The following is a 288,358-nucleotide window of genomic DNA, read 5'->3' as shown; positions in this document are numbered from 1 at the left end:
TGAATCCTTTTTGTACATGTCATATAGATTAAGCATAGGTCCCACTCAAAGTTAAACTGTTTTGTTCTCATAGAATTTCCTAGTCAAAAGCTCAGGTGTCCCTAAAGTGTATGTCTAGCTAGTGCTGGTCCCAAAGACAGGTTTGCAGCAGTCAGCTGATTATCTTGTATGTCTGACACATCACAAATCTCCTAGGGATTCCTACATGGTTCACTTTCTTTCTTTTTTTTTTTTTTTTTTTTTTTTTTGACTATAGCTGTTCTTGGCCAGGGTTGGAGTGCAATGGGATGATCTCAGCTTACTGCAACCTCCACCTACTGGGTTCCAGAGATTCTCCTGCCTCAGCATCCTCAGTAGCTTAGATTATAGGGGCCCGCCAGCATGCCTGCCTAATTTTTGTACTTTCAGTAGAGACAAAAATTAGTAGAGGCTGGTCTTGAACACCTGATCTCAGGTAACCCACCGGCCTCGGCCCCCCAAAGTGCTGGGATTACAGGCGTGAGCCACTGCGCCCAGCTGTGGTTCACCTTCAGCAACTAGGGAGCTGAGATTTCCATTCCTGGCCACAGTTTTCATGTGTTTTCAGTAAGAAAAACCAGATGCAGGTACAGTTGTCTTTTACAGTCCATAAAATTTCATAAAGAATATATTCTATTTTTCGACCGGGCACGGTGGCTCAAGCCTGTAATCCCAGCACTTTGGGAGGCCGAGACGGGCAGATCACAAGGTCAGGAGATCGAGACCATCCTGGCTAACCCGGTGAAACCCCGTCTCTACTAAAAAATACAAAAAACTAGCCGGGTGAGGTGGCGGGCGCCTGTAGTCCCAGCTACTGGGTAGGCTGAGGCAGGAGAATGGCGTAAACCCGGGAGGCGGAGCTTGCAGTGAGCTGAGATCCGGCCACTGCACTCCAGCCTGGGTGACAGAGCGAGACTCCGTCTCAAAAAAAAAAAAAAAAAAAAAGAATATATTCTATTTTTCTCTTCCCTACAAAGCTCTTCCAAGGTTTACCAGTCATCCATGACCTTGCTATTGAAGCATAACCTCTGACATTTGTGCAACCCAAAGCAAGATAACCAAAACCCACCCCACAAACAGTGCATCTGTTTAAACCATCTGCAGAGCCCTGATTGAATAAATTTCCCTTGTCTTCATCTATACTAAGAGTTCTCATGGCTGAAGCTGAATTCAGCAATGAAGCTATCTATGGAAATATTTCTGGTCTCACCCCTATTATGAAGGTAGTGCTAATGAACATTTTTACATTTCATTGAAATGCCTTAGAAATCTGTTGATTAGCTCATTTCAGAGGTGAGGAAACCTAAACATCTGATTGGATAAATGACCTGTCTCTTATAAGATTGCTGAAGTACAGCTGGGTGCAGCGGCTGACGCCTATAATCCAAGCACTTTGGGACGCCAAGGCAGGTGGATCATGAGGTCAGGAGTTCAAGATCATCCTGGCCAAGATGGTGAAACCCCATCCTTACTAAAAAAACAAAAAAAAATTAGCCAGACATGTTGTTGAGCACCTATAATCCCAGCTACTCAGGAGGCTGAGGCACAGAATTGCTGGAACCTGGGAGGTGAAGCTTGCAGTAAGACAAGGTCATGACACTACAGTCCAGCCTGGGTAACAGAGCAAAATTTCATAAAATAAAATAAAATAAAAATAGGATCACTGAAATACTGGCAGGCACAATCTAAAACAAAGTTTTGTTTCTTTCACTCCAAGGTCCCTTGTAAAACTCATTCAGAACACTCAAGTTTGATTCTGTTCAATACAGTTTTTGCTTATCATACATGTTCATATGGAGAAGGAATATTAGATATTGCTTGAGAAGATACACAGTTTGTTTTTTAAGGATCTTTTTCAATATAAAAAAAAATGAAACTACCCGTGGTTCAAAACACTATGATGATGGTGTGCTATTGTGTAACTGTTGTTAAAATATCAGCCAAGGGGCGTACCCAAATTGGTGGAATAGGAAGAGCTCCAGGCTCCAGCTCCCAGTGTGAGTGACACAGAAGATGAGTGATTTCTGCATTTTGAACTGAGGTGCAGACTGACACTTCATACCTCATACGGTGGGGTACACCCCTGAGACAAAACTTTCAGAGCAAGAATCAGACAGCAACACTCGCTGCTCAGCAATATTCTATCACCTGCAGCCTCCACTGCTGATACCCACACAAACAGGGTCTAGAGTGAACCTCAAGAAAACTCCAACAGACCTACAGCTGAGGGTTCTGAATGTTAGAAGGAAAACTAACAAACAGAAAGAACACCCAAACCAAAACCCCATCCGTACATCACCATTGTCAAAGACCAAAGGCAGATAAAATCACAAAGATGGGGAAAAAGCAGTGCAGAAAAGCTGGAAATTCAAAAAATCAGAGTGCATCTCCCCCTCCAAAGGAATGCAGCTCATCGCCAGCAATGGAAAAAAAGCTGGATGGAGAATGACTTTGACAAGTCAAGAGAAGAAGGCTTCAGTTGATCAAACTTCTCAGAGTTAAAGGAACTATGTAACCAGCTCAGAGAAACTAAAAGCCTTGACAAAAGATTTGACAGATGGCTACCTAGAATAACCAATGTAGAGAAGTCCTTAAAAGAACTGATAGAGATGAAAACCATAACATGAGAACTACATGACAAATGCACAAGCTTCAGTAACCAACTCAATCATCTGGAAGAAAGCGTATCAGCAATTGAAGATCAAATGAATGAAATGAAGTGAGAAGAGAAGTGTAGAGAAAAAAAGAGTAAAAAGAAATGAACAAAGCCTCCGAGGACTATGGGATTATGTGGAAAGAACAAACCTATCTCTGATTGGTGTGCCTGAAAGTGATGGGGAAAATGGAACCAAGTTGGAAAACACTCTGCAGGATAACATCCAGGAGAACTTCCTCAACCTAGTAAGGCAGGCCAACATTCAAATTCAGGAAATACAGAGAATGCCACAAAGTTCCTCAAGAAGAGCAACTCCAAGACATATAATTGTCAGATTCACCAAAGTTGAAATGAAGCAAAGAATGTTAAGGGCATCCAGAGAGAAAAGTCGGGTTACACACAAAAGGAAGCCCCTCAGACTAACAGCAGATCTCTCAGAAGAAACTCTCCAAGCCAGAAGAGAGTGGGGGCCGATATTCAACATTCTTAAAGAAAAGAATTTTAAACCCAGAATTTCATATCCAGCCAAACTAAGTTTCATAAGCCATGGAGAAATAAAATCCTTTATAGACAAGCAAATGTTTAGAGATTTTGACACCACCAGGCCTGCCCTACAAGAAATCCTGAAGGAAGTACTAAACATGGAAAGGAACAACAGGTATCAGCCATTGCAAAAACATGTCAAAATGTAAATTCCATCGATTCTAGGAAGAAACTCCATCAACTAGTGAGGAAAATAACCAGCTAATATCATAATGACAGGATCAAGTTCACACATAACAATATTAACCTTAAATGTAAGTGGACTAAATGATCCAATTAAAAGACACAGAATGGCAAATTGGATAAAGAGTCAAGACCCATCAGTTTGCTGCATTCAGGAGACCCATCTCACATGCAGAGACATACATAGGCTCAAAATAAAGGCATGGAGGAAGATCTACCAATGACCCTGAACTCATTACTTTGACACTGATTTCTAAAACATAGAAGATGTCTATTGCCTGCTACAGTTTTGAAAATAATGATATTAGCACTCGTGGCTTATTTATTGATAGGGTAGTCCTCTTCAGGTAATTTCTGACCCAGGTCATACCAGCCCACTGAAGTCAATGGGACAATAAGGTCAAGCCCTGCTTTAATTAACCTGAAATCATTTGAGCGTCATTTCTAATTTACAGTAATTGCTGTCTCCCAAAATTGACTCACGGGCTCTATTGTTTCTTTCAAAGGTTTAACAGGATAATGTGATTGTTATGTCTCAACTGTATTTCAAAATGCAAATTTTTCCATCTTAAATTCCTTTTGGACCTGCAGGTTTGCATGTATGCATGCACATGCACATACACACACATTAATCTGGAAAACGTAATATGTCCTATTGGACGAGAAATAAAGCCCTATACCACAACAACACATGTCATCATGACGGTTAAAAAAAGACCATTTCAGTGGAAATACCTTATAGACACAAAGCTCTGTAAGTATGTGTGCTTAAAATAGAGCCTTGAATTTTGAAGGGATATGTTTTCAAATTTTTGCAAATTTCCAAATTAATTGAATCCAGCAGAGTGTATGCTCCAATCGATAAAAATGGTGAAGATGGCCATGAGTACTTTTTGTTGGTACCCAGACAGCAAAGATAAAGTGAGGATGCCCCATAGGAAAAACTGCCTTTGCTGTGATGAGTAGAGAACAATTAAAAACCTGTAGACTTCCAAACCATTAAGATCCAGAGGTACTGCTTACAACACCATGAAACTTTGGAATGTGTTTCTGCAGACCACACCCGCCCACAATTTGAATCAATGCCTTGGCAAAATTCATACTCATTCCTGGCTGTGGAATTTAAAGGTCACTCATGAGTAGTCCAAAAGGAGGACTCAAGTCTGGGAATGTCATGAGCCCAGTGCATTGTTTGTACAATCTAGAAGGGAGGTCATCCTCCCCAGACATGGCACAGTACCAATTACACACACCTTTCCTGAGTCCAATATAAGAACTGTAAACTTAAAGAATTCATAAGGAGCAGAATTCATGGATGCAGCAAGTCTCTAGGGAATCAAATTATATCAAGTTAATATTTTTGACATGGAAGACATATTTCCCTGTCTTGAACATGGCTCTATTTTGCATTTCCCAATATGAGAGAGAGAGTGTCTTCTGTGTCAAATATAATAAGTGTTTTACTACCAATCGATATTCTTTTGATGTGGCAGAGAAATGGTGCTACTAAAAAAATTCCAACAACATATCAAATATGGAAATATCAACTGGTCAGTGTCATGATATCCCTTTAGCTTTAAAATCATTTGATTTTGACACAGATAATGAAACCATTCAGTCATTTCTCAAATAGACACAAGTTAGGGAGGTTAATTGTATTATTTTAAAACATGTAATAACCACCACCATGCAAGCAATCCCTCAACGAATGTTTTGTCCACCTCAATTCTTTATTGGAAATACACGAAACAAGTATCCTAAAGTGCAGTGAAAATCTTTTCTGACCACTAAAGGAAAAAGTCACTCCTTTCCTGATGTATTTGACTATATGTATTTTTCAAATATTACCTTCTACTCAATTTAAATATGCGACATCACTTGAAAGATCATTTGTCAGTTGTTTAGAGAATTAGGAATGTACTTAAATTAATAAAATATGTAATGTTCCTGAAAGAAATTCATTTCTGAAAATTCAGCACTCGGTTTTGATCCTTTAATTTTCCTCAATAATTTTTTGTGCATGTGAATTTTATTTACACAATAAATTGCTGCCTTCTGGTGTATATATATGATATATATAACCTGCTATATATCAGAGGGCACCAATTTATACACTGACATATTTATATATGTGTGTGTGTATGTGTAAAACATACCTTATATATATAAAACCTGATATGTTATATATAACCTGACATGTTACATATATATAACCTGATATGTTGCATATATATAAACTGATATATCATATATATAACCTAATGTGTTACATATATAGCCTGTTGTTATATACATAACCTGATATATACAATATTTTTGCTATCTCTATATGTCTTCATTTTCTTGTATTTATAATATCAAAATGTAATATTAACATCTGCAATCTATGGAAATTAACTGTATTCTAATAGTCTAAGTTACCCCTTATCTCTGCCTATTTGAAAGACTTAAATCTCTTTTTACTATAAGACCTTCACTTTAAGGACTAAAAATATCATGATGAAATTAACTGGATATTTGTCTCAACTCTCCACTTCATTGTTTATAGACAGCCAAATGTGAGCAATGCACAGGTTTCAACAATTAAAACCAGAGCCTTCTGCTGTAAGATGTCTCTTGTGATGGATGCATTTAAATAAGACATTCACACATGGGACATCACGTTGGCTCAGTTCAGAACCAAAAAACAGTTAAATCGCAGGATATGTCCATCTGACAGGAAGCTGTGTGATGGCTCATAATGGCAGGCATCATTTTGTCTTCTAAGTGATAGAATTATTCTCCCAAAGCAAACAATATGAATTTAGCTGTTATCTTGTTTTAGACTTATCTGTATGATACAAAATGGCACATATGGATTGAGGGGTTATAGGAGATGAAGTCAGTAAAAGCATTGGGGAAAAAATGGAAGAATCCCTCAAAATAGAGTCAACATTTAACATGTGTAGTCATTTAAATAATGAAATTAGTTATTTAATCATTAAACATGAATGATCACATTTTAAATAAACATGATCACGACTTCTACTTCCAGAGAGCCCAATGTCTAAATCAGTCGTGAAGAAAAAAGTTGAAAAATGCTCAAAATGTTGACAAATGATCAAAATGTTTCATTATCAGAAAAAAAATTGGAAATGTCTCTGATAATTTTAATAGTTAATGGAGTTATTACAACAAATGCACCAATGGAGAGATGAGGGAGAGAAGGTTTCCCAGGATGCAGATTTCTAATAAACCTTGCAATTTTTCTTGAAAACTCACAATGCAGCAAAAGAACATTAAACAACAAATTGGTATTTTCCCTGGGGTACCACTGTAAGTGCAAAGAGCATGGAGAAATTGACTAGTCAGACAACAAATATGTACTGAGAGACAGACTTTGAGTTAAGACTGTATCCTAAATTTATTTTATAAAAGTTGTGTTTCATAGTCAGGATAACATGTATTAGGAGAAGAACATTTTATAATAAGGAATTTGTGTGGGTTTCATTTTGAAAAAGTAACTTACTGTGCATTAAGCAAAAGGCCAATGTGTGTTTTTCAGGTCTCTTTTCCTAAATTAGGAGTAGCTGTTGGTATTTCTATGTAAAAACTCAAGATTTGCATCTTGTGCTGTAAGCGAAGTGAAGATATTTGGCTGTAAGAACTCATGAAATATACTGATATAGAGTCATTGCCTGTTTTTGTCATTCATACCCAGAGACAGGAACACTGTGATTTACATGAGGCGTGTCTTTTATTGGTGACAAGCAAAATTAGTCACCTTGCAGGTGTGCAATACTAAATAGCAGTAGTCAATGAAGCAGCAGTCAAAGGGGCAATAGAGGGACAGATTCTGTGAGATTTCTATAGAAGAAGAGATTGATTTCCAACTGGAATAGTAAGGAAAGCCTTTCTGGAAGATCCCAGGTTATTCCTGGCTCTACAGATGCATTGCTGAGTTTCTGCCATGCCACTTTCAGTGTTTGCTAATTCCTGTCTGTATATATAAACTGCTCTTCACTACTCTCCTAACACAGTCATTCATATTCTTGGCATGAATTTCTCAAAAAAGGAACACACACCTATATATCGGGCATCTGCCATGCATTCAGAACTGTGCTGCATTTGGGAGTCCTTGTATGCATTCAGCTTTGCAACCAGAAGTATTTCACATTATCTTAATGAAGCCCACATTTGTCTTGCTTTGGTGCAAGAAATATCATATTATGTGTAAGGATATAAACAACAGCTGTCAATGAATGACTCATTCATTCTCTTGGCAAGCAACATTTGAGTGTGTTTTGACAGTTTTGGACTAGCCAGAACTAATGCAGCAAGCAATCCAGGAGCGAAGAAGGAATGATCAGAGTAACACAAAACACTGATGTGAAATGTAAGGCAAAATAAATAAATAAATTAGAGATGTGGTCTGAGATGGAGGAAGCACATATCCCTAAAATATTCTGGGTACATGTAAAATTTAATTTCTGAGTGCTTGATAAATAATAAGAGAATTCCATTGAAGAGAAATCAAAGAGTGCCCTAGGACAAAGTCACTTTTGAGCCCCTCAGGTATAATTTGAATTAAAGAAAGCATAAATGTGCTCTGGGTAGAACTTAAAGAATTGAAGCATTTCAAAATTGCAGATGGCAAAAAATGGTCAGTATTTTAGGTGATGAATATGTGAATTAGCTCAGCTTAATTATTCCACCTTGTATTCATAAGTCATAACATCACTTGGTATGACATAAACACATACAACTATAATTTATTAATTTGTGATTGAAAAAAAAAACCAAGTAGAAGCAAACTTACTTAAGTATAAGGAATATCTCCCTTCTCTCACCTTTGAATGTGGGCTGGACATCATAACTGGCTTCCAAATATTAGCATATGGAAAGGGAGAGACGGAAGTTTCAAGGTGGAGAAACCAGGCAAACATTACTTTAGCCAGTGACTTTTTGTTGATAGTATGCACTTGTGATTAAATATCAGGAAAAGGATGCCTCACCTCCAAAGTCTCCTTCTCCAAAAGAGTGGAAACACTGCAGTCTCATCAGCACAGTCACCCCAAACTAATCATGAGAAAAGCATTAGATAAATTGAAACTCAGGGCATTCTGCAAAATGCCTGAGCAGGGCTCTCAAATCCATCAGTCATCAAAAAAAAAAAAAAAAAAAAAAAATGACAGTCTGAGAAATTTTCTCAGCCAATCTTGACTAGGGAGAAATGACTACATGCAATGATGAATCGTGGCTTGAGTCCTAGAAGAGAACATGGACTTTGAAAGGAAAACTAGCAAAACCCAAGTAAAACCTTGTGTTTAGTTAAGATTAATGTACCAACATTGATTCCTTAGTTGTGACAAAGGTACTATAGTGATAGAAAACTTAGTAGTAGCTGACTGAGCAGTAGATGGAGCTCTCTGGGCTATCTTCGCATCTTTTTTGTAAACCTGAAGCTGTTCTAAATATATATATATTTAAAACAGAAGGAATCATTGGCAGGGCAGGAGTCAGTGAAATCAGGAATAAAAGTTGGCGATTAGGGTTTGTTCTGTCACAGCAGGAAGATGACTCACTGTTAAGGATGATCTGATCAAGGATAAAAGGGTAGTTAGGAGGTTTATGAACCAAAGACTAAGAGATTATGAAGGAGAACCCTGTGCAAAACTGAAGAGGGAGGAAAGAAATAACTACAGAGGGAGTTTGGTAGAAAGACCTGATAAATTTTGTACTGGGGAATAGAAGACTAATTTGATAGCTAATCACTGAAAGATAAAGGTTTGAACCTAACTGCCTGGGGAAATTGCACTGTCTTTTGCAGAAATGAAATCATGCCAGGGCAAAATGGATGCAAGAGGAGGAAGGATTCAGTTTGGGACATACTGACTTAGGAAAGGAGAGGACATCCAAATGCAGGAAGATGTAATGACCTGGTAAGTACTTTTAAAGGGATATCAGATGCGATAAAGCAAAACAATGTAACCTAAGAATAACGTGGAAAGAGTTACACATTGGAAATCTGAACTGGAGTCACAGGCTTGGGAGAAGAAATTAGCTGAACTCCAGCAAGAACACAAAGGGTGGTTACGAGGAAAGAGTTGAGGGCAGTCCTGGGGAGGCAAAGAATGGAGTCCAAAGGGGATCACAGGTCAGGCACAGTGGCTCATGCCTGTAATCCCAGCACTTTGGGAGGCCAAAGTAGGCAGATTAACTAAGGTCAGGAGTTCAAGACCAGCCTTGCCAATATGGCAAAATCCTGTCCCTACCAAAAATCCAAAAATTAGCCAGACATGCTGGTGAGTACCTTTAATCCCAGCTACTCTGAGAGACTGAGGTGGAGGAATCACTTGAACCCAAGAGGCAGAGGTTGCACTGAAGTGGGATCATGCCACTGCACTCCAGCCTGGACAACAGAGTGAGAGTAAATCTTAAAAAAAAAAAAAAAATGAAATTGCAGAAGCTCTCCAGAGTCACAGGCTCCAGTAGCAGCAGAGAGGTGAAGGAGTGCACGGAGAAGGTTGCTCAGCTTTGACACTGTTGACATTTTGGGCTGGATGATTCTTTGTGGTGGGACACATTTTGTATGTGTAAGATGCTTATTTAGCAGCATCCGTGTCCTCTGCCCACAAGATGCCAATCTAGCCTCTCCTCTAATATGGACAATGAAAAATTTGTCCAGACACTGCCAAGTGTCTGCTTGGGGATACAGTCAACTTAATCGAGAACTACTGATTTTGTGTTAAACTTCAGTTTGTGAGGGACAAAAGAGGAGAGTGAAATAAAAAAAAAGACAAGGAAGAAGAAGAGATCGTTACATCTATTTCTGCTTTGTAAAAAATGTCAAAATCTAGCCACCAGGATGGGTACATTTGCAAATGTCACCTCATAGTATCTGTGGGATGAATTCTGTAGATAGGAAATCTGTGCATTGTGCATGTACTTTCAATGAAGCTACGGTTTCACAAGAACTAATTCCCTCTCCGAGTGGAAAGAATGATTCTATTTTTACAGGCCAAAATCCCAGGCTGGGCTGCCTCCCAGATCACATACATAGCCACAAATGCCCAGTAAAATTTATTCTTTCTGTGCATGAGGTGGCACTGCTTGCAGAAGAATACAGCTGCTTATAACATATGTTAGAAAAACAGGTTCACAATGGCAGCCAACAGAGCAAGGCAGCAGTTTCAAAGTGTCCATTACCCACCTGACTCTGTGTGTGTGTGTGTGTGTGTGTGTGTGTGTGTGTGTGTGTGTGTGTGTGTGTGTGTGTGTGTGTTTCATGTTTGCCTAATTGCTCAATTCTTATGAGTTCCTTCTCTGCTCAAGCATCTCGTTGGGAGTGTATTACATTCCATGAACCCAATGCAGAAAAGAATGTTATGTGTGATAAGACATGGGAACCAAGGTGTTCCAAAAAAGAGGTAGCTATTTCTAGAAACCTTACTGACCGTTTCCAAACAAGTCACTCACTATTAGCAAATTATTGCTTCAAATCTCCTAAAACGGGCACCCTTATCCTGTACCCCTGGAACGATGTGAGGAGAAGAGCTCTTCACCTCTATTATATTCTTCTCTGTAACATGGAACCAAAGTTTAGTGCTCACAAAACCATCTGATAAACCCAGTGCAATTAAGGGACACTCTACAAAATATCTGAATACTCCTCTTCAAAATTGTCAAGGTCATGAAGACAAGCAAAGACTAATTAGTTGCCAAACAGGGCAGGAGGCCGGTGAACCATCATGACAGGATCCCAACATAGGATCCTGCGTAGAATCTTGGAACAGAGAAAGGCTGTCCATGGAAACACAGAGGAAATCCCAGCAAAGTCTGGAGTTTAGATCATGGCAACTTACCAATCTTAATGTCTTCATTTTGACAGATGTTCTGTTGTTTGATAAGATATTAACATTAGGAGAATATGGATCAGAATTTTGTGGGATCTCTCTACACTGTCTTTCCATCTCTCTACACTGTCTTTTGAGATGGAGTCTCACTCTGTTGCCCATGCTGGAATGCAGTGGAGTGCAGTGGTGCAATCTCAGTTCATGCAACCTCCACCTCCTCGATTTAAGCAATTCTCCTGCCTCAGCCTCCCATGTAACTGAGATTACAGGTGTACATCACCACACTTGGGTAACTTTTTGTATTTTTAGTAGAGACAGGGTCTCACTATGTTGGCCAGCCTGGTCTCAAACTCCTGACCTCAGGTGATCCACCAGCCTCAGACTCCCAAAATGCTGGGATTACAGGCATGTGCCACTGTGCCCAGACCCAACTTTTCTTTGTATCTAAAATTATTCCAAAATTAAAAGTTGATGCAAAGGAAACAGAATCCCTAAAAAAAAGATTGGAAATGCAAACATTTTATATTCAAAATGTATTAACTAAGAAACTGTGACAGATGCAGTTCTGAATCTTATTAGCAAGTTTAAAGCAAGGCCAAGAAGATGCAAACCCCACTGAAAACCTTATGATACACTTAGAAGGTAAGGGGAGCAAATGTCCACCAGGTGAGCACTGGAATGCAGCCACTGTACAAATGCGACCCTGTTCTATTCACACAGCAGTCTTCCATGAGAAGTATTTATTATTATATATGAAGAGACTCAAGCTCTCCATCATTAAGTCACTTGTGCAATATCACACAGCTGCATATAATGGGCTTGAATTCAATTTCCTCTGTGTCCAGTTGAAAATCCCACAATTTCCACTCATGACAACTTCCCACCCAATGCAGGTTTCATACAAAAATGTAAGACTGAGAAAACCTCTGATGAGTTTTCAAAGTAAGAGAGGCAAGAAATGAAGAGGAGAAGGAGCAGCTGGGAGCATGGAGAAGCATAAACTCTGAAATAAGTGGCTAAGGAAAATGGAGATGCACAGACTGTGGCATAGAATCACTGAAGAGGAGAGGCATGGATTGGAATGATACAAGCTGTGTCAATATAGGGTCCGTCACAAACATGCTATGTAAATGTGAGAAAATTAACCACTCTAACTTCACATTCCCTCTATGGGAAAAAAAAAAGGCAAGGGAGTAAGGAAGTCTATTTCAAACCATGTGGCAATTAAATAAAACAATCTATGTAACTCTAGTAGTCTCATCGTTTTTTACATAACATGCATTTCAATGCACATTTCTCTCCCTTTCATGGAATCCCCTGATGCATTCCTGAACCTTTCTTGGTAGGAATTGAAAGTGCATGCACAGAATGTGGATAGATAGACTGCCACCCCCATCACTGCAGAAGGAAACTGGTGAGTTATGCCCAGTGCAATTCATTCCAACTCTGATTCCACTGTGGTTACTGTTGATGGACTCTAGGTGGCCACAGATTATACGAACATGTTTCCATGGAACCTCATGTCATGTTATTCCAGTCTAAGAAAACTGCTATTCTTCAGTTTTGAAAAGGAGCAATTGTTTTGGATACATTTTCAGTGCCAGAACTCTTTCTCCACTGCCTTAGATTTCTCAGTGGTGAAGTGAGAAGGAGTTTTGTCAGCTACAGAGCAACACTTCCAATAGCGAAAGAAAACAAGGCAAACTTTTTGCAAATTGTTCAAATAGTGTATTAAATTCAAGGAAAATAAAAATTTCCATTTTATAGTGAAGACTGATACTTCCTAAGTCTATCAGTAAGCTGAGAAACTGCTCTGTGAGCTCTTTCATTGAAAATATTGAATGACCATGGCTGTTAAATCTTGCTAAATGTATCCTTAGTTCACACCACAACATGCTCGGGTGTAGGGTCTGGAAGCAATGACAAATCAATGAGACTCCAATGCTGAACTGAAAGGTTCTGTTTGTTCAGTGAAGTCAGATCTTATTATATATATGTTTCTCTAAATGTAAATAAATCATATTGAAAACATCATATAGTAAAATATGTGTGTGCCTTTTTTCTCCTTTGTTTTACTAAGCTTATTGTATTAACAACAAATAAGAAAAACTGAAAAAGAAAGGATTTGTAGAAAGGAACAAAAGAAAAAAGACATTCTTGAAAAACATTATAGTCAGTATATAATAGCATACCCATAGAAAGAACAAAAATCTTTAAAAATAATAATGATAAGTTTTTATTGTTAGACTTGGGTGTATATCTTAGCTCTACCACTCTCTTGTTGGTTAGATTTGTATTAGTTGTTGATTATAAATGCTTTCCAAAAATAAAATATTCATAAAACACATTAAAAAATACAAAGAATGTTGTATATGTTGCACTTGGTTAGAGTCTTGCCAAGTGCTTTAGACATGAGTATGTTTACTGCAGTGCTATTCACAATAGCAAAGACACGGGATCAATTTGGATCAATCCAAATCCCACCAATGATAGACTGAGTAATAGAACGAGAAATACCATTTAATCCAGCAATCTCATTATCAGGTATATACCAAAAGGAATATAAATCATTCTACTAAAAAGACACATGCACATGTATGTTTATTACAGCATTATTTACAATAGCAAAGACATGGAACCAAGCAAAATACCCATCTATGATAGACTAGATAAAGAAAATGTGGTATATATACACCATGCAAAAATACTATGCAGTCATAAAAAGGAATGAGATCATGTTTTTTACAGGAATACGGATAAAGCTGGAAGACATAATCCTCAGCGAACTAACACAGGAACAGAAAGCCAAACACAAGTTCTCACTCATAAGTGGGAGTTGAACAATTAGAGCATGTAAATACAGACAGGGGAGCAGCACACACTAAGGCCTGTTGGGAAGTAGGAAGTAAGACGAGGGAACTTAGAGGACGGGTCAGTGGATGCAGCAAACCACTATGGCACAGGTATAGTTGTGTAACATATCTGTATGTTCTACACATGTATCCTGTTTGTTCATTTGTTTTTAGAAGGAATTTTGAAAAATTAAAAAAGAAGTTGTTGTACAGAGACATCATGGAATAGTATGCAGTGATACAATGGAATGAGATCACATCCTTTGCAGGGACATCAATGGATTTGGAAGCTTTACACAGATTATTTAAAATTACAGACAAAAGCATTGGCCATAAACATTGCCCTGTCTTCCTTCTGTTCTCTCCAGATGTAACTACTAACCCTTACTTGCTTTACATTACCTCTATAAGAACTTTTATTCTTTTACTTCACAAATGCATCTGTAAACAATAAGATGTTCAATGTGCTTATGTTATTTAGAAATTCCTACACTGTAAAGAATATATAGACAGAAATTATTTATTTTATATACTCTGTTCTATATATTTATGTCTTGTAGACCATGTTTTATAAATATGTATTCTATATATTTATGTCTATATATTCTATAAAGAATTGACTTGCCTTTTTTTGAAAAAATGATGTGTTCAAATCTCACTCACATTGCTAAATGAGGGCATAATTTCTTTAATTTTAAGAGCAGGCTAGATTTTATTATGAGTATGCACTATAATGTATTTATGCATTCTCCTCTCAGTGAACATCAAAGTGGCTTCCAGATTTTTGCTATTACAGTCAATTCTGTAATTTGTTTACACAAAGTTTGGGGTTCAAATCCGGAGATGGGATTGCAACATGGGTGTCAAGATTTTCACTAGTTCCCTGGAAGAACTTATTGGGTATCCAGGATTCCTATTTCAGACTCTGCCCAGACAAATTTAATCAGATTTGGAGGGTAATGTTCAGGTACTGCTTTTGTGGAAGGTACTGCTTTTGCAGAATCTCTGAAGAGATTCTGTCAGTAGCCTAGGATTGAGATAAACCCATCTAGAGAAACTCCTCCATTTCATGCACAAGGAATAATGCACATGAATGTGTATTACACTATATTCTAGGGCAGTGAATTATAATGTACAATCATGGCAGAGAACTTATATTCTAGAATACAAGCCAGATGATGGCACTTCCAGGTGGTTCAAGTGGTAGAGATACATGTATCTTTAACTTTGCTCAATATTGCCAGTTGCCCACCAAATAAATTACCAATTATATATGTTTCCATCAACACATAGCATTACCACTGTTTGCAAATGGAAATGCATTCGTTTGTGATATTTTGTAATTCCTTGACTCTCAGTGACACCAAACAATTTGTGACCACTACCCATTTGGGTTTTGTCATCAATAAATTGTATGCCATATAATTTGCCCTTCTTTAAAGGTCTTGAGAATTTTTTAAATTACTAATTTGTTGTGTATAAATATGTGCATATATATGTGTATATTATCCACAACATACCCAACTCACAGTAAATTGAAGTTACATGTATTCTCTTCTATTCTGTGTCTTAATTTTTAACCTCACTTATGATGTCTTTCATTGTGCAATGGAAATATTGTCCCATTTTAAATGTTTCTATTTTTTTTAATTTATAATGTCTACCATTTGGGAAATTCTGTCAAATACATACATCTGTGCTAAACACAATAGTGTCAAAACACAGAACACTCCATCACCTCAGAGGTTCCTTTTTACACCTGTCTAATTGTTTTCTGCTCACTGCTTTCCCCATAGAGAACCTATATTGACTCTTTCATCATAAGTTAATTTTGCCTGTTCTTGAATATCCAGTAAATATAATCTCACAGTATGTTCTCTTTTGTGCTTGCGTTATTTTCCTCAAACACAGTGTTCTTGAAACTCACTCATGCCATGGTATGTTTCCACAGTTCATTGCTTTCTACTGCTGAGAAGCAGGTAGTGCACAAATGTACCTCCATTAGCTTATCCATTTATCTTGCAGACAGACTTTAGGTTGTATACAGTATGTGACTGTTATGAAAAAGACCTGCAATAACAAGACTTTGTGTGGACATATATTTCCCCTTCTCTTAGGTCTCTATTTAGGAATGGAATTGCTGGATTGCAGTGTGTGTACAAGTTTAACTTTATAGAAATATTTTGGAAAGCATGGACCTCATGTATGAACACTGCCCATAACATGGAAGAGTTGTAAATGTTCCACAACTTTGCCAGAATTTGATCACTTCAGTTTCTTTCATTTTTATCATTGTGATGAGTGCTGACTGGCATCTCTCCGGGATTTAAATTTGCACTTCTTTAATAAATAACAATGGTGAGTACTTTATGTTGGCCATTGCAATATCTTTTCTGTGAGGTATCTGAATAAGCCCTTCTCTCATTATTTTTTATTAAGTTATAGAAATTCTTTATGTATAACTAAAAGCAAGACCTGGGTCAGTTGTACGTAGTTGGTTATTTCCTTTGCCTCTTAATATTTACTAATTGTTATTTTTTTTGAGACGGAGTCTGGCTCTGTTGCCCAGGCTGGAGTGCGGTGGTGCAATCTGGGCTCACTGCAGCTCCGCCTCCCAGATTCAAGTCATTCTCTTGCCTCAGCCTCCTGAGTAGTTGGGACTACAGGCACCTGCCTCTTAATATTTAAATGCAAAATTTGGAATGAAAAGAATGCTTTCTCAAACACTAATTTCTTATTTTTTAGAAAAGCTTTGCTTACAAGATCAATATTTTTGCTATGAGCTGAAAGAGAAGTCCTACTTTGCTACTCAAAGCCACAGATTTGACAGTGATCTTGCTAGGTTCTGTTGAGCCTCTCCTTTCCTGGAAATGCTCTTCCACCCAAATGCTGATTTTAATGGTGAGGATTTGCAGAAAATAAAGGAGAAAAAAATGAATCAGATATTATTTCAACAAATAGTATTGTTTGTTGAATATTAACAGGGCACATTCACAGGATTATGTATGAGTGCAAATCTGGGCTGGTCGCAGTGGCTCAAGCCTGTAATCCCAGCACTTTGGGAGACACAATCAAGGCTCACTGCATTCATGACCTCCCGGTCTCAAATGATCCTCCCACCTCAGTCCCCTGAGTAGTTGGAGTTATAGGTATGCATCTTCAGACCTGGCTTGTTTTTGTACTTTTAGTAGAGACGAGGTTTCACCATGTTGCCTGGGCTGGTCTTGAGATCCTGAACTCAGGCAATCCACCTGCCCCAGACTTCCAAAGTGCTGAGATTATAGGGTGAGCCACCGCACCTGGCCAGAATCCAACTTTGTAGAAATTTTTCTTTTTCTTTTTTTTTAGGCTTCCATAACTTTATTTGAGGTTACAAGGGAAGAGATTTATTTGAGGTAAAATACCACCAAGGTTTTGTAGAAGTCATGAATGAGACTCTTGAAGCAATTTGGAAGTGTCAATATAATAAATCAAAATTTGTTTTTCTTTTGTTTTGTTTTTGTTTACTATTCTCTTTTACGAAGAAGCATTTATTATCTAGATATTGCCTCAAGTCTAGAATGAATCTTTTTTTCTTGTCATTTTGAATGCTGCTGAAGGAAAATTTCCATTTTAAAAAACCTAAAGCATTTTTGAGATATTCTTATAATTTCAAGCCAGGAAAACGGATATAATTTATATTAATAGCATAAACATTGGCAACCATAATGTATTTTTTCCACAAGAGCATATGGTTTGGTTTTGTTTTTCACCAAAGTTCTGAGTGATTGAAAACAGATATTTTGCTAAAATGGATAAGTCAATCACACACATGCTTGGATTCACACTGAAGTGTTTGCAGAGTGTTTAACATGAAGCTGGGGACAGGAGCCTGCTGGGGCTGTGCTGAGCTATCATGGTAGGAAAATGGTATCATGTGACTCGTGGCACTCCTGGAATACCTCTGTGAGCTATTGCATATGCACGCCTGATGGAGAAAGCTGACCAGGAGGACACTGCCTCTCATGAATTCCCTGCACTAGCAGTTTTAACATGCTCAAGATTTATGGCTCATGAATCCAGAAACAGAAATACAAATCTTATGACTCTAGTTACTTATGTAAGACAATACCAAGTAATCCATCTCTGCAGTGTATACAGGCACTGAAGGGTACTGGGTCTTGAATTTTAAAGTGCTCACCCTTGCATTTGAGGAAGTATGGAAAATTGCTTAGCAATCTCCATTCTCCACTGTTTCCTATGGATGCTTCTAACTAATGCATGCAAGGAAAGAGGGACAACAACTCATAAACCTACAAAAACAGTAATTCCATTTGAAATGTTTTAATTTGGTCCTTTCTATGTCAGGAAAGGTATACTGCTCATCTTATGGAAACACACTGTGGTGTTATTCAATAATGCATGTCTCTTCATCTCCTCTAGAATTTGTGTCTGAAGAATAAGACATTCTCAGCTCTTCTATGTTGCCAAAATATATACAATTACAGGATGACTTAAATCTGCATAACTCCATTCTCCATCTTAGCATTATTTGTATTTAGGAGAAAAAAATTCATAGTGATTTGGAAATAGGCAAGATGCAAATAAATTCATGGACAGTATCTGAGGTTTTCAGTGAATATTATACAAAGTAGGCTATCTGTATCACCAATTGATCTTATGGAAATATAAACAGTGGCAAATCAAGATCAAGTGGGAATGTATCATTTATGTTTAAGATACTTTTCATGTTCATTTTAAATGGCTTAAAATGTAGGGTATAATGAATTCAATTGGAGAGTGGACAGCATACATCACAAAAGGCCTTCATGGGAAATTAAGGTTTATAACTTAAAACTTATTCTATGATGTATTACTTTTATTTCATTATTATAATTATTATTATCATTATTTGAGATAGAGTTTCACTCTGTTGCCCAGGATGGAGTAGAGTAGCACAAGCTCATCTCGCTGCAACCTGCACCTCCTGGGTTCAAACAATTCTCCTGCCTTAGCCTCCCAAGCAGCTGGGATAACAGGTATGTGCCATCACACCCAGCTAAATTTTTTGTATTTTGTGGATATGGGGTTTCATCATGTTGATCAAGCTGGTCTTGAACTCCTGACCTCAAATAATCTACCTGCCTTGGCCTCCCAAATTGCTGTGATTACAGCCATGAGCCATTATGCCCATCCCGATGTATTACTTTTAAACTTTGACCTTCATTCACATAAAGGAGCAGGAGTGTGGGACAGTGACCTGAGATCAGGTGCCACATGAAAAGCAGATTTGTGTTGAGGCTGACTTCCACTGTACTTGACGTAAGAGTGACATATGGGCAGCTGTCAGTCACAAATAATGGATGGAGCAGAGGATGATGGCAATCAGCTTCCCACTGGAGCAGCCGTTTGTGTAATCTCTGTGAGGACCATACGCTGTACTGAATGCATTTTCTAGGAACAAGGTTTTCATTCTAACGTTATTATCATTTGGGTTAAAGAGGCCATCAAATATTTCTCATTTGGTTATCTGTGAGGAAGGGCTTCTATAATTCTATTTACTCTCAGTATGAATTCCTGGATATCACAAGTGCACTTTTCTGAAGTTAGCCCTTTCAAGATGGCATCTGTGTAATTTTGACACTTTCCAAGCATTTATTCAGCACTTTCTGACATAACATTACCATAATTCCTTAGAGGTCAAAAATGAAATAAAAATAAATCTAGAATTATTATCTCCATATACTAAATTATTAAGAGAACATATGTGATGATAAATACTTTTAACTCTAATAATGCTTCTAATTGTTTGTGACATTCAAAATTAATGCAGATAACATTACAGAGCGTGTTGAGTCTAAGGCCACTTTTGTTTTTGCCCAAAGAGCTTTCAATAAGAGACATTTCCACAGCCTTCTTTGAATACACAAGTCATGTCTGCAAATCAAACTCAGTAATTATGTTGGGCCAAAATATTTGAATTTAATCAGACATAATCAGGTATAAATGGTGGTGGTAAAATAATTATTTTTATGAAAATCCAAAGGTGTTTTAATGTCTTAATTTAGCCTTTGAGTACTAATTTATTGATCACCTATTTCACTGTTGCCAAAGTCTTCTCAAAGATTGATACTTCAGTCACTTTTGAATAGTTCTAGGGGTTGAGATTAACTATTGCATTTTAAGAGCACTTATTTCACTTAGTGACATTTTCTAGCATAAGCAGAGATCCAGGAGTTCTCTGCCTTCTTCCTTGTTTTGATTTCAAGAGCTAAAACAAATAGGGAGTGTACTTCCTTTTCCATCCACTACCACTTTAAATTTTTGAAGAGAGCTCCCATGTTCTGTTGGATCCTGTTATTCTTTGCTATATATTACCAGTTCCCAGTTTCATTTTTCAAAAATGCTTTCAATGATGATTTTCACTACTCTGGACACTGTTGAGTCTGTCACAAATGGTACCAATGCTGATTAATTAGCATATCAATCTGCACTACCATGCTAGGGAAGAAAACAAGAGGTAACATTCAGGCTTGATCAGGAGTGCAGTTATTGATTACTGATATATGTCAAGATATTGTAGGAGGTGGGGCACAGTGACTTGTGCCCTTAATCCTAGCATTTTAGGAGGCCAAGGTAGAAGGATCCCTTGAGACTAAAAGATCAAAGCCTGGGCAACATAATGGGACCCCTTTCTACCAAAAAAAAAAAAAATACAAAAATTAAACAGAGGTGTTGATGCATGCCTGGAGTCCCAGATACTCAGAAGGCTAAAGCAGAAGGATCTCTTGCATCCATGAAGTTGAGGCTTCAATGAGCCATGATTGTGTCCCTGCATTCCATCCTGGATGACAGAGCAAGACCCTATCTCAAAACAAACAAACAAAAAACTTATTGTAGTAGAGAGTAGTGTTTATTTGATACCCTGTATTGTAAATTAAGATAATGGCTTAGATAAAATAGATGTGGTCTAGCCTGGGTCCACATATGTGACACTTTATAAGAAATTGTTCTAATACACTGATTTCTAAAATCAGTTAGGATTTATAATATTATTAGCTTAGAACAAATTTGTAGTCAACTAAAATGTGAAGATTTTTGTATTTCTTGTAACACGCCTTTGGGATCATGGTTTAGTATGTAATCTTACTATTGCCAGAAGGCTTGAAAATTCTCCTGGTTGGACAAATTAAGAAAAAAAATAGTGAGATGACACTACGTACATAAATAAATGTCATCTTGCCATTTACCTTTAGGAAAATTATCATATATAACTGCAAAATTTGTGAGAACTTACTTCACTTTTTTTATATAAAGATTCTTTTGAGATCGAGACCATCCTGGACAACATGGTGAAACTGGGTCTCTACTAAAAATACAAAAATTCACTGGGCATGGTGGTGTGCATCTGTAGTCTCAGCTAGTTGGAGGCTGAAACAGGATAATCACTTGAACCTCAGAGGTAGAAGTTGCAGTGACCTGAGATCGCGCCACTGCACTCCAGCCTGGGCGAGAGAGTGAGACACCATCGCAAAAAAAACCACAAAAATTACTTTGAATTTTTCTTTTTTTAATTATACTTTTTTAGGGTACATGTGCACAATGTGCTGGTTTGTTACATATGTATACATGTGCCATGTTGCTGTACTGCACCCATTAACTCGTCATTTACGAGTTAAGTATATCTTAAGTATATCTCCTAATACAATCCCTCCTCCATCCCCCAACTCCACGACAGGCCCCTGTGTGGTGTTCCCCACCTTGTGTCCAAGTGTTCTCATGGTGCAATTCCCACCTATGAGTGAGAACATTCGGTGTTTAGTTTTCTGTCCTTGTGATAGTTTGCTCAGAATGATGGTTTCCAGCTGCATCCACGTCCCTACAAAGGACATGAACTCATCCTTTATTACAGCTGCATAGTATTCCATGGTGTATATGTGCCACATTTTCTTAATCTAGTCTATCATTGATGGACATTTGGGTTGATTCCAAGTCTTTGCTATTGTGAATAGTGCCAAAATAAACATACATGTGAATGTATCTTTATAGCAGCATGATTTACAATCCTTTGGGTATATACCTAGTAATGGGATGGCTGGCTCAAATGGTATTTCTAGTTCTAGCTTCCTGAGAAATCACCACACTGTCTTCCACAATGGTTGAACTAGTTTACAGTCCCACCAACAGTGTAAAAGTGATCCTGTTTCTCCACATCCTCTCCAGCACCTGTTGTTTCCTGACTTTTTAATGATTGCCATTCTAACTGGTGTGAGATGCTATCTCATTGTGGTTTTGATTTCCATTTCTCTGATGACCAGTGATGATGAGAATTTTTTCATGTGTCTCTTGGCTGCATAAATGTCTTCTTTTGAGAAGTGTTTGTTCATATCCTTTGTCCACTTTTTGATGGGTTTTTTTTTTTTTTTTTCTCGTAAATGTGTTTCTTTGTAGATTCTGGATGTTAGCCCTTTGTCAGATGAGTAGATTGCAAAAATTTTCTCACGTTCTGTAAGTTGCCTGTTCACTCTGACAGTAGTTTCTGTTGCTGTGTAGAAGCTCTTTAGTTTAATTAGATTCCATTTCTCAACTTTGGCTTTCGTTGCCATTGCTTTTGGTGTTTCAGACATGAAGTCCTTGACCATGCCTATGTCCTGAATGGCATTGCCTAGGTTTTCTTCTAGGGTTTTTATGGTTTGAGGTCTGGCATTTAAGTCTCTAATGCATCTTGAATTAATTTTTGTATAAAATGTAAACAAGGCAACCATTTTCAACTTTCTACATATGGCTAGCCAGTTTTCCCAGCATCATTTATTAAATAGTGAACCTTTCCCTATTTCTTGTTTTTGTCAGGTTTGTCAAAGATTAGATCATTGTAGAGGTGTGGTATTATTTCTGAGGGCTCTGTTCTATTCCATTTGTCTATATCTCTGTTTCGGTACCAGTACCATGCTGTTTTGGTTACTGTAGACTTGCAGTATAGTTTAAAGTCAGGCAGCATGATGCCTCCACCTTTGTTATTTTGGCTTAGGATTGTCTTGGCAATGCAGGCTGTTTTTTGGTTCCATAGGAACTTTAAAGTAGTTTTTTCCAATTATGTAAAGAAAGTCATTGGTAGCTTAATGGGGATGTCATTGAATCTATAAATTACCTTGGGCAGTATGGCCATTTTCATGATATTGATTCTTCCTAACCATGAACATGGAATGTTCTGTCATTTGTTTGTGTCCTCTTTTATTTTGTTGAGCAGTGGTTTGTAGTTCTCTTTGAGGAGGTCATTCACAACCCTTGTAAGTTGTATTCCCAGGTATTTTATTCTCTTTGAAGCAATTGGGAATGGGAGTTCACTCTTGATTTTGCACATTGATTTTGTATCCTGATACTTTGCTGAAGTTGCTTATCAGCTTAAGGTGATTTGGGACTGAGATGGTCGGGTTTTCCAAATATACAGTCATGTCATCTGCAAACAGGGACAATTTGACTTCCCCTTTTCCTAATTGAATACACTTTATTTCTTTCTCCTGCCTGATTGCCCTGGCCAGAACTTCCAACATTATGTTGAATAGGAGTGGTGAGAGATGGGATCCCTGTCTTGTGCCAGTTTTCAAAGGGAATGCTTCCAGTTTTTGCCCATTCAGTATGGTATTTGCTGTGGGTTTGTAATAAACAGCTCTTATTATTTTGAGATAATTTATTGAGAGTTTTTAGGATGAAGCACTGTTGAATTTTGTCAAAGACCTTTTATGCATCTATTGAGATAATCATTTGGCTTTTTTTCTTTTGGTTCTGTTTATATGATGGATTACATTTATTGATTTGTGTATGTTGAACCAACCTTGCATCTCAGGGATGAAGCCCACTTGATCATAGTGGATACATTTTTTGATGTGCTGTTGAATTTGTTTCCAGTATTTTATTGAGGATTTTTGCATCGATGTTCATCAGGGATATGGGTCTAAAATTATCTTTTTTTGTTGTGTCTCTGCCAGGCTTTGGTATCAGGATGATGCTGGCCTCATGAAATGAGTTAGGGAGGATTCCCTCTTTTTCTATTGATTGGAATAGTTTCAGAAGGAATGGTACCTCCTCTCATACCTCTGGTAGAACTCAGCTGTGAATCCGTCTGGTCCTGGACTATTTTTGATTGGTAGGGTATTAATTATTGCCTCAATTTCAAAGCCTGTTATTGGTCTATTCAGGGTTTCAATTTCTTCCTGGTTTAGTCTTGGGAGGGTGTATGTGTCCAGGAATTTATCCATTTCTTCTGCTTTCTAGTTTATTTGCATAGAGGTGTTTATACTATTCTCTGATGGTAGTTTGTATCTCTGTGGGGTCAGTGGTGATATCCTCTTTATCTTTTTTTATTGCATCTATTTGATTCTTCTCTCTTTTTCCTTTATTAGTCTTGTTAGCAGACTATCAAGTTTGTTAATCTTTTCAGACAACGAGCTTATGGATTTGTTGATTTTTTGAAGGTTTTTTTGTGTCTCTAATGCCTCCCAGTTCTCCTGTGATACTAGTTATTCCTTGCCTTTGGCTATCTTTTGAATGTGTTTGGTCTTGCTTCTCTAGTTTTCATTGTGATGTTAGGGTGTCAATTTTAGGTATTTCCTGCTTTCCCTTGAGGGCATTTAGTGCTATAAATTTCCCTCTACACACTGATTTAAGTGTGTCCCAGAGATTCTGTTATATTGTGTCTTTGTTCTCATTGATATCAAAGAACATCTTTATTTCTGCCTTTGTTTTGTTATGTACCCAGTAGTCATGCAGGAGCAGGTTGTTCAGTTTCCATGTAGTTCAGCGGTTTTGAGTGAGTTTCTTAATCCTGAGTTCTAGTTTGATCGCACTGTGGTCTGAGAGAGAGTTTTTTTATAATTTCTATTCTTTCACATTTGCTGAGCAGTGCTTTACTTCCAATTATGTGGTCAATTTTAGAATAAGTGCAGTGTGGTGCTGGGAAGAATGTATATTCTGTTGATTTGGGGTGGAGAGTTCTGTAGATGTCTATTATGCCCACTTGGTGCAGAGCTGAGTTCAATTCCTGGATATACTTGTTAACTTTCTGCCTCATGAATCTGTCTAATGTTGACAGTGGGGTGTTAAAGTCTCCCATTATTATTGTGTAGGAGTCTAAGTCTCTCTGTAGGACTTTCTTTATGAATCTGGGTGCTCCTTGCATATATATTTAGGATACTTAGCTCTTCTTGTTGAATTGATCCCTTTACCACTATGTAATGGTCTTGTCTCTTCTTATCTCTGTTGGTTTAAAGTCTGTTTTATTAGAGACTAGGATTGCAACTCTTTTTTTTTTTTTTTTTTTTTTTTTTTGTTTTCCATTTGCTTGGTAGATGATATTCCTCCATCCCTTTATTTTGAGATTATGTGTGTCTCTGCACGTGAAGTGAGTCTCCTGAATACAGCACACTGATGGGTCTTGACTCTTTATTCAATTCGCCAGTCTGTGTCTTTTAATTGAAGCCTTTAGATAATTTACATTTAAGGTTAATATTTTTATGTGTGAATTTGATCCTGTCGTTATGATGTTAGCTGGTTATTTTGCTCATTAGTTGATGCAGTTTCTTCCTAGCATCAATTGTCTTTACAATTTGGCATGTTTTTGCAGTGGCTGGTACCATGGTGGTAATAAAATCTCTCAGCATTTGCTTGTCTGTAAAGGATTTTATTTATCTTTCACTTATGAAACTTTGTTTGGCTGGATATGAAATTCTGGGTTGAAAATTCTTTCTTTTAAGAATGTTGAATATTGGTACCCACTGTCTTCTGACTTGCAGAGTTACTGCTGAGAGATCCACTGTTAGTCTGATGGGCTTCCCTTTATGGGTAACCCAACCTTTCTCTCTGGCTTCCATTAACATTTTTTCCTCATTTCAACTTTGGTGAATTTGACAAATATGAGTCTTGGAGTTGCTCTTCTCGAGGAGTATCTTTGTGGCATTCGCTGTGTTTCCTGAATTTGAATGTTGGCCTGCCTTGCTAGGTTGGGGAAGTTCTCCTGGATTACATCCTGAAGAGTGTTTTCCAACTTGGTTCCATTCTCCTCATCATTTTCAGGTACACCAATCAGACCTAGATTTGGTCTTTTCACATAGTCCCACATTTCTTGGAGATTTTGTTCACTTCTTTTCACTCTTTTTTCTCTAAACTTCTCTTCTCGCTTCATTTCATTCATTTGATCTTCAATCACTGATACCTTTCTTCCAGCTGATCAAATCAGGTACTGAAGCTTGTGCAGACATCATGTAGTTCTCGTGCCATGGTTTTCAGATTCATCAGGTTATTTAAGGTCTTATCTGTGCTGTTTATTCTAGTTAGTCATTTGTCGAATCTTTTTTCAAAGTTTTTAGCTTCTCTGTGATTGGTTCAAGCATCCTACTTTAGCTCAGAGAAGTTTGTTATTACCTATCTTCTGAAGCCCTCTTCTATCAGCTCATCAAAGTCATTCTTCATCCAGCTTTGTTCCATCGCTGTCGAGCAGCTGCATTCCTTTGGAGGAAAAGAGGTGCTGTGATTTTTAGAATTTTCAGTTTTTCTGCTTTGGTTTCTCCCCATCTTTTTGGTTTTTATCTACCTTTGGTCTTTGATATTGGCAATATACAGAGGAGGTTTTGGTGTGGATGTCCTTTCTGTTTATTAGTTTTCCTTCTAACAGTCAGAACCCTCAGTTGCAGGTCTGTTGGAGTTTGCTTGAGGTCCACTCCAGACCCTGTTTGCCTGGGTATCACCAGCAGAGGCTGCAGAGTCACAAATACTGTAGAACAGCAAATGTTGCTGCCGGATTGTTCCTCTGGAAGCTTCCTCTCAGAGGGACACCCAGCCATATTAGGTGTCAGTCAGTCCCTAGTGAGAGGTGCCTCCCAGTTAGGCTACCTGGGAGTCAGGGACCCACTTGAGGAGTCAGTCTGTCCATTCTCAGATCTCAAATTCCATGCTGGGAGAACCACTACTCTCTTCAAAGTTGTCAGACAGGGACATTTAAGTCTGCAGAAGCGTCTTCTGCCTTTTGTTTAATTGTGCCCTGCCCCCAGAGGTGAAGTCTACAGAGGCAGGCAGGCCTCCCTTAGCTACAGTGGGCTCCACCCAGTTCGAGCTTCCCAACTGCTTTGTTTACCTACTCAAGCCTCAGCAATGGTTGGACCCCTCCCCCAGCCTTGTTCCCGCCTTGCAGTTGGATCTCAGACTACTGTGATAGCAGTGAGCAATGGTCCGTGGGTGTGGGATCCTCTAAGTCAGGCACAGGATATAATCTCCTGGTGTGCCCTTTGCTAAAACCATTGGAAAAGTACAGTATTGAGGGGGAGTGACCCGATTTTCCAGGTGCCATCTGTCAAAGCTTCCCTTGGCTAGGAAAGGGAATTCCCCAACCCCTTGTGATTCCTAGGTGAGGTGATGACTCACCCTGCTTCAGTTGGTGGTCCCCAACCCCTTGTGATTCCTAGGTGAGGTGATGACTCACCCTGCTTCAGTTGGTGGTCCATGAGCTGCACCCACTGTCCTGCCCCCACCATCTGACAAGCCCCAGTGAGATCAACACAGGACCGCAGTTGGAAATGCAGAAATCACCCGTCTTCTGTGTTGCTCATGCTGGAGCTGTATACTGGAGCTGTTCCTATTCAGCCATCTTGGAACCTCCCTCTGATCTTTTTCTGAATTTTTTAAAACATAAAAAAGCTGCATCAAGGTTTTTAAAGGAAAAGCTGTATATCCATATTTAATCATCACCTATGTTCGCCTAGCTAAAAACATAAAACAGTTATAGTATACTAACATTTTTTCACAATGTTTTACTATTCTAAATTGTGTTTATATTTACTGTTCATTTACTATATGCTTGTCCATCCTACTGTGTGAATAAAAGCAATTTTTAAGAAGGAAATAGTATACCATAAGACTATACAAAACATAATGGAATAGATCTTTCTATTTATTTTGATTAAAGATTTTGATTAAAGACAGGTGTTACAGATGTTATGAAGGGGTTTATTTTGATTAAAGACAGGTGTTACAGATGTTATGAAGGCTTCTAAAATTATTCAGACAGTGCAATGAGTGATATCCATAGCTGTTCTGTGACCTGAAATGATAACTTTTGAAAAGAGAAACGTTTTGGTAAACTGTAAAATAGACATAGGCCTTGCTGAAGGGAAAAAAATTTTCTTTGGTTTCCACATATCAAAACACAGTATTTCAACGTATCAGGTCAAAGGCATAACAAAACATGCCTAAGTTTCCAGAAGGTCTTATAATGCTGCTTTACACCAAGGAGGTGATTGCTACAGCCATTCTTCTTTTCAAAAACTCAGAAAGAATGTGAGGCCCAGCTATTCTCTTGCAAAAAAAGCTACTGGCTATAAATGAGTGATTTGGAAGCTGCATTTGATTCTACTCTATGCACTGATGTAGCTCAACATTTATTTAAAATTGCGGTATAGTAGTAGAGAAAAAAGAAAACAAAGAACACTAAACTAAATGTTTCCACCGTATATAAACAAGGAATTTGGCTGGAATGTACATGTTTGTATATGTATAGTGCATATGTATAGTGTATGTGTGTATACGTTTGTGTCTGAGTGTGTGTGTGTGTAGAGAGGGAGAGAACACCAGAAGATGAGAAACTCAACTATTCAGTGTCATTGTAGAGATGCAGCCCCCCCAAAAAAAACAATGGTAACTGAACATTAAAACAAAGCTGTTTGCAATAAGACATTGTCATGAGCTGTTTATGCCTTATCTAAATTCTCATTTCTTGAAAGTAAGACCAAATAAGTATTTAATGAATGTTTCTGTATTATGCAGACCTGGCATTTAATATCAGAGACTATGCACTGTACAATGAAGTAAAGCCAGCCATTCATTGGTAATGTGTGTGTATATACACACATGTTTTTTTAATAAATTATTTCCATTGCATGTAGTTGTATTACAGATCAAGTCTGCACATTCTATTCCTTCCAATGTGACTTGAGAAGTCCTGTAAGTAATTGATAAGACTGGCCTATGCTTTCAAAACCAGCTAATGAAGACTTGCTAGGGGTAAAAATCACTATCGTCCTGTTCATTTTTATTTTCCTCTGTTGAGAGGCAACCAACTGAAAATGTTAACATTTAGAGATACAAGTGATACCCTTTAATGTGCCTCCGTACTGCACACTGGATCCACCCCTGTTTCCACATGCAACACATTTGCCACAATCATGTCTGTCTTCCTTCTTAAATTAAGAGCTCCTTGGTGACCAGTGACACAAAAATAATATTTCTGGTTGATTAAGATCCCTCTAAATGTCAGCTCCTCTATAGACATTATTTTATTATCACTAAAGTGCTGCACGATAGCTTTTATTATTTTCCATTTAGTTAATCAGACAGTAAGCCCAAAGAGCCCAATTCACCCCGTCAAGATCACAAAACAAATCAATTTGTTGGTCAAATTAGTCAAAAGGTTAATTTTGGACTTTAAACCAATTCTGCCAAAAATTACTATCAGAGACATTTCAGTCACCGTAGACCATGTGTACTAATTGTCTCGACGGGGATGGCTAGGGGAGAGAGAACAAAGACGACTAAGATGGCGCATTTCCAGGTTCTTCATCATCAACTTAGGGGCGCGGGGGAAAAGGCAACCCGTGCCAGGGAAAAATACAGACCAACTGCGCAGGCGCAACCTGGCCTAAGCCGAAACTTACCTGGCCGCACCTATGGAACCCGCGGGACAGGCCTGTGTCCCGCCTATTGCCCTCCCGCTCCCAAGCCTTAGCCAGAAAAGCAGCTCCCGGCAGGCGCGCCCCGCGAACTTCCTGGGCCCCTGGTCATGTGCGGACCTAGGAACCTCCCCCGAGAACGCCAGAGCGACTTTCTCGGCTTCCACCGCCGGAGACCAGTGAACTTCGCCCTTTCTTCCTTCGCATTGGCTAGCTAATAAAGTTTCCTTGTTACCTCGCCTACTTGCCTTTTCTCTGGCGCCTATTCTGGTGGTCGAATAAAACAAATCATTAATCTTAGGATTCTCAGGAACTGACCTGTGCGTAATCTATAATTAATGTAATTGCAGCCAATATTTACTAAATACCTAGTTAGCTATTTCTACCTAAAGGTAGAACACAGTACTTCCTATTTACTGAGAAATTACCTGGCCCAGTAGTTTTCTGGAGTTGCTCACCTTCAGAGATGACGTATAGTGAATGCAGTACAGTGGTCCACTTATCCACAGTGGGGCTGCCTGTGGTTTCAGTTACCTGCAGTCAATGGCAGTTGGAAAATATTGCATGGAAAGTTCCAAAAATAAACTATTTGTAAGTTTTAAATTGTGTGTCATTCTGCATGGCTTGATAAAATCTTACTGTCCTGTTCTGGCCTGTCTGGGAGGTAAATCATCCCTTTGTTGAGCATCTCCACACCAGGCACCTAACTCACTACACAACTAAGGGTTAGAAATATCATCTAGTATGCGTCAAAATTTCCTCATATTTTCTTCGAATAGGATAAATTTTAATATTAGATTACATCTTTTATTCATAATAGCAGTCCAAACTACAGAATCACTAAAAAATTAATTTTAATACACATAGATTGTACACACACCTATACATACTTTTATTTTCTTAGTCAAGTGTGTGTGTGTGCATGTATGTGTGTGTAAATATATATTTCCAGGAACTTTGTGCTCATTGTGAAGGATAAAGCTATTTTGATGAATGAAGAAATATTAAAAAAAAAAATCCTTCTTGGGAGGATAAAAAAGAGTGGTGCTATATATTAATTTAATACAATTCCAACAAGCATCCTTTTTTAAAAAAAAGAGAAAGAAAGAATGTAATGAAACAGAGCAACATGAATCCTCTCTCCCACTTCCCAGGTAAATGTTAACATAGCTAGAAAATGAAAAGTGCTTGGCATGCTCATATTCAGTAAGTAAAATTTAACCATCTCATTTCTCTTGCTCCCACACATACAGGACCAGAGGGATATGACAGAGAAACAAGAGAGTGAATTTTTTTTAAGTTACTAGTTTTTCATAGCCACACAATAATTCCTTCTTCCTGAAATATTATCTAGACATGATGTAACCCTAGGAAACCCAGTTGCCCTTTGTATGGCCGTGGAGAACTTTTCAACTTGATTGTATCACATAAGGAAGATTAGATTTGTAATAAAAAGATCACAATTATCTATGCCAGACATTTAAATACCTGTATGAGGTACTCACTGAATATACATATTTTTAAATACAATATTTAAATACACTGCACTTTGGGAGGTTGAGGCAGGAGGATCACAAAGTCAGGAGATCAAGACCATCCTGACCAACATGGTGAAACCCTATGTCTACTAAAATACAAAAAAAAAAGAGAAATTAGCTGGACGTGACAGCGTGTGTCTGTAGTCCCAGCTGTTCCAGAGGCTGAGGCAAGGGAATTGCTTGAATCCCGGAGGCGTAGCTTATAGTCAGCCAAGATTGTGCCACCGCACTCCAGCCTGGTGACAGAGAAAGACTCCGTCTCAAAAAAAAAAAAAAAAAAGTATACACATGAAGCCAAAAAGACTGCAATAAACAAAGTAAATTCCAGTTCTCTGTCAGATATGAGGTGTTGTCTACTGAAATGCAAATGGAAGTTTTATTAATGTTCAACTGTATTATGTAAAACAGAAATGGCTGGTTAGCAAAAGGAAAGGAAGATTCTAACTTCACTCTTCCCCATCATTGTTTCTCTTGCTGCAAATGAAAATGTCTCAGAAATTTTAGACATCTTTTTATAATTCATTATAATGTTTGTTCTCTCTGAAATCAACTCCATACAAGTTCCATATGCCTTTTCTTTTTGCATTCTGTTTTGACATAAATAATTAGCACAATTTAAGATGAAAAAAAGTAAGCGTAAATAAAAGCTCCCTAGTACTGTGAAATTCTATGTTATTTCCTTATTTTATTTTATTTTATTTTATTTTACTTTATTTTATTTTATTTTATTTTATTTTATTTTATTTTATTTTATTTTATTTTTGAGATACCATTTTACTCTAGTGTCCACGCTGTAGTGCAGTAACACAATCCAGGCTCACTGCAACCTCAACCTCACAGGCTCAAGCAATTCTTATGCCTCAGCCTCCGAAGTAGCTGGGACTACAGGTGTGTGACAAGATGCCTGGCTAAATTTTGTATTATTTGTAGAGAAGGGGTTTTGCAATATCAGCCAGGCTTGTCTCAAACTCCTGACCTAAAATGATCTTCCCACCTCTACCTGGGATTAGAGTTGTGAAGCACCATGCTGGGCCATAATGCAAAATTTTAAAATGTCTTTGTTTTGTATAAAAACCTAGGTGTCCAAATGATTTCAAATAAAACTACATATTTGTGCAAAGGATCACATTTATAATTTGATTTCTTAAAAAAAAAGGAAAACTAACTGTACTTAGAAAATACATCTATACTTTTCACACAGCAGATGTACTAAAAGATCTTCATTTGATTAAATATTTTTTCACATTTGGGTGAAAACTACAAGATCTGCATAACAGACATGTTCTTAGAGTCTAAGAATGCTTCCTTGATACCAGCCAGTTTCAACAAACATCCAGCAATTCTAGTATTCACGTCAACTTCCTAAACAACATCAGGATAGTTCATAAAGCAATTGTTGACATTAAAAAAAGGTTAAACCCTATAAAATATTTGAAGAGATTTATTCTGAGCCAAATATGAGTGATCAATGGCCCTCAGGAGTTACCAAGAACATGTGCCCCAAGGTAGTCAGGTGACAATTTGGTTTTACACATTTTAGAGAGACATAAGACATTAATCAATACATGTAACATGTACATTGATACATCAGTTTAGTCTGGAAAGGCAAGACAGCCAGAAGGTTGGAGGCTCCCAGAATATAGGCAAATTTTAAAATGTACTGATTAGCAATTGGTTGAAAGTGTTTTTAACTGAAAACCTGGAATCAATAGAAAGCAATGACTGGGTTAAGATAAGGGACTACAGAGATCAAGGTTTTTTCATGCAGATGAAGCCTCCAAGTATCAGGATTCAGAGAAAATAGATTGTAAATGTTTTGTAACAGACTTAAAGAGTCTGTTCTACCAGCCTTAAGGTCAGCTGTGTCTGCATTGTAGAAGGAAAAAGGGAATCATGATGCATGTCTAACTCCCCCTCCCTATCATTGCCTCTGCTCATTTTCCAGGTAAACTTTGGAATGCCCTGGGCCTTGAACTGGGGTCCATTCAGGTGGTTGATATTGTATCCATGTATGGTGACCATTCATATAATCCCAGCACTTTGATTGGCTGAGGGAGGAGGATCACTTGGGGCCAGGAGTTCAAGACTAGTCTGGGGAATATGGTGAGACCCCTGTTTCTACAAAAATATTTAAGAATTAGCCAGACCAAGGTGGGAAGCTAGGGTGGGAATATTGCTTGAGCCCAGAGGTTTGAGGCTGCAGTGATCTGTGATTATACCACTTCACTACAGACAGGGCAACAAAGCAAGACCCTGTGTCAAAAAAGAAAGAAAAAAAGAGAGGAAAGAGGAGAAGGAGAAGAAAGAAGCAGAGGGAGAGGGAGAGGGAGGAGTAAAGGAAGGGGTGGAGGGAAGGAGGAGGAGGGGGAGGGAAAGGGGGAGGGGAACAAAAGAGAAAGAACTGTATTGCCTCTGAGTTTACATGTTAGTAAGTTTTATGTTCTGAAAATGAAAAAAAATAAATTGTACTAAAAGTTATGACTGCCAAAATTTGGATTAAAAAGATCCTGAAGGAAACCACCTCACTTTGCTAAAATGTGCAGAATTTGCCTTTTATTAGTTCTATTTCATTCATTTACTTGATTGTTCAGTGATTATGGCTGGTAAAGGATTTCAAGATTAGATGAAATTTCTCAAAGTCATTAAAAAGCAAGTCATCAAACTTCAAGGGACTTCCATCCACATAGCACCCAGACACTGTCTTGATATTCTGGTGTTGCATCTGCCCCCTTTGGTGGAGCTTAAATAGAATCAGATAGACTGAGAAACATTGCTTGATATAGAACCATTGAAATAAGCTGAGTGTCTTCCAAGGCAGAATGTCCAATCCATCTCAGATTATAACCCTTGCAAGGCAAGATGTCCAATCCATCTCAGATGATAATTCTTCAGGGATGCTTGCTGATGGACATTGTTTACCCTTCACCTGTAATCACAGTGCTAGCTAATGTTGCTAGCTGCAAAGCTCCATCAAGGTTGTTGTAATGCAAGAATTGAGGGGTGAGATGAAAGTGGGTTCTGTACAATGGCCCAGGCAGTAATGCTGTGGTGAGAAACTCCACTATGCTAATGTTCAGTGACCTCAGTCTATGAAAGCAAGTGAAGAGTTGTTTTTTTGTTTTGTTTGTTCATTTTCTTTTTTGTGTTACAAGTTTACTTCGCACACAATTTCAATCTCTGTTTTATTAGATATCACTTGTCTACATCTATGGTTGTTTCAAAAATTAAAAATAACATGTTTAAACACTAAGGCCCTTTAAGAGAAAAACTATGATTTATTTCTACTAAATAAAAATCACTTACAGTAACAACCATTTTTTAAGAAGTTATAAATCTGTCTTTAATTTTACAATGATAAATGAAAAATGTTTTAGTTGTGTTAAGCAATGAATGCAAAAAATTACTTGCTGTAATATTCAAATAACACTTAAATAAATGTGCCACTAATAGAGAAAGGGTGTATTTTTGTGTTTTTCTCAGAACCAAAGTTTTGCCGCTTAATTTCCATCTGATAGTGTTTAAAACAGCCTGCTGGAAAATTTAGTTGTTTTTGTCGATGGTGGTTGTTTATAAAGACTGTCTGTGCATAGATATCTGTTGCTATATGAACAGTTAAAAAAATGGGAAGAGATAAATTCAATGCTTTGTCATTAAAAATAAGCACTCATTATTTTTCCCGTGTATCTCTTGTTCTTTCACTGCATGTAATAAATCTTCCTCTGACCATCTTCATATTGGCACTATTCTTGCTCTCTGTCTCTCCTCCTCCTTTGGCTTTCCTGGGCCAAAGTAAGAATCAACACCTTCAGTGCTGCTTAATGCATGTGGGCCTGATTCCACTCAGGAATGATAATAAGAACCACAGATGAAGAGGTCAGTGGTCTCTCTCATTCTTTAATTCTTTTGGTCCCCTGCAATCATCATTAAGAAATAAATCTGTTTAGCATGCACTTCATAATAGTGCCAAATAGAGAGTTGTGTGTTTTTTTGTTTTGTTTTGTTTTGTTTTTTTGAAAAAACAAAAAACGAAGAAAAGATAAGGACTCAAAGCTTTCTAAACAGGACATTAGTTTTTGCTCCAATGCAGTGTGTTTGAGTATCAGGCCCAGGAGACAGCTAAAGGTATATCAGGAACAACCTCAGTCCAAACCAGGTTCCATTACCTAGGATAGATGTGGTGCCTGCCATCTTGAGAGCTGAAATCCCCCATCTGGAGTACATAAGATTTGGGCAAAATTCTTTCATCTCCTTATGAAACATTGAGTCATTAAACATTTATTTATTAGTTCATGAAGCCGACATTTCTGAAGTACTTTTGCCCTTGGAGAAAAGGCAGGAGGATTGCATAACAAGCATATAGAGTGCCCCAGATAATTTTCATGTCCATACACTAGAGCTTGGATACTCTGTAGAAATGGAAAAGCTACTGAGAAATATTTCCCTTCTTTGTACCTCCACAAGTATCTCCTGTTGCAGGAAGTCAGGGACCCCAAACGGAGGTAGAAACGTAGAAATGGAAAAGCTACAAGAAATATTGCCCTTCCTTGAATCTCAACAAGTATCTCCTGTTGCAGGAAGTCAGGGAGCAGCTGGAGCTGCAGCAGAGAAACATAAATTGTGAAGATTTCATGGACATTTATCAGTTCCCATATAATACTTTTATAATTTCTTACGCCTGTCTTTACTTTAATCTCTCAATCCTCTTATCTTCATACGTCACCTCAGGACCACTGTGATAATTGTGTTAACTGTATAAATTTATTGTAAAACATGTGTGTTTGAACAATATGAAATCACTGCACCTTGAAAAAGAACGGAATAACAGCAATTTTTAGGGAACAAGTGAAAACAACCATAAGATCTGACTGCCTGTGGGTTGGTAAAAAAGCCATATTTTTCTTCTTGCAGAAAGCCTATAAATGGATGTGCACATAGGGAAGACACCACTAAATTCTTTTCCTAGCAAGGAATATTAATATTAATACCCTGGGGAAGGAATGCATTCCTCAGGGGAGATCTATAAAAAGCTGCTCTGGGAATGTCTGTCTTGTGCAGTTGAGATAAGGACTGAGATGCTCCCTGGTCTCCTGCAGTACCCTCAGGTTTACTAGGGTTGGGAAACCTCTGGCCTGGTAAATTTGTGGTCAGATCAGTCCTCTGCTCTCAAATCCTTTTTCTGTTGTTTAAGATGTTTATCAAGACAATATGTGCATCGCTGAACATAGACTCTTATCAGTGGTTCTGCTTTTTCCTTTTCTTTTGTTCCCTCGGAAGCATGGTGATCTTTGTTAGACCCTTATTAGTAGTTCTGCTTTTTGCCCTTTGAAGAATGTGATCTTTGTACCTACTCCCTGTTCTTACACTCCCTCTCCTTTTGAAACCCTTAATAAAAACTTGCTCATCTGAAACTCATGCAGGCATCATGGTCCTACTGATATGTGATGTCACCCCCAGTAACCCAGCTATAAAATTCTCTTTGTACTGTCTCTCTTTATTTCTCAGCCAGCCGACACTTAGGGAAAGCAGAAAAAAACATACATTGAAATATTAGGGGTGGGTTCCCCCAATATCTGGAGTGCCAATGTAGTTTTCTTTTCCCTAAGTGCATGTGGGAACCCAGTTCCCTTTGCTAAGTGCATAGAAACATTCATCAGTCCCATTCACAGAAAACCTTGTTCGGCTCCCTGATAATTAGTGAGTTGTCTGTGTATTGTCCGGGGTAACACTGGGTCCTGCAGAGTCTAAACATTATGCTTATCTCTGCTATATTAAACTCCTGTTAAAACAGGGGGGATTTTAGGTACCCATGGAAAACGGTCACCCTATTCAGGGTGTTGGAAGAACACTGTCCTTGGTTTCCTGAAAAGAGAACTTTAGACATGGAACTATGGGATTATATTTGTGCAAAGGGCCAGGAACTGGTCCTGACAGGAAATTATGTTCCTGTCACTGTTTGGGGTGATTGGGCTTTGGTACGTCCCATCCTAATGACGTACCAATCCCAAGACCACCTGCAGTTACCACAGTTTTCTGAATCTGGTGACCCTCTACCTCTTCCTCAGGTTTCCTCTCCCATTCAGCCTTCATTATCTGTTCAGCCTCTCCCTTTGCCTACTCCTCCCCAGCCTAAGGATATTAAGGATTCAATATCTAACTCCAGTGACTTTGGCTTAACATGACTCCCTGTTGGTCTTATTTCTTTTTTTTTTTTCCTTTTTTTTTTTTTTTTAATACTTTAAGTTCTAGGGTACATGTACACAACATGCAGGTTTGTTACATATGTATACATGTGCCATGTTGGTGTGCTGCACCCATTAACTTGTCATTTACATTAGGTATATCTCCTAATGCTATCCCTTCTCCCCTCCCCCACAATAGGACCCACTGTATGATTATCCCCTTCCTGTGTCCAAGTGATCTCATTGTTCAATTCCCACCTATGAGTGAGAACATACGGTATTTGGTTTTCTGTTCTTGTGATAGTTTGCTGAGAATGATGGTTTCCAGCTGCATCTCTGTCCCTACAAATTGCGAGAACTCATCCTTTTTTATGGCTGCATAGTATTCCATTGTGATCTTATTGCTTTTAACAAGGAGCTGGTACTTGTAGCTCCTGCAGCCCCAGCTCAGACAGCCTCAGACCTATCTATGCTAACTCTTCCCTCTTCAAACCTTCACAGCCTTTTCCTCCAGAGCCATCTAATGGCTCCGGGACCAAACTACAATTTACCTGTAATTCTGCAGGCCCTCCCTCATCCACTGCAGCCCCTCACCCTTCTGTTATTTCAGTCCCTCAGCTGGTCACTTTGCCATCTGCTCAACCTGCTTCTCTGTACCCTTCTTCACACATGGACGTCCCTGCCACTCTTGTTGCTCTGGTTGCACAGGATTGGACCTATAATCCCCAGTATGCTTCCACCTCTTCAGTTCCCCCAATGCCCCTTTCTCATGCTCTCATAGCGGTCCGACCTTCTCAACCTCAGTTTCCCTTATTTACAAATACTTTTCCTGTCACTTCTATACCGAATCTGTCTTTTGTGCCTGTTCTTGAAACTTCCATGCAATGCTTCTTACTCCAGAACAAAGAAACAAGTGGATTAGAGGCATGGGCTTATCCAGTCACACTGGAACTTCCCAGTGCTCATGGGGTACAAGTTCATCGATTTGCACCACTCAATATCACCTTTTTAAAAGAATTCAAGGGTGCTTGTACTCAGTATGGTCCTACTTCTCCATATGTTAAAATGGTTTTACAGACTCTTTGTGCTGAGGTCATTTTGCTTCCTTTAGACTGGGATCCTTTGGCAAAAGCTATTTAACGCCATCTCAGCATTCCGTACCTGGTGGTCAGAGGAGGACCATCTGTAGGCTCAGCTAAATCGGGCTGATGGCATTTCAATTACTCAGGCTTGGCTCACAGAACCTAATAATTACTCTGACACTATAACCCAATTAGGCTTTGATGCTCTCATCACAGAACAAGTAACAGAGGTGTATATGAGAGCTTGGGATAAATTACACACCCTGGGCCAAGCTCATGTTTATTTTACTACTGTTAAATAGGGTCACAGTGAATTATATCCTGATTTTTTGTCTAAATTACAAGATGCTCTTGAAAAATCTGTCTCCGATGAGCACGCACAACGTATTCTCCTTCTTAAGTTAGCTTTTGAGAATGTGAACAATCAGTGTAAAATGGCCATGCATTCCATCTAATGACAAAATTTACCTGATCACAAGGCTTTGCCTGCATATATTAAAATTTGTGAAGGCATTGGATCGGAGACCCACAAAGCTATTCTGTGGGCACAGGCTGTAGTAAAAGATAAATTTGCTCTCAACTGGAAGGAGGCTAAGCTTATTGTCCACTGCTGCCCTCAGTGCCAAGTTTCTGTACTTCCAATTCAGAAACCTGGCATTAATCCCAGAGGCCTAACTCCTAATGATTTATGGCAAATGGATGTGACTCATGTTAGCTCCTTTAGCAGACTTTCATATGAACATGTTTCTGTAGACACCTTTTCAGGTTTTATTTGGACTACTTGCCCAACAGGGGAAGGCATGGCCCATGTTAAAAGACATCTGTATTCCTGCTTTGCAGTTAAGGGGCTTCCATATCAGATAAAGACAGACCACGTGCTAGATATGTTAGTAAGGCTTTTGATTTATTTATGCAATAATGGGGAATTTCCCATATTACCCTTAGAATCCTCAGGGACAGCGTGTGGTAGGGTGGGCCAATCGCACCTTAAAAACTCAATTGTCCAAACAGTCTGAGCAACAAAACCATAATTTAACCACTCCCCACTCCCAATTACATTTAGCATTGTTTACTTTAAACTTTCTAAATGTTCCTAAAGACAATGCTCTGACTGCAGCTGAATGTCATTACACAGGCAAAATTTCTTCCCAAATGAAGGCAAGCCAGTGTTATGGAAAAACTCCCAAGCCGATACCTGGGAACCTGGAACAGTTATAACATGGAGAGGAGGGTATGCTTGTGTTTCACCAGGAGATCATAAATCCCCTGTCTGGGTGCCCACTAGAAGACTTAAACTTTTTGTGAATACTGACAATGAAAACCACAGGGAATAGACATCCACATCAGAGACCACCCTCATACCTGGTGAGATCTGTGCCAACTCCTCAGAAACTGGCATGCCAAATTGATATGGGTCTGGTTCAATCCTCCCTAATGGCAATGGAGATCCCTCTAACCAATCCCACTTCTCCTAATTCCCTTTCTTTTTCTCCTTACAAATCTAAACACCTCAGCATTTCTATTAGCCTGAAAATAACATCCCTCTGTTCTTCTCTTTCTCCTTCAGCACTGTATCTTGTTGGTTTTATTTGATAATTCTTCTCCTTATACTTTCTGTCTCACCAGTTTCACCTCAAACTGATTTATCTACTACACAAAATTATTCTTATTGGGCTTATGTGCCTTTTCCTCCACTAATTCAACCTCTCACCTGGATGGATGCCCCTGAGGAAATCTATACTAATGATAGTGTGTGGATGCGTGGAGCTACAGATGACCATTGCTCTGCTCAACCAGGAGAAGAAGGCACTGCATTTAATGTTACTATGGGTTATAAATACCCTCCTCTGTGCCTTGGACATGCACCTGGTTGTATCCATGTAGAAACTCAAATCTGTGCTGCTTACCTTCCAGAGAGATCAGCCACAGGGGAGTGGGGACATTTGCTCTCTAGCCTCTCCCTTTCTCCTTTAAGATAAATGGAAGGGGGATTAATAGGAGATACCCAGTACTTTCAATATAAACCTGTAGGAAAACCATGTCCATAAAATTTTGAGGACCCATCTAAAACTTTAATTTGGGAAGATTTTGTTAACTCACATGCAGCAGTATTAAAAAATTACTCATATGGTTTAGTAATAGACTGGGCACCAAAAGGCTATTTAAAACAACAGCTGCTCCTCTGGCAGAATGGAATGCCTGGAGGCTGTTTCATTTTTTTCTTGGGAGGACAAGGATCATCACCCTACTTTGCAAACGGGGTTCAGCTCATTCTTTCACTTAAAATGGGAAGATAAGGGCATTGCCTCCCCACTCCAAGACCTCGTATTGTATTCCCCATTCTGAGCCCAGAACACCCAGAACTTTGGAAATTGGCTATTGCCATGTCCAGACTGTGAGTATGGGAAGGGAAAACTTTTCTGTCTGTTGTCCCCACTACCACTCTTTAAATCCGTGATTCTGAACCCCATGATAAATCCCCTTTGAAAACTGTTCCTCTTTTTGATTTTGATTCTCCTTTATGGGAGTCCAATTGGCATTATGATAATTCTTGTTGACCCAGGCATGCCCCTGTAACTCTTAGGCATTCCTGGGCACCTTGGATTGCTTCTTCACAGCGGAGAACATCGGGCATTGCCACCGCGGCTCCTCTCCCTCAGTATCAATGTGGATTCCTATATAGAGTTTTGTTAAGCCTCCTTATGTGCTGTTAGTGGGAAATATCAAAATTTTGATGAACACTGAAACTGTCCAATGCATTCATTTTTATTTATATGCTTGTGTTAACTCCTGTTTTGACTTCAGGAAAAGTGTAATGTTGGTTCAACCTTGAGAAGGAAACTGGATACTGGTAACTTTACCCAGATATTAGGAATATTCCCCCTCAATACATGTAATTAATGAAGTGTAACAATGAATTCTCAACAGATCTAAGAGATTTGTTTTTGCTTTAATGGCTATGATCATGGGCCTAATTACAGTCACTGCACTGGCCACCACTGGTGGAGTGGCATTACACTAATGTATTCAAACAGCTCATTCTGTTAATGATTGGCAAGCCAATTCCACCCAAATGTGGAATTCTCAACGAGGCATTGATGAAAAATTGGCTAATCAAATTAATGATTTAAGACAGTCTGTTATTTGGCTTGGAGATCGGGTAGTGAGTCTCCAACATTGCACGCAAATGCAGTGTGATTGGAACACTTCTGATTTCTGTATCACATCATATTCCTACAAGACTGATCATTCATGGAAAATGGTCAAAGGACACCTGCTGGGTAGGGAAAGTAATTTATCCTTGGACATAACTAAATTGAAGAAACAAATTTTTGAAGCCTGTCAAGCTCATTTATCCATTGTGTCTAGAGCTGAGGCATTAGATCAGATGGCAGAAAGTCTGGACTAAACACCACGACTTGGATTAAGTCTACTGGGGGCTCCACTGTAGTAAATTTTGGAATCATGTTTCTCTGTTTAATCAACTTGTTTTTAGTGTGCTGGACCAGTTAAAGAATCTTGCATCAAAACTCAGAGAATGAAAAAAAAAAAAAAAAAAAAAAAAAAAAAAAAAAAAAAACTCAGAGAATGAACAAGCCTTCGTCGTCATGGCACATTTATATAAAAAGAAGGGGGAGATGTTGCGGGAAGTCACGGACCCCGAATGGTGGGACCAACTGGAGTTATGACAAAGGAACATAAATTGTGAACTATTGTGCTAACTACTTGCAGCAAAATTGTTGAGAACATTAATTCTTAAGAAAATTAATAGGGAGTTCAGATTATAAATGGAACGGTAGACTAGACATGAATGGTGACAAATGGACTTTGACTTCCTCAAAAATGTCACTTGGAGAATTACTATAGAATTAGATGCCAAGGTTTATTTCCAGATTTACCCCCAGGACTTCAAGACAAATACACATCAGTCATTCAACCTACAAATCTCCACCAATCAACCATTCATCAAGAAGCGTAGTAGTGAGGAGTGAACTCTGACAGTTTTTCTTCTCTTGCCCACATTACTATCTAAAGGGCCTGGAGAGTCTGCCCTACAAACCACAGTGTCTCATCACAGAGGCTTTGTTTAACCCTATATAATGTGGCCTGCTTTCCAACCTGACTCTGGCATAGCATCACATGACAGATGAGAAAGGAAAACAAAATATTTTAACCCCAAATATGTTTATTTGCCATACCTTGAAACAGCCCTGACCTCATGATCCACATGCCTCGGCCACCCAAAGTACTGGGATTACAGGTGTGAGTCACTGCCAACATAGTGAAACCCTGAATCTACTAAAAATACAAAATTAGCTGACCATGGTGGTGTGCACCTGTAGTCCCAGCTACTCAAGAGGCTGAGGCAGGAGAATTGCTTGAATCCTGGAGGCAGAGATTGTGGCGAGCCAAGATTACGCAACTGCACTGCTACCTGGGTAAAAGAGTGAGACTCCATCAAAAAAAAAGAAGAAAAGAAAGAAAGAAAAGAAGAAAGAAAAGAAAGAAAGAAAGAAAGAAAGAAAGAAAGAAAGAAAGAAAGAAAGAAAGAAAGAAAGAAAGAAAGAAAGAAAGAAAGAAAGAAAGAAAGGAAGGAAGAAAGGAAGAAAGAAAGAAAGGAAGAAAGAAAGAAAGGAAGAAAGAAAGAAAGAAGGAAGAAAGAAAGGAAGAAAGGAAGGAAGAAAGGAAGGAAGGAAGGAAGGAAGGAAGGAAGGAAGGAAGGAAGGAAGGAAGGAAGGAAGGAAGAAAAAGAAAGAAAAAAAGAAAGGAAGGAAGGAAGGAAGGAAGGAAGGAAGGAAGGAAGGAAGGAAGGAAGGAAGGAAGGGAAGGAAGGAAGGGAGGGAGGGAGGGAGGGAGGGAGGGAGGGAGGGAGGGAGGGAGGGAGGGAAAAAGAAAGGAAGGAAAGAGAAAGAAAGAGAGAAAGAAAGAAAGAAAGAAAGAAAGAAAGAAAGAAAGAAAGAAAGAAAGAAAGAAAGAAAGAAAGAAAGAAAGAAAGAAAGAAAGAGAAAGAAGAAAGAAAGAAAGAAGAAACGAAAAGAAAAGAAAAAAAAAGGAATAGTCCTGCAAAGTTGACTCCTGGGGAAAATCTAAATTCTACAGGAAATCCTGTTCCCTTTTCCAGGTCTTTTTCCTGATCCAGGGGAGAATCAACTCAGAATCTAAGTCTGGTAAGAAACATTTACATTTACAATCTACTGTCTCTGGTGCCTGCTACCTGGAGACTTCATCTGCATAATAGGAACCTTGGTCTCCACAACCCGTTCACCCCTTCTCAATCTTTTCATTTGTTTGTTTTTCTTTTTTGACACAGGGTATCACTCTGTTGCCCACACTGTAGTACAGTGGTACAATCATAGCTCACTGAAGCCTCTTATCAACCCAGATGTTTCTTTTGTATTGAATCCAGGTCTTTAGACAATCTCTGTAAACAAATTGCCAGTCAGAAAATCTTTCTATCTGCCTACATCACGGACCTGCCCTCAGTCCTCCACTTCCAGTGGTACCCACCTTTCTAGACGGAACCAATAAACATCTTACATGGATTGACTTAGGTCTTATGTCTCCTTAAAATGTATAAAACTTAGTTTTATAAGTGTTTTCTGACCACCTTGGGCACATATTCCCAGGGTCTCCTGAAGGCTATGTCACAGACCTTGGTCACTCGTATTTGGCTCAGATTAAACTGCTTCAAGTATTTTACCAGAGCTAGATTATTTTTGACAGTGGCCAGTGCTAAGTGCCTCCATAGGTTGGCCAAGCTTTGCTTATAGACTCAGATAAGTCTCCTCCCTTATGCGAGAAATGAGTGGAAGGCCCCGTGCCAATCCCAAAGCTCAGCCTTTGTTTCCTACAGGACTAAAGCCTCCCAGCCTAAGGATCCTGGACACACAAAAAGAAAATTGCCTGGAGCCAAGTCTTAAATGTGTTGTGCGGGGCAGGGTGAAAAGACAATAACCCTAAAACAAAAAGCATGCCTAGCAAATGATTTCTTAAGCCAGTAAAAAATTCATGCAAAAGACTCCCTATAGACTTGACAGAGACTTCCAAGATACGTCATCCATCTCCCTAAAGTATGCATTTCAAGTTCACCATTGTGTTTTTGATAGCATAAAATGTATGTTGATTTAAGCTGTTTTTGTGATACACAGTGGAGTGGCTTTTGGCCTCTCTAAGATACCAAACTCCTTGGCAGGACTCAGAATCCACTCCCTGTAGGACTCCTCAGCGTCTTCTTCACTTCATATAAGTGCTAGAATAGTCAGCAACTAAGTGAAGCTGATGTTTTGGGTTTGGGCCTTGCTAGAGGAAGCTGACGTTTGTCCAAATGACAATACAGCACCTGTAAGAGAACAGAAATAAAGGTACAAGACACCACTGTCTGTACAGTGGTGGATCACCCACACCAGCACTTTGGAGACAGCTGTAGGGTTGGGATTTGCAAATCCTGGCATGTGTACAGAAGTGGGCTTTGGCTTGGGTTTGGTAACACTTCTGTTAGAACTCTAGGGGAAGGTCTCTTTGATAATGCAAGGCATGACAACTCATTGGCATCTTCTCTCAAGCTTGGAACCAGAGTCACAAACCGAGATGTTTTGGTTGAAGGAAGTGTGGTAAGTAGATTTGATAATAAGGAAGGCATTGAAATGCTTTTCATGGCTTCTATGGGAATACTTGTGTACCCTTTATTAACTATTACCTCTAATCCTACTACCTTTGGGAACACTTTAGTAGTAAATACTGTAAATGTTGTCTTAATCCATGGCATGCAATTAATTTGGGGAAACATAAAATTATCTTCATGTGGAAAAATAATCATACTGTATCTTCAAATACTTCCCAGTCAATAAACCTTTCTTATGTTGAAAGTAACTATATACATAAAGTTCACATTTGAGATAGTTCACCTTTCAGGTAGTTCATTCAATAATCATTTATTTCTCTACAAAATGTGGTAAGAATGTTGGAAAATATTTGCCCATGAAAAATATCCACAACATGCATCGTCAATTTATAGCCTAATTTGACTTGGCAGATATTTTGCACTGTGTGCAAATAAGGGTGGAATTGAGCCAAATCTAATCTCACCACTTTTACTTTATCAAAACCTGGAATATTTCGTCATAGCAAACTTGCAAAAAGCATTCTTTTTAATTATCTTTTTAAAACCTCTAGCACTACAAATTCATCATTTGATTGTCTATTTCCCTGAAAGTTATTGTAAGTGGGAAAAATGCCAATATTTGCAAACCACAGAATGAATCACTACAAACAAAACTGATGACTATATAAATATAGTAATTGTCAAGTCTTTGACTAAGTCCTTAAAAGTGTGTCTCCTCATGTTTTCAAAGTTTACACAGAAATTAAAAGTAGGGATAATGTTCTTTGTAAAATAAAAATGATTATGAATTGTCTCATGCTACCTGGATGAGGAAGAGAAAAAAGAAAAAGAAATTGCTTTTGCAAAAGAACTTAAGGGTTACCCATATTCACTAGTATACATGCCAGTGGTAAAACCCAGGGAGTCTTGCAAGAAAGTTAGGTCTGGTCAAATTGTAAGTCTTCATTTCTGCATGGAGAGTTTGGACAACTACATATGGCTGTGGTTGTCTCTCCAGCTGCATATTAGAATCAATTCAGAAGTAAGTAAAATGTAGTAATAAGTAAAATGTAGCTCAGAATAAAACAGAACAAAAAACTCCTCCAGCATATCAAGTCACATCACCATTTAACTTGCTCTCCACATCTACACAGACAATATTTAGTATCATATGCATCTTATACATATATATCAAATTTCATACTTATATGAATAGTATTCCATACATATATAGACATAGTATTTATACTCACATACAAAATATTTAATTATACATATCCTATATGTATATCCTATATATACATATCCTATATATATATCCTACAGTATAAATAATATAGACAGGAGGCAGGAAAATACTGGGTAGAAGAGGGTGATCCTCCAGCAAAGGCCCCACTCGCAAGCCTGGAAACCTGTGGCCCTAAACAGGAACACGCATTCCTGTTTTGGGGCCCAAATGTTGCCTTTTGGCCCACCAAATCCCTCTATCCTCTACCCATATAAACTCCAAACCCCATGTTTCACAAGCAGAAGAGCAAAGGAGTGGAAGAGTGATGTGGCAGAGAAGGAGACAAGAGAAGGATGATTTGAATGTTGAGAGGACTTTGACTGGGGATGGTTAGAGAGGAGACGAGCCATGGGATGGTCAAATTCCAGGGGAAGATCATCTTCTAACACCATCCCCTTTCCTGCTTCCCATCCATCCCACAACAGCCGCCTCCATCTGGCAATATAATCCCCCACATTTGCCATCCTTAAATTTGTTTGTGTGACTTGATTCTTCCTGAATGCCAAACAAGGGCCTGTGTATCAAGAGGGCACTGAACTAGTTAACACTTATGGTATCTGTGGATAGTGAAGCTAAAAGCACTGTAACATGCCCCCTGGGGCTCTGGGAATTGCAGGTTCCCACCCCTAGACACTACTGTGGGGCTGGAGCCCAAAAGCACTTGCCCAGATTCTGCATGTGTCCATCTGCATGGTCCCCCTCCCATAAGGGGTTTGAGAGCACAATGGCAGAACAGACAAGCCACACCCTTGTCGCATGTTCTATTCAGGGGGTCAGGGAACTCTTCCGTATCATTAATATATACATAGTATCTAAAGCATATCTATATTATTTTATGCAGAAATACAGAGTATTTTACACATGTATACAAAGTATTCTATGCATACATACAGAGCACTTTATACAGATATACATATTTACCCATATATTTATATACACATATATAAAACCATGTGCTTACTTGCTATAATCCATGTAATAACTTTTGCAACTTGCTCTTATGGGAGGACCGTCTTGGAGGCAGAAAAGATTAATTGTTAACTACAAGGACACTGGAATATAAACCCATGGCCTAGGTTTATATTAAGGCTCTGCCGATCAGTAGCTATGTGACTTTGAGCTATTGACTTAAATGATCTTTGCTTCACTGTCTTCACCTTTAAAATACGGCCAGCCATAGGGTGGCTGTAGAAATGAATAGAGGAATACTAGTAATACACTTAGTGTTATTTACAATTAGTGAGTCCTCAGTAAATATTAGCTGTGGAAGTTAATCCTATTAGTGGTCTCTCAAGTAAACTACAACAAGCTACAGGCAGGGCCTTTTAATCCATTCTGTGTCATACTGAGGTGGACCACTCTACAAAGGAGTGCAAGATGCTTCCCCATGCACATAATGAAGCCAAGTGAATTCGACTGGATGCTGTTTGATGGTGAAGGAGATATTGGGGATGAAAAAGTCAAGTTAGCATCAGTTTTGGATTGCATGATAGTCCTAGTGCTGTACGTATAATGACTGATCCATGCTAATTGGCTGTCTGTGTGACTGCCCTTAAATCACTAACGGCTACCCCTTAAAAGCTATTTCACAAAACTCAGAAAAGAGAAATTGTTTCTACCAATAATACTCTACAGCATCCCAAATTACATTTGACTAGTCCTATATTTTATCAACATTTCTGAAGATAAATTCCCAATTATACTTAAAAGAAGATAGAGGCCAGGTGCAGTGGCTTGCACCTATAATCCCAGCACTTTGGGAGGCCGAGGTGGATGAATCACTTGAGGTCAGGAGTTCGAGATCAGCCTAGCTAACATGGTGAAAACCCATCTCTACTAAAAATATGAAAATTAGCTGGGCATGGTGTCTTGCACCTATAATCCCAGCTACTTGGGAGGCTGAGGCAGGAGAATCACTTGAACCTGGGCGGCGGAGGTTGCCGTGAGCCAAGATTGTGCCATTGCACTACAGCCTGGGCAACAAAAGTGAAAAAACTCCTTCTCTAAAAAAAAAGTTTAAAAAAAAAAAAAGGCTTAAAGGAAAATGCCTGTGATATCTATACCTGTATTTATCTACATGTGTATGTATTAGCATGTATTCTCATATCTGCATTTACATCTTTTTATATAACTTCATCCAGGGAATTTGGGGAGAAAAACAGTGTTCTCTTGTGATGCTTCAATATGAATTTTTCCTTCTTCAGCTCTGCAAGAAGGAATGTTTCTAGTGTTTATCATTCAGTAGCCTCTCATGACCTGGAAGAGCAGTTTGCGGCACTGGGCACATATTAGAATCACCTGGAGACCCTTTAAAATAGTACTAATGTCCACTCTTCCCTCCTGATCTTTAGGTGTCAGTGGACATTGGACTTCTTAAAAGTTCCTCTGGGAGTTCTAATAGGCAAGCTAGTTTTGAAAGCCTCTGTCCCAGGGTTAGAGTTGTGCTAATCATCAGAGTCAGTTATGCAAAACTCAGTCTTTAAGTATTAACTTAATCTGAAACTCAATTCTTCTTTCTGCTTTGGGCCATTTTTCATTTTGTAACCAATAAAGAATTACACTATTCTGTTTATTTTCTTAAATCAACATCTAGCCTGTAAATGTGCACCAAAATTTCTCAGTGAAATGGTTTTTCAATTCTATACTCATACTCAATACATTTAATTTCCTTGGACAAGACTTCCAAGTCTTCCTTCTAGACAGACTTATTAGCTGCTCAGCCACTTTGTGAAAACAATTAATCAACAGAAATTGAAGCTGGCACTACATGAATATTGAGTTGATCATTCCTAAAGTGTTAAAATTAAAGGCAGCACAATGTTAAATGTACCTAGACCTATGGAAATGTGCAAAAATATGCGATTTCCTCATTAAAACTAATTTATTTAAGTCATTGTGTGTCCCTTAAATGTTCATTTGCTTAAAACACAATGACTTATTTGTATAAACTAATTACAAACAATTTATGTATAAAATTGCATAGAACAAAATACACACAAACACTCACACATGCACATAACTGTGTGCATGTAAAATCTATGAGATCTGAATAAAGGAAATGGTTTGTATCAATGTAAATTTCCTGGTGGTGATACTGTACTTCCCTGTTTTGAAGATGTCACCATTGAAGGGTGATTCAGGACAATTAATAATCTCTGTTATTTTTCTATAATTGCATGTTAATCTATAATTTTCTCAAAATACAAAGTAAAAAAGAGAGAAAGAGGGAGAGAGACTCCTTTAAAAAAAATTGGCAGCCAGGCACAGTGGCTCATGCCTGTAATTGCAGCACTTTGGGAAGCTGAGGTGAGTGGATTGCTTGAGGTCCGGAGTTCAAGACCAGACTGACAAACATGGTCAAACCTTGTCTCTACTAAAAATACAAAAATTAGGCAGGTATGGTGATGGGCGTCTGTAGTCCCAACTACTCCAGGGGCTAAGTTCTCATTCTCATTCTGTCACCCAGACTGGAACTCAGATGTGATCATAGCTCACTGCAACCCTGACCTCCTGGGCTCAAGCAGTTGTCCTGCCTCAACCATGCAAGTAGTTGGTACTATGAATTTTTTTTTTTGCAGACACAGGGTATCTCTGTTGCCCAGGCCCACAGTGTTCCACCATCTCTGGTGTAGGGGTTCCCTAGCCTCATTGGAATCCTGAGTGTTCCCTTGTGTTACCCAGGAACTTCCTTCTGTCCTGGGTAACACAATGATGTGCCTTCATTCCTCCATAGCCACTGTACTCTCTGGCCTTTTACATATATTACCATTACTTATTTGTGGTCTGTGGTCTGTCCTTTTCTTTCTTTCTCTTTCTTCTTCTTTTTTTTTTTTTTTTTTTTTTTTTTTTTTGTATTTTTAATACAGACAGGGTTTCACTATGTTGTCCAGGCTGGTCTCAAACTCCTGCCCTCAGGTGATCTACCTGCTTCAACCTCCCAAACTTCTGCAATTACAGGCATGAGCTACTGCACCCAGCTTGTCCTTTTCTGTTAGAATGAAGAATCCATGAAAACGGGAGTTTGTCTTTTTTAAACAATGTCCCACCTCTTGAACCAGACTGGGTACACAGGAGAGAACAAGAAAATCTTTGCTGAATAGGCGAATAAATACATAAATCACTGATTTTATAGAAAAAATAAAGATCCACGTTCCCCAGGATAACATCACTTTATTTATTATCCTTTTTTTTCCTTACGCATTTTGTTTCAATTCATCAGCAGTTATGAGTCAAATGCATTTCAAAGTGGGGATGTAGAAGCCTCTGAAAACTCTTCTTTAAGAATTAAAGGCTTTCAAGATGGTATGTAGTACATATGTAGTACAAAAACAGACATATGAGTAAAAAAAAAAAAAAAAAAAACAATAACAACAAAAAAAACCAACTTAAAATTGTAGTTCCTTGATTTAAAATGCCAGTAAAACCATCAGGAGTTACAACTTTTAACATGATAGAAATCTGAAAGGTTGATTGTCAAACTCCAAGATACTTTCATTAGGATGAAGTGCTGTCTTGTTAACATTTACCAGACCTCAAATTCCATTCACACTGCTGTGCAAAGAGCCTTTTTGAGTCTCCTTGGCAGCAGAAACTGTCCATTTTTCTCCTAAATCCAAGAAACTTCCTTGCTTTCTTTTTTTATTTGGAGACAGGGCCTTGCCATGTTGCCCAGGCTGGCCTCAAATATTCAGGAATCAAGTGATCCTTCAAAATCAGCCTCCTGAGTAGCTGAGACTACAGGTGCATGCCACTGTGCCCAGCAAAAATGTTTCTTTAAAAAAAAATGGATACATTGCAAGAATTTTCCCCAATATGTACCATTTAACCCGCTATCCCATTACTCGGTATATACCCAAAGGACTATAAATCATTCTACTATAAAGACACATACACACATATGTTTGTTGCAGCACTCTTTACAATAGCAAAGACGTGGAACCAACCCAAATGCCCATCAGTGATAGACTGGATTAAGAAAATGTGGCACATCCATATACACCATGGAATACTATGCAGTCATAAAAAAGGATGTTTGTGTTCTTTGTAGGGACATGGATGCAGCTGGAAACCATCATTCTTAGCAAACTATCACAAGAACAGAAAACCAAACACCGCATGTTCTCACTCATAGGTGGGAACTGAACAATGAGATCACTTGGACTCGAGAAGGGGAACATCACACACTGGGGCCTATCACGGGGAGGGGAGGGGGGAGGAATTGCATTGGGAGTTACACCTGATGTAAATGACGAGTGGATGGGTGCTGACAAGTTGATGGGTGCAGCACAGCAACATGGCACAAGTATACATATGTAACAAACCTGCACGTTATGCACATGTACCCTAGAACTTAAAGTATAATAATAATAATAAAAAGAAAATGTGGCACATATACACCATGAAATACTATGTAGCCATATAAAAAGAATGAATTCATGTCTTTTGTAGGGACATGGATGAAGTTGGAAACCATCATTCTCAGCAAACTAACACAAGAACAGAAAACCGAACACCGTATGTTCTCACTCACAAATGGCAGTTGAAGAATGAGAACACATGGACACAGGGAGGGGAATATCACACACTGAGGCCTATCAGGGGGTGGTATATATCCTGTTAGGACATATACCTAATGCTTGCAGGGCTTAAAACCTAGATGACAGGTTGATGGGTGGGGGAAACCACCATAGTATATGTATTCCTATGTAACAAACCCACTTGTTCTGCATGTGTATCCCAGAACTTAAAGTGTAACAATAATTAAAAAAGAGATCAGGCACAGTGGCTCATGCCTATAATCCCCAGTGCTTTGGGAGGCTAAGGAGGTGGATCACTATGTCAGCAGTTTGAGACCAGCCAGATCAACATAGTGAAACCCTATCTCTCTTAAAACTACAAAAATTAGCCTGGTGTGGTGGCACACACCTGTAGTTACAGCTACTTGGGAGGCTGAGGTGGGAGAATCATTTGAACCCAGGAGGTGGAGGTTGCAGTGAGCTGAGACCAAGACATTGCTCTTCAGCCTGGGAGACAGAGTGAGATTCCGTCTCAAAAAAAAGAAAGAAGGAAAGAAATGAGTTGGTCTGGTTTAAAGATGCTTTTATTACTGAACCGTATGTACAAATTCTAACATGAAAATAATGAGTCACAGATTATCAACACTATTTACAATACTTTTTTTTGTTTTTTACAAAACATTTTTTACAAAATCACTTCTCTCTAAATAATATGACAGATATACACAAAAATCAAACTTTTTTATTGCACACATAAATAAATATTGACTTTAAATGACTAAGGGACATGAATTCTACAGACCATTTAGATGAGAAGGTAGAAATTTTATTATCTGCACATTACAATATAATTAAGTAAAGGGGTAAAATAATTTCATATAGACCTCTGTTAATCACTGTGTAAATCATATAACTCACTAAAATATTCAATAGAGGTAAGATAGTCTTGAGAATCCTCTCCATACCTGACACTGAGTCTGACCATGCAAAACCATAGAAAAGAGTCAACATCTTTACAGATCTGTTTATATCTTATAAACTTTGAAGTACATGCAGCAGATATATAGCCTTTGTGTTCTGCTTATAATGTGAAAGCTTATAAGTTTTAAGAGTGATTTGCAACAAAAAAAATGAGTAAACTTGAAAACTCACAACATAAGCAAGAGCATTATATAAATAAGTCAATATCACAAATGACATTTACGGATACATAGAGCAAAATTAGTATTTGAATTTATATGATATGGACACAAGTCAAAATTCTGTCTTTTAATCAGGTTGTTTGGTGGACATAAAATACACAGTTTAGGCCTTTGAAGTCAAGCATAATAACTTCTTAGCTGTCTCTTAGTTTTCAGTGACTTGCCCTAGTAATTTACTGGGTTTCTTGCAAAGGGCAAATTCTTATCTATTCAGTAAAGATCATTCTCTAGCAATGGTTTTCTATCAGGGTCACCATCCCATCAGGAGGCAGTTGACAATATCTGGAGACATTTTGGTTGTCTCTACCCTGGGGAGGGTGCAACTGGCATCCGGTGAGGAGAAACTGCGGATGCTACTAAAATCCTACAATGCACTGGACAACTCTTCACAACACAGAACTATCCAGCCCCAAAAGTCAATAGTCTGGAGTTGTGATGAAACTCTGTATAGAGTCTAAGGTTTTCAGGAGATAGATGTATTTTTAATCTTTGAACTTCATTTAATAAACATTATAAAAAATTACCTGCCACAAACTTTATCTTTTCTACCATATCATGTTAAAAGAGTGAAAGGCTGAAAAGAGTACATGTTTGTTTACAAACATCACTCTATGGAGTTTCATGTAGAAAAACAGGGTAACACAGATAAATTCATCCAAAGGAGCAAAGGTTGTAAATAAAAATAATGTATGTAACTGCAGTGTATATCAAGTTACCTGTATTTGATGACAACATTTTTGATGAGCTCAATTTTTTTAGTAGTCAATACAATTAAAGGATGTATTTTTCTCACATTACAGAAATGTATCTAATTTCAATAATACATATTACAGAACTAGGCCTCAAAATTATGTTTGTCAAAAAACAGATTTTTATCCTTTATTAGAGCAATCACATTTTTCAAATTCAAAAAAGATAACTATATTTTTGATCATTTGAATAATAATGGAGCTTATTAAAATTCATAAGAGAAACATTTTGATTACCCATTAATAGCATTTTTCTTCCAAAAACACCAATAAAATTTAAATTATTAAATACTATATTGAAATTAGAAGCCCAAAAGAGCTGTTTTAGAATTTTTTAAGGGAGACCTAAGTTTCATAATTACCATCCTAACTAGAAATACCTGTCTAATGTCTATTATCCAGACAGAAGAAACATAATTAAATTTTATAAAGTTAAATTTATGCAATAATTATTTAAATTAGCTGGTATGTTTTAAATTACACATTTTCAGTTACCCTGGATAAAAGGGTTAAACTTATTAACCCACGATAAAAATGATCTTATGAAAAATTCAAATAAACAATGCTATATAATCTTAGTTGATTTTTCATATCAAATCAATAATTTAGTCAAAAATATATTTTATTGATTAGATTTATGCTTCATTAGTGTTATGTGTGAATTGTGTATTTGTTACTCTACTGTTTGCAAGGAAGTTTGGTGCTAGAAATTCAGGTAAAACTGAATTATGCTGTAATTCAACAGAAATGAGTGACACTATACAAGAAAACAAGATTTAGTGTTAAACAGGCCTATTCTTCATTTTCTCCAAGCTTGTAAGGAATTGGTGTCTGTCTTCACCAATCTACTGTTTCACTTTTGTCTCCAGATGCATCCGTGATTGACAGAAGTTCTTCCTGCACTAAAGTCACATAGGAGAGTACGAACCTCTGAGCAGTTCCCACTGCCTCTGGAAGTGTGCATGTCTCATGGCCGAAGTTCAATAAGCTTACACATCCATGTAATTTCAAAAAATCTTTTTGAACAGTTTAGTATCTTTCTGGAGACGGCTTGTAATGATGAGGATGATGATGCTTAAGATGGGATCCTAAGAAGTGACAAAATATTTCAGTCACATCCCTTTAAACATATCAGATAAATGACAGAATTACCTTTCTTTGTTGGAAAACATAAGACCCAGGCAGATGTTCCTTCCTATGATCATGTCTTTCCTATTCTGAATCTGAATGTACAAACACTCTCTCCTTTTCCTGTTTTACTCTTCCTCCTTGATGCTTTCCCCTAACCATAAAACAATAACAAAAAAAGACAAACTTCTTTTTTTAAGCTCACCATTATTTAATCAAACCATAATCCTTTTGTATTTGCTCAAAGAGTCTTAAAAATTACCAAAAACTTTTGTTAAATGGAATTTCCATGAAGGAATATAAGAAAAGCATTTATCCAACAAAAATTTTAGAAGTTATCAAACTCTCCCATTGTGATAGCTTTTGTTTTCTTCAAATTATAAGCATAAATTATAAGCTCCAGTGTTTGGAACGTCTTGATGGTGGCCAGCCCCTCCCCTCCTGGGGTCAGCACTTGCACTTCCAGTCAGTAAAGAGTAGACAGTCCCAGATTGGGCACTGTTAGGACATAGTGATCCTAAGGGGACAACATAAAAGAGGATGCTCACTGACAACCTTTCAGAGACAACATGCAACGCAAAGAAAGCCTAGAACAGTTTTTCCCCCTTTGGAGAATATCATACACAGCCAAGTTTGGTTGCTTTGTAAAGGCACAGTTTAATTTATAGACTATTTCTCATTTGTGGGGGTTCTCTGCCATACGGTTTCTTAGCACCTCACTCAATTCTTGGCAGCCTAAGACACTTGGCAGAGTTAAAATATGCTGAGGTGCCAGTTCTCAGGGCTCACCCCTGGGATTTTATTTATTTATTTTTTAATTTCTTAATATAAGACTTTCCCATGGTTTAAAGTCTTCAGTTGCACATCTTCTGATATGAATTCTTGATAATCCAAATTTCAGTGAATGAGCCAACTGTTTTTCTTAAAACACAGTATCTGTCAATACCCATAACTGAAAATGTTTATTTTTATGCCAACAAATTCTTCTCAAAACTCAATAAAACCTAGCACATTTATAGAATAACTACTCCCTAATTCCGTGGAATTTTCCTTCTGATATTTAAGTTGTGTTTTCTTTCTCCCATTTTGGATTTTGTAGTGGCATTTGGCTATTCTAAGGTCGTTTTCAGAAAGGGTAAAATCCCACACATGATTTTTTTTTTTTCTTTTAAGTCAAGGAACTAAGTGACCAGGAAGACAGGCCAACTCATTACAGGCTGAAGCCAAATTGAAAGGTGGGAGGAAGAAAGAAAAACAACAAGCTTCTTTTGGCCATTTCCCCCCAATTCAACACTTCAAACAGGGCATGTCCACTTGGACCAGAGACATGAGGTTAACAAAGATAGAAGAAAATGGCTCAATCACTTGCATACAAGATAAGATAAGGTCTTCTCATGAGTTGACTCTAGCCATCAAACTTTATCTAGATGGCAACTTATGCTACTTCTTAGCTATGCAGTCACATTTGTGATGTGTTAATGCTTGCAAAAGATACACTCAGAAGATGAGAATGCAGAAATAAGACTCAACAGTACACACACAGAATGACAGAGGTTGCTATCTCTGAAAGTCATTAAAAAGGAGCAGTAGATCCCAATGACATGGACATAGTACAAGAGGTAGGATACAGAAAGCAGGATCTGGGACTGTGAAATAATGCTGTTGGGTAGACTGTTCTGTCTGCTTTCGGTAGTGACCTCAGACCAAGTCACTTGAAACCCAGTCATGGACGGGTAGAGATTGGCCTTGGCCATCTTCCAAGAAAAGTGGCTGGTGATGTTCACATCCTGGACAATAAATGATGCAAAAAGTTCTCAGACTTTGCTAGTGCCTTAGAAAGAACACGGCATGCAGCAAAGCAAGAAGGAAAATGAGGGTTAGGTGACTGGAGAAAGTGGGCACAAGAGATCAACTATATATTCATTGCAGGAATGAAAACTGAGACTTAAGTGATTCACTTGAGTGAGGAGTGGAAGTGGCTACAGGTTACACAGCATTGAATGTTCACAGGAGACAGAGAGTGGCCTCCAGAGCACTGGCGCTTCATCCAGATGCTGACAGGAGATGGGGTGGACCCAGCTCTGCAGCCAGTTGGCAAAAACAGTGAACAGGAGACAAGCAATCAGGACAACGCAAGCCCAGCGCAAACCCAAACCAAGGCAGTCATGTCTCTTTGGAAGTCTGAATTACTTTACTTTAGAATAAATATGCACTTTATGTGGGACTATACTGGAATCCAAGGTTAGCTATTAAGGATTCTGTTTCACAGATACTTCAAGATTGCTTTCATGTTGCAGACATCAGCACAGTAGGTGAATTAGCAGATGCTCCATTATAGCATAAAAAATTATAATAATTGGATCTAAAGTTTTAAAAATAAATACAAACAAGTTCTAAGCCCCTAAAAGGATAATTTTTCAGGATTTGGATTTCTACCAGGAATATTACATCTGCTCAGCAAATAGTTCTTTTCAGCCCCACAGGTGACCTTTGAGGAAGGTGGGCTTCAGCAAGCAACTCCAGCAGCCTCAGTGAGCCTCATTCCTTTTATCTGAAAATAAGGATACTAATTCAACCAATGCAATAGGTTTGGTGTAAGTTAAATCAGTTCATGTACTGGTTTTCTACAGCTGCTGTGACAAATTACCATGAGTGTAGTTGCTTAAAACAATACGTCTTAGCCCCTGACTCCTTACCATTTAACCTCTTTCTTTTATTTATATTTATATTTTATTATAACATTATGGCAGAAAACAGTAACACCACTCCAAAAAGGGAAAAACTACCTTGCTAAAAATATTTTTTAACAGAAAAACTTACATATAAACTAATTCTATGTCTATAGAGCTAAGAATATAACTTTACAATATAGGCTATAGGCTAAGAATATAACTTTACGATAATGTCAAAAGATGACATATCCTGTGATAAGAGGTGTGTAGCTCTGTTTCTTCTATATTTGTTTTATATTTATATTTCTTTTATATTTGACTAAGTTACACTTATCCATTTCTGTTTTGTATTTATCAATTCTTGATGTATACGTATAAAATGTGTAGATGGATTACTGGGCACAGTGACTCATGCCAGAACCTAGCTACTCAAGAAACTGAGGTTGTAGGATTGCTTAAACTCAGCAGTTTATGACCAGCCTGGACAACATAGTATGACCTTGCATTTTTGTGTGTGTTTTTAAAAATTTATTTTAAGAGAGGAAAAAAAGGTACAGATGGAATCTCTCTGTCTGGTATTCATTGGATGACAGGTAGGGTGTCTTGCTAGAAAGCAGCAGGGCTGATGGGAAAAACATGAGAAAAGAATTGAAATCAATGTCTAAGCTAATTCTCTATGTTAAAAAAAAAAAAGGAAAAGAAAGTCAGAAAGCCTAAAACAATTGTTTATCCTATTATTACACAGTAAAAATGAACTAATATCAATGAAGTAATACAATTACTAACAAAATTAGCTAAGTGAAATTTTTAAAAATAATGTGTATTCTAAATAATGCAATGTTGAAAATATTTATTTTCTCCCAGAACATTCACTATTATAACCCAGCTACTATAGTATTAAGTAGAGAAAGGTAATATTTGATGTTTACTTCATTTATCTATGAAACTACATGCTACATCCTAATAACTGAACTGTCTCTGGGAAATTTTGAGGAAAATAAAAGATTTTTGCTTTTAGGTTCCTGACTCTAAGTCCAAAAACAATATTTTGCACAGCATCACTTTTAGAAAATGTGACATAAGAACCCATTTCTGTTTATAATTGAGTTTTGATTAATGAACAAGATTCTTTTTTTCTTTTTTTCTTTCTGAGATGGAGTCTTACTGTGTTGCCCAGACTGCAGAGAAGTGGTACAGTCTTGGCTCACTGAAACCTCTGTTCCCCGGGTTTAAGCAATTCTCCTGCCTCCACCTCCTGAGTAAGTGGGATTACACGTGCTCACCTCCACACTCGGCTAATTTTTGTATTTTTAGTAGATTTGGGGTTTCATCATGTTGACCAGATTGGTCTCGAACTCCTGACCTCGTGATCCACCCACCTCGGTCTCCCAAAGTGCAGGGATTACAAGCGTAAGCCACTGCACATGACCCTGAACAAGATTTTTTTTCTTTCCTTATTTGCTAAAAACATTCAATCCTTTTAGGTTTTGAACTCAGTGTGTCCACAATTAGACATAAATTATAATTCAAAACTATTCAGCTACTTGAGTCAAGTAGACTTTAGATGGGTCCACTGAGTCGCATAGAGAGCAGAAAATTTCTCATTTTACAAAGTAAAGGAGTCCAGAAAATCCAGCCAACATCTCCTTTCCCATGACAGAAACTGTGCTGATATTCACATTACATACAGCACTCCGAAGCTAGTAATACTGTGAGTCCAATTCAAAGGTCTCCTTTCCTACATGTGTGATAATTACGAATAAGAACATGTTTTATGAATGTCTGGGGAAACTTTGGTTTGGGATTCTGTAGATCATGTGGTGAGTACATAGACGATTTCTGGAAGGAAGAAAAATGTGGAATAAGTTTGAAACATACTTTCCTCTTCATTGTTCTTTGGACTTCCCAAAGCTTTCTGCCACCTCCTTCTATCATGTGTTCAACATCATGAGCCCTGCTACAATTTATATGTTCATCTGGCTTTCAAATTTAAAATAGCAAGGGAAATTGGAATAGATAAAATTTAAGAAAAAGGACTTTTTGGAAAAATACGAAACTCTACTTAGAGCATGAGCTGTTCTCAGCTCCTAATAGTAAGTGGGTGTGTGATCCAATGGAAATCAACTAACATTTGCAGATCCCCTTACAGTATAGTCAGTGGATTGACCATAGCTCCAGTCAAATCCACAATACTATCACACAGCTACCTCCTGAGCTACAAAGTATGTATTTCTGACTGCTTATAACATTTTCTGGCTATCATGCAGTTATCTCAAATTCAACACACCAAAACTAAATTCTCCATAGCATGGAGACATATCCCAGGAAACATATCATAATTCTACTGCTCACAGTCTTTGTTAATTGAAGTACTGTTAGTCATTCAAGCTAGAAGGTAAACACTCCATTTAGATCCATTTCTCTTTTTCCCTTCAGCCAGATCTTAATATCAAAGTGGCCATACATCCTGGCTTTCCTGGGAGAGTTACAGTCTGTTGGTGGGGAATAATATTTACAAAGTCCTCCTTTTATTCTCAAATAAATCCCAGTTCAGACAATAATTTATGTGGCCACTTATGTAATACTCTTACATAACTCAACAACATTCCTCCTACTACTGCTGTCTTTAATTCAGGATCTGATTATTTCTTGTCTTGGCTACTGAAATCAACCGACATGCTCTCTCTGAACTTTTCCAGTCCATATTCCTTGCACACCTGCTTTTGCTAACATCTCCAAGTCTTACTCAGAACTTCCCCTGCTATTCACATCCCTCTCCTACATGAGAACAAATCCAAGCTTCCTGGCATAACATACAAGCTTCTCCATCACTCGACATTGATCTGTCTCTCCAGCCTCACACAGTCACTTTCTCAGCCTCACCAATACTTGACATTCCTGATCTTTCTCCCAGTTGCACCTCTTCATTTACTGGGTCACAAGTGTTCATCTTCCCTTGCCAAAAAAAGTAATACAGCCTTTAAAATGTCCCTTAAACTTTACCTCCTCTGTGAAAATTCCTCTGCACACAACATCAAAATCTCTCTGCTCTCAACTACTTCAGCTGTTTATCCAGACTGTTGTGAAGAATAACATCTTATTATGTGGCAACTGCCTATCTGCCTAAGCCTCAGAACTGCAGGTGCCTTAAAGGTAGGAAATATCCCTTATCCATTATTGTATTCCCATCACATGGCACAGAGCCTGGCATAAAATAGATAATTTGTGTCCACTTACAAAAAAATTAAAAAAGCCAAAAAGTAAATGGAAATGCATTCATTGATACCTCAGTTAATTCAAAGTTTTAAAACTTTCCATTTTCAAAAGACAGTTGGACATACAATTTTTGGATTTATTAAAATACTCATGTAAAGACTCTTATTACTGTTTGCAGGCTTATTATATATCCTAAGGATTAACTTAAAAGAACAACCAGACCTTTCTTCTCTTTCTTTTTTTCTAACTTTCTTTTGCCACTTCAATTGATAATGAAAAGTTTATGCCACGAGCTGTCAGACACAAGGTTTTTGTAGTAAAATTAAACTTCATTTGTTTTTATACCCTATTATTTTGGTAAACGGTTTAGTGTACTCAGTAGAGTCATAAGTATTTCGTCTAGATTGTTTTACACAATGTTCCTTTTAGATTCCAAACTCTTTGGGAGGATCTTCCTAAACTAAGTAAAAGCAAAATGCCCAATTCCATATGTTTGCCATCCTTTTGAAGGAAATCCATACCAAATGCCTTCAAGAACTTCCTGTCACTTCAAAGAAATTTTTAGTGTGACTACATAGAGAGGGCATTAATTGAAATAACAAGGAGCAGATGCAGGTTCTACAAAATGATCCACAGAACAAATCCTGACATGTCACTAAAGATGTAGAATGAATCTCTGCCTCTTGAGTAGGCAGTAACACTGTAACCAAAATAGTTTTGACTGGAGTCTACAGTGTCAACTGTTGACGGCCACTGCACAGAACATTCTCTTTTAGAAATATATTTGACATCAGTTGTATCTTTGGAATCAAGGTTTTGGCCAGCCACAAAGAATGTTCTCTGGCCAGCATGGATGTGTGCTTATTAGATGATGGCTTCACATTGGTCTGCAGTAGGAAGCATTCCTGGAGGTTGACAGAGCTCAGGGGCTGGAAATGGGTATGAAGAAAACAGTTTGAACACTAACTGACTGCAAGGCATTTCGATTCGTGAAACAAGTCATTACTGACAAATAGAGGCTAGTGTATCTCCGTCACAGGAGCTCCTCACTCCCAGCTTCTCCTTTGTGGCCCAGGGTCCAAGTCACTAAACATCGACCAAGTCAGCATCACTTTTGGAACCCAAATCAAGGTCACTCCTTGCCTTTGGATCTTGTCTCTTTATCATCAAGTCCACAATTTCATGCATCATAAATTGGATAACACTATGGACTCTAATATTGATTAATAAATATTGATATAATTCTCTGCTTATGGTTTCTTTAAAGATTTCAGTATTTGAGAAAACCACTGATATTCTTCACATTTATTTCTAACTTTGAGTTATTTAAAGTAATGCATGTATATATATGCATATATGTGTGTATATGTGTACATATCTATGCCAACAACCATATCTCCTATTTGTCATGCACTGAAATCATTATTGTATGGGAATATTAGTCATACTACTGCTTGCTGATACAATGCAGTGAAGGTGAATCTCTTTTCTTCTGCCAAATTTAAAAAGATGCTTAAGTTTTATAGCACTTGTATTGCAAACTGGACAACTAAATCATGTTTTAAAGCACTGCTCTTTGTTGTTCACAAAGGAGAAAACATTGAGAGTCAGTCCTAAAGCAACACCAAGCCTTACAAGGCTGGGCTCAGAGGCTCTTTACCTCTGTTCTGACATCCTGTCTTCTCTCTGCACTACAAGCAGTGCCGTAAGAATCCTCACATTGAAACACCTAAGGTGTCTCCTTTGTATCAGACACCGGTCCAACCAATCTGGATGTGTAATCTCATTTATTCCTCACAACAGACCTAGGAGGTGATCTATAATGCTTCCTCTAGTTCATCATGTTAATAGAATAAAGCAGAAAAATATAGGATCATGTCACTAGATGAAGCAAGAATAGCTGATAAAAATCAGTATTCATTAACAACAAAAAATTTGCAAGTAAGAAGATTAGGGGATTGTATTAATCTGACCAGGGATGTGTTCAAAAACCTTACACTCAAACATCATGCCTAATATCATCACTTTTAGTCACCATTGTACTGAAAGTCTTAGCCAGTGTTAAGGCAAGGGAAAACTTAGGATGTCAAAGACCTGGAAATGAAAATATAAAATTCTCATTATTCACAGACTAGATGATGGTTTTTGTAGAAAAATGCAAACAAAACATCAGAGTAAATATTGTAATTAACAAGGTATTAAAACAGTATTGCTGGATTCACAGTCAATATATGAATATAAGATATATTTACAATATACCAACAACAAAAATCAGAAAGTAAAATTGAGGAAAAGTATGTCACGTACAATAGGATAAAAATAAACACAAATAACTTGGAATAATTGTATTAGAAAGTGTCATACTCTCTATCCAATATATTATATGACACTGTTGAGAGAAAAATTTTTAAAGTAACATACTACGTTTGTAGATTGGAAGACAATATTTTTAATATCCAAATTCTGCATGAATGAATTGAAATCTCAATAAACACCTCAGGAGACTTTTGTGAAAATTGAAAAACCAATTCAAACATGTATGTAAAAATGCAAAGCGGCAAGAACAGTTGAGACAATTTCAAAAAGAAGTAAAAACTAGAGGACTGTCATTAGAAATATTTATAAATCTACGGTAGTTAAGATAGCATTGTCACAAAACTGTAAAAATATTCCAAATGACTCTATAGAAAGTCCAAAAATTAATTTGCACATATATGTATTAGTTAGGGCAAATGACAATTAGTAGAGCTTTGGGGAAAATAACCATTTAAAAAATATACAATGACAGAGAAGATAAGAAGAAAAAAACAGAACATTGACCCTCTACAACAAAAACCAATTCTGAATAAAAGATTCTAAGAATAAAATGTATCATAAAAAATATGATTTGACTGTGTCTGCACCCAAATCTTATCTTGAATTGTAGTTCCCATAATCCCCATGTATCATGGGAGCGACCTGGTGGGAGGTAATTGAATCATGGGGACAAGGTTTTCCCTGTTGTTCTGGTGATAGTGAGTAAGTCTCACGAGATCTGATGGTTTTATAAAGTGCAGTTCTCCTGCACATGCTCTTTTGCCTACCACCGTGTAAAGTGTGCCTTTGCTCCTCCTTTGCTTTCTGCCATGATTGTAAGGTCTCCCAGTCATATGGAACTATCAGTCCATTAAACCTCTTCTTCTGTATAAATTACCCAGTCTCAGGTATTTCTTAATAGCAGTATGAAAATGGACTGATACAAAAGGTGAAACAGTAGACAAGAAGAGGAGAAAGGAGAATATCTTTGTGACCTTCGTATGAAACAGAATTTCCTAACGAGGACACAGAGAACACTAAACCTAAAGGAAACAAAATGACGAATTGCTCATCTCTAAAATTAAGAACCACTAAGAAAGTTTTAAAAATGCAAGAGAGGATCAGAGTGGAAGAAAATATTTATGAAACCAACAAATGATTCATATATACAATATAAAAATCACTCTTGCAGGACAGGGTAGCTAAATAGTTGAAAGAGTCCTTCAAAAAAGAGAAATCCAATTGCTGGTAAACTTACAAAAAGTGGCTCAGCTCCTAGGAGATCAGAAAAATGTGGATTCAAATAACAATGAGGTGTCACTATACACCCAGAATGGGTAAACTGAGACAAAGATGGAAAATGCCACATGGCAGAGAGGATGTGTAGCACCTGGAACAATCATACCCTACTGATGAGAATGTAAACTGGTACAACCATCTTGGAAAATTATTAATGTTTTCTAAAGTTTGTCACACCCCACAATCTAAGAATCCCACCTCTATTGAAGAATATGCATCAAACATGTGGTCATAGGGCATTCACAGTAGTACTATTCTTTTTTAAATTTTATTTATTTATTTATTTTGAGACTGAGTCTTGCTCTGTCACCCAGTCTGGAGTGTAGTGGCATCATCTTGACTCATTGCAAGCTCTGCCTCCCGGGTTCACGCCATTCTCCTGCCTCAGCCTCCCGAGTAGTTGGGACTACAGGTGCCTGCCACCACGCCTGGCTAATTTTTTGTATTTTTAGTAGAGACGGGGTTTCGCTGTGTAAGCCAGGATGGTCTCGATATCCTGACCTCGTGATCCACGTGCCTCAGCCTTACTGGGATTACTGGCATGAGCCACCTCGCCTGGCCAGCAGTACTATTCTTAATAGCTCCACCTGGGAACAAGTAAAACCACAGCTGTAAAAATACATAGATTGAGGTATATTAGGGACATCCACTGCAGCACTCTAAAATAATGAATCATTGCTTCATGCAAGAATGCACTAATTTCTTATAAAATTCTCATGGCAAGAAGTCAAATACAAGTACAAATTGTGTGATTGCATTGTGATAAAGTTTAAATATAGGCAAAATAAATCTTGACTTTTAAAAGTCACAATGGTAATGGTTACTGTTGTATGTTTGAAATGTTTACTTTTTCAATGACACACTTTTTACATTTTCATTACATTAGATGGTTAAAATTTTAATATTACTAATAAAACATATTATATTTTGTTAGTATGAATATATTGATACATAATTTTAATCAATCAATACAACTTATCAAATAATTTTCTTATTTAATATTGATTATAAAATTATTAATTATATCATGGACATATAATATTAACATAATAATGCAATAAATATTGAATAAACTAATTTTAATTGACATAGGAATAAAATATGTTAATATTAGTAATAATATTATTTTATTTGCAGAATGGATTTTAATAGCTTGAAAGAGAATTCTGGAATAGGAACCACTCCACCACTAATACCACTTATGGCACATGGCCATCAATAACTTGAGTAAAGCAAATTTCAGAACAAGGAGAATTAGAAACTAACTCTTAAAACAATCTATTCTGCTTATGTTTTTAAAAGGCATGAGTGAAAAAGATAAAAAATGTATGTACAATAAATTCTAAAAGCACTAACTCAATAATAGAAAAATAAATATTCTAAGACTAAAAGAAACAAACAAAAGGAATTCATGCTAAAGATAAATGTTCAAACAAAATCTATCCTAAGGATGAATGTATTCAAACTTTAATTAGAAAATAGAAGGTCTACAGGAACCAAAATGTTTTATTGTACTAGAATAATGACATGTTATGATATTAAGATAAACCCATACAAAGTAGCATTTATAAAATGTTATGAAAAATGCATGAGAATAGCAGTTCAGATAATATTACATAGGAATATGTGTGTATGATTTACACACACACACACACTCACACAGTGAAAGACAGATGCCCAGAAAATTTCGGAAACCTACCACAATGCTGCTTCAGGAAATGACATTTAGCTAATAGGCGAGTTTCCTCTCCTATTTTCTAAATTATTTGTATTATGAATCTGTTATAAAAATAAGAAATAATTTATAAGCAACTCAAAATAATGCAAAAATAATTTTGCAACTCAAAATAATGAAGATTTTCAGTGTTTTGGATATAAAATTTTCAGTGTTTTGGATATAAAATCAGTCAGTCGCCCTCTGGGAAAAGAAATGAAGACAGGCTAACCTGAAATGAAAACATTTAAGTAACTGACTTGTGGATTTCCAAATATGAGAATTGTCGTCAGACTTAGACAGACTTAGACAGATCATGATGTTTAAGAAATAGTGTTTCAGTGTTTTGTTCAATGGTTGTTTGCCTTAGTATCAGTACTGTGGCTTGATATTTACTTCTTCAAAGTCTCTACATTACTGTGCTGTTAAAGCAAGTAAGAAATAAGTAAACAATGTTTATGGATCTTCTGTCTTCTTCTATTAGACTTTAACTTGCATTTGGCCATCCTAATAGAAGGGAGCTCTGATTTCCAGAAGGCAAGTGGGTCGTTGTTTTTGAAAAGGGGGCTGTTTGAATTTCACCTTTTCTAGTTTTTGCAAGTTGTTTTTCTACAACCAAGTACAACATTCTAAGTTACTTGTTAGAAAATAATTATATAACCTGCTATTAGTCCCAGTGTACTACATTTTGTCTTGTTATTTATTCATATTCAGGATCTGGTATTTTTTTCAGTAAAATATAATGTAACTGCTTATTCTTTCATGTTCAAGTTAATGAACCTCAGCTTCGAAATCCAAGGAATACTGAAAGTATATTACATGTAATCCCCAGAATTTAAATTACTAAGTAATATGTACACCAGGCTTGAAAGATGCTCCAACGTAAATCACAAGTATAAATAGTATTTCTCATTATAGATTTTTTATAGTTATGAGGAAAATAAAATAATATTACAATACCATTTCTTGAAAACTATAGATAGGTTTTCAAGGAAAACCTATATGTAATATGGAAGTATGAGCACTATACATCAACATTTGGTACAGGGCTCTAAACAGAAATATGATTCAATTTTGTCAAATAGTAAAGAGCAAATTGCATCTGCTTAGTTGACAATGCCCACTTCAGATTCAGCACTCAGCAACCAATCTGTGTGCTGTTCAGATTAGTGACAGACATCCAAATTCTGACAGATATTAAAGTGAAACTTTAAAATATCCAGCAAATGAAATGAAATGCAATGGCAACAGTATATCAAGTTGAGCAATGGAGTGTAAGAATCCTTTCTTTCATTCACTATATCATTCTGTCAACAATTCTGAGCACTTCCTAAGAGCGAGGCATTGAGCTAGGAGTTGCAGATATAAAGATTTTGTACCTTAGATGCTCTTGAAATACCACCAGACAAATCTGCTCTAATGATGGTGTGCCGACAGTGAGCTTGACCAAAGGCACCTACCCAGTGGAAGAGCATCAGTCTGATCAATCAGTTTCTGTTCTTAGAAAAAGTGTCCATAGGTTTTTCTGAAGATTCAAGTCATGGCAATATAACTGTTGCCATATGACATGGTGTTTTGTGAAGACACCAGGAAGGATGAGGTGAGGAATGTTCACATGTTCATTATTAGTTGCTTTTTAAAAGCATAAACTTGTTTTTCCCTATTGTCTGTTTAAAAATGAGGCCAAGGCGGGCGGATCACGAGGTCAGGAGATCGAGACCATCCTGGCTAACACGGTGAAACCCCGTCTCTACTAAAAAAAATACAAAAAACTAGCCGGGCGAGGTGGCGGGCGCCTGTAGTCCCAGCTACTCGGGAGGCTGAGGCAGGAGAATGGCCTAAATCTGGGAGGCGGAGCTTGCAGTGAGGCGAGATCCGGCCACTGCACTCCAGCCCGGGCGACAGAGGGGGACTCCGTCTCAAAAAAAAAAAAAAAAAAAAAATGTATTCAACACATTTGCTGCAATGCTAGGACAACATAAAATTGAGCAGGAAGGATTCCAAGCCCTGTGTATCTCATATCCAGTGGGAGAAAGAGACATGCTACTACAAATCAAAGTATCATTAAATATGTCTTTGAATCAGATATTTCAATTCAAGCTTCCATTCTAACTCTAGGACATTTCTTACAGCATTGTTGTGTAGGGTTGTTATCTGACTCTAGTTTTAGTTTGCTTTTTATTATTCTGTTTTAATTTAGCTGTATCTTTCTCCTTAGTGCCATTCCTAATACCCCAAATCTGCTGGTTTTCTTTGTATCTATACTTCCCAGTGCTTTAGCTCAGAATGCACCAGCACTGTTTGTTTCTTTCAACCTAATTTGCCCTTGCAAACTTCTCAGAAGCTCTGCCTGATGAATATTTTCCAAAGTAAATCAAAACATACCACTATTTTGTGCTCCTGTATTTTTTCAGTTTTAACTATTCTTTTTTTCCTTAATTTGTTCCTCAAACTCAACCCAGAAGTCCTCTTACCCTTCCTTGGATGGCCACTGCCTAGCTCAGAAACACACACATGGTAGTTGTCTAATATGTATTGGATGAAATGAAATGAATAAATCTATGAATTGATGGCTCTTTATACCAAATATGTTGCCAAATACTCATTTATCTGGGATTATTTGGGTGTTTTATTTATGTTGATAGAGTAATCCTTTGACATGAGCTTCAAGCATGTTGCAGGAAAGGCAATAAACCTAACTTTTTTTTTTTTTTTTTGAGACGGAGTCACGCTCTGTCCCTCGGCTGGAGTGCAGTGGCCGGATCTCGCCTCACTGCAAGCTCCGCCTCCCAGGTTTAGGCCATTCTCCTGCCTCAGCCTCCCGAGTAGCTGGGACTACAGGCGCCCGCCACCTCGCCCGGCTAGTTTTTTGCATTTTTTAGTAGAGACGGGGTTTCACCTTGTTAGCCAGTTTTGTTTTGTTTTGTTTTGTTTTGTTTTGTTTTGTTTTAACAGAGTCTCACACTCCTAGCTCCAGTGATCCTCCTGCCTGAATCCTCTAAGTTGTTAGGAGTATAGGCACATGCCACTACACCTGACTTGTGACTCCAGGTGTGTTCCTGAGGGGCTTGGTTGGGGTGGTGAATTGTGACACTAATTTATATTCATAGAGCCATCCTATAAAATTAAGCAGGGGTCAGTAAACTTTCCCTAAATGGCCAGATAGTAAATATTTTGGTTGTGTGTATCATACACTACATGTTTTCGGTTTTGCAGAGGCATCTCTCTCCCAACTACTCCATTACTGTTCTGCTGCCAAAACAGCCAGAGATTATATGTAAACAACATGTAAACAAAGTGACCCTGTGCCAATAAAATGTCACAGATTATTAAAATCTTATTTTCAAAACTAGGCAGGGCCTGCATTTGGCTGAGGGCCATACTTTGCAGACCCCTGAGAAAGAGGAATTAGCATACACTAAAGATGAAAAAATCAGCACTCAAAAATACTAAGAATTGTGTCCAGTTTCACATAATTAAAAGAGTGAAGGTTAGATTTAATCCCAGGGCCATCCAATGCCAACATCCAATGCTGTTTCCATCACCGTGTACTGAGTCTTACAGATTACCCATTTATATGGTTTAATAATTAGAATATGAAAAAATTCCCTAGGCCCAAATCTCCCCCACACCCACTCCCTGAATTTAGAGGTTGCATACGTAGAAATTCTGTCATTTGATGGAAGGCTTCTCTGCTTTCTGAATTCCAAATAATTCTTTAAGACATAATAGGGTTGTATGCTGTATTGGTTATATGCCTATAAACAACGTGTTACTGATACTCTTCTAAGCATTGAGATTCGCATTCTTGGACAGGCGAGAGGAAGACAGAAAGATGAGATGGGGAGAACACGTCCAACCTGGTGTAAGACAAGATCAGTCAAGGAAAGCTGTAGACCCCAGAAAATAATCTACATGAACTCAATTGTTCCTGACACTGGCATGCCCAATGAATTATCTATCCAACGGATCAAATGAAAGGAAAATGAAAAAGCACATTTGTTAGAGTTGCTTTTAGGCTATTTTAGCTTAAAGAGTTCAATTCAATGTGTGGATAAGTGAGAATCATTTACTAGTTTGCTACTTTTTGAGAGCCAGTATAACTAATAACATAGGAAGCTAAGAACCCAGAAAAAGAGATAGGAACTTAGCCATAGAAAACTCATGGTTATCGTAGCCAAAGTCCACCACTTTCTTGACACCACCATGGAGTTAAGGAATTCTCTTAGTTAGTCTTCATGATATAATTAAGAATCTAAGTCTTCATGATATAATTAAGAATCTAAGTTTTCTTTTTCTTTTCTTTTAAGGGATAGGATCTCTCTCTGTCTCCCAGGCTGGGTGCAATGGCACCATCATGGCTCATTGCAGCCTTGAACTCCTGGGCTCAAATTACTCTCCTGCCTCAGCCTTCCAAGTAGCTGGGTTTACAGGCATGTACCACCAAGCCCAGCTAATTTTTTTTCCTAGAGACAGGGTCTCACTATGTTGCCCAGGCTGGCCTCCAACTCCTGGCCTCAAGCAATCCTCCCATCTTTGCCTCCCAAATTGCTGGGATTACAGGCATGAGCCACTGTGCCCATCCAGGATCAGCATTTATATTCCTAATGATCTGTGATATTGAGAACTCGCCAGCAGATAACTAAGATAGATATTAAATTTAGATGGATACTAAAATTACATACTATGTTTAACTTCACTGTATATCTTGTCTTCCTACTTGCCTTATATCCTAGGCAAACTTTAATCTTTAATTATAGATGTAAAAACATATTTCTATATATCTCAAGATTGAACCATTGTTACTAAAATGATTCAAGAGGAGAAATCCACCAACAATTAGTGTTGCTGACACATGCAAGGGGAAAAAACAGAAAAGGTACATACTACAATGTAAGAAATATGACCCTGACTTTATAAGAATGTCTCCTCTGCTTTCAGTAATAGGCAAAAATGGAATAACATCATATCTACCATATTCTGAAAAAGTTATGACATCTGACTTATACTCTTTGATAGTTATAGATATTAAGAAATCAAATGTGCATATTACTTTTCAAACATCCAAATTTTGATTAATTTTATAGATCATCGAGAGATTCAGAGTATTTTCTCTCCCATCCATTCTTGCTTTTGAGAGCCAGAAAAAGAATTCCAGTACCATAAGGCAACTATAGGACACTTGGAACCTGTCAAACTTGAAAGTATTCCTCCTGCCTCCAGAAAAACAAGCTACCTTTCCATTAAAGATAGTGTTATATCATACTTCCTTAAGGGACTCTCATAAAACTGCATGAATATTCAGCCTTTTCTTGCATAATAATGTTTATCAGTAAAACACCTAGTAACCTGCAGACCTGGAAAAATGTAAGTCAGAAAGCAATTTATATACTGACATTTACTACTTTTATTCCTATAAAATGTACTTCTCTTGCTTACACTATGATGTTGTAATTATTCTTTACTTCTAGTTGCTTCATGATGAAATATATAATGTTCTTATAAAAGTCATAGACTAGTGTTTATGAGATTATGTATCAATATTGGGATATAAAATCCTGACAAAAATTGAACTGTATCCTACATAATCTGTTGTAAAGTCAGTCTCTGACTGAAATCACCTGAGACCCAAACAATATGTGTTACTATAGGTACTTTGCACTACAGCTTCTTTTTAAAAAAACTTTTATTGCTTTTTTGAATCTATGTAAAAGGAATCAGTCCTTAAAATGAAGTGGTCCTTGATAGGTTAGCTATCATACCTCTTAATTGGTCAGGTAAGGTATTACCTATTTTTAAAAGATAATTAGCAAAGGACTGTAGCACAGAGAATCAGCCAGTCAAATAGATTTCTTTTCATTTAACTGCCTGTTTCATTCATTTAACTGCCATAATTCTAGTGTCTCCTCACCTGGCTAAAAACTGCCACTGGCAAAAAGAATTCCTCTGGAATAGTCAACCAAGTGAAAGCACAAACTCTTGGAGGACAAAGTTAAAATATGCAAATGGCTTATAAACGATGTCCAATCTTGGTTGTTGCAAGATGAGAAAAAAATCCATTTCTTTCTCTCTTCCCCTTTAGTATTTATGACCTTAGCAGATGAAATCTTAAGAAAGCTGTAGTGTCAGAGTGTGGCATAGAGCAGGTTGAATGGAAAGACAGTTGCATTCAGCTGAGTTACAATCAACTTACTGAGCTCTTACTATGTTCCTGGAAGATTCAAGAAACCTGTGGGTCTTGAAAAAAGTTGCAGGACCTAGAGACAAATTGAAGTGAATAGGAAATAGTAAAAGGAAGTCTCCCCAGTTTCTGGTCAGTAGCAACCTCAATGGATACAAGAGATCCATGGGAACAATGGATGTATGTCGAGGCTGAGATGCCTGTGACATTCAGGTACAATGACAGGCTACAGATATCTTGTATTAGTGGAGAAATCAAGTCTGGAGCTGAGTCATTGGGAAGGGATGAGGAGTAGGTAGTAATTAAATTGTCAGAGCAAAGTAGAATCCCGGAGCACTCCAACATCCAGAGCTGGATTGAGGCAGGAGATCCTACAAGGAAACTGAGAAGAGGTACAAGAAAAATCAAAACATCTGGGAGTCAAATATACAAAGGTCAGGATGTAACAATGGGGAAAGCATAATTAAACAAAGACAAACTAAACAGGAAGGGTCAATACAATTAGAATGGAAAAAATCCACCAGACTTAGAAATTAGTAGGGGCAGATTTGGTGGAAAGCGACATTGAGAAACAGATTGCAGAAACTTGAGAAAAAAATATGGGAAGGGGAAAGGTAAGATAGTAGCTAGAATGAAACCAGCATCAAGAAAAGGTTGTTTTAGAACCGTAAACTGAGCAGATCAAGCCAGTGGAGAGGAATAGGCTGAAGTTGTAGGCAAATGAGGGAATAACTAATTAACTTGATTTCGAAAATATTTTTGTTAACGTGTTTATATGCCAGGAATTATGATGGATACTGTGATCACATATATAGACAATCCATGGTCTCTGACGGAGGTGAGATTTGACTTAAGTGGATGCAGGTATCTCAGTTGGGAAGGAATGGGTCTAGAAACTATATGGTGAAGTCCACCATATACAGAAGGAAGGATGCCTCCACCTTAGACTACAGAAGACAGAAGATAAACATGGATATGCGAATAAATATATTTATATTTATGGGGAACTGCATGGCTTACTGAGAGGAAGGGATATAGACTAGCCTGTGCACTCTATGTGCAATGTGGCTTAAAGGAGAGAGAAAAAGGTTCATAATCATACTTGAGAGGGTAGAAGAAGGAGCTAATTAAAGAAGATCTCCCCAAGTTTACAGGGTTGTGTGGGGATGCCCCAGGTGAAAAAACTATGAATATGCTACTGAGATCCAGAGTTCCATAAAAGTTTTGTCTGTGGGCTGAACTATGACCAGGTTCTAGATAATGTAACCTCAACAAGGACAAGTTGAGGTTGGACTTCTTTTCTCCTTGTTCTTGGTTCTGGGGATAAGCAGATGCGAAGTTATGGGAATTTGCAATCCCCTACCAGTTTCTAATGAGGAAAGAATGTTGTTTATTGGAAGAACCAGGAGGCTAAAAAGCATACTTATACAATAGTTGAAATCCCCACCACCAGTGGAAAAAGACAGTGCTTGCACGAAGCTGGAATTTACAGAATTTTGGCTAAGAAGGGGATTGAGAAGGAATATGGAAGAATGTAGCGAAGGATCAAGTTTTGGGGAAAGTGAGAAGTGAAGATAACTAGGTAACTGTCTTGAAAATAGCACTCTAAAAAGAGAGAGATTTATTATCTCTCTTAAAAGTTACTTTGCTCTCTAAAGAATGGATATTTAAGAAAGAACAGAAACAGAAATACTAATTAGGAGACTATTTTAATTTACAGGAAAGAGAGGACAATAGACTGAACAAGGGAAATAATTAGACAGTTCTTGCACAGAATTTAAAATTAGAGAAAAGAGGACTTCCTGAAGAATTGGATTTCTGGAAAGAAACAACTGAGAGAATAATGAAGAATGACTTCTGAATGTTTGGCTTGAGCAAAAGGGTGAATGTTGGTGCCATTTATTGATATAGGAGAGCCCAGCAGAGGAACAGGTATGGGTGAAAATCCAGAGCTCATGCATGAACATTTTATTTGAAATATGCGCCATCAAAGTGGAGATGTTGAGTGGGTTCCTGAAGGCAGGTCTCTGGAGTTCAAAGAGTGGTCAGGGTGAGAGGGCAGAGTCATCAGATAGTGGCGAAGTCTCTGCAATTCAGAGATGAATGACAGCTGAAGAGGACAGATCAGCCACCTATCCACCTTCATTCTTCCCTTGTGCTGAGTTCTCTGCCCATACAATGTGCTTCTCTAACTCTCTACACTCATCCATGCTGCTGCATTGTGTGGAACGATGTCCATTCCTTGTGAGCCCACAGGTTGCTCACTCTTCAGGACTTCATGGAGGATGACGTCACTCTCTTTCTCCACCACCATGTTGGTCATTTCTGCTTCCACTGTTTCCTGTAGTTCTGTCTGTATGCAACACACAGATCTTTGTTATTATTTTACATGTTTATCTCTCAAATTCAAAATCAGGCACTTTTAAGGTGGGGCCAAAACATGTCACAGTGCTGGGAATAGTGTATATGTTTCTATATGTGTGTGTGTGTGTACATTTGGATAGGTATTTGAGTGTTCAGGTGTATTTGTAGACAGATGTATATGTATGCATATGTGTACATATATAATACACCTATGTACACACTATATAGAAAATTATGGAACATATATACTATACAGTATATATAAAGTCTATATACTGTATTAGAGCATATAGTGTGTACATATATATAATATAGTATAGTATTCCTAGTATTAGACACACTGATGTCATAATTCATATGTACACAATTTCAGTGTGATGAGCAGATGGATGACTGGATTAAAAATGAATAACGTTACTAAACACACAAATATTTCCATGATAACTTCTAGGTGAAAGCTACATTGTACCAAGACTCACATAAAAATTGACCATATCAAATGCATTTCATCTCCAGAGACCATTTCTCAAACAGATAGAAATCTCGGGTTCTGGACCATTTTTGGATGCAGTATTTCAAATAAACCTGCCTGTTTGGATACTACATTTTCCCAGGAGTGGAAGGTCATTATAAGTAAACCCTGTGCCTCTCTCTGCAGGTCCATCACTGCCTTTCCTAAATTCAGACAAATGTTTAACACATTCTCTTCCCCTTCTGAATGAGGCCTACTGCCTTGATCAAAGGCAGCTACAATGACAGGGTCCTGCTAGCCTAAAAATAATAAACATCAAAGGAGCCAGTGAGACAAATGGTTCCTCCCTCTTACTCTCATTTAATTTGTCCCGGTTCCCCAAAACCTTGCCAGGAGTCTCTACATGACAGTTCTAACCAGTATCCACATTAAGCCAAAAACATCAAGTAACTTATTCTCTGACTCACATATGAGTGTCATATAAGACTCTTCTCTTGTTTTGCTTAGTTCCCGGCAAACATACTAACATACTAGGTATGAAAAAAAGAAACAGGGAAAAGCAATATGGGAATTATTTGGTAACTTCACTCAATGGAACATTAGATAACATTTCAAGCAGTAATTTGACCAGTGTAGTATTAAGAAACACAGGCATGCCACATGTTTTGTGGCCCCCTCTCCACACCTATATATGTACACACACTATTCCCAGTACTATGATGTATTTTAGTCTCTGGCTTTAAAGTACCCAATTTTGATTTGGGAAGTAAATATGTAAAATAATTGCACAAATATGTGTGTGTTGTATACATAACTACACAAACAGTGGAAGCAGAAATAACATCAATTTATAACAGTTTAACTGACACATTCTCCTTAAAAACAAGTATATATATGTGCAAGTCATGTAAACATAAAAATAGTCAATCTGTTAGAATGAGACATAGTAAATTTTCTTAAATTTCCATCACAACAGCAAAACTGCACCTACAATAGAAAAAAACCTTAAAAACTAATTCAAAAGTCAAACTGTTTTGTACGTCGTAGTTTAAACACTATAGTCACATGCATGTGGGTAAGAAGATTTGCCATGTAATTATCCCAAATCAAAAACTCACTCTCCCTCCATAGTGTCTTGACATAATATTGTGCCTATTAGGTCATGATCAGCTCGGAAAACATGACACAGTCACTTAACTATTGTTGGCTGCATGTGTGGATGTGAAGTGAGGAGACATCTTTGCACTCTTCAGCCATGTCTGTCCCCAGGACATTATGGCCTGCAGTTCCACAACATAGTCACAGTTTGGCTGGAGTTTCTCCAGGATCACAGAATTTTGAAACTAGAAATTAAGAGAATATATCCAAACCGTAATACAAACCTTCCACACCTCTTATCTTCATTGCAAAATCTCATGTGTCATTATGAAGCATACCAAGTTCTGATTTATCTTTTGCCAATTTTTCTTTAAGTTTGTAATGTGAAAATCCAATTTTACTGCTGATCAAAATAACCTCAGGTCAGGTGTGGTGGCTCATCACTGCAATCCCAGCATTTTGGGAGGCCATGGCAGGAGGATCACTTGAGCCAAAGATTTTGAGAACAGCCTGAGCAACATAGCAAGACAACGTTTCTACAAAAAAAAAAAAAAAAAAAAAAAGCTAGCTGGGCATGGTGGTGTGCATCTGTAGTTTCAGCTACTTAGGAGGTTGAGGCAAGAAGAATGTTTAAGCTCAAGGAGGTTGAGGCTTCATTGAGCTATGACTACACTACTGTACTCCACCCTAGACAATAGAGTGAGACCCTTTCTCAAAAAATAGAATAAAATAAAAAATAAAAATAAACTTCATATGGCCAAATGTATTTTGAAAATAATGTTTTGAAACCAATTATTCCATCCTCTGAGATAGTATGGAAATGAATCATTTTGAGCCTTCTCCTCTCTGAAACACCACTTCTGGGAGAAAAGAGAGCTGTTTGTAATAAAGTAACAGAGGTTTATGTTGCCACATATCTGGGAAAATTATGAATTGGAATTAATTATAATTCTTTGATATCTGTTTTGAATTTACTAAGAGCAAATTTCCACCAAAAGCTATAACAAAAAAAAAATCAACCTGATAAAATCCTTCAAGATTTTCTTTCATAATGTATTGGGCAGGGGACTGGCGAGTGGGACCTATCAGCATTTCATCATGTCACTTTTTGTTCTAGATTCCTAAGTGATCCCCCAATTTCAGCTCTTTCAGCTCATAAGATCAGTGTGCATTACCATTGTTACTTGCAGCAAAATCCTTCAATATGAAAGATTGAACTGTCAAAAAATTTTGTAAAAATAAAGTGAAGGCCGGGCGCGGTGGCTCAAGCCTGTAATCCCAGCACTTTGGGAGGCCGAGACGGGCGGATCACGAGTTCAGGAGATCGAGACCATCCTGGCTAACACGGTGAAACCCCGTCTCTACTAAAATACAAAAAAAAATTAGCCGGGCGAGGTGGCAGGCTCCTGTACTCCCAGCTACTCGGGAGGCTGAGGCAGGAGAATGGCGTGAACCCGGGAGGCGGGGCTTGCAGTGAGCTGAGATCCGGCCATTGCACTCCAGCCTGGGCAATAGAGCTAGACTCCGTCTCAAAAAAAAATAAAATAAAATAAAAAATAAAGTGAAAATAGTATAATAACTAAATATCAATAATATGGACTTTTTGAGACATGTTTTATAGTTCTATAGTTCTTGAAATCTTTCGTGCAAGAAATACTCTTGCTTTCTTTTCATTTCTAAACATTTGTTTATCTATGGAATTCAACTTTACATGTGATGGGAAAAGGTGTTTATGTAAATTTTATAACAACAACATAAAGAAATGTATAATAAAAGGAATCCCAATAACTATTTTTATGCAGTAAGCATTCCAAATGATACAAGATGTTTGCTATCATGAGTCTCATTGAATAAAATGGTTCAATAAAGATTTTATTTCTTGGCATCTGGTGAATAAACCATTCCAGATCCCTTTAATCAATAAGAACACATTGTGAGGCATACCCTTCCTACACTGTTTACTGCCCAGTGATTAGATTACAGACGGAAACACCTTGCAACAGAAAAGCCTGAACATTTGCTCTTCCATTTATTAGGATCTCTCCCTCAAAAACAAAAGGAAAGAAAGAAAACCTAAAAGTAAAAAACTGAAGCACATTTTGCATTATATCATTTCTATGACCAGACAGATAAGATGGGGACTATTTAAATTGTTTCTTTGATTTCTGGAGTTGTGACTGCCATTTAGATAGGGGTAGGTCAATGGTCTAAATGCAGTTGTAGCGCCTAAAATAAAACAGGTGAAACAGCTGGCATGCCCCTGCATTTTGTGAACTTCCTCAGCAGAGAAATGAATGGGAGGGAAGCTTTCCTGCATCCATGGCATCTCTCAGTTTAGCAGAGGTTTCTTTTTAGGCCAGTTGCCTTGGTGGAAATATCTTTTGTGAGAGCAGTCCTTCCTCCAGTTCCCACTCACCCCACCTGTAGTCCTTCTCCACTTCTTCTTTGTTGGGATAAGAGACTTACTGCTGACTGTCCAGCTCCAAAAGACCTTGTAGTGATGCACAGGGATGTCCAGCTCCTCGGGAAGATCCCAAACTATAGTGACAGTCACACTCCCATCACTGTTGACGGTGGAGTTGGTCAGCCGGAGGTTAGCAGGTGCTGGTGGGCCAGATGGATCTGAAATCCCAGAACAAAGACACATCATATGACTTCAAAAACTAACATCTTTGGACATGTAATAAGTACATAGTCAACATGTGAAGCATTGTTTTTTATAAGTAGAAAACCTGAAAACAGAGGGGGGCATGAGGGCTCATGTCTATAATCCTAGCACTTTGCAAGGCAGAAATGGGCACATCTTTTGAGCCTAGGAGTTTGAGACCAGCCTGGGCAACAGAGTGAAACCCTGTCTCCACAAAATATAAAAAATTAGCTGGGCAGAGTGCATGCCTGTGGTCCCAGTTACTCAGGAAGCAGAGGCAGGAGGATTACTTGATCTGAAAAGGTGGAGGCAGAAGTGAACTGTGATTAGCACCACTGCATGCCAGTGTGGGCAAGAGATTGAGACACTGTCTCCAAAAATGTAGAAGAAAAGTGAAGCTGAAAATAAGTTATCAAGTAAGATCTCCTTGTTCAGCCTCAAAATAAAAATCTAAAAAATGGTAAGATAAATTTGTTTGCCCCAAATTTGTAATCCAGAAGGATCATTTTAGGTATTTCCATACCAAGGCAACCCAGCCAAATTTTTAACGTGCTGAAATTGATACCTTTTTGTAAAATACAATAAAATTCAATGTGTGTGAATTGACATTAAATAGGTAAGCAACAGAGAATACCTTTGAATACTCTAAAAAGGAAAAGAAATTCAGCTCACACAAATAATTGTTTTCACCTTAGTGGCCCTGTAGCTAGTGAGTTTTGCATCAGCTAAGAGTAATAAAGATCAGAAAAAAAAAAACTGCACCATTTTTTATCCACACTGTACACTGGATGACTTACCAGTAGCATTCATTTTTGTGACTGTACCATTTCTGGTTTGTCTCATAAATGAAAACATTTTCAGATGTCAAGAGAAAGGTCAGGTGCTAGAATTACCAACTCACAAATCTCCACTGAAAATACATATTGGAATAAGACTAAATATAGCAAAACTGGAGGGTCTTTTTTTCATTTTCTGTTAAAAATTGAGCAAGTGGAGATGCTGCCCACCACCAGTGATTTACAGAGGGTTTCATTTCAAGACGCTGTCACAGGAAGATGCTGTCAATAATTCTAACACCATCTGTGTTGGCGGCTCCAAAAAGTCATATCTAACTTGATACGAATGAAGAAGGCTGGAGAAAAAATATCCCATGTTTTTAGTCTCAGTTGTTTGTGGTTTTGAAATGATGGAAACATAAGTTATTTTTTGGAAGTTCTTGCTTTCCTCTATGATATATAATGTCTGGACATTTAGTTAGGTTCTTTTGTTTTCTACAAAAGAAAGCTTCATTGTATTTTTTAGGTAAGAGGCTAATTGAAAGCATATTATGTGATACTGTTAAGTCAAGTCATTCTCTCTCTCTCTCTTTTTAATCAACTTTTAAGTTCCAGGGTATACGTGCAGTCTACGCATGTTTTTTATGGAGGTAAATGTATGTCATGTTGGTATACTGAACAGATCAACCTATGACCTAGATATTAAGCCCAGCACCCATTAGCTGTTCTTCCTGATGCTCTTCTTCTCCCACCCCCATCCCCAGCAGCCCTAGTATGTGTTTCTCCCCTCCATGTGTCCCTGTGTTATCATTGTTCAGCGGTTCAGTTCCTATATACAAGTGAGAACATGCAGTGTTTTGTTTTCTTTCCTGCATTAATTTGCTGAGGATAATGGATTCCAGCTCCATCCATGTCCCTGCAAAGGACATGATCTCATTCCTTTTTATGGCTGCATAGTATTCCATGTGTCTATGTCCCACATTTTTTTTTTTTTTATCCAGTCTACTGTTGATGGACATTTGGGTTGATTCCACATCTTTGCTATTATGAATAGTGCTGCAATGAACACACGTGTGCATGCATGTTTATAATAGAAGGATTTATATTCCTTTAGGTATATACCCATTAATGGGATTGCTGGATCAAATGGTATTTCTGAATCAACCCATTCTTATTCAATATCAGGAATCTCTGGAATGTCCAACACTTATACTGGAATATGCTGATTTCCTGAGTGCAGGTGGGACCCAGGAATATTTTATATGAAACACACAGGTAATACTGTGATAGATGACCTAACAAAAGTCATCTAGTAGGGTCAAAAGTAGACAAGTACTACATCAGGTGGCTATAAACCATGAGGTCTGAACATCACAATATGTAAGGAGGAAATATTTGCTCATGTTGTTATTAGGATGGGAAGCACCCCAACCTGGAGGTTTGGCAGGGCCATCTGAGGACTCCCTCAGTCATAAATATTGACAACACTGATCACTTTCTTCTCTTAAAAATGCAGGCTTCACTTGCTTTTCAGGACACTAATAGATTTTCATTCAGTTTCAATGGAAGCTACTTCTCAGCCCCATGCTTCGTGATCCTTAACATCCCATCATCTCTAGACAGGAGAGTGTTCTACATCTGAATTCAGGGGTCTCTCTCTTCTCATCTACACTCGTTCTCTAGGGATCTCATTGGGTGTCACACTTTTAAAAACATCTTTGTGCTGATGACTTTCAAACTGATATTTTCACTGTAGACCATGCCCCTGTAGGCAGATCCACTCATTCAAATATCAAAACTCAAAAAATATCTTCCAGCAGCTCTACTTGGAGGTCTCAGAGTCATCACAAAACTAATGTGTCCCAAAGCAAAACCATGATCCTTGCACACAGCCCACCACCCATACATACCCCACCACACAGAACCCACCACCACCACCATCTCAGTACATGGAATTGCTCTTTCCAGTTGCTCTGGCCCCAACCCTCGAAGTCGTACATTTATTTTTCAGTCACATCCCTTGAACAAACTGTGTTAGCACTACCTTTAAAGTGTAACAGGAATTTAACTGCCTTTCACCACTTCCAATGTCCTGGGCCAAGTCACCAATCACCTCTCCCTGACTACTGCCAAAAGCTCCCCACTGCCTCCCTAGAGGTCTTTCTGAATACAATGGTCTAATGATTCTATACTGCACATACCATCTCACTCCTGTGCGCAGAAGCCCCTTACTTGGAGTAAAACCACTAGGAGTCTCCTGAATGGCCTACAACCTGTGCCTCAGTCACCTCCCAGAGCACCTTTCCTTTGATCACCTCTGCGCCTCAGCCCAGCCACACTGGTTCCCATGCTATTTCTTGGAGAGGAAAACTGGGATACTACTGAAGTTTTTCCTCTCCATTTGCCTAAACACTTTCCCTGATGCCTCCATGGCTGGCTCCTTTTCCTGCTGCAGGTCTACTAAATGTGATCCTATTTACAATAGTTACATATGCTCCATTTCCAAAAAAAAAAAAAGTCACCATCATTATGCCTTGCTTCATTATTCTCCAAGCCCTTATTACTAACTGTTATGGTAAATACTGAGTGTCAACTTGATTGGACTGAAGGATGCAAAGTGTTGCTCCTGGGTATGTCTGTGAGGGTGCTGCCATAGAGATTAACATTTGAGTCATTGGACTGGAAAAGGCAGACCCTCCCTCAATCTGGGTGGGCACCATTCTAATCAGCTGCCAGTGCAGTCAGAATAAAAGCTGGGAAAAGAATGCGGAAAATTTAGACTAGCTTAGTCTGTCAGCCTACATCTTCTTCCTGTGCTGCATGCTTCCTGCCCTCAAACATCAGACTCCAAGTTCTTCAGCTTTGGGACTCGGACCTTTGAACACAGACTGAAGGCTGCACTGTCAGCTTCCCTACTGTTGAGGTTTTGGGACTTGGACTGGCTTTCTTGCTCCTTAGCTTGCAGATGGCCTCATTTTGTTACCTCACCTTGTGATTGTGTGAGTTAATACTCCTTAGTAAATTCTCCTTTATATATGCATCTATCCTACTAGTTCTGTCCCTCTAGAGAACCCTAACACACAAACTGACTTATTAGATACCTTATTTGCTGTCTGCTTCTACTCACAATAATGAAAGCTCCTGGAAAGGAGGAATGTTTGTTCGTTTTTTCACATCTGTATCTCCAGAGTCCAGAAGAGTACCTAGCACACAGTATGTGCTCAGTAAGTAATTGCTTAATGAATAAATGAAGGACAGGCTTCTAAATGTTAGCTTTGATTTGTAATGTAATATTCCAGTTTCAGGTTCAAACTCTGTCAATCAGAATTGCTAAATAACAAGATCCTAAAGTGAACTGCAAAATCAAAGGAGTGTTCTTCCCAGTTTGAAATAAAACAATTAAACAAACTCCCCTTCCTCTGGTGTAGGAGTCAATCTTTAATCTATAAAAGGGAGCTACCAACCTTCCTGGGAGGGAACCAATTTACAAGTGAATCATCACTTCAAGGCAAGAGAAGAATTAAAATGTGTAAAGATAATAACAGCCATTAATATTCTCAGCAATGCACCTGAATATCTACATATGAAAATAAGTAGTCACATGAATTTTCCAGATATTCTAGGTTCATAAGGAAAACCTCAAAATTATCTCCTCTTCTAAAGAAACTCCAATATTTAAGAAGGTCACTGGTACTAGGAATTTAATCATCCTCTTTAATTTATATCATTCATTACATCATTTCCTGCCCTGGAAAATTTTCTTAGATGTTATTGTAATAACCCAGAATAATACCATCTAGTTTATGAAACATTATAAAACATGAAACAACACAATTTATGAAAATAACTTTTGAGAAAACAATGCTTTCAAAGATATGAATTAATAATATTTTCTTGAAATTTTCTCAAAAAGAAGGCCCATTTTGAGTGTATAATACCAAAATGGCACACTTCCATTACCAAGATGATGCACTCCCATCTCTTTCTCCCTCAAAACAATCACTATAAAATTGTAAAACCAGGTCAGGCATGGTGACTCCTGCCTGTAATCATAGCGCTTTGGGAAGCTATGGCAGGAGGACTGTTTGAGGCCAGGAGGACTGTTTGAGGACAGCCTAGGCAATAGCAAAATACCTTATCACTACAGAAAAAGTAAAATTAGCTGAGCATGGTGTCATGTGCCTGTAGTCCTAGCTATTCAAGATGCTGAGGCAGGAGAATTGCTTTAATCTGGGAGTTCAAGGCTATAGTGACGTATGACTGCACCCATGCATTCCAACCTGGATGACATAGTGACATTCGTCTCTTAAAAAAACAAGAACAAAAAGAAAATAAAACCAAAAGAGAATGGCAGAGATCACCTGTTTATTGCCGTGATTCTCCTCTGTAAACTAACCATTCATTTATCTACCTATTCACTATGGGGTTCAGGTGAGACAGGGTCAATCCAGTTTGTCTAATCTGAAGCATTTTACTCATTCTTTATACTTAATACTTGATAACAATTAAGTATTAAGTACTTGATACTTAAATCCTCATATATTTAAGCCATTCTCTGCCTTCAAAACTGGTTCCCTACATTATGAAACAAGGTATATTCATTTGACTGAATTATACAGAATATTTTCTTTCCTTATGCCTGATATTTTAATTGTTTCAGAATTTTGAAATGTAGCTGGATATTTCCATGTGAAATTTACATATATATACACACATACATACACATACATACATGCATACACATATATAGATATACATATGCATAGACAGTGGCTGATGGCAGCCAGAGAGCCAGGGAGGGAAACTCTGTACTGTATGTTATTATAAAGCCCTAAGAAATTCTACAACTTACTTCACATTTTTTTAACTGGTGAGGGTTTTAGGGGTCAGAGAGGTAAACAGATATGTCCAAGGTCATTCACATCATTGATGGCAGAACAAGAAGTTTGACAACAAAAATGAGAGAAAGATGAGGTGGAGGGTGTAACAATACACAACTCTATGAGTCACGCTCTACATATCTTATATTCCACTGTCATAATGAGGGAAAATGTCCCTACAGAATGTAAAAATTCAAAGTCTTTTAATGGGAAAAGTGTCTATTACAATAGTCTAGTATAGGCACTGATAGTATTTTCCCCAACAGGGCCAGAGAGGAAAGATTTTAGGCTTTGTGGACCATATGGTCTCCGTTACAGCCATGCAACTCTGCCCTTATAGCTCAAAAGCAGTCACAGACAATATGTAAGCAAATGAGTGTGGCTATGTTCCAACAAAACTTTATTTGCAAAACTAGGTGGCAGGCCAAATTTAGACTCTGGGCCACAGACTGCTCTCTCCTGATTGGGAGCATTTCAGAGTGTTATACCATTAGGTTTAGGAAACTTGACGTCAGCACTGTTTATCCCTAATTTTACAAATATACAGTTGTATTTTGTCTATTAAATGTTAACATTATTGTTCTCATTTTCAAGATGCGGAAATTGAGGGTCACAGTTTAATTCACTACTTCAAGAGCAGAGGTTGATTTACTACCTCTTCAAGTGAGAAGATGGGAGTCATACCACAAGACTAGCGCTCTCCTAACCCTTCCTCTGACTCTCAAATCTGGGCATTTTGCCCCAGCTCACTTCTCTTTCTGTTTGATGCCAACTCCTTCCTTATGATCTTCACTATTATCTGCAGAAACACACTACAGAGAGCAAGCACATTTTCAGAGATAACTGAAATAGCTGTATTAGATCCTTCTATGCTATAGAATTGTGTGATTGCAATGTAAAATATGCTACATATTTAGCCTGTATACCCAATTTCAGCCTTGAAGAAAAATAGTTTTTATTGATGATCATATGTGGTGCTTTCAGCAGAGGAGGATGAAACATTTAGATTTTAAAAAGACAAATTTCAAGTTTCATCACTGAACCTCTCGTGTTTCATGACAAAAACAGGCAAACTAACGAGTATGAAGGACTGACATGATGGAAGGACTATAAGTCTACGTTGCATAAAAGTGACAATAAAATCACTTGTCACCCTTGCAGAAATGCAGGCCTATTAGTGCACTGACATGGAATTTCATGGGAGAAGACCACTTCTGTTTGTCCCGGGAGAAATGCCATCACTTTTTCTGAGGCAGGCTCCTCTGACTTTTTGAGATAACACCATTTGTTAAATACAGGAACAGAACCCACATTAAAAAAAAATGCATATTAAAAAAAACTAAGTAGGCTATAAAGAGAGCAACGATTATAGATCATCAAACAGAAACATGCACATGCACACACGGAGAACAATACCTATTTCAAAAAATGAATGTGGACTTTACTTATTTCATTTCTATCAATAATGTCTATAGATTAAACTTCCCACTGAAATGCATCATAAGAATACCTTGTAAGGTATATAACTTTTGTCAAGTGCAGTTAGATTTTAAAAACACTAATATGCCTGTGTTACATAGTTTTAAACTAAACACAGATTTGGTTCTAATAAAATTTAACCTTTTCTTTTTCCTTTCCAGTCTTAGCAGTTGGGGTAGTATTCCTTCTCCATTAAAAAAAAAAAATCTTAGCAAAGCTGCTGAAGCTACACTACAGGCAAATTTCCAACTATTAAATAGTTTCAAGACATTTGTACAGCCAAGCCTTTTGCCCATTGGAAATGGCACATCCTGAGCAGCTGTGAAACAGAGTAAAAAGTCATGGGTCCTAACAGGGCAACAGGTAACTTTATTACCACCAGTGATGTCTGCTCTAGTTTTGCTGACACAGTAATGCATGCATGTAGTAACATCCATGTGATACTTACATGCTGTAAAAACAATGTTGTCTGCTTCCTTTTCATTTGTAATGTATCCTACACACATGAGGAAATAAGGGGAAAAAGATAGTTGAAGAACTTGGAGTTTGAAGAGAAATGAATATGATGACTAAAAGATATTATGCTAGGTTAAAGATAATTTAAGTTGGATTTTTACCTGTTTCTTCATAAGATGCCTTAAAAGTGTGTTATTTTGTAATGTCAAATTGATAACTAATTTCAAATGAACCACATGTTTGCTTGCTTTCGGCAACATACCAAAAAAATGAATTTGGATTTTCCCATATACAATCCACAAAATTTGAACTCTTCCTTCTTTTACTACCCATATTGACCCCACGTGGTCATGGTAGCCAGAAACAAACACATTATTTCCCAAATTCAGCAAAGTAGTATATACTATTTTTTTATATACTACACAAAATACATTTCCAATACTAAGCAGCAATGTATGTATTTTTTTACTCATTTAATAAATATCAACAACATCACGGAAAGGTTAAACACCAATTTATTGAAAAAAAGATAAACAACCGCAATGTGGAGCCCACAGTATTTTTGTATTTGTGACCCTGACTCTAAACTGGTTATTCATAAAGTTTGAGTTCTCTGTTGTGTAGACATTAGTGGTCTTCTCATTCCAAGAAGTGGGCAATAATGTAAAGCTTGTCAGATTTTGGGAAATGAGAAAGGAAAAAAAAAAAAAGAAGAAGAAACTAGAAAGGGATTACCTCTGTACCTCATTACCTAACACTGTGTCTGGACTCAGAGCAAGCTCTGCCAGCATGCAAACCAGATCTGCTAGGAACAGCTGCAGACAGTGACTGACTGCACTGGTGCTAGAACACCATAACACCATTAACCCCCTTCAGCGAGGAGCTCTGAGGTGTTTGTGCTCCACAAACAAGTTTTCTATATTAGGCTGACTTATCACAACAGCAGTAACAGGCAAAGCCCAGACCCAAGCGAAGTCTTAGTAATATTGTCAAAGAAGACAGGGCTCAAAGGAATGTGCTGTGGAGACTCTGCCAGTACTCCCTCAACATATGAAGAAGAAAACAAATTTTCCTTTCTCCTGTGATATAAGTAAACTTATGAGTTTATAGATTCCTGTTTTGTGTAAGTAGTAACTTCAAGTATTCTGTTTTACCTAAGCAGCACAGTGAAGGCTGTAAGACATGACTGAGCAGGCCTGGGCTGCAGCCATCTAGGCACCGTAGTGAAGGCTATGAGACAAACCCATACAAGGCACTAGAGCAAGCCTAGGTAACAGCCATCTGGACTGCATAGCAAGAGTCACATGTAATCCTCAGTTATGAACCCATTACAATTTGATTAACTGCCTTTGTTCTGCCTCTTTATCCTTGTTTTCATGTCACTACACTTCATGCCACTGTAAGCTTGTTTCAAGCTGCTGGCCACTTTTTGAAGTAGGTATAAAAGTCAAATGCTATCTTTGCTCTGGCCTCAGTTTTTGGATATTAATCTGCTGGGTCTGCTTGTAGTCAGTTAAATTCTTCTGTTTCACCCCGTGGTCTCTTTGGACCTCCTTCATTCCTGCAACACTTCTACACCTTGCTCTGCTTCCCTTCTTACCTACCGCATTTCTAGACTCCTCTTAACTAAACTGCTCACACTCAAAGCCTTCACTTGGATCAGATTCTGAAGGTGTCTTAACTTTGGTGGCAATCTTTTTTTTGTCAGACTTATGTTTCAAGGCAGCAAATATCAACTTAGGTAGGAATATGCAGACACACTAACACCTTGTGCTCAGAGCATTTGTGCTGTTTGTTCCAAATGGAACGGGATAGAAAAGTTTAGGTAGACCCTAGGATCTAGCAGGATTGATGTCTCAGGAGGTACTTTGAAGGTAACTTACTCGGTACAAGGAAGCAGTCCCACATTCTTAATAAAGAGATGAAAAGTAGAAATGAGAACTAGGCATTAATCTGTTAAACTATTACTCATTTTTAGTTTTGAAGCAAATTTCCCTTCTCAAGTGCCAGGAGGAAATACAGTATAGAGTATTTAAATAAACAAATATAACCATTATCGCATACTCTTACAAAAATTAATGATTTTGTCCATTCTATATTCATGCATTTCTTCTGGTAAAGGCAAGAGTTAGCAATAAAAATATTCAGAAATGGTATTCACCAAGAAGAGGAAAAGCATGAAACTAATTTACCAACCTATGAATAACTTAGAATTTACTATAAAAACAGATGGGTTAAGTCTAAGTTATGTGAAAATAAATGGGTCAAGAAAAAATTAAATAGTACCCAATCTATTTTGGCAAATGTACTAATGTACATTTGTAATAATGTACTAATTAGTACATTACTAATGTACTAATACAAATACTAATTTTGTATTTTAAAAAAACTACAATGAAGATAAGGACAAGAAGTCTGGCTTTTCCATGAGAAACAGCTTTAGAGCTCATGAATCCCAAGCAGTGAGTCTAAACTAAATGGAACTCATTTTATCTATCTTATTCTGTTTAATTTTACTTTTATTTGCTGAGATATTTACAGTAATGAAAATGAACAAACAACAACAAAAAAAAACCCTTCCGCCATTCCTTGACATAGCCTTAAGTTGTCAAAGCTGGCTCTCTACCTAAATCATATACAATAGAAAATTGCTTAGGCTTTGCAAACTGCTACAATGGAAGTGGTCATTGTTTTTTTAAAGTAATTATAAACCACTGGAAGACTGGCACAGTTTCAGGTCTAGAGCAAACCAGGATAAATGGGCATTTATTGGATGAAAATGCACCATTTTTTGAAACATAGCAGTCATTGCAGTCATAATTAATATGTTGTTCTAGCTCTTCAGGTGGACAAATACTCAAAATTTACATTTCTGTAAGTCTTAGTTTGAGGTGCATCCCAAGTGTTAGTTCTTGTACTCTTATAAACCAAAAATGTAAACACTGAATTCATAGTAGATTCCATTTTCAGTAAAGGTGCATCATAGAATGATAGGAGTTTAATGAATCAATAAAATGGTGGAAGACACTGTCTCCAGGATATGTATGTCTAAAGGAGACTTAACCACTTCACTAACAAGATGGTGGCACCTCTTTCCCTACCTTCCTCAATGAGGCTCATCAAATATAGAAAAGAGCCTCGCTGGGAAAAAATGTCTTTAACAATATGTTTGAAATATGTAATTTTCACACCATAAAATTCTCTCATCTTAAGTGCTCATTGACTTTTTAGTACTTACTGTGTTGCATAGCCATCTCCATCACTGGGTTCTAGAATGAGTCCATCACCCCAAAAAGATCAATCCTTCATGCCTTACTGAGAAAATTTAAAGATAGAAACAACAACAACAAAATTTTCTGCCTTTACCTTCTGTTTTTATTACTCATGTTTCATTTCCTCATATATTGAACAAGGATTTGTTGAGCAGCTATTACGTGTCAGGTACTGTTCTAGGCAGTGGGAATAATAAGTAAAAAAGAAAACATATCTGCTCTTATGTTTTCTTTTTTACTTATTATTAGAAACCGACATGCACACTCATCCTGATTGGATGCAAGGAGAAACCGTGGACAAGATGAATAAGGAAAATACTAAGGCAAGGTAGACAGTCTTAACAGAAAATAAGAACAAAAAATACAACACGGGAAATGTGGATTTGTTTGCTTGTTTGTTTATACATATAACTAGCATGGTTAAAGATGGTTTTGCTGGAAAAGAGATATTTATATAAAGAAGGTGAGCCAGCCAGTCTTTCAACAATCTGAAGGAAGAGCATTTCCCCAGTCCAAGACCAGGTAAATGCTAATATCCTGAAGCAAGGGAAAGAATAAAGTGTTCAGAGAATGCAGAAGTGCCTAGTGCATTGAGCAGGAAAACAGGGAGGGTAGCAATGAAGTCTAAGAGGAAGGAGAAAGGGGGGTCAACTGGCTCTTAAAATCCATTGTAAAGAACATGGCTTCTACTCTGAGTCAGGTGGGGGAAGCTGCTGGGACACGTTGAGCAAAAAACTGACGGGAAGTGGCGTAGATTTTAGTAGGATCACTCAGGTGGCTGTGTTGAGAGAGGACTAAAAAGGAGGGGATCCAGAAGTGGAAATCGGTAAGCAGGGATGAGAGGCCAGGGTCTGAAACCCAGGATCTGGAAGTGGGGATCGGACAGCAGGAATGAGTGACTAGGATCAGGAAACAGGAATCCAGAAGCCTGAAAGGCAGAAGCCAAGAGGCAGAAGTGGGGATGTGATTAGGAAGCTAACACTATTCTCAGTTAAAGATAGAACTGAGCTGATTAGGGGAAACACAGGGAAAGGTGAATCAAGGCAGATCTGAGGATCTGTGGTGGCTTGCAGAAAATGTTTAGAGTGGAGAATGACTGCAAGCCTCTTTTACCACAAACTGCTGCAAGAGCAGCATTGCCCATTACTTAAAAGGAGGCTATTGAGAAAAACAGTGCTTAAGGGGATGGTCCTATTTCCCAAAGGGAGTAATCATTTATCAATCACTGTGACTGCTATGCTTTTGGCCTTTAAAAAAATATATATAGTTTTTTCTAAGAAATAGATCAAGTACCAAGCTGCAGGATACTTCCCATTCCATAGGATTGCAGTTCAGATTCATGGGTAATAAAGGAAGCTAAAGACACAAAATCAACTTTACCTCTACCTTTAAATTTTCCCAGTAAGCTCTAAAGGATATTATTGGGATGATGGACTCATTCTAAAACTAGATGATCGTGGCCGAGGCAGGCAGAAAACAAGGTTAGGAGATCAAGACCACCCTGGCTAGCACAATGAAACCCGTCCCTACTAAAAATACAAAAAATTAGCTAGGCGTAGTGGCAGACACCTGTAGTCCCAGCTACTCAGGAGGCTGAGGCAGAAGAATGGCATTAACCCAGGAGGTGGAGTTTGCAGTGAGCTGAGATTGTGCCACTGCACTCCAGCCTGGATGAGAGAGCGAGAGTTGATCTCAAAAAAAAAAAACCCAGAAATTAGATGATGGTGATGGTTGCACAGGTCAGTAAATACTAAAAATCACTGAACTGTACACTTAAAGATAAGTGAATTTTATGACATAAAAATTGTATTTAAATAAAGTTCTTTAAAGCATTTTTCCCAGTAAGGCTCTTTTTAACGTTTGGTGAGAATGAGAAACAGATGTGGCCCCACTTTGTTAGTGATTAAGTCGGTTTTAGAGATCATAGAAGGAATGTCTACCACCCTTTGTCTGATGTTAAACCTGTCATTCTGGGATTCATCTTTATTTAAAATGTAATGGAATCTTCCATTAATTTTGTGCAGACATTTTTGGTTTGTAAGATTTGAAGAACTAAAGCTTGGAATGTTCCTCAGGATGAGATACGTGGAAGTGTGAATTTTGGGTGTATTTGTAACCATGACAGAACAACATTTTAATGATAACTGCAATAGTTCCATTTTCCATAAATAAAAGTCCACTTAAATTTGGGAGATACAGTTCCCATTCTAGATTATTACCAGAAAGTGTCAGGACAGCTTGGCCTTCCTACTGTCATGACCCTGGGGCTGTCAAAAGACCTCTGCCCAGATCCTGAGGATAGCAAGGCCCTATAATGAATCATGGGAGCGAAACCACCTGCTCGCCTTCATTGCACAAGAGGTGCCACCACAATTCTTGTAGGAGATTAATTCAGCATCTGTCTGTAGAGGCTGGGAACTGCTTCCATCTGATGTCTGATTTTGCAGTCGTGTTCATACAGCAGCAGCCCAAATCCTGCAAGCAACTGAACAGATGGTAACACATTTTGACCACAACATGTCTGGATCACATTTGAACCATGAAACTCAAGGTGATGCACTCTGAAACTTTTTATTGATCACTACCTACTAACCCACAATTAATTATTTCACTTGCCTCATTAAATTTTCAGTGGGAGACAGAGTCTTAAGACATGGTTTGATGTCTTCATTTACAATTTCACTTTAAAGTTTGCTTAGTTCATGAATTTACCTCCTTGGGAGGAAGAAAAAAGAAAAAAGAAAAAAAAGGCTCCCCCTCCATTTTTAAAGGCTTTTAAGTGTAAAGGGTTACATTATTCATTAATGTCACAATCAATAAATTTATTTAAAATAAAATAAATTTAAATTACTTTCTATGTAAGAAGAAAAATTATGATTAGTAAGAGAACAAGGTAACCAATATGTATCTATGAAACCATATCCTTATAATTAGTCAAGCAGATATCTAAATTTGGAAGGTACACAGCCATGTGGACACAACTAGAAAAATAAACCTGCTTCAACCGTCACAGATTAACCGCAAATGTAGCACACTGTTCATTTGTTTCCACAGAGATTTTAAAATATCAACACAGTCAGAATGGAACAAAATTAAAGCAATGATTAAATGACTTGGGAGGGGTTTAAATTCTAGATGTTATGAAGCAAAGGTAAGAGTCAAATTCACTCTCAATTTAACAATAATTTCAAGAAAGGCTATTTTGCCTAGAATAGCTAAAATTCAGTCTTTCTCTTTGAAAATCAACTGAATACTTCTTAATGCAAAATATCTTTAACCAAAGACTCAACAGATGTTGATCATGAAAACCCCTCACCACTTCAAAGTTTTAAAAAACTCCCTTATGTTATCTTCTATGATACACTGCAGGTAAAATTCCAATTTTGTCCTTAACCATAAATGTACATGGTACCTTCAAACACATCTGGTCCCATTCTCTAAAACAGCAAAGCCACCTGTTGACTAACTATAAATATGAACATAGAGACAGTGAATCTGCATTCTATGTGTGCCTGGGAGCAAGGATAGTATTCTGTGTCTGGGAAGAAAAGGAGGGCTGACCTTTGGAAGAATGGAAGTGTTTGCTGGGGGCAGTGAAGCCTCAAGTTCCATGCACATTCACAGCAGCCACTCGAAACTGGTACCATCAGTTGGGTCTTACGTCAGTCAGTTGAACTCGCTCATCTGTCGTCTGAGGGGACATGTCACAGAGCACAGGGAACATGCCATTTTTTATTCCAATATGTTGGTTGGATCTGTTTAGAAAAATATACTAACCTATCAGCCATGGCAACTCAGCCTGTCTTCCTTCTGATAAGCGCTGCTCATCACGTCCAGTTATGAAGAGAGCTGTCAGGGATTAAGGAACCACTGATATTTCACCCCAAAGAACTAAACATCTCTTGAAGTCAAAACCTTATGACAAGAGCTTGGGCTATTTTTAAATATGGTGATTAATTATGGCATTTAAGAGATTCAATCAGTATAGAATATTTATGTGCAGTCATTGTTACATTACAGACAAGAAGATGAAATCATCTTCAGGTTACTGAAAGAAAATATTCTTTTAATTCACATGCCAAATATAATTGTCAAAATAGCTATAACAACCCACATGCTTAAAGACCACTAACAATTTCTGCAAGTAAATTATAACCTGAGCCACTGTTTAAAAAAACGTTTGAGTAAATCACATAACAACTCTGAAGAACCAGTCTTGATCATGAAGTGTGAGATGTGTTAGTATATATTTGTTCAATAAAATGCCCAAAAGAAAAAAGTGACACTGGGGAAGATCAGTGGGTTTGCTCTTTCTAGAGCTACAATTTTAAGACATCAAATAACTTTAATAGTCTTCGTACAATATACCTGCTTTCAACAATGTTCTGTGTTTTATTTGCATTAGTAAAATCTTGAAAAGCTCTGCCTTGAATTCCAAGAAATAACCACCTACAGTCTTTGCCTTCATCTACACCAAGTGCCAAACTCAACTTGCTCTTTGGATGAAACTAGGGAAACAGGATTGGATTTGAACATTCCTACACTTCCATTTATAAAAACTGAGTTTATAACAACCTCAGCTTATAAGAACAAGACAGAAAACAACTGTCATCAACAAGACAGAAAAAAACTGTCATGTTTACATCAATATCTAAAAGAACATTTCTGAGAACAAAGGAAGAATATAAATTCTTATATATGGCTTTCTACCTGATTTGGCAAACTTTGAGAAAACACCTTCAACTTCATCATTTAGAGTTTCAGCTGTGAATTTAAAAGCTTAAAGTCGGCGTGGTATTCCACAGTATTTAGCAGACAAGGAGGTATTACATATAGCATTAACAGGATAAAATAATAACAACAACAATAATAAAGGAGCTTTCTTCTTTCCGAAAATCTTTTGGAGTAAAAGAGATGATCTTATTGTCAGTTATTTTCATAAATCTTCAAGTAAGTTGGAGAAATTTCAAATGAATCTGTACCATGATTTAGGAAAGTATGGCATGTAAATCAAACGGAATTTCAGGCTGTATTCTGAGTAGCTTAATGTTTTATTGAAGCAATTTTTTTTTCTAAAATAAGTATAGAATAGAATTACTAAATTGATTTGACCAGTTTTTTTTCCCTAATTTAATATTGTTGTTTTACATCAAACTTCTTACTTATTTTGGGGTTCTTACATTGTTTCATTTTAGTGCTTAACTCCTTTGAGATATTGCTATTTAGAAAATATTCTTCTTGCAAACACCTAAATATTGACATTTATTTTTCATTTGCTAACAAAAATATAGGAATCTAGTTGTTGGAAAAAATGATCTAATCAACTTAAGGTGAGAATTTTTTCCTATAGACATAAATATGGGAAGGCATTTTAGTTGTCTAAACTCATGAAACAGTTTCATATTCAGAGTCTGTTACTTTTTACATCCATGTAGGGTTTCTTTTGTGTTTGTGTTCGTGTTTTTGTGTGTGTGTGTGTGTGTGTGTGTGGTGGGAGGGGGTGAGTAGCAGCTGGTTGTGCATTTAACGGCTCTTAAAAGAAAGAAAATAAAAACATTTTCCTTTTCTCATCAACAAGACAGAAGAGGAAGTACTGTTAAGATAAATTCCGGGAGTGTTGCCATGAAAGTGGTGTATCAGTTTTTAAGTTGACTAAGACGAAGAAATCACTGGTGAAGGTTTATGGGCTGCTGACTATGTCCCAATAAGTAATTTTGTGAGACAGATCTTATCCCATGCTCCTAAAGTCTGTGTAGGATAAAGGAATAAATGCAGGAGAAACAGAAGAGAAAGAATTTAGATGATTGAATGTCAAATTAGTCCTCATGAAGTTTCATTTCCTTACGCTAATTGGCTTTGAGTTTGGCTGAGGGAAATGTGGTTCTTGGAGAAAATACATGTGAGCAGATTATAAAATTATCTCCCTTCTATGTGTATTTTGGACAAATTAATCCAATGGTTGAGTTTCTGAGCATATTTGTTTGTATCTATGAACCTCATCCTTATATTGTTTATTCCTTATCTGAGTAAGTAATATCTATAGTCAAGCTACTTTGCGGCATAGCAAGTTAATTTTATGTGCATAGGTATGTAGCAGACACTACCTCCAAGATGAAAATCAAAGTCTATTTGAAGCTCTTACCTGAGCCACCGTCTGCCAATGAGTGGCATTATCTTTGCTAGGATGGATTCCATAATTCCACCTTCTTTGTACCACAAAGATCATGGGTTCAATAGAAATATTGAATTTGGAGGACCATTTAACCTCTAGCTGTCCAGACTACAGTTCTATAAATTGTAACTCTTCTCTGGGCTTCAGGCGGACACCTGAAACAGGACCGTATCAATTAAAACAATCTGCATGTAACTCAAATTGAAGTAAAAGTTGAGGAAGAACAAGTATGGAAGAGATGAATCTGATCTGATGACAACTGAGATTTCATTTCATAAAAGTGGCCTCTCCATACAGCGTTTCACTTCTGAAGTTTTCTGATACTCTGTCCAGCTGTTTGTTTCTTTTTCTTTTAACTTTTCTTCTTCTTCTTCTTTTTTTTTTTTTTTAAAGAGAGTATAGACTGTTCCTGATCTGAACAAGTGGTTCATTCCTTAGTAATCTCTAGAGCAATCATTTCAGCACATTCTTATGAATAAATCATGTTACAAGGTTGTTTCACTTGAGATTAACATGGAATTCACACTAGGAGATCATTATAAAGGGTTTCAAGTCATTTCCCCCACTTTTTCACAAGCTCTGTGTCTACTGATACATTCTAAGGTCATTATAACATGGTTTCCAGATTTGATCTTCCTTCTTTCTCGGGGAGTTTTCCATTTAAGGAAGGAAAACACTGCAAAGTGAAATCTCTTTATGTGAAATCTCCTAAAAGTGATTTTCAAAGCTCAAGTCTTTTAGATTCTGCAATTGACTGCTCAAGCACTACCCTATAGTCTTAATGGTTTAAAATCAGAAAATAATGAATTTATAATGTTTGGATTTTGCATGAATGAGTCCACTGCTCCAAAAGTTTCTCACAGGTATCTCAATTTAAAGTAGTTAATCATTCTAATTTCTTTCTCTCCTTCTGTACATGCAAGTTGTCTGGTGACTGATATACTGAAGAACCACAGTTCAAAACAGCAGACATTTCAGAAAGTGAATTTGTAAAGAAATTTGTAATACTAATAGAAGATGCAAAACTAACTGAATGAGATAGAATCTATGTCACCATGATGGTGAATGCCATCAACACCAAGAACACCAATTACCATTAACATAATTTTCTGTACACGATGGTCATTTGCTGAAAGCACTGAAAACTCATTTGAGAGGCTAGTTACCAATGCTTGATTTCTTCTTCTATTTTGTAAGTTTAAATGCAGAAGAAACTGGAAAATGTGCAAACACAAAATGCAAATAATATTTGATGCATGCTGGTGGCATGGCTGAATTTCAGCTCTTTCATTTTGATCTTAATTCATGGTAAGCCTTGTTTAGGAAAATTTTAAAGTCATCAAAGATTTAGATGGATGGTGTCAAATAATTTTTAAAAAGCATATTTATATGTGGTCAAAGTCACTGATTTTTAAAAAATATTTTTTAGAGAAAATGTTTGCCATACTTAACTGCATTCTTTTTTATTGCTGATGGGTCATGGCTGAGTAGCAAACTTTAGTTTATAATAAATTTCTCTCACCTGATCCTAACTGTGAATTTGTGAAGTGGGTAAAAGATTAATTATCTACATACTGAATGGGAGATATTTGAGTCTAAGGAAGATTAAATAAGTTGCCCGGGGCTACGATCTGATCTCAAGTTTCTCTCTGAAATTTCTGCTTCTTTCTACATTTCATAATAGAAAAGACCACATAGAGAGGGAAAGAGGTGGTTTGATAGACATGCAAATCCCTTGGATATTTTTCTTCTAAGATCCTCAGCTTTCCTGTTGGATCTGGAACTTCACCAAGTCAATCTTTGACTCCTATTCTGCCATCACATGCATTTCTTTCAAGCTTGTATCGTAAACTTTTCTTCTTAGTGAATAACCATAGCAAAGGGGGTATCTTGACTTAGATGATTAGCATATTTCTGCTAAGCAAATGTTTCTCCAGTGTATCCCTAAGCCCTGGCTAAGCTGCTGACCATCTTTCTAACCTGCTTGCTGAATTTCTCTGTTCCAGATATGTCACTTCTCCTGGGTTATCTATCTTTATGATAATTTTATTCTTTAGGATGTCTAAGGGATCTTAGAATCTTATTGATTTGTTCTTGCAGCTAACAACATTTAGTTGTCTTACTGCTTAGTACATTTTCAAGAATCCTCAAATCATTGTGTGTCCATGGAGTTCGCTCAACTTGACTCCCCTCCTTGTTCTGACCTTCACAACAGCCTTTCAACCTACTTCCCTGCACCTCAATCTCTTTTGCTAATGTTCCCTTATTGGTACTTTGTGGTTATTTTTCTGAAGTAGAAGTGAGGTTCTCTCCTTTGGCTTCCCAAATTCTTTCATTGTATCCTATTCTCTATAAAATGAAGAGAAACATCTTGCCATCCCCTTCAAGGCATCTATCTTCATGACTGGCTACCACTTTATTTGTCAGTCTATCTCCCAGTATCTGTTTAATTTTTGTCACAGATATTATCTATAAACCCAGCATTCCTAGAAACACATTGCCAGGTACTTCATAAAACCATGGACTGTTTGTGGTGTTTACTTTTTTTCACTCTGAAATGTCTTTCCTTCTGCTTTCTAACTATAGACTCTTGAATATTTCCAGGCTCAAACAAAATGCCACCACTCTGTGACACTTCCCCTAAATTTCTCAATTGGAAATAAAGGCTTTATTCTTTTGCCCCCATTCGATGCTGAACCTCTAACCGTCAAGACATGCATTTAACTGCCTCTTGCTGTAGCAAAGTCACATAATGATGCCTGTTTTCCCATTAAGCCATAGCTCCCACAGGTCAAAAACCATGTTTCCTTCATTTCCACACCTCACAATGTCCCAGAAGAGAACATTCTGCACAGCCTATATTTGCTGAATAAATAGCAAAACCCACTTTCTTATTCACTCAAGAATATATCTGCGGAAATAAGAGACTTGTGCAATATTTATGCAAACCATTGCAAAAATGGTAATCCCTACTCTGCTTGAAAGTCACCAATGGAAGGGTGAAGATTTATCATAGGTATTTTGTACTGCCATATTTATCATACATTGTTTCAAGCAACTCAGATCTCTTTTCCAGCACGGTCCTATTACTCACACATACATTCACTCTGCTTTTTACAAAAATAAATACCAGAAAATAAAGTAATACCAAAATGTTTACAAGACAGAACATTTGTATTGCATTGACCATAGGCTTTCTCAAAAAAAATAATAAAAGACCAATTCCTGATAGGATAGAAATCCCAAAGTTAATTGATGATTGGTTTTAATAGAAGTAGCTCTCTATGTTTTGTGTCAAGAAAAAAGCCACTAAAATTTGTTCAAAGTGATGAAAACTAATCTTAAAAAACTGATCATTTACTATCATTTTTGCATTGAAGGTTGCCCGGCAGATGCAGACAAATAGTTCTACAGAACGGATATGTGGATAAGACGAGAGAGAGTAGACTCAGATAACATTTCATGATTTCCTTGATTCCTTGGTGTGTAGTAAAAAAAAAAAAAAGATGACCGATTCTTCAAACTAATAGAACACATTCTCTGAGACTTTAGAATCTACTTTGCTCTTTGGCTTTCTAGAGTATAATCCTCTAGAGTAAATACAGTAAATACTCTAGCCTATGAAGAAACCTGAACTCACCGGAAGCCAGCCCAAGCAGCCCAATCTCCTTGCAGTAAGGTTTTAATCTTGAACAGCACTTAAGGACCAACAGCCTAAAACAAATGTATTGAGCACAAGGGTGATGTCTGTTCAAATTTCTTCAGTTAAAAATTTATTTTATTATGATGAAGCATGATCCCAAAATATGCATGTTAAGAAATGGTCCACCTGCTTTGAATTAAGGTCAGTTGGCTCCTTTGATTGGAATGAGCTCTGGCACTCTGAAGGAATTGTGAGCAGATGGGGCTCAGCACCCCTCAAGACCTCCAGTCCTCACTTCTGGTGCACACAGTCCTCACTGGCTGAATCAGCATCCCAACTACATAACCAGATGTGTAAACTGGATCTCTTCTCAATATATTTTCTATTAGGTAAATGATCAGCATTTTTCTCTTTATTTTTGGACAAATTAGTCATCTGAAATCTAAACTATTCTGTTGAAAAATTTACAGACATTATTATATGACACCTGTAATAAGTAACATCCACTTTTTTTTCTTTAAAATGCAAAAAAATATTCTGCTGAAATCAACAGCAGCAAGCCAATGCTTTTTCAAAGTGCTGAAAATATATGAATAGAAAAATCAATTAGGATAAGCAATCCTCAGTTGCGTACTCATTGTGAGATTTTACTATTACTATTAATTTTTTTACCATGAGTCTAAATGATATAAAAATGTAGTGAGCTCTAATGTTCTAGTGATTTAATCACCACTTGATATCTCTCATAAAGGTAATTAGAACCTAGAATTTGTATTTATAACATATTAAGGCATTGGACCACTTAATTCAGAAGTTGAAAATTTATTTGTGAGAAGTTGTATAAAGCCACTTATACAACTGGATTCATTATACAACTGAATCTATTTATACAAATGAAGTTTAAATATTTTACATATTGATTATTTGTGGAAATACTAAATAAACTCTTGATCAGGTCTCTTTGAAAATAAACAGATTGACATCAAAGGAAGCTATACATAACTGCAAGCCACAAATTAGTCTCAATCTTTATGTTTGTAAAATTTTTTAACTATTCTCTCTCCCTGCCCCAACCATTTTGGCCACAGTTAGAAGCCAAGGGAGGCAGTGGGACTTGGCAGCAAAATAGTAAAACATAAACCCTTTGAAGGAAAAACAGTCTCACCAAGCCATAAAATAGATTTAGAAAGGAAATAGAAATAGAAAGGAAAAAGGACGTGCCCCCATATGCACTCATTTGTATTCTACCTGTAGAAGATAAGCCTTTTAAACTTTCTATGACTCTATGAAGGTTTGCATTTCATAGAACTAGCACCAGCAGGCATCTCCAATCATGTTAATATTTCTGAGCCTTCATTTTGATGCTAATAATTTTATTTAAAAAGTAAAAGAAAGGATCGCCGTTGTTTGTTTTAAACTATAATACTAGTCTATGAAGGTTAACTTACTTCCAGGCATCAGTTAAGCATGGTTCTTACAGCATAACACAAATTCAGTGCTTAAATATAATAGGGGGCCAGGTGTGATGGCTCATGCCTATGATTCCAGAACTCTGGGAAGCCAAGGCAAGCATATTACCTGAGGTCAGGAGTTCAAGACCAGCCTGGCCAACATGGTGAAACCCCATCTCTACTAAAAATACAAAAATTAGACAGGTATGATGGTATGCACTTATAATTCCAGCTGCTTGGGAGGCTGAGGCAGGGGAATCACTTGAACCTGGGAGGTAGAGGTTGCAACGAGCTGAGATTGTGCCATTGCCCTCCAGCCTGCACACCAACAGTGAGACTCTCTTTCAAAAAAAAAATATATATATATGTTTATATATACACACACATACATACACACACATATAATATAATAGGGAATTTTGTTGATCATCATTTCAAGATAGTCATTGATTTTAAAAACCCAAGCGACCAGTATATAAAGCTCTTGAAGCTATAAAATCAGTACTTTCCATTTACCCTTTGACAAACACAGCAGACTAAACAGAAAGTATGTATGGGTTTTTATAATTTAAAAACATTTTTAAATATTAACTCAATAAGTAATAAAATGTACAGAGGTTGGTAAATGTCAATTTATTTAAATATTAGAAAAACAATTTGCCCACTTAGAGTATTGTGCTCATGACAATCTCAGTAATAAACTACTGTGCCATGTGGAGGCTGGTGTCACATAGATCCTTGCACCCCAATGCCCATTACAGATGACAGCAAATAGTAGGCACTCCATAAACATGTATTCAACTGAAATGTGTCAATACTTCTCCATCTCTGTGACAGTAGCCCCTTTTAAAGGTAAACCAGGGTGCAGGCATGGTGGCTCATGCTTGTAATCCCAGCAATTTGAGAGGTTGAGGTGGGCAGATAACAAGGTTAGGAGTTTGGGACCAGCCTGGCTAACATTGTGAAACCCCAGCTCTACTAAAAATACAAAAAATTAGCCAGGTATGCTGGTGTGTGCCTGTAATCCCAGCTATTCGGAAGGCTGAGGCAGGAGAATCACTTGAACCCAAGAGGCACAGGTTGCAGTGAGCCAAGACAGTGCCATTGCACTCCAGTCTGGGTGACAGAGCAAGACTCCGTCTCAAACAAACAAACAAACAAATAAGTGTAAACCAGAGAAAACGTTAAGAAAATGTTATTTTGGATCTCCAGACAGCACTATTCAACAACACTTTAATACATGTTAATGAATGAATGAGAAGCTCATAAGGAACTTCAGGTTTTCAATATCTGTCCCATAGAATTTGTTTCTCCATATAGCACATTCTGTAACTAGTTTTAAAGATGTCAGCTCTAAAATGTAAAACAATCCCACATTATTCATTAGCCTAAAATGATTCATAAGGTAGTAATTTTGTTAGATTAAAAATACTCTATATTGACAAATATTTTAGTTGGCCTATTAGTTAGGCAGATACATAATAGATATAGATACATTTTGGGACAAGGTCTCACTGTTGCCCAGACTGGAGTGCAGTGGCATGATCATGGCTCAGTATAACCTTGAATTTCTGTGCTCAAGTGATCCTTCCACCTCAGCCTGCCAAGTAGTTATGACTATAGGCACAAGCTACCATGCCTGTCTAATTTTATCATGTTTGGCAGAGATGGGAATATCTTGCCATCTTCCTCAGTCTACTCTTGAGCTATTGCCTCAGCCTTACGAAGTGCCGGAATTAAAGGAATGAGCCACTGTATCAGGCCTTAGTTGGCCAGTTATATAATAACTCAATGATGCTCAGTGAGCGTTTTCATTAGGGCTCCACAGATTCAAAATAAAAATGACAGGAGAGCTAGCCCAGGTGGGAGCAGATGTTAGATCTATTTCTGCTACCTACTACCAAAATCACTTAGGCATAGCCTGCAACCTCAGTTTCAGCAGCTGTGAACGGAGAGCAGGACTAGTTAATCTCAACCCACCAGGACTCCGATTCTTATCAAGTAAAACAATTACACAGACCTAGCAGAGAGAGACGGAGGGAGGCAATCTATTTCACATTAGTTTGTTTGGGGCAATAAGGCCTCTTGGAGGTAGGAAAGACAGTGATCACAAGTATCCTAAGATTGCAAGGTTGATTTTTGTGCTATCTGACTAGGCACATGGTTTTCTCCTTGCAAAGCCAATCGATGGGTTGGAACAGACACTTTCCCTGGGTCTCGGGGATATCTGCCCTCCTCTCCTCATCTGAGAGTGAAGAAGCAGCTGGACTCCAGGTTGGGAAAGCCAACAGGGACTTCAAGTGGCTCATTAGCTACGATGGTGAAGGAATTGCTACAGGCTCTATTTGCCCTGCTTTTAGACACACTAACATATTCAGAGCTACTGTCAAAGGTCCCAGGACATGAAGATCAGCCTTCCTTGAGAGACTACTGAAGAAAGCAAGAGAAAAATATCTACCTGCACATATATGTATTTTTGGCAAAATAACAATTTATTGACTTGACGATCTTCATTACACAAAAGTCATTGTCAGGTCAACAGAATCTGTTTATTCTATTTGTAATTGACTCTCATTGATTCCCTCTCTCTCTCCACAAAAATCTAATTTAGGAGCTAATTTGTAGTAGAAGAGTGACGTTAGTACTTTAACAAAAGTCCATCCAGTTTTGTTAAATGTAGTTTTACATTGAAAGTGTCTGCATACTTAATCATTTATCCTGGCCCTTTCTATTCCCTTTATTTTCAAGTGAAACAGGCATAACTGAAGTTCACACTAACTCTTCAATCCTTTTATAAATGTGCATATTTTAATTTATATTATCTCTTTAAAATGCTACAGGTTTTACAACTGGTTTTAAAAAGAGCATTCCAAAAGCACCCTATTTTTTATTGTGAATGCTACTCATACATAGCATAATCTTTAATAACAAATAAGATTTCATAATAAAAGATCCTTTAGAAGCTATATGGTTTAAAATTTTGCAAAAGTGATTTGCTGTAGTTTAAACAAGAGGCATGAACACAATAAAACTTTAAAACTATTAAAGAAACATTACTTGGTAAGAAGAGAAAAGCAGTGATTATTTTGAATGTGAGACATAGCAGTCATGGCATGTTTCCAATAGTAAAGAAAAAAAACTGGATGAATTACATAGATTTCAGAGAAGAATATTCCAAAGTGGGAGGTAAAGGAAGATTGGACAGATACCTAACTTCTAAGAGATGTGTATGAATGTTAGAGTAAGATGGACTTCCAAAAATAGGCAGTCAACACATAACTCAAAGCTGGTATTAATGAATACTGCTTTATACACATTTTTTACAAAACTATCAGTATTTAGAAAAAATATGGATTCAGCATGTGTGTGTGAAAGACACAAAGAGGGAAAGACATCTATTACTCTCTGTACTTTAATGAATATTCCTACTGACTAACTCTATATTAGTGGTACCCAGCTCCCAGGCCACTGAGTGGCAGCAGTCTATGGTCTGTTAGGAACCAGTCCATATAGCAGGAGATGAGTGGTGGGTGGATGGACAAAGCTTCATCTGTATTGACAGCCACTCCTCATCACTCACATTATCACATGAACCTCCTGTCAGATGATCTGTAGCTTTAGATTCTTACAGAAGCACAAACTCTACTGTGAATTGCACATGTAAGGGATCTAGGTTGTGCACTCTTTATGAGAATCTAATGCCTGATGATCTATCATGGTCTCCCATCACCCCCAGATAGGACCATTTAGTTGCAGGAAAACAAGCTCAGGGCCCCCACTGATTCTACATTATGGTGAGCTGTATAATTATTTTATTACATACTACAACATAATAATAATAGAAATAAAATGGACAATAAATGTAATGTGTTTCAATTATCCCAAACCATCTCCTTCGCCCTCCCCCAACCAAGGAAAAATTGTCTTCCAAGAAACCAGTCCCTGTTGCCAAATAGTTTGGGGAATGCTGCTCTATATTACTCTTTTTTTTTTTTTTTTTTTTGACATGAATTCCCAATTCCCACTCTGTCACTCAGGTTGGAGTGCAGCAGTGTGATCTCAGCTCACTGCAACCTCTGCCTCCTGGGTTCAAGTGATTCTCCTGCCTCAGCCTCCCGAGTAGCTGAGACTACAGGTGCATGCCACCACACCCAGCTAATTTTTTATTTTTAATAGAGATGGTGTTTCACCATGTTGGCCGGGCTGGTCTCGAACTCCTGACCTCAGGTAATCCACCCATCTCAGCCTCCCAAAGTGCTGGGATTACAGGCATGAGCCACTGCACCCAGCTTCTATATTACTCTTAAATGAGACCCCAAAAAATTAACAAAACGTTATATGTCATAGTGTATTTTGATGGTATCCTATATTATATATAATACAATGGAATGGGCGTGGCTTTTAAAAGACCTTAGTCCTCGCCAGATGTGGTGGCTCACGCCTGTGATCCCAGTACTTTGGGAGACTGAGGTGGCAGATCACTTGAGGTCAGGAGTTCAAGACAAGCCTGGCTAACATCGTGAAACCCTGTCTCTACTGAGAAAAAAGAAAAAAAAAATACACATATTAGCTGGGCGTGGTGAGGCATGCCTGTAGTCCCAACCACTTGGGAGACTGAGGCAGGAGAATCTCTTGAACCTGGGATGAGGAGGCTGCAGTGTGCTGAGATTGTGCCACTGCACCCTGCACTCTAGCCTGAGCGACACAGAAAGACCCCATCTCAACTAGAAAAAAAAGAGCTTAGGCTGGTGCAGTGGCTCACACCTGTAATCTCAGCACTTCAGGAGGCCAAGGTAGTTCAATCACAAGGTCAGGAGATCGAGACCATCCTGGCTAACATGGCGAAACCCCATCTCCACTAAAAATACAACAAATTAGCTGAGCATGGTGGCAGGTGCCTGTAGTCCCAGCTTCTTGGGAGGCTGAGGCAGGAGAATCACTTGAACCTGGGAGGCACAGCTTACAGTGAGCTGAGATCATACCAGTGCACTCCAGCCTGGGTGACAGAGCAAGACTTCATCTCGGGGGGGAGTAGGGGATGGAAAGAGCTTAGTCCCATTTACAGAAAATGACAAGTAGCACTTGATATTAAGGAGCTAAGTGCTATAGAAATGGCTTGCATCTGCTAAGCTGTTTGATAAATTGAACTCCATTGTCTAGAGTCTCAAGGTACTAATCAAAATATTTAAGATGTGTACAATGACACTAATGTTCTTGGATTATATCAGCAGAAAAAGCACAATACCATTATATTTATAGTGCATTTTTCAACTCTGCCTCATCTCCCAGCCTATTTTCCAAGGATTTAAATCAATTTATTATTCCAATGTACCCAGTAGAGCTTACTTGAATCACTCTGACTGGAGAAAAAGACAAAAAGCTTCCTGAATTGTTGCTGTCTGTCACATATATCAAATTAAAAAAAATTAATTTGAACGACTTGTTCTGCCCCAAGTCGAGTTTATATGGCTTATCTCTATGGGTCTGTGAATATATTAAGACATATGTGTATATGATATAAAATACATTTTCTTAAGGTTTTATGTTTTTTGGACTTTTCACACCTACAATGGACACCCTTCTCTGGGCACACACAGATTTCTGTGGCACTGCAGGTCTCTTCACACCCCCAAGGCTGCCCCTTGCCTTTGTACAGAGTCTTCTTGGGTACTTGGCAGGTGTGTCCACACTCATTTGCAAAACATTTCTTTACCCCAGAGCTCTCATTATCAACTTCATAGCTTTCAACGCAGGCAGCTACAAATCCATTGACTTTCCCAGGAGCTGGATAGTCCCCCTGCTTCACCAATATGATGTATTTGAAGAAGTCACAGCTGGTCAAGCATTCATAGTTCTTGGGAAGAGAGGCTAAGACAGAGAAGAATTTTTTCAAAATATTCCATTAAAGACACATGAAGTCTGATTTCCAAGACATCTGAAAAGAAGTTCTACATTTTTTTCCCATCAAGCTTTTGCTTGAATATTTGACAAAATGCATGTATTGGTCTTCTCCTATCAAAGTGACATTTTGTGCTGATTTAAAAGGAACATAATCCATGAGTGATGATTTTTTACTGTATGGAACAGACACACACTGTGTATATGCACCCACATTCATGGATCATATATTCCACCATGGTTCAAAGATGTTTGTCAAAAAACTGATTATAAATAACTTGTCCAGTGCAACTTGAGGGCCCTTTTTGGATTGTATACATTACATATATTTTCATTTTATAACAAGCCACTCTCCCTTTTTTTTTTTCTCTTTTTTCTTATGGACCAGGTCGCACTTTGTCATCAGGCTGGAGTGCAGTGGTGCAGACGTAGCTCTCTGCAGCCTTGAAATCCCAGTCCCAGGCAATCCTCCTGCCTCAGCCTCCCAAGAAGGTAGAACTAAAATCACAAACTACCATCCCTAGCTAATTTTTATTTTTCCTGGAGATGAGGTCTTGCTATGTTGCTTAGGGTGGTCTCAAGTCCTGGCCTTAAGCAATCCTCATGCCTCAGCCTCCCAAAGCCAGTGGGATAACAGGCTTGAGTCATCGCCCCTGGCTATTTTTTCATATATATTAATACTCATCAAAATAGCAGCAGTTCCGTAAAACTTTACAGTTCTCACAATGCTAACATATTTGTTGGTATTATATAGCATGGTTGTCTAAGCCTCCTAATTGAACCCATTTCAATAATTTCCAGGCTTTATTGTTAATATGAAATTGTCAATGAGTTTTGCAGTAAAAGAACGTGGATCTTGTTTAAAAATCAGCCCACACCTATGTTATCCATAAAACAGTTGGGATTTGAACAGCATCTTGCTGAGGACATTTTGGTTGAGCCCAGAATCTATCAACCATTAGTAAGAATAGCACGCCCTGGACTTATTAGAGAAGTGTATTATTAACAAAGCCTGAGTAACGTGAAAGAGCCATTTTTCAAATGTCTATTTTTCCTTAGGAAAAAAAATGGTTGGGGAAAGCAATTGGTTATCCCTGCACTCAGAAGATAATGGCTTCTTTCTGCCATGGAATGGAGGAGCTGCTGAGACTTCTAAATCCTGCCCCATCCAGGGAAAGAAAGAGAAAGGATTCTCTCTGTGCCCTTGCCCTCCTTTTTCCTTAAGGAGGAGAACAGTCAAGACAGCTCCACAAGCCCCAGCCCTAACCCTAAATACCTTTTTGCTTTATAGAAGATGGCAGAAAAGATGAACATCATAACTTTAACTTTTACCCCAAGCCTCCTTTTATTCTTATGGGAGATGCTTTCCACCATAGCAACTATTCTGTTAAAGACACATGAAGTCTGCTTGAAGGTTTGACAAAATAGATATATTTTTTTCTTTTATCCTATCAAAGTGGCATCTTCTCCTATCAAAATGCATTTTCACCTGGAATGGCTGTGCAAAGCCAGGTTAAATTTCACTGCCTTTCTTCTACATAGGGGAGCCATGTTCTCATGAATGGAATGTAATCAGCAAATTTCTGTGCCACTGTGGACTGAGGCTTGCAGGTGGTAGGTGATGGCACCCCTGTGTTCTTATTAGCAAGATATGGGTGGCACCACAGCTGTAGGGACTGGTGGGACCACAAGGAGGAGAGATGCTGGGATGTCTGTCTGCCCACATGGAGGAAGCCAACACCCTGCCACGAATTGCTGCCTTACAGTGCTCCATGGGCAAAATGCAAGTATGCATGTTTTGAACAATTGTACATGTCAAGTTCTGTTCACTACAACAGTTCAGCTACCCAAACCAATGCAAAGGCCATCTAGTGATGGGCTACCATGGTTCCTCAACGTTGGAAGTGGAAGATAGACAAGGAGGACACTTTCTGTTTATTTGATGTCACAACAGGGTTAGGAATATAAGAAATAAATGTGGTGGCTTTGGTGAACAGAAGTCCAGGGAGAGACTAGGAACATCATGTTACTCAATGCCAGCATGCTGCTTGATGCTCCACAGTGATCCCTAACCAGGGCTCATTACTGGTAACATCTGGAAACACCTGGGTTACACCTAAACGGTACCTGGGAACACTCACCTGTGTGCTACTTGCTGCTCCTCCCTGATGACTAAATATGCCTCTGCACCATTGTGACACCTGGGTAACACCAGCTCATCCCTACCACTGCCTGGTAATGCCTAGGCAACACCTGGAAAACACCTGGTAAGACCTGCCCATGTATTGCTGCTGCTTCTCAGTAGTGGTTGAATGTAACTCCCTACCATCAGGTTATACTTGCTAAACCTGCCGGCATGCTGCCGGCTACTCCTCCCTGCTAACAGAGCATGACCCTTTCGTCAGATAGGTGTCTGGTGGCACCTAGGTACCCTGGAGACGGGGTTATCTAGAAAAGACATCATGAAAGATTTGGGATATTAACCAGAGTACTTTACACAATGGTAGAGGTATATTAATTAAGCAAAAAAACACGGCCAGGCACGGTGGATCACACCTGTAATCCTGGCTGGTAGCACTTTGGGAGGCCGAGGTGAGTGGATCACCTGAGGTCAGGAGTTCAAGATCAGCCTGGGCAACATGGTGAAACCCTGTCTCTACTGAAGATACAAAAGTTAGCTGGCCGTGGTGGCAGGTGCCTGTAATCCCAGCTACTCAGGAGGCTGAAGCAGGAGAATAGCTTGAGCCCGGGAGGAAGAGGTTGCAGTGAACTGAGATCGCACCATTGTACCCCAGCCTGGTGACAGAGACTCCGTCTCAAAAAACACACACACATACACACACACACACACACACACACACACACAAAGAAAAGAAAAGAAAAGAAAAGAAAAGAAAAGAAAAGAAAAGAAAAGAAAAAAGCACTTCAGCATTATCAAAGTCTCTAGTGAGAGGTGAGAGATTCAGGGGACAAATGTTTCTAACTCTTTTCCAAAAACATAGTTAGTTCACTAATTTTAGTCTACGATTCTCATGCTAATGATGACTGGAAATGCCACTGAAGGCTCAAAACATAACTTCACCAGGGAATATCCCAGTAATCCCAGGATAACTACAATTTCAATGTAAATTATTTTCCACGGTCTCACATGGTTCTTTTTCCCAAACACTGTTGAATTGAAATATATGTAAAAGTTAAGACAGCAAATGTTATATTATTTGCATTTTACCAGAATTAAAAAAAAAAAAGGACAGAAAATTTTTATACTATAAGAATGTGTGTAGCACCAAATACTATTGCTTGGCAGTGACAATAATCTTTCCTATATTGCAAATTTAATGAACAACAAGTTACAAGTTAAATACATTTCATTACAAGTTAAATACAATTAAATGCCTGTTCTTAGATTAACAGAAGGAAAATGGTAGAAGTACTAGCTAGAAAAAGTGTAATTTCAAATTTTGAATTGGAATTGTAGGTATCAGATGAAGATGTTTATTAGTTATTAATCATTTATAAAACGTGAAATAACATGAATTGGCTGGACTAACATTACTTCTCAATTTAAGAACTTTAAGGTAAAGCTTAGAAGAAAAGCCATAGTGTCATTATTGAATTATGACAAATTTGCAGCTAAGTAATTAAAAAGAAACTTTACAAGCATTTAAAGCATCATCAACTCTCGAGGCTTTTTCTCTCACTCTGTTTTACAGTTCATTTTTCTGTTAGCTGTTAGATGTGTTTTACTTCATTGAGTTTTGAAGCTCTAAATTTTGTTTCAAATCCAAGTAACCAAAGAATCATTGTAACAATTGTGTAGAATTCACCAACTTGCTTCTTTCAACAAAACATACACATTATACCCACTGAAAGAAAATACCTAGTTACCAAACTCACTGGCCACTGTCTCAGGGCTGAGATTTCCAAGTAGAAATACTCGTTTCCTGCTTGGTAACTTGGAAATCACAATTACTTAGCTTGCACCATGATATAATGAAATCAGCTCAGTTCATACTTCTTCACCTATGAAAATAGAGAATGAGTCAACAGTCAGATAAAGTTTGGATCCTTTATTCATATGTTATTTTAATTATCTATATGCCATCTGCCACACCCTTGACTTCTGAAAGATAGGAACACAGAAGTCGTGCCTCCTTATTTTCTTTACTTACTGAACTATTGGGGCATATGTACATACAAATAAACAAAGACAGTGAGCTAGAGCAGTTATGAAGCATGTGTTCCCAATAAGCATAAAATGAGAATGATCATAATTTGTCCAACAATTTGATCTTTCAGTTGATATGAGAGTTGTTTTGTATGGATATTTATTTTTTTCCTTTTTGGTAAGAATTCAAAAACGTTTTTTTGTGACTATTTTGGGGATCAGAGAAACAAATATTCATCTTTGCACTCAAGGTTTATGGACTGTTATGTAATCTTGAAATAATACAGTTTATATTATGAATATTACATGAAGTAACACACAAAAAGAACTAGACAAGATTGTGCATAGTTGGTCCACAATACATACTCAATAAGAGTTAAATAATTTATGTCTTTTTTCCACTTCTACAAGTTTACTCTTGAACATTTCAAAATTATTCTAGTATACTGACAAAATTTTTAAGAGATCCAAAGACAGAAAGTATTCCTACATATTTCTACAGTGTGTCCGTTCACTAGATTTCAACCTACTATTTCCAGATTAAGCACTGGAAACTGCATCTAAGAAATTGCAACACATAATTAAATGAAGTTCATCTTAGAGTAGTGTGGATTTGTTGCAGCAATCTTACAGAGGAGGTTTACTGAACTGTTTTTTTGTTTATTTTTATCAAAGGCAAATATTGATGCTATTAATTTTCTTGCATAATTCTCTTGGATTAGGTTAAAAAATATTACTCTGAATATAGAGAACATATGGTATGTGTACACAAGGTCTCTCTCTAGGTCATTAATCATAGTTTAATAATAATTTACTAACTGAATGGAATAAGGAGAGAAATGTGTATAGGTCAGGGAAAATGCTATGTGAATGTTAATACTCTAAATATAAAGAAAATGTATTAATTGGTCTCCAGTAGGAAATCCTGTGAACAAAGATAATTTAAGTGTCATAAAAGTATGATAACTTCTGACCCTTAAGCATGTAAAATTTGATGTGATAATAAAAGTTAATTATTTAGAGACCTAAGAGAAATGTGAAAATATTGGAAAAGGACTTAATCAAATCAGTATGTGTGTAATACCCATCAATTTTATGGTAAATAAAGACATGTGTGATAACAGATATATATGTGGTCCATGTTCTATTTCCTGCTAGTACAATTATATGCAGGCAATTCAGACAAATTATTAACTGTAAATTAATTTTTATAACTACAATTCAACTATTCATATTATTAATTTCATAAATGACACAAATGTCACTCTTGCCAGGTCACTGGCTCCAATTGAAAATTTGAAAAAAATGTGGTCACTATGCCCATTAATTTTGTTTTGCCTTACTGTCCCTAAAACTGGGAAATAAATAGTCTGCAAAGATTATGTTTTTTGGCCGGGCGCAGTGGCTCACGCCTGTAATCCCAGCACTTTGGGAGGCCAAGACGGGCGGATCACGAGGTCAGGAGATCGAGACCATCCTGGCTAACACGGTGAAACTTCATCTCTACTACTAAAAAATACAAAAAACTAGCCGGGCGAGGTGGCGGGCGCCTATAGTCCCAGCTACTCGGGAGGCTGAGGCAGGAGAATGGCGTGAACCTGGGAGGCGGAGCTTGCAGTGAGCCGAGATCCGGCCACTGCACTCCAGCCTGGGTGACAGAACGAGACTCCGTCTCAAAAAAAAAAAAAAAAAAAAAAAAAAAGATTGTTTTTTGTAAAGCAGTAATTAATGGTATCTAATAGATGTCATTATGCCTCCAAAGAATAGACAGACAACCCAAAGTATTAAAGAAAAAGGTCTTTGGGACATATTAGATTAAGTAAAAAAATCCCGGAGGGCGAGGCAAGATGGCCGAATAGGAAGAGCTCCAGTCTCCAACTCCCAGCGCGAGCGACACAGAAGACCGGTGATTTCTGCATTTTCAACTGAGGTACTGGGTTCATCTCACTGGGGAGTGCCGGACGATCGGTGCTGGTCAGCTGCTGCAGCCCGACCAGCGAGAGCTGAAGCAGGGCGAGGCATTGCCTCACCTGGGAAGCGCAAGGGGGAAGGGAATCCCTTTTCCTAGCCAGGGGAACTGAGACACACAACACCTGGAACATCGGGTAACTCCCACCCCAATACTGCGCTTTAAGCAAACAGGCACACCAGGAGATCATATCCCACACCTGGCCGGGAGGGTCCCACACCCACGGAGCCTCCCTCATTGCTAGCACAGCAGTCTGTGATCTACCGGCAAGGCAGCAGCGAGGCTGGGGGAGGGGCGCCCGCCATTGCTGAGGCTTAAGTAGGTAAACAAAGCTGCTGGGAAGCTTGAACTGGGTGGAGCTCACAGCAGCTCAAGGAAACCTGCCTGTCTCTGTAGACTCCACCTCTGGGGACAGGGCAATAACAAACACAGCCAAAACCTCTGCAGACGCAAACAACTCTGTCTGACAGCTTTGAAGAGAGCAGTGGATCTCCCAACACGGAGGTTGAGATCTGAGAAGGGACAGACTCCCTGCTCAAGTGGGTCCCTGACCCCTGAGTAGCGTAACTGGGAGACATCCCCCACTAGGGGCAGTCTGACACCCCACACCTCACAGGGTGGAGTACACCCCTGAGAGGAAGCTTCCAAAGCAAGAATCAGACAGGTACACTCGCTGTTCAGAAATATTCTATCTTCTGCTGCCTCTGCTGCTGATACCCAGGCAAACAGGGTCTGGAGTGGACCTCAAGCAATCTCCAACAAACCTACAGCTGAGGGTCCTGACTGTTAGAAGGAAAACTATCAAACAGGAAGGACACCTACACCAAAACCCCATCAGTACATCACCATCATCAAAGACCAGAGGCAGATAAAACCACAAAGATGGGGAAAAAGCAGGGCAGAAAAGCTGGAAATTCAAAAAATAAGAGCGCATCTACCCCGGCAAAGGAGCACAGCTCATCGCCAGCAACGGATCAAAGCTGGACAGAGAATGACTTTGACAAGATGAGAGAAGAAGGCTTCAGTCCATCAAATTTCTCAGAGCTAAAGGAGGAATTACGTACCCAGCACAAAGAAACTAAAAATCTTGAAAAAAAAGTGGAAGAATTGATGGCTAGAGTAATTAATGCAGAGAAGGTCATAAACGAAATGAAAGAGATGAAAACTATGACACGAGAAATACGTGACAAATGCACAAGCTTCAGTAACCGACTCGATCAACTGGAAGAAAGAGTATCTGCGATTGAGGATCAAATGAATGAAATGAAGCGAGAAGAGAAACCAAAAGAAAAAAGAACAAAAAGAAATGAACAAAGCCTGCAAGAAGTATGGGATTGTGTAAAAAGACCAAATCTACGTCTGATTGGGGTGCCTGAAAGTGAGGGGGGAAATGGAACCAAGTTGGAAAACACTCTACAGGATATCATCCAGGAGAACTTCCCCAACCTAGTAGGGCAGGCCAACATTCAAATCCAGGAAATACAGAGAACGCCACAAAGATACTCCTCGAGAAGAGCAACTCCAAGACACATAATTGCCAGATTCACCAAAGTTGAAATGAAGGAAAAAATCTTAAGGGCAGCCAGAGAGAAAGGTCGGGTTACCCACAAAGGGAAGCCCATCAGACTAACAGCAGATCTCTCGGCAGAAACTCTCCAAGCCAGAAGAGAGTGGGGGCCAATATTCAACATTCTTAAAGAAAAGAATTTTAAACCCAGAATTTCATATCCAGCCAAACTAAGTTTCATAAGTGAAGGGGAAATAAAATCCTTTACAGATAAGCAAATGCTTAGAGATTTTGTCACCACTAGGCCTGCCTTACAAGAGACCCTGAAGGAAGCACTAAACATGGAAAGGAAGAACCGGTACCAGCCATTGCAAAAATATGCCAAAATGTAAAGACCATCGAGGCTAGGAAGAAACTGCATCAACTAACGAGCAAAATAACCAGTTAATATCATAATGGCAGGATCAAGTTCACACATAACCATATTAACCTTAAATGTAAATGGACTAAATGCTCCAATTAAAAGACACAGGCTGGCAAACTGGATAAAGAGTCAAGACCCATCAGTCTGCTGTATTCAGGAGACCCATGTCACAGGCAGAGACATACATAGGCTCAAAACAAAGGGATGGAGGAAGATTTACCAAGCAAATGGAGAACAAAAAAAAGCGGGGGTTGCAATACTAGTCTCTGATAAAACAGACTTTAAACCATCAAAGATCAAAAGAGACAAAGAAGGCCATTACATAATGGTAAAGGGATCAATTCAACAGGAAGAGCTAACTATCCTAAATATATATGCACCCAATACAGGAGCACCCAGATTCATAAAGCAAGTCCTTAGAGACTTACAAAGAGACTTAGACTCCCATACAATAATAATGGGAGACTTCAACACTCCCCTGTCAACATTAGACAGATCAACGAGACAGAAAGTTAACAAGGATATCCAGGAATTGAACTCATCTCTGCAGCAAGCAGACCTAATAGACATCTATAGAACTCTCCACCCCAAATCAACAGAATATACATTCTTCTCAGCACCACATCGTACTTACTCCAAAATCGACCACGTAATTGGAAGTAAAGCACTCCTCAGCAAATGTACAAGAACAGAAATTATAACAAACTATCTCTCAGACCACAGTGCAATCAAACTAGAACTCAGGACTAAGAAACTCAATCAAAACCGCTCAACTACATGGAAACTGAACAACCTGCTCCTGAATGACTACTGGGTACATAACGAACTGAAGGCAGAAATAAAGATGTTCTTTGAAACCAATGAGAACAAAGATACAACATACCAGAATCTCTGGGACACATTTAAAGCAGTGTGTAGAGGGAAATTTATAGCACTAAATGCCCACAAGAGAAAGCAGGAAAGATCTAAAATTGACACTCTAACGTCACAATTAAAAGAACTAGAGAAGCAAGAGCAAACACATTCAAAAGCTAGCAGAAGGCTAGAAATAACTAAGATCAAAGCAGAACTGAAGGAGATAGAGACACAAAAAACTCTCCAAAAAATCAATGAATCCAGGAGTTGGTTTTTTGAAAAGATCAACAAAATTGACAGACCACTAGCAAGACTAATAAAGAAGAAAAGAGAGAAGAATCAAATCAACGCAATTAAAAATGATAAAGGGGATATCACCACCGACCCCACAGAAATACAAACTACCATCAGAGAATACTATAAACACCTCTACGCAAATAAACTGGAAAATCTAGAAGAAATGGATAATTTCCTGGACACTTACACTCTTCCAAGACTAAACCAGGAAGAAGTTGAATCCCTGAATAAACCAATAGCAGGCTCTGAAATTGAGGCAATAATTAATAGTCTACCAACCAAAAAAAGTCCAGGACCAGATGGATTCACAGCTGAATTCTACCAGAGGTACAAGGAGGAGTTGGTACCATTCCTTCTGAAACTATTCCAATCAATAGAAAAAGAGGGAATCCTCCCTAACTCATTTTATGAAGCCAACATCATCCTGATACCAAAGCCTGGCAGAGACACAACAAAAAAAGAGAATTTTAGACCAATATCCCTGATGAACATCGATGCAAAAATCCTCAATAAAATACTGGCAAACCGGATCCAGCAGCACATCAAAAAGCTTATCCACCATGATCAAGTGGGCTTCATCCCTGGGATGCAAGGCTGGTTCAACATTTGCAAATCAATAAACATAATCCAGCATATAAACAGAACCAAAGACAAGAACCACATGATTATCTCAATAGACGCAGAAAAGGCTTTTGACAAAATTCAACAGCCCTTCATGCTAAAAACGCTCAATAAATTCGGTATTGATGGAACGTACCTCAAAATAATAAGAGCTATTTATGACAAACCCACAGCCAATATCATACTGAATGGGCAAAAACGGGAAAAATTCCCTTTGAAAACTGGCACAAGACAGGGATGCCCTCTCTCACCACTCCTATTCAACATAGTGTTGGAAGTTCTGGCTAGGGCAATTAGGCAAGAGAAAGAAACCAAGGGTATTCAGTTAGGAAAAGAAGAATTCAAACTGTCCCTGTTTGCAGATGACATGATTGTATATTTAGAAAATCCCATTGTCTCAGCCCCAAATCTCCTTAAGCTGATAAGCAACTTCAGCAAAGTCTCAGGATACAAAATTAATGTGCAAAAATCACAAGCATTCTTATACACCAGTAACAGACAAACAGAGAGCCAAATCAGGAATGAACTTCCATTCACAATTGCTTCAAAGAGAATAAAATACCTAGGAATCCAACTTACAAGGGATGTAAAGGACCTCTTCAAGGAGAACTACAAACCACTGCTCAGTGAAATAAAAGAGGACACAAACAAATGGAAGAACATACTATGCTCATGGATAGGAAGAATCAATATCGTGAAAATGGCCATACTGCCCAAGGTAATTTATAGATTCAATGCCATCCCCATCAAGCTACCAATGAGTTTCTTCACAGAATTGGAAAAAACTGCTTTAAAGTTCATATGGAACCAAAAAAGAGCCCGCATCTCCAAGACAATCCTAAGTCAAAAGAACAAAGCTGGAGGCATCACGCTACCTGACTTCAAACTCTACTACAAGGCTACAGTAACCAAAACAGCATGGTACTGGTACCAAAACAGAGATACAGACCAATGGAACAGAACAGAGTCCTCAGAAATAATACCACCCATCTACAGCCATCTGATCTTTGACAAACCTGAGAGAAACAAGAAATGGGGAAAGGATTCCCTATTTAATAAATGGTGCTGGGAAAATTGGCTAGCCATAAGTAGAAAGCTGAAACTGGATCCTTTCCTTACTCCTTATACGAAAATTAATTCAAGATGGATTAGAGACTTAAATGTTAGACCTAATACCATAAAAATCCTAGAGGAAAACCTAGGTAGTACCATTCAGGACATAGGCATGGGCAAAGACTTCATGTCTAAAACACCAAAAGCAACGGCAGCAAAAGCCAAAATTGACAAATGGGATCTCATTAAATTAAAGAGCTTCTGCACAGCAAAAGAAACTACCATCAGAGTGAACAGGCAACCTCCAGAATGGGAGAACATTTTTGCAATCTACTCATCTGACAAAGGGCTAATATCCAGCACCTACAAAGAACTCAAACAAATTTACAAGAAAAAAACAAACAACCCCATCAAAAAGTGGGCAAAGGATATGAACAGACATTTCTCAAAAGAAGGCATTCATACAGCCAACAGACACATGAAAAAATGCTCATCATCACTGGCCATCAGAGAAATGCAAATCAAAACCACAATGAGATACCATCTCACACCAGTTAGAATGGCGATCATTAAAAAGTCAGGAAACAACAGGTGCTGGAGAGGATGTGGAGAAATAGGAACACTTTTACACTGTTGGTGGGATTGTAAACTAGTTCAACCATTATGGAAAACAGTATGGCGATTCCTCAAGGATCTAGAACTAGATGTACCATATGACCCAGCCATCCCATTACTGGGTATATACCCAAAGGATTATAAATCATGCTGCTATAAAGACACATGCACACGTATGTTTATTGTGGCACTATTCACAATAGCAAAGACTTGGAATCAACCCAGATGTCCATCAGTGACAGACTGGATTAAGAAAATGTGGCACATATACACCATGGAATACTATGCAGCCATCAAAAAGGATGAGTTTGCGTCCTTTGTACGGACATGGATGCAGCTGGAAACCATCATTCTTAGCAAACTATCACAAGAACAGAAAACCAAACACCGCATGTTCTCACTCATAGGTGGGAACTGAACAATGAGATCACTTGGACTCAGGAAGGGGAACATCACACACAGGGGCCTATCATGGGGAGGGGGGAGGGGGGAGGGATTGCATTGGGAGTTATACCTGATGTAAATGATGAGTTGATGGGTGCAGCACACCAACATGGCACAAGTATACATATGTAACAAACCTGCACGTTATGCACATGTACCCTACAACTTAAAGTACAATAATAATAAATAAATTAAAAAAAAAAAAAAGAAAAGTTATTCTGTGCTGTCCAAGATGGTAAGTACCAACCCAGCCACATGTGACAGTTGAGCATTGGAAATGTGCCAACTGTTACTAGGCAACTAAATTCTTAATACTATTTAATTAGTTTAAATTAAATGTATATAGCCACATGTCACTAGTGGCTACCATACTGGACAGTGTAGTTCCAGAAGATCACATTTCCACCTACACATTAAATCACCTAAAGAGTTTCAAAATATGTCTAAGCCCAGATGCCATTCTAGACCTACTAAATTAGGACCTCAAGCTGCTGTACCCAGGCACTGGGTTTTTTTGTTGTTGTTGCTTTTGTTTGTTTACCTTTTAATTATGGGAAGTTTGCTTTTTCTTTCTTTAAGTTGTCTTTTATATTTAAAAAAAAAACAAATAAGAAAAACAAAAAAAAAATCCCTCATCTGTTTAGGAATAGATACATGTCATATTTTATATTAACATGCAGTATTAATTAATTCTCATAAATCTGTCTTATATGTCATCTCCTAAGGTCTAAAAAGTAAAATGTGGTTTTTAGTGCCTTACTACCAGGATAATATGTGAAGCTTCACTAAGAAGAAAATGACTAAAACATTAACTCATCCACCTGTGGCAGGTGGCTAAAAATAAAATTAAATACTATCAAAAGTAGGTAACGTTTCCTGAATGCTTTCAAAATGAGGGATAATATCATCTTTTCTAGTTTGGTATAAAATGCAAGGTATTGTACTGTAAAATAATCTGTGCAGCAATCATGGGATGATAAAGTCGTCCAATTCAGGAAATTACCTTAATGTGTTTAAAATCACACAAATACAAGGCTTCAGCTTTGAAGAGGACATTGTATTTGGCATTTGGTTCCATTTAACAGACTTATACCACATGTCAATTCCATAGGATTATAATTGCCTTTGCAAAGAGCCAGGGATTGAGGGGCTTCTTTTCCCGCTCCTAGCCAACAACCAGGATTGTGGACTACAATGAAACCTCGAATATACAATTTCCTGAAATGAGTGCTCCATCATTATCACCACTGTCACCACCACCACCATCACCATCATTGCCATCATCATTAGCAGTGGCAGTTAATCACCAAGAGATGCTGATGTCTGCCACATCCCTCACTCTACCCCAGTTGCTTTACTTTCTCATCTCACTTATTCTTCCCACTTCCCACAATTGTTATTATTTCCATTTTACAAATGGGGAAACATCAGCTCAGGGAGATAATATAGCTCAAATCACAAAACACATGAGTTTGGGCAATGATGACAGCCAGTGTTTTCTGAGGGCCCCACCATATCTCAGGGTAAAATAAGATTAGGCTCACCCAGAAAAAATCTGCTTCCCTATCAGAATTTCCCAGGGAGCTTCTAAAACTGACGTCCTGGGTAAACTACTGACCCCTTACTTCTGCACCCTGCACTTTGGAAAGAATCCCTGCTGGTCCCAATGTGTGGCCAAGAATAGAAATCTGCTGGGTGAATAGCTGTCTAAATTTTTGTGTTTGGTTATTAGATTTCATGATTCTACATGTTTATAAATAACCTGAATATTCTAAAATGCAATCTTACACTTCCCAGTAAGACATATTAGGGTGATTCCCAATTTCTGAATGCTTCACTCCCAAAGCACAGTGAGATGAACAAAAAATTAATTCAATACAAGAGCATGAAGACAAGGTAGTGAGACAATGAAATGAGATGAGAAGGGATAGAAGAGAGTTAAAAACTTGTCAACAATTGCAGCTATCAACTGTAGCACACAACTCAGACTTCCACAACTCTCTGATTGGACAGAAGACTGGCCTTACAAAGATTATTTTCTGATAAGCAAGCGCAGACAGTAAGTCAGTTTCAGTTAACTTAAAGAGGCTGTGCACAAACTTTGTATAGTCCTATAGTTCACTTTTCAATGTAACAAGACAAATTTGTCTCATTTTGATGCTAAAACCTCATGCAAAAGTGAACACTGGATATATGTTATTATGAGAGTATTTTAAGAGAGTTAGCCAAAGTTTTAGCAGAAAAATGCCCAAGGAAGCTTCAGGAGAGAGCCCTTTTCCACCACAATAATGTCCCTGCTCATTCCTCTCATCAAACAAAAGTAATTTTGCCAGAATTTCAATGGGAAATCATTAGGTATCCAACTTACAGTCCTGATTTGTCTCCTTCTGACTTGTTTTCGTTTCCTGTTCTTATAAGAATATTTAAAGGGCATCTATTTTTCTTCAGTGAATATTTTTCAAAATCTACCATTGACATGGTTAAATTCCCAGGACACTCAGTTTTTTAGGTATAGACTAAGTGGCTGGTAACATCAAATTAAAAAGTGTCTTAAGCTTGATAGAGCTTATCTTGGGAAACAATGTTTATATGTTTTATTTTTAGCTTTTGATTACATTTTTTCATGAACTTTCTGAAGGCCTCTTGTACATGCAGCCACTTTCTTCAGACATTGGACAATAGTTGGCACAAGACAAGAAAATCTGAAAGGACACAAATGAAAAAATGAATGATTTGATCCAGTTTCAAATCTACAGTGCAAGGATGGCTGATCCCAAGATAGTTCTGCAATATTTTCAAGTTGTGGAGAAACAGATTAAAGCTTGAGGCTGAGATGGCCAGCTCTTGTGGGCAGACTATCAAGCAGGATGAAACTGCATGAAGAGAGAAACACGGAGAGGTTCAGAGGGACTTCTTCATTTTTAGCTGAATACTGACCTGAATGTGCATGGCTTCAGACTGCGTAAGTCTAGGGAAAGAACAACCAAACATCAATAAAGGAAACCATTCTAGTAAAAACCCACATTTCAGACAGTCAGAGTGGAGAGAATGCGCAACTCATGAAGCGATGGCTAGAGTCCTTAGAAGGATATGACTTTAGTAATGGGATAAGTTAGGCAATTCTAAAGGCTACTCTGAACCTACCTGAAGAAACTTAAAAGAAACCTCAAAATAAGAAAACAAATCTCAAAAGGAACTTAATTACATGTTAGAACAAAGTCTAAAGCTTTCTAGAAAGATATAGCAAAATTCAAAACACAAAAACTTGAGATCCAACCAAAAGTAATTCACTGTGCAAAGAAGAAAGAAATTGTGGCACGTAAACAAGATGGGAAAAACAAGATCTACAGAAGCAGAATGAGACATTATTATAAAGATGATAAAATTAACAGTGAAGGACATGTAAAAGCTATTACAAATATGCTCCGTATGCCCAATAATGTGGAGGAAAATGTGGACATAGGGAGGAAAGGAATGAAAGATACAGAACAGAACTGTGTAGAACTTCTAAAAGTAAATAGGAAGAAATGAAAGATATGCCAAATGGGATTTTTAAAATATTAGACACTATGGAAGACAAGATTACTTAAAAGAAAAGCAAAGACACAATGATTAAAACAAACAAAACAAACAAACAAAAACAACAACTATCAAAATGGGCTGGGTGTGGTGATTCACTCCTGTAATCCCAGCACTTTGGAAGGCCAAGGCAGGAGGATCACCTGAGGTTGGGAGTTCAAGACCAGCCTGACCAACATGGAAAAACCCTGTGTCTACTAAAAGTATAAAATTAGCTAGACATGGTGGTGCATGCCTGTAATCCCAGCTACTTCAGAAACTGAGGCAGGAGAATTGCTTGAACCCGAGAGGCAGAGGTTGCACTAAGTAGAGATTGCGCCATTGCATTCCAGCCTGGGCAGCAAGACTCTGTCTCAAAAAAAAAAAAAAAAAGAAAAAGAAAAAAAAAAAAACTATCAAAATGAAGCAGAGGATGGAAAATGACCAAAAAGAAAAAAAAACAAAAACAAAATATAACACAACAGATTGTAGACTCATTGACCCATGAAACAAAATAAGCTGGTCTAATATGTATCATTAGAGTCCCAGAAGGAGAGAAGAGAGAAGATGGGACAAATAAATAACGTTGAACACTAAATTAAAAATTTGATTAATATGTTATGTCTATAGTTAGAGGAATCTCAGTTACCCCTAAGCAGAAGAAACAAAGATAATTCAATCAAAGTATATTTAATCATATGCTTCATATACCAGATACAGAAAGAAAATCTTCAAAGCAGATAGAAAAATAAAAAGACACTTTATAAACAGTAAAACAATAAGAATGTCAAAAGATTTTTCAGAAAATATGCATGACAGAAGAAAATGAAATGATATCTTTAAAATACTATTTTTTAAAATAAATTAACCTGAAATTTTATACCCATGAAATATCTTTAAAAACTGAAGATGCTGAGGTGGGTGGATCACAAGGTCAGGAGATCAAGACCATCCTGGCTAACACAGTGAAACCCCGTCTCTACTAAAAATACAAAAAAAATTAGCAGGACATGGTGGTGGGCAGCTCTAGCCTCAGCTACTTGGGAGGCTGAGGCAGGAGAATGGTGTGAACCCAGGAAGGGGAGCTTACAGTGAGCCGAGATTGCACCACTGTACTCCAGCCTGGGTGACAGAGCAAGACCACATCTTAACGAAAAAACAAAAAAACAAAAAAAAACTGAAGATGTCTTAAAGACTACCTCAGATATACAGAAAGTGGATCCATAACAACTACCCCGATTACAAATGTTAAAAACAAAAGGAAAATGGTAACAGATGAACACTGGGGTCTACACAAACAATGAAGAGTTCTGGAAATAATAAATACGTGATTATATTAAAAAGATGATTTTTTTTTTGTTTTTATATCTCTAAAAGAAGATAAATTTAAAGCACAAATGATAAAAATGTGATGTGGAGCTTGCAACAAATGTAGAAGAATGACTTTTAACACTAATGCAAATGAAGGAAATAAACAATGGAAGTATACATTTATAACATTTTCACATCACACCTGAAGTCATTCATGACCAAACATACTGTGTTCCAAAAAGCAATTCTGAAAAAATTCAAGAAGATAGAAATCTGAAGTACTGTCTTAAGAAAAGGTAACTTAACCAGAAATCAATAGAAAGATACCTCTAAAATTCTCAAATATTTACAAAATAAACCATGCCTTCGTGTGAAACTCAAAGATAGAATTACAAAACTAATTAGAAAATTTACCTGTGTAAAACCAAAAACATGCTATAACACAAAATGTGGGTTTTAGCTAAAGTAGTTCATAGGGCAAAATTTATAGCATAAAGTTCTTACATAAGAAATGAAAATAAGATCTCAACTATCTAAGCTCCCACAATAAGATAGTATATAAAGAAGGTCAAACTCTTCAAAATTAAGCAAAAGTAAAATAAATAAATAAAATAAAGATCAAAAACCAACAGCATAGGAAATGACCAAAATAAAGAAAAGCAACAAAAGAAAAAGTTATTTTTTAAAGGAGCACTAAAATTGACAAAATTCTATCCAGATGAATCGAGAAAGAAATAGAGAGTACATAACTTATCAATATCAGTATTGCAAAAAATTTCATCACTACTGACCTAATAGACATCAAAATGCTAACAATAAAGGTGAATTAGGCAATATGAACTACCCTATTTTTATTAATGTGATAACTTGCATCAAACAGTTCACTTTCTACAAAGTCTCAGGCAATATAAATGCTACTGAAAAAGCAATGGAAAATGTGAATAGCCCTATGTCTACTAAAAATTTGAAATAACATATAAAAGTCTCAATAAGTAGATAAAATTTAAGCCCATACAGGAGCCAGAAGGAAACCTCTCATTCTACTTCTTAGAGAAGATAGATGTTAGAATTCCTTCCACACTCCTCCATGAAAGCTCTGTCAATTCAGATAAAAGGAGACTCTCTTCATTCATTGATTCATTTAACCTGAGTCCATCATTCTCCTAGTTACATGACACAGGAATACTAAACTTTGTTCCTGCTATCATGTTTGGACTGCATTGGGGAATAAAAATAAAGCAACAATTACAATTATGCATCTTTAGTAATAAAACAGTATTTTTGCTTTTATTTATAAAGAACAATTTTTATCTGCTATTTTTTTCTTTTTTTGTTGTTTTGTTTTTTTGAAATAGGGTATCACTCTGTCATTCAGGCTAGAGTGTAGTGGCACAAATATGGGTCACTGAAACCCAACCTCCTGGGCTCAAGCAATCCCCCTGCCTCAGCCTCCTATCTAGCTGGGACCACAGGTATGTGCCACCATGTCTGCTCTTTTTTTTTTTTTTGAAAAGATGGAATCTGATTTTGTTGTCCAGACTGACCTTAAACTCTTAAACTCCTGGGCTCAAGTGATCCTCCCATCTTGGCCTCCCAAAACACTGGGATTATAGGTGTGAGCCACTCAGCCCAGACTCATCTGCTGATTTTTAATCATTTTAAGCTAATTCACACACTGTCCCTGTAGACTATCACAGCAGCAATCACAGAAGGTTTCATGGAATTGGTAGAAAACTTCATGTTAGGGCTTTTTTGTTTGTTTGTTTTTTAAAACAGGGTCTCACTCTGTCACCCTGACTAGAATGCAGTGGTACAAACATGGCTCACTGCCATCTTGACCTCCTGGACTCATGCAATCCTCCTGCGCCAGCCTCCCCTTCTACAAGCATATGGTATCATAGGCACAAACATGACTATACCTAAAAATGGGGCACCCCAGTACCCAAGAAGTACATCCACATACTTGCTACTCAAAGGCTAGGCCTTGGTTCATCAGCATTCGCATCCCTTGGGAGCTTGCTGGAAATAAAGACTCTCCTGGCTGCACCATATACCTACTGAATACCATATGCCTACTGAACACCACATACCTGCTTAATCAGAATCTGCATTAAAGCAGATTCCTAGATGATTCATGTGCATGACCAAGTGTGAGAAGGCCAGTTCTGGATCATGCTGGACACTGGAGTTGGCATCTTCAGATGCATGAGTTTCTCCCTCTCCACATTGAAATTTCCTTCAGCCCTAGTTCCTTACTCCAGAAATCTAGTTATCCAGTTTGTGCTCCATGTATCTCTGACTTAACATTCCTCCCTGCCCCCTGGCATATAAATGTATTCCAGTCTTTCCAAGGTAAAACACAAAAATCAGTTTCTCAACCATGAAATCCCCCTAACCACAGTCTCCTCTCTCTCCTCTATGCTCTAGAGACAGTCTTAGGGAAAGACTTTAAACTTACAGAAAGAGTTGCATGTATGTGGTCTGAATTTCCTCCTTATATTTTATTCTATAACCCAGAGTTGTATGTGTTACCTACTATTGATGCACAGAAAGTCTCAAACAGATTTCTGGTGACTTCCTAACTACAAAACTTTGTGAGCCCTTTCAGTCCGCATCTCACTGACCTGCCATAGAATTAAAAAACGTTGACCTTGTCTTCCTCTTTCATAGTAAAAGTAGCCAATGTGTATGTAATGTGTGTTATCTTCAGATACTGGTTAAGTGCTTTACATGCATTCAAGAAAATTCTTTTTACTTAAATTTAATGCTTTTGCAACTTTCATGATACTCCCCTAACTGCTTATGTGCCTACTTGCCTACCCCTTCTTTTTTTTTTTTTTTTTTTTTTTTTTTTTTTTTTTGAGACGGAGTCTTGCTCTGTCGCCCAGGCTGGAGTGCAGTGGCGCGATCTCGGCTCACAGCAAGCTCCGCCTCCCGGGTTCACGCCATTCTCCTGCCTCAGCCTCCCGAGTAGCTGGGACTACAGGTGCCCACAACCGCGCCCGGCTAATTTTTTGTATTTTTAGTAGAGATGGGGTTTCACCGTGGTCTCGATCTCCTGACCTTGTGATCCGCCCGCCTCGGCCTCCCAAAGTGCTGGGATTACAGGCGTGAGCCACCGCGCCCGGCGCCTACCCCTTCTTTTCAGACTTAGGTCTTTAAATCATTCTGAATAATCTCCAGTCTTGGTCCCATAAATTTTCACAACTCATCAATTCTTCTACAACTGAGTCTAGAATAATTTGATACTCCCTGGAGTAATATAAAAATTACATGAAAACTGAGTCTCAGTGCTTAAAAAAGGAAAAAAAAAAAAAAAAAAAAAAAAACTATGTTCCGGAACTATACAATTTGATACAATGCAGATTGCACCCATCATATAGTGGTTGGCAAAGAAAATCTCATAACAATTATAAAAATCCATAGGCATTTTCTTCTGCCATCCAATAACACTGCTTTTGTCAAAGTCCACAATGAGCTCCCTGTTGCAGAATCCAATGATCAAATTTAAAGTCTCCATGTTCTTGCAGTATTTGACGCAACTGATTACCTCTTTCTTCTTGAAAAGCTTTCATCATTTGGCTATCGGAACACCACACTGCCCTGTGTTTTCTCCCACCTTATTGGCGTCTCTTGGTCTCCTTCTTCTTCCCCCCATCCCTCTTATGTTGCTGTGATTTTAACTCAAAGACCTGTTTTCTTTCTGTTACCTCATTGAATTTTATGAAACAGTACCATCATTCATGGCATTTGTTCTATTTCCCAATAATTCTCACCTAAATTCCAAACTCCTGTGGCTATTTGCCTACAGTACATCTCACACTGATGTCCATTTGCATCAGAAATATACCACGCTCAACAGCAAACTTCTGGTCTATATTTTCTCCCCACCCGACCCCTGAAGCTATCTGAGTCTGACACATATTCCAGATCTCATATATTCCAACTTTCTTACCCTAGTTTTTAAGGACAAAAGCCCTGGCAACAGTATTTATTCAACTCTTTCTCTCATTCCGCATATGCAACCTGTCACCATGACCACCCTTGACTGAGCCATGACCATCTCTCATTTGCTCAGTGAATCAGATTGTACCGACTAGAAGAAAAAGCCCAAGTGTCTCACCCACTAGCCATACTACTGCAAGTGCCATTTTAGTGTCCCTAAAGAATTGACAACTACCCTAAAACAAAGTACCTAAGAGCCACACTATAGTGCTCATAGGAAAATATTTCCAAATAGCACATCATCTTGCTATAAAAATTGAGTCCATCTTTCAGTTTGGATTCCATTTTAATGAATCCGGGATAATTCATTAATAGGATTCTCAAACAAATACAGGTGATCTTATCTATGACTCCTAGAACATGGCATTCAAATCTAACTTTATTCTTTTAAGGCTGTAGTATACCATCATCTGCCAAAAAAGAAAAGACATTCCTCTGTTTTTAAAGAATAGCAACAAAGTTCATCTTTATTTCCACTTTACAAGTGTATTCTAATTGGGGGCGCTATTGTTCTGATATGCTAAAGCAAAAGATTGCTAAATGGTACTAAATTATATGTGTTGATCCTTTTCCACCCCAAAACATATCTGGGGCATATTATGTCCCTTTCATGTTTAGCTCTCATCAGCTTCCTTCAAGACCTTCAACTACTTTATAGACATATCCAGGCAGGTAGAGGTTCTGTTCCAATTCCTAAAGGGATGCATTTAATTATCACTCTAAATTTTAAGGCATAAAACAAGGTTGTGGGCTAGGCACAGTGGCTCATGCCTGTAATTTCAGCAGTTTGAGAAGTTGAGCAGTGTAGATCACAAGACCAGGAGCTCGAGATCATCTTGACCAGGATGATGAATCCTCGTCTCTACTAAAAATATAAAAACGTTAGCCAGGCTTGGTGCTGCACCACCTGTAATTCCAGCTATTCGGGAGGCTGAGGCAGGAGAATCGCTTGAACCTGGGAGCAGAGGTTGCAGTGAGCTGAGATCCGGCCATTTCACTCTCAGCCTGGGCAATAGAGGGAGACTCCACCTCAAAAAAAAAAAAAAAAAAAAAAAAGGTTGCGGAGCAGTGACGAGATAAAAAAGTTTTGAGTGCAAGAAATCCCTATATAGGAGAGAGGATCATGTTAGCCCTCCTACTTTCTGAGTTCTCTTTTCAGTAGTATTGGAATATTTCCTTAAGTCTTCCTTCTTTCCTTGAAGTGCCATTAATTAATTACGATTGTGAGCCACTTAAACTTATGTGTCTTTTAAGGGTAAGCCTGTCAAAGCAGGGATGATCAGGCCAAGAACTTTACATTCAACATAGGTTCATCTTTTATATCCTGATGAAGAATGTAAAACTTCATCCTATACTGTGTGTGCTGTGACATAGAATAGGTTTAGGAGGGAAAACCAAATACAGCAGAAAAGAAACATAATTAAAAGCTACACCACTTGGATTTTAGATATTATACTGCACTAACCAACTATGTGATACTGGGCATATAAATCCCTTCTCCTTGTGTATCAGTTTCTTTGTCCATCAAGCATACCTAAAGATTGCACATCTAACTTCTTCCAAGGACTGTCAATGGAAATTAAATCTATAAGTCTGAAAGACAATTCAAAAAGCAAAAATCACAAAAGAGATTACTTGATAATTATACATGTAGTAAAATGAAAACCTCCTTTTGCTTCCTATTTCCAGGCAGAGAAAGACTGCATATCTCAGGACACATACTGATGCAAAACAACTTATATTTTGAGCCTTGATTAATCCCTGAAGCCAATGATGTTTCACTTTTCTATGACCCCAACACATACTGCATACTTCCAATCATGACATCCACTGAGTTCTTAGTATTGAGATGTCATGAATCAGAAACATCAAAATCAAAGAAGACAGCTATTTTATCAGTTGTTTTACCCAGTGTTGACATCCACTGAGTTCTTAGGGTTGAGATGCCATGAATCAGAAACGTCAAAATCAAAGAATGGGAGTGTTTTATTCAGTAAGGAGGCAAGTCATAAACAATTATATACCAAGTTTCACCAAAACTAAGATCATTAAGAATGAGAAAGAAAAGACTGCCAGCTAAAATTTAAGGTTCCATTGATTATAAGAAGGGAAGATTTATTTTTCTTTTTTTATTATACTTTAAGTTCTGGGATATATATGCAGAATGTGCAGGTTTGTAACATAGGTATACACATGCCATGGTGGTTTGCTGCACCCACTGACTCATCACCTACATTAGGCATTTCTCCTAATGCTATCCCTTCTCCAGTCCCCCACACCCCAAGAGGCCCCAGTGTGTGATGTTCCCCTCCCTATGTCCATGTGTTCTCATTGTTCAACGCCCACTCATGAGTGAGAACATGTAATGTTTGGTTTTCTGTTGCTGTGTTAGTTTGCTGAGATTGATGGTTTTCCAGCTTCATCCATGTCCCTGCAAAAGACATGAACTCATCCTTTTTACATTACTGCATAGTATTCTATGGTGTATATGTGCCACATTTTCTTTATCCAGTCTATCACTGATGGGCATTTGGGTTGGTTCTAACTCTTTGCTATTGTGAACAGTGCTGCAGTAAACATACGTGTGCATGTGTCTTTATAGCAGCATGATTTATAATCCTTTGGGTATATACCCAATAATGGGATTGCTGGGTCAAATGGTATTTCTGATTCTAGATACTTGAGGAATTGCCACACTGTCTTCCACAATGGTTGAACTAGTTTACACTCCCACTAACAGTGTAAAAGCATTTCTATTTCTCCACATTTTCTCTAGCATCATTGTTTCCTGAGTTTTTAATGATCACTATTCTAAGTGGCATGAGATGGTATCTAATTGTGGTTTTGATTTGCATTTCTCTAATGACCCGTGATGATGGGCTTTCTTTCATATGTTTGTTGGCTGCATAAATGTCTTCTTTTGAGAAGGGTCTGTTCATATCCTTGACCCACTTTTTGATGGGTTGTTTGTTTTTTCCTTGTAAATTTGTTTAAGTTCCTTGTAGATTCTAGATATTAGCCCTCTGTCAAATGAATAGCTTGCAAAAATTTTCTCACATTCTGTAGGCTGCCTGGTCACTCTGATAATAGCTTTTTTTTTTGCTGTGCAGAAACTCTTTAGTTTAATTAGATCCCGTATGTCAATTTTGCCTTTTGTTGCCATTGCTTTGGTATTTTAGTCATGAAGTCTTTGCCCATGCCTAAGTCTTTGCCCATGCCTATGTCCTGAATCATATTGCCTAGGTTTTCTTCTAGAGTTTTTATGGTTTTAGGTCTTATGTTTTAGTCTTTAATCCATCCTAAATTAGTTTTTGTATAAGGTGTAAGAAAGGGGTCCAGTTTCAGTTCTCAGCATATGGCTAGCCAGTTTTCCCAACATCATTTATTAAATAGTCACAGTAGCCAGACTGCCTCTCTAGATTTCTCCTGTCTGGGCTGGGCATCTCTGAAAGAATTGCAGCAGCCCCAGTATGGACTTAAAGATAAAACTCTGTATCCCTTGGACACAGCACTTTCAGGAAGGATCAGCTTTGGGCACAGCTTCAGCAGACTTAACCATTCCTGCCTCCTGGCTCTGAAGAGAGCAGCGGATCTCCCAGCACAGCGTTCAAACTCTGTTAAGGGACAGACTGCCTCCTTAAGTAGGTCCCTGACCCCTGTGTCTCCTGACTGGGAGATACCTCCCAACAGGGGTTGAAAGATACCTCATACAGCAGAGCTCTGGCTGGCATGTGGCAGGTGCCCAAGAAGCTTCCAGAGGAAGGAAGAGGCAGCAATCTTTGCTGTTCTGCAGCCTCCGCTGGTGATATCCAGGGAAACAGGATCTGGAGTGGACCTTCAGCTAACTCGAGCAGACCTGCCGCACAGGGGTCTCACTGTTAGAAGGAAAACTATCAAACAGAAAGGAATAGCATCAACATCAACAAAAAGGAAGTCCACACAGAAACTCCATCTGAAGGCCACCAACAGCAAAGAACAAATCCACAAAGATGAGGAAAAATGAGTGCATAAGTCAGAAAATTCCAAAAACCACCAGGCACGGTAGCTCACACGTATAATCCCAGCACTTTGGGAGGCCAAGACAGGTGGGTCACGAGGTCAGGAGATCGAGACCATCCTGGCTAACGTGGTGAAACTAAAAATACAAAAAAGTTAGCCTGGCATGGTGGTAGGCACCTGTAGTCCCAGCTACTCAGGAGGCTGAGGCAAGACAATGGTGTGAACCTGGGAGACAGAGTTTGCAGTGAGCCGAGATCGAGCCTCTGCACCCCAACCTGGGTAACATTGCAAGATACTGTCTCAAAAAAAAAAAAAAAGAAAGAAAAAAATTACAAAACTAGAATGCCTCTTCTCCTGCAAAGGATCACAAATCCTCGCCAGCAAGGGAACAAAATTGGGTGGAGAAGGATTGTGACAAATTGACAGAAGTAGGCTTCAGAGGATGGGAAATAACAAACTCCTCTGAGCTAAAGGAATATATTTTAACTCAATGCGAGAAAGTTAAGAACCTTGAAAAAAGGTTAGACGAATTACTAACTAGAATAACCAGTTTAGAACACATAAATGACCTGATGCAGCTGAAAAAGCACAAGAACTTCATGAAGCATACACAAGTATCAATAGTCAAATCAATCAAGCATAAGAAATGATATCAGAGATTGAAGATCAATTTAATGAAGCAAAGCATGAAGACAAGATTGGAGAAAAAAGAATAAAATAAACAAACAAATCCTCCACGAACCATGGAACTATGTGAAAAGACCAAATCTATGAGTGATTGGTGCACCTGAAAGTGATGGGGAGAATGGAACCAGTTGTAAAACACTCTTTAGGATATTATCCAGGAGAACTTTCCAAACTTAGCAAGACAGGCCAATATTCAAATTTAGGAAATACAAAGGACGTCACAAAAATATTCCTCAAGAAGAGCAACCCCAAGATACATAATCATCAGATTAACCAGGGTTAAAATGAGTGAAAAATGTTGAGGGCAAAAGAGAAGCCCGATAAGACTAACAGTGATCTCTCTGTGTTTCTGCAAGAGATCACTACAAGCAAGAAGAGAGTGGGAGCCAACATTCAACATTCTTAAAGAATAGACTTGTTAGCCCAGAATTTCATATCCAGTCAAACTAAGCTTCATAAGTGAAGGAGAAATAAAGTCCTTTACAGACAAGGAAATGCTGAGAGATTTTGTCACTACCAGGCCTGTCTTACAGGAGTTCCTGAAGGAATCACTAAACATGGAAAGGAACAACCAGTACCAGCCACTGCAAAAACATACCAAATTGTAAAGGCCATCAACACTATGAAGAAACTGCATGAACTAACGGGAAAAATAACCAGCTAGCATCAGAATGACATAATCAAACTCACACATAATAACAGTAACCTTATATGTAAATGAGCTAACTGCCCCAAGTAAAGGACACAGACTGGCAAATTGGATAAACAGTCAAGAGCCATCTGGTGTACTGTATTCAGGAGACCCATCTCATATGCGAAGACACACATAGCCTCAAAATAAAGGATGGAGGAGTATTTACCAAGCAAATGGAAAGCAAAGAAAAAAACGGCAGGGATTGCAATCTTAGTCTCTGATAAAACAGACTTCAAACTAACAAAGATCAAAAGAGACAAAGAAGGCCACACAATGGTACCACGTAATGGTAAAGGGAACAATTCAACAAGAAGATCTAACTATCCTAAATATATATGCACCCAATACAGGAGCACCTAGATTCATAAAGTAAGTTCTTAGAGACCTACAAAGAGACTTAGACTTGCACACATTAATAATGGGAGACTTTAACACTCCACTGTCAATATTAAACAAGTCAATGAGACAGAAAATTAACAAGGATATTCTGGACTTGAACTCAGTTCTGGACCAAGCGGGCCTAATAGACATCTACAGAACTCTCCACCCCAAATCAACAGAATATACATTTTTCTCAGCACCACATCACAATTATTCTAAAATTGTCCACATAATTAGAAGTAAAACACTCTTCAGCCAATGCAAAAGAATGGAAATCATAACAAACAATCTCTCAGACCAGAGTGCAATCAAATTAGAACTCAGGATTACAAAACGCACTCAAAACCACATGACTACATGGAAACTGAACAACCTGCTACCGAATGACTACTGGATACATAACCAAATGAAGGCAGAAATAAAGATATTCTTTGAAACCAATGAGAACAATGACACAACATACCGGAATCTCTGGGACACAGCTAAAGCAGTGTGTAGAGATAAATTTATAGCACTAAATGCTCACAGAAGAAAGTGGGAGAAAGGAGTATTTCAATCTAGGAAAATGTACATTTTGGATTTGGTAAAAAATAAACAAATAAATAATAAAAATAATAGAACAGTGATAATGGTTAGTTAACAAATTAAACCAACGAAACAGAATCTATCTGCCTGTCTATGTATCTATCATTACATGTCATGTTCAAAAAATTGATACATTAAAAAAACCTATATAATCCAGAGGACTGCTGAAATATCTTAATTTTATTACTGTTCTAACACAAATGTTTAACTTCCTCTTTTAAAAATGACATTATTACCTCTGATATCAGCCTAAAAATAGAAAGTTGCCTTGTAACATATAAGCATAGGTAATCAAATGAGAAGTGAAAGAGATCAGGATTTGAGAACAAAATGAACCAATTCTAGATATGTTGCTATTAACATGTCTCCAAAAGTCTCTTTCACATAGGAAAACTTATTTTGTGATTAAAATTATCAAGAACAATGCTTTATGTTTAGAAGTGGGTGCTTGGGTGCTGGTAATACAGATTAAGAAGTAACAATAATCTAAATGGTTAGGTGAATTTTGCAATATAATTGTGACTGTTCTTTGGTATGTGTTTTTTGTTTGTTTGTTTGTTTGTTTGTTTGAGACAGGGTCTCAGTCTGTTGCCCAGATTATGCAATAACATAATCATAGCTCACTGCAATTCGGAACTTCTGGCCTCAAGCAATCCTCCTGCCTCAGCTTCCCTAGGGCTGATACTACAGTCATTAGCTACTGTGTCCTCACCTGTTCTTTCTCTTGGAGCAGGAATTGACAAACTTTTTCTATAAAGGGCCAGATAATAGATATTCTCAGCCACAAGGGCCATATAATGTCACAATTACTCAATTCTGTTGTTGTAACACAAAATCAGTCAGGGACATTATGTAAAGAAACCATTGTAGTTGTATTCAAACAAAGCTTTATTTATGAAATAAAAGGCAATTCAGTTTGCCTGCAAGTCACGGTTTGCAAACCCATACCTTAAAAGACAAACCTGGACTGCCTTGCAAATAAATGTATCTAACAGGGTAACTCTTTCAGTCAAAGAATAATGTAACCTAGAGTCCCTTTTCAGTGTGAACTTTTACAAAGGGAAAACTTTGACAATCATCGATTGGAGTCATGACAATTTGTATGTATTCCTAACAAATAACGTGAGAATGGGGAGGATGAACAGGATTGTATTAGACCTGCCTCCATAAGTGACTAGGCTTAAAAATGCTGAAACAGCCATCAGTGTTTTCAAGGTTCAGCCTACTTCAACACAACAGTCAGATACTTACTGCAGATTAAAACAGATGCAGAAAACACACAGGGATGTAAAAACAATCAAAGCCACTAAAATGGAACATCAAGTCTTGAGTTATTTAACCGTTGGGCTGAAGCAACTCAACAAACTCCTCACATTAAATGGCATCTGTTTTCCCCACGTTTCAAGTTTCAATTAACTTTTCCTGCCAGAAGCGATTACAATTTGAACACCTGAGTCCCATTTTAATAAACAGTATTTGGTTCAGAACACCTCACAGTTACCTCAGAGAATGGTAGTTACAGAAACCTGCTCTTGAATTTGGAATTTACAGGGAGAAAGGTTTCAAATGACTTTCAATTGTATCTTCCTTCTCAGTGATCGTGTGTAAAAATATGAGCCCAGAGTCATTGATATTTAGGCATAATAAATTTATAAAACAAACATCTTGTTCCTCAAGATTCTATAAACAAGTGAGGAAGAGTGGCTTATGCCTATAATCCCAACACTTTGGGAGGCCAAGGTAAGCAGATCACTTAAGGCCAGGAGTTTGAGACCAGCTTGACCAACACAGCAAAATCTTGCCTCCACTAAGAATACAACAATCAGCTGAGCATCGTGGTGCATGCCTGTAATTCCAGCTACTTGGGCGGCCAAGGCACTAGAATCACATGAACTCAGGAGGCAGAAGGTGCAGTGAGTGGAGATCACAAAATAATGGCCATTGCACTCCAGCCTGGATGACACACACAAAAAAGATTCTATAAATATATTTTTTCGTGCATATGGATGTATAGCTTATGTATGGAATAGAATATAAAATAAAAGTTAAGAGCACAATAGTCACTCCAGTAGGGAGTTTGCTCTAATTGTGTTGACCAGGATTACCAATGTAGGCAAAAATTCAGAATCAATAGTTGATTCAGATACCTCACAGAGCTGTGACCCACAAGCCTATAACACATAATACAAAGTAAATACCATCGTGTTACTTTTGTACAGCTTGATAAGCTCTGTACTATGCATTGACATTGATTATCTATTTTAATAAACACCGTGCATGACCAATAGGATAAATCCCTCATTTGGAAATGAGGTTGAAGACATAGGTTAATTGATTTAACTGAATTCATAGAGTGAGTTGATTTTGCCGTTAGGATTAGACTTAAGTTCCCCTCATTCACATCTGAGATCTTTTATGCAGAGAAAATAAGCCCCAAAAAGCCTGGAATTTTTGTGTGATTTGTTTATAGCCATATCTCTACCAAACTGCAGGGGATGATGTAGGTATTCAAAAAGTTCATGTTGAATAAATGAATGAATAGATCTTTTTAAAATGGTTAAAGTGGGCACACAGAAAAAGTAAAAGCAGAACACATTAAAAAAACATGAGATGGTCTCACTCTCCTTGTCTTTGCAGCAAATCATCAGTTTTGTTTCTTTCTGCCGCATCTTTTCTATGTCTCAAGGGGCTCACTATCACCTCTGGTGATTGGCCAAGTGCAATAGACCAGGAACAACAATCAATCAGTGAGAGGGGTCAGAAGACAGGAGTTTTAGACCCAGATTTTCTACCTGGAGGGTTGGCTATGGACAAGCCATTCCTTTAAGGAGTCTCGACTTCCCAGTCCTTTCTGGCTTCCACACATAACTCTTTGGGACTTACTGTCTGCTCTGATTAACTACAGGAGTATGGGAAAGGTCATGTAAGATTATGAAGATATTTTACATACAATACATATTGATGAAGTCATTATTGTACTAATTCTGCAGTCATTTTCTCAGAATAAGATTGAGAGTGAAACACAGGCCATGGGATTATAATAACATTATTTGCTGTAGTGGATGAAGACCAGACCAATGTCTCTGGATCCTTGGAAGAGTTCCCTTTCACCCCCCAGTTCTGTTTAGAGATACTCCATTACATCATTTCATTCTGATGTTGGGGGCACTTCCTCTGGCCAAGACCCTGAACTAAACTTTCCTGACTGCCAAAGTGGACTCTTCCAACTCTTTCTTTGCTGGTCCCCAAAACTTTCAAATTCTCATAATTCTCAGGCCCACTGTCCTTGGAAACCTTGGAATCAGGCAGTCTGCCTGGCCTTATGTCAGGGCCTATGCCTCTTGTATTCCCTGGGGAAGAGAGTCCAGTAAAGCAGCTCTTCCCCTTTTTTGCATTATTGGTGATTTTAGACAGTTGTCTTCTAGGACAACATTATACAGTCTCATAATAAGGATGTTAGAGAGGTGAATGACTGGATACAAGGGTGGATGGATGAATGGAGAGATGGATGGATGGATAGATACATACATACATACATACATACATACATACATACATACATACATAGATATGTGTGGATAGATAGATAAACAGATAGATGGATGGATGGCTAGCTGGATGGATGGATGGATGGATGGATGGATGGATGGATGGATGGATGATTGGATAAATAGATACTAATCTAACTGATAGGCAGGTGAAGTAAGATGTCTCTCTCCTGTATAGTTAAAAGCAGCCCAGTATATGGGGAGAAGCCCCAAGGGAGAAAAATGAGATGAAAATATTTGAGAAACCCCATTAGCAGTAATATGAGTCTCTTCTCCCCAGTGGCATGTATATTTCAAAAGCATGTAGAAAATCTCTCAGATAGCTATGATGTAAGGTGGGAAGGTGGTGACAATCTATACCTTTAGAATGCTTCTAGTCTTACCTCCATACATCATAAAATTTTTTGTCTTGTTAGTCAATAATGCACACAGTGTGTAGCCAAGTTTTGAGAAGGCTCCATTCTTTTTACAATAATTTACATACACACACACACACACACACACACACACACACACACACACACACACCCCTGCAGTTAATGAACTCCCAAAGCTGCAGAAGAATAAGAGGGCCCATTCATACCCATAACCCCATGTAAGCACAGTCAGATTTGGGTCCAGTGTTTTAAGTACCACTGACATTCTCCTACCTCACAAAAGCTTTGGCACTGGTGTTTCTTCAGGTCCTCTGATTCCTTGCAGGGCTCCAGACACTGGAATAGAAGGACAATAAAAATAAATGAAACATGGAAACAAAGAAACAAAGCCAAGGGGGAAAATGAATTCACCTGTGATTGTTGCTTTTCAATGCCCATTTATTCTGGTTAGTTTAGAAAACTGAACAAATCACCTGCTATTTTTCACTTGGCATAAAATGAACGTGAGCAAAAGCGTCATTATGAAACAGAGAACAAAAACATACTTCAACACAATTAAAAAGCAAAAGTTACACCTCCTGGCACAAACTTATAGGGAAAGCAGTGATTCTTACCATCAGCCAGAGGAATTAGGGTAAGAAATACATATACATATACATATCCATCATATACATGGGGTTTTTTTTGTTTTTGTTTTTGTTTGTTTTTTTTTTTGAGACGGAAGTCTTGCTCTGTCATGCAGGCTGGAGTGCAGTGACATAAACTCACCACACTGCCAGCTCCACCTCCGGGATTCACACCATTCTCCTGCCTCAGCCTCCTAAGCAGCTGGGACTATAGGCACCCACCACCACACCCACCTAGTATTTTGTAGTTTTAGTACAGACAGGGTTTTACCGTGTTAGCCAGGATGGTCTTGATCTCTTGACCTCGTGATCTGCCTACCTCAGCCTCCAAAAGTGCTGGATTACAGGTGTGAGACACCGCACCCGGTCAAGAAATATTTTCTATTCAGTAAGAAATACTTTCCAAAGGTTGTTGTTTCAAAGGAACTTTTTCTCAGAATACTTAATATAACATTTCTTTTAAATACGCAGTATAGGGCTATTTTTTGTATACTCTTCTACCAGTGTTACATGAAAATGCATTGTATTAAATGTATGTCTACATATATGTGCACATATGTATTGTTAAGTTGGGTCCTTATCTCAGTGAATCCAACAGCATTAGGATAAATCCAGTTTAATCGCTCCATTAAAATACATTGACTAAATCTATTAGATTCTGACATGAGAGTTTCATAACAGAAAATGAAGTTTACTTACACACATCTGTATATAACTTATTACTATATACATCCTAATTAACAAAGACACTAGCCAGACTCCATTGTTCAAGAATGACTATAATAATAAACAGTAAGATTGTTGAATAAATGAACTATATACACAAATAATATATAGCTACATATAGTATATATAATATATAGACACATAATATATAAAGTATATATAACATGTGTGTACATATGTGATGTCTGTGTGTGCCTGATAGTAGCTATGCCTCATGGTTGAAAAAATAAAATGTTACATTCATTTGCATGGAGATTTGATTATCAAAATTATATTTAATGTAAATTATAATTGTAAACATTAATAGTCATATGTAGTAAAATGTCAGTCATCTAAATATAGGCATGGCCCTAGCTCTCCTACATTCATGATTATTTTCATTATTATATATCTTCATTATTATAATAATAAATTTCATTATTATATTCATTGGTGATAAATTTTCCAATTATAGTAGAAATTCCCAGTTAAATTTCAGACATATATAATATAGAATTCAGGATATGTGGTGTACCAATACCACTTTTTCACCGTATTTTAGTCCTCCTCCTTATTTTAAGATACAGATATAGTTAGAAGATACACTGGAAGACTCTATGAAGAAACTTATTTTCAATACCCATTGCCAATTTTTAAAATCAAAGATATGTATGAAACTAACTGCCCCATGCCAACTGTCAACTCTGTATAACAATACTGCTCAAAGCATGACCAGTGTCTGATATTATGGGCACCTCTTGGAGTTTATTTCAAATGAAAACTCATGGGCCTTCTTCTCAATCTACAATCAGAATTTCTGGGATCAGGGTTCAGAAACCTCTCTTAACAAGTTCTACTGAAAATTCTGATGCTTACTAACCTTTAAAAAGAACTACCATCAAGTTTGATATTTGCATTTAGCATCGTCTTTATGGAATAAATGTTTGTTGGATATTTCCCAAGTGAAATAACAGAGACGTAATCTTGCAAGTAGCTGAATCTCTACCCATGAACAATCCCCATGTTTGGAGTAATGTGTCTTTTTTACTTTACATAAGTTTCATTAATAGCATATATTTCTTATGACAATATTTTAGATTCTATAGTCAATAATGTTGCATATGAACAATTCATTTTTAATTATTTTAATTTTAAAATTTTTGAGCTCTTTAATAGTTTTTTCCAAGACGTACGTGAGCCTGTCCTAACTTACAGTGCTTACCTCTCCAAAGCATGTTCAAAAACAATTTTTTTAACCAGTATAGCAATCCCAAACGAAAGCCAATTTTCTAGTAGCAATGAAACGTTGTTTAAAAACTTATCCAACTTACATATCTTATGAGTTCCTTAAAGAGTTAATTTTGTTACTTACGGCTATATCGACTTTGCTCCAAAGCAAAAATATTTAGTGGTTATTTAATAAGTATGCTTAGACTGAATTCTTCCTCAAGACCATCTGAAGTGAACACATGGCACTCCTGCCATTGGCAAAGTAAGTCTTTATCATTTCACTCAAGGAACAAACATTTATTCCATAAAGAAACTGTTAAATGCTGTGTGGCTAACAATGTCTGAAAATAGGCATGTGATTTTTGTTTTCTCTCATTGCTAAAAATATAAATTATAAAAATATGCTGCTACATGTGTATACAGGTGCATTTTCACAACTATAGACATCAGAGCACAAAAAGTCTCAAGCCTTTGAAAACTCCATAATCCCACATAGCCAAGGTCTTGGCAGCTTGTGGAATAGTCAAATGCTGTGTACAAAACAAATATCACTTACACAAATAGGGATATTTCTGGAATGCTAATCAAAGCAATGCATAACACACTTGTTTTGCTCTTAATCTAGAATATCTGGCTGCCAAGTATAGTATCAGTATATGTAATTCATTTAAAGCTCCAATTTAATTGCATGCCTGCTTCACTTCCAATAGCTAGTAATCAGCAGTATCTAAAGACATTTCTCAAAATTTTATTAATGAGAGCCAACATTTTCTTTTAATAATCTTCCATGAAATCTCTCTGATAACACAATGTATATGCAATCATCTGAGTAAATATTTGCAGGCTAAGTGATGCAGGAGAAAACAACAATGACACATTTTCTCTCACACTTCGTATGGAAGAAAAAACTTCCTATTTCTCCAGGTAATTAAAAAGATACATAAAAGACAGCAGCCCTGCCAGAGATGTGAGAACCCAAAGGACTCTATCTTGAACAGGGGCTGGGTAAAATGGGTCCAAGACCTGCTGTGCTGCCTTAGCAGGAGGTTAGGCACAGGATGAGACAGGAGGTTGGCAGGACTGGTTTCACAAGATACAGGTCACAAATACCCCACTGATGAAACAGGATGCAGTAAAGAAACCAGCCAAAACCTCCCAAAACCAAGATGGCAATGAAAGGAACTTCTGGTTGACTGTGTGCTCACTATGCACTAATTATAATGTATTTCCATGCTAAAAGACACTCCCACCAACACCATGACAGTTTACAAATGCTATGACAAGGTCTAGAAACTAACCTATATGGTCTAAAACGGTAAGGAAACCTCAGTTCCAGAACTCCCCACCCCTTTTCCAGAAAACTGATAAATAATCCACCTCTTACTTAGCATATGATCTAGAAATAATCTAAGTTTACTCAGTCGAGCAGCCCATGCCATTGCTCTGCCTATGGCACAGCCACCCTTTTATTCCTTTACTTTCTTAAACTTGTTTTCACTTTTAATAAACTTGTTTCACAATGCAGCCTTGCTCTTGAATTCCTCCCTGCATGAAACCAAGAACCCATGTGGCCTCTCAGGTTGACCCTCAATTTTGAGTTCACCTTGTGACAACCCCACATCTCTCTTCCAGTAGACAATTACTTTAGAATTTATTCCATATCACACATATAGGTGCTATGACCATGTATTGCCTACAACTATCCAAAAAGTTAGCAAAGGTTTTAGGCTTTCAAGTTTTATTATGATGGACTAAAATCATTACTTCTGAGGCTACTTCTTCAACTCCAATGAAGAAACACTTTAAATTTCAAAGAAAAACTTGTAGATTGAGAGAACTAATCATATATCATCATTTGGCAGGTAGATACTAAGTATGCTTTTACTTAGCCTAGAACCTTTACAGATTATTGACTACTTTTAGAACTATTTATCTAATGTAATCTCATCACAACACATCTATGAAAGTATGTAAAATAAAGCACTACTGGCCAGGTACAGTGGCTCACACCTGTAACTCTACCACTTTGGGAGGCTGAGGCAAGAGGATCACCTGAGCCAGGAGTTCAGGACCAGCCTTGGCAATATAGCAAGACCTTATCTCTACTAAAAATCAAAAACACTAGCTGGGCATGGTGTCATCCTCCCGAGTTGTTGGGACTACAAGTGAGTGCCACCACAACTGACCAATTTTTATATTTTCATTAAAGACAGGGTTTCTCCATGTTGGCCAGGCGGGTTTCAAACTCCCGACCTCAAGTAATCCACTTGTCTTGGCCTCCCAAAGTGCTGAGATTATACGTGTGAGTCACTGTATCCACTCATGGGGTGGTTGGTTCTTTATTACCTTTGTTACAGCTGCAACCCTTCTGGGCTACTTCTAGTGTTTGGACTAGTCAAATATAATCATTCATTAAAATCAAACATTCCAAAAAGTAATAGCATTCCAAAAAGTCTACTGTTACAAGCTATATTCTGTCTTCCAGTGTATCTTCTAACTATACCTGTATTTTAAAATAAGGAGGAGGACTAAAATAGGGTGAAAAAGTAGTATTGGTACACCATATATCCTGAATTCTACATTATATATGTCTGTGTTTTGTGTTTTGCTTTTTCTCTAAACACAAAAACAAAAAGCAAAAAGAAAGTAGATGGCAGGCTGGAGGAGGGACACTTTCACACTTTGGCCAGGTTCTCAAGAATGGCAGAGTTAGGCAGAAATGCACTAGAATGTCATGGAAAACATGAACAAGAGCAGACATCAGCTTGATACCCACTGAAAACAGGGGAGCCAGCATGGAGAAAAAGTGGCTGCATTCCTGCACACAGCATGAAACACATCCCTGAAAATGACTTCCGAGGCAGCTCTCTGGGCAACACTGTCTTGTTCCACACACAAAAAAAGGTCTCAGGTGAACACATCTGGACATTGTTTGGGGAGTGGGAGACTGGCTTATGTTTGTTGGTGCATTCCCCATTCCTCTGCCTTCTCCTGACTAGGCATCAGACTGAAGTCCGAATGACCCTTGCACATATTTCTACTTCATGAGTTATTAATACTAACCTTTACTTGCATCATGAACTTTAACAACATGCCCAAGGTCATCCAGCTTGCCAGACTGGGACTAAAACCCACCTCATTCATTTCATCCTGGCTCTATTCTCTACCTCCTTCTCTCCTACAGATAGTTCTTATGACCAAGAAATATGGCCAGGGATGGTGGCTTATGCCTGTCATCCCAGTCCTCAAAAAGGCCAAGGTCGGAGGATTGCTTGAGGCCAGCGTTTCAAGACCAGTCTGGGCAACACAGTGAAACCCTGTCTATAACTTAAAAAAAATTTTTTTCAAGAGAGATATATACAGACTTTAACCCAAAACTATGCTATAATCTTTAGAACACAAAGTCGGCTTCATGTTTCCTATGCATACATGCCCTAAAGAATGTATAGGGTATCCTGTAAGTAGCCTATCTTTGATATATATTTGTCACAATAAATAAAGCTTTATTGGCCCAGAAAGTGCTACAGGCCGAGGCAGTCCTCGAAGCAGAACAGCAAATAGGAGGACAAGAGAACCACAGCAGTGCAAACTAGAAGATATTTTGAAGTAATACACTACAGGACACAGGAGTATACACAGCAGCCAAGTGAGAAATTATGAGGATATAGATGGATGGGTTAGTTTTCTAGAAATGCCACAACAAAGCCCCACGGACTGGGCCACTTAAACAACAGACATTTATTTTCCCACAGCCCTGGAAGCTGGAAGTTTGAGATCCAGGTGTGGGCAGGGTGGTTCCTCCTGAGGCCTCTCTCCTGGTTTGTAGACACCATCTTCTTCCTGTGTCTTCATCAGCTAGTCCCTCTCTGTGTGTCTGTGTCCTCATTTCCTCTTGTTATGAAGTGTTTTAGTCCACTTCAGGCTGCTATCACAGAATACATAGATGGAGTACCTTATAAACAACAGACATTGATTCTCCCACAATCCTGGAGCCTGAAAGTCAAAAATCAAGGTGTGGGCAGGGCTGGTTTCTTCTGAGGCCCCTCTCCGGGACTTGTAGACTCTGTCTTCTCCCTGTGTCCTCACAGGGTCATCTATCTGTGCATGTCTATATCCTCATCTTATAAGGACACTAGTCCTATTGGATCAGGGCCCTCCCTAATGACTTCATTTTACCTTAATTACCCCTTTAAAGATCCTAACTCCAAATACAGTCACATTCTGAGCAACTGGGGGTTAGGACTTCAACATCTAAATTTGCAGGGAAGACAGAATATAGTCCGTAACCGAAGACTTTTTGGAATGTTGTTGCCTGTTTGATTTTAATGAAGGATTACATTTGACTACAAGTCCAAACACTAGAGGTAGCCAGGAAGCATTGTAGCCATAACAAAGGTAATAAAGAACTACCTTCCCCACGAGCCCCATGTGGTCCTTGCCCCAGATGGTCCTGGACTGCTTAGATGGCAAGCACACTTGATCAAAATCCCAATTAGAACTGTTACTTCTAAGAGCTTAAAAACAACAGCATTGCATTTCAACTAGCCCTTCTGCCAGGGTGCATGTGCTACAATCACATACTGTAAGGGACAGACATCAAACAGGAGCACATCCTCTCCAGGAAGCTGCAGGAAAGAGGGTTTAAAACACTCAAATGAAATGGAGCAAGCTGCAGTGACCATTAAGGACACGCTGAGCGCAGAAAACTCTACAAAGATGAAAGAAGAAAGAGGAACTAAACCAACACTAGTCCTTGGTAAATTACATGAACCTCGTTTCTTGGTATCTTTTGATTACACTCAGGCTGATGCCTCTGTGGTCCTGCATCAGGCTGATGCCCCTGAAGCCCAAGCTCTCACTCCCAGCTCTGCTCTTAATGCAGGACCAACAATTTTTGTTTTCTTCTGTAAATGACCAGATAGTGGAAATTTTAGGCAGGGAAGTCTTCGTGGGTGAGCAAACTGCAGCCACGCAGGGCCCCACATTTAGAAGGGGCCAAACCTTGGTTTAATGCTTTGCCATCACTGTCTTCACATTCTTAATTTTTCAAAGGGGACTTGCATTCTTATTTTGCACTGGGCTCTGGATATTATACCACAGATCCTGGTTTTCATCTTCACAGGCCATGCAGTTTGCTCTGAAATTATTTGACTCTGCTGGCATAGTGCAAAATAAGCCATAGACCAGACAAAAGTGAATAAGTATGGCTGTGCTCCAATAATATTTTATGTAGAAATGCTGTCACACATGGCTGTGTTCCCCCCAAAATTGATATGTTGGACCCTGAGCACCCTAGTCTATGATACTATTTAGAAACAGATTATTTGCAGATATGATTGCTTAAAATGAGGTGTTTAGGTTGGGCTCTAACCAAATTACTGATCTCCTTATAACAAAGAAAAATTTGGACACAGAGAGAGATACCCATGGCGGGAAAACGATGTGAAGACATAGGAAAAATGTCTATAAGCCAAGAAGAGAACGCTGAAACACATCCTTCCCTCACAACTCTCTCACAGGGAACCAACCCCAGCGACACTTGAGTTTCACACTTCTGGTCTCCAGCATTGAATTGCAGGACAATAAATTTCTATTGTTTAAACAAAACTGTTTGCGATACTTTATCACAGCAGCCTGAGCAAACTGACAGACAGAAATTTAAACTTTGTATAAATGTCATGTGTCAAAAAATGTTCTGTTTCTTTGAATTTTTTCATCATTTAAAAATGCAAAAACTATTCTTAGCTCATGAGCCTTACAAAAATAGAGAGCAGAGCCCATTTGGGCTGCAGGCAGTAGTTTGCCAACTCCCACTGAAATTCTGCTCCGAAGAGTTGAAGAAACCAATGACTAAGAGAAATTGATAGGTTTACAGGATAGCAGATAAGAAAAGAAACAACCTGCTGAAATGCTGAAACTTCCCATGCTTGTAATATAACAACACTGGCTGAAATCAGCTGAAACCAACAGGGCTAACTAAAATATGTCTAGAACAAGCTTGCTGATATCATAGCCTGATTTTCCATAACGTTTCCTACTAACACCCCCTGAATTGCTACATGTGATCCATAAGGTTGTGTGAAGAGATAACTGTGCCTGCCCAAGGATTTGCCACATCTTCCTTTCCTTCCACCAATCACCCACTAATCCTAGGATCCACACCCAAAATATTTTCTAATAAAATTATTGCACTACATAGAATCAACCCAAATGCCCATCAATGATAGGATGGATTAAAACGTTGTAGTGCTTACAAACCATGGACTACAATGCAGCCATAAAAAGGATGAGATCACGTCCTTTGCAAGGACATGGATGGAGCTGGAAGCCCGTAAACTAAGCAAACTAACACAGGAGCAGAAAATCAAACATTGCATGTTCTTCTTACTCATAAGTGAAAGCCGAACTATGAGAATACATGGACACAGGGAGGGGAAAAACACACACTAGGGCCTCTTGCAGGGGCAGAGGGCAGGAGAGCATCAAGAAAAATAGCAAATGCATGTGGGCTTAATACCTAGGTGATAGGTTGATAGGTGCAGCAAACAACCATGGCACACTTTTACCACGTAACAAACCTGCACATTGTGCACTTGTATCCCAGAACTTAAAATAAGTTTTTTTAATAAAAATTATTGCCTTAAAGTCATCATGGGGAGACAGATTTCAGCTGGACTCCTTCCTCCTTGTTGGTCAACCTATAATAAAAAGTTTTTCTTTCCTCCAAAACCTGATGTCGTAGTATCATCTTCTACTGTGTCAGGCAGCAAGCCCTTTTGTTTAGTAATGCTGTCTTCAAATATCTGTAACTTGCAGTACAACACATGCACAGTGCATCCCCTTCTTCCTTTGAACAACGATGCTGTGCTCCAAGGGATGCGCCTTCTCTACACAGCTCTGACCTCTCACTGGCTTTCTTCACTAGCAGTTCTCTCCCCTAAATGAGCTCACAAAGAGGTACTTATGTTTTCATTCCCACTTGAAAACAGATGATAGCACCTCATCTTCAACCAGAGACTTGAACCCCACTTGATTTCTGTGGGTCTCTGTTCAGAACAGGCCCCCAAATCTGGCCATAAACTGGCCCCAAAACTGGCCATAAATAAATGTGTGCAGCACTGTGACATGTTCGTGATGGCTTTGACATCCAAGCTGAAGGTTGTGGGTTTCAGAATGAGGGCAAGGAGCACCTGGCCCACCCAGGGCAGAAAACCACTTAAAGTGTTCTTAAACCAAAAACAATAGCATGAGTGATCTGTGCCTTAAGGACATGCTGGTGCTGCACATAACTAACAAGAGCCCATCCCTTTATTTTGGCTCATCTCTTTGTTTCCCATAAAGAATACTTTAGTTAATCTATAATCTGTAGAAGCAATGCTTATCACTGGCTGGGTGTCAATAAACATGTGGGTGAATCTCTGTTTGAGGCTGTCAGCTCTGAAGTCTGTGAGACCCCTGATTTCCCACTCCACACCCTATATTTCTCTGTGTGTGTTTTAATTCCTCTAGCACTGCTGGGTTAGGGTTTCCACGACTTAGGTGGTCTCAACTGGTCTCAAATTCATTTTGAATGCTTTCATTATTAAAACAAAATGTGGTCTACAAAGACAGAAAGTGGATTCCTGGCCCATGCACTGGCTCACACCTGTAATCCTAGCAGTTTGGGAGGCTGAGGTGGGCAGATGACTTGTGGTCAGGAGATCAAGACCAGCTTGGTCAACAGGGTGAAACCCTGTCTCTACTAAAAAAAAAAAAAATTAGCTTGGCGTGGCAGTGGGCACTTGTAGTTCCAACTACTCGAGAGTCTGAGGATTGCCTGAACCCAGGAGGCAGAGATTGCAGTCAGCTGAGGTCACACCACTGCACTCCAACCTGGGTGACACAGTGAAATGCCATCTGAAAAAAAAAAAAAAAAAAAAAAAAAAGATGAAGAAGAAAGGAAAAGAAGGAGAAGAAGGAGGAAGGAAGAAGAGGAGAAGGAGGACAAAGGAAGAGAAGAACGAAGGAAGAAATGAGAAGAAAGAAGGAGGAGGAGGAAGAGGAAGAAGAAGAAAAAAGAAAAGAAAGAAGAGGAGGAGGAAGAAGAAGAATAAAAAGGAAGAGAAGAAGAGGAAGAGGGAGGAGAAGGAGGAGAAAAAGAAGAAAGAAGAAGAGGAGGAGGAGAAGAAGAAGAAGAAGAAGGAGAGAAGAAGAAGGAGAAGAAGAAGGAGGGGGGAGGAGGGAGGAGGAGGGAGGAGAAAAAGAGGAAGAAGAAGAAGGAAGAAGAAGAAGGTGGTGGTGGAGGAGGAGGAGGAGGAGAAGAAGAAGAAGAAGAGGAAGAAGAAGAAGAAGAAGAAGAAGAAGAAGAAGAAGAAGAAGAAGAAGAAGAAGAAGAAGAAGAAGAAGAAGAAGAAGAAGAAGAAGAAGAAGAGGAAGAAGAAGAAGAAGGAGGAGGAGGAAGAGGAGGAGGAAGAGGAGGAGGAGGAGGAGGAGGAGGGGAGAGGAGGAGGGGGGAGGAGGAGGAGGAGGAGGAGGAGGAAGAGGAGGAGGAGGAGGAGGAGCAGCAGGAGGAGGAGGAGGGAGGAGGAGGGTGGAGGAGAGGAGGAAGAAGAAGAAAGCAAGAAGTGGGAAGGAAGAAGAAGGAGGAGGTGGAGGACGAAGAGGAATAAGTAGAAGAAGGAGGAGGAGAAGGAGGAGGAAGTGACGAAAAGGAAATTGTGTGGGCCCAGGAGAAAGAAAATAGAAGAGAAGGATGGATGAGAATATCACATCAAAGTGAACATCACAGAAGAAAGGATTGGAATGCAAAGTAGTTGGGACTATAGGTGCACGCCATCACACCCAGTGAAGGGCTCTCTTTTTTATTTTAATAAAATAAATTTAACATCATATTATTGATTATTGGAGGTAGGGTGGAAAATGTTTTAGAAATACATGCTGTTAACCAACCAAGGAACTATTGGGAAAAAAGAATAAAAACTAGGAAAACAACAACAATAACGAAATGTGGTGTTTCCAAACATGTCTCTATCCATGTTTCTGGTTTTGTAAAATGGATTACTGAACTCGGACATTTTCCATACAATTGACAAGTGGTGTGTTACTAAATCACTTAAATCTATCAAGTTTTGTATGAGTTTATGGCCATAAACAGAGACTAATACAATGACTCAAAATTCCCATTCCACATAGGGAATATAAGGAGACAGGAATACTCAGTACGGAAAGACATCGTAATGGGAAATAACTAAAACAGATTTGCAATGGTACCATTGCGCCAGCAGGCTCTCTTCTTAACTTACACCTTATCTGGTTTGGGGCTTGCAAATCAAGTTCATCAAGGGAGAGTGAATTTGTTTATGGAAGATGCCCAACTGATAGGATAAACGGGTGTTTGTTTGTGTCTATGTGTGTGTATGTATGCATACGTTTATTTTGCAGTGGTTAGGATGTTTGTGTTGCTGTCACGGAGGCTACAAAATGCCACATTTAAAAAAAAAAACCCAGAAGTATCCTATAGGAGATAACAGTGCCCTTCTATCTCTGTAGATAGGTTTCTCTTCCTGGTAAAATCTCAGCAGACACAGAGGGCAACAAAGAAGGGCAACTATTGCAGTGTCTCTGCCTCCCTCACAGGCTCTTCTGCATTCTTTCTCCAGCACTGTTTCTCTTTTTGAACAACTCAATATTTACGACTTTTGGGGCACATTTTCACAGGTACTCATAAGAGATGTTTTTATGTATCTTGTCTCCCCCAGGGCTCTCTTGTGAACACTGTATAAGCAGGCACACAAAATGATGAACAAAGTGTACCCAGGACCCCTTTGAGAGAGAGCTGATCCCAGGCATGGGCAAGAGAATGATAAGACAAGCCTGGTGCATCCCATCCAAGACAGGCAAATTAATCTGTGGGAGTCCTTAACCTTCCTCTGCCCTAGTGAGGGACTCAGTGGCAAAGTTGTCTGGACTTCCTGGATCAATACGGACTTCCCCAAGGGGACTTTCCCCTAAGCCGAAATAAGTTACAGCTGCAAGCTAAGGGATTGAAACCTCAACAAATCATATACGGAGTTTAAGCTGTAGCTGCAGCCTGATATTTTTAACCAGTCAGGTCCTTCAACCCACAAGCGGATAGAAAATAAGCTAATTATATACAACAGAAAAAGGACAAAGGGAGAGGTCATAAGGGGATATAAGCGTAAGACACCCAAACCAGAAATAGCAACCCTTTAGGAACCCTTCCATTGCGTGGAAGCTTTAATTTCACTTTCACTTTACTTTCTTTTTTGCTTTAATAAATCTTGCTGCAGCACACTCTTTGAGTCTGTGCATTTCTCTAATCAAGCTTTAGCACACGCCACTGCAGTCCACCGCTTCATTCCTTGAAGCTTGTGAGACCACAAACCCTTCCATAGAGAAAAATGTTTGATTGGAAGAAGACTTGTCATCTTACTAGCCACAAACCAATCGCTTGATTGATCAACTTTGAGTCAAAAGGTTTGGGATGAGAAAGGGGAGTCACAGTATCAAAATGATCAAGTCAGGAACAGAAAACCAAACATTGTGCATTCACTCATAAGTAGGAGCTAAGCTATAGGATGCAGAGGCATAAGAATGACATGGTGGAGTTTGGGGGGTCCGGGGAAGGGTGGGAAGGGGGTGACGGATAAAAGATTACAAATTGGGTGCAGTGTGTACTGCTTGGGTAATGGGTGCACCAAAATCTTACAAATCACCACTACCGAACTTACTCATGTAATTAAATATCACCTATTTCCCAATGACCTATGGAAATAAAAATATTTTTTAAAAAACGACCTTATGTGTGCTTGAAACTTGACACTTGCCAGCATTTTGCAGTCACTCAGACCTCACTGCACTTCCATAAAATAGTCTTCTTTTCTCATTATACATATGAGGAATACAGGAGTGACAAGATTCTGATCCAGCTCATCTGACTCTACAATTCATGCTCTGAGCTCCCCCACTCCCCTAATCCTCCACAGCTATACTCTTCCCCTTCCTGGCCAGGCAGGATTTGGGAGAAGGCCTTCTAAAAACACACTGCTCCTTCCGGGTATTGGTCCACTAAATCCGTTACCTTACTCTGCCCTATCCCTCTAAGAAGCAACCCCCATTCCGCTGATGATATTCTATCTCCAGTAGACCTCACAAGGTCTGAAATGGACAAAGGGTGTGTGACCCATGTTACAGTCAACACTTTATCTCCTTCCCATTGTGCAAGCCCCAGCCCACAATCATTTTCATTCTCTGAAACTCTACTTTTCTATTTGAAATGTGAAGTGACTTGAGACAGAGTCTCACTCTGTTGTCCAGGCTGGAGTGCAGTGGCACCATCTGGGCTCACTGCAAGTTCCGCCTCCCGGGTTGCCGCCATTCTCCTGCCTCAGCCTTCCAAGTAGCTGGGACTACAGGCGGCCGCTGCCACGCCCGGCTAATTTTTTTGTAATTTTAGTAGAGACGGGGTTCACCATATTAGCCAGGATGGTCTCAATCTCCTGACCTCGTGATCCACCTGCCTCGGACTCCCAAAGTGCTGGGATTACAGACATAAGCCACTGTGCCTGATAAAAGTTTTATTTTTCTAACCATTACTTTGGAGAAGAAAAGGGCAGGGAGATGATGGTGATGGATGTGGTCAACGGTGGGGATTGGAATAGGTATTGGTCCCATTCCTCAGCCTCTGATTCCAACTGCTGTACCATCTAAAACTCATGTCGAATTCTCACGGAGGCCAACATTCCAGAAAATGCCAGTCCTCATCTCTCCAACCATGCTTGCTAAATCATCGTTGAGAGGAGCAACTACAAATACTCCTAGGGCCAAACCCTGGAAGAATCCCAGCAATGTGCTGAAATATCAAACATACCCAAGAATTTTCCTTGATGACCATAAATACCATACCATTCTGGACAACTCATATTTACATCTCTATTCCTCACTGTTTCTAAGTCAGAGACTTCAGGTATCCACCAGTCTGTTTAGTAGCTCCCCTTGATAATCTCACAGGCTTAAAGTTATTATGCCCCAAATGAATTTTAACAGGGTTTCCCTTTATCCTGCCAGGAAAATCCCAGCTTCTCCTCCAATTGCCTTCATCTAAATAACTAGTCTTTCTCCGCATTTTCCTAAGAAACTGGCATCGAAACAGATTTTCCATCTCCCTTGCTTCTTGTATCCAACCCTGACCAATTTTACCTCTCATCTCCCTAAATCCATCTGCCTCACTCTGCCTTCGGTGCAGCCTCACCTGCCTGAATTAGTGCATTTGTTTCAGAACCAGACTCCCATTTTCCATTCTCAGCCTTCTTCAACAGTCCCAAAAATACCTTGGGTCAAATCACGCCCCTCCCCCTGCCCCTGCTTATAACCTCTCTGCTTCCATCAGTGCACTTTATACAGAATATAAAGTGATCCTCTAAGACCCTGTCACCAAGTGTCTTGTCATGATATAGCAGCTTCTTAAACTTTCCTAAAGGTACCAAATAATTTTTTGCCTCAGTGCCATTGCACCTGCTCTTCCCTTTACCTAGAAAACCCTACTACTCTTTGAAAGTTCATATCCTCAGAGCACTTTTGCAATAATTCCTATCTTCTTTCTTAGCCTAGTACCCTATTTTCCTGAAATCACATGATACAATGCATACTAATTGAGCAAATGCTGCCTTCGTTACTTTTTTAAGTCTTTCTCTGTTAAGTATACTAATTCTGCTCCATGAAGGACAGAGTCTATGCCTATATGAGTAGCACCTTGCATAAGAAGCTCTGGCATATAATAAGCAAACACAAGAATGTTTTTAAAAAGCAAATGAATAAATGGCTGAGTTGATTATGTTAAACAGGAGAAATCGGTTAGCTATCAGAATTTATTCATTCACTAAATGTTTATACCATACCCCAGTATGTCACAGGAAGGCAAAAGTATTTCCCATAATATTTAAGTGTTTATAATTCATGAGGTGATGTAAAGGCACCTGTTACATATGAGAGTAACTCATTCCAGAGGAAAGAAAACTGAAATACTAGATTCTCACAAATACTTCCATTTTTCATCTTATGATATATTTATAAAAGTTTATATAATATGCCCTAAGGAAAGTGGTTTTTATTTCCATAAATAAAAGTTGCTTCATTTAAATATTTCATGTTCAAATATATTTTCAAGACAACCAGGTCAAAGCATGTAAAAGTCAGATAAAACAATATCTGTAGAAAGGTTCAGATTTCTCTTCTGGTTATTACTGAGGAATACAATGCTAAATTAACTTTCTGAAAAATAATTTCCTGTTCATTTAAAACAAAAATAAATGAACATCTTTCTGATGCCCCAGTATTGATTATGCAGGGAAGAACACTTGAGCTAATACCCAGTATTGATTATGCAGGGAAGAACACTTGAGCTAATACCCAGATCCACCACGAGTTACCTGTGTTTTCACATCTTAGGATCTTGATATCTCTACCTGCTAGAAAACCTAGATTTTTGTCAAATCAATCAACATTTATACATAACTTACTTAATAATGTGGCATATTTTTTGTGTGTATGTGTGTGTATGACCTTGTATATGGCATCATATATGGATACTGTATATACTATATAGTATGCTGCATTATATATATTCCATATATATAAAATATATATATTACACGTACTATATAAAATATATATAATATGGGTTGGACATGCTTGCTTTAAGGCCTTAGGAAACCGGAAGGTTAAAATGATAAGCATGGCACTGAAGACTTCACAATAAAATGCACATGTCCCATTCATGTGAAATTTGTAATTCACACACGTAACTCCCTGACTCACCCCTAAAATATGGGGGACACCAGGAACCACAGGGAAGTTCCAAATGGATTTTCTTAAGCAAACTGTAATACATAAATATATATTTTACCTCCCAACCAAGTCATGTCTGCCATACCTCCTGCCATGTCTTCTTTCTATACAATCTACTTTATCTACTATAACAACAAATCCTCATTTCCACAGTCCACTATTGATGGAAGTCATTTTTTTCAAATATGATTAAAAATGCATTATGTGAGCCAATGAAGGAAGTCCAGAAATAGTCTAGTTTGCCTGGGCTCCTGTACATCCTATACAAGAAATGAATTTTGCAAAATCTCAAAGCTGTAAATTTGGCACCTCTCAATTAGCACAAATATCCTTTTAAACATTAAGAAGACAAAGAGACTCCTAAGTATTTTGTCACATAATGTATTCCACATTTCCATAGGCATCTTTTTTTTTTTTTTTTTTTTTTTGAGACAGAGTCTAGTTCCATCTCCCAGCCTGCAGTGCAGTACAGCAATCTTGGTTCACTGCAACTCTGTCCATACGCATCGTTTTTAGGCCAAAACATATAGTGTTACAGAAACTGATCATATTCCATCTGCAATGCTCAGCAGAGAAAGGCGTCATCTCAAACAATTTCCTCAAATCCTTTATCTAAGAAAGGCATGGAAACTACTTCACCAGAAATCATTTCCTCCATGGTAGTGTGCAAAGATAGTCCACTCAGGTGCATAATAAAGCCTCAGGAAATAATGAAAACAGTGGACTGTGTTGCAGGTGGAGATGAAAATAGTGGTTGGTCTTAACCATCTATGCAATGAAATCATTAAGATATTTAAACATAGGAAGCCCATTTCATGGTCTCCAAAACTTACGCTTCTATTCCAGTGTAGAAATTGTTGAGGGGTCTCTCTTTGGGTGCTTTAATTCTTTTTTTCAATTTTTAAGTTTCAGGGCACATGTGCAAGATATGCTGGCTGGTTACGAGATAAACATGTACTATCGTGGTTTGCTACACCCATCAACCCATCACCTAGGTATTAAACCCTACATGCATTAGTTGTTTATCCCAATGCCCTCCCTCTCCCTACCATACCCTGCAACAGGCCCCAGTGTGTGCTATTCCCCTCCCTGTTCAGTTCCCAATTATGAATGAGAACATAAGGTGTTTGGTTTTCTGTTCCCGAGTAAGTCTGCTGAGAATAATGACTTCTAGCTCCATTCATCTCCCTGCAAATGACATGATCTTGTTCCTTTTTATGCCTGCACAGTAGTCCATGATGTATATGTACAACATTATTTTTATCCAGTCCATGATATATTTCTCTCTTCATAACAACATTAGCAAAATGTTGTTAAGACTGTCTTTTATGAAACGCAAATGGCCAGCTAGCTACCTTTATTTTGTACAGCCAGCAAATGACTGAATTTTAGTATTGGGTTCCTATACATCTCATTTCATATTATATACTTTGATTTCTCTCCAAATTACCTCATTTGGTCAGGATAACATAATTAATGTGTAACTAAAGACATCCTCAAATATTCTTTTTAAAGTAGAAGCTAAAGGAAAACTAAGACACATGCATTATGTTATCTTTAATTGCATAAGCTAATCTGAGTGAAATGGTCTTCCCAATTATGAAAAATAAAATGACTTGATACATGTCAAAAAAAGGGCACATCATCTCTCAAAAAGTCCTGTTTAAGTGTGAAGGGAAGGGGGTGAAGTTCTGCTTTACTTTAATGAAATGTCCCCATAAAAATACGATCTATGAATTCATAGATACTGTCACATAAAGACCTGGACTCCACCCATGTAGCAGGTCACGTGCTAGCCAGTTTTCTTTTTAAAATATACAAGGGTTCATGCGACACATTGTTATGACAAACAAATAAATCACCCCACTCTTCTCACCTTTAAAATAGAGAGCTTCTATGGTTTACAGTTTTGCAAAAATTAAATGAGACAATTTATGACAAACCATTTGTGGATCGTGGAGTACTCCACAAACAGCTGAGTACTGTTACTAATACTATGACTTCAGTAACAATCATAACCTGAGAAACATAGAGCCTGTCTATGGCAAAGAAATCTAGAATCTGTGGTATCTCATTCAAAGAAATGTGTTTTCATAGGAATATCACTTTCGTGCTCCCAGTCCTCTTTAACTTTTCCCTCTCAGCTCAGAGCACGCTGCCTGATAGAACCAAATGTCAGCAGTGACAGTGGGGAAAGGTCTAAGTTGGTGCTGCCTAATATAGCAGCTTCTAGCTACCTAGGACATTCAGCACATGAAATGTGACAAGTGCAGTTTCTCACTGTCGCCACTGTTGACATATTGGGTTGGTGGTTCCTTGTGATGGTGGCTGTTCTGTGCATGGTAATGCTATCATGCAGCATGTCGAGCTGCATCCCTGAGTCCCCCACTAGATACCAGTGATGCTCTCACCACTGTTGACATATTGGGCCGATTGTTCCTTGTGATGGTGGCTATTCTTTGCATGGTAATGCTACTATGCAGCATGTTGAGCTGCATCCCTGAGCCCCCTACTAGATACCAGTAGCACCTCTTCCCTGGTAGTGACAACTGAAAATGTCTCTAGACATTGCCAGATATTCCCTTGGGGACAAAATCACCTCTGGTTGAAAACCTCTAGGCTACAGATATGGAGAATTTTCATTGTATTAATTTAAGTAAATTTAGAATTGAATACCAAATGTGACTGATATCTACTTATTGAACCGAATTGCTTTAAAATGTACTGAGATTCAAAAGATAAATGTTCAAGGGATGAATACCCCCTTCTTCATGATGTGTTTATTTCACATTGCATGCCTGTATCAGAACATCTCATGTACCCCATAAATATATATACATTTACTATGTACCCACAAAAACTTAAGGAAATAAAAACTTAAAAAGAAAATTTACCGAGATTGTTTTTCCAAAACAGATACAACAGTTAAGAAATACGTTGGAATGTTTAGGTCACATGTATTTTTTTCCCTCTGAAATAACTAAAGGTAAATTAAACAATACATGCTTTCATTTTATTTCCATAATTATTTATGTGCTGGCTTAAACTCAGAGCAGTAAGAGTGTTCGTAACATAGCGAGGCATAAAAAGGTACAAAAGTAATAATAAAAGGGAGGAAGGTGAAACCACCACAGAGGTTTTATATCCATTTCTGCCACCCAGAAAGGGAATAATGAGACAAACAGACACTGTAGGTTGTAGGGTCCAGAAATAGAGAAAAAAATGAACAGCCATGACCACCCCAAGCTGTTTCTATTGGGCTCGCCATGCTTACCCCACTCAGACAAGGTCTGGATTGTTTGCAAGCAGCAGGGATGACCTGACCAGCAAGCTCTCTACCCATCTGCGATGATGGTTTCTCATTTCCTTAGTTAGACACCGAGCCAAGGCAAAGGAACTTGAAAAAAAAGTGTTTGCAAGGGTTCACCCTACACATTGAAAAGTTTACTATCACTTTGATTTGAGGAGTAAAAACAATTCCCTATCATAATGGGACAACTGTGTTCAGTAAGGGAACCCTGTAGGTTACTTAAAGTCCCAAAGTGAGTCCAAGTTCAAAGGGAATATTGTGTAAAACAAATGATCTTCCTGAGAATTGCAAAGGAGATTGAACCCCAAGTGCCTAAGGACTATAATGTCTTTGTTTCTGGTTCTACGTGTAGGGATATTGTCTGAAAGAAACAATATTCAGTATGGTGAAAAAATTAAATTTTATATTTCCTTTCCAAATACTTGGAGGGAGAATCTACTCAGTTTCTGATGCCAGGAACAGAAATTTAAAGTATGAAGAAAGAACATGAGCTTTTAAAACAAAAAGTCCTGCAATGTAGCCCCCAACCAACAAATTTTGTCAAACTTGTCCATTATTCCATCTAACTCCCAGTTTTCTATATTGTACAATGGGGAAAATTACAGCTACTTTCTTGGGATATTGGGAGAACCCAAAAGGATCCCGAGACCAACCTGTATATGCTGCCCATTTCACATTCTCTAAACTTCAATTCCCTTTACTGAGCATGACCAATGTTGGTGCCCAAAGGCACAGAAAAGAATAAAGCTTGCTTTACCTTTTAAGGAGTTCATGGGAGCCTGAATAGTTGTATTCTTAACAGCCTCTTTTGCCAAGGAGACACCAAACAATCTGGGGAGAGAGACCCATGTGTTAGGCATCTGTTAGGTTCAAGAGGCTTTTACAATGGATAAATAGTTCTAAAATAATGGATTAATATATGCAGTTATTCAACCCAAGAGATCAAGGGACTGAGGACTATATCATCCCACCAACCTTCAGTTCAACAATTCAGAGTAAAAATAATAATAAAGGTTATTAAATTAAAGCTTGGCTTTAAAAGAGGTAAAGCATGCTAAGAGAAATAAGGCAGACATAAAAGGATAAATATCCTGGGATTCCATTTGTATGAGGTTCTCAGAGCACTTGAGTTCATAGAGACAGAAATTACAATGATGGTTGCGGGAATGGGGGGAGTAAATCAGGCAAGTTTTTGTTTGGGAAGATGAAAAAGTTCTAGAGATGGTGATGATGGTTGCACAACAGTATGAATGTGCCTCATTCCACAGAACCACACACTTAAAAGACTGGAATGGTAACTTTTTAATGGAAGAAGAAGAAAGGAATGAGGAGGAGGAGGAGGAGAAGGAGGAGGAGGAGGATGAGAAGAAGGAAGAAGAAGAAGAAGGAGGAGGAGGAGGAGGAGGAGGAGAAGGAGGAGGAGGAGAGAAAAGAAGAAAAAAGAAGAATAAGAAGAGGAAGAAGAGGAGGAGGAGGAGAGAAAAGAGAGGAAAGAAGAAGAAAAAAGAGAAGAATAAGAAGAGGAAGGAGGAGGAGAGAAAGAAGGAGAGGAAAGAAGAAGAAAAAAGAGAAGAATAAAAAGAGGAAGGAGGAGGAAGCAGAAGCAGAAGAAGCAGAAGCAGAAAGGAAGAAAAAGAGGAGGAGGAGGAGAGAGGAGGAGGAGGGAGGAGGAGGAAAAGAGGAAGAAGAAGGAAGAGAAGGAGAATGAGGAGAAGGGGAAGAAGAACTGCATGTTTACATGGAGCTCCCAGCCACAAGGCACATGCTTGGGCATATGCACACACACACATTTCACATGGTCCTTTTCCTCAAGAGGGGAGAGGCCAGTAGAGAAAAGCAGTACTGAAAATATGCCCCTCTTTGGTTGGCATGCACCTCTGCTTTTGCTTGACTATAGAATTAGTAAGGAGAGTAAATCAGAGAAGAGCCAGCATTCCATTGCTGTAGGTATTGTGCTTAAAGACACTCCCTCTTTGCTCCTGTGCCCACCTGCAATCGTTTAAAACATTCCATTTCTCTTGGGGCCACGTCCAAGGGACTTTTCTGATAGATGAACAAACTGCTACCTATCCAGAGACTTATCCCCACCAACATAAATAAATTTCTGTGCTGGAAACATTGTCTCCTTTAATTTTAAGATCCTGGAACCCAGCTTCTCTGAAGGAATTTTAGCTTGTGGTGAAGTCAAATAAACTCCTGGCTTGAGGCACAGAATAATTTCCATTAGGAACAAAACTAAATAAACAACAGTGGCTACACACAGTAGGATGGAACGTTCACTCAGCCATGTGTCAGGAGGACCTTCACGTCGTCTAATTAGTAACGTAGTTGTAGATAAGGTGCCACACCCATGAGCTTCAGTATTCACAATTCTGTCAGTTAGACTTGCTACTCAAAATGTGGTTCTTGGACCCTGCGGCCTCAGATCACCTGGGACCTTGTTGGAAATGCAAAGCCTTCAGACTCACACAGATGGCTGAATTTGAATCTGCATTTGCACAAGATCTCCAGGTGATGCACTTTAAGGTTTGAAGAAATTTGGTCTAGGTCAGTCGTCCCTCAAATGCAGGTCTGAGCACAAAGGTGCATCATATTATGTTGTGTGGCCTGGCACCAGTAATTTGTGATCTATAATAGCAAAAACAGCTAAAAATGGCAAATATTTTGGGGCAGATTTTTAAATTACTAATCTAAAGCATGAATCTCACACATATAAACCTCTATAAAATTCTCTGACTGAGAAAACAAGTGGAAAGTAAGGGAGGAGATACAGACAAAGTCAGAGAGTTGATTGGCTGAACCAATTAATAAAGCCAAGACATTAAGCAAAGTAATATGTAAAGTAATTCAAAAGTTTAGGTGCAGAAAAAAAATTTCTAGCAGATTGTGATGCATATAATATACGTATGTGAATTTTCACACAATGAATAGACACCATTTTATCCAGTTAGGTTGCACTTACCAGTCCTAAATTAGGGAGTACCATGCTCACATTAGTGCAAGAAAATATTGTTTTCAACATCTTAAATAAGTGATGGCTTAGATAGGATGCAAAAGTCATTCTTCCTGTGTGTTGATTTTCATTTCAGATTCTCAGTACATAAATGAATTGAAGCATTTCCTATTGCTGCCATTGTTTGCAGACCTATGAAAATGTTCATGATTAAAAATAATATTTCACCATTACAAGTGATTTGCCTGGTAAGGTAAATTGCATGTGTGAATCCCAAATATTTTCTGCCTTACCTGGAAGAGGATACTGTATCTATGACCATTACTATATATACTTCTGTGTCTTATTGATGTCACTCTTGGCTCTGTGACTTGCTTGACCAGTGGAATATGAGAAGCTGCAAGTGCCACATTTCAGCAGAATTTTTAAGAGTTTTCCCAAAGTTCTGCCATTTTTCTTCCCTGACCATAAAAATTAGCATAAATTGGCCGGGCGCGGTGGCTCAAGCCTGTAATCCCAGCACTTTGGGAGGCCGAGACGGGCGGATCACTAGGTCAGGAGATCGAGACCATCCTGGCTAACAAGGCGAAACCCCGTCTCTACTAAAAACACAAAAAATTAGCCGGGCGAGGTGGCGGCGCCTGTGGTCCCAGCTACTCGGGAGGCTGAGGCAGGAGAATGGTGGGAACCCGGGAGGCGGAGCTTGCAGTGAGCTGAGATCTGGCCACTACACTCCAGCCTGGGTGACAGAGCGAGACTCCGTCTCAAAAAAAAAAAAAAAAAAAAAAAAAAAAAAAAAATTAGCATAAATTATACCTTATATGTATATGAGAAAAAGTAAAATAAAGTGAAGTTTGGGAACTGCTTGTTACCATAGCATAACTTAGCAAAAGCTTAATGATAGGCATAATAATAGTAAACAAAGTAAACAGTTCCAGACATTTATTTGGTTTCTAAATTGCTACTTTAAGAAACAAAATAATATTACATAAAGGTAAGGGTAAGAAAAACTATACTGATTTTCTTTACAGGAGTCCCTATAAGTAGGCGTACTGAAATTCTTAGGTTTCTGGAGACACACAGTTAAATGTTTCGCACTTTTTTTTTTTTTTTTTTTTTTTTTGAGGTGGAGTCTTGCTCTGTCGCCCAGGCTGGAGTACAAAGGCACAATCTTGACTCACTTTAACCTCCGCTTCCTGGGTTCAAGCAATTCTTCTGCCACCATACCCAGCTAATTTTTGTATTTTTCGTAGAGACGGGGTTTCACCGTGTTGGTCAGGCCGGTCTTGAACTCCTGACCTCAGGTGATCCACCCACCTTGGCCTCCCAAAGTGCTGGCCTCACATTTTTAAATTATCTATGCTTATAAATACACCTTTAAGTACTTTTGCCAAAAAAAAAAAAAAATCTTATCCTTCAAAAAGGTTATTTCTATAGTCAAATTCATAAAATCAGAAAGTCGACTGGTAGGTTGCCAGGGGATGAGAGGGGGAAATGAGAAGTTGTTATTTCATGAGTATAGTGTTTTAGTTTGGTAAGATGAAAAAGTTCCAGAGATCTGTTGCATAATAACGGGAATACACTTAACGCTACTTAACTGTACATTCAAAATTGGCTCTCGTGGTAAATTTTTAATTTTTAAATTATTTAATTATTTTTAGAGACAGGGCCTCACTCTCACCCAGGCTGGAGTGCAATGTCCTGTGATCATATCTCTTTATGTTGTGAGTGTGTGTGTGTTTACCACAATAAAAATAAAAATATTACTTTTATAATAAAAGAAAAGCTGTTTAATAAAAAGTAGCAGTCATAAAACACTTTCTTCAACATACTTCAATGATATTTCTTTAAATTAAATTTCCAAATAGACAACTATAATAAAAATTTTGAACCAGGAAGTTTTTGTTGGTGAGGAAACGTTTTAGTGTTGTCGATTAGATGATATCCCAGGAAGACATAAGTCAATCTAATCAACTGTGCTTATTTCTCCTATTTTATACAACTTAAGTGACATGGAGGCACCTGCTCATTTAACCTTCCACACTGAGAACACTGCCCTCAGGTCATGTCCAGTAATCTCCTTCCCGTCATTCTTTCACTCTAACACTGAACACTAATCAACTCTCAAGTGATCAGGTTATGTATGGTACAGATTTCCTAGTGAGAAGTATCAGAATATGCCATTCCAAATTATGCTACCTTGGCATAAGGATTATTTTGAGCTGAGAGCAACTGAGAGGCAGTAGATGCAGGAAGAACTCTCTGCCTTCCCCATTTCTGCCTAAAAGCAGGTATAAGTTTCCCTTTGTAAATGTAATAAAAGTTTCCATTTGTAAAAAGATTCCCTTCTCCCATACCAGGAAGAGAAAAATAACTCATCTGCATAACAAGCCTTAGTAAACAAGCCTTATCTGCCATATATTTCTAGGTCACTTCCCCACAATTTACTCCCCGGGGCCCCAAACCCCCTTTTCTTTGTCTATTCTCTTCTCCACAATGTATTGCCCTTCATTAAAATGGTATATAAACTTCTAGGTCTAACCAATTCCTTGAGTTTTTATTTCTTTTCTGTGAAGTCCCTGTGCATATGAAAATATTGTCATCTAATAAGATTTTTTTTTTACCTTTTTTTCCTGTTAATATATCTTTTGTGAATTAAATTTATCAGCCCTAACAGAACCCTACATGGGTAAAGGGAAAGTTTTTCCATCAGTATACAAGTGTAACCACCTAACAATTTTATATAGGACAAAGTAAATTAGTATCAATACAAACCAGTAAAATGTGAAAATGAATATTTATGTGCTTTCAAGAGAATATAGCTACATCTGTTGTCTGAAAGACTGCCCAGCCTCTCAAAACCCGACTTTCCTCTTTTTTCTCTTCCTCATGGCCACACTACCAAAAGAAAGGAGAACCATACCCGGAATAAAATTTCTCCCTTTTCACACTTTCCCCAAGTAATATGCAGTCTGCCTCCTGTCTTCTAGGTTTTTTACGTAAGACTCTTCTTTCAAAGTCCCCAAGGACAGTAAGGCCCATTGTATGGTCCCCATATCTTATTAGCCGTGGGACTTTGAGAGGGTCACTCTATCCAGCATTTTGTGTAATAATCAAGAAGAGTTAATATTTTCCAGTCCCATCTCAGAAAGATGCTTTAAAAGCAAAGGGTATTCATTTATGTGATAATTCTTTGCAAACTATAAATCCTAACCAAATGTAAGATATTAAGATAATGGCCTAAGATCAAGCCAAAGTTACTACCAGCATATTTGGGGAAAATCCAGAAGTAATAAAAATGTCAAATCACTCCTAATATAATATAAGGAAGTGACAGAATCACATTGATAGGGAAGTATACTTCCGAGAGCATAGAATTTAAGATTTCTGCTTTAGATGACTGAACTTTTGTCCAATCCACTCCCCATACAGCACTCCATCAGCCAAATGAACTCTTTACAAGCATGAGGTCAGGCATATGGATGGCATCTGTTTAAAACTTAACAAATGCAACCAGGCGCAGTGGCTCACACCTAAAATCCCAGCACTTTGGGAGGCCAAGGTGAGTGGATCACAAGGTCAGGAGACCAAGACCATACTGGCTAACACGGTGAAACCCCATCTCTACTAAAAATACAAAAAATTAGCTGGGTGCGGTGGTGGGTGCCTGTAGTCCCAGCTACTCGGGAGGCTGAGGCAGGAGAATGGCGTGAACCCAGGAGCCTGCAGTGAGCCAAGATTGTGCCACTGCACTCCAGCCTGGGTGGCAGAGCGAGACTCTGTCTCAAAAAAAAAAAAAAAAAAGAAAAAAGAAAGAAAGAAAGAAAAGTGAACTAAGAAGGCAGAATTGGGGTACTGAATTTCCAAGAATCAAGAATTTCAGGCTCTACCTGCAAAATATACATAAGGCAAAAACTACAAGATAATGAATGCAAGCATCAATATAGCATCTTGCTAACAGGCAGGAAGGATTCATCAACTGGTCCTGGGACTAAAGAAAGGTAAACAGCAGAGAAATCTGCAGAGAAAAAGAAAAGATCTGGCCTTTGTCAGAAAAGGAGAATTTCAGAGCAAAAAATAAAAAAAATATATACATATATGCGTCTAAAGTAACAGGTAAAGGAACAAGTGTAAAGAAGACAACAAAAAGAGTTAACACATGCTATATGGCTGTTCAAGATCTGTGGGATGCCTTAAGCCATCTAATCACCACAAGAATCTGCATGGTAGCCCCTATTATAATCTGCTCCATTTTTCTTCAGATATTAAAATCAAGGCATAGAAAACAAAATCACTTGCCCAAGATCACACAGCCCCTAAGGAGAGAGGCCACAATGTGTTGATTATTTTCTGAACTATTTTAGTAGTCACAGGCTTGCCACTTTCTCTTAATTCCCACGCTATATTATCTCTCCAAATTACTACAAGCAAACACAAAGAGGTATGGAAGAATGTGACAGGCTGAGGAGTCTGGGAAAATAGTCGAATGAGAATGACAAAATGAACCCTGAGAAAATACACACAAACAAAAGAGCAGAGTCATCTGGAAAGTTAGATGGAGACTCAATATGAAGGATGCTGGAAAATGTGCCAAAAATTATATGTGATCCTGTAGGTTAGGACTATCATGGACCCGTATCTACTGGTATCTTCTTAGAAACGCAGACTCTCAGTCCCCAGCCCAGATACACCACATCAGACTCTATGGAGCTGGGGCCAGGGAATCCGCATTTGAACAAGCCCACCAGGAGATCTTTGAGTACGCTAAAGTTTGAGATTCAGAACCTCTAAGATCTTCGGAGCTATGAAGAGCAAAAGTGGGAAGAAAAATTGGGGCTATGGGATTACCACATTTTAGGGACAGTATATGCTTCAGTGACATCAGAGGGGATAGCCAAACAGTCTGAGAGATTTATCAGAAGCACTTTGCAGACAAGTAGATAGAAAGGTAAAGGACGAGGATCAATGGAGGATTTTGAGATTTTTAGCTCGGATGCTTGAGATATATTAATCTATCAATTAATATTAATAATTCCAGAGAGAAATACAGGTTTGGGGAGCATTAATCAGTAACTTGGCCCAGGTGATAGAGCTAGTGAATCCCTTCAGCCTTCAACACTGGTGCCGAAAGACCAAACTCTATTGTGCTTCTCACTCAAATGGTAGCAGACATCTGATTAAATCAGGACACATCAATGTCAAGGATTTAGATAGGATCTTAAATCAGAAATGGCCAGTAAAAAGTTGAATCTAGAAGTCAGGACAGGAAAACTGCAAAGTTCTACATGTGTTACAGAAACCAGGCAACAAAAGAAGAGGTATTTCCTTGGCCAAAAATATAATTATTGCTCTGCCTCCCAAATACCAGAGAGTAAGCCATTGGCCCAATCTCCTTTAGATTATGGTGATTGTGAAAGAGAGGCTTCAATTCTAGTCTTTAAATCATCTTAAGGCTTGATTTATGCTGCTGCTGCGAATGCATAACTGACATTATCCTGCAAGTCCAAGCAGAATGCAGGCAAACTACTGTTGCCTTTGTCCGGATCAGGAGGTAACCTGTCAGCAGAGTGACAGCTAATGTTAAAACACTGGGGGTTTCACAACAGTGCACACAAAGGCTGGGAGATGTCACCCTTCTGATCTATGCTACTTTTTCCTGACAAATACTATGCTAGGACTGCACAGAAAATGACTCAGAAGAAATATAGAAAACCCTCCCCATGTATTTATTCTATCTGAGCTTATAATATGGCCTGTTTATAATATGGCCATTATCAACCAGAAAACAAAAGTTCTAAGGAAGGTTATTGCCTTTCTGCCTCAAAACAAAATAGGGTGACAGGCACAGGATGCACAGGACACATGTGGGAAATAGGGCAACATTCAGAAACATGAAAATACAGCAGAAAATTGCCCTTGCGGCAAATTTGCCTTGGGTCTTGGAACAGCTGGTTTTGAAGGGCCTCCACAACAGGGCTTCCCAGTCATCAGGGGCCTTTTCAGTGCTGCTTCATCCAAGACGGCTAAGATTTACAGTTGATTAGCCTGCATAGTTCAGTTGCTTTTTCAAAAGATTCTATGAAGGGATTACTTCTGTGCTCAAAGAGCCTCCTAGAGAATAGAGAAGGGCTGTTTGCTGGCAGTAATGTGAATTCCCCAGAGTCGGTACACTGTGCTCACTGAAGCAGATGAAGTAAAGTTAAAGAAGCATTTAGTTCTTCAGAATGCCAGCCTTAATAAGTATCTTTTTGTGGAAGGATTTAGGAGGACGGGAGGGTTATCCTTAGTGCAGGCATTATTTCCTCATACAAAAAGGGAAAATGTGCATACAGTCAGATGTAAAAAGCCAACCTCGAATGCCTGCCCCCCACTTCCCCGAGGAAAAGTTGCTGAACACACACTCCCAAACACAGAAGCATGAATCTTCACAGCTTAAAAGTCTCGAAGCCACTGTGAGGTTTCTCTTGGGAAACACTGTTCATTCATCTGCGACTGACCAAGTTCAACCATTCAGTTGTGAGAACTGGGAGACCTGCAGCCATCAAAAGACCTTCCTCAGCAAGCTGAAGCCAGATAAGCTGCGTCCCCAAGGAAGATCTCGGGAACTTGCTTCTCCTCTCCACAAGGACCCCTTCCAGCATCAGGAGAGAAGTCTGCAGAAGGCTGAATCTGGGTGCATCTGCAAGCAGCTGAACTCTTAAATGATCTCTACCTGCACAGTTCAGGGCTTGTCCTGGCTCCTGCGGTTCTCACAGTTCTCCCTGCAAACAGTGTTCCTTATGTGGAATATGATGCAGAATTAGTAATTTGGAATGAGTTAAAATGAGTATCATTTAGTTAGACAGTTTACATGAGCCCAATTTTCTAACAAACAGCAAATTTCTCTTCATTCTTATGGGTAGTAAATGTTTATGTTGATTTCCATGAAAGACTTCCTCTCTGCCTTAAGTCGTGAGAGTCCCAGATGAAAATTTTAAGCACAGAGAGGTGTAATGAATGGCTTCTGGCTTATTTAATGATAATGGAAAGGCCACTCTGTCGATGCTATGTTCATTGTATTAATAGCAATAACTCAGTTGGTGTCAATGTGTACATTCCTGTGTGATAACAGATTGGAGAAAATGCAGGGTTTAAATAGGAGAAATTCAGGGATGTCCACCATTGCTGAGGCTTGAGTAGGCACATTTACTCTCACAGTATAAGGAAAGCCACCAGCTAACTGGGCGGAGCCCACCACAGCTCAGCAAGGCCACTGTGGCCAGACTGCCAGGCTTCCCCTCTCTGGGAAGGGCATCTCTGAAAAAAAGGCAGCAGCCCTAGTTAGGGATGTATAGATGAAAACCCCATCTTCCTGGGACAGAGCACCTGGGGGAAGAGGTGGCTGTGGGTGCAGCTTCAGCAGATTTAACTGACCCTGGTTCATGACTCCAAAGAGAGTAGCAGATCACCCAGCACAGCATTTGAGCTATGTTAAGGCTCCAACTGCCTCCTCAAGCAGATCCCTGACCCCCTTGTATCATGACTGGGAGAAACCTTTCAGTAGGTGCCAACAGACACCTCATACAGGACAGCTCTGGCTGGCATCTGGCAGGTGCCTCTCTGGGACAAATATTCCAGAGGAAGGAACAGGCAGCAATCTTTGCTGTTCCGCAGCCTCCGCAGATGATTCCCAGTCATACAGGGTGTGGAGGAGACCTCCAGCAAACTCCAGCACACCTGCAGCAGAAGGGCCTGAATGTTAGAAGGAAAACTAAAAAAAAGAGTAACACATCCACTTAAAGACTCCATCCAAAGGTCACCAACATCAAAGACCAAAGGTAAATAAATCCACAAAGAGTAGTAGAAACCAGTCCCAAAAGGCTGAAAATTCCAAAAACCAGAATGTCTCTTCTCCTAAAAAGGATCTCAAATCCTCACCAGCAAGGGAACAAAACTGGATGAAGAATAAATTTGATGAATTGACAGGAGTAGGCTTCAGAAGGTGGGTAATAACAAACTCCTCTGAGCTAAAGGGGGCATGTTCTAACCCAATGCAAGAAAGCTAAGAACATTGAAAAAGGTTAGACAAATTGCTAACTAGAATAAATAATTTAGAGAAGGACGTAAATGACCTGATGGAGCTGAAAAACACAGCATGAGAACTTCATGAAGCATACAAAAGTATCAATAGCCAAGTCAATCAAGCAGGAGAAACGATAACAGAAATGGAAGATTAACTTAATGAAATAAAGCAAGAGGACAAGATTAGAGAAAAAAGAATAAGAAGAAGTGAACAAAGCCTCCAAAAAATATGGGAGTATGTGAAAAGACCAACTCTATGTTTGATTGGTGTATCTGAAAGTGACAAGGAGACTGTAATCAAGTTGGAAAACATTCCTCAGTATATTATGCAGGGGAATTTCCCCAACCTAGCAAGACAGGCCAACATCCAAATTCAGGATATACAGAGAACACCACAAAGATACTTCTTGAGAAGAACAACCCCAAGACACATAATCACCAGATTCACCATGGTCGAAATGAAGGAAAACATGTTAAGGGCAGTCAGAGAGAAAAGTCCAGTTACCCACAAACAGAAGCCCATCAGGCTAACAGTGATCTGTCTGCAGAAACCCTACAAGCCAGAGGAGAGTGGGGGCCAATATTCACATTCTTAAACAAAAGAACTTTCAATTCAGAATTTCATACCCAGCCAAAATAAGCTTCATAAATCAAAAAGAAATAAAATCCTTTACAAACAAGAAAATGTTTATAGATTTTGCCACCACCAGATCTCCCTTACAAGAGCTCCTGAAGGAAGCACTAAACATAGAAAGGAACAACTGGTACCAACCACTACAAAAAACATACCAAATTAAGACCATCTACACTATGAAGCAACTGCATCAACTACTGGGCAAAATAACCAGCAAGCATCAGAATGACACGATCAAATTTACACAGAACAATATTACCTTTAAATGTCAATGGGCTAAATGGCCCAATTAAAAGACATAGATGACAAATTAGAGAGTCAAGACCTATCAGTGCACTGTATTCAGGAGACCCATCTCCATGCAAAACACACATAGGTTCAAAATAAAGGGATGCAGGAATATTTACCAAGCAAATGGAAAGAAAAAAAAAAAAAAGCAGGAGTTGCAATCCTAATCTCTGATGAAACAGATTTTAAATTAACAAAGATCTAAAGAGAAAATTAAGGGCATTACATAATGGTAAAGGGATCAATGAAACAAGAAGAGCTAGCAATCCTAAATATATTTGTACCCTACACAGTTGGGTGATTAGCCTGCACAGGAGCACCCAGACTCATAAAGCAAATACTGAGAGACCTACAAAGAGATTTAGACTCCCATGTTGGGAGCAAGCCCCCCAAAATCTAGCCATAAACTGGCCCCAAGACTCTGCAGCATTGTAACATGTTCATAATGGTTCTAATGCCCACTCTGGAAGGTTGTGGGTTTACGAATGAGGGCAAGGAAAACCTGGCCCTCCCAGGTTGGAAAACTGCTTAAAGGCATTTTAAGCCAAAAACAACAGCATGAGTCATCTATGCCTTAAAGGCATGTTCCTGCTGCAGTTAACTAGCCCAACCTTTAGTTTCCTATAAGGGATACTTTCAGTTAATTTAATATCTATAGAAACAATGCTAATGACTGGTTTGCTGTTAATAAATATGTCGGTAAATCTCTGTTCAGAGCTCTCAACTCCGAAGGCAGTGAGACCCCTGATTTCCCACTTCACACCTCTATATTTCTGTGTATGTGTCTTTAATTCCTCTAGCACGGTTGGGTTAGGGTCTCCCCAATGGAGCTGGTCTCAGCATTCCTGCACAATTATAGTGGGATACTTTAACACCCAACTGTCAATATTAGATCAACAAACAGAGAATGAACAAGGATTTTCAAGGCTTGAACTCAACTCTGGACCAACCAGACCCAATATACATCTACAGAGCTCTCCACCCCAAATCAACAGAATATACATTCTTCTCAGCACTACATCATACTTATTCTAAACTTGGTCACATAATTGGAAGTAAAACACTCCTCAGCAAATGCAAAAGAATGGAAATCATAACAGTCTCTCAGGCCACAGTGCAATCAAATTAGAACTCAGGATTAAGAAACTCACTCAAAACCGCACAACTACATGGAAACTGAACAACCTGCTCCTGAATGACTACTGGGTACATAATGAAATGAAGGCAGAAATCAAGATGTTCTTTGAAACTGATGAGAATAAAGACACAACGTGGCTAGGCATGGTGGCTCACACCTGTAATCCCACCACTTTGGGAGGCCAAGGCAGGCAGATCACAAGGTCAGGAGATTGAGACCATCCTGGCTAACACAGTGAAACCCCATCTCTACTAAAAATACAAAAAATTAGCCAGGCATGGTGGTGGGTGCCTGTAGTCCCAGCTACTCGGGAGGCTGAGGCAGGAGAATGGCATGAACCTGGGAGGCAGAGTTTCCAATGAGCAGAGATGGTGCCACTGCACTCCAGCCTGAGTGACAGAGCAAGACTCCATCTCAAAAAATAATAATAATAAAATAAAATAAAAATAAAAGACACAATGTACCAGAATCTCTGGGACACATTTAAAGCAGTGTGTAGAGGGAAATTTTTAACACTAAAGGGCGACAAGAAAAGGCAGGCAAGATCTAAAATTGACACCTTAACATCAAAATTTAAAGAATTAGAGAAGCAACAGCAAACAAATTCAAAAGCTAGCAGAAGACAAGAAATAACTAATATTGGAGCAGAACTGAATGAGACAGAGACATGAAAAACCCTTCAGAAAATCCAGGAATCCAGGTACTGGTTTTTTGAAAAAGTCAACAAAATAGACAGACTGCTAAGCCAGATTAATAAAGAAGAAAAGAGAGAAGAATCAAATAGATACACTAAAAATGATAAAGGGGATATCATCATTGATCCCACAGATATACAAACTACCATCAGAGAATACTATAAACAACTCCATGCAAATAAACTACAAAATCTATAAGAAATGGATAATTCCTGGATACATACACTCTTCCAACTGTAAACCAGGAAGAAGTTGAATCCTTGAATAGACCAAAACAAGTTCTGGAATTGAAGTAGTAATTAATAGCCTACCAACCAAAAAAGGTCAGGATCAGATGAATTCACAAACAAATTCTACCAAAATACAAAGAGGAGCTGATACCATTCCTTCTGAAATTATTCCAAACAATGTAAGAGGGAATCCTCCCTAACTCATTTAATGAGGCCAGCATCACCCTGATACCAAAACCTGGCAGACACAAAACAAAAAAGGAAATTTCAGGCCAATATCCCTGATGAACATCGATGCAAAATCCTCAACAAAATACTGGAAACCAAATACAGCAGCACATCAACAAGTTTATCCACCATGATCAACTCAGAATCATACCTGGGTTGCAAGCCTAGATCAACATACACAAATCCATATACATAATCCATCTCATAAACAGAACCAATGAAAAAAATGATATGATTATCTCAATAGATGCAGAAAAGGCCTTTGACAAAATTCAAAACCCTTCACGATAAAAATTCTCAATAAACTAGTTAGTTGAACATTATCTCAAAACAATAAGAGCTATTTGTGAAAAACCCAAAGCCAATATCATACTGAATGGGCAAAAACTGAAGGCATTCCCTTTGAAAACCAGCACAAGACAAAGATGTCCTCTCTCACCACTCCTATTCAACATAGTATTGGAAGTTCTGGCCAGGGCAATGAGGCAAACAAAAGAAATAAAAGTATTCAATTAAGAAGAGAGGAAGCCAAATTGTCTCTGTTTACAGATGACATGATTGTATATTTAGAAAACCCCATCATCTCAGCCCAAACTCTCCTTAAGCTGATAAGCAACTTCAGCAAATTCTCAGGATACAAAATCAATGTGCAAAAATCACAAGCTTTCCTATACACCAATAACAGACAAACAGAGAGCCAAGTCATGAGTAAACTCCCATTCACAATTGCTACAAAGAGAATAAAATACTTAGGAACACAACTTACAAAGTCTGTGAAGGACCTCTTCAAGAAGTACTAGAAATCACTGCTCAAGGAAATAGGGAGGACACAAGCAAAGGGAAAAACATTCCATGTTCATGGATAGGAAGAACCAATATTGTGAAAATGGCCATATAGCCCAAAGTAATTTATAGAATCAATGCTATCATCATCAAGCTACCACGGACTTTCTTCACAGAATTGGAAAAAACTACTTAAAACTTCATAAGGAACCAAAAAAGAGTCTGCATAGACAAGACAATCCTAAGCAAAAAGAACAAAGCTGGAGACATCATGCTACCTGACTTCAAACTATAATAGGCTACAGTAACCAAACTATACTAGGCTACAGTAACCAAAACAGCATGGCAATGGTACCAAAACAGATACTTACACCAATGGAACAGATTGGAGGCCTCAGAAACACCACCAAACATCTACAACCATCTGATCTTTGACAAACCCGACACAAACAAGAAATGGGGTGAATATTTCTTATTTAATAAATGGTGTTGGGAAAACTGGCTGGCCATATGCAGAAAACTGAAACTGGACCCCTTCCTTACACCTTACACAAAAGTTAAGATAGATATAAGACTTAAATATATGTCTCAAAATCATAAAAGTCCTTGAAGAAAACCTAGGCAATACCATTCAGGGTATAGGCATAGGGAAAGTCTTCATGTTTAAAATATCAAAAGCAATGGCAACAGAAGCCAAAATTGACAAATGGGATCTAATTAAACTAAAGAGCTTCTGCACAGCAAAATAAACTATCATCGGCATGAACAGGCAATGTACAGAATGGAAGAAAAATTTTGCAAGCTATCAATCTGATGAAGGTTTAACATCCAGAATCTACAAAGAATTTAAACAAATTTATAAGAAAAAAAATCAAAAAGTGGGCAAAGTATATAAACAGACACTTCTCAAAAGAGAACATTTCGGCAGCCAACAAACATATGAAAAAAAGCTAATGATCACTTGTCATTAAAGAAATGAACATCAGAACCACAATGAGACAGCATCTCACACCAGTTAGAATCATTAAAAAGTCACGAAATAACAGACGCTAGAGATGATGTGGAGAAATAGGAATGCTTTTACACTGTTGGTGGGAGCATAAATTAGTTCAACCATTGTGGAAGACAGTGTGGTGATTCCTCAAGAGTCTAGAACCAGAATTGCCATTTGACCCAGCAATCCCATTACTGGGTATATACCCAAAAGATTATAAATCATCCTACTATAAAGACACATGCACACATATGTTTATTGCAGCCCTATTCACAATAGCAAAGACTTGGAACCAATCCAAATGTCCATCAATGATAGTCTGGATAAAGAAAATGTGGCACATATACCCTACAGAATAGTATGCAGCCATAAAAAAGGATGAGTTCATGTCCTTTGCAATGACATAAATGAAGCTGGAAGACATCATTCTCAGCAAACTATCACAAGAACAGCAAAGCAAACACCACATGTTCTCACTCATTACTGGGAGTCGAACAATGAGAACACATGGACACAGAGAGGGGAACATGACACACCGAGGCCTTTAGGGAATTGGCAGGCTAGGGGAGGGATATCTTTAGCAGAAATACCTAATGTAGATGATGGGTAGATGGGTTCATCAAACCACCATGGGATGTGTATACCTATGTAATAAAATTTCATGTTCTGCATATGTACCCCAGAACTTAAAGTATAATAATAAAAAAATCCTTAAGATAAAAAAGAATAGAGGGAAAAAGAGATGGGAGGAAGGGAGAGAGGGAAAAGAAAGAAAGAGAGAAAGGAAAAGAAAAAGAAAGAAAGAAAGAAAGAAAGAAAGAAAGAAAGAAAGAAAGAAAGAAAGAAAGAAAGAAAGAAAGAAAGAAAGAAAGGAAGGAAGGAAGGAAGGAAGGAAGGAAGGAAGGAAGGAAGGAAGGAAGGAAGGAAGGAAGGAAGGAAGGAAGGAAGGAAGGAAGGAAAAGAGAAAGAAAGAAAGAGGGAGGGAGGGAGGGAGGGAAAGGTGGGAATGAAGAGGGAAGAGAGTGAAGGAAGAAAGAAGGAAAGAAAGAAAAGAAGGAAGGAAGGAATAGAGTGAGGGAAGAAGGAAAGGAAGGAAGGAGGAATAAGGAAGAAAGGAAGGGAAGAAAACAAGGAAAGGGATGGAGGGAAGAAGGGAAGGAAGGGAGGGAGGGGAAGGGAAGAGAAGGGCAGGGAAGGGTGGGAAGGGCAGGAAGGGCAGGATGGGAGGGAAGAAAGAAGGGAAGAAAGGAAGGAAGGAAGGAAAGAAGGGAGGGAGGGGGGGGAGGGAGGGAGGAAGGAAGGAAGGAGAGTGAGCCTGACAACAAGATTTGCAGAGTGCACGCTTGAATTCATTTCTACCCCCACACAAATGGAAAATGAACCTACCCACATTGGTAGCTATGCTCTGAAAAGACTCGGTTGAAAGAAGTCCTTTCTTCACTCTGTAGTTTTAAAGATGATTCTTTGACCTCTGCTATTTATGACTTGAGATCTGTGAAGACAGCCAAAACTCTCTGGCTCCCATGGCATGGCCCACACAAACAAAAGTGCCCCTACCTTTGTTCCACTACCACATTTGCCATCAGGACACGTTTCTACCACACTCCTTGTTTTCATAATTTGTGTTCTATTTTTTCTTGCCCAGTTACAGCCATTACCTAATTTACAAGAGACTCTAATTGCTCATTTCCAATAATGTTGTGATCCCATAATCATCACTTCCCAGCTGAAAGAATTTTGGTATAAATATGAACATCTTGTCACTTCATCTTATTTAACCAAGAAATTCTGGATAAAAGCGTTCAAGAGACTAAACAACTCATCGGGCAACATACACAGACAAAATATAATAGCCTTCTACTGATGATTTATTATTTTATGGATGTATGCATTTATCTATGGTCTTTTTCGTTCTTTTTTTTTTTTTTTTTTTTTTGTGGGGGGGAATGGAGTCTTGCTCTGTTGCCCAGGGTATAGTCCAGTGGCATGATCTCGGCTCACTGCAACCTCCACCTCATGGGTTCAACCAATTCTCCTGCATCAGCCTCCCAAGTAGCTAGGATGGGCAGCTGCCATCATGCCCAGCTAATTTTTAGTATTTTTAATAGAGATGCGGTTTCCCCATCTTGACTAGGCTGGCCTCAAACTCCTGATCTCGTGATCCACCCTCCTTAGCCTCTCAAAGTGCTGGGATTACACACCTGAGTCACCACACCTGGCCTCTTTTTCACTCTTAAAATAATTCAAGACAATTTACAAAGCTCCTTATGATTACAACTGGAAAATACATCTTAAGTGAGTGAAAAACATGACATAAAAGGAAATTAAAATGAGGAGAAATAAATAAATACTGTCAGGGATAAAGCAAGTTTCCTAAATACATATGATCAATTTCAGCACATTTGTTAAAGACAGGCTGTTTTATTTAAGTTTTAGCTTTCTAACAACCATTTGTAAGAGGGAAACACTATTGACCGCAAAATTCACAGCATCTATTGGCTAAAAATGTCTACTCAGTTCTCAAGGAGGCACAATTAGTACTGATAATGCAATCAGAATGAATGTCTCTTGGCTGGGCAAGGTATCTCAGGCCTGTAATACCAACACTTTGGGAGGCCAAGGTGGGTGGATCACCTGAGGTCAGGAGTTTCAGACCAGCCTGGCTAACATAGAAAAATCCCCTCTCTACCCTCTCTACTAAAAAAATACAAAAAAAAATTAGCCCTATATAGTGGCACACAAGTAGAAGGCTAAGGCAGGAGAATCGCTTGAACCCAGGAAGCGCAGGTTGCAGTGAGCCAAGATCATGTCACTGCATTCCGACCTGGGAGACAGAGCCAGATTCCATCTCAAAAAAACAAAAAACAAAAAAAACAAAAAACAACAGCAACAACAAAAAGTCTCTCCAAGTTTCCTCCCCAAAATGGCATGACATAACAGACTAATGTCCTCAATAACCTCCTCAGAGCAGTCCCAACGACTAGGTTTGTAGGACAATTTCCAAGGTTATCTCCCACATTGCACTGCAACAATATACCATTCAGCAAAAGCCATTTGAAAAGGTAAGGTTTTGAAATGGTAAAGACATAGTTTAGTCATGTAATCAAGCCATAGATTCTAGAGCACCTGGAAGTGATACATCCATCAGGCAGGTATAAATACTGTTTCTCTCCAGTGGCTTTGGTACCACCAGGATACAATTAGTTTCATATTCTACTCCTTGGAAAGTTCCAGATGCCTAATGAGTTTGCTTATACTTCATTGTCACTTCATAGATAGCAGAACTTTCATTAGCTCTGACATTCACTGTGAAATTAAAGGTCCTAACAGACATTTGCCTAAAAAAAAGAAAAAAAAAACCATTTCCTGTATAGAAATGCATCAAACGGAGAAGAGAGTAATTGACAAAAATCCTCTTTAAAAAAAGTGATTTTGTTTTCCAACCCAGAACAGATGGTACAATCCAGTAAACACACACACACACACACACACACACACACACACACAGAGAGAGAGAGAGAGATTACCCAAATAACATCATGCTTTGAGCAATTAATCTTACAATGACATTCCTAGACCTAAACTAGTTGCAAAATAAATATGCCAAGGTGGTTGAATGTCATTATTTATAGGGCAAGGCAGGCTCTTCCCTGTTGAACAGATAAAAGAACTCTGGAGGAAGCCAAATTGTTTTAACTCGAAACAATTTAGTCTATATTCTCTTTTTCAGGCAAGTTGGACAGCAACTTTCCTGGGGGTCCTTGCTCCCAGAGCTCCCAAGATGGTATCAGGCCACTTCCAAGATGGTGGCAAACCTCTTGTTCTCTGACCTGGGGTTCTTGGCCTTAGAGATTCCAAGGAATGGAATCTTGGGCCATGCAGTGAGTATTATAGCTCTATTAGAAACCATGGATCATGGAAGACAACCATGGAACCCAGCAACTAGTGTTCAGCTCCATGAGGACAAACCCAGGCTCTTAGCCATGCAGGAACAATAGTGAGCCTTTAGCCCCATAATGAGTGGTAATGGGTGCCTCAGCTGGATCAGGAACACAGCAGACACCCTGCTGGATCGGAAGGGGTGGAAGTCAGTGGCAGGTCTGCGATGCTGGAAACAGCAGTGGTGGACATGAGCAAAAGGTCAGCTGAAGCTGTCACAAACACGGACCAGAAAAGGGCACTTGCAAGATTTAAGAAAGTGAAAACAGCTCAGATACAAAGGGAGCTTTGTACCCAAAGAGGGTAGCCATTACCGGTTCGGTTCGAATGCCTCAGTTTATATCCCTATCATTGTCCCTCTGGCTGTGCTCTCAGGCGATAGATGATTGGCTATTCTTTACCTCCTGTTTTTGCCTAATTAGCATTTTAGTGAGGTCTCCTTACTACCTGATAGGCTGGATGAGAGGTAAGTTGCAAGCCCCATGTTTAAAGGTGGATGAGGTCACCTTCCACAGCTATGCTTGAGAATTCTTAGTTGGCCTAGTAAATCCAGCTAGTCCTGTCCCTCAGCAAGACTGTCTATATTCACCCAGGTGGTAAAAGTAGAACTAAATTTAAAACCTCCATTTATTTTCCTACAATGCTCTTTAAAAACACAGAGAAATGAAAAGTTTCCAAAGTACACTACCGCACAAACACAAATTAGGTTTCCTAACAGGAACTCCTGTGTGTGATTCAGGAGACAACTAGATGTGAATCTCATTCCAAAGATTACTTATAAGGTGGAGTCAAAATTATGAGCATAGAAAAGCAAATGTGGACCCTCTTAAATTCAAGTGAGAGTGCTCTACCTCAGTAGAGAATATTTTGACAGCGACTGTCACGGCAGAAATAAAGCAACATGATACAATCTCATGTTCAATGCCCACAAATTCTGATATACCAGTGATTGAAATCCAATCCAGTCTGTTTTCTGAAACATAAGCGTCCCCAAACTTCAGTCATCATTTGTGTGTGTTTCCAGTTGCCAGAATAAACCTCAATATCTTCAAACAATTGGCATTCATCCCTGCTCTGTGTGCTTTCTGATGAACACATTACAACTTCAAAACATCTGTCAGACTGTAATCACCATGTAATACATCTTGACTTGGATGGTTTTCATATGTTCAAAAGAGATTCCCTTTCTAAAGGCAGCTTTATGGAACTCGGCTTCAATTATGAGCCAAATAAGAGATGTTTGCATTTTCTTTCATCAGATGGAAGAAGAAATTAATCGCAAGAGATTAGGAAGACTTACACAGAGGTGTATTTCCCCTTCTGCATGTCTTTCCTTTGAAGTTTACAGCAGGTGGAAGAGTCTTTCACACCCATAAAACTGACATGGAAAAGCAGAAACACACTGAGCTATTAACTTGTCACATATTGGATTTAAATCTAAATAGGAACCCATTCTTTCCCTTATATATTGATTGTGCACTAGCTTAGCAGGAAGCTTTGCATGTTCTTTCAGCAGACAGGCTAGTTTCTAGGCTAAAATAACCTGGAATGTTTCAGCTACCACAGGCTAATGATCACCCAAATGCACAAAAATATGTTTGATAAAAGTTCTCAGCGTGAGGGCAGAAAACACTTACCATGAGAATGACAGTGGTCAAGGGAAGAAAATCAGTGACACCAACTGATACTGTCTTCAATGCTGGAGGCTCCAATTAGAACTGTGAGTCTGCATTCCAAGTAGCAGTGACAGATGAAAGTTTGCAGCAAATCTCTAACAGTTTAAATCATTAACTCATCCATCCACCTGCATTATCACTAGAAGGGACCCTGCTGGAAGCCTTCAGTGGTTTCTCAAAAATCTCAGGACTATACCCTGGCCAGTTAAGAAACAGTTTTTTGAAATTAGTTGTTTATGTAGCTATTTGTGAGTTTTCTTTATTTTTCATTTGTTTCCCCTGCTCTCACTTTTTTCTATTTTTTCTTTCCATTTCTGCCTTTACATCAGAAATGATACCCACTTCAATGTTCCTATGGCGCAACACTAGATAAATTACTTGTAAATCATGCCACACATGCAGCCCTAAGTTCATTTTCAACTGCATCAACTCACTTAAGAGAAACTTCAGGCTGGGCGGGGTGGCTCATGCCTGTAATCCTAGCACTTTGGGAAGGCTAACACAGGCAAATGGCTTGAGTCCAGGAATTCAAGACCAGCCTGGGCAACATAGTGAGACCTTATCGCTACAAAACAATAACAATAAATTAGCCAGTCATGGTGGTGTAGCAGGACGAGTGGCAGACAAAACTCCTGAGATACCAAGTTAAAGAAGGAAGGGGTTTATTTGGCTGGGGGCATCAGCAACACTCCTGTCTCAAGAGATGAGGTACCTGAGTGAGCAATTCCTGTCCCTTTTAAAGGCTCACAACTCTAAGGGGGTGCACATGAGAGGGTCGTGATTCATTGAGCAAGCAGGGGGTACATGACTGGGGGCTGCACAGTAATCAGCACGGAACAGAACAGAATAGGGATTTTCACAGTGCTTTTCTATACAATGTCTGTAATCTAGAGATAACATAACCAATTAGGTCAAGGGGTGATCTTTAACTACCAGGCCCAGGGTGCAGTGCCAGGCTGTCTGCCTGTGGATTTCATTTCTGCCTTTTAGTTTTTACTTTTTCATTCTTTGGAGGCAGAAACTGGGCTAAGACAATATGAGGGGTGTTTTCCTCCCTTTCTCCCTGTTTGAGACTCTCATTCAATAGTGAGAGTTCTCACTTTCATTTCTACTGCCCACATCTTCTTGCAAGACATATAGAAATCTGTTCTTTCTATATGAACAGATTTATAATGATTCATATAGTGCACTTGTGCTAAAGCATTTTGGTGAACTAAGGTAGCGATGAAACTTTTTATCATTTGAAGAAGTACAGGTAGCAAACAAGGGAGCAGTTAGCAGGTTCCTATTACTATTATAACTCCTATTACAAGAGTTTTAAATCCACCTAGAGCTGGGAACCATTTTCCAAACATGGCCCCAGGATCAAATCCTTGCCACACTTGCATGGACACATGTGCCAGTTTTGTCATATCTGTAACTATGTCTTCAACTACTCGCCCTTGATCATCGACGTGTAGACAGCAAGTAGTAAGGTTAAATTTTCCACAGACCCCTCCTTCAGCTGCTAGCAAGTAGTTGAGAGCCAATCTATTTTGATAGGTAGCATTTCTCCTCTGAGTTTCTTGCTGGGCCAGAATAGTCAAGGCTCCGCCAGTTTTATTAATGATTATTTTTAAGACAGCTTGTAACCTTATGATTTGGTTGATCATGTAAATAGGGGTCTGGTATCCCCATGAGCCATTCTGTGCCTAAGTAGCAGGCATATAATATTGTATGATTCTCTCAGGGGGCCATTTATCATTTCTTCAATTTCTTATAGCTACGCTTCTCTTTTTGTGGGAAGCATAGACAGGGAAGCCCAGGAGTTCACCTGTTTTTATGGACAGTAGGAAGAAAGATGGTTTAATAGTGCCAATAACACAACTACCTGCCTACTGGTTCAGGTAATTTGGTGTAAGCTCTGTGCCTACATATCCAGTATAATCCAGTGGGGGCCATCCAATGCTGGTGGGACTCCGGGTGGGTCCACACAGTCTTCAAGTTTGGGAATTTACTAAATGGATTTCTCTCTGTGTGATTTTAACTCCACCAAGTGACTGTTTTTGTGGTACTATTATACAGTTTCTGTCTCAGACAATTAAGTCGTCCTATGGGGTGAGTGAATTCTTTTCCTTCTCTAGCTATGCAATATTGTCCAATAATTGAGGCTTTTGGGACCCAGAAATTATCAGAGTGATTCTTCTGAGCCAGAAATTCATCAGGAACCGGGTCTGTAGGTATAATTCTCAGGCTTCCCATGGCCATTGATTTCCTACTACTACTATATAACATGAAGTGACATTGAGAGACTGGGCTACATGCTCAGATAATTGCAAAAACAAATTTATTGATTTTCCTGGGATTTCTGGTACTGCACATTTAGTTCATCATAGAAAGTCTGAAACACTGGTTCTGGAGAGTGTAAACTTCTCGAACCAAAATATTTACTCAAGGATCCAGTCCAGTCCCACCGATTCCTAAGGTCACATGCTCCTCTTTTATCCAGCGAGGCTCAAGGGGACTGGTTATTACTAGCTCTAAGGGGTTACATTGTCCCTTAGTACAAGAAGGGTAATTTTTTCCTTTCTGAAGGTGAACTGGATCCTTTTCTTTTTTTTTTATCCAAGTGGCCTAAATGACACAAGACCAGTATTTACATTTATTTCTACACAATTCTAATATATGACAGATGTACTTATTTTCTGCTATATAGCCTCTTTTCTAATTAAGAGAGTCACACCTTATTCCTAGTTTATTACTATTAATGACAGCACAGGCATCAAATTTTAAGGTGACTTGTTTGGGCACTCCTTTTTCTTCTGTTTTGGCTAACACTTTACTCATATCGTTTATGAGTCCCCACCAGTCTTCAGTTCTTAATCTTGTTTTAAAAACTGTGGTCATGGGAGGCTCAGATAGGCCATAACACACATCAGGTTGGTCATTTCCTGGGCTACATACCTTGTATAGAATAACATTATACAAACAAATTCTTTTTAGAGTTCCAATACACTTATAATAACCATAAAATAATAGGACCGTAACAACCTTTTGTTCTACCTCAGTGACTTGATGTATACACTGGGAACAGTCCTCAGACTGAGGAAGGTCAGTTGAAGTCCTTACTGTACAAGTCCAAATTTTAGGGTTTAGGGTGTGGCAAACTTCAATGGTTATGTAGGGATTTTCACATAGCAAGCTTTGGAACTTGGTTAATCTAGCATTTGTCAACCAATGATGTCCTTTGGTGGTCATTAAAGTTACCACAGCATGGGGGGGTCTTTATATTCAGGTTTTTCCTAAGGGTTAGTTAATCTGCTTCTTGTGCTAATAGGGCCATTGCTGTTAAGGCCAGTAGACCTGGTGGCCACCTTTTGGAAACCTTTTCTAGTTGTTTTGAGAGATAGGCCACTGGCCTTGGCCAGGGTCCCACAGTCTGGGTTAAAACACCAACTGCCATTTTTTCTCTTTCTGACACACAGAATGTAAAGAATTTTGTCAGGTCAGGTAGTCTTAGGGCTGGGGCCAACATGAGTTTTTCTTTTAACTCATGAAAACCTCATTGCTGTTGTTTGTAATAGATGTAGTTTATCTAATCTACATTTTTATTAACTGTCACCTACCAAAATATTCACTCAAATCCTGCAGCTATTTGATTTTCAGCTTTAAATGGATCTGGTATTCCTCATGGGACTCCAATTGCATCTAAATAGACGTGAGAGTCGAAAGACCCATAAGGGGCTTCTCTCACTTTGGGATGTCTGATTATTATTTTTTCCCTCTGGTTGATGAAATGCCAGGGTGAAAGGGATAGCCAACTGGACTAAAGTACAAGTGCCACTCCAGTTATTCAGCAGAGTGCCCAGTAAAGGTCCACCACAATATCACCATATATCCACTCTGGGATGAACAAGGGCTGACTGACTGATAAGCTCTTGAAAATTCTTAAGCTCACTGCATCCTTTCAGGTCTCCAAGGAATGCTAAGTTTCCTCCCTGTCATGAGAGACATGAAGTGAACTCAGTGTTAGGAGACAGAAGTTGGATGTCCCTCGGGGGCTGCATGGCAGGGTGCTGGCCTTTGGGATATAGCAGACAGAGCTTGGCATGACTTATTACTCCAGGCTGTAGAATCCTGGAAAAGAGCTACCATGCAGCCCATGCGTGGTCTACTGGAGGACCACCCTAGTGGAAAGAGGACAATCTGGGCCTCTGGTCTGCCATGTGCATAAGCATAACACTACTTTTGTTTAATCTGCAGATGGAATATTTGATCCATTTTAACCAGGTATTTGCATCTTGGTATACTGTCTTAATTGCTAAAGTTTGTTTTAAGTCTTTAGCTTCTATGATCCTCTAGTAAAATGAATGTATGATTTTAGGAAATTAAAAAAAAAAACAGTTGGAGCCATCCATCCTTGCTCTGTAGTGGTCCACAGAATGTTGGACCAACTATGGCATGAAAGCTCTACATCGGGGGGCAACACTCTTGACTGGCACTAGGGTCTTTATCGAAATCTCCCTGGATTAAATGGTCCTAGTTTACTAATGCCTAATCTGAGGAGAGTTAAGAAGGGACAGAAGTACTCTTCTGAAGTCGAGAGCTGTCTTTGACTTGGCAAGTCCTTACAGGGTATAACAAGGCAAGCACTAAATACAATAGTTTAAAGTGAAATTGACTTTGTTATGTTAATAACTAGATGGTCAGCAATAGAAGGCAGAAAGAAGAAAGCATAATAGAGTAGATAAAAAGAGTTAGATTTTTCTTAGCTTTAGTTTGGTAGGATTTTCCCCTGGGACTATGGCCCATGACTCTGGATGGGGTGGTTCTTTCTTGACTCAGGTGTGATGAGTCCATCCTTTTTTTGCTGTATGAACAGCAGTCTTGGTGGTTAGCAGCACAAGGTAGGGGCCTTCCCAGGCTGGCTCAAGTTTTTCTTCTTTCCACCCTTTGATGAGAATGTGATCTTCAGGCTGGTGCTGCTTTACTGGAAATTCTAGGGGTGGTACATGCACTAAAATACTTTTAGTTGTTTGTTTATTTAATTTTTTTAATTTTTTTCAAGAAAGGAAAGCAGCAGATAAAGCAAATACATAATTTTTAAGAAACTAACCTTTTGTTTTAAATGTAGGGACTTTGGCGGTGGACTTTATAGTCCTTAGTGCCTTTTTACTGAGAAATTTCCCTTTAGCAACTTTTTAAATTAGTTTTTAAACCAAAGAAAGTCAAATACCATTTCACATTTAACAATGCTTCTTGTATGATTTTTATACCAGATAAGCTAAATTTTATCTTTATATTAATATGTTATTAATGTTAAACCTAATTTTAATAAAACCTTATAGACATATTTATTTAATTTTTAATGTTTGAACATAAGGTAAGATTTTACAGACTTTTTAATCTTCTATAATTTTTGCTAAAGAGCAGGTTCGTGCTTTAAGAAAAACCTGTTATGGTTTTACTTTAATGTCCAGTTCACAGAAAAACTGGATGATACTTTAATTTTAGCTAAAACGTTTACACACAGAATATTCTTTATAATTAACATTTTAAAACTTACTTAAACCTTCAAAACAATTTTTTTAACATTTTAATGTAGGTAAAAATGTACATTTTCATGCCTCCTTATAATCCTTTTACCAAAGGTATATTTTACTTTTCTTATACACCTTGCACATAAACTTTTTTTTCAATAGTTTTACATTCAAGAGGCCTAGTTACTTTTAAATTATACATTTTTTGCATACATTCTTGTTTATAACATTTTTCTTTTTCATGACTTTTGCAGACAATTCTCTACATGCCTCAACTTTCTGACTTATTACAAATATTTCTTTCTTTAAACCACCAGTTAATTTATTTCAGGACAATAATTTACCATATAATACTCTTTTTATATAAATGCCGCCCCCTCTTTTTTCCCCTTTTTTCCTTAGGATACTTCTGAACTGGTGAGGTGTGCTCACAATGAGGTTTCCCCTAAATTTTTTTTTTTTAACTTTTTTGTTTGTTTGTTTGTTAGGAAAGTAGTCGCTGCTACAGACTGAATGCATTTGGGCCATCTGTGGGTTACTGGGTTAAGGATTTTTGATAGGGAGGCCTCAGAGCTTTTGGGATATGCCCTTGCTTACACCGATAACAAAGTGGTATTGGAGTGTTATAGGGTTATAGAGAAGACCGTTATTATCAATTATAGACTTTAAATTTACCTTGGCTTTTAAAGGAATAGGAAACACTTTTTTCTTTCTTAACTACTTGCATATATACCTCTCGCTCTTTCCCTCTTTCTCTCTCCTTGACTCCCTCTTTGTCTATCTCTTCCTCTCTGTTTCTTCCTCTCTTTCTTTGCCTCTTTTCCTCTCTGTCTCTTTCCTTTCTCTCTCTGCTAGTCTTTCCTTGCCTCCGTCAGCCACTTATGCTGCTGTTCTCTCAACCATTGTATGTTGGGGGCAGGGGTCTAAAACCAGCTGTAACCAAGTGTCTATGTGTGGGAACTGGTCTGGGTTTCCTGGCTTACAGGTTACCTTGTGCCATACCTTTGAAACAAGGGACCTGTCCAGGCTTGCTTCTAATGGCCAACCTACCTCTAATGCTAGCCAGTCTATCTTCCACAAAGTTTTAGGTTTTCCTGGTGTCACAGTACTCCATAGTCTCCCTTAAATTCTTTTCTGAAATTTTTCAACATAGTTCCTAGTAGGGTGGGTTTATTTGTGCCTGACCTATGTTTCTTAGAAATAAAACACCACACTCACACCACACGCACACCACAAAACGAAGAACGGGTAAAAAGGGCAGATGCACACTTTTGCAGTTTGCACCAAACCAAAATCAAAACCAAAATCAGAGTATCCAGAAATCCAAGCCAGGTCAAAAGCAAAACCAAAGTATCAAGCAATCCAAATGAAGTCAAAAACAAAAACCAAAGTGCTGGTACAGGCACACCGTGGGTGATCAGGCCACACTTCCACTCAAATGGAAAGTTGCCAAGACCAACCCTGTCAAGCAATTCAAGTCAAAACCAAAACCAAAGTGCCGATAAAGGCACACCACTGGTGATCAGGACATGCTTCCACTCAAATGGAGTGGGCAAGATCCCAAGACTGGTCCTGTCAAGCAATTCAAACCAAATCAAAACCAAAACCAAAGTGCCGATAAAGGCACGCCATGGGTGATCAGGCCATGCTCCCACTCAAACAGAGTGGGCAAGTTTCAAAGATTCATCTTACCAAGTTTTAGATGTCCAGACTCCAAGTGTCCATTCCTTCCTGGTGTTTACCCACTGCGCTGATCCTCCACGGCGGCCTGCCACACACTCCTCTGGCAAGGTGTCCCACCAGGGCAAATGCCCATCCGGGAGTGCTCTCAGGATCCCTGTCCCTCAGGCTGGTCGGAGTCCCCAGCAAGGATGTTCCACAGGGCAGGCTTAAGCCGCCTAAGGAGCTGCTTTGACCATCCACCATTCACCTCACTTCCCGGTCAGGGAACCAAGAAATGTAGCAGGACAAGTGTCAGACAACACTCCTCAGACACCCAGTTAAAAAAGGAAGGGGTTTATTCAGCCGGGGCATAGGCAACACTCCTGTCTCAAGAGCCAAGCTCCCCAAGTGAGGAATTCTTGTCCCTTTTAAGGGCTCACATCTCTAAGGGGGTGAGGGGTGTGCATGAGAGAGTCGTGATTGATTGAGGAAGCAGTGGGTACATGACTGGGGGCTGCATGAACCAGTAATTAGATCAGAAGAAAACAGGATAGGGATTTTCACAGTGCTTTTCTATACAATATCTGTAATCTATAGATAACATAAACAATTAGGTCAGGGGTTGATCTTTACCGGGCCTAGGGTGTGGCGCCAGGCTGTCTGCCTATGGATTTCATTTCTGCCTTTTAGTTTTTAGTTTTTCTTTCTTTGGAGGCAGAAATTGGGCATAAGACAATATGAGGGGTGCTCTCCTCCCTTAGTGGCACATGTCTGTAGTCCTCTCTACTCAGGAAGCTAAGGCAGGAGGATTACTTGATCCCAGGAAGTGAAGGCTGCACTGAACCATGACGGTACCACTATACTCCAGCCTGGGAAACAGAGTGAGACCCTGTCTTTAAAAAAAAAAAATTAGGAGAGAGAGAGAAAGAGTGACATCATGTCTTACTAAGCATAAAAGGCCAAGACTACTTATAATCATCTTTTGGCATCATGCTAGGATAGTTGGAGAAATTTACATCCAATGGTTTATATTAATCATGCTAATATAATATTGTTCATACAGATGGGTTTTTCAAAAGAACACTAGTTGAAACCACACAAACACTAACAATTTCTTTTCACATGCATTTTACACAAATGTTAAGTCCAAAATGTTGCTTTAAGGAAATAATAGAATATTTCTCTTATCTTTTCTAATGTTTATTATCACATCACAGTTATTTTCTCCTGAAAAATAAAGACATGATCTCGTGGAAGTAAAGACATGTACTTGTGGAAATAATAACATTAATATCCAAAATGAAGGAGAATTAATTATACCTGACTTGAGACGTTTTCTGCACAAACTCTCTGTTTGAATTACATAAGCCTGCACTTCTCCTGAAGTCACTGTCAAATGTGATTTGGTTGTGAAGTCATTGTTTGCTCCAAAGGAGATCAGTAAGTTGGACAATAAATGCTGGGTGAATAGCAACATTATTCTTGAAATGTAACATCTATAAAGTCAGGGAATACTGTATGAGCGTCAGTAAGTACTGCAACAAGTCTAAAGTACCTAAACATTTCAAATCTTGATCCACTGCATATTAGAATTGCAATCAGATAAAAAAATCACCTTTGGTTCTTCAATCCTTGGCACAGTGTATTTCATGTATGTCTGAGTTTGCATTTTGCTCCTGAGAAATGTTTTCCTTGGGGACAATGGATTTACAGTCATTATCACATAAATCACAGAAAGCATTTAATATAAAACAAAAATTTCAATAGTCACATTCAGCTGTGTTTCAGAGGTTGGGTTTTCACCCAACAAATTTCACAGATGGCAAATAAAGTCATACAGATTTTAATACAAGCAAAACCAGTCTTCCTCACCTCTAAAATTGGTTCTGAATAAAGTTGGAAAATTTCTAACAGTTTGGAGTTGTATCACCCATATCAAGGCAGTGAGTTCTGTCACCCAAAAGCAGAAAGATAAGCATGCAGGCTTCCCACAGATAAGTGGTTGTTACTAAGGGACATGCCATTGTTAGAGTCAAGGTTTTGAAAAATAACTCTGAGCTGAAGGTTAAAAGAGAAATCTTTTATAAAGTGAAGACATGACTCTCACACAAATGTAAGATGAAAATGTACCACAGATTTTATTTAATTCAAGAAATAGTCATATTTGATTCAATAGTCTTACTTGTTTCAAAGGAAAAATTCAGAAGATAAATAGATAAATGATAGATTAAGATGGATGGGTGGGGGTTGGGGGGATTGATGGGTGAATAGGGTCAATAAGGAATGCTGGTGCTGAATGGATTCACAAATATAAGCAAAATGTTGTATTACTGGAGGAAGTGTCAAGTGTATTCCACTAGACACAATTTATTTGCATTTTCATGGACAAGTTACTGGCATTATCAATTTTCTACCATTTGCAAAGTGAAAAATAGTTCAAAGACAGTGAACACTGCATAGAACTTGGAAAAGTGCAACAGAGAAAAATAATCTTTACTTTTGCCAATTTTCAAGTCTTTCACAATTTTTCTTGACTCTGATCATCAAATTTTAACATTGGATTTTTCAAAAATTAACTGTGATTTATTTGAAGGTTTTTTTTTGTTTTTGTTTTTGTTTTTTTTACTATTCATTATTTCAAATCCCTGCAGGTTGACAAACAATGTTCTATAAGCAATGTCAGAAACTGTCCATTTTGTTTGACTTCAAATATTTTAAGATATGTCTTTGTATTGCCAGAAAAATGCATTTTTTATTATTTTGTTTTGGTTTTGGTTTGTCTGTGTGACTGTAATGTCATAGAACAAGGGTTTAGAAAGTACAGCAACAGGCCAAATCCACCTGTTTCTGTTGAACTAGTGAGCTAAGTTATTATTATTTTCAATGGTTGGAAAAAAATAAGTAAAATAATGTGTGAAAATTATGGGATATTCAAATTTTAGTATCTACAAATAATGTTTTATTGAATCACAGTCACTCTTCTTGGTCTATGTTTTCTGTACTACTGCTTTTGTGCCACAACAGCAGAGTTGAGTAGTTGCAGCAGGGACCATATGGGCTGCCAAGACAAAGATGGTTACTATCTGATGTTTTTATAGAAGTCATTTGCTAACCCCTATCCTAGAACACTGTGTTTAAAGGAAAGTCACACTGAAAAGGATGATATGATTCAGGACACACTCCTCAAAATACAATACCTTGGCATCTTAAAAAAACAAGCAGGAAAGTCTCTCTGACCTCCCCTCCTCACCCACACATATGCTTCTCCCCCCAAGGCATACAGCTTAGGAAAGCTTTTCCAACATTTCCAAGAAGCAGGTCAGAAGACACTCATGTGAGGGTCTCCTGATCCCTGGAGGAAAGGAACATGCTCATCTCTGAAGATGAAGGGTCACAGAGAGGACCTGAAAAACAGGCATTGCTAAATTCCCCCGTTTATCTCCACTAGATCACACCCCTTTTGTCCTATCGTATTTCTCCATCAGTATCCACTCTTCATCAAAGCTACCATAAAAATATATGGAATTAATCATTTACTTCCATATCATGTAAAACTAAATAAATTTGTATGTTTTTCTCATTATAATCCATCTTTTGTTATAAGTAGTTAAGTCATCAACATTGGATGGGTAGAGAGAAGGATATTTGTCCTCTCTACTGGAAAAAGCTACCAGGAAAGATAGATGTTAACACAGCTCATTAAAATATTTTGACATTTAAAAATTTTGACTCTATACTGTAACTAAATACAAGGGCTTTGTGCCCATCAATTCAAATCTCCTGTCAAATGTTCCAAATCATTCCTAAGTGAGCCTTAAGGAAATTATGTACAACGAAAAATAGAATCTAACACAAAGCATTTCCTCTGAGCTGGAGGCTGTTTTTGACTGGATATATCATTCCTCTAGCCCTCAGATTCCTGAAGTGCACAATGAAAGAATTTCACTGGAATATTCCAAAATATTCTCTCTAGCTTTAGAATTCTTCTCTCCAGCCTTCATGCAAACAATGATCTTAGTGGTCTCTATCACCCATGTTCCCTTACTGAGAGGAGCCATCTAACACTTAACGTAGTCAGTCCTAGGATCTGTGAATGTGACCCATTCAAACAGTTTTCTCATTATTTATCAAATATTTCCATCCCAGAGTATCAAATAAGTAATGAACATGAGAATTGAGCTGGGAGACCATAAACAGAGCCTGATAGAAACTAAGTCATTCACATATTAACCATTAATGGGTGAATACACAGGAACCTTAGAACATTGGAAAAGAGCCAGAATTGAGAGTTTAGCAAAGAGAAAAGCAGAAATGGATTCTAAAGGTACATGAATGCTCTAATGGGCAAAGTAAGGGGGAGAAGGTAGTTATATAAGTCCTCAAGTAATGCAGACTCATGAAAAATATTGTATGAATTTTTAAGAAGGGGTGAAGTAAAAATAGCTTAGAATTTTCTCAGTGAGCAAAAATTAATGCAAAGACCAAGTTTACATTTAGAATCACTTTATAACTAGGGTCTAGGACATAGTAGATGATCAATGAATACTACTGAAACAGAAGTAATCAAACTGTATTGGAATGAGCAAATGAAATGTATTTAAAGAAAATGTTAAACTAGAAACACAAATGAAAGTGCTGAACAGCCACCACATTATAATATATGGGATATAATATATCCTATATAAAAAAGTAGGATCTGATTCACAGTATCCTTGGCATGGAGCAATTTGTTATTTGAAAGAAAGAATAAATAAAACAAGTTCTTGAAGTAATGTACATTCTTAAGATTGGATCAACTTAAAAATATCATTACAATGGAAATATATCCCATTTTATCAGCGTGTTTTACAGTATTATAGTAATATTTCATTCCAGAAAATTCTTAGGGTGGCTTGGACTAAAAAAAAATGCAGTTAAGATAAAAATTGATTGCAAAGATTATTTAGATAGAATTTTAAATACATATTTTTTTAAGTCAAAGGTATATAGTTATTTCTTGATTAGAGATAGATGACCTTGGCCAGATGCAGTGGCTCACATCTGTAATCCCAGCACTTTGGGAGGCCAAGGCAGGTGGATCACCTGAGGTCACGAGTTTGAGACCGGTCTGGCCAACATGACAAAATCCCATCCCTACTAAAAACACAAAAATTAGCCAGGCATGCTGGTAGGTGCCTGTAGTCCCAGCTACTCAGGATGCTGCATTTCAGAAAAAAAAAAAAAAAAAAAAAAGAGAGAGAGAGATTATACTATTATTTACTTACTACTAAAATTGAAATACCAAAATTAAGTTATTGTAAAGGCATCATTTTAGGAGATATTTGATATATTTTAAAAGGTTTGACCAGGCATGATGGCTTACCTGTAATCCCAGCACTTTGGGAGGCCAAGCATGGCGGTGCATGCCTATAGTCCCAGCTGCTTGGGAGGCTGAAACACATGAATCGCTTGAACCCGGGAGATACAAGTTGCGGTGCACCACATGCCAGCCTGGGCAACAGAAGGAAACTCCATCTCAAAAAAAAAAAAGAATGAATGAATGAATTAATGGTTTGACCTTAATCATGCAAGACTGAAACTGTGTTTAGATGTCAATTTTGCAAACAGTTTATTTAGAATGGCCAAGGCAAACTGCAGTCTTATGGGTTAAGTGTTCTCTCAACAACAACAACAAAAAACCACCCTACTAAAGAAAATTCTAAGGAATCTATTTCTCCAGGAATCTACTGTGTATTCCTTAAATGAAGCTGAATTAGAAGAGTGGGCTATCTTCAGGCTGTACCTTTCTGACTTCCCACTGGACAACAGGGATATAAAAGCAAGAAAGAGAAAATACAGCTCGTTTGCTACAATTGGGCCACAGTTGTGCCAGGACATTACACTATTCACAGTAACTATAAGAGTGACTCAGGAAAAAATTTAGCACATCAAGAGAATCAACCACAAATTGAGCAAGAGATTTTTTATCAGTTTAAAAAAGTTATTCTGTAAGACTTCCTATGTGTGAGGTATACAATGAGAAAATCATTGGCTTTTAATTCCATCAGAACTCAGTTTAAATCCTGTGTTGAGAATTTACTGGTATTTACTAGATAAATGACTTTGTAAGAAAGTCACCCACCTTTCCTGAGCCTCTGTGACATGAAGGTGGCCATTCCAAGATTATGCTAAGATTAAGTATGCCCACATACAATTCCATCTTCACAGGGAAAACGAAATGTAAAATAAGAGTAACTTAAGCAAAATAGAAAATTATTTCCTTTTCATATGCAAGGATGGTATGGGGACTCAATAATTTCAAAGACCCACGTTCTTCCTATCTTTCTTGTCAGTATTCTCAGCCTGGACTCCATCCTCAAAAGTACCTCATGGGACAAGACAGCTGCTTTGGCCCCTGTCATTGGTATGCCTTGTAACAAGCAGCAAAGAGCAAGAAAAGAAAAGCAAAGGGGGAAAGAACAACCAGTACATTTTCTAGCTAAATAAGTTCCCTTTTTAAAAAGACCTTTTGAAAGTCCTTTGCAATGATTCCACGTGGGCAAAAAATTTGTTAGTGGCCAAATTTAGAAGCAAAGGAGCTTGGGAAAATATAGATGCTTAACCCAAGGTGACAATGAGTTCAGATGAGGAATGAGGTTTCTATTAGCAGAGAACAGGAGAAACCAGATTAGGAGGCAAACAGCAACCTCCCTCAGCAGTATTAGAGAGTACTTGATGACAATCAGAATTCCTAGACACAATGAGCCCCTAAAATGGCACTTGGCACATACCTTGTGCTCAGTAAACAACATATTTATTTTTTTTTTCATATAATAAATTAAAATTGCTGAGGACCATGCTCTTAATTTCTTTTATAACTCCCCAAATGTGTAGGTCAGGGTTTGTCAGTCTCAGCATTACTGATATTTAGAGACAGATAATCTTTGCTGTGGGAGGGCCTTTCTGTGCGGTATAGGTTCTTTATTAGCATACCTGGTTTTGACCCACTAGATGTCAATAACTCCTCATTTCCAACTTTGACAACCAAAAATATTTCCAGCCATTGGCAATTGTTGCTGGGGGAGCAAATTGCCCTCAGTTGAGAACCACTGGCCTAGACCTGTGCTGGGCAATAAGGTACTCTTCTATATTCTCTAGGGTTGAGTGGTGCAGGGGCTACAAACCCTTGGGCTCATAGTGCTGATTCCATTATGTCAAGCACAGCATAGTCTTGAAATCTGATGAAGCACAGAGAGGAATCTCCACATTTCAAATGTTTTGTTTAGGAAGCAAGAATTTCAATTCAAGGCACACAGACAGACCAGGTGGTCTTCAGTATATCCAAAAAACAAAGAGGTTATACCAAAAGGAGAGATGTTACGTATTGTTTTGAAAGAAAAGTTCACTGGCACAAATAAAATTTTATGGAGCTGGTAAGTTCTGATTCATGAGTAACAACAGAAAGAAAAATTAGTCTTAAAGTTGCAACAGCTTGTTTCAGTAACTATAGATAAAACCAGTTTCAGGTTATGGCAGGCAGCTTGAGTAGCCAGGCTTGCAGAGAATTACCTTCTCGAAATGTTATGTGCCCTGTGTTTTCTCCCCCGGCCCCTTGACTTAGTTGGGTAGGACAAAAGTGACTCAATTTATATGATTAACTTTCACAATAGGAAAAATAACAGCAAATTTTCCCTAAATAACATAGTAAGTCACACACTTACTATGTTACTATGAGAATGGATTACATGCTACTATTTTTCCTGAAGGTAATGCAGTAAAGACATACGGTATAGTGATGTAATATAAGTGTTTGTTTCATTCACTCATTCACCAAAAATGTTTGCTGAGCAGCTACTATGTGCCAAATACCAGTTTAGGCTTTGGGGACACCACACTGAACAATGAGGACAGCGTGCATGTCCCCATGAAACTTTTTCCTGGTGAAGGAGACAGATATTAAGCAGATACAGGAATAATTCTGTAACATCACATCTGGGCATGGTATGGACAATAAAGCTTGTAAGTATGTTGGACGGTGACCTGGGAAGGCATGGCTAAGAAACTGACTTTTTTGCTGAGACCTGAACAAAGACAGTGAGTGAGCAAGGGAAGGAACATACTGAGTGGAGGTGAAAGCAGTCATGAAGTGGTAGAGTAGAAGGTGATTAAGTTGGGGACAGAGGCCGGGCACAGTGGCTCACACTGTAACCCCAGCACTTTGGGAGGCTGAGGTGGGTAGATCATTTGAGGTCGGGAATTCAAAACTAGCATGGCCAACATGGCAAACCCCATTTCTACTAAAAAAAAATACAAAAACGGGCTGGGCATTGTGGCAAGTGCCTTTAATTCCAGCTACTCAGGAGGATGAGGTGCAAGAATCACTGGAAGTCAGGAGACAGAGGTTGCAGTGAGGTGAGATCATGTCACTGCACTCCTGGGTCACAGAACAGGACTCCATCTCAAAAAAACAAACAACAACCACCACAACAAAGTTGGGGGCAGAGCACAGGCAGACAAGAGAGAACCAGTGAGAATAAGCATAGGGCTTTGGATTCACTAAGTGAGAAGGAAAGGCATCATTAGGTTTAAAGTAGAGAGCAGTGTGATGACACTTATATTTTTAAAGGTTCTTTCCAGCAAACATAAGGAAATGTGACATTTTGGGGTGAGAGTGGAGGTTGGGAGACCCAACAGGATGCTCTTGGATTCATCACAGCTAGAGAGAATGGCAGGCTGGAGATGCAAAGAGTGGTCAGATTAGATTTATTCGACAAGGGGTCTGAAGGGGAAGCTGACAGGCTTTGCAGATGGTCACCAGAAGCGATTAAACAGTGTGTGGTTTCTAGAAAACATGCAAACCTAATTTTTCAAAATAGATCAACAGAAAATTGTATCATCAACACTGCTTCTGGGTTTTCTGACTTTTCTCTCCCTATATTCATACAAACTAGTTTCCAGAATTGTTGGCCCATATGTAACAGTGTAGACACAGGGATCTGCTATGCCTGTACTGGCTTGCTGAGTGATTATAGAACCATCATCAAATATGTATGTGCCTGAATTTCCCCATCTGTAAAACAGAGTGACTACAGATTACCAGTAGCCTTGTTCACCTAATGCATTAAGAGAAAAAGCCCACCTAGTACTTCATGAATGCCAAAAGAAATGCAAACTACAATTATATCCACAGGTATCCAGTTGTGATAACACCCCAAACAGATAAATTTTGATTAACGCACAAGATTCATTCCCAAAGATTCCCAAGGATCCCAAGTTAAAGACAACCCTTAAATTTCTGTGAGCTTTGTAATATATTCCAGAGTTTCAGTTGGGATTAATTGTAACTTACTGATTGATTCCTCCTTTCTGACAAAAACAATTGCTTTTTTTGTGAAATTCAGTCTCTCATGGCAGCCTTGATTAATCATTTGCAAACTGTGGCTTACCCATCTATAATTACTAATGTACAAATTTTTTTCACTGCAATACTTTTAAAGTAGTTCAAATAAACCTGTTCAGTTCAAATTCCTTCTAAGTCTGTAAAAGATAATTTCTTGATGGGATATGGAAAATATGAGTGCTTAAATAAGAAGTAATACCAATGTAACAAATTCTCTTTCCTATAATACATAATTTTTAAAAACTGGACAATAAGAATACTTATGAAATTTAATCAACCTCATGACATTATGTGCTTTATCTGCAATGATGGCATAAAAAAAGTTATCCAAAGTTCCAGCTGACAACCACTCAATATAATTAATACCCAAAAATGTCTGGACAGAGCAAATGCTTAAGACATTACATAAAAAGAGTAAGTGGATTGTAACCAAGCATTTCATTTCTGCCCAGGATCTAGACAGAAATAAACAAAGTTTACACTCACCAAATTATTTCACATTCCCGTAAAAATTCTGTTCTATTTTAAAGTAACATTCATGTGTATTAAATGACAAAATTTGTGCATGATTGTGGAAATGCATCATTAGAAATGAAAGTTTTTACTTTAGTAATATGATTCTATAATAATTTATTGTATGTATTTGAAAGACCTTTAACAAAATGATCCTTTTCATAAATATGCTATTTCGATGTTATATATTCCTTAGATTAAATTTTGTTTACAAAATAAAGGTGTATTTCTATTTTAGGACTAAAAGTAATACCCATGAGATTTTTTTTTTTTTTTCTTTTGAGAAAGAGTCTTGCTCTATCACCCAGGCTGGAGTGCAGTGGCACCATCTCGGCTCACTGCAACCACCTCCTCCCGGGTTCATGCCATTCTCCTCCCTAGCCTCCCAAGTAGCTGGGACTACTGGCGCCCACCACCATGCCTGGCTAATTTTTTGTATTTTTAGTAGAGATAAATTTTCTCTGTATTAGCCAGGATGGTCTCAATCTCCTGACCTTGTGATCCACCCACCTCGGCCTCCCAAAGTGCTGGGATTACAGGCGTGAGCCACCACACCCATCCCATGAAATAAATTTTATCAAACATTATTATGATCCCAAAGTTGCTGCAAAGTTTTTAGCAAACTTTGTAAACTTTAATCATTAACGTAATCTTATTATAAAACCCGCTTCGGACAGGAGCTGGAGCATCATCATAAAAATATTAAAAAAGGAAAAGTTGTGGTGTATTGGGATTGAGGTAAGAAATGTATTATATCAAACATATAAATGAGTAAGATAAGAAAGTTTATCATGTTCTTTAGTGTGCAGCAAAGAATACTCAAAATGGAAAAGAGTCTGTTTAATTAAAAAAAGCAAATTATTGGCCAGGCGCGGTAGCTCACACCTGTAATCTCAACACTTTGGGAGTTCACAGGGGGCAGAACTCAAGGTTAGGAGTTCGGGACCAGCCTGGCCAGTATGGTGTAACCCTGTCTCTACTAAAAATACAAAAACTGGCCAGGTGTGGTGGTGGGCGCCTGTAGTCCCAGCTACTTGAGAGGCTGAGGCAGGAGAATCATTTGAAACCTGGAGGTGGAGGTTTCAGTGAGCAGACATCACACCACTGTACTCCAGCCTGGGTGACAGAGGGGGACTCCACCTCAAAAAAAAAAAAAAAAAAAAGGTAGCAAATTATTTAACCAGCAATTCCTACAAATAAATGAAAATGCATACAAAATTACATAAGCATAAATGGAATACATTAAATCCTCTCTTGCCTAAGCAGAGGGCATTTTCTTCTTAAAGCTTTTTAACACAAAATTACAAACAAAACATAAAGCAAAGTAGTATATAGAACCATTGATGCTTGTATATTAACAGCAGTGGTAACTACCCAAATCAAATCTTACATATGATAAAATGTCACAAAATTATATACATACATTACATGCATGTTAATTTGTGCTTTTGATATTGTTTACAACTACTTAAAGTGTAACCATTGGTGGAAATGGATACACATGATTTCTTTGTGCTTTCTTTGTGACTTCCTGTGAAACTATAGTTATTCCTAAATTAGAAGTTTTTTGCACCATTCATACAGGTATAGGAAATCTACCCTAGAACACTGCTTGTGACTCTGGCACCAAAGCAGAGAACCATTGTTCTGCAAAAACAAAATGAAAAAATGTTGACCCATTATATACTCTTCTAATATAAAGCTACACATACACAGATTTCTAATTTAAAATTATAATTTATGCATATATTTTTTGAATATTTACATTTTAACAAATGCCCAATCTTGCAAAACCTGATGTCTCTCACTTCCAGTGATAGAAAATGTGTTTGTAATGTAAGTCTCACTTTGTCACTGATGTCATTCTGTAAACAAAGACACATAAAATAGTAAAGATTCCAAGCTGTCTGAAATGAAAAAGGGTCTAAGGCAACTTTGGTGGTGTGTTGAGCAGTGAGGCAGGAAAATGAACACTAGACAGTCTGCCAACAGTCAGCAATTTTGGGAAATTTACAACTTATGCACTGTGGATGCTTTTGATCTCAACCAATTTACAGAAATAAGAGTTTGGCATTGGGAGAAAGATCCTGTATTAGTCTGTTCTTACACTGCTATAAAGAACTATCTAAAACAGGGTATTTTACGAAGCAAAGAGATTTCATTAACTCACAGTTCTACACGCTTAACAGGAAGTGTAGCCAGGGAGGCTCAGGAAATTTACAATCATGGCAGAAGGCAAAGGAGATGCAACTACATCTTACCATGGCAGAGCAGGAGAGAGAGAGAGAGTGGAAAGGGAAGTACCATGCACTTTTAAGCCATCAGATCTCATGAGAACTCACTCACTATCATGAGAACAGTAAGGAGGAAATCTGCCGCCATGATCCAATTACCTCCCATCCTTCCAATTCGACATGAAATTTGGGCAGGGACACAAATCCAAACCACATCAGATTCCACGTGAAAAGCCTTCTCTTACTCTTTCACCAAACATATGATCACAGACAAGGGACTTAACATCCCCAAATCTCAGTTTATTCATGTATAAAGAAAGCATAACAGCAATATCTCATATATCAGGTCACTGGGATAACTAAATGAAACAATAGATACACTCAGTATGTAACAATTATTTGGACTACGATTCATTGTCTTGAACATCAAAATTTCTGCATTCCACGTAACTAAGATAGTGGTCATGTTTTTTCTCTGGTTGGGATCTTTTAAGTCAGGTTATGCTAAGCTGGAATAGTGGGCAAAGCTAGCAGAAACCATCGGATTGTGTTGTCATTTGCCATTAACATTGTTGTTAGCCTGTGGGGAGTAATCCTAGATTTAATATCTACCAGTTCACAACGGATAATACTCACCCTAGAGTAACTGATTCAGTCTTATTAATGAGACTAATACTAAAATAAATAAAATACTGAAAGTATTTAGTATTGGAAATACTGGCTGGGTGTGGTGGCTCATGCCTGTAATGCCAGCACTTTGGGAGGCAAAGGCAGACAGACCACCTGAGGTCAGGAGTTCGAGATCAGCCTGACCGACATGGAGAAACACCATCTCTACTAAAAATACAAAATAAGCCGGGTGTGGCAGCACATGCCTGTAATCCTAGCTACTAAGGAGGCTGAGGCAGGAGAATTGCTTGAACCCAGGAGGCAGAGGTTGCAGTGAGCTGAGATCAGGCAATTGTACTCCAGCCTGGGCAACAAGAGTGAAACTCTGTCTCAAAAAAAAAAAAAAAAGAAAAGAAAAGAAAAAAGAAGAGGAGAGGAGGGAAGAGGAGAGGGGGGAAGAGCACAGGAGGGGAGAGGAGGCGAGAGGAAAAGAAAAGAACAGGAAAGAAAAGAAAAGAAAAAAGGAAAAGAAAAGAAAAGAAACTAACATACCGTATTTGAGCAAATATTAAAATACAATTAAAAAATGCAATAAAAAAGGGAATGCCTTTCCACCCTGTTTTTTCCTTGGGTGGTAGCAGGTTTTCAACACTTGCCAACATGATGAGTAGGCAATGGTATTAGTATTTTTGCTTTAATATTATTTGACTGGGCATTTGTTTTCCTTTACCATCTACAGTCTGTCTCTTTCACCATATCTATTGTGGATGGTTCAAAATTTTAAAATCAATTTTAGCAACTATTAGTACCACTTAGGTTAAATGATCATTTGTCTGTTGCAAAAATTCTCCAGCACTTCATTCATCTTTTGCATTTATTCATGAAATTTTTCCAGAGGAAGATTTTATATGCATACACACACAAAGACGCAAATAGCCATGCACGAACATATATATATTCCCTCAAAATGCATCCCTAGTTCCTTTTGGGATTTTGGGTTTCCTGTTTTTCTAAAAATAATTGCCCCCATGCCAAGGTTTTGCAGCTGTTCTGTGCTTTTACCTGTATCAATAATCAGGTGTTATAATATTTATCTCCACTAAGAACTTCTAAGAACTCTGCCCACTAGCATCAGGGATGCCAATAAATCCCCAATTAATGCTGACCACGTTGTTTAGTCCAGGTGTGCATGACATTACTCCATCACAATCCACATACGTTGCTTACATATGGTACTCTTTGATCAGAAAAGCAATCAAAAAATGCAAGAGGTCTTGTTTCGAAGATGGCCGAATAGGAACAGCTCCAGCCTCCAGCTCCCAGGGCAAGCGACACAGAAGATGGGTGAGTTCTGCATTTTCAACGGAGGTGCAGACCCCGACACCTCATATCTCACACGGTGGGGTACACCCCTGAGACGAAGCTTCCAGAGCAAGAATCAGACAGCATCACTCCCTGTTCAGCAATACTCTATCTTCTGCAGCCTCCGCTGCAGATACCCACACAAACAGGGTCTGGAGTGGACCTCAAGCAATCTCTGACAGACCTACAGCTGAGGTTCCTGACTGTTAGAAAGAAAACTAACAAATAGAAAGGACACCTACACCAAAACCCCATCAGTACATCACCATCATCAAAGACCAAAGGCAGATAAAACCACAAAGATGGGGAAAAAGCAGGGCAGAAAAGCTGAAAATTAAAAAAATCAGAGCACATCTCCTCCTCCAAAGGAACGCAGCTCATCACCAGCAACAGATCAAAGCTGGACGGAAAATGACTTTGACGAGTTGAGAGAAGAAGGCTTCAATCAAACTTCTCAGAGCTAAAGGACATACTACGTACCCAGCGCAAATGAACTAAAAATCTTGAAAAAAGAATGGAAGAATGGATAACTAGAATGATCAATGCAGAGAAGGCCATAAATGAACGGATAGAGATGAAAACCATGACACGAGAAATACGTGACAAATGCACAAGCTTCAGTAACTGACTCGATCAACTGGAAGAAAGAGTATCAATGATTGAAGATCAAATGAATGAAATGAAGCGAGAAGAGAAACCAAAAGAAAAAAGAAGAAAAAAGAAATGGACAAAGCCTCCAAAAAGTATGGGATTATGTAAAAAGACGAAATCTACGTCTGATTGGGGTGCCAGAAAGTGAGGGGGAAAATGGAACCAAGTTGGAAAACACTTTTCAGGATATCATCCAGGAGAACTTCCCCAACCTAGTAAAGCAGGCCAACATTCAAATTCAGGAAATACAGAGAATGCCACAAAGTTCTTCGAGAAGAGCAACTCCAAGACACATAATTGTCAGATTCACCAAAGTTGAAATGAAGGAAAAAATCTTAAGGGCAGCCAGAGAGAAAGGTCAGGTTACACACAAAGGGAAGCCCATCAGACTAACAGCGGATCTCTTGGCGGAAATGCTCCAAGCCAGAAGAGAGTGGGGGTCAATATTCAACATTATTAAAGAAAAGAATTTTCAACCCGGAATTTCATATCCAGCCAAACTAAGTTTCATAAGTGAAGGAGAAATAAAATCCTTTAGAGACAAGCAAATGCTTAGAGATTTTGTCACCACTAGGCCTGCCTTACAAGAGACCCTGAAGGAAGCACTAAACATGGAAAGGAACAGCCAGTAGCAGCCATTGCAAAAACATGCCAAAATGTAAAGACCACTGATGCTACGAAGAAACTGCATCAACTAACAAGTAAAATAACCAGCTAATATCACAATGATAGGATCAAGTTCAACATAACAATATTAACCTTAAATGTAAATGGACTAAATGGTCCAAATAAAAGACAGGAAATGGCAAATTGCATAAAGAATCAAGACCCATCAGTTTGCTGTATTCAGGAGACCCATCTCACATGCAGAGATACACATAGGCTCTAAATAAAGGGATGGAGGAAGATCTACCAAGTAAATAGAGAACAAAAAAAAAGCAAGAGTTGCAATCCTAACTCTGATAAAAGAGACTTTAAACCATGAACTTTCAAAAGAGACAAAGAAGGCCATTCATAATGGTAAAGGGATCAATTCAGCACGAAGAGCTAACTATCCTAAATATATATGCCCCCAATATAGGAGCATCCAGAGTCATAAAGCAAGTCCTTTGAGATTTACAAAGAGACTTAGACTCCCATACAATAATAATGGGAGGCTTTAACACCCCACTGTCAACATTAGACAGATCAACGAGACAGAAAGTTAAGAAGGATATCCAGGAATTGAACCCAACTCTGTACCAAGTGGACCTAACAGACATCTACAGAACTCTCCACCCCAAATCAATAGAATATACATTCTTCCTAGCACCACATCATACTTATTCCAAAATTGACCACATAGTTGGAAGTAAAGCACTCCTCAACAAATGTAAAAGAACAGAAATTAAAACATACTGTCTCTCAGACCACAGTGCAATCAAACAAGAACTCCGGACTAAGAAACTCAATCAAAACCACTCAACTACATGGAAACTGAACAACCTGCTCCTGATTAACTACTGGTACATAATGAAATGAAGGGAGAAATAAAGATGTTCTTTGAAACCAATGGGACTAAAGATACAACATACCAGAGTCTCTGGGACACATTTAAAGTGGTGTGTACAGAGAAATTTATAGCACTAAATGCCCACAAGAGAAAGCTGGAAAGATCTAAAATTGACACCCTAACATCACAATTAAAAGAACTAGAGAAGCTAGAGCAAACACATTCAAAACCTAGCAGAAGGCAAGAAATAACTAAGGTCAAAGCAGAACTGAAGGAGATAAAGACACAAAAACCCTCCAAAAAAATCAGTGAATCCAGGAGGTGGGTTTTTTTTTTGAAAAGATCAACAAAAATGATACACCACTAGCAAGACTAATAAAGAAGAAAGGAGAGAAGAATCAAATAGATGCAATAAAAAATGATAAAGGGGACATCACCACCAACCCCACAGAAATACAAACTACCATCAGAGAATACTATAAACACCTCTACACAAATAAACTAGAAAACCTAGAAGAAATGGATAATTTCCTGGACACTTACACTCTCCCAAGACTAAACTAGGAAGAAGTTGAATCCCTGAATAGACCAATAGCAGGCTCTGAAATTGAGGCAATAATTAACAGCCTACAAACCAAAAAAAGTCCAGGACCAGACGGATTCACAGCTGAATTCCACCAGAGGTACAAGGAGGAGCTGGTACCACTCCTTCTGAAACTATTCCAATCAATAGAAAAAGAGGGAATCCTCCCTAACTCATTTTATGAGGCCAACATTGTCCTGATACCAAAGCCTAGCAGAGACACAACAAAAAACAAGAGAATTTTAGACCAATATCCCTGATGAACATCGATGCAAAAATCCTCAATAAAATACTGGCAAACTGAATCCAGCAACACATCAAAAAGCTTATCTACCATGATCAAGTGAGCTTCATCCCTGGGATGCAAGGTTGGTTCAACATATGCAAATCAATAAACGTAATCCAGCATATAAACAGAACTAAAGACAAAAACCACATGATCATCTCAATAGATGGAGAAAAGGCCTTTGACAAAATTCAACAGCGCTTCATTCTAAAAACTCTCAATAAATTCAGTATTCATGGAACATATCTCAAAATAATAAGAGCTATTTATGACAAACCCACAGACAATATCATACTGAATGGGTAAAAACTGGAAGCATTCCCTTTGAAAACTGGCACAAGACAGGGATGCCCTCTCTCACCACTCCTATTCAACATAGTGTTGGAAGTTCTGGCTAGGGCAATCAGGCAACAAAAAGAAATAAAGGGCATTCAGTTAGGAAAAGAAGAAGTCAAATTGTCCCTGTTTGCAGATGACATGATTGTGTATTTAGAAAATTCCATTATCTCAGTCCAAAATCTCTTTAAGCTGATAAGCAACTTCAGCAAAGTCTCAGGATAAAAACTTAATGTGTCAAAATCACAAGCATTCTTATACAGCAGTAATGTACAAACAGAGAGCCAAGTCATGAATGAACTTCCTTTCAAAACTGCTTCAAAGAGAATAAAATACCTAGGAATCCAACTTACAAGGGATGTAAAGGACTTCTTCAAGGAGAACTACAAACCAATGCTCAGTGAAATAAAACAGGACACAAACAAATGGAAGAACATACTATGCTCAAGGATAGGAAAAATCAATATTGTGAAAATGACCATACTGCCCAAGGTAATTTATAGATTCAATGCCATCCCCATCAAGCTACCAATCACTTTCTTCACAGAATTGGAAAAAACTGCTTTAAAGTTCATATGGAACCAAAAAAGAGCCCTCATTGCCAAGACAATCCTAAGCCAAAAGAACAAAGCTGGAGGCATCATGCTACCTGACTTCAAACTATATTACAAGGCTACAGTAACCAAAACAGCATGGTACTGGTACCAAAACAGAGATATAGACCAATGGAACAGAACAGAGCTCTCAGAAATAAAACCACACGTCTACAGCCATCTGATCTTTGACAAACCTGAGAGAAACAAGAAATGGGGAAAGGATTCCCTATTTAATAAATGGTGCTAGGAAAATTGGCTGGCCATAAGTAGAAAGCTGAAACTGGATCCTTTCCTTACTCCTTATATGAAAATTAATTCATGATGGATTAGAGACTTAAATGTTAGTCCTAAAACCATCAAAACCCTAGAAGAAAACCTAGGTAATGCCATTCAGGACATAGGCATCGGCAAGGACTTCATGTCTAAAACACCAACAGCAATGGCAACAAAAGCCAAAGTTGACAAATGGGATCTAATTAAACTAAAGAGCTTCTGCACAGCAAAAGAAACTACCATCAGAGTGAACAGGCAACCTCCAGAATGGGAGAACATTTTTGCAATCTACTCATCTGACAAAGGGCTAATATCCAGAACCTACAAAGAACTCAAACAAATTTACAAGAAAAAAAACAAACAACCCCATCAAAAAGTGGGCAAAGGATATGAACAGACATTTCTCAAAAGAAGACATTCATACAGCCAACAAACACATGAAAAAATCCTCGCCATCACTGGCCGTCAGAGAAATGCAAATCAAAACCACAATGAGATACCATCTCACACCAGTTAGAATGGCAATCATTAAAAAGTTAGGAAACAACAGGTGTTGGAGAGGATGTGGAGAAATAGGAACACACAGTTGGTGAGATTGTAAACTAGTTCAACCATTGTGGAAAACAGTATTCCTCAAGGATCTAGAACTAGAAATACCATATGACCCAGCCATCCCATTACTGGGTATATACCCAAAGGATTATAAATCATGCTGCTATAAAGACACATGCACATGTATGTTTAGCAGCACTATTCACACTAGCAAAGACTTGGAATCAACCCAAATGTCCATCAATAAGAGATTGGATTAAGAAAATGTGGCACATATACATCATGGATGAGTAGCCACAAAAAAAGGATGAGTTCATGTCCTTTGTAGGGACATGGATGCAGCTGGAAACCATCTTTCTCAGCAAACTATCGCAAGAACAGAAAACCAAACACCACATGTTCTCACTTATAGTTGGGAATTGAACAATGAGATCACTTGGACATGGGAGGGGGAACGTCACACACCAGGGCCTATTATGGGGAGGGGAAAAGGGGGAGGGATGGCACTGGGAGTTATACCTGATGTAAACGACAAGTTGATGAGTGCTGACGGGTTCATGGGTGCAGCACACCAACAGGGCACATGTATGCATATGTAACAAACCTGCACGTTGTGCACATGTACTCTAGAACTTAAAGTATAATAATAATAACAATAATAAAAGAGATTACCACAGCCACCCCAACCTTACAAATCACCACCTTTGCTGATCAGTCAGTAGCAGTCAATGCTGAGGCAGGACTTTACACCAGCAAAAAGATTAAAACTTGCTGAAGGCTCATATGACTGTTAAGACTTTTAGCAATGAAGTATTTTTTATTAAGGTATGTATTTTTTTTTAGATATAACGCTATTGAACACTTAATATACTATAGTGTAAAAATGACTTTCACATGTACTGGGAAACCAACAACTTTGTATGACTCATTTTATCGTAATATTTACTTTATTGTGGTGGACTTGAAATGAATTCTCCAAATCTCTGAGTATGCCTATGTCTGGATTTGCGCAGTATGTTGCTTTTGTCTAAGATGCGTAGTCTTGGTAAAAATTATAGTCCACTTTCATGCTATTTGTGAGAATGGAGATAATGGGTGTACAATGCCTACCACAAATGAACTAAATGGTAGATAAACAATATATCTTATTGCTTTTTATTCATTTGCTCCTCACAAAATTGTCACTGAATATACATTATTGTCTCCATTTTACTAATTAGTAAATTGAAGCAAAGAGCTCAAATTGCCCAGCTACCCAGTAGCAGAAATAGTAAGAGACTGCTCAAGTTCTTAGGCTCTCATTTGTTTTTCCCATAATTTACTTTCTACGTATGGTTTTACATAAAAGAGCCCATTTGTGCCTTTCAATATATTCATGTACATAATATTAAACTTAATAAAAGTTTATTATTATAAAAAAAGTACAAGAATCCAATACATTTCAACACCCTGACCCAGGAGAAGTACTTCGTCAGATTACAATAGCCTTTACCAGTTAAGCCGCTTAACAACAAAAATGAAATAAACCATTTAAATATCATTTTGTTCTGACTTAAAGCCAACAAAAATAAAGAGTCAAAGTATATTAGGCTAGAAACACATTTCCCTATAGAACTACCATTATAACCTCCAGTTAGGATTAGACAGTGGGACTTTTGTAATTATATAAAAATTACACGTATTTTATTGGTTTAACTAGATCAAACATGAATGCTAGTCAATCCAACTTTCAAAGAGTTTATGTAAGTTCAATCAGCTGCACCCAGCCATTATTTTAATGACATTTGCAAAGTGTTTTCATTTCTAGCCTTTCGACTTTTCCTTAAAGAAAGATAATTATTCAAAAGCTTCCAGTAAAGCAAACACATCATTCACACAAAGACAACCCACGTGGGAAGAATAAAAATAAATGAAAACTAGTTCTCTAGATACAGCCATATTAAAAGAGAAAACAGAGTTAGGGAGAGATCCCACACATTTCCTTCAACATAGCCAGGTATCGGCATGGAACAGCTAAAGGACTAATCAGTCTGCAGTTTCCAAAATACACACCAAATTAGTGTCTAACAATGGAACTGCACATTTGAAATAGAAATCAGTCAGGACACCCACCACAGACCTTAACATTATCAATCAATGCTTTGACACTACAAATAATTAGCTGTGATCCTGAATGGACAATTTTGTGTCCATACTTTGTGTAAGGTATTTTAAAGCAATAGATGAAACTATGGATACAAGTCATTATATATTTGTCCAAACCCATAGACCATACAACACCAAGAGTGAAGCGTATGTAAACTATGGACCCTGATGATGATGATGTGTCCATGTGGGTTCATCCGTTGTCCCTCTCCAGTGGGGAATGTTGGTAATGGGAGAGCCTGTGCATGGTGGGGGCAGAGAGTATGTGGATATTCTCTGTACTTTCCACTCAATTGCTGTGAACCTAAAACTGCTCTAAAAAATAAAAAGACCATTTAAAAGGTTCAGGCGGAAGGCTTTCTTTATATGTTTTTTCTTCATAAGTAAGATTTCTTTCAAATGTTATGGAATATCCTCAGTAAAAAGTCTTTTCATTAACCAAGGAAAAAACTCTAGGCTGGGCATTATGGCTCATGCTGTAATCCCAGTACTTTGGAAGGGTGAGGCAGGAGAATCACTTGAATCTGGGAGGCAGAGGTTGCAGTGAGCCAAGATCACGCCACTGTACTCCAGCTGGGGCAACGAGAGTGAAACTTTGTCTCACAAAAAACAAAAAGAAAGAAAAAAGAAAAAAAGGGTCTCTCTGTATTGTACAAATATTTCACATTTAATGGAATTCAATTGGAAAAAAAAATATTTGACCACATAGAAATATACATGTCACTACACATCCAGCCTTCCTGTGGAGTCCTTCCTTCAAAGAAAATGCCACTTTGTCCAAGAAGCCTTCCCTGATCCCATCGCCCTGACTACCACAGATATATCTGTTGCTTGCGCACTCTGTCACACAGTGGACAAGTACAAATTGTGTGTTTTGTTTTAATAGTAATGATCAACTGTCCCCCAGTCTGCAAAAGTTTGGAAGCAGGGTCTATCCCTAACATGTGCTTGCCATTGGCTCTCTGGTATGTGGCAGTGTGCCTGTCACACAGCAGATGGTTTTCACAAATGGCACTGATCAAAGACAGAAGTGAATGCAATACGGAGTCATTAAAGGAATTTATACTTTAGTGTTTAGGTCCTGAAGAGCTGGGAAGAGTGACATAAATAGATTGAGCAGATGAAAAGTTTCATGTTCTCTGAATGGAGCTTTTAGGAAGTTTATTTTGTTTCCTATGAAGTAAATATCCAAGAGATTTGGCATAACACCAAAAACTGAACAAAAGTTTGCATTTTGGATCAAATACACATTATTTAAGAAATAATATGAATTATATTTTTATACAGTATAGATAAAGCCACCTAAAGAAAATTTATAGAACAGCAAATGCCAGACTTTTCTTGTCATCATTCCCTAAATAATAGTGTAACAACTATTTACATAGCATTTACATTATATTAGATATTATAAGTAATGTATAATTTAAAATGTATAGGAGGATATTTGCAGGTTATATGCAAATACCACACCATTTTATGTCAAGAACTTGAGAATCTTCAGATTTTTTTATCTGCAGGGTGGGGAGGCCAGGTCCTAGAATCCTTAAGGTGCATTATAACTTCAGTCCAGGTTGATGTATTTTTCCTGAAACTAACAGAATTATATTTTTCAAGGATATTCATCCAAGAAGAACATATTGTTGTTTCAATGTAACCAGCAGTTATTTTTCACCTGTAGTTTTAAAAATAACCTTAGTGCTAAGCTGAGTGCCAGACAGTTGAAACAATAGAAATGTCTTAAAAACCGAAACAAAACAAATGTCAATTCCGTTTCAAAGTTCTTGTGAAGAATGAAACTCATCATCAAAGAAGAAAAAATATGCAAGAGCAACACAGAAAGGAAACAATTTTACATGACTCTGAATTATATTACTATTATTATTATTAATTTTTTTAGACAGGGTCTCACTCTGATGCACAGGCTGGAGTGCAGTGGTGAGATCACACCTTACTTGCAACCTTCACCTCCAGGGACATTCTTCACTATGGTTATCTGCAAAGAGTATAACATGATGGAAATTTACAACTGGCTATACTGTACTTTAGGTGATACGTAATGACTAGAAGTGTTTTGTAGTCTTAGGTCTTTTATTTCCTTAACTGTTGTAGCTGTTGTATTCTTAATATAGGATGTTTTATAAATAAATAGAACTGAAAATTCATCAAGAAAAATCTTAGCAGAAACTAAAGTTGCACAGACAGTTAAAACCATGACTTGCAACATTTCTTAGCTACATCAGAATTTAACCTTATTCACCTTGGGAAAGGTAACATGCAATGGCTGCTCTTATGCACAAATGATTGAAAACTATTATTTGTGTTATATATTTATTAAGGGTTTTTGAAATTCTGATTTTACAGTTAATCACACCAGTCAAATAGGACTTCAGACCTCTTTGAGAACTTCTCCCTCCCCAGGAGTCCTTCTTTGCAAAGTATTTTCATTAATGGGCATTTCAGTCTCTGTCAAAGTGTAAGATCTATTTGAATCTGACCAATCCTGTTCTCTAAAAACAACCAGGATAAGAAAAGGGACCCAACATGTAATTCCAAATACCCACTCAGAATGTTTGTAAATGATAGCATTCTGACTAAAATGATATCGTATTAGTCAGAACACAACTCTGAGAATGCCTTTGAGAGCTATTCAATCCATCTTCTTGCTGAAAACCAGACAAATGTAACTCGTTAATGACATGTCATTGTCTCAATACTGAGAACTTTCCAAGGGAAAGAGGTTACAGTGTCCCTGTAACATGCTGCCTGACCACACTGACTTTTCCATCCCGAATTCCTAGTGAAATCTCTCAAAGCCATTCAAGAGCAAAGGTGTAAGGAGGTGCATGTGATCAACTTTCAGATTTTCTGCCTGCTGATATATTATTCTCTAATTAACTAATTCCTCTATCAACTCTCTCCAACACATTTACCATGCCAAAGGAAAATATCAAAACCAGAAGAGAAAAACAACGCAGGGACCATCATCCTGCCTGAGTGTGAAGAAGGAAGATCACACATACATTACTGAATTCCATAATACTTAAGGGCAGGACCAAGATGATAACACAAATTACATCATGGAAATGAGCATGTAGTGGGGAACTTAGATGTCCCACTAATGTGTGAGGAGAAAAGAAAGAATGTGATTGGAGGAGAAATCTAAGTGTCCAAAGATATCACCAAACCTCAAAATTACCACATCTGACTCTCTCTGGAATCATCAACTTGGTGGTCATGTATTTGAATAACATATGAAAGCCATCTGCAATAGTGGCAAGACAAGAGTCAGAGGAAAATTTGACATCCTGAGAATTACAAGTTAATAGCAATTCAAATTCAACAGTCACCCTTTGTAGATGAGTCAACTAGGGCTCAGGAAGTATAAAAATGTACAGAACATTACTGGTTCAAATAAAAAGAATATTTCAATAGTAAGTACAACTTACTTAAAGTCAAAGGTTTTGTTTCACATGCCAGGCTACTACTCATCCATCATGGTGGCAAGTTCTCAGAAAAATTAGTATCTTCTTTTCTCAAATGAGAAGAATAAAGTCTTTATAAGATAATCACAGAGATGTCTGTGAAGAAGACCATTCAAGGTCAAGGCTATAGTCTAACTGTCAAGATGCCAAGTTCATTGATGTGAATGCTTTGAACACAATGAGTGATTTTCTATAACGTAGAATAAGGTCTCAGAGAGATCTGGGGTCCCACCTAGAGGTTGATTAATCCCAATTAATCAAGGGATTAGCCATGGAGAAGTCAGAATTCTAAAATCTCGCAGTAAGTTTTCATGTAGCAATAAATAAAGTGGCTTCTAGTTGCTTATAAATAAGAGCCGCCTAATTAATTTCTACAACATATGGTTGTTTCAAGTCTTTGCAAAGGCATAATATCCATGTAAAGCATAGACTCCATACAGTTGTTTAATGCAGGGTTACACTAAATTAGATTCACATATCAAAACCCTACTTGGAGAAAATGAAAATCCAATACTTTTAAGTGCTATTTTCTGAAACAGCAAAAACTTATTGTCTCTCGGTTCTGGAGACAATAAATGTCTCTGACTTACAATACCAAAGTATAGCAAGACCATGCTGTTTCTGAAAGGCCCTAAGGGAAGATGGGCTCCATTATTTTCTTTGAACTTCTGATAGTTCTTTGCCTTGTGGCAGCATTCCAACCTTCACATCCATGTCCTCACATCTCTGGATGTCTGTGTTAAAAGTTTCCCTTTCTATAAGGACACCTGACATATTGGATTAGGGGTCCACCCTCCTCCAGAAGGGCTCCTCTTAACTAATAACATTTTCAATAACCTTATGTCCAATTAAGGGCACTTTCTGAGGTACTGGGAATAAGGACATCAACATATGGATTTAGGGGTACATTATTAATCCAGAAACTGGTGAAAATAAATTAAAGCCATAGGACAAATACTATGTTGTTTCAACCACACTTCAACATGCAACCCAATGAAGAATCTCTGCCTTAATATGATCAGGTATGTTTTTTCCCAAATTGCTTCAAATCACTATCAATGTTTATTTTTTCACTTTGGCCTCCTTGCCACCTCCCACCAAATGTGAGAACATGGTGTTTTGTTAACAACCCATATGTCCATCTCACTGACAATGTTTTTTGCTTTCATAAAGTATGTCAAACTTAGAGCATGTAAGTACATCCTAAGAAGGTATTTGTTATACATAATGTAAACTGTTTAGACTCATGTAGTCTGGTTTTCATTAAAACAAATTGCTTGAATAAGCATGGAAAAACCACACAGTCATGATGAGGTGATTTGGCAAAGCACACAAGTCTCCCTAAGTGTAACCAATCAACTCATAAAAATGTTGCACCCCTGCTGAGACCTTCAGCTTTATGCTACTGACCTTTGTTTCATACCTAGACCTTGATTACTAATGATCCATTCTCTCCCAGGAGAAGGGTTCTTCATCTTAAACCTACATTCCCTGAACACTTATGTTCAGAGGAACTGATAAAGGCTTTTTCATCCATCAATAAGGTGGAATCAAACTCATGTTTCAAGAGATGGCAGCCAGATTGTGACTCCAGCCCCTTCATTTGACAAATGAGTCTACTGATTCTAAGTGAGCCTGCTGAGGACACCACTACTGACTTCTACTTAGTAAGCTCACACTTAATCAACTGTACGTAACCTGAATCAAAAAGGGCTGCTTGGGCTGGGCGTGGTGGCTCACACCTGTAATCTCAGCACTTTGGGAGGCGGAGGAGGGCAGATCATGAGGTCAGGAGATCGAGACCATCCTGGCTAACACAGTGAAACCCCATCTCTACTAAAAATACAAAAAATTAGCCGGGCATTGTGGCAGGTGCCTGCAGTCCCTTCTACTTGGGAGGATGAGGCAAGAGAATGGCGTGAACTCAGGCAGTGGAGGTTGTAGTGAGGTGAGATCACACCACTGCACTCCAGCCTGGGCGACAGAGCGAGACCCCATCTCACACACACACACACACACAGAGAGAGAGAGACAGAGAGAGAGAGACAGAGAGAGAGAAAGCTGCTCAAAGAATGTTCAAGCTGGGAGATGGAGAATGGACAGTTCCAAAGCTAGAACTTGGCACCTCTTATCAAGCAGAGAAAGGCACCAGAGAGAAGTCTGACAGTACGACCTACTGAAGCAGTGGCTTTCAAAGTGTGGTACTAGAACCAGTGATATCAGCTTCACCTGGAAGCTTTTGAAACATGCAAATTCTGGTGTTTCACACTCATAGAATCAAAACTCCTGGGGCTGGAGAGCAATGAGCTGTTTCACAAGTCATCCAAATATGGCTGATCAGAATCCTAAGGCCCTATAAGCTTAGAGAATGCACAAAAATTATGCTATTCTATAGTTTACACAAGGCATTTCATGATGCACTTTCAGTTTTTTCTGGTCCTACTTCATAGATAAAATGCCTTTGGATAATATGGATATGCTTCATTAACTGCTGTCCAAAACCTCCGCTCCCTGCAAAATGGTGTTAAGAGTCAGGTTTCTGGAAAGCAGTAGCAACTTATCCATAGACTTAATACAAGCAGTGCCCTCTAACACTTTCATAAGTCTCTGTATCATAGCCCTAACATTGTATACCATTAACTGAAACATACCAGGTAGGTTAGAATATCAAATGTGATATAAAACTTATAAAACATCCAGCAGAGTGGCTGCTTCTTAGTAATCTTCCAGGCAGTGCTAACTACTGTATTACCATTGCGCATATTATTCTAACACTTTTCATGTCCTGATTGCATCTTGCAGGGCAGGTGCTTCTCTCCCCCACTGGATGCATGAGGGGTTGATATCAGGAAGGTGGTATAATCCACCCTACCTACCCATCTACAAAGCAGCAGAGTCTGGATGCAGAACAGATCCACCCAATCGCAAAGCCCACTTCCCTGTTCCATAACTCACAGACTCATAGCTCCTCTTCACTCTGCTAACCTCCCACATATATTATATTTTTGAGCCTTAAATAGCTCCATGCTGAATGCCCTGGACAAAGCATCCTGGAGCTAGATACTGACATTTCATGAGGCGCTAACATGCACTGTTCCTTTTCGTGAATGAACAGAAGCATTCAGTTGTGAAATAATTAGGTTTCCATCCCATCTTCCTTGCTGTATGACATTCTGAACAATTCCAGGTCAGAGCAGTGCTGGATTATTCAGGTACCCTTGGTCTGTATTCCCACCTCTATGCCTCAGTACTGAGTCCCTTGTGTTTTTGGGAGTGGTTGACAGCCACTGCATGCAGGAGTGGCAGAAGCAGCCTGCAGACCTGGAGGTACCAGGTGTGCACATCTACCCACCGCTTTTCGGTCTTGTTACTGAAGTGCTGGGCAGTGGAGGAAAGTGGGGACAACTGGGGCAGAGACTATTAGAGTTTAGATTCCTCTGCTGAAGAGGAAAGTCACAGCAGGCGAACAATAGCAGGTCACAGTCCCAGGGAATCTGAGTCACTGCCAAGTGCATAGGTTGGGCTCACCTGAGGCCAGACCTGACAGCTTTCATACTTGAAAGTCTACATACCTGACTGGCATCCAGGCTGGAGGCCAGGCAAGCTTCTCCCATCCTTACACATGGCCTGAAACTGTGCAAAAGATGGAAACAGGCACATGCTCCAGAGACAGCTTTCTGGATGGGCTCATTTGTAGGAGTTGGAGGGGGTGAGGTGACCCTGTTGGAAAGGAGTCCTCCTAAGACTTCTTGTAGCCCAGCCTTTACAAGTAGATTAATAAACACCACATCCAGTGTCATCAGTTGGCTGCAGCCTGATGGCTCCATCTTGCCTCGCTCCTCTTCTCTCCTCTCCTCTCCTGTTCTTTTCTTCTCTTTTCTTCTCTTTTTCTTTTCTTTTCTTTTCTTTTTTCTTTTCTTTTCTTTTCGTTTCTGACAGAGTCTTGCTCTGTAACCCAGGTCACAGTGCGGTGGCACGATTTCAGCTCAGTGCAACCTGCACCTCCCAGGTTCAAGTGACTCTCCTGCCTCAGCCTCCTGAGGAGCTGGGACTACAGGAATGTGCCACCAGGTACAACTAATTTTTCTATTTTTGGTGGACACGGGGTTTTGCTGTGTTGGCCATGCTGGTCTCCAACTCCTAACCTCAAATGATCCACCTGCCTCAAATGCAGGGATTACAGGCCTTGAGCCACTGCATCCAGCCCATCTTCCTTCCTTTTCTTTTTTTGTTCTGTTTTGTTTTTTGAGACAGAGTTTCACTCTTTCACCCAGGCTGGAGTAGAGAAGTGGCACAATCTCAGCTCACTTCAACCTCTGCTTCCCAGGTTCAAGCGATTGTCCTGCCTCAGCCTCTGGAGTAGCTGGAATTATAGGTGGCCGCCACCACACCTGGCTAATTTTTTTGTATTTTTAGTAGAGACAAAGTTTCACCATATTGGCCATGCTGGTCTCGAACTCCTGACCTCAGGTGATCCACCCACCTCGGCCTCCCAAAATGCTAGGATTACAGGCAGGAGCCAGTGCACCTGGCCCATCTTCCTTCTAATTGTTAATAAATAAATAAATAAATAAATAAGCCAAGTTGTGGTGAACAGAGAAGTTTGGGGTTTTGTAAGGAGAGTGTGTTGCTGTCTTTTACATCTTAAGAAAGCTTAATCCCTGCCATTTAGATAAATCAATTTAGGCATTACCAGGTTAGGGTTAAAGCTCCCAGAATGGCTTTGCAATTGATGACAAAGCACTTATTGAGTCCTAACTAATTTGCAGCTTATTTCACCCCCAGCTAATTAAAATGTAATCAGGATTGTCTAGCAATGTACATTCCGTCAGCAGTTTTTCTTCCGACGAGAAATCATGCCAAGGAAACCACAATAAAAGTCTTTTCTCGGGGAACTGGCTTCATCTAAACTGCTGCTTTAGCCACTAAAACTGTAAAACAAATAAATTACAGCACTGACAATTTAAAAGAAAAAAAAAAAAAAGCCTATTCCCCGGGAATAGGCTGCCCTGTTTGTTTTCTGTTGTTTCAAACAACAATGTGGCATCTTCTCAGGAGAGTGACTTTCATGGTAGGGCACGGAGGGTTGGAAACCAGGTGGCTGGGGACCGGGCTCTCTCCTGGCTCTGTCCAGGGTGTCTGGGTAATTTCACCGCAGGAGGTGAGCACTGGGTCTTCCATTCCCCGAAGACCCAGGAGGACTGCAGAGTGTGCCCATTTCTCTGACTCCCAGGAGATACTCTTTCTATGATTTGGAACAAACACAACGGCACATTCGAGCACGCGCCGGCTTTGCCAGCAGGTTCAAGATCATCCCCGAGGGTTAAGGGGAATTACTTCCACACTCCACCCTTATAATATCGCCTCCTCTGGCAGCTTAATTTCCAGGGCCTCCTCCTGACGCCCTCCCCTCCTCGGCAGGAGAAGACCCCAGTTTAAGAGCCAAGGGCTGGCTTTCCTGTTCCCGCCCAGCCAGGAAGTCAGCCTCCCGCCAAGCACCCACCTCTCCTTTTGGTCCCCCTAGAATTTCCCTGAGGCGAGAAGTTGGAAACTTGGAACAGGTGGGCACCTAGGTACAGAGTAAGAAGGAAGGAGAAGCTGAGAGAGGTGAAAAATAAATGAAGGGTTTCAGAACTCGCGCGCTCCACAGGGCTGAGAGAGGTAGCAGACGCACTCTGCGCCCACCGCACCAGGAGCCTCCGCTGAAGTCCGGCAGGGAATCCGAACCACGGTGCAGGGTCCGGGCAACCCTCAGGAGCCAAGCGCGCGGTTCCTGCACACTCCCATACACATGAGCGCGCGCGCGCGCGTGCTTACACACACACACACACACACACACACACACACACACACACTCCTCTACTCGCATGTTGAAAGAACCTAAGTATGGGTTTGGGGGACAGTAACCTCGGAACATGTCCCTGGAGTTTCCAAACACCGTCCCGCCGAATCCCCTGTCCCCGGCACTTCTCTGACGCTCTACGCTACTGTACAAGACCTTGAATCTTCAGGGACTGCGAACTGAGGCGCGCACAGCCACCTGCACCCTCCAACACGCGCATACACGCACCCTGGAACACGACTTGGCACAAGTGCCCTGATTAGGGAATCCAAGGTTCGGTAGCGAGCTCTCGGCCCGCGGAGGGTGAAAATCATCGTTCAAAAGTGAAAAAGTGTCGGCCCGCGGGCACCTGCGGAGCTGGGGCTCGAGGCATGGTCCCCGGGCGCAGCCGGGGGCGCCTCCCAGACTCCCTTCCAGTGCCCCTGGGCGCCTGGGACTTCGCGGGAGTTGCCAGCCGCCCGGAGTCTCGCGCACTCAATTCCCGGGAAACCGCCACATCCACACACCCACCCTTGGCATTCACTACTCTCCCTCCTCAAGGAAATCGCCTTTGTTTTCCTTCTGGGAAGGATGCAGTTGGCGCAAGACGCCTAGGGCTTCTTTTTCATTTCGGGAGCCGGGAGGAGGCTGCAAAACAGGGTTTAAGCACCCCGACTGTAAGATCCACGCCCAGGGGAAGTCAGGATCAGCCCGCTGCGCTGGCGGAAAACTTGACGCGCTTAAGCTGGTCGCCGCGCGCCCGGGTGCACAATCGCCGCGGCGGCAGCCCCAGAAAGAATCTGGGGCGGGCTGCAGTCTCCACGTACCTGGAGGTCCGAAAGAAGGCGGAGATGAGCATGATCTGCAAGCTTACGCACCTGGAGGCGCAGCGGGCGCGCAAGACGCTCCCGACAAACAGCCACTAGTCCAGCCACCTCGCAGCAGTTGCGCCAGGACTGGCCGCCAGGCAGCCCTTGCAGGCCGCTAGCCAGAGGCAGAGGGTCAGGACCGCGCCAGGCACCCCCGGCACCCTGGCTGCGGATCCGGGGCGAGGGGGCGGGTCGATGCTCCCTGTTCCGCGCCAGGGCCGCACTGCTGGGGACCAGGCAGCCGCAGCTACTACGCCGGAAAGTTTGATTCTTCAAAATCCATCCAGGCACTCCCAGCCCACCTCGCTCCCGGCTTGCCCTCCAGGGGTGGGGTAAGGAAGACAGGCGGCCGCGCCATTGGCTGGAAGGCGTGTGAGTGACAAGGGGGCTGGGCGCAGTGCCCTTGGGCGGGTCTCTGGGACTGAGAACCTGGACACTCCGCGGGAGGGTGGTGTCTAGCGTCTCTCCACGCCACGCCGGAGAGGCCTGGGGAAGCCCCCACGCAGGCGCGTCCCTGTGCGCACCAACCGCTTCTTGCCCCTCCTACCTTCCCCCTCCGTCCAGGTGTGAACAGGCCCAAGCCCCCCAAGAGGGGTGCCCCCATTAGCAGGACGGAAGAGGCCTCAGGACCACAAGGGGCGTCCTACCTTCCTTTAATTCCACTTGGTTTGTTTCTTGAGTCGTCTGTTTTTCCTTTTTTTTTTTTTTTTTTTTGGCACGGAGTCTCACTCTTGTCTCCAAGCTGTAGTTTAGTGGTCCGATCTCGGCTCACTGCAACCTCCGTCTCCCGAAATCGAGCGATTCTCCTGCCTCAGCCTCCGGAGTAGCTGGGACTACAGGCTGGCATCACCACTACGCACTTTTGTATTTTTAGTAGGGCCGGGTTTCACTGTGTTGGCCAGGATGGTCTCGATCTCCTAACCTCGTGATTTTCCCGCCTAGGCCTCCCAAAGTGTTGGGACAACAAGCGTGAGTCACCACGCCCCGCCAGGCGTTTGTTTTTCTAATAAGCCTTGCACACCCACATTGAGTGATTTATTCAAAATATACTTGCGACTTAACCCTCTTTCTTTCCCCGTGATTTGCCCCGACCCTCTTGACTCAGTCTTTTTAACTTTGATATGACTGCTCTGGCCTCTCCTGTCTTTTCCAGTGCTCTTTTTGCACAAGAGTTCTCTTTCCGCAGCCAGGATCCTGTTACAGAAAGACAGGAGGCATTGATAAGACACAACGTGTAACAAAGCTTTACATTCCCCTGAGCTCCATCAGGAAGTTAGTCCCCTTGCAGGTAAGAAAGCCCAGAGAAAAAAGACCCAAGCACACTCCTATTGGAAAGGACAACAACTGACTGCTGTTCCTTTGCTCTGACATCTCCACTGTCTCCTACCCAATTGCACTTTCACCTTCGAAAACACAGGATCTCCATAAGCACCCAGCTAAACACAGTCAGAGTATCTAGATGCACTCGCTCTACTCAAAGCTACATCAGAAGGCTCGAATCCTCTTTGCACAAAGCCTATATAGTTGTTTTGCAATTTCCCACCCTTTCCCCGATTCTTATACATAGGTTCCAGGTGTGAACAGGCCCAAGCCCACCAAGAGGGGTGCTCCCTTTAGCAGGACGGAAGAGGCCTCAGGACGGCAAGGGGTGTCCTACCTTACTTTAGTTCCATACGCTTTGTTTCCTGAGGCGTCTGTTTTTCTTTTCTTTTTCTTTCTTTTTTTTTTCTTTTTTTGAGATCTGCAATTTCTGCAATTTTGAGATCTGCCTGTTAACAAATTGCAATGACAACCATCTGCAGCTATCCTATTATGAGTATTTTTCAAGTACATCATCTTACATGTGTATTTCTTCACATAACTTAAACCTGCAAGGCCAGTCGAATGAATTGGCACTGATGTGTTTCTCAGCAAATTAGAAAATCAGGGTCATTTTGTTCACAAGGTTCTATAAGAAGAGCCAGTTTCAGGGGCGTGCAAGCTGTACAGTGGTGCAGTCCTACTCTTAGAAGGGCTTTTCTGTCATCACTATCTGAAACTCTTCATAATTTTTGAACAAATTTCCCTGAATTTTCATTTTGCATGAAGTCTCACAAATTATGTAGCTGGCCCTATCTGTAGGTTTTAGCCATGACAATCCTTTACTTCAAGGGTCCCCAACCCCCAAGCCTCAGACCAGTACATGTCAGTGGCCCGTTAGGAACTGAGCCACACAGCAGGAAGCGAGTGGCAGGCCAGGGAACACTACTGCTCTTCCTCAGGTCAGATCAGTGGCAGCATTAAATTCTAATAGCAGCTCCAACCTTATAGTGAACTATGCATGCGAGATATCTAGGTAGCGTACTCCTTATGAGAATCTAATGCTGGGATCTGAGTGTAATAATTTTATCCTTAAACCATCACCTGCTGCCTCCAGGTCCATGGAAAAATTGTCTTCCATGAAATCAGTCCATGGTGCCAAAAATGTTGGGGACCACTGCTTTACTTGGGCTGGAAACTTAGTAATTTTAGGCTAAGCTTACATGAGTTGTTTTAAAATTGCCCAGAATTACAAATGGAAATCTTTTTTTATATATGTTAAACAAAATTAATATTAATGAAGAGTAAAGAAGCTAACTATAGTGACCCCAAGTAGGCATGTGTCAATAAATAATGAAGTCTGAATAGAGAGACTGTCTTCTAAATGTTGTCACTTTCATTTATGAATTACTAAAAACATTTCCAAAAGCTGTAGGGGATCCTTTCCTAGTGTTTGTTTGGAGTTTTAAAGTTAAGCAAATATGTGGTCTTGGTGAAGGCAAAGATATTATGTACAGTAACATTTTCTAGGTATCTTAATTTGATTTATAATTTTGCATGTCATATCATGAAATGCATATTCTGGAAAGTGAAATCACAAGGACAAGCATGCTGAGCTTTTAAAAACAGCCTTTGGATGTTCACAAGGGTTGCTGTATTAAAAAAAAAAAATGTGTGTCCTTCTTATATGGTTCCATAGCATATTAATTTCTATGAATAAATGCATTTTATACTAAACCACAAAGGAGAACAGTCAGTTATTAAAAGGAAGCTTGGGCTTAAACATATAGGGCCACCTTATTATGCATATGTTAAAATAATACTTGCAGTTATATTGCTTTCTTCCTTTAGAATAATCACAGACTTCCTCTGTGATTATGCAGGTCTCTCTATTATTTATTTTAATTGCAGCTTAAAGCAACTTTTAAAAGGGAAACATTCTAGTAAAGTCAGAGTAACAGTCAAATTCCAGTAATTTTTTTCACTCTGCCCATGTACACCTAATTTATTATCGAGCTCACCTTCCAAACTGAAACATGGAAGTTCTCTGACTTTTGACATAGCCAGGTAAGCCACACCCTAAGTTCATGAAAGCCAACCATAGGGGAGGAGAACACTAAGAGTATGCTGAGGAAATTATGGATAAATAGATAGGACCCTCAGGTGCAGCTAGTAAGAAGGTGTTCAGTATGTCTTTCTCCGAGTCTTCCTTGACCCCCATGATTGAAATTTGTCTAGTGAAGAATCGAACCTTACACTGATGTTGGTTTTACTTAAATAGACAAACACACATTTAAAGGGAGTAGAAAAGTATCTTAATTGTCTCTTACTTATATCTAGATGAACAAAGACCAAAATTTGTGGTTGTCTTGGTCAGGCTGTAGAGGAATCACATAAAATAAAGCCTTCATTCACAGTTTCAAGTTTTGTGTTTTTTTGTTTTTTGTTTTGTTTTTCTGTTTTTTTGAGACTGCGTCTTACTCTGTTGCCCACACTGGAGTACAGTAGCACCATCTTGGCTCACTGCATTCTCTGCCTCCCAGGTTCAAGCAGTTCTCATGCCTCAGCCTCCTGAGTAGCTGGGATTATAGGCACCTACCACCATGCCTGGCTAATTTTTATGTTTTTGGTAGAGACAGGGTTTAGCTATGTTGGGCAGGCTGGTCTTGAACCCTTGACCACAAATGGTCTGCCTGCGTTGGCCTCCCAAAGTGCTGGGATTACAGGAGTGAGCAGCCACCCTGCCCAGTCAGTTATCGATTTCTTTTTCTTTATTTGTTTCTATTTTTCTGCAAAAAAATGAGAAACATCTGAAATCTTTACTAGACTCCAGGACCATAAATTCAGAGATTCTGAGTCAGTACATCTAATGTGAGAAGTTGAAATATCAGTTTTTAAATCATACCTCAGGTGATTCTGTATAAATTCAACCAGGGACTATACTTTGAGGGATATTTGATTTTAGAAGTACATCTGAGGAGCACCTTGGAGCCCTGGGCAGGAGGATCACTTGAGCTCAGGGGTCTGAGACCAGCCTGAGCAACATGGTAAAACCCCGTCTCTACACAAAGTACAAAAATTAGCCAGGCGTGAACATATGTGGTCCCCAGCAACTCAGGAGGCTGAGGTGGGAGGATTGCTGGAAGTCGAGGCTGCAGTGAGCCCAGATCACTGCATTTGGTGAACCATTTGGTTCAACCTTGATGACAGAGCCAGACCCTCTCTCAAAAAAAACAAAAGATAAATCCATTAAAAATTGTACAGATATTATAATTTAAATAGCATCTATGATTTAATTTTGTTTAAAGTATATTTTTTAGATGTGTGTTGCTATGGATTGGACATACCAGTCTATTTCTTAACAATCAAATGGACATATTTTTCCAATACCTTTAACCAAGGCTTTAGACTCCTTGTTTTTTCAGGCTAGCAGTTTGCCTTTTTAAAGGTCTTCCAGCTATGCTGGATAAAGACAAAGTGTGAAGGTAGCAAGTATAATCTTTATCTGACATACCTCTCTTGGAAAAGCGAAATAAGAACTCATACAAAACTTGGAGAACAAATAGTTAAATATGACAGGATTTAGGAGTCATGAACAGAACAATGTCATCCCTGGTTTTGGTTATCAGGAAAAAGTGAAGTAAAGGAAAGAAGGTCACAGATGAGGTCTCGCTTCCTTTCAATTGCCTCCGTTTGATGACACAAGAGTGTGCATCTTCTCATAGAGACTGCAGTTCACTTCAGGAAAAGTAAAAGTGGCAAGATTAAGGAGTGTGCAAGTATGCTAGCCCTTACCCATACTTCCACACTCTCAAGTGAAGTTCTCAGGCTTTGCTAGCTCAGCTCTGCTAACACTGTTCTTTAACTATTTTCCTTCTCCTCCAGACTTGGTTCTCTTCTGTTCAGCTTTCAATTGCATCATCCAACTAATGCCAAAAGTGAAACACACACACACACACACACACACGAAAAATAAATGATGAAATGCATGCACAGGATACAATTAAGAATCAAATGGATAAGGCTGGGCACGGTGGCTCACTCCTCTAATCCCAGCACTTTGGGAGGCCGAGGCGGGCGGATCATGAGGTCAGGAGATTGAGACTATCCTGGCTAACACAGTGAAACCCTGTCTCTACTAAAAAAAAAATACAAAAAATTAGCTGGGCGTTTTGGCGGGTACCTGTAGTCCCAGCTACTTGGGAGGCTGAGGCAGGAGAATGGCATGAACCCGGGAGGTGGAGCTTGCAGTGAGCCGAGATTGCGCCACTGCACTCCAGCCTGGGCGACAGAGTGAGACTCTGTCTCAAAAAAACAAACAAACAAAAAACAAAACAAAACAAAAGAATCAAATGGATAAACGTCAAATTTGCATCTTTTGCAATGGGGCTTCAGGCAAGAATGAGATTCATGTGCATGGTAATGTACCCATGTGGTCTCTGATGGCCAATTTAATGATTTTACAAATAACAATTATTGCTTTTGGCATAGGGTATTTTAACATACACTCTTATTTGCACAAAAGACCATCACATCCATTTATAGTCTTCTACTTTCTTTTACTATCTTGCAAGGCTAGACACCCTATTTGGGTATAATTTTAGCATGTAACACATTTTCCCCTTCAACAAGATTATAAAAATTTAGTTGCAGTCCATACAGTTTAAAGAGATCACTTTTGTCAGTCACCAAGATGTTTCCTAAGATTTTACAAAGTTTCAGAATTGTGTTTCCTATTATTTTCTGCACTGAAGACTATTTTAAAGATATTTTAAACTTATTTTACAAAATATACAAAGAATTGTCTAATACTATGACTTCTAACTACCACCACTTCTCAAGAATTTCTCTTTGCCCTTTCATGTCATGTCACCATCAATCAGTGTTAAATTTGTTTACTTCCTGCTCTACATTTGTGCTGAAAATGCAGACTAGGTCATGGCTGGTTTTTTTCCTGGATGCAATCATTACTAAAGTTAAAATAATTACAAATAATAAAGTGTGTCATAGGGTGCATTTTCACATGTCAAAGGCAATTATCTGGTGATGGCTATGGTGATGTTTGGCTGTGGGTGTGATTTCCCTCTCAAAACTCCGCCGTGAATCTGTCTCTCTAGAACATGTGATGGCCTCTGTTGATTCTGGTGTCTTACACAGCAGAACAGATGCTGCACCCAGCAAAGAAGGTGGAGTTTTGAAACCCAGTGGTTTCACAGGCTGCTTGATGCCAGTAAAACTGAATACTTGCCCCAGTGACAAGGCAGTTAACTAATTTTATCCACTTCTAATGTTATCAATGCTACTATAAGCAACCATAAATATTTAGGGCTCTCATGTCAAATTCTACATATAAGCCATAGATACTGAAAAACATACAAATAGTTAGGAGCACTTAAAGTCAAATATGGGAGGCTACTTAAAAATATAAACAGTAACCATTGTACTTCTGGTTCTTGACATGACAAAATGTTACTGGCTTGTACCTAAACAAATACTTGGAGAAGCATAAACCAATTAATAGAAGCATAAGTTTAATGAAGTCTTAAATGATATAACTTTTAATTAAAAATGACATTTGTAACTTTTGAGTGTCCTACTTTTCAGGTGACATGCATAATGTACTTTCAGTAAAATTTGTACTTAACATTTTGTAAAGTGAGGCTTTTTTGAGGCAGTTTAAAATACAAAGTTCAAATAAATAATCGTGTTTATTCTGAATTTCATGTTTAAACATGAAGATAAATCCACAGGTGCTCTTCTGAGTTACTGAAACTCTATTCTATTAAAAGTCAGCCAGTTGCAGTGGCTCATACCTGTAATCCCAGCACTTTCGGAGAGGGAGGCGGGCGAATCACGAGGTCAGGAGTTGGAGACCAGCCTGGCCACCATGGTAAAGCCCCGTCTCTACTAAAAGTACAGAAATTAGCTGGACGTGGTGGCTGGGGCCTATAGTCCCAGCTACTTGGGAGGCTGAGGCAGGGCAAGCGTTTGAACCCGGAAGGCGGAGGTTGCAGTGGGAGATGGTGCCACTGCACTCCAGCACAGGCAACAGAGTGAGACTCCGTCTCCAGAAACAAAACAAAACGAAACAAAAAGTCTTCAGTTTCTCTGATGTTTTCAAGCCTATCAAAATTTACATGGAGGCACATAAATGCCAGGGGGCTTGGGGTGTAATTACAAAAGCAGCTTTTTAACCGAAGACAGTGCCACATGCTGGCCATTTAAATGAAACAGGAAGGAAAGCACAGAATCTTCCATGTGTGATAACCTAGTTTTAGGACAAAGCTGCCTGATGTACGGCATATTTCTGACTGGGGTAGTCATGCCACAATCGCACTTAGCACCAACTAGATTACATCTAGTGTGGATTTAAATATTGCAAGCCATTCCAGGATCTCTACAGTCACACTGACCTAAATTAGGGAAATTAGTGTAGCATTTCAAATAATTTTTTCCGTAGCTTTGAAAAACTTTCCAACTATTCCCTACAAAACTAACTGACAAAGGCAGACTGTCTGTGAATTATGTCTACAGAAGCCTCTGTTTGGAACCACTTTTTTTGGAGCTGGGGTTATAGGTGTGTGCCACCATACCTGGATAAATTTTGTAGAGACGGGGTTTCACCATGTTGGCCCGACTGGTCTTAAAACTCCTGACCTCATTTGATCTGCCCTCTCTGGCCTCCCAAAGTGCTGTGATTACAGGTGTGAGTGCGACTTCTAAGATTTTCTATAGTTGCTAGTGTGAACCAGCTGGAGAATATTCTACTCTAAGATTGAATTTTGGGTGTTTCAGTCAGAAAGCAAAGCTGACTCCCTTCCGGTCTCTTCTCCTCATTGTTTCTGGGCCTCTGAATGCCCAGTCCTCCTCAGGCACTATGCAGCACATCAAAGGTCGACTTCGAGTTCCAGGGAGTGCCAAGGCCAGGAGTTCACTTTGGCTTTTGTTTTCTTAGTAATCTGTGTTTTGCTGGGACAGAGATGGACAACATTTGGATATTAAACATGGTAAATGGAGCCTGGGCAACATAACAAGACCTGTCTCTCCCCTCAACCCCCTCCAAAAAAAAAAAGTAAGGCAAAACGGTACACGCCTCTAGTCCCAGAGAGCCTGAAGCAAGATCACCTGAACCTGGGAGATTGAGACTGCAGTGAGCTAAGATCACACCTGTGCACTCCATGCTGTATGACAGAGCGAGACCCTGTTTTCTGAAAAATTAGAAAACAGAAAAGAAAAAAAAAATGGTTAATAGGATTTGCCTAATGTTTAAGTGGGGATTCCTAGTGGGAATGTTTCTCCCTGGTCTTTCTGGACATAGCCTGAGATAGCTCAGGTACCTAGCAATATGGTAACAATTTCTGTGTTCAAAAAGCGACTGAAGGGGAGGAATGGATATGTATTCAACAAGCTTCTTTTTGTCCTCCTGCAAATAATTAGTAGCTACCATTCTGAATTGAGAGGTCAGGTGGTATTTTTTCCTGAGGAACTTATTTTCAACATCTCAATGTTTGTAATGCTTTTCACACATAGGGGAGGATGGTGCTAGGAAAAGTGTTCAGTTGGTTCAGTTGACAGCATTCATACAAGTGGTGATGTTCCTGAGTTATTATACAGAAGAACCCAGTGAATACCAGTGGCATGATTGGAGAACTGTCAACTCATTCATATTAGTAGACTATTGCCAAGTGAATTACTGCTTCTTGCCATTATGCACAAAAAAAGAAATGAAAAGCAATCTAAGACCTTTCCTATTTTCCGGAGAATTAGGTGCACTTGTTCCTTGTCTATTTAATATCAAAGGACTTTTAAACTTCATCTGCAAAAACTTTATGACTGTCATAACTGCCTATACAGAGATTAAAGATTATAAGACACTAGATGATAGATAGATTTAGATATGTGTATATAATTTTTGTGTGTGTATATGTATATATATAATTTCCCTAATTATAAGCACTGTTTGTAAACTCTATTTTTTATTTATCAATTTGTACATTTTGATTCTCATTATATAATTCAAATTTCACAAACACTATAATGCTTTCACAAACATTATAATCAATATTCATTATGATTTATTTTTATATATATTTATCCTTTCCATTGCTGCTTCTTTCCTACATTTCCATGTTTGCATCTGGGATCATTCCTTCTGCTGGAAGAACTTAAATATATGTAATTATATTTAAGATTAATTTTAAGGAAGAACTTATATATATTATATAGAATTACACATATTTAATGTAATCTATCTATAATTATATATAATTACAGATAGATAGATAGATAGATAATAGATATATTAGTATGGTTCCATTGGAAATGTATTTTCCAATAGAAAATTTCTTTTTTGAGGTGATATACTGCAATGTCTTTGTTTCATTTTTACTTTTGGAGAATACTTTTTGAGAATAGAATTCTAGATGGAAAGTTATTTCCTTTCCTCATTATTGTAGTTCATTTTTTCAAAGTAGAACAGGAGTCTTTTCCATCATCTTGAACCAAAAATTTTCCCACTAATTGTACTTCAAGCACTCAGCAGACCAGAGAATTACTTCTTGCTGAGGATACAAAATCTCCCCAACTATTTTGCTCTTACCTTGCTAAGCTTATGGGACTGACTTATTCACAAACCCCTTTCTTTGAAAGTCTTGTTCCTAAACAGCACATATCACTAGTTTTCCCATGTCTCTTTCCCAGTTTTCTTCCCTGGAGCCTCTTTTTGCTTCCTTCTGGATTCGTCACTGTTCTTGAAATAATTCTGTTCCATGTGATAGAATTGAAGGGCAAGTTGGACAAGGAAGCTTTGCATGGGAAAAAAGCCCATGTGGCAGGAATTGGGGATGTTCTTGCTCTACCTTATGGAACCCAGTTAGTACTGGGGCTCTGTCTTCTCCTGTCTATGCTGTATAAACCATAATCTCATTTGCCCAGCCCTGGCCTGGTGTCCACTTGGGTGAGGAGCGCTGGCCCAGGTGTGGATCATTTATTTTTGACCGGGGCCCACTGCAGACCCTGAGTTTCCTTCCCAGAGATGAGGACTCTGCTTTTTGTCAAGCAGCTATACAAAGAGGCGGTGTCTATGAGTGGCTCCTTGGGTCTTTCCCTAGTTGCATTGCAGAGCTCTAAGATTTGCACGTGTCCCAACCACCTCTGCCCTGAGCTTTTGCTACATTAGACCAAATCCCTGTTGGGCATTTCCACAGGGTGAGACACATGCACAATTCTGCCCCCATCACCCAGTGCAGGAATCATGCCTGGCATATTGCAAAAGTACCCAAGACAATCAGTTAAATAAAAGCTGCTGAAAACACAGAGCCTGCAAAAGACTGCCTGGATCTGAACATCAAGTAGACCCTGTGGAAGCTTTTAGAAGTGTGGATTTGGGGATATTATTTATGTTAGCTCATTGTTCTCAACTGGAAATTGGGAAAAGTGTACCAACTTTGTGGTGTTGTCATAAGTAATCACTGAGTTAATATCAGTGAACACCACTGGAAGTGTTAGCTCTTATCACGTCTTTGCCTCTGGTCTGAAATCTGCCTTCTCAACCATCCAGATGCCTTCACAACCTTCTTTCTAAAATTAGAATCTGCTATTATTGCTGCCCACTTTACAAATCATGGCTAGATCCCCCCCGCCGATGTGACAATTGTTTATCATGCAGTAAGAGTCGCTTTATGTTTTCCCTCAGCAAAGCTCATCTCTCCCCAGACCCACCAGTGTCAGCCATGCTTTGGCAGAACAAAACAGCTGGCACCTTCACACTGTCACTCCATGAGCATGCCAGTGGTGGATGTTGTTCTCTCTCTTGAATGCTGACACATTCTAACACTCCTGAGTGTTTTCTTCTTCATGCTATTCATTTTTATTATGTTTGTCACACCTTATCAAGTCTTTGTTCACATGTCTATCTCCATCTCAACTTCTTATGGCCAATGGCGTTTTCTGATAGGTGCTCAACAGATTCATTGCCTGGGACTGGAAATACTCAACACTCTCCTGTATGCAGGCTCTTTTTTTCTTACAATTTCTGTGGAATACAATTGTTGTATTCCACATATAACCTTTACTCCAGGTTTTCAAAAATATGATATAAGAATTTATGAATAACATAAACTTTATCTGAAATTATGGAAGCCTGAACCCATGTGGAAATCATCAGACCACATCCTTCTCTCTGCTTCCCAGAAAGTATTAGTTGTTTGGCTGATCTAATGCTACATGTCCTGGTTACACTTGCCAGCAAGGGGCAAAAGAGACTGAGACAGTCTCCCTCCGTCTACACTCCCTCTCCCTCTGCACTCCAGGCTGGAGTGCAGTGGCATGATCTCAGCTTACTGCAACATCCACATGCTGTGTTTAAGCGATTCGTCTGCCACAATAGCTAGTACTACAGGTGTGTGCTACTATACCTGGCTAAATTTTCTATTTTTGTAGAGACAGTGTTTCTCCATGCAAAGGGCTTCCCTGGGAGGACACCCCAGCCCTGCTCCCAAAGTCACAGAGTTAACACTAGAGACTGAAGTTCCCTCATAGGCACAACACTTTCAAAGACAAAGGTTAAGATGGCAATAATGACTTACCCTGGAGAAAAGCCTGAAGAGGACCAGCAAAGTGAGGAAGGAAATCTTCAAACCATTTTATGAGATGAGAGACAAATCAGGGGGCAAATCAAAGATGAATCCAGCATAAGAGCTATTTCTTACATAAAGCACATTAACTTAAAAATAAGACAGGAAAAATTTTTGATCCCCTTTGTTACATTAAAATTAAAGCATACTGTTTATCAAAGACATCTTAAAGAAAGAAAAGAGATTAATTATAATGTAGAAGAAAATGCATTTACTGTACATACCAGACAAAGTATTAGAATGAAAATATGGAATTAATTCCTACACATGAAAAGAGCACAAAATAGGCCAAAAGAAAAATGTTAAAAACATATAAAGAGGCATGGACAGAGGAAGAAATATATTTCTAAAAGACATAGAAAAGGTTGTTCAGAATTATTGGTGATTGGAAAAAATATACAAAATAAGCCCACAGTCTATGTTGTTTTATACCTTTGGCAACAATTTGATGTAAGTGTGACCATGCTAACTCAGTGCAATTTAGAAGCCTGACCATGTTAACTTCTTGGACAGTGTATGGCTTCATAACATCTTTTATTTTAAAAAAAATTTAGAGATGGGGTATCACTATTCCCCAAGTTGATCTCAAACTCCTGGATTCAAGCAAGCCTTCCAATGAGCTGGCACTACAGACATGAACTACTGCACCTGGCTTCAAAGCATCTTTAATACTTTGCTGGTGCGAGTATCAATTAATGCAATGACTATGGAAAACAGTCAGATGTCACTTCCAAAAAAATGACCACCCACATAGATGATGATTCCTCATTTTCACTCCTGGTGGAACCCAACTTAAGCTACTGGATATTATTATCAAAGTCTGGACAAAGCAACTTTACAGCAGCACAGCTCATGTTAGCAAGAAGCTTAAAGCAATAAAGTGTCTGATGATAGAAGAGCAGATGCATAAACTCTTAGGTATTCACATACTGAGATATTGTGCAGCTGTCAACATAAATTAATGACAAAGATGGATATGTTAAACAAAAACTTCAATATAATAGTATATGAAAGAAAATGCCAACAGACTATACATGGCAGGATATACTCTTTCTTTATAAAGTTAAAGGTAACCAGAATAAAAGAGATACTTGTAGAAACAAATATGTGCAATAGGCCGAGCAATGGTGACTCACACCTGTAATCCCAGCACTTTGGGAGGCCAAGGTGGGTGGATCACTTGAGGTCAGCAGTGTGAGACCAGCCTGGCCAATATGGAGAAATCCTGTCTCTATAAAAATAGAAAAATTAGCCAGGCATGGTGTCATGCATCTGTACTACCAGCTACTCAGGAGACTGTGACAGGAAAATCTCTTAAACCTAGGAGATGGAGGTTGCAGTGAACTGAGATCATGCCACTGCACTCCAGCCTGGATGACAGAGGGAGATTCTGTCTCAAAACAAACGAACAAACAAATACATGCAAAAAATCTATATAAAAAGGAAGAGATCACCATAGGCATACATTATAAGATAATAGTGGACAAAACAGGAAGATTTATTGATTGTATAAGGCAACTTTTGTTCGTATCAGTGAGATTTTCTGGTGTCCATCATGCTGTTAACCATACCTAATTAAATAGTTAGCTAAATAGGTAAAATGGTCTATACCTGGAACAGTGATGAAAATGTCATGAACCAGGAATTATAATTTATCTCACTCAGTATTCCTGAAATTTAAAAATATAATGAAATCATAATAACAATGCCACACACTGCATGTTCACATTCACAGCAACACAGGGTCCTAAGCTTCTGTTGCAATATTAAATGCATCATTTGTTGAAAGAATGGGTCAGAAAGCAATGGTTTGTTTGTTTCTTTTTTTTGTTTTGTTTTCTTTCTAGATGCAAAGTTAGAGAAGAACAAGGCTGAGTTATCAAGTGTTACTCTTGGGAATAATAAGGAACCAAAAGGCAGCTTTCAGATGACTGAAAATTGTTGACTTCAGGGATGAAGTAGCCGTATAGTTTTGTAGAGCTATCTTAAGTCCCTAGTAAAACAATATGTCATTGTCAGAAAAAATGAAAATGTAAAGGGTCCAAGAGAGGGAACTGACCCATGGGGAGAAAATGAGAACTTTGTGGTTTAAATAACCCATGCTTGCAATGACACTGGCCTTCTTTTTTTATTTTTCCATAAGTTATTGGGGTACATGAGTAAGTACATCGTATTTGGTTAGATGAGTAAGTTCTTTAGTGGTGATTTGTGAGATTTTGGTGCATCCATCACCCAAACAGTATACACTGCACCATATTTATAGTCTTTTATCCCTCATCCCCCTCCCACTCTTTTCCCCAAGACACCAAAGTCTTCGGGATGGATGTAGTGAACAGGGAACACTTCTACACTGCTGGTAGGAATGTAAACTAGTATAGCCACTATGGAAAACAGTGTGGAGATTCCTTAAAGAACTAAAAGTAGAATTACCATTTGATCCAGCAATCCCACTACTAGGTACCTACCTAGAAAAAAGAAGTCATTGTTTGAAAAACACACTGCACATGCATGTTTATAGCAGCACAATTCACAATTGCAAAATCATAGAACTAACCCAAATGCCCATCAATCAACAAGTGGATAAAGAAACTATAGTGTATTTATACAATGGACTACTATGCAGCCATAAAAAGGAATGAATTACCGGCATTTGCAGTGACCTGGATGAGATTGAAGGCTATTATTCTAAGTGAAGTAACCCAAGAATGGAAAATCAAACATCGTATGTTCTCACTGATATGTGCGGAGCTAAGCTATGAGGATGCAAAGGCATAAGAATGAGACTGGCCTTCTGTGGAGCTCACTGTGCCTGTCTGTAGGGAGGAAATGCCTTTTTTTATAGCTTTTCACTCTCCTGGGAGACAAAGATTTGAGGATAACCATTATATACATAATGTTCAAAATCAAATGAGCCAAATGAAATCACACAGGAGTAAGCATGGGTATAAAAGAAGAGCTGCAAGGAGATTTAAGGGATTTTACATGGCACACCAACTTAGAAAAATAGTGAGTAAAATAATATAGCCTTCCTTATATCAATGCATTGATGAGCTCTGGAATATAAAGATGGGTCATTTGGGCAAATTTTAATTCAATATTGGGAAGTAATTTGTGGGAAATCTCTATCTGTATCAGTCATTTGAGGCTTTCTGCTACTTTTATTGAATTGTATTCTCTTATCTCTGTTAAGACGCATTTCACTTTCAATTACTTGGGTGAGTTTTAGGAAAGACTTTTGTTAAATGTGCCCTTTTACGCTATTGAGGGACCATTCAGTAATATGATAACTCAACTTCTGTTTCTGTCTCTAACCTCAAAACTAATTCTGGGAAAATTGTGGGCAGATGATGGGGAGAGACAGAGACAGACAGACAGATGGTGGGGGAGAGGGGAGAGAGACAGACAGGGTGGAGAGGGAGAGAGAGAAAAAATACTTACACTAATATAGTCAAGGTAAATGGAAGTGAATAAGAACCTAAGTAAAAAAGAAGGCTAAGTGTGGTCGCTCACACCTGTAATCCCAGGCTGAGGCGGGTGGGTCACCCAAGATCAGGAGTCCGAGACCACCCTGTCTAACATGGTGAACCCATCTCTATTAAGAATATAAAATTAGTCCAGTGAGCTGGCACATGCCTGTACTCCCAACTACTCAGGAGGGTGACACAAGAGAACCACTTGAACCCTGGAGGCGGAGGCGGCAGTGAGCCAAGATCATGTTGCTATTGCACTCTAGCCTAGGCGAGATGGAGGATTCAGCTCAAAAAAAAAGCCAGAGTGAGTAAGTTCAAACTGCAGCTATTTTTTCTAAAAACTATTTTAAAATTCTCAATTCACAGGTATTTTTATGTGCCGGGTTTGTTGTTGTTGGTTGGTTGGCTTTTTGAGATGGAGTCTTGCTCTGTCATGCAGACAGGAGTGCAGTAGCGTGATCTTGGCTCATTGCAGCTTCCACTTCCCAGGTTCAAGCAATTCTCCTGCCTCAGCCTCCTGAGCAGCTGGGATTACAGGTGCCTGCCACCAATCCAGGCTAATTTTTGTATTTTTTGGTAGAGATGGGTTTTGCCATGTTGGCCAGGTTGGTCTTAAACTCCCGGCCTCAAGTCCTCGGCCTGCCTTAGCCTCCCAAAGTGTTGAGATTACAGGCAAGAGCAACTGGGCCCAATGTATGCTGGTTTTTAATCACAGAGAAATTATAATGCTTTTTATTTAGACTTGAAATCTCAAACACTAACAGCATGAAATACAATACAAGGCAAGCTATTATTACTATTACGTTGCTTCTCTGATAAGTCACTGAAATATTCACTATAAACAAATGAACTATGGCCAGGTGCGGTGGCTCACACCTTTAATCCCAGCACTTTGGGAGGCTGAGGCAGATGAATCACAAGGTCAGGAGTTCGAGACCAACCTGACCAACATGGTGAAACCCTGTCTCTACTAAAAATACAAAAAATTAGCTGGGCATGGTGATGCACACATGTAATCCCAGCTACTCGGGAACCTGAAGCAGAAGAATCACTTGAACCTGGGAGGTGGAGGTTGCAGTGAGCCGAGATCATGCCACTGCACTCCAGCCTGGGCGACAGTGCAAGCCTCCATCCCAAAACAAAAAGAAAAGAAAAAGAAAAGAAATGCTTAGAAGTTTCGGATTCCCACAAACACATCAAAGCAAAGAAAGAAATATTTTTACTGTGTTCCAAAACTGTCTTTCTGAAACCAAGAACTCTTTTATTGTGGATTTTGCCTTAAGCAAAAGAAAATGGTTTTTTTTACAAAATATAAACAAGCACATAGGAAGTCATGGACTAATGACAGCTGTTAAATTCTTGTTTAAGTTGCAGAATTCTATCATTTTATTTGTGGATACTTTTAGTGTGGATAAGATAAATCAGCTATGCATAGTTTTCAGTTCCTGAAAACATACATACATTCCTAGTTCTAGGAAAACCAGCCATATAAATAAACACATCCTTTAATTAAAACAGCATTATATAACCACACACATAACACACAACACAATATTTTTTTTAATGATATTCTGGGTGATGTTTGGAATGAAAAATTAACCATTATAGATGTTTTCCATTTCTTCTACTGTTCCACTACTCCATGCCCCACCCAAACCCCACCTTCATGCAGTTCCTATTCAAATAGTGTCAATGGAACTTCTTACAGAGACAAAAACCTTTCACTCTTCCTCTCTCTATAAAGGAAGTTTGGAAATAAGCATCTGTGAGAGCTCCCACCCAACAAATTGCAATTTATTGACAATTTAACTTCCATCAGCTATCTGAGGTATCCATGGGGACAAAGAACAATGAAAAGCATTTATTTTGTTCAATGTGTTTGCCCTTATTCTCCTTTTTCTCTTCATGGTAGAAGAAAAGCTTAAGTAGCTTTGTTTGTAATTTGATCTCCTCTCTCCCAGTGATCTTGTGTTTCACCTTTCTGGCAGAAAATTCAATAATATTTATTCATTCAGTAACTCTCCGAGCCTCTTCCTATGTTTCAAACACTGGTCTAGACAGAGTGATATAATAGCAAGTCACATAGCATCTCCACTTTCTTGAAGGGTACTTTTTTAACAGCCAGAGTTATCTCCATTACCCCACACTTTATTTCTGACTATGCAGATTGTGTTTTCCATTGCATGAGCTCCTGTTTTTAACAAATGTTCAGTTTGTAAATGTTTGTGACTGAAAAGAATGCTAAGAAGATTTTTTTTTCAATGTTGAACTTGCAGTCGTCTTCATGCTGTGCTGGGATCATATTGTAACCAGCATGCCATTTTGAGTGATTTGACAAACATTACTGGCACTGTGTAGAATAAGTTCAAAATTAATAAATGTTGAACAAGGACAGGGCACCTTCAACAGCCCCGAAGTGGGGCTTCAGGTCTGAGGTCATTGCTGACCCCATTAGAAGAGGGGTAATCTGAGGGATGCAGCTTTATGCCAGGTAGCCTCATCAGAATAGAGCCCTTGAATGGGGTTATCTGCAGTGGCATGTCATTTGACTGAGTCAGCTGCTGTGATGTAAGAATTTTCCAGGGGGGAAGCCCACACGAATCCATAAAATAAAAGGTTCATCAATAGAGTTTTGGGCAGAGCTGGAAGAATGGCCTTGAGTTCTCCCTACTCCAGGTTCTGTATGGACGTTACTGAAGTTGAACATCCATGGCAACACAGTGGACACCATTGGGTTTCATCTTAGGCAAACCATCTGTGAACTAGGCCCTGGCATTAGGGGAACCTTGGAGGAACAAAGGGCCCCACTGAAACAGCGGGAATGGAGCAGATAAAGTTTCTCAAAAAGAACTGCCAAAATGCAAAGCCGAGAGGCCCTGGAGCAGGTGAACTGCCTTCCAGAAAATTCCATTTCCATTGGACAACCGAGTCTTTTGGGGCCCTTTCCTGTCTTGTTACTCATTGAGTCACCATTGATGCACTCCAAAGAGTAACAGCAGGCTAGAGAACAAGGAGATCTTCATGGCTCAGGTGTTCATTTTTGACAACAGCCAGGTAGCAAGTGAAGTGTGCTGTCTTGCAAAGAGCTGCCACTGACAGGTTCATTGGAGGCCCTCAAATCCATGACCCCAAGAGGCCCCTGGATGGATGCTGCCTCCCTCTTCCAGAGGCTCCACTCGGCAAACTGTCAGTCACAAAGATTACAGTTCAAATGGAACATCTGTGTTTTGGGCCCCCAAAATACTAGCAGTTCTGCACCTATGGCTCTTCATGATTAGAAGTCCCTGCCTCTCCCCCAACATTCATAGGACAAGAAACTACAGCCTATAATGCATCAATTTCTAGTATATATACACAAGTGGAAGCAATATAAACAGTATGCTGAGTTGGCTTCTGAAGGCTCCACCCACACAAAAGCATTCAGCATACCATAGGGAACCTTATTCCCCCAAATTAGCTGAACTTGTGTATATACTCACCATATGCAACCAGTTACTTGGGAGCCTGTATGCAACAAAGCCATAATAATTTGAGTTACTTCTCAAATTTCCCCAATACAACTGCACAGATGCACATGGTACTCATTTCAGCCTGGGAGCAGAGAAACGTTAAACTTAGCCCTAACTTTCCTGTCTAAAGCAGCTGAGAGGTTGGCTGCTCACCCCTGGGAGATACTTGGTCAGCTACAATAGCCTCCCAAAGTTTGAAACAGATGTCTTTGATTTTCAGAGAGGTGACAATTCCTCCTGCTGTCAATGGCATCTGCTGGGCATGGGAAATTGCCACATGTAGCAACAACATCTCACAAAACTCATTTGAAGGGACTATGTTCATGGCCCAGCACATGCACATGCAGATGGACATGACCATCCTGCTTGCTGTCTGGCCAAAAGTAAGCATAAGATGCTGTTGATTATGCTGTAAGACACACTTCAATTTCAAAGACGTTAATATGTATAAACAGTAGGTGTTTCGGCCAGTTAAAATGGTTCAGACCTCTAATGACAGTGCTTTCAGAAGCTGGAGTGGGAGGATTGCTTGAGCCCAAGAGTTTGAGACCAGCGTGGGCAACACAGTCTCTACAAAAAAAAAAAAAAAAAAAAAAGGAAGGATTGGCCAGGCATGGTGGCACATGCCTTTGTCCCAGTTACTCACAAAACTGAGGTGGGAAGATTATGTGAGCCTAGGAGGTTGAGGCTAGAGTGAGCTATGATCACATCGCTGCACTTCAGTGTAAGTGACAGAGACCCTGTCTCAAAAAAAAAAAAAAAAAAGCTGTTGTGAAATAGGCAGCTGTAGATCACAGCTCATAGCTTGGTTATGAGGCTGAAACACCACAATCCTTATTCTGTGTGCATAAGCATGGGACATGGTAAACATGCACTTAGCGTAGGTCGCCTGTAAACCGGCATGTGGTTTGCTTTGTTCTACAGGCAAGCTAATCTGCCTATACTTGTTTTTCCATAAAGGCAGAAAATAATATGAGAGAAAAGAACCCACATTTTTCTCATGTCATGTATGAAAACCACATTTTGGATGAAAAATAGAACAAATTGCTCTATAAAGTCAAGAAAATTTCTTCTGGTTTAACAGTTGTCTGAAAAGTCAGAGAAAGCAAATCAATAAAGTGGTCATTAAGTTCTTGTACCACCACATAATAAAACCAAGTAATTTTGCAGCTCAATAGGTTCAGCAGAAGAATTCTCATTTTATAGGTTTTCTTCATTATCATAAAACAGCTAGTGTGCTATCAACCACTATGTGTAGACAAGAGCTATAATCTGATGTTCAGCATAATAGCAGTTGTACATGCCAAAGTAATTTATCATGTGCTTTTAATGATACAGAGACTCATTAAATTTATCAAAAATGATAGCATGTCCTTATCATTCAGTTCAATGCCTAAAATGTCACAGTTACCTGAAAAATGCTTATTTGATGCTGAAATGAATGGATTGAAAGTATTAACAAAATTATGTACATTACACATTACAATATAAGATAGCACAAGAGTTCTGGCAACCCATGCACACATGAATGAAAAAAGATCTCCCTGGTTTGCAATACAAAAATGCTAAGGATAAAAGTGTGCAGACAGACATGCTTTAAATCATAAGACAGGGTATTTTCCAGGGAGATCTTAGGATACCTCCAAAGGCAAACCTGATGTAACCAAATTTATTATTGTTGGCCTCTCAAACAGTGTTTTGGAACAGGTAATGGTGATTGATGATCGAGAGAGAAAGAAGCACTCAGAACTCAGACCTCTGTGGGGAAGGTCATTCTCATGAGGTTTTGGGCCTACTTCTTATGGGACTTGGTGTTTAATGGACAAACAGTGAAACAGATGCAAGACTACAGAGCAGGGAAAGAGACAAACGTGGGCTATTCTGCCATCTTGCACACAGGATCACAGAACAGAAAACAGAGGGCACAGAAAACAAACTTGGATGATTTTATCCTATTGTCCTGGGTATGATTAACAGTCCTAAATGAGTAGCCAAGAGAGACAGCCAGCATTCCATAATGACTTGTGCTCCATAATTTCATTAGCATACAACACCATGTGATCTTAAACCTTCCCACACCTAAGGCTGGCTTCACAAGTTCCTTGTTGGGCTACTGTTGACAGAGCTCCTGCTGGATCAAAGGGGACCCATGCTGTGTAGCATGGGTTTTTGAGGCACAGATTTCCTCCCCTGGCACTTATCAATTGTTTGTAGGTGAAAAGGTTCCACCACGCCTGGCAATAAATGGGCCACACAGGTAAAGTTTGACCACATTCTGGCCCATGTCATGGTGGGATACCCTGTGATTTCTTCCAGAGCCAGAGGAACTCACCTGATAAAGAGCTGCTAAGAGGCATTTCCTCAACCCCAGCTGAGGAAGATAGGCTCTTGGCCATTTCTCCTCCATCTATCTCTCTACTCTCAGTGGAATATAGGCCCTTCTACATCAGCCCCTTTAGAATACAGCTTCAGGCTTCTCCGTGTCTCTATAAAGCTGCCTGGCAGTAAGTTAGAGGAAGGTTCTCAGCAGAGGGGCCACCCTGATTCATGGGGTCTGACACTTGGCTCCCCTGGTTTGGTATTATCAAGTGGGACTTGAGCCTTGGCAGTTGGAACCATACTGACTATGCTTTTTCTGCCTCTTTAAATCTGTTAGAATCTGTCAGATGCTGTTAGACTCTGTCTTGGCTGCTCACCTCCTTATTGGCAAAATCCATGAGACAGTGGCAAGCCAAGCTGGCAGCAGCTGCTACACTTCTGCTTAGGAATGGTGCGACCACTTGGCTTGGTTTCACCTTTGCTTCTGCATTCCACACTTCTAACTGCCTCCAGTGTCTATATATTGGGGTATGGATGTTCTGTTGCCAGATCAACTTGGAAGGACATGGTTGATAGAATATTCTGCCAGTGATGGGGCCACAAGTTCCTTTTGCTGTTTCTAAATGGTTTATAAACTTTTGCCACATTTCTGCAAGTCATGGTTTTCCTGTAACCATAATAGGTCCATTGCCCCGTGTGTGGCATGTCACTGTTCCAAGACACCGGGTTGCAGCAGAGAAAGAGGTTTAATCATGGGGCTGCCAAATGAGAAGATAAGAAGAAACCTTAAATCCATCTCTCCAAGGAGTCTGGGGCTGGGTGTTTTAATGGTTTTGGAGTAGGCCAAAGTATGGAGATCACTGATTGATTGAAGAGTGCAGGATGAAGTAATGAGACGGGGCCATAAAGAAGCTGTATTCTCCTGCTGATTGGGTTCCTCTGTAGGAGTCTTCAAACTGCTGGCATCAGCTGTTTCACTGCAATTCAGGATCTGCTGAAGCAATTCTTAAACAGAAGCCTGTGATTCTAACATCAGAGATCCTACTGATAGGAACAACAGGGAGGCAAATGGTCAGGATCTAGTGCTACAGGAGTTGTGGTTACAAGTGCAGCCTGAGGAATGCTGAGCGATAACTCAATTTCTGTACAGAAATGAAGGTTTATCGTAGACACAAATGAGGCTACAATTTATGAAAGTTGTGAGAATGAAATAGTAGTCACTAATGTTAAGAAAATCCTGGCAAACAGGGACCATTGACATGCTTGTAGACCTGATAACAAAAACTGTCACAAAAGGCTGCAAAAACTACAACCTTGCAAACTGCTGTCGGAGTTTTTGTTATTCATGTTTGTAGCCAAAGATAATTGTTTCAAAACAGTTATGTCATCATCCTCGTGTTTCCCTTTAGTAACCTTTGTCTTCCTTTACCTCCCTAAATATGCATATAGTTTATTATGGCATGTATGTTCCTTTTCCAATGCTCTGTTTCCAAAGAAACATCTGTTTTGAAGGAACTTTCTGTTATTTACATTGACAAAGTACAATGTAGTTTTCACTATTTTGACTTCCTGGCATTTTCTTTAAGTCTCAGGCTTATCAGTGAATGTTTATGTGGAATGAAAAATTACTGATTATTTTAACAGTGCTGCCATAAGAATGTGGGATTTAAAGATGGTGCCTTGTAACTTCCTGAGGGTCTAAGTCAGTGTGCTGATATTCCTTTGTCTTTGGGAATGACCTGCTTGTGTTTGGATGGTGAAACCCAAGGGCCTCTTTACAGAGAATCCCCAAGTTCAAGGAGACAGAATCCTTGAGGAATTACTACACTGTCTTCCCACAATGGTTAAACTAATTTACACTCCCACACCCAGTGTAAAAGCATTCCTATTTCTCCACATCCTCTCCAGCATCTGTTGTTTTGCGACTTCTTAATGACTGCCATTCTAACTGGCATGAGATGGTATCTCAGATGATATCTCATTGTGGTTTTGATTTGCATTTACCTAATGACCAGTGATGAGAAGCTTTCTTAAATATGTTTTTTGGCTGTATAAATGTCTTCTTTTAAGAAGTCTCTGTTTATATACTTTGCCCATGTTATGGTTGGTTTTTTTTTTTCTCTTGTAAGTTTGTTTCAGTTCTTAGTAGATTCTGGATATTAGCCCTTTGTCAGATGGATAGATAGGAAAAATTTTCTCCCATTCCGTAGGTTGCTTGTTCACTCTGATGATAGTTTCTTTTGCTGTGCATAAGCTCTTTAGTTTAATCAAATCCCATTTGTCAATTCTGACTTCTACTGCAATTGCTTTTGGTGTTTTAGTTATGAAGTCTTAGCCCATGCCTATGTCCTAAATGGTATTACCTAGGTTTTCTTCCAGGTTTCATAGATCTTATGTTTAAGTCTTTAATCCATGTTGAGTTAATTTTTATATAAGTTGCAAGGAAGGGATCCAGTTTCAGCTTTCTGCCTAGGGCTAGCCAGTTTTCCCAATACCATTTATTAAATAGGGAATCCTTTCTCCATTGCTTTTGTCATGTTTGTCAAAGATCAGATGGTTGTACATGTGTAGAATTATTTCTAAGGCCTCTGTTCTGTTCCATTGGTCTATATACCTGTTTTGGTACTAGTACCGTACTGTTTTGGTTACTGAAGACTTTTGTATAGTTTGAAGTCAGGTAGCATGATGCCTCCAACTTTGGTCTTTTTGCTGAGCACTATCGTGGCTATACCATCTCTTTTTTTGTTCCACATGAATGTTAAAGTAGTTTTTTCCAGTTCTGTGAAGAATGTCATTGATAGCTTGATTGAGATAGCATTGAATCTATAAATTACTTTGGGCAGTATGACCATTTTCATGATATTGATTCTTCCTATGCTAGAGGATGGAATGTTTTTCCATTTGTTTGTGTCCTCTCTTATTTCCTTGAGTATTGGTTTGTGTTTCTCCATGAAAAGATTCATCACATCCCTTGTAAGTTGGATTCCTAGGTATTTTATTTTCTTTGTAGGAATTGTGAATGGGAGTTCACTCATGATCTGGCTCCCTGTTTCTCTGTTACTGGTGTATAGGAATGCTTGTGATTTTTGCACATTGATTTTGTATCCTGAGACGTTGCTGAAGTTGCTTATCAGCTTAAAGAGATTTTGGGCTGAGAGATGGGGTTTTCTAAATATACAAACATGTCATCTGCAAACAGAGACAATTTGACTTCCTCTCTTCCTAACTGAATACCCTTGATTTCTTTCTCTTGCCTGATTGCCCTAGCCAGAACTTCCAACACTGTGTTGAATAGGAGTGGTGAGAGAGGGCATCCTTGTCTTCTGCCAGTTTTCAAAGGGATTGCTTCCAGTTTTCGCCCATTCAGTATGATATTGGCTGTGGGTTTGTCATAAATAGCTCTTATTATTTTAAGATACATTCCACAAATGCCTAGTTTTTATTCAGTGTTTAGCATGAAGGGCTGTTGAATTTTGTCGAAGGCCTTTTCTGCCTCCATTGAGATAATCACATGGTTTTTGTCATTGTTTCTGTTTATGTGATGGATTTCGTTAATTGATTTGCATATGTTGAACCAGTCTTGCATCCCAGGGATGAAGTTGACTTGATCATGGTGGGTAAGTTTTTTATGTGCTACTGGATCCAGTTTGCCAGTATTTTAGTGACAATTTTCACATCAATGTTCATCAGAGATATTGGCCTGAAATTTTCTTTTCTTTTGTTGTGTCTCTGCCAGATTTTGGCATCATGATGATGCTGGCCTCATAAAATGTGTTACGAACGATTCTCTCTTTTTCTGTTGTTTGGAATCGTTTCAGAAGGAATGGTACCAGCTCATCGTTATACGTCTGGTAGAATTTGGTGATGAATCTGTCTGGTCCCAAACTTCCTTTGGATAGTAGGCTATTTATTTCTGCCTCAATTTCAGAACTTGTTTTTCGTCTATTCAGGAATTCAACTTATTCGTGGTTTAGCCTTGGGAGAGTGTATGTATCCAGGAATTTATTCCTTTCTTCTAGATTTTCTAGTTTATTTGTATAGAGGTGATTACAGTATTCTCTGATGGTCATTTGTATTTCTGTGGGATTGGTGGTGATATGCCCTTTATCACTATTTGTTTTATCTATTTGATTCTTTCTCTAATATGCTTCTCATTTTACTTTGATATTTGAACCATATAGATGTGCTACATATTCTAAAAATTATAGTAATATGAAAATGGACAATTGCAACCTTCCATATGCAAAAGAAGAAAGGTTTTATTATTGTGTATATTAGAGACTGTTTTGAGAATATGCTCCATAGAAATCACTGGCTGTTTCCTGTTTTCCATAACAAACACATAGCCAGGACATCTTTAAACTTACTCTACTGGTGAATCATTATTCAGAAATGCAGTGTTAGCACTAGCTTCAAGAGACAGTTAGTTTAGGACATAAACAGCAAAGAGCAGTACCTGGGTAAAGACATTTTTTCCAGGTAGAAAGTGAAAACTGGCAAGATTTCTGAAACTCTCTACGTTTTTACTCCTTCGCTCTTTTAGTACAGGAAAGACATATTTGAGCAGAACAAGTGCTGTTGGTTTCAGATTTCCTGAAACCCAGGTACCTCACCAAAGACTTAATTCTAAACCCACTTCTTTGTGCAAGTGCCTTGTCCCTGCATTTTGTAGACACTCACCACTAATTCTCATAATTCTCATGACCAGAAATGTTTGATCTCCAAAATCAGAGTGGTCTTTAGGAGGAACTAACATGATGTCATCTATGTAAGGTGACCACACAATGCCAGGTAAAAAAGAAAACAGAATTAACTCATGAGCTACCATCCCATGGCAGACTGTAAGGCTGTGTTCCTCCCCAGTACCATATGACTGAGTTTAACCAGTAAAACATTAATACCGAGGTCTTTTTGCATGCCGTGGATCCATGCCCATTCTAACCTTTGAATCCAGTGAGATGAAACTGTACCTTGCAGCATAGAAGAGAAAGGCATATAACAAAAGCAGCCAACATGAGTCCATAGGCCTTAGATGGTTTTAAGCATCAGCCATGCACTTTTGACCACGCAGCTCTCCATGGACCCTATCTGCAAGCCGCCTCTTTAATATGTGTCATTTCTGCTCTGAGAACAGAGAAGCCACTAAGATTTACTTGCCAGTTACTATAATTAGTGTCCTACTCTTTGTCCTCAGTTTATCCCAGGCAGTTGAGCCCCCTTGCATTCTAAGTGGTTCCCCTGGAATGAACTCAAAGTGGCCTTTTTTTGAAGATTCCCAGATCAGTGGAAAGACTGAATTTTCACCTCTACTTCCTTCCCCCAAAGTTGGCAATTGTGGGTCAAGGGAAATTCTCTGTGCTTGGTATTATGGCCTTGGGTAGGAGTGATGCAGTATGAAATAACTCTTTCTGTTACCAGTCACAGCTTCTTCCAATTTTGTAAGCCTAGGAATTATCTTTGCTTCTTTCCAAAATTTTGATAAAAACAAGATAATTTTCTTGGATTTGAATTGTTTCTAGTTGTATTTTTGTGGGGACAGGATGCTGGTAGTTCTTCTAATATGTCTTTCCTCAACTATTTTTTTATAGCATGTACATGATAGTACAGTCAACATGAAAGCAGAACCTTAAAGATTTAAATACATAACTTTTTTGTGGTAGTTTTTTGTTTGTTTAACTGCAGCATTTGACACACATAAAGAATACTGCACTTCTGGCCGAGCTCGGTGGCTCACACCTGTTATCTCAGCACTTTGGAAGGCCAAGGCAGGCAGATCATGAGGTCATCACATAGCCTAGGTCAAGCAATCTGGAATTTCTCCCCAGGGATGCCTTATTTCTCAAACTTATTACTTTGATCAGTTACTAGGTGATACATCTTCATAAGTAGAAAGCAAAATCAGACTAAAGAGCAGACCACTCCAGGTTGGTATTTAGTCAAAGACTCATTAAGGATAAATTATATATGAGGCAATCATGGGTAGTGGCAACACAAGGTACATCTCTCCACTTACAATGCACATCTGACTAGTATTTTATACTACGAAAAGAAATGAAAAAGGAATGAAGTCTTATTACTTCTCTGCAGATAACAGACTGCGTACATACAGGAATGAATGTGGCTTTAGGGTTAAATCATTTAAGGTCCTTTTCACAGGCAGGCACTAGTAACTAAAACTGAAAACTAAATAAGTTTATTTTTGAGAAATACCGGCCGGGCGCGGTGGCTCACGCCTGTAATCTCAGCACTTTGGGAGGCCGAGGCGGGCGGATCACGAGGTCAGGAGATCGAGACCATCCTGGCTAACACGGTGAAACTCCGTCTCTACTAAAAAATACAAAAAATTAGCCGGGCGTGGTGGCGGGCGCCTGTAGTCCCAGCTACTCGGGAGGCTGAGGCGGGAGAATGGCTTGAACCCAGGAGGCGGAGCTTGCAGTGAGCTGAGATCCGGCCACTGCACTCCAGCCTGGGCGGCAGAGCGAGACTCCGTCTCACACACACACAAAAATAAAGAGAAATGCCTCAAGTTTCTATGCTGTTAACAATGTCTTTAGGAAGTCACTAAATAGGACTTAATTGAAAGAAAAAACCTATATTGCTTATACAATAAATAAATGCTATATAAGGAAACTTACCTATTTGAAAACATGGCTATATTAGATGTTTTATTTTCATTTCTAGATTCCAAAAATGCAAACATTAATTGTTCTAAGATAGTACTTTGACAGTCTGTACATTGATGTGTATGGACTAAATCAGAGTGAAGCCAATGTTACAAAAATTTAGCATTTCTAAGATACTTTGTATATCAGGCAATTTGGCACTTTCCCATAAGTAAAATACTTCTCATGTTTTGAAACTATATGAATATGGAAAAAAATGGCTTAAAAGCAGCGTCTGTGTATGACATTGTATGGTTAACCCGCTAGGATAACGTTTTCATCTACAGAATTGAATTTTCACTTTTAAGAGGTCTTACGTGGAACTAGGAATCCCTGCTTTGAGAAAGCCTGCATATATAACAGTCATTATCTCTTTGGTCTCTATACAGTTTAACTTAGATTTATTCTAGTTAAGCTATAAGTTCAACGTGTAGATTTGTTTTGCTTAAAGAATTTTTCTATCAAAAAAAAAAAAAAAAAGGAAAAAGAGGAAAAAAAGCACTGAGAGTGTGTTAAGCCATCTAGATGATTTCTTATATTACTCACGAGTTAAAGCAAATTTTGGGGTCTCCTACCATCTGGTCAACAGTCCTAAATATGTTTAGGGGGATGAAAACAGAATTCAGTTGCAGGCCACCATCTTGTAGATTATAGGGCTGTATGTGCATTCTTGCAGTAACACCTTAAAGGTCTGCTGCTGTCCTTCCCATGTGAAAGCAAACTGATCCTCTGAGCTTGTCGTTAGGCAATATTAAAAAAAGTAATCAGCAAAATCCAGTACTCTAAGTTCTTAGGTAATATTCTAAGTGTTGTAGCAAAGAAATATCTGACAAAGAACATGTATGAAAGGCATCACTTTAAAATTTTTCTGTAATCCATTTTCATTATCCACAAGCCATCTGGCATCTGTATCAGGCCATCCAGGGTTACTAAAGTTGCTTTGAACCAGTCATGCCATCCCCAGCTTTTACTACACCAGAATGTTCTCTTGTATTTCCTTGTGACTGTCTGGCAATCTATATTGCCTTCTAGTCACAATCCTTCAAAGGGAGGAAGTTAGCAGCTTCCTAGTTGCAGCTCCCAGTCTGCAAGGCTTCATAAGTTTTATGATCGCTTCTGTAGGAAATTCCTAGTTCCCCTGGGATCTGCTGTACTTCCTCTATATATTTCCACTGGGGTATCCCTCCTGGCAAGTCCTCCTTATTGGGCTATACTTTCCAACAGGAGCTAATAACCTAATCCCCTGACATGGGCGCCCAAGATGCTACTAAGTCTGTCCCAAGTGTTGTCATAGACAATATGGGTAGTTTTATTACCTTTTCTGCTTCTTATCCAGAAAGTTACATACCATGTACATCCCTATCCCATAACTTCAGCGGCCATGCAGAAATGGTCTCCCCAGGTTCCTGCTGAAACTCAGCAGTAATCTCCACTAGTTCAGATGGCATATGCTCCAGCATAGGCAACTGGCCTCTAGCATGTCCCTACTCAATATTCAGCTTATGCTGAATACGCATTGGGCCTCCTCCATTCTATCTTTCTCCATCTCATCTTCCAGTGTCACATCAGTCTCATTATCATCCTCAATTTCCAATGAGTTCTAGGTCTTTCCATCCCAATCTGTATGTGACACGATGGCACACATTTTCACCTTGGGGAGCTTTCTGTCCTGTGTCTTAATGTATATACATACCAACGGTTCTGATTTCTTTTTTTGTTTGTTTGTGTGTGTGTTTGTTTGAGATGGAGCCTTGCTCTGTTGTCCAGGCTGGAGTGCAGTGGTGCCATCTCAGCTCACTGCAGCCTCCACCTTGTCCTGGGTTTAAGCGAATAGCCTCAGCCTCCTGAATAGCCAAGACTATAGGCATGCACCACAACACCTGGCTAATTTTTGTATTTTTAGTAGAGACGGGATTTCAACATGTTGGTCAGGCTGGTCTCAAACTCCTGACTTCGCAATCCACCTGCCTTGGCCTCCCAAAGAGCTGGGATTACAGGCGCCAGCCACCATGCCAGGCCGAAAATTTCTGACTTCTTATCCTGATCTGAAAACTTACTGGCTAGCTTGGTGGCCAGCAGAATAGTGGACATTTACATATTCTTTTCTGATTTCAATTCCTACACCAGTTTTCTTACTTTTGCCTCTGCAGCTAACTACGTATCTGTTTCCCGTGGCACTTCTCATGACAGAGGCCTCCTAGACATATGCGTCGTCATTTTTATCTCTTCCTTACAGCCATGACCCATTTTTAGTTCCTCCAACAGAGTTATGAATCGCGGGGCATTTTTAGAATATCCTGTAGTCATGTAGATGCCCATGTGCCTCAAACATGGGACTCATTGGTCACTCTATTGACTAGGTCAGCTAACCCAAGATTTTCCCCAGGGATCCTTCATTCCCCAAGCCCATTTCATAAATTGACTACTGATTGGATCACCAGTTTTCCCAACAAAACTTCATGCTAGAACCAAGAATTGCCCTCCATAAATATTTCACTTAGCTGAACACTGAACATGACCAGTGAGACAGAAGAATCAGTGATAAATTTCTGATGTCTAGTTTGGGTAACTCCTTGAGCTGCCATTAATAGAGTGCAAGCTCAGACCAAAGAAGGAGGCAGAGAACTATAGTGGGTAGGTAGTAAAATATTTATTCACAGGGAATTTACACGAAATGCAAACTTGAGCAGCAGGAAGAAGATGCTAGCAGTACACACCTACCTAGTCTTTTGTACCATTAAACAAGAAAGGAAGAAAGTAAAGTAACTAATGGCATGTTAAATAATCTGGTTAATTGCTTAATATATTTTCTCTCTACTTACAGGGATGTTTTAGGTTCTCTACAATTTGTTCAATCTTCCTAATGGGGCTTGACGTTAGGAAGTATTCCTGGCAGCAGCAGTTGTCTTGGTGCCTATGTTCCTTCTGCTCATTGCATCCTACAACTCACTTCATGGTCACATACCCAGAATACATTCTCACTGTATAAACAGTGGGAGGAGGTATAGGAAACTACTAGAGTTTAAGCCACAATATGTCTAGAGATAATTTTACAGAAGATGAAGAGACAGTCAAGAATTTCAATCTGGAGCAGCAGCAGCCCCCCGCGTCGCTGTCGCTGTCGCCTCCGCCACCATCTCCGCCACCGCGCGCCCCTCGGAGTCCCGCGCCCTACCATGCCCAACATCGCGCTGTTCAGCGGCAGCTCGCATCAGGACCTGTCCCAGCGCGTGGCCGACCGTCTGGGCCTGGAGCTGGGCAAGGTGGTCACCAAGTTCAGCAACCAGGAGACCAGCGTGGAGACTGGTGAAAGTGTGAGAGGGGAAGATGTCTACATCATGCAGAGCGCTGCGCGGAAATGAACGACAACCAGATGGAGCTCCTTATCATGATCAATGCCTGCAAGATCGCGTCATCATCCAGGGTGACTGCCGTGATCCCGTGTTTCCCATATGCCCGACAAGACTAAAAGGACAAGAGTCATGCCCCAATTTCTGCAAAACTTGTGGCCAATATGCTGTCGGTGGCCGGAGCGGATCACATCATCACCATGGACCTGCATGCCTCTCAGATACAGGGATTCTTTGATATTCCTGTGGATAATTTGTATGCGGAGCCCGCAGTCCTGCAGTGGATTCGGGAAAACACTGCCGAGTGGAAGAACTGTATCATTGTTTCACCTGACGCAGGGGGAGCCAAAAGGGTCAGGTCAATTGCAGACAGGTTGAATGTGGAATTTGCTTTGATCTGCAAAGAGAGGAAGAAGGCGAATGAAGTGGACCGGATGGTCCTGGTGGGCGACATGAAGGGCCGCGTGGCCATCCTCGTGGATGACATGGCTGACACATGCGGCACCGTCTGCCATGCCGCGGACAAGCTGCTGTCAGCTGGAGCCACCAAAGTGTATGCTGTCCTTATCCATGGGATCTTGTCTGGACCAGCTATTTCCAGAATAAATAATGCTGCCTTTGAGGTTGTGGTCGTCACAAACACAATTCCGCAAGAGGACAAAATGAAACACTGCACCAAGATTCAGGTCACTGACATTTCCATGATCTTGGCCGAAGCAATCCGAAGGGCACACAATGGGGAATCCGTGTCCTACCTGTTCAGCCATGCCCCGCTATAAATCCAGAATGGGAAGTGCCCAGCAAGCCTACTCTGACTTCTGACTTGTTTTTGTTTTCTGGATGTTTAGCTGTAGGTACTCAGCAATGATAGGTTAATCACTGGCAAAAGCATCCGATCTTTGTATGTGCTAAGATTTATTGTTTCCCGTTCTAAAGCTCAAGATCATTTCTTTCCAGTTTTTGGGGAAATGGTGGTAGTTATTTGGTCTTTATGTGAACTGTCTTAAATGAGAAATGTTTTTGTCATTTTGATTTTTAACGGGTACAGGTGATCTCTTCCTTTGTTCTTTCAATACTTTGAGGCGACAACTTTCAAGTATATAATTTCATTGTGGAAGTCATAGTTTATATATTTCGAGGTTGCCAAAGGTGACTTCAGATTAAAGCCTTCTGTGTAAATATATATGATAATGCCTATGGACATTTGGGTAAAACCCTGTATAGAATTAATTAGCCTTTTACTTTGGAGTGAACCTTGGAAAATGTATAATTATCATACCATGAATTTTGAATTTTTCTTTTTTTTTTGATAACTCAGTTTCATATAAACCATCTTGGTTATTGTGCTTAATTTGGACCAAATTTTATTTAGCTTAATATGGACACTGACACATTTTGGGGGGTATACGTCAGACATATCAGAGCAGTGTAGTTCTGGATCATTTTTTAAATTACCTCTTCTAAAACACAACTGTCACTTACCTGAAATGCTGCATCCTAAAATTCCAAAATTATATTGAGCAATCGCCAAGGCCTAAAGCCAATTGACCTTTACAGGTAATCATTCCAGCTAACATTAAATTTAAAGCCTAAGAATGTATAGAGCTAGTTTTAAAATAATGATCTCAGATTTTTAAAATGGATATAGGAACCTGCATTGTCATTCTCTGAATTCAGAACTGATGGTTTCTATCATTATTTAGCCCCACCTTTGTATTTTAATGTCCTTCAGAATACTTTTATGAACCAATGAGACTGGACTTAGCCACACACAATGGAAATTCAGACCTTGACTATTTGGTTTTTCCAGTTCACAAAGGTGATGAAGACTGTCTTGGGAGCAACTTAATCCCAGAAGTTGTACATTTCTTGCTGCTCCTGGCGTGGAAACTTAAGTGAGACCACCAAATACATTGGTCCTGTCCAATTCTACTGAATGGGGGTGGACTTGGCACTTACCTGGCCAAAAACAGGAGCTAGAGAAATATGAATATACCAAAGTTGTTTAGCCTCCAACTTAAATTACGTTAGTCAACTCTTAGATATTCATATGATCACTTTTCTTTTTAGATACTATATCAACTAGATTCAGGAATATATCATTTGCAGTGCTTGTATTGGTTTAAAATATAAGATTTTAAGATCCTCTAACATTGTACTAAAAAATTTCAATAAAATCATTCTGACAGCTAAAAAAAAAAAAAAGGAATTTCAATCTGGGCTATAAAATAATGAGATCTGTTTTACAAACATTTTCTAAATTAGAGGATGAGTTGGAGAAGGCAGAGACTGAAGTCAGGGAGCTAAGTGTGATTGCTAAAGTCCAGAGAAAGTAAGAAAGAATGTGCACCAAGTAGTGGTACAGAAAAAGAGAGTGGCTAACCAATTGAATATGACCAGTGAAAGAGAAGAATCAATGATAAATTTTTTATCTTTGGGTAACCCTCTGAGCTGTGGTGTCTTAATTAAGATTGGAAATGAAGCAAGAGAGAAGGAAAACATTCATGGCAGGATGCTATTTTCAAAGTTCCCATGGAAGGCCAAGGAAAAATATCTGATGTGTTACAGAATATAGAAGTTCAGATTCATCAAGATGTCTGGGCTACAGATAGAGGCTGAAGAATCAGCAAGTTGAGGTGGTGGTTGAAGATATGGAGAGAATTAATGAATTAGGTGAACCAGTAGAAAATCCACTCAGAGAATTCAACAGAATAATAATAATCAGAGAAATCAGAGAAAAGCCAAAAATGTGATGGGAGAGAAGAATTTAGAAGGTTAGTGTTGTCAAAAGCTACAAAGAGGTCAAGTAAAGGAAGAAATTATGATGAGGAGAAACAAGATGTTGTTGCTCAAATAAAAGCTATGATAAGTGGAAAATTTTTAATTTACAGGTTGTACATATTTGTTTTAACTGTTACAGTAAACCCCTATGTTAGGGCCATCAATTCTCCCACTGTGCAAGTGACAAAAGTGTAGCCCATAAATGTTATGAAGATTATATTGCACAACTATTAGGGGCTTATGAAAAACAATTGATAAGTTGAGTGGTAGAAAGTATATCATTTATTTGTTGTCACTTGGAAGCCAAATGAAAACATTAAAAACAGGCTCTTAGAGCAGATTCAGGATTGTGTGTGAAGGACACACAATCGTCTTCACGGAACAAGAAGGGGAGAATTTAAAAATAAACTTAAGCGATTGATGAGAAGTTAAAGCTGGGCAGGAAAAGAAAATGTAATGAGAGCAGTACAGAAAATGTAATAAGAAAGAAGTTGGGGAATGAAGTTTTGACAAGCATGACTCCGACTCACAGTCAAAGAGACATTTTACATCACAGACAGTTTCTCTTTCTCTCTCTTTCCTTTCCTTCTCCTCCATGTATCTCTCTCTCTCTGACAGGAACACACACACATACAGAACTGAACACAAGCATCATTAACTAATATGTACCACAAAGGACAATCTAATAATTTGTATTATATTTCTTTTCAGTGATTTATTTTGTTTGGGATTTTTTTTAATTTTAAAAAAGCAGTTAGCAAGATATAACTTACATACTATATAATTTGACCATTCAAGTGCACAATTCAATGGTTCTAAGCATTTTCAGAGTTGTGCCCCCATCACCACCATCAATTTAAGACCTATTTCATTATCCCCCCACCAAACTGATCCCTTTAGCTTTCATCTCTGCTCCTCCCAGCTGACCACAGAGTCCTGCCAAAACACACAAATTCCATCAAACTTTTTTCTTAACAAGCCCTTGCAATTGCTTCATATCTTCCCCTTAAAAATAGTAAACTAAAAATTATGTTATTTATCCTAACTGACCTGCCAAGCCTCATTTTGTGCTCACTTATCTTCATTGTAGCCCTCAAGAGCAATGTTCTTTCAGTTACTGAGAAACAAGCTTTTTGTGTCCTCAGTTGTGACCATGTTGTCTGCATGAACGCCTTGTTCAATATTAGTTTATCAACCGAATTGATTGATAAGAGCATGGTTCCTTTAAATGATGCAGAAGAGGGGAAGAGAAGTGCTGGATAGAGGAGGGTATGGGCCTGGATAAGGCTCCACCCTCACAGAACGAGGTGAGGACAGGCACTTCTGCCTTCCCGCCTAAATATTGCATTTTCCAAGACCACCCTGGCCTGTCATGCCCCCATCCTGGGCCTACAAATACCGGACACAGTAGCAATATGGAGGCAGAAGGAGCTGGAAATCATGAGAAACACATCAGCAGAAACAGACACCAGTGGCTCTTGCCCAGAGCACACTGGCAGAAGAGCATGCCAACAGGTACTGGCAGGCTGGCAGCCATGGACAAGCAGAACAATGCACAATTTGGCTGGGTCAGTGGGAGAAGATCCCAGGACCCCTACCTGCCTGACAGGAGAAAACCATTTCCTTTCTGGCTCCCCTATCTGCTGAGAGCTACCTCCACGCAATAAAACCTTGCACTCATTCTCCAAGCCCCCATGTGATCCAATTCTTCCAATACACCAAGGCAAGAAACTCCAGGATACAGAAAGCCCTCTGTCATTGCAACAAGGTACAGAGTCTAATTGAGCTGATTACACGCCGCCTGTAGAAGGCAAACTAAAAGAGCACCCTATAACACACACCCACTGGGACTTCAGGAGCTGTAAACATTCACCCCCAAACACTGCCAACAGGTCAGAGACCCACAACCTGCCCGTCTGTATGCTCCCCTGGCGGTTTGAGCAGAACAGTGGGTACTGAAGAAGTGAGCCACACCCCCAGCACATGCCCTGCAGTGGGGAAATGGGAGCCTTTCCTGTTTCACTATTTCACAACCCTTTTTTAACTAATATTCCACGTCCCTAGAAAAGCCATTTCTAACCTACTTCCCATCTCGGTAAGACTCCCTTATTGTACTTTCTCATATCATCTTGTGTAATTTTCATTGCGGTAAAATACATATAAAATTTGTTATTGTAAACCATTTTATAATGTATCATTCAGTGGCTTAACTTCAAACTATTGTACAGCCTTCACTAGTCCATCTCCAGAATGTTTTATGTTTCCATATAAAACTACTCATGTATATAGTAACTCCCCATTACTTCTCACCCATCCTAACCTTTGATAACAACATGCTTCTATGTATTTGACTACTCTAGGAACATCATATAAATGGAATCACATAATATGTTTCTTTGCATGCTGGCCTATTTTACAGAGCATAATATCCGAAGGTTTGTCCATGTTGCAGCATGTTTCAGAAGTTTTTTAAAGGCTAACAATGGCCGGGCGCGGTGGCTCAAGCCTGTAATCCCAGCACTTTAGGAGGCCGAGACGGGCGGATCACGAGGTCAGGAGATTGAGACCATCCTGGCTAACACGGTGAAACCCCATCTCTACTAAAAAAAAAAAAAAAATACAAAAAACTAGCCGGGCGAGGTGGCGGGCGCCTGTAGTCCCAGCTACTTGGGAGGCTGAGGCAGGAGAATGGTCTAAACCCGGGAGGTGGAGCTTGCAGTGAGCTGAGATCCGGCCACTGCACCCCAGCCTGGGCGACAGAGCAAGACTCTGTCTCAAAAAAAAAAAAAAAAAAAAAGGCTAACAATATTCCATTGGATGGATAGACCGTATTTCTTTGACTCATCTATTGATGGGCATTTAGGTTTCCATCTTTTGGCTGTTGTTAATTGTGCTATGAACATACATGCACAAATATCTGTTTAAGCCCCTGATTTCAATGATTTTGTGTGTATGCTTGGAAACAAAATTATTGGATCATATCATAACTTAATGTTTACCATTCTGAGAAACTGTTATACTGTATTCCATTGTATTCATAAATCACATTTTCTTTATATATTTATCTACTGATACTTAGGTTTCTAAATCTTGGTTATTAAGAATAATGCTGCAATGAATATTAAGAGTGAAGATACCTCTGTGATGTACTGGAGTTGTTTCTTTTCGGTATATATCTAGTAGTGGGACTGTTGGACTACACAGTAGTTCAATTTTAGGTTTTTGAGGAACTCCCATGCTGTCTTCCATAATGGCTCTACTAACTTACATTCACACCAACAGTGTGCAAGGGTTGTCTTTTCTTCACATTCTAGTTAGCATTATCAATTTTTCTTTTTAATGATAGGCATTCTAACAGGTAGGGGTTAATATATCATTGTGGTTTTCATTTGTATTTCTCTGATGATTAGTGATGTTTAGCAAGTTCTCATTTACCTGTTGGCTAAACTGGCACTGGTTTTTAAAATTTTCTTACTCAGACTGTTCATTGTTAGTATACAAAAACATTATTTATTACATCTTTTATTTATTTATTTTTTGGAGACAGAGTCTTGCTGTGTCACCGAGGCTGCAGTGCAGTGGCTATATCTTGGCTCATTGCAGCCTCTGCCTCCTGGGCTCAAATGATCCTCTCAGCTCAGACTTCCAGGTAGTTGGGACCACAGGCACATATCACCACATCCAACTAATTTTTTGTGTTGTTTGTAGAGATGGTATTTTGTCATTTGGCCCAGTATGAAAATTTAGTCCATTTTCATATTGCTATAAAGAACATCCGAGATAGGGTAATTTATTAAGCAAAAAGGTTTAATTGACTCAGTTCCACATGGCTGGGGAGGCCTCAGTAAACTTACAATCATGGCAGAAGGCAAAGGGGAAGCAAGGACCTTTTTCATATGGTGGCAGAAGAGATATATGCAAACAGGAAATGTCAGATACTTATAAAAAGCATCAGATCTTTTGAGAACTCACTATCACAAAAGCAGCATGGGAGAAACCACCCCAATGATCCAATCACCTCCCTCTCTTGATACGTGAGGATTACAAATTGAGATGAAATTTGGGGGGAGACACAAAGCCAAGCCATATCACTTAGGATGGTCTTGAATTGCTGAACTCAAGCCATCCACCCACCTCTGCCTCCCAAAGTACTGAGATTACAGGCATGAGCCACCACACCCAAAAGAAACTAATTGTGTATACTAACTCTGTATTCTGTAAATTTGATAAATTGTTTAGTTCTGACATTTTAGGGAGTGGAATCTTTATACAGGGATTTCTACCTTAAGATTATGTTGTTTATGAAAAAAGAGTTTTACTTACTTCTTCATTTCTTACTTGAATGACAATTTCCTTTTCTTGACTAATTGCTCTAGCTAGAAATTCCAGTACGCATATTATGTTGAATAGAAGTGACAAAAGCAGAATTCCTTATCTCATTGTTTATCCTAGAAGAAAAGGTTTCAGTCTTTCATTATTGAGAATAATGTTAGTTATAGGATTTGTATATATGACCTTCATTATGTTGAGACAGTTCTCTTTTGTTCCAAATTTATAGTATGTTTTAGTCCTGAAAGGGTGCTGAATTCTCTAAAATCATTTTTCTGCATCAACTGAAACAATCACAAAGGAATAATTTTTTCTTTTCACTCTACTAATTTTTGGTATATTGAACCATCCTTCTATTCCAAGAATAAAACCGAGTTGTTTGTGCTGGGATTTAATGTGATAGTAAATGTGATTTGCCAACATTTTCTTGAGGGTTTCTGCAACAATCCTTACCACAAATATTGGCTTGTAGTTTTCTCATAGTATCTTGGTCTGGACTTAGTATAAGGGTAACATTACCTCATAATGTGAATTTGAAAGTCTTCCTTTTTTAATTTTTGGAAGCATTTCAAAAAGATTGATGTTAATATTATTTAAATATTTGGTAGAATTTGTCAGTGAAGCCCTTTGTTCCCAAACTTGTGGCCATGTATGCACATATGCATGTGCTTTTGTTTATTGACTCAATCTCCTTACTAATTTTAGGTATATTCAGAGTTTCTATTTCTTTAGGAATTATTCTTGGTAACATGTGTGTTTCTAGGAATTTGTCCATTTCTTCTGGGTTACCCAATTTGTGTGGATATAATTGTGTATAGCATTGTTTTATAATCTTTTCTTTCTATAAAATTGGTAGTAATGTCCTGTTTTCATTTGAGTTTTCTCTTCTTTTTTCTTAGACAATCCAGATAATGATTTTTCAACTTTTAAAAACTTTTTGAAGAAATATTTCATTTATTTTCTCTGTGGATTTTTTACTCTCTATTTTATTTATCATTGCACTAATTATATTTTTGTTTTTAATGCTTACAAGAACCAACTAACTGATTTCCTGACACTGTAAAGAAGCATGGGAGCAAGATGGCCGAATAGGAACAGCTCCAGTCTCCAACTCCCAGCGCGAGCGACACAGAAGACCGGTGATTTCTGCATTTTTAACTGAGGTACTGGGTTCATCTCACTAGGGAGTGCTGGACAATTGGTGCTGGTCAGCTGCTGCAGCCCCACCAGCGAGAGCTGAAGCAGGGCAAGGCATCGCCTCACCTGGGAAGCGCGAGGGGAAAGGGAATCCCTTTTCCTAGCCAGGGGAACTGAGACACACAACACCTGGAAAATTGGGTAACTCCCACCCCAATACTGCACTTTAAGCGAACAGGCACACCAGGAGATTATATCCCACACCTGGCCGGGAGGGTCCCACGTCCACGGAGCCTCCCTCATTGCTAGCACAGCAGTCTGCGATCTCGTGGCTAGGCACCAGCCAGGCTGGGGGAGGGGCGCCCGCCATTGCTGAGGCTTAAGTAGGTAAACAAAGCCACTGGGAAGCTCGAACTGGGTGGAGCTCACAGCAGCTCAAGGAAACCTGCCTGTCTCTGTAGACTCCACCTCTGGGGACAGGGCACAGTAAACAACAACAAAAGCAGCAGAAACCTCTGCAGACGCAAACGACTCTGTCTGACAGCTTTGAAGAGAGCAGTGGATCTCCCAACACAGAGATTGAGATCTGAGAAGGGACAGACTGCCTGCTCAAGTGGGTCCCTGCCCCCTGAGTAGCCTAACTGGGAGACATCCCCCACTAAGGGCAGTCTGACACCACACACCTCACAGGCTGGAGTACACCCCGGAGAGGAAGCCTCCAAAGCAAGAATCAGACAGGTACACTCGCTGTTCAGCAATATTCTATCTTCTGCTGCCTCTGCTGCTGACACCCAGGCAAACAGGCTCTGGAGTGGACCTCAAGCAATCTCCAACAGACCTACAGCTGAGGGTCCTGACTGTTAGAAGGAAAACTATCAAACAGGAAGGACACCTACACCAAAACCCCATCAGTACGTCACCATCATCATCAAAGACCAGAAGTAGATAAAACCACAAAGATGGGGAAAAAGCATGGCAGGAAAGCTGGAAATTCAAAAAATAAGAGCGCAGGCCGGGCGCGGTGGCTCAAGCCTGTAATCCCAGCACTTTGGGAGGCCGAGACGGGTGGATCACTAGGTCAGGAGATCGAGACCATCCTGGCTAACACGGTGAAACCCCGTCTCTACTAAAAAATACAAAAAACTAGCCGGACGAGGTGGTGGGCGCCTGTAGTCCCAGCTACTCAGGAGGCTGAGACAGGAGAATGGCCCAAACCCGGGAGGCGGAGCTTGCAGTGAGCTGAGATCCGGCCACTACACTCCAGCCTGGGCGACAGAGCGAGACTCCTTCTCAAAAAAAAAAAAAAAAAAAAAATAAGAGCGCATCTCCCCCGGCAAAGGAGCGCAGCTCATCGCCAGCAATGGATCAAAGCTTGACGGAGAATGACTTTGACCAGATGAGAGAAGAAGGCTTCAGTCCATCAAACTTCTCAGAGCTAAAGAAGGAATTACGTACCCAGCGCAAAGAAACTAAAAATCTTGAAAAAAAGTTGGAGGAATTGATGGCTAGAGTAATTAATGCAGAGAAGGTCATAAACGAAATGAAAGAGATGAAAACCATGACACGAGAAATACGTGACAAATGCACAAGCTTCAGTAACCGACTTGATCAACTGGAAGAAAGAGTATCAGTGATTGAGGATCAAATGAACGAAATGAAGCGAGAAGAGAAACCAAAAGAAAAAAGAACAAAAAGAAATGAACAAAGCCTGCAAGAAGTATGGGATTATGTAAAAAGACCAAATCTACGTCTGATTGGGGTGCCTGAAAGTGAGGGGGAAAATGGAACGAAGTTGGAAAACACTCTTCAGGATATCATCCAGGAGAACTTCCCCAACCTAGTAGGGCAGGCCAACATTCAAATCCAGGAAATACAGAGAACGCCACAAAGATACTCCTCGAGAAGAGCAACTCCAAGACACATGATTGCCAGATTCACCAAAGTTGAAATGAAGGAAAAAATCTTAAGGGCAGCCAGAGAGAAAGGTCGGGTTACACACAAAGGGAAGCCCATCAGACTAACAGCAGATGTCTCGGCAGAAACTCTGCAAGCCAGAAGAGAGTGGGGGCCAATATTCAACATTCTTAAAGAAAAGAATTTTAAACCCAGAATTTCATATCCAGCCAAACTAAGTTTCATAAGTGAAGGAGAAATAAAATCTTTTACAGATAAGCAAATGCTTAGAGATTTTGTCACCACTAGGCCTGCCTTACAAGAGACCCTGAAGGAAGCACTAAACATGGAAAGGAACAACCGGTACCAGCCATTGCAAAAACATGCCAAAATGTAAAGACCATTTAGGCTAGGAAGAAACTGCATCAACTAATGAGCAAAATGACCAGTTAATATCATAATGGCAGGATCAAGTTCACACATAACAATATGAACCTTAAATGTAAATGGACTAAATGCTCCAATTAAAAGACACAGACTGGCAAACTGGATAAAGAGTCAAGACCCATCAGTCTGCCGTATTCAAGAGACCCATCTCACACGCAGAGACATACATAGGCTCAAAATAAAGGGATGGAGGAAGATTTACCAAGCAAATGGAGAACAAAAAAAAGCAGGGGTTGCAATACTAGTCTCTGATAAAACAGACTTTAAACCATCAAAGATCAAAAGCGACAAAGAAGGCCATTACATAATGGTAAAAGGATCAATTCAACAGGAAGAGCTAACTATCCTAAATATATATGCACCCAATACAGGAGCACCCAGATTCATAAAACAAGTCCTTAGAGACTTACAAAGAGACTTAGACTCCCATACAATAATAATGGGAGACTTCAACACTCCACTGTCAACATTAGACAGATCAACGAGACAGAAAGTTAACAAGGATATCCAGGAATTGAACTCATCTCTGTAGCAAGCAGACCGAAAAGACATCTATAGAACTCTCCACCCCAAATCAACAGAATATACATTCTTCTCAGCACCACATCGCACTTATTCCAAAATGGACCACATAATTGGAAGTAAAGCACTCCTCAGCAAATGTACAAGAACAGAAATTGTAACAAACTGTCTCTCAGAGCACAGAGCAATCAAACTAGAACTCAGGACTAAGAAACTCAATCAAAACCACTCAACTACATGGAAACTGAACAACCTGCTCCTGAATGACTACTGGGTACATAATGAAATGAAGGCAGAAATAAAGATTTTCTTTGAAACCAATGAGAACAAAGATACAACATACTAGAATCTCTGGGACACATTTAAAGCAGTGTGTAGAGGGAAATTTATAGCACTGAATGCCCACAAGAGAAAGCAGGAAAGATCTAAAATTGACACTCTAACATCACAATTAAAAGAACTAGAGAAGCAAGAGCAAACACATTCAAAAGCTAGCAGAAGGCAAGAAATAACTAAGATCAGAGCAGAACTGAAGGAGATAAAGACACAAAAACCCTCCAAAAAAATCAGTGAATCCAGGAGGTGGGTTTTTTTTTTGAAAAGATCAACAAAAATGATACATCACTAGCAAGACTAATAAAGAAGAAAGGAGAGAAGAATCAAATAGATGCAATAAAAAATGATAAAGGGGATATCACCACCGACCCCACAGAAATACAAACTACCATCAGAGAATACTATAAACACCTCTACACAAATAAACTAGAAAATCTAGAAGAAATGGATAATTTCCTGGACACTTACACTCTTCCAAGACTAAACCAGGAAGAAGTTGAATCCCTGAATAAACCAATAGCAGGCTCTGAAATTGAGGCAATAATTAATAGCCTACCAACCAAAAAAAGTCCAGGACCAGATGGATTCACAGCTGAATTCTACCAGAGGTACAAGGAGGAGCTGGTACCATTCCTTCTGAAACTATTCCAGTCAATAGAAAAAGAGGGAATTCCCCCTAACTCATTTTATGAGGCCAACATAATCCTGATACCAAAGCCTGGCAGAGACACAACAAAAAAAGAGAATTTTAGACCAATATCCCTGATGAACATCGATGCAAAAATCCTCAATAAAACACTGGCAAACCGGATTCAGCAGCACATCAAAAAGCTTATCCACCATGATCAAGTGGGCTTCAACCCTGGGATGCAAGACTGGTTCAACATTTGCAAATCAATAAACATAATCCAGCATATAAACAGAACCAAAGACAAGAACCACATGATTATCTCAATAGACGCAGAAAAGGCTTTTGACAAAATTCAACAGCCCTTCGTGCTAAAAACGCTCAATAAATTCGGTATTGATGGAACATATCTCAAAATAATAAGAGCTATTTATGACAAACTCACAGCCAATATCATACTGAATGGGCAAAAACTGGAAAAATTCCCTTTGAAAACTGGCACAAGACAGGGATGCCCTCTCTCACCACTCCTATTCAATATAGTGTTGGAAGTTCTGGCTAGGGCAATCAGGCAAGAGAAAGAAATCAAGGGTATTCAGTTAGGAAAAGAAGAAGTTAAATTGTCCCTGTTTGCAGATGACATGATTGTATATTTACAAAATCCCATTGTCTCAGCCCAAAATCTCCTTAAGCTGATAAGCAACTTCAGCAAAGTCTCAGGATACAAAATTAATGTGCAAAAATCACAAGCATTCGTATACACACCAGTAACAGACAAACAGAGAGCCAAATCATGAATGAACTTCCATTCACAATTGCTTCAAAGAGAATAAAATACCTAGGAATCCAACTTACAAGGAATGTAAAGGACCTCTTCAAGGAGAACTACAAGCCACTGCTCAGTGAAATAGAAGAGGACACAAACAAATGGAAGAACATACCATGCTCATGGATAGGAAGAATCAATATCGTGAAAATGGCCATACTGCCCAACGTTATTTATAGATTCAATGCCATCCCCATCAAGCTACCAATGAGTTTCTTCACAGAATTGGAAAAAACTGCTTTAAAGTTCATATGGAACCAAAAAAGACCCCTCATTGCCAAGACAATCCTAAGTTAAAAGAACAAAGCTGGAGGCATCACGCTACCTGACTTCAAACTATACTACAAGGCTACAGTAACCAAAACAGCATGGTACTGGTACCAAAACAGAGATATAGACCAATGGAACAGAGCAGAGTCCTCAGAAATAATACCACACATCTACAGCCATCTGATTTTTGACAAACCTGAGAGAAACAAGAAATGGGGAAAGGATTCCCTATTTAATAAATGGTGCTGGGAAAATTGGCTAGCCATAAGTAGAAAGCTGAAACGGGATCCTTTCCTTACTCTTTATATGAAAATTAATTCAAGATGGATTAGAGACTTAAATGTTAGACCTAATACCATAAAAATCCTAGAAGAAAACCTAGGTAGTACCATTCAGGACATAGGTATGGGCAAAGACTTCATGTCTAAAACACCAAAAGCAATGGCAGCAAAAGCCAAAGTTGACAAATGGGATCTAACTAAACTAAAGAGCTTCTGCACAGCAAAAGAAACTACCATCAGAGTGAACAGGCAACCTCCAGAATGGGAGAACATTTTTGCAATCTACTCATCTGACAAAGGGCTAATATCCAGAACATACAAAGAACTCAAACAAATTTACAAGAAAAAAACAAACAACCCCATCAAAAAGTGGGCAAAGGATATGAACAGACATTTCTCAAAAGAAGACATTCATACAGCCAACAGACACATGAAAAAATGCTCATCATCACTGGCCGTCAGAGAAATGCAAATCAAAACCACAATGAGATACCATCTCACACCAGTTAGAATGGCGATCATTAAAAAGTCAGGAAACAATAGGTGCTGGAGAGGATGTGGAGAAATAGGAACACTTTTACACTGTTGGTGGGATTGTAAACTAGTTCAACCATTATGGAAAACAGTATGGCGATTCCTCAAGGATCTAGAACTAGATGTACCATATGACCCAGCAATCTCATTACTGGGTATATACCCAAAGGATTATAAATCATGGTGCTATAAAGACACATGCTCACGTATGTTTATTGCGGCACTATTCACAATAGCAAAGACTTGGAATCAACCCAGATGTCCATCAGTGACAGATTGGATTAAGAAAATGTGGCTCATATACACCATGGAATACTATGCAGCCATCAAAAAGGATGAGTTTGTGTCCTTTGTAGGGACATGGATGCAGCTGGAAACCATCATTCTTAGCAAACTATCACAAGAACAGAAAACCAAACGCGGCATGTTCTCACTCATAGGTGGGAACTGAACAATGAGATCACTTGGACTCAGGAAGGGGAACATCACACACCGGGGCCTATCATGGGGACAGGGGAGAGGGGAGGGATTGCATTGGGAGTTATACCTGATGTAAATGACGAGTTGATGGGTGCTGACGAGTTGATGGGTGCAGCACAGCAACATGGCACAAGTATACATATGTAACAAACCTGCCCGTTATGCACATGTACCCTAGAACTTACAGTATAATAATAATAAAAAATAAATAAATTAATTAAATAAAATAAAACTGAAAAAAAAATAATAAATACATAGTATGCTGTATTGGGATAAGTTCTGTAGAGAACAATTAGGATAAATCTCAGTTGGTCACGTTGTATATACTTTTTTATTTGTTTTTTATTTGTTACTGAATTTAGTCTGCTAGTATTTTATTAAGGCATTTTGTATCTATATTCATAATGGATATTGGTCTGTAGTTTTTTGTATTTTGATGTTTTTATCTGGTTTTGTTATTAGAGTAATACTAGCTTCATAAAATGAGTTGGGAAACATTAAAAAAAAAAAAAAAAAAAAAAAAGCATGACCTGTTGTTTGAAAACTATGCTTTGGATATGGCTGAAACTGTCATAACAATGGGATGGGGCAGTAAGTTTTATAATTGTCTAATTCAGCCAACACTTTGCCTTGGCTACCTCATCCTTCTTTCCTTAGGTAAGTGCAGGCCTCCATAGTTATCATTTACCTGGTTCTATGATACAAAACCCAAAATCACCCTCACACCCTAATCAAACTTCATTGGATATACTTAGCCTGCAAAGATGATAATGAACCAAAATTGGTAAAGCTAAATACTTGGATTCTGCTCATTACTAGATATCAGTATCTAGGAGAGAAACAGGGCCAAAATAAACAACAGCTATTTCAAAGAAATATGGCCAAAAATGTGGAGTTACTTTTTTTGGAGATGGTTATAAATGTGTGAGTTAGATTCAACTGGATTTACCTCTTTCTTTCATTTGAAGAATTAATTCTTTGAAACCTGGTTGAAGACTTAAATGAATTCACTCTGGTGTTGGGAAACTTCATGACCTATACCAGAAAAAAAGTCCTAATAGGATCAAGGCCCATACACTACATGCCAATATGATTTTTCTGTTTTTCTTTTTTTTTTTTTTTTGAGACAGAGTCTCACTCCATCACCAGGCTGGAGTATACAATGGTGCAATCTTGGCTCACTGCAACCTCCACCTCCCGAGTTCAAGTAAGTCTCCTGCCTCAGCCTCCTGAGTAGCTGGGACTACAGGCATGTTCCACCACAACCAGCTAGTTTTTGTATTTTCAGTCGAGACGGGGTTTCACCATATTGGTCAGGATGGGCTCAATCTCGTGATCTGTCCACCTCAGCCTCCCAAAGTGCTGGGATTATAGGCCTGGGCCACCATGCCCAGAAAATACGTTTGTTATTAATGCATGAATGTATTCATGCATCTCTTTTTGTAACACTGAGCTTCTAAAGAGGAACCTTAATGGAAATTTAGAGAACTACCTTAGGCTTACTTGGTGCTTTAAGAATTTATGTTTGCATGTAAGAGTTTGGATTCCTTGTTCAAATGATCAATAATCCTTAAAATGATGAATTCAGGGTTGCATTACAACCCTTTCTTCAAATAATCCAGTTTATATTCTTCTTTAACCCATTAATTTTTTTTCTAACTTTTTGGACTTGCTGTCACAGTATATCTTCCTTTTATTAAAGTATATATTTATTTTACCAGAAGGTCTTTCACACTTTTCTTAAGGACATTTCAAGTGTTTTATTCTATGGTTACCCATTTTATTTACCTCCATAATCACAGCAAACATACAACTGACTCCAAACCTTCGATGTTATCTCCAATGTCTCATCTTTTGTGTGTAGTCACTTAGGGATCCTATTAAGTTTTTCCACATCATCTCTTATATGGAGCAACTTTCTGATTAATATGCAAAACTTTAATTTTTCCTTCATTTTACAAATCTACATTTTTAGTAAAATGTTCCCACCAATTTACCATTTCAATCACCAGAAAACTGTGCTTCATCTAGAAGATATATTGATTTCAAATTGACAATACAGTTGCTGATAGGCGTTTAATGTACAGATATAGTCTAGGAAACTGTATACCTCAATGATTCTGCCTATATATATATATATATAGTTTAATAATTTGAAATCTATTTACTATTCCATGTTATTTATCTCCATGATAGCAAACATACAACTGATTTCAAACCATTGATGTTATTTCTGAGGTGTTTATCGGTGTTATTTCCACATCTGTATTAAAATTGTTAGCAGTGGCCATGAAAAGTATACTGTGTATGTGTTACAGCCTGTCTTACTGAAATGTGAACTAAGAAATACTAATAAAGAATATATTACCACTTTATATTGTTATTATAAGAGGGTACTAATCTGCTTGTTTAATGACAAGTATGAATAGTTTCTTCCTTGCCCTCCTTTCTTTTAACCTCATTTTTAAACAGAAAGAGTATACCAGCTACCTCATGTGGATTTTACTTTTGTTATCTTCCAATTTCCTAAGAATAACTTTCAAATTTCTTAGCCAGGGCAGGGACATAACCTTCACAATATAGTTCTCATTTATCTCCCGGCCCAATGTCTTATAAAACAGAATCTCAATGTGCAGTTGTTGGGTAATGGGCAGCTACACGACTCATGCTGTGTATAGTTAGTTATTCATATACACAAGTCTGTCTTTCCTGTTTGACCAAGACTAGGCTCAAGTCTTGTTCATCTTTCTATTCCTGGCAACTGGAAAAAAGCAAGGCACACAGTACGTGCTTAATGTTTCTTGAGTAAATAGTGACTTTTTCCATCCTCTAACCAAGTCATTATTTTAGGTTAAAATCACCAGATAGCACTATATGCATTGTATATTGGAATAATTATTATAATATTAATAATGAATTACATGATATAGTGATATCTTGTTAATACACATGTAAACAATGTTATAAGAACTATTACATATTATATACTGTGTAATATATTACTATTAACCATTATAAATATTATATTTTCATGAAATATTTTCATTTCTAAATTGGGACATTATCATGAGGTGTTCATGAAGCTAAAGGATATCAGCAACTTAAAAGCTCAATATGGTAATGAAGGAAGACATAATTTCCTGTTTGATAATAACGTGACAGGAATAGCTCTAAATGCCTTCGGTGGATCACAAACCTAACTTGTTCCTCTAGCCAAGGTTCAAAACTGTAAAACCCTACAAAAAGTGACCAAATTATCCACGTGGGTTCATTAATTTTCTAAGTTCTACAGAGGACTTTAACATGTGAGTTACTGTTTTTGCCCACAAGAATTCTACAAGACTAACACAAGAATGGTAAGAATTTACAAGGAAAGTGTTCTTCAAAAAAAATACAACATCTATATAACAAAGCCTTAGTAAGAGATTTTAAAATGGCATCCATCCATTCCGCTCCCTTCTAGATCAGGAGCATTCCTTAGAAGAAGTTCTCAGAAGATATCAGACAATAGTTATGCCCAATTTGTGTATGCTCATAAAATATTTTACTGCAGTGCAAGTCATCAGTTGGTTTCCACCAGAATTCACTGACCATTGAGCTTTGGAGGAATCCAGGCATAATAATTTTAGTTACCTTTATAAAAACATTCAACTGGGTGCCATGACTCGAGCCTGTAATCCCAGCACTTTGGGAGGCCAAGGCGGGTGGATCACCTGAAATCAAGATTGTTCAAGACCAGCCTGGCCAACACAGCGAAATCCCATCTCTACTAAGACTACAAAAATTAGCTGTGCATAGTGGCGAGCACTTGTAGTTCCAGCTACGCAGGAGGTTGAAGCAAAAGAATAGCTTGAACAGGGAGACAGAGTTTGCAATGAGCCAAGATCATGCCACTGCACTCCAGCCTGGGTGACAGAGACTCCATCTCAGAAAAATAAACAAATAAAAGAAATATAAAAACGTTCATAATCAGATTTAGAGGAAAAAGACATCTTCTAGATGATGAAGGACGCACAAGGGCTGATACTATCTTTTAAATTAAGTCTGTATTTCTTGTGGCATATAAAAATATCTGGCATGGGCTAGGCACAGTGGCTCATGCCTGTAATCCCGCACTTTGGGAGGCCATGGCAGGCAGATCACCTAAGGTCAGGAGTTCAAGCCAGTCTAGCCAAGGTAGTGAAACCCTCTCTCTACTAAAAATACAAAAATTAGCCCAGCATGGTGATGCAGCCTGTAATCCCGGTGACTCAGGAGGCTGAGGCAGGCGAATCGCTTGAACTGGGAGGCAGAGGTTGCAGTGAGCCGAGATCGCACCACTATACTCTAGCCCAAGCGACAAAGCAAAACTCAAAAAAACAAAAACAAACAAACAAAAATCTGTCATGTTGGAGGCACTCAATAAATACTGGCCGAATGAACTAATGATATAATGCTCTGGATTAAAAATATATAATAATACATAATTGACTATACATGTTGATTCAAATCAGCACAATCAAAAACAGTGGCAAATTACTGTGTAAATACATTTTAAAAATATATTTAATATTGTACTATTTGATATGATATGCATGTGTTCAAAGGGACCTCTAAAGAAGCATATTTAATAACTCTCCATCAACTATGGGGGCAAAATGTATATTAAACCCTCGTGTATGTCCATTACTATGTGAGGCACTTTTGGAAATGGAAGAGTATACACAGTGCATGCACACAATGAATGTTGCATGCATGAACCCTGCCCACTGAAGTCTCAGAAGCCAGGAATAGGGATAGCCCAAGCATGACAAATGTGACTACAGATAAAATGTTATGTAAGAATCTAAGGAAAATATAAACCAAGTAAATAGAGGTCGTAGAAGCATATTTCTTCTTAGCTTACTTTATTGCACATTTATATCTTAGGTTTATAATTAAGTCCCTTCTCATTACATGCAAAAATGGAACTGAACTCCACATTAGTGCTTATTTGTTTTTAGATTACAGTACAAGCCAATTTTGAAAACATAATCTAAAGGTAATCTCAACCAACCAAAAAAAATCGTATCTCAATTAGCCAGAATAAAGAAGTTATTTTACATAGCTAGGTAAAACATATTTCATACTGTAACACAATTTATTCAAATCACCAGATGCTAGTCAGTTATTGTTTGCCTGTGAGGCCAAGGGGCAGGCCACTTTGCAAAGGTTTAAATGGTGAATAAAACACCCTTTGCAATCAACAAGCAATCTCACCAGCAATAGTTTAAAACTTTTTTTTTTTAAATAAAAACTGTGCATTCCAAAAATTAAAATCTTTCAAACAACAACAAAAATGGCACTCTGATTAAACTTCATTTTACATCCTGTAGGGCACTTTGGCCCAACTTGGTTTTACTCTAGATTTCACTGCCATCCCACTCCGCTAAGTCTTGCACCAACATCCGAGCTATTTTCCTTCCCTGCCAGCCAGACAGGGGATGGGAGAAGCAGGTGGCCTTCATTGTCAGCAGGTCTTCGATGTCAAAAGGGTAGCACAGTCCTTTCAAACTCATCCAACGTGTTTGCATCTAACCAAGTTAAACAACTAAAAGAAGTAAAATAAGAAAGCAATGCTTGTAGAATGTACAGTGAATACTGGCGGCATATGCCTGTTTAAGACTCGCCTGCTTGCTTCTCCTGTTCGATCGCTAAGACCAGAAAAAAAAACAGAAAAGGAAAAAGATGGAGTGGGATGATTAAGGGGTTTCAGTACAGCCTAATATGGAATTAAAGGGCTTTCATTTGCAACATCTTTTCATATCCTAAACGTTCTGCAAGACCTAGGTAGGCACGTCATAATCAAATAAAAAATGTTTACTGTTTTAAATAACGGTACATTTTCAGTGATAAATGTGTTTGTATATTATAGCGTATTAAATATTGCATTACTAAATTAATGACCCCTGTGTTCATGAAATCTTCCCCCTTACGGTTCGCCCTATTGTTTTGTTTGTTTTTGTTTGGTTGAGATGGAGTCTAGCTCTGTCACCCACACTATAGTGCAGTGACAGGATCTGGGCTCACTGCAGCCTCACGTCCCAGGTTCAAGCAATGCTTCTGCCTCAGCCTCCCAAGTAGCTGAGATTACAGGCGGCCTCCAGGAAGCCCAGTCAATTTTGTATTTTTTGGACAGACGGGTTTCCAACTCCTGACCTAAGGTGATCCCCCGCCTCGGTCTTCGGAGGTGTTAGGGTTACTGCACTAAGAGCGATCTGATTTTTAATTGCCTTTTGCAAGCCACATTCAACTATAGGCCGCCTGCGCGCACTCCCTCGCCTCCCGAAATTTTCCCGCTGCAGCTCCCAGTCTCCCTCCCACCGGCCGCTCCCATTCCAGCCTTTGTAAAGATGGGGGAAGGAGAGGGCTTACTTTCTTTGGAAGGTAGTGGATTTTTCTCATGCGTTTCTGTCTTCTTTAGTTTCCACTTATCGAATCTCTCGATCACAGCCATATCAGGTTTGTCAGACATGGCTAAGGAGGAAGTGGTAAGGCGCAATCCAAATACAGCGTGAGTAAGAGCCGCCTGTTCGGGTCTCTGGACTGGAAACTGTACTTCTGCCTTCCGACCCTCAGCCTGAAAGCTCTCCTCACCTTCCTTCCGCTGCTCTTCCGCGCTCACTAGCTTCCTCTTTCTACAGAAAAAGAGGCGACACCTTTCCTCCAATATTTCAAAACCGGGGGACAAAAGAGGGCGGATCCCTCTCAAAGTGGAATGTTCTGGAATAAAGGAAATTGACCACTGCGAATTGTTAATTACAGTGTTTAAAATTAAAGGCTGCTTGGTCCAGGAGAGAATGGGAAAGCCACTTCCGCGTTCCAGTGGAAAAAATCGGGCAAGAATTCCTAAAATGGAGCCCAGCTCGCAAAAGCGTTTCCATTTTCTAGCGGCGGTCTTTCTGCAAAGAAGGAAGGCCAGGTCCTGCGCCGGCTTTCTAGTCCTCTCACACAGGCGGAGGCTGCAGCTGGAGCTTAGACAACCGTTCTATCCGCTTCCTAGCCGGCGCCACATTGCAGCACAGCACACAAAGCGCCGCGGGGAAGCCAGTCCCGCCTGCACTCGGCAATTCGGCATCCCTGGCACACATGTGTCTGCAAGAAGGGCTGTGAAAAGGTCACAGCACAGCCCCGCCGCCTCCAGGCTGCACAGATGCAGCCCGCACAGCCCTCTGAGGCTGGGAGATGCCTCGGGCTCGGGAGATGAGCCTCAGAACGAAGGATCTGTCTGTTCGCCCGAATCTCACCCTGCAAAACCACAAGGCCTTTGTGGGCCAACAGTAAGACATTTTAACACTATCCCTCCGAGCGGCACGGCAAAATGCCAGTTTTTTTATTTTGTTCTTAAATTATCGATTTCCCCATCGCATTACCCAGTATCTAGGATGTTTCGCATCCCGGCAGCCTTCCCGGGGAGAACCACTGGGCTAGGCTTTAGGGGATGGCTTTACAGGGACGCGGATAATGAAGGGGCCAATGCGGCAGGATGGGGACCGCAGTAGGGGTAAGGAGGCAGGGGCTCTGGCACTCACCGGAGCCAGGAGCGTGAGGGACCGAAATCTAGTCAGCGCAGTGTCCACCGCCGAGTTGCCAGGACGAGGTGGGCGAGCGCTGCTTTATGAGCCCTCCTACGTAAATGAAGTGATGTCACCCACAGGCCCTCTTAAGTCTTTGGCTCCACGTCTTGGGAGGGCCTCTGAAGGCTGCCGGGCGTTTGGTGAGCCATCCCGAGTCCACCATTGCCCCCTAACCACAACAATGACGAAAGAGAAAATGAGCAAAACACCGTCCAACACTGCCTTCAAAACGCATTTTCCCGTTTTACAAGAGGAGCGCAAAAATTGGTCTTGCCTACTGGTGTATACTAATTAAGGGTCGGGGTGATACCTAGGGTAACAGGCATTGTTTTGCTGAGAAATTGGCTTTATCTAGTGCAGACTTACGCACGCAAAGTCGCGGTGTCCCTCCCTGGGGGGCCTGGCCCGCTGCAGGGATGTTATTCCTGTGACTCAGCTTTCAGACCAGTGGAGGCCTATACGCCGCATTTCGGACCTCTTTGTCTCCCTTGCTAGCGTTCCTCTTGGCTTTGGCAGAACGTAAAGCAACCCTCAGTGATTTTAAAAGAGAAACTTCCAGCACTGTAACATCCATATTGTTTCATCAGCATAATCTTTGTGGGCACTCGACTCAACAGTAATATTTGCTGGATGTAATGTGTCTGGAGTTTATAGCTCCCTCTTAGCAAAATAAGTCAAGTTCAAGCTCTGCCATTGACTTACTGCCTGACAATGAGGAAATTCTTCACCTTCTTTTTTTATTTTAATAGATTATCAAAATGATTGCTAAGGAGGCCTGTGTTGAATTCCAAAGACTATAGTCCCATTATCTCTAACATCACAAGATAAAATTCAAAAATCAAATATATTTTTCAAGGGAGCGCTTCTAGCACTAGGACATCTCCAAAGTGCAACTGCATCTGGAAATATAAAAGATTTGGGTAGAGGGAAAAGCTTTTCAAAATGACACCTGACTATGTGAATTCCAGTGACCCACTTGCTAATGAAAATTATTACAAATACCATGTCCTGCACCTGCAAATGGCATGTGAAAGGAAGAAGACCTGCCGGTTATAAAGAGGCCTAATTGTGATTATTTCTGAGACAAGGTAGTGTGTAAAATATTTCTTCTCCTTTTGCTGTAACCTGAGCAAATGTTTTTTAGAAATCCGTTGCTAATTATTTTCATGGCACAGGTTTATGTGTCGCTGGGGATTTGAGTCACAGACTTCCCCGTTTCTTCATTTACTTGACTTCCTTTTTCCTGGGGAGGAAGCAGGTAGGGGTGAGCAGGAGCAGGTGCCATCTGGTTCCCTAGGTAACACTCTTCTGGTTGGATGCCTTCCTGCCCCCCGAAATGGGGCACTGGACCTGTTCGTGCATGCACCGAATGTCACCTGTCTAGTAACATTCCCCCTTCCCTGTTCCATGTTGGCAGTCCACTTCATCACTGAAACAGAAAAGATCTTGCAGGGTGGCTTTTCGCCCGTTCAGCTTGCAGCTGCCCTTGTAGCTACACCGTTTCCGCAGATTCTGCAATTCCATTTTCCCTCACCCAGCTGCTGTAGAAAATCATTTCTTTTCTCCCAATGTCGCCTGATGATAAAGGAGTGCCACTACCTTCTTGTGGCCTTTTCTCCCAAGGGCTTTCCTCAGAAACAGTTAGGCCTCACTGAAACAATTCCCTAAAGGAGACGGATGAATGCAAACTTGGAAATGTCTGGAGAAGTTTTCCAATGCGGTAGCAAGCAGCCTTCCACTGCATGGAGACCTGATAGGCAGGTGGGAACAGAGAGGAAGAGAAAGAGAGGTGACCTACTTAAAGGAAAAAAGTTCCCATGATTGGACTTGACCTGCCAACTGTTCAGGAAACCTACAGAGAATGGCAACAGAAGGGTGGTTCAGATACAAGGAAATGCAAACCAAGGGAGTATTTTTAAAAGTTGCATGACTGGCCACGTGAATGAATCCTTTTGTGCTAGAGTTTTGTCATCTGTAAAACGGGTTCATTGCAGTACCTGCCTCATAGATTGGGAGGATTAAATGCTTTGGAGTGCATGACAATTAGTAAGCTCATTGCATCCTAGCATTAGGATGGAAGGTTGGGGACAAAATAATAAAATAACTGTTTACTGTTTAGAATAAATTAAAATTTTAGATGTCTTGATATTATGATTTGTCTTATAAAGTACCAATAAAAATCAGGTCTTTTGTTAGTTTTACAGTGAATAAAATATAAGAGTTCCTATTGGTTGATGCCTTCTAAAAGTCAGGCATTGAGAGTTTTACATTTTTTCTTTTTCATTTCATTTCTACTGCCTCTCTGTAAGGAGAGGCTTACAGATGACTAAACTGAGGCCTGAAGAACCATTATTTAGGTAACAGAGTTATGAGTTATGGCTTTCCGTAACAAACTACTGAGATAACCCTGTTATGTATACCAAAGGGCACATAACAGTTACCAACTTTATTTCCCTATTCTGCGCCTAAGAATTACCAGGAATACTGTAAGAAGAGGAGGCTGTTTTGCTTTCCACAATGTCTGGGGGTAGCAGTTGCTCAATAAACAGTTCTCACACTTCATTAAATTGACTTAAGTGAGGGAGCTACTTTGGACTCTAATCAGCTTATTTTCTTCTGCAGATAATTAAATCCATTTAGTATTACTATTCTAGATTTTAGAGAAAATTCTTGCCCCAAGGAAAATAACATTTATAAGTCAGTTAGAATATGCTGGACATAACCACCATTAAGAGAGGAATTCTCAATCCCAATTTGGAAGACAGGCATAGATAGTGCAAAAGTCCCTTAGTAACTCTAGGTTGCATGGTGCATTCCAGACTGAGGGCTCTCCAATGTAAGGTGAATAAAAAACACTTTGTCCTGACATCCTTCCTCATCTCATTGGCCACAATGGCTACTGAAATCTAAGTTCATGAAAATAAAATGTTATTTTTAACCTATTTAATTTTTTGCAGATAACTTACCAGAAAAACATAAGAAGAAAGAGGAGGAGGAACAGAAGAACAGCAACAAAGCTAAGCTTGCAACCCTTGCTTGGTTAAGCCCAGAGTTCTTCATCTGGATTTCGTTGGATTTTAAAGGCTCCTACCATCTGCCCCACCTGCCTACACCCCAGACTCCCCTGTGGCCCCTGCAGTACCCATCTGCTCATCCTGTTCTCCCTCACAGTGGAATCCTCCTTCCACTGATGGGAATCTAAATTCCCTTAAAGGCAAAGACCAAGGACAGGCACACAGTAGCTTATGCCTGTAATCCCAGCATTTTGGGAGGCCAAGTTGGATGGATCACCTGAGGTCAGAAGTTCAAGACCAGCCTGGCCAACATGGTGAAACCCCATCTCTACTAAAAATACAAAAATCAGCCAGGCATGGTGACACATGCCTATAATCCCAGCTACTCAGGAAGCTGAGGTAGGAGAATTGGCTTGAACCTGGGAGGCAGAGGTTGCAGTGAGCCAAGATCATGCCACTGTACACCAGTCTGGGTAACAGAGTGAGTGTCTGTCCCAAAAAACAAAACAAAAGACGCAGCCCAAGGCTGAGTGTACTAGCTCACTCCTATAATCCCAGCACTTTGAGAGGTTGAGGAGGGAAGATTCCTTGAGTTCAGGAACTCGATGTATTGACCTGTAGTCCCATCCACTCAGGTAGCTGAGGGGAACTGATCACTTGAGCTTAAGGGGTGGAGGCTACAGTGAGCTGTGGTCAGGCTGCTGCACTCCAGCCTGGGCTACAGAGCAAGACCCTATCTCAAGGAAAAGACACACACACACACACACACACACACACGACACAGCCCAGTTTACACACACACACACACACACACACGACACAGCCCAGTTTCCACACACACACACACACACACACACACACACACACACACACACACACACACACACGACACAGCCCAGTTTCCCCTATTAGTGATAGAGAAGGGAAAGAAGAAAGAAGAGAAATGATATTTAGTGGATTAGCTATATCTTGTACTCTCTGTTAAGCCCTTTTGTATAATACCTTATTCAATTCTCACTCTGTTAGAACCCACCTATATTAGTGCCTATATTGAAATTAGTATTTATAGTAGTGGATACAATATCCTTATTTTTACTGCTAAAAGAAACTGAGGCTGGGAAAATTTTAAACAATTTGCTAGAAACCAAACTCTCAGATCTATCTGCCAAGCACTTTCATTGAGGCCCATAATCTGCCTTACCTTTATCTGAAATACATCTTTCTCTAGGATTCTTTTGGTGGACCCAAATTTTACAAAATGTGATGGTACAGAAGGCAACCCCTGCAAATGTGAGAAAAGCGAGCAGAGGATAACAACAAAGAGGAGTGAAAGAATACCTTCTAGAGTGCTCAGTGCTAAGTGCAGATTGCCCTGCTGCTAATTGTCCTGTTTGCTTTATTGATCCAATGGAAATTTTAGAGCCTAAAGAAATGCAGAAGGGGATCTCATTCAACCCAGTTTCCCTGCTGTGCCTTGAATTTTCCTCTACAACATCCCCTCTAAGTAGTTACTCAGCCTCCACATAGTCAGGGAACAATATGGGAGCAGAGAATCTTTGAGTTATGCAGGGAGCAATGAATAGCTTAGCTTGTCAGGCATTTACCTGACGTGAGAGAGAATGACAAGATATAATGCTGGGAAACTGTCAGGGGCCAAGTTGTAGAATAATAATAAAAACCATGTCCGTAACCACAGAAGTAATAACAGCAAGCACTTTCTGAGTGTTTTCCATACACTGGGGAGCTTTCCGTGTAGTATTTCCCAAATCCTCACGCAATCTTATGACAGTGGCACCATTAGTTTCTTCATTTTGGAGATGAGGGAATCCTAGAGTGATTACAGAAATTTCCCAGGAACACATCACACAAAAGCCAAAAACAGCATTTGGATTCAGACCGGGTGGCTCAGAAGTTGCCTCATTTAAACACTAAACTTCTCTAGAATCCTAATGTTTTGGAAAACTTTGATCCATAGACCAAATAAGGGTAAAGTTATGTTCTGTCTCAATAAGCTGTCTGGCTATTTCCTCATGAAAACATTTAAATATAGATATTGTAATCATATATCATCTACATTAAAAATTTGCCTATCCCAATTTTCAAACTCTTTCACTGCAGAAATTCACTCTGCTCATCTTCCTACATGGCCAATGCACAAGAAATAACAGAAATTGTGTATCTGGAACATTGGTAATTTTCCTAAGCTTCTCACTACTTCAATTTTTAAAAGAAATTATCCATATTAGGGTGGTTAAAAATATTTCTAGGTTCAATATCATATTGAAAGGGGAGCCATTATGTACTCCCAATGACAAACCTTTTACTCTATAGTCAAGCAGAATTATCATTAGCAAGTAACGAGTGTTTTTATATTTTAATGTGCCTCTTCTGTCGGTGTCAAAGCTTTTATATAAAATATAGTATTCAGATCATCAGCAGGAGGTGGTTAATGGCTCTATGGTAAGGAAAACAAAGTGTAGGTAATGGACCACTGGGTCACATCTGAGGGGAAAACCCAGATAGGCCAAGATCAACCTCCTTGGCTGACCCTCATGATTTGGCCTATCCTGGACTGTCTTCACAGGTGCACAGCCAAGCAGCAGCACTGGGTCACATGCTTAGAAGGACCCAGTACTTGCCTTAATATTCTGCTGCCACCATTTTGAAATTCTTGATAAATTTTGAACAATGGGCCCCATTTTTGCACTGTGTTTCCCAAGTTCTGAAGCCAGCCCTCCCCCTTTTAGATTCTCATTCTCTTAGCACCTCCAGTACCACTATTTTTTCCTGGAACCAAAAATGGGCCCATACTCACATGTCCCCTCCTTTGCCTATAATGAATGACCTCTTAGGTCATGTCCACCAATACTTTCCATATAAGAGAATTTCCTGTTACTCTTGGTTCACTTGAGAATGTGAGGGCAATGTAGAAAAAAAAATTTCATTAAGAAACTAGAGGAAACCAAATTTTAAAGCACAAAACAGTGGGCTTCTTAGTCATGCTAGAGCCTAAACACAAACTTCACTTGACTGGCACAACGAAGAGGCTACAGAGTCTTGGTTCTTTTACCCAACTCCAGCCTACTTTGCAGGAGGTATGGATACTGGACCAAAGTTCTCACATCAAGCTTTCCCAGTAGAGGCAGTGGCATCAATGCTTGCATTAGGGGAATTCTTCATTCCTCCTTTGATTTTCTCTCTAGTTGAGGGCTAATCTTTTTGACTTGGTGCTGGACCACACTCATACATAGCAAACAACCCCAGGAAATCTTTGACCTCCAAGAGAGAGGAACTTTTCAGCATCACCTCCAGTGGTTCCTTGTTGGAGTTCTTATACTGTCTTTTCCTAATTTTGCAGTTAATTTGGCCAGCTTTCCTGCAATTTTTCAAAGCTCTTTGACATTAACCCCTTCCTAGTGCTAGTGGATCAGTCTGAGTGTGTGCATAGGATGATCCAGACCATTCACCTTCTACAAAACTTGTGTCTGAGTCTAGTTGTCCCCAGAGCTGGTATCCTGGAGCAGTCACTAAATTTTTCTAGGGACTGTGAGAGGAGCATATACCAGTTCTCTTCTTTTCCTTTCTTCCAGGTTATTTTTTCCTATCTGAGGGATGTCTACAGCTTAGCTAACTAGCTCGTCAGAATTTACTGATATGTACGAAGGCCAGTGACAGAGCAAGCCTGTATCAGCATCTCCAATGGCTTTTTTAGTTCTCTCTGATGCTGGCACTTGCAGAACGCTTCCCAGGGGAAGAAGGTCATGCCATAGTACTTCATCCTTGTATTTACTTTACACCTAAGATAGAAAAAAAATAGGCACAATTTCTACCAAGCAATAAGGATAATGCCAGCGATTTCACCCTTAAGTACATACCCAAAATAACTGAAAGCAAATATTCAGATATACTTGTATACTTCATCATAGCAGCATTATTGATGACAGCCCAAAACTGGAAATAACCCAAATGTCCATCAATGTATGAACGGATAAATAGGATTAATATATCTATATTATGGAATATTCAGTCACAAAAAGGAATGAAGTTCTGGCTGGGTGTGGTGACTCATGCCTATAATCCCAGGACTTTGGTAGGCTTGATGTGGGTGGATTACCTGAGGTCACTCAGGAGTTCAAGACGAGCCTGGCCAACATGGTGAAACCCTGTCTCTAATAAAATTACAAAAATTAGCTGGGCATTGTGGTGGGTGCCTGTAATCCCATGTGAAAACTACTAGGTAGGCTGAGGTGGAGAATTGGAACCTGAGAGGTGGAGGTTGCCATGAGCCAAGATATTGCACCACTGCACTCCAGCTGGGTGACAGAGCATGACTCCGTCTCAAAAAAAGAATTTCTAACACATCCTACAACAAATATGACTCTCACATATGTTATACTAGTGAAAGTAGGCAGACACAAAAGATCACATATTGTGTGACTCAGTTTTCATAAAACTACAAGAAAAATTAAATCTACCAGAAATTAGATTATGGTTGTCAGAGGGTTGGAGGAAGGAGGAATGGAGAGTGATTGCTTGATGGGTTGGAGTTCCTTTTGGTGATAAAAATGGAACTAGGTAGAAATGGTAGTTACACAATACTGTGAATGTACTAAATGACACTAAATTGTTCATTTTGAAATGGTGGAACTTTATTTTACATGAATTTCTTTTCAAAGAAGAATGGAAGGAAAATGAACATTTAAAAAAAAATTTTCTCATTACCCAGACTTTGGTTATGGGGAGACAGGAGGAGGGCAGGGGTGCAGTGAGATTCAGGTGATCTTATCTCTTTTTGTGTCATGGCCCTTTTACCATAGAAGATGACATAGTGATACTAGAATTGTTCTTCATGCTAAGCAAACAATAACACACCTGGTTTTGTTGTAGTAGTTGCAGTGATGGTGATGGTGGTGGGTGGTGTATTTTGTTAGTTTTTGTCGTCCAAGAATTGATTTCTCAGATTTGCTTGACTTAAAAACACCTAAATTTACTCATTTATGAAAGTGGCTTCTCCAGCATGTGTATGTATATATTTTTTACTACTTACATTACTTGTTACAAAGCCTAGACATACGGTTGGACATCAAGCTTTCTATTTTTTAATCTAGACACGGACACAATGTTAGTTTAAGTCAGGATGAAACATTTTAGTGTCTGAATTTTATATTTTGCCATCTGTGATTATGTTTGCATGAATGCCTTACTTTTGTAGCTGGAACACTGTGTTTGGTTTTGTGTAATGAAATATTTGGCTGACCTTTGTCTCTAGCTCCTGGGAAGTGGTTTCTAAACACTTGGAATTTCATAAGTGATTGGCATGTCTTTGTTATTCATAGCGGGCCCCCTGGACCAGGCCTGATTGTTTATAATACTGAGATGGCTTACACTGGACAGTTTATGCTAATTAGATGATTCAGGATAGGGACTGGCTGATTAGAGGGTTAGGGCTTTGAGCTGTAAGATACAAACCCAACCTCTGGAAGGGACAAGGGGAGCTGGAGATTTAAACATACGGCCAATGATTTCATCAATCATAGCTGTGTGAGTCCTCAATAAAATCCTGGTACTCCAAAGCTCAGGTGAGCCTCCTTGGTTGACATTACTCCTTGAGTATTGGCACGCTTTCATGTTGGGAGGATAGCACATCTCTAAAGATGACAGAAGTGTTGCACCTCGAACTCTATCAGACTTCACCTTGTGAATTACTTCTTTGGGCTGATTCTGCTCTATGTCCTTTTACTACAATAAAACTGTAAATGTAAGCATTGCACTGTCTTGAGTTTCTATGTCATCTTAGCAAACTGATGAACTCCAGTGTAGTTATGGGAACATTCCAATTTTTAGCCAGTTGGTTAGAAGACAGAGACAACCCTTGGGATGCTTTAACGAAGGACTGGTATCTGAAGTGATCACAGTCTTCTGGAGGACTGGCCTTAAATTATAAAGTTTAGCTTAACTCTGGGTAGATTACAGAATGAAAATGTGGGAAAAAGTACTCTCTTTTACTAAAACTGTGTAAACCATTCCAAGCCCCCAACCATCTGAACGGACTCTTCCTCTCAGCCAAGGGCATTCCGAAACTAACCTGAAAACTAATTCAGGCCACGATGAGAAGGAAGGGCCAAACATGCCTCATTATACGGCCTTTCCTTTTGAAACTCAGGAAAAGGTGACTAGCATTTATCATCAACATGGACCTTAAGTCTGATAAGAAAAATTTACAATCTATTTGCTCTGAAGCCTGCTATCCAGGGACTCAACTGAATTAAAAAATTTTGGTCTCCACAGTCCTTTATTGTAATGCAAGTATTTTCTTTCTATTGATTCGATGTCTTTAAATAATAACTCTCTCAGTCAATTGCTAATTAGAATATATTTAAAACAGCTGGGTACAGTGGCTCATGTCTATAATCTCAGCACTTTGAGAGTGTGAGGCAGATGAACTGCTTGAGACTAGCATGGACAACAGGCAAGTCCCTATTGCTAGGGGAGAGAGAGAGAAGGAGAGAGAGAGAGGAGAGAAAAGAGAGGAGAGAGAAGAGAGACAGAGACAGGGAAGGAGGGAAGGGAAGGGAGGAAGGGAGAAAGGGTGGGAGGGGAAAGAAGGAAGGGAGGAAGGGAGGGAGGGAAGGAAGGAAGGAAGGAAGGAAAAAGAAAGAAAGAAAGGAGAAAGAGAGAGAGAAAGAGAGAAGAAAGAAAGAGAAAAAGAAAGAAAGAAAGAAAGAAAGAAAGAAAGAAAGAAAGAAAGAAAGAAAGAAAGAAAGAAAGAAAGAAAGAAAGAAAGAAAGGAAGGAAGGAAGGAAGGAAGGAAGGAGAGAGAAAGACGAAAGAGAGAAAAATTTTAAAATCTACCTAGGAACTGGAAGACCCTGCTTCAAGTTGGCCCACGTTTCAAGATCAAACTACTGTATATCTTATACATATTGATTGATATCTCATATCTCCCTAAAACATAAAAAAGCAGGCTTTACCCCAACCACCTTGGGCACATATCATCTGGATCTTGTAAGGCCATGTCACAGGTGTGTCATTAACTTGGGCAAAATAAACTTTCTAAACTGATAGAGATCTGTCTCAGATAAATCTTTGGTTTCACAATTGGTAACCACAAAGGGATTCTGTTTGACTGGAGGCTCCCCTGATATTTGACAAACCTTCTATGGCTGTTTGGTACCAGCTTGAGCTACCCTTATGACTCAAATGAGTAGGACAATTTTCTGAGGCCTGAAAATACCTCACCTCTGGAGAATCTCTGATCTCACAAAATTTGGTCAAGATCATTTTGCTGTACAACTCCTTTTCTGGAGTTTTACTTATTTCCAAAAAGGAAGGCAAGTTTTCCTGCTTCCACCACTGTAGAGAGTGGGAACCCACTATCTGGAATTTTAGATAACTTTTAACAAGGAAGACAAGTGTGAGTTTTGTTTTATTTTATTTTACTTTAAGTTCTGGGATACATGTGCTTAACGTGCCAGTTTGTTACATAGGTATACAGGTGCCATGGTGGTTTGCTGCACCTATCAACCTGTCATCTAAGTTTTAAGCTGAATATGCATTAGGTATTTGTCATAATGCTCTCCCTCCTCTTTCCCTCCACCCCCCAACAGGCCCCAGTGTGTGATGTTCCTCTCGCTGTGTTCATGCATTCTCATTGTTCAACTCCCACTTACAGGTAAGAGCATGCAGTGTTTGGTTTTCTGTTCCAGTGGAAGTTTGCTGAGGATGATAGTTTCCAGCATCATCCATGTCCCTGATATGGACATGAACTCATTCTTTTTTAATGGCTGCATAGTATTCTATGGTTGTGTATATGCCACATTTTCTTTATACAGTCTATCATTGATGGGCATTTGGGTTGGTTCCAAGTCTATTCTACTGTAAATAATGTTGCAGTAAACATATGTGTGCATGTTTCCTTATAGATGAATTATTTATAATTCTTTGGGTATATACCCTGTAATAGGAATGCTGGGTCAAATGGTATTTCTGGTTCTAGATCCTTGAGGAATCGCCACACTGTCTTTTACAATGGTTGAACTAATTTACACTCCCACCAACAGTGTAAAAGCATTTGTATTTCTGCACATCCTCTCCAGCAGCTGTTGTTTCCACACTTTTTAATGATCACCATTCTAACTGGTGCAAGATGGTATCTCATTATGGTTTTGATTTGCATTTCTCCAATGGCTTACGATGACTTTTTTCATGTTTGTTAGTGGCATATGTCTTCTTTTGAGAAGGATCTGTTCATATCCCTTTCCCACTTTTTAATGAAGTTGTTTTTATTTTCTTATAAATTTGTTTAAGTTCCTTGTAGATTCTAGATATTAGACTTTTGTCAGATGAATAGATTGTAAAAATTTTCTCCCATTCTGTAGGTTGCCTGTTCACTCTGACAATAGTTTCTTTTGTTAACAAGAAGCTCTTCAGCTTAAATAGATCCCATCAATTGATTTTGGCTTTTGTTGCAATTGCTTTTGGTGTTTCAGTCATGAAATCTTTGCCCATGCCTATTGCCTCAGTTTTCTTCTAGAGATTTTATGGCTTTAGGTTTATATTTAAGTCTTTAATTAATCTTGAGTTAATGTCTGTACAAAGTGTTAGAAAAGGGCCCAGTTTGTTTTCTGCACACAGCTAGCCAGTTTTTCCAATACCATTTATTAAACAAGAAATTCTTTCCCCTTTGCTTATTTTTCTCAGGTTTGTTGAAGATCACTTGGTTGTAGATGTGTGGTGTTATTTTTGAGGCCTCTGTTCTGTTCCATTGGTCTGTATATCTGTTATGGTACAAGTAACATGATGTTCTGGTTGCTGTAGACTTGTAGTATAGCTTGATGTCACGTAACGTGATGCCTCCACCTTTGTTCTTTCTGCTTAGGATTGTCTTAGCAATACTGGCTCTTTTTTCATTCCATATGAAACTTAAAGTACTTTCTTCTAGTTCTGTGAAGAAAGCTAATGATACCTTGATGGGAATAGCACTGAATCTATAAATTACTTTGGACAGAAAGGCCATCTTGATGATATTCATTCTTCCTATCTGTGATCATGGAATTTTTTTCCCCGTGTTTGTGTCCTCTCCACTGCAGTTCTCCTTGAAGAGGTTTTTCACGTCCCTTGTAAGTTGTATTCCTAGGTATTTTATCCTTTTTGTGGCAATTGTAAATGGCAGTTCACTCACTATTTAACTGTCTGTTTGTCTATTATTAGTGTGTAGAAATGCTTGTGATTTTTGCACATTAATTTTGTATTTTGAGACTGCTAAAGTTGCTCATCAGCTTAAGGAGTTTGGGGGCTGAGACTATGGGGTTTTCTAAATATCGAATCATGTCATCTGCAAACAGAGGTGATTTGACTTCCTCTCTTCCTATTTGAATATCTTTATTTGTTCATCTTGCCTGATTGTTCTGGCCAGAATGTCCAATACTATGTTGAATAGTAGTGGTGAGAGAGGGCATCCTTGTCTTGTGCCACTTTTCAATTCCAGCTTTTGCCCATTCAGTATGATATTGGCTTTCAGTTTGTCATAAATAGCGCTTACTATTTTGAGATATAGTCTATCAATACCTAGTTTTTGAATGAAGGGCTGTTGAATTTTGTCAAAGTCCTTTTCTGCATGTATGAGATAATCATGTGGTTTTTATCTTTGGTTCTGTTTATGTGATGGATTACAGTTATTGATTTGTGTATGTTGACCTAGGCTTGCATCTCAGGGATGAAGCTGACTTGATGGTGGTGGATAAGCTTTTTGATGTGTTGCTGGATTCAGTTTGCCAGTATTTTATTAAGGATTTTCGCATTGATGTTCATCAGAGTTATTGGCCTGGAATTTTGTTTTCTTGTGCCTCTGCCAGGTTTTGGAATTGCTAGGCTCATAAAATTAGTTAGAGAGGATTCCCTCTTTTTCTATTTTTTTGGGAATAGCTTCAGAAAGAATGGTACCAGCTCGTCTTTGTACCTCTGGTAGAATTCAGTCCTGTAAATCCATCTTGTGCTGGACTTGTTTGGTTGGTGGGCTATAATTAATACCTCAGTGTCAGAACCTCTTATTGGATTATTGAGGGATTCGACTTCTTGATGGTTTAGTCTTGGAAGGATGTATGTGTCCAGGAATTCATCCATTTCTTCCAGATTTTCTAGTTTATTTGCCTAGAGGTGTTTATAGTATTATCCGATGGTAGTTTTTGTTTCTGTGGGATCAGTGGTGATATCCCCTTTATCATTTTTTCTTGTGTCTATTTGATTCTTCTCCTTTTATTTATTAGTCTGGCTAGCAGTCTATCTATTTTGTTAATGTCTTCAAAAAAACAGCTCCTAGACTCACTGAATTTTAAATGGTTTTCCATGTCTCTATTGCCTTCAGTTCTGCTCTGATCTTAGTTATTTCTTGTCTTCTTTTAGCTTTTGAATTTGTTTGCTCTTGTTTCTCTAGTTATTTTAATTGGGATGTTACAGTGTCAATTTAGTGCTATAAACTTCTCTCTAAATGCTGCTTTAGCGGTGTTCCAGAGATACTGGTATGTTGTCTCTTTGTTCTCATTGATTTCAGAGAACTTCGTTAATTCTGCCTTAATTTCATTATTTAACAAATAGTCATTCAGGAACAGGTTATTCTGTTTTCAAGTAGTTGTACACTTTTGAGTGAGTTTCTTAATCCTGAGTTCTAATTTGATTGTACTGTGGTCTGAGAGACAGTTTGTTACGATTTCCATTATTTTGCATTTGCTGAGGAGTATTTTACTTCCATTTATGTGGTCCATTTTAGAATAAGTGTTAAAGTGGTGCTGAGAAGAATGTATATTCTGCTGATTTGGGGTGGAGAGTTCTGTAGATGTCTATTAGGTTCATTTGGTCCAGAGCTGAGTTCAAGTCCTAATTATTCTTGTTAATTTTCTGTCTTGTTGATCTGAATAATTGACAGTGGGGTACTAAAGTCTTCCACTATTATTGTGTGGGAGTGTAAGTCTCTTTGTAGGTCTCTAAGAACTTGTCTTATGAATCTGGGTGCTCCTGTATTCGGAGCATATATATTTAGGATAATTAGCTCTTGCTGCATTGATCCCCTTACAGTTGTGTAATGCCATTCCTTGTCTTTTTTCATCTTTGTTGGTTTAAAGTCTGTTTGCAGTGACTGGTACTGGTTTTTCCTTTTCGCACTTAGTGCTTCCTTCAAGAGCTCTTGTAGGGCAGACCTGGTGGTGACAAAATCCCTCAGCATTTGCTTGTCTGGAAAGGATTTTATTTCTCTTTCACTTACGAAGCTTAGTTTGGCTGGATATAAAATTCTGGGTTTAAAATTCTTTTCTTTAAGAATGGTGAATATTGGCCCCACTGTCTTCTGATTTGTATGGTCTATGCATAAAGATCTGTTGTTAGTCTGATAAACTTCACTTCGTATGTAGCCTAACGTTTCTTTCTGGTTGCCTTTTCCTTTTTTTTTTTTTTTTTTTTTTTTTTTTACCTTGGAGAATGTGACAATTACGTGTCTTGAGGTTGGTGTTCTTGAGAGGTATCTTAGTGGTATTCTCTGTATTTCCTGAATGTTAATGTTGACCTGTCTTGCTGGGTTGGCAAAGTTCTCCTGGATAATATCCTGAAAAGTGTTTTTTAACCTGGTTCCATTCTCCCTGTCACTTTCAGGGACCCCAATCAATCGTATGTTTGGTCTTTTCACATAGCCTCATATTTCTTTTGTTTGTTTGTTTCTTTTAATTCGTTTTATCTAATCTTGTCTTCATGCTTTCTTTCACTGAACTGATCTTCAATCTCTGATATGCTTTTTTCTACTTGATGGATTCTGTTATTCATACTTTTATTTGCTTCACCATGTCCTCATGCTCTGTTTTTCAGCTCTCTTAAGTCATTTATGTTTTTCTCTAAACCGGTTATTGTAGTTAGCAGTTCCTGTAACCTTTCGTCAAGGTTCTTACTTCTTTGCATTGGTTTAGAACATGCTTCTTTAGCTCAGAGGAGTTTGTTATTACCCATTCTCTGAAGTCTACTTCTGTCAAATCATCAAACTCTTTCTCTTTTTAGTTTTGTTCCTTTGCTGGAGAGGAGTTGCAAACATTTGGAGGAGAAAAGGCATTCTGATTTTTGGAAATTTCATCATTTTTGTATTGGTTTTTCCTCATCTCTGTGTATTTATCTACCTTTGATCTTTGAGGCTGATGATCTTTGGATGGGGTTTCTGTGTGTGTAGTGGGGTCCTTTTTGTTGATGTTAATATTGTCACTTTCTATTTGTTAGTTTTTCTTCTAGCAGTCAAGCACCTCTTCTGCAGGTCTAGCAGTCAAGCCCCTCTTCTGCAGGTCTGGAACTCCACTCCAGACCCTATTTGCCTGGGTATCACCAGTGGAGGCTACAGAACAGCAAAGATTCCTGCCTTCTCCTTCCTCTAGCAGCTTCATCCCTGAAGAAGGCCCATGCCAGATGCCAGCTCATGGCTGTTAATCACTGTGGCCCACTTTAGCCTTGGTAATGGCAGACACCCCTCCCCACACCAAGCTTGAGCATCCCGGGTCGACTTCAGACTGCTCTACTGGCAGTAAGAATTTCCAGACAGTGCTTCTTAACTTGCTGGTGTCCATGGGAGTGTGGCCCCTGAGCATGACTACTTGCCTCCCTGGCTTCAGCCTCCTTTCTACGGGAGTGAAGGGTTCTGTCTCACTGGGGTTCCAGGCACCAGTGGGGTATGAAAAAAAAGAAAAAGCCTGCAGCCAAATTAGTGTCTGCCCCAATGGCTGCCCAGTTTTGTGCCTGAAACCCAGGGCCCTAATGGTAGAGGCACACGAGGGAATCTCCTGGCCTACAGATTACAAAAGCAGTAGGAGAAACGTAGTATCTGGGCCAGATAGTAGGGTCACTCATGACTTCCCTTGGCTAGGGGAGGGAGGTCCCTGGCTCCTTGCACTTTGCAGGTGAGGCAATGCCCCACTCTGCTTCTTCTCACCCTCCATCGGTTGCACCCACGGCCTAACCAATCCTAGTGAGATGAACAGGGTATTTCCTTGTTCATCAGCATCAACATTTCCTTAGTTGGAAATGCACAGATCTCCTTCCATCTGCATTGGTTTTGCTGGGAGCTGCAGACTGGAGTTGTTCCCATTCAAACATCTTGCCACAAACCTCCCAAGTGTGAGCATTTTATACTACTTTTAAGAATGTAAAGAGCAGCTTTGAGTCTTGATTACTAGGTAAGTAACACAAATGGGGTGTGTATCTTGGAAATTCTCCTTCAGGATTAAAACTTAAAATTGAGAACCAGCTTGTCTTAATTTCTCATCACCATTAGAGTGCTCAGAAATCACATTTCTGGGTTTTTATTGTTGTAGTCATCTTTTTATTATTGGATTTGACCAATTGTACCTAACTTGGTCAAATTTGAATAAGAATTCCAAATTACAAGGAACAAGACTTCTTAAGTGGCTAACATTCCTTACAGCAGAAAAACAGAACAAGACAAAACAAAATTGTTTGTTTTCTGTTTGCTTCTTAAAACATTTTTTTATTTACATAGGTTATTGGGGAACAGGTGGTGTTTTGTTACATAAGTAAGTTATTTAGTTGTGATTTGTGAGATTTTGATGCACCCATCACCTGAGGAGTATACACTACCCCTATGTTTAGTCCTTTATCCCTTACCTGCTTCCTATTGTTTTCCCTAGAGTCCCGAAAGTCCGCCGTGTCATTCTTATGCCTTTGTGTCCTCATAGCTTAGCTCCCACTTAGGAATGGGAACACATGATGTTTGGTTTTCCATTCCTGAGTTACTTTACTTAGAATAATAAATTGCAATCTCTTCCAGGTTGCCATTTATTTATTCTTTTTTATGGATAAGTAGTAGATAGATAGATAGATAGATAGATAGATAGATAGATAGATAGATAGATAGAACACAGTGTCTTTATCCACTCATTGATTGATGTGCATTTGGTTTTGTTCCACGTTTTGGCAATTGCCAATTGTACTGCTACAAACATGCATGCCCAAGTATCTTTTTTGTATAATCACTTCTTTTCCTCTGGGTAGATACCCAGTAGTGGGATAGCTGGATCAAATGGCGGTTCTACTTTTACTTCTTTAAGGAATGTCCACACTGTTTTTCATGCTGGTTGTGCTACTTTACATTTTCACCAGCAGTATAGAAGTGTTCCCTGTTCACTGCATTCATGCAAAGATCAACTGTTTCTTTTTAT

The 288,358-nt window shown here is 39.1% G+C and overlaps 1 protein-coding gene and 1 pseudogene across 19 annotated transcripts; one reads left to right on the top strand and one right to left on the bottom strand.

The window, feature by feature from the left end:
* Positions 1–51,703: 51,703 nt before the first annotated feature.
* Positions 51,704–277,949, bottom strand: LOC139360963 (thymosin beta-4-like). 19 transcript variants are annotated; one of them, XM_071089471.1, is made up of 10 exons: positions 269,945–270,182; positions 192,024–192,175; positions 158,619–158,692; positions 138,419–138,481; positions 131,579–131,730; positions 121,938–121,968; positions 109,604–111,070; positions 86,604–86,651; positions 78,840–78,995; positions 51,705–55,022 (listed from the first exon to the last, which is right to left on the bottom strand). In XM_071089471.1, exons 1-3 carry the CDS (start codon positions 270,042–270,044, stop codon positions 158,657–158,659), a joined length of 288 nt encoding a protein of 95 aa, XP_070945572.1. In that variant the 5' UTR covers positions 270,045–270,182; the 3' UTR covers positions 51,705–55,022; positions 78,840–78,995; positions 86,604–86,651; positions 109,604–111,070; positions 121,938–121,968; positions 131,579–131,730; positions 138,419–138,481; positions 158,619–158,656. The 19 variants fall into 19 exon arrangements, 16 of the variants coding, with proteins under 16 accessions (XP_070945569.1, XP_070945564.1, XP_070945572.1 ...); XM_071089468.1 differs by lacking the exon at positions 158,619–158,692 and having other exon boundaries at positions 51,704–55,022; XR_011618533.1 differs by lacking the exons at positions 131,579–131,730; positions 269,945–270,182 and adding an exon at positions 271,102–277,949 and having other exon boundaries at positions 51,706–55,022.
* LOC105477523 (ribose-phosphate pyrophosphokinase 2 pseudogene) lies at positions 248,841–250,054 on the top strand (annotated as a pseudogene).
* Positions 277,950–288,358: the final 10,409 nt, after the last annotated feature.

This window comes from Macaca nemestrina, chromosome Y, assembly GCF_043159975.1.
Source record: "Macaca nemestrina isolate mMacNem1 chromosome Y, mMacNem.hap1, whole genome shotgun sequence".
NCBI classification, from domain to species: domain Eukaryota; kingdom Metazoa; phylum Chordata; class Mammalia; order Primates; family Cercopithecidae; genus Macaca; species Macaca nemestrina.
This window is presented reverse-complemented; position numbering and strand designations above follow the sequence as displayed.

What these genes read in the sequence shown, in the direction of transcription:
- LOC139360963 (XM_071089474.1), bottom strand. Translation starts at nt 270,044, where the DNA reads ATGTCTGACAAACCTGATATGGCTGTGATCGAGAGATTCGATAAGTGG. An exon ending in TCCACTACCTTCCAAAGAAA is followed by an intron (nt 192,176 to 269,944) that starts GTAAGCCCTCTC and finishes TTTTTTTTTGAG; the next exon opens with ATGGAGTTTCCTTCTGTTGC. An exon ending in CCAAAGTGCTGGGATTACAG is followed by an intron (nt 138,482 to 192,023) that starts GTAAGCCATCAT and finishes CTTCTATTCCAG; the next exon opens with TGTCTGGAGCCCTGCAAGGA.